Genomic DNA, 215,508 nt, shown 5'->3' with positions numbered 1-215,508 from the left:
TATATATATATATATATATATATATATATATATAGGCTATATATATATATATATATATATATATATATATATATAGAGAGAGAGAGAGAGAGAGAGAGAGAGAGAGAGAGAGAGAGAGAGAGAGAGAGAGAGAGTCCCCATTGAAGAAGTAGCCTAAACTAAAGTAGGCTATGCCTTAAGTTCTCCACACCAAGGGAAACAAGGGGTTAATGAAGAGACAGAGCTGTGAGTTTAGTTTGCCCAACCTCTGGAGAGTCTGCGAAAAAAGTCCCGTCTGAATGAAGGTTACAGACACTCATAGAGAGCAGGAGGAAAGTCAAACACACACTGTCTGACAGAGAACGAGAAGAAACGGCTCGGTAAGTATCATCACGCGTATCATATGACGTTGACTTTCATTCAAAAAACATCGCGTTTTAACAGCTAGACACCGGAGAAGGTGACACGTAGCGTGATGGCAAGATGCCCTTACCGTGCTGGTAGAGTTTATATGGATACAACAAGTCATCTATCAAGTTTCACAGCTAAAAAGTTTAAGCTTTCAATGAAAGAAAATAAAAGGTAGGCTAGCGGTTTTGTTCAGTCCAGTTATGTTTTAGAGGTAACGTTAAGCTATACGTTTACGTTCACAGTGTAGCGCTTTGCTTTGATAGCGGTCTCTGAGCATCTGTCAAAACGTGTCCCTTAGGCTATTATCGTTTTAATGTCTGTAAAAGTATAAACATATGTCGTCTCATCAATAAACCTCGGGTTGCTGTTCAGTCAAATCTTAGACTTCAGTGTGGGAGCGCCCATTCCAACAAAATTACCATGGTAACATTGGTTGCAGCAAAAGTAGCCTAACCTAACGTTACCATATTTAACACTAAAATATACTATAACTATAAATCGCAACTAATTATGTCCAAGGAACTGTTTAAGAGTTATGCCGTTTGTTTATTTATTTATTTATTAGAATGGCAGACATTGTGCAAATACCATTGAAGTAAAATGTTAACATTACATAGGCTACAGTAGCTGTCACAATGTGTACTTACGTTATGATATTATCTTAGCCTATTATATTATAATATATTATATAATGACATTAGCTTTAATATGCCACCTAAAGCTACCAAAAACGAGTAAAGGTACACACACACACACACACACATGTTGGTCTATGTGGTTTACAGGGACTCTCCATAGGCGTAATGGTTTTTATACTGTACAAACCGTATTTTCTATCCCCTTACACTGCCCCTGCCCCTAAACCTACCCATCACAGGAAACAATCTGCATTTTTACTTTCTCAAAAAAACATCATTTAGTATGTTTTTAAGGCCATTTGAATTATGAGGACTTTTGATATGTCCTCATAAACCACATTTATAGTGTAATACCAGTGTAATACCCATGTAGTTATACAAATTTGTGTCCTCATAAACCACATAAACAGGCTCACACACACACACACACACACACACACACACACACACACACACACACACACACACACACACACACACACACACACACACACACACACACACACACGCACACATATATTATATTATAAAAATAATATATTTATTATTTTTCTTTCTCAGTTAATAAGGTAACGAACGATGCATCTCTTCATCCGGCTACAAGATTATAGTATAGATATAGATAAATAGTAATAAAGTGATTGTAGCAGATGTAAGGATGTTATTAGCATGTTGCATTGAGACTATAATGTAATATTTGGTCTCACAACTTCAATTTTGTGTTCTGTGCTTTGATTCAAAACATTTCAAAGTGTTTTCCCCTTCCGGTTACTGATAACAAGATCAGAGAAATATTTTTGTCTTTCGTTTAGACTAGAGTTATCCATACCAATGTTTTTTCCCCCCTAACATTAATATTTGATTCATGTTTGTTTATTTATCATAACTCCAGAACAAGGAATATTGTTTGAAACATGAACTCCACAACTCTTAACCAAAAATAGAATCCTTCAGACTGTGTCTAACATAATTTGACTAATTCAGTTTGACCCTGGTTTAGGATATCGATGCACTTACAGTGCTGGAAGAGGAACAGTGCATTGTGCCATTCTTACACAGGCTGAGGGAGAAAATCGTTCTCATGAAAGTCAAGTGTGAGAGCTATTTGCATGGAGAGTGTGTGGTCAGCGATTTTCCCCTCATCTCTCAATGGGTCAGATGGCTAGACTCATGGCACTGTTGTAATCTTCCAATGCAGTCTGACCTTGTTGCTGTTTGTTCTTACAGTGTTTGGAGGTTTCTGTGGACAACCAGACCTTAGCAAACAGGAGTTACTTCTTTGAACTACAGAAGGTGTGAAGAAGAACAGGCCTGGAGATAAGCAAACAGCAGTTACTAGGAGAAGGTGAATGTCTTTTGTCAGAACGCGTGCCATCAGCAGACTGAGACACAGAAAAATTGGTTATCTCTGGCTTACTGTCTGATGTGGTCAGCGACAGCGGATCTAAGCAGCTCTGTCCACCATATGATTTCCATGTAGCCTTTTTGCCATCTTTACAAAAGCTTTGCACTCAATGATACTCCGATAATCACAGCCAGGGCTCAATATTATTGTAGACCCAGTCGGCATCTACCAGAACACATCTACCAAAGCGTGACATGCTAAAAATCAAGCAGGACTAAGTCTATGCTTCTCTTTTAATTTTACAGAACCTCTCATCTTAGCTGCCAAGACAACTAGAGCAAGGAATCTCCTTTAAGAGTCTCTCGGAGCTAACAAGATAGACGTAGGGAGGGAGTAAAAAGAAAAAGAGAAGAGGGAGGGAGGGTGGGTGTAGAGCCAGAGAGAACTGGCACTCAAGTGTGAGCGAGAGAGCACGCAGAACACAGCGAGCGAGCGTCTCCTGTAACCATTGGCACTTTGATACATTTCAAAGCCTTGCTTTCTCCACTGAAGAATCAGATAACGCAGTTAGCATCTGAGACTCGTACTCATGCAGGCGGCCAAATGAATGGGCTTTTTTTTGTGTGAGGAGCGACAGATCAAAAGGACTTGTCAGAGGCGGCTGTAATTGAGGATGGATTTTTGAGGGACCTGCTGGGTAAGAGGGATCCTAATAGTGTCTTTAGATCTTACAACAGCCGACAAAGTCAAAAAAGGAGAGGAAAATTCACAATGGATGGCTTTCCTGAGATTTGTTGGCAGTGCTGATCTGTTGTTCACTGTGTTGATGTCTTTGGGTCTCTAAGATTCTACGAAATAGAAAAGAGCTGGTGTCTCTGGTGCAGCTCAGTTCCACGCTGGACCACACAAACTATCTGGAGGAGGTCTGGAGAGCATGGGGAAATCAAACAGCAAGCTCAAACCGGAGGTGGTGGAGGACCTGACCAGGAAGACCTACTGTAAGTACTTTCTGTTTGCACTCTTAAAAATAAAGGCTCCAAAAGTTATTCTTTTTCCTGCAGCGATTAAGGACCATTCTGGGTTCCCCAAAGAACATTTTCTTTAGTGTAAAGAACTTTTGAATAATCTGAATAACCTTTTTCTACTACATAGAAGATTTTGTGGAATGGAAATGTTCTATTGATGTTTAAGGTTCTTTGTGAAATCATAGATGGCAATAAACCTTTATGTTTCTACATCATAGCCATGTTGGCTATATTACAAGTGATTTTATTTCTCTCTTATCCACTTGGGTCCTGCACATGCACTAATTAATAGTGGAGAAAAATGAGTTGAAACAATTTCATTAAACTGCATTCAAGATCTTGTGGCTGATACCATTTTGTCACAAGAAATCACAAATCTCGTGGCAATGCAAATTGTGATTAGCAGATGCCTGGAAGTGTGCCTAATCAGCATGTTTTAAAAGCCCTCCAATTGGGACTTGAGCTTTATGAATATGCAAATTGGTCGGCCTTGAGATATGCAATCAGGCTGGTGGTTGCCCAGAGAGATATCTGAAAGTGGCTTGCTCTCTGTCAGTGAAGCAGATTGTGTTTCCATGGATGCATAGGCTATATATGTAAACACGTTGAGCTAGGTCTTGTTTCTAAAACTAGTGTCAGTATCGACAAATGCTGAGGACACGATTTAATGCACTTGTTTAACTGAGACAAATGTCAGTCCTTGGCTGTCTATTTTTTGGAAATGAATTGTGTTCATCACATTTCTCTCTCAAATAGCAATCGAATAGCAAATACCTATCCTGACCATTCGTTTATTGAAGGTGATTTAGGAAGCCTGATATAAAACAGATCAATTTTCATCAAACTTATGAAAATAAGCCAAGACACTGTTACTGTCTGTGTTAATAAGCAATAAATGCGCTAAAGTAGGTAGTGCTAGTTTAAAGTCAAGCAGATATAGAATGGGAAGTGGCAGCCAATGGCTTCCTCCGTGCTGGGATGGACTTCATGGCCCTCGCTTTCTTTCTTTCTTTCTTTCTTTCTTTCTTTCTTTCTTTCTTTCTTTCTTTCTTTCTTTCTTTCTTTCTTTCTTTCTTTCTTTCTTTCTTTCTTTCTTTCTTTCTTTCTTTCTTTCTTTCTTTCTTCTCTTTCTTTCTTTCTTTCTTTCTTTCTTTCTTTCTTTCTCTGTCTAAGTCTCTCTCCCCCATTTAATTGCCTCTCTGTGAGCATGGAATGGAATACTGTAATTAAGGCTTTATCAGCTCTGCTTTGCAATGAAGGACGTTACATTTCTCTTTCTATCCATGTTTCCCTCTTACTTACCCCTCTCTCTCCTCAGCAGTCCCTTATCTTTTCCCTCTTTTGTAGTTTTTTATTCTTCCTATCCCCATTTGTAACCTTTATCGGTTTTTCTTCCTTTTGTTCCGTCACGTCTTTCAACTCTCTATGAGCTCAAGCCTATAGCTTGAAATGATGTTTTAATCAAAAACAAGTCTTTAATTATGTACTTTTTTTAGGACTGCCTTAGCTCTATTGTCTGGGAGTACTAGAAGAAGAAGTAAAGCTATAGAACATATTCAGTCTTTAAATACATTTGTTTTTGCAGGATGATCAGCAAGGAACAATATTGATCACAATTTATCTAATAATATATTAAAAAGTACAGGAGTAGCAGTCATATTGCAAAATAGTATCACTTTTTTTTTTCTATTTTATTATATTTTAAAATATAATATATTCCTGTGATGGCAAAGCTGAATTTAGCTGCCATTGCCAGTCTCCAGTGTCATAATCCTTCAGAAATTATTCAAATATTCTGATTTGATGCTCACATAACATTACTTATTACTATAAATGCAGAAAACATGTAATTTATTTATTATATTTATTAAAGCATTTTTTGTAGCATTATACATGTTTTCACTGTCACTTTTGATCAATTTATGATCCTTGATCAAATGCATACTTGATGAATAAAAATAAAGATGAAAAAAATCTTACCACAAATGTTTGAATCATATCATTGTATGATCCACAAAAATGTTAAACAGCAAAATGTTTTTTAACGTTCTCTCTCTCTCTCTCTCTCTCTCTCTCTCTCTCTCTCTCTCTCTCTCTCTCTCTCTCTCTCTCTCTCTCTCTCTCTCTCTCTCTCTCTCTCTCTCTCTCTCTCTCTCTCTCTCTCTCTCTCTCTCTCTCTCTCTATATATATATAGATCAGCCATTTCACGTCTGTATTTTGCATATGTTTATGTCAATTAAAGGACAGCTTAACTTGTTTTACAGCTGTGGAGGCTTGCTGCTGCAAGTGTTTATTTCTCATGAGTGGGCTACATGATTGAGTTTTTTTTTTTTTTTTCGTGGCGGAAAGCAAAGGGAATCGTGCATGAATACAGACTAGATTTTAATGCAGGCAGAATAATTTTCATTCTGCCAGGAAGACCTTGATCAAAAGCTTATCAATCAGCACACTGGCTCACCTATTCAGTGTGGTAAAACATAGCAGGCACATCTCTTCTGTCGGGTTATGTAAAATTGTCTGATGGCATTTTCATAGCAATCATTAGATTATTTAATAGAGGACATATCTCTTGGTATTGATCGAATGTAAGCTGCAGCAGCTCTATGGAGAATTGTAGCTTCAAAGAACTACAGTAGTGGGCATTAGAGGCTTGAATGATTTAATGAAGCAAATTTAAACAAAGGCCCGTATCACTGCCGGTTCAATGCCAGCTCACATCTCACTAAAGTGCTGTGTATTAGGCTCCAGTAGCACTTTCTGTGGAGAGATCCCTAAGCGCTTAGAGCGCTAGCGCAATAGCCCCATTACAGTTTTGCCCTTTCAGCCAGGAGATTTGCATACAATTGACATTTTAGGTTCCCTTTGGAGTTTTAGTGGCTATATAGTCCAAATGAAATATTAGTGTGCGAACTCTTAAAGGACTAAATCACCATGATTAACCAAATGTCATCATTCACTCATTCGCATGCCCTCATATGACTTTGTTTCTTCTTCGGTTAAGCACAAGACATTTGATTCATACACAAGTCACTCTTTTCCATGCAGTTGCAATGAAAAAGGACTGACGTTTTTAAAGCTTAAAAACAAAACACAAAAGCCCCATAAATCTATCTCAAAAGTAGTGCAAATGAGTTTTTCCTATATTCCAGGGGTGTGTTCATTCATACTTGGCAGGTTTGGTTTTTGATTAAAACCAACTGACACAATTGCATTTGAGTATAGTCATGTCAAGTCACCTTTATTCATATAGCAGTCAGATCAAGTTGAATATTAAGTGTCCGCGACTGAGCAAGCCAGAGGCGACAAGTGTTAACGCTGCTATCTAGCTGATCCCTGGTGTGCACTAAACAAGGCAACCAAGACCCACATTTTCAGGGGGTCTCTGTCCATTTCCAAAGGAACTCTGGTGTAGTTTGACTGAAATATGAATACAGCATGGACCAAAGACAATGAGCCAAAAACAGGGCGTGATTTCACAAGCTGCGAACTTAAAAAAAGACAGGATACCTGGTTCTTCTCATCATTGCAGCAACGCTGTCTATTACAGTTCTGTGCAGAATTCACAACTGGGTTTTGTTGCAGTAGATCTTCATTTGTGTGTCTTTTTCGCTCTGGACTAAAAGAACCAAGAGAACCGAAATAGAAGTGTGAACACACCCTAGGTGTACCAAAGTCATAAGATTTGTGATTGAGATTTTATAACTTTTCACCCTGCACCACTATCTGGGGTAGCATTCAGTTGTTGCTGTGTGCACATTGTACTGTGTATGGTCCCCAAACAATATTTTTACAAGGGTTTTATCGGCGCTACGTATTTGGAACCCATAAAAGGTTATATATAGAAGTATAGTTGAGTATACTCCAAAGACTCTTTTATGGTAAAATGGTTCTATAATGACAAGAAAGAAACCTTTTGGCACTTAAAAAGGGTTCTATATAGAACACTGCAAAAAAATAAATTTCTTATCTTAGCAAAAACTCTCTTAATTTTGAGTATTTCCCCCCCCCAAAATAAGACAATTACTTTTGCTTGTCTAGTAAATAATTCTTGTTTTAAAGGGATAGTTCACTTTGAAATAAAATTTCGATATGTTTTAGCTTACCTCATGGGCATCCGAGATGTAGGAGAATTTGTTTCCCCATTTGTTTCAATTTTGACCATTTTAGATCAAACCGTTCTTGTCTGTGCCTCACATAATGCAGGTCTATGGTCACCACCTCAAAGAGCATACACAGAGAAGTCCAGATTAAACAATCCCCCATCGTAAGTACACACTGATGGCCTAAGACACGAAACGAGCGGTTTGTGTGAGAAAACGAACAGTATTTATATCGTTTTTACCTCTTGTACACGACTACGTCCGACTGATCCGAGGGCGCGCGTGCGTGTTTCCTGTTGTGACATTCGCGCGTTCTGGCTTTAGTCTGCGCAAGCGCGGAAAACATATTTAGACGTACAGGACATCGCAATGGAAGAAGATTTCGATATATTAACAGAAAACGTTGAACCATATTTATTTGAACCAGAATACACTGATCAAGAATGGGATACCACTTCCGGCGCTTTCCGCGCTTGCGCAGACTAAAGCCAGAACGCGCGAATGTCACAACAGGAAACACGCACAGGCGCCCTCGGATCAGTTGGACGTAATGGTGTACAAGAGGTAAAAACAATATAAATACTGTTCGTTTTCTCACACAAACCGCTCGTTTCGTGTTTTAGGCCATCAGTGTGTACTTACGATGGGTGATTGTTTAATTTGGACTTCTCTGTGTATGCTCTTTGAGGTGGTGACCATAGACCTGCATTATGTGAGGCACAGACAAGAACGGTTTGATCTAAAATGATCAAAATTGAAACAACTGGGGAAACAAATACTCCTACATCTCGGATGCCCATGAGGTAAGCTAAAACATATCAAAATTTAATTTCAAAGTGAACTATCCCTTTAAAAATGTTTAGATGTTTGGACTGGAAACAAGACAAAAATACTAAGTAAGAAAAGCATTTTTTGCAGTGAAATTTTTAAGGTTCAAACTACGTAGCGCCGATAGAACATTTTAAGGTTCTATATAGAACCTTTTCTTCTAAGATATGCTTCACATCCAAACACATGCGAGAAACGGGTGCTTGAGACTGGAGTTCGAGCGAAAAAACTGGAATTGTTATTAAAAATGATAACCCACAAGAAGCTTGTGATCCAAATTGTCTGTGCGCTGATTTGCAGCAAAAAGGAGAATGAGAAAAAAAAGAGATTATTGGGGAGCAAGGATTGTGTGATACGCAAAAAGATTTGGAAGTAAATAAATCATTTTGCAATATTTCTGCTGTTGCGGCTTGTCAAGCAAATGTTTGTGTTTTGATGAAATTATATCTATTGAAATACTGATATTCTGGTCTATAACTCCTCCCCAAACCCCCCACTGACCTTTATCTTGCTCTCTCATTGGATGTAGGTCTTCACCTATGTAATTTTCAGTCAGAACCAAGCGGCAACCTCCCGCAGTTTCTCTTGAAGGCAATACGTAAGTGACTTAGACTGCAATTGCTCTACTGGCCACTATAGGGACAGGCTCCAGAAGGGAGCAGAATCTCATTGAGCCCCATGTTAAAATGGCCAAATTTACAGCAGAAAAAAAAAATTACAGCCTGGGACAAATTATGGTTTTGGTCTATACGGCTAATTTTGCCCTTTATGAAAACTGTGAGTGGGGTGAATTTTTTTATAACTCATTCATTTACATTATTTAAAGCCTTAAAGTTCTGCATAATTAAGGGCGTGGCCACTTTGATTGACAGGTGGATAGCCATTCATCAGCTGTCTGTTAGTCATCGCGTCACCTCAGCTCCGCCCATGTCCCGCCTCTTTGCCCATTTTCTGTTATACGGGTGTGATGCACGATGGCTAAGATGGTACTTTACGCTTCAAAACTGCACTTCAGAATCCTATCGGTGACGTCACAGACACTACATCCATATTTTTTTACAGTCAGAACACATTTCAAACAGCAGGATTTTGAATTGCCAACAGATCCAGATATATTCAGCATGCCAAATATCTCACAGGCATCTGCAACACATGGTCCATTCTCTCAGATCGTTTCTTTGATAATGCACTCACTTAAACGAGCACCAATTTACCTCAGATTTTTCATTTTTCAGTAAATTCTTTGGCAAATCAAAATCGGGGATTACCTCATCATCAGTGTGAACTTGGCATTAAACACTTCTCAAACACAAATTGGATTCAAAAGAATACTTTGTTTTTAATTCAAGTCAAAGGATTAAAAAATAGCAATTTTTTGTTGCACATTTTGGAACTGGACAGCCCTCCTTCCTCATTCTGTACTTCCTCGTTCTCTTTCATTATATTGAGTGGCCACCATTTGTGTTCCAATGAAGTAAATCAGTGATTTCACACAGGTTTGCATTTAGTATTTTCATTGTTCAGGTGAACTGCGCCTTTAATTGCCCACAGTTATTGTGCTTTGAAAGCATGTCTGAAGGGGCCAGTCATTTCCTTCTCCGTCACGCTTTTCTAAATCCTCTTTTTCCAAAGCTTTAAATACAAATGATTTGTTTACCCCCATCACAGTCCGCCTCAATAATGATTTCCTGTGATTTTTCAAGGAGGCACAACCCAATATCTGAAAAGATCTTGCCACTGGGTGGTTTCCAAGCGATTACTGATCTTAGTAAAAGACCAAAAAAGTCTTTCACAAAATGGAAGGATGGTTGTTTGAAGGGTTTTGGTATAAAACTAGAAGCCAATATTTCCTCTCAACAGACCATTTAAAATTGTGCATTTCATACAAATGTTTATGTTTAATAGTGATACAAGATGGTCTGCACACACTGACTGAGTCTGAAACCTTAAAAATGTTGACGTCTTAGGCAGAATACAGTGGTAAAAAGGCATCAAGGCATGTTTGAGTCCAATGTTTGCATAACATCCTACTAAAATGCCTCCATCTGGTCGATTTTTTTCTAAGGGCAGCATAGATGCATCATTTGTTGCCTACAGCAGTCCCAGCAGGATTTCATTGCCTATTTCTAATCATTGCAGCCCAAAATTACAGAGCTGGCTTTGACTTTCCTCAAACATTCTAAGGCTAATGTCATTCTAATGTTTCCTGCATTCTTTTTTTGTGTTGTTTTGCAGTGAAACACATGAATAATCATTATGTAATTGTGAAAATAGTGTAAGTGACAGAACCTTTATGCAACACATGTCTGACTAGGTGCGCAGCAAGGACTGATTATTGACTGACGGCATAATTCAATGGCTCAGTAGTTGCTTTATGAAAAGTAGGAAGAGGCCTTCTGACTATCAAGTAAAGCGACTAATAACAGTTGGTTTTGCTCATCGTCCTTTTTGGGGTTAATTTTGCTACAATAGCAGACTGCTGCACAAACATGCTTCATACATTAAAAGTATAGCAAATAATGGCGCAACAATCTGCATTAAACACATAAGAAATTAGTTGGAAATGTCTGTAAAGTTTGTATTCAGAATTTTGATCCATCTAAAATTAATAAGCACAAATGATCTCAATGGTGTGCACTTCGTCAACAGCCACGTTATATGACAGACAACATATGCCATCTTTGTACGGCCCTTTCAGTGAAATCCAGCCTTTATATGCTCATGTGAATCACTCTTGAAACACAGCTTTGTTTCCTGGCGGACCGTTAAAGACTGCCACACACTGCTCACACTGGTTTGTTGCGCTAGTTTTACAATTTACTGCACTTGTTGGTCTTCTAGTTGTTTGCATGGCTAACAGATAAAGTCTCATTTACGGGAAATAGCTTACTTCAGCATTGAAAAATAAGGTGGATACTCTATAAGCTGGAAGTGGATCCGTAGCGTGCAGTTCTTATCTTAGAAATAAGAATCAAGAAAGAACCGTCACAAATTGTGGGTGATATTACTTTCGGCTCAACTGTCACATTGGAAATTAAAGTTGAGCACATTGCATTGTGGGATACAGTATTACATGCAGCAAGCTCTGTTCTATGCTCCTCATTTTGGCACATTTTGATTTCTCTTCATCTTTTTCTCACGAATGAAGCACAAAATTCCCAAAGGAGGTTTTAGAGAGACAGCATGAAGGAAGGTAGACAGACATTGCCCACTTAAATCTTCAAACGCTTTTCCTCTGTGATAGACTTAAGCTCCAAACAGCCATATTTCACTGTTAATGATTATCAACAAACAAAGAATTCCCTAACCAATCAAACAGCAACCAGGCAAACATGTCAGAAGAAGTTAACGTATATAGTTATTTGCATGCATTTGGCAGATCTAAACTAAACCTGTGCAGTGTTTGACATCCTGTTTCTGGCTATGTTTTGTGTCATTGTGTTGGTTACATTTTTCAGTCATTGTTTTTCAAGCTTCTGGGTTACTGCTGTTTCCCAGCAACAACATAACTCTACTATCCCAGCACTAGGCTTGTGTGGGTACGGTTTCATATAGCCTTCTCCTTATAATGCTTTACCCAGAATGACATCTGTTATATGAGGGAATATGTATTTTTGACAAATCACTGCTGGTTATGCGGTTGCCCACGTCTGTACCCAATCAGTCAAATACTTGCCTGTTCTATAGAGGTGGGATGCCCAGGGTGAACAGGAAGCCAGACCAGGAGGATTATGCTAAGTAAGAACAAGAATGCTTTTTAATTTTTATTTTTATGAAACTACAACAGTATGACAAACTGATCGGTAGATAATATTAAAACGCATTTTTGGGTATAGAGACTAGGGCTATCAATATGTTAATTTAGTAGATTAAATTACATCAGTTTTAATTAATAAAAAATGATATACAGAAAAATATTATATCCAGACCCATACATATTTTATTTTCCTATTTACTTTAATAATATTTTTTCTCTACCATCAGTGCAATTCAAGCTCAAAGCACTACTTTACTTTGATAACATTTTTTGATAAATTGATTGCGATATGTGTCTAATAATACACAGATCTCGCATAACATTATAACCTAATATTGTGTTGGTCCTTCTTTGGCTGCAAAATCTGCCCTGGCCCGTTGAGGCATGGACTCCACTTCACTCCTGGAGGTGTGCTGTGTATCAGGCACCAAGATGTTAGCAGCAGATCCTTTAAGTCCTGTAAGTAGCGAGGTGGGGCCTCCATCGGACTTGTTTGTTCAGCACATCCCACAGATGCTCAATTGGATTGAGATCTGGGGAATTTGGAGGCCAAGTCAACTCCTAAAACTCGTGCTCCTCAAACCATTCCTGAACCATTTTTGCTTTGTGGCAGGACACATCTGCTGAAAGAGGCCACAGCCACCAAGGAATATGAAAGGGTGTACAAGGTCTGCAACCAATGCTTAGGTATAGGTGGTACGTGTCAAAGTAACATCCACATGGACCCAAGGTTCCCCAGCAGAACATTGCGCAAAGCATCACACTGCCTCCGCTGGCTTGCCCTCTTCTTCCCATAGTGCATCCTGGTGCCATGTGTTCCCCAGGAAAGCTACACTTTGGGCCATCCACAAGATGTAAAAGAAATAATGAATCATCAGACCAGGCCAACTTCTTCCATTGGTCCGTGGTCCAGTTCTGATGCTCACATGCCCACTGTTGGTGCTTTCGGTGGTGGACAGGGGTCAGCATGGGCCCTTTGACTGGTCTGTGGCTATGCAGCACCATACGCAACAAACTGCCATGCACTGTGTATTCTGACACCTTTCTAATTTGAGCTACAGTAGCTCCACTTCGCTCCACATGTGCATCATGACCCTGTCGTAGGTTCACCACTGTTCCTTTATTGGACCACTTTTGATAATCTGACCACTGCAGACCGGGAACACTGCACAAGAGGGTAATACTTTACTGTTAGATTAAAAATTGCATAACTGCAGTATAGTCCATCTTTACCCATATAAATGTCTAGTTTTTCCTCATAGACAGGGATGCATAGCCATGTTCATCAAGTTTGTTAGGGAAGCCTCTCAGAATGTTAAAATGAAAGTAATGTTGTTTGTTGTCTGAGGAGTTGTTGTTTTATTGTATTTGTCTCTATAGTTATGTTTTACTTTCTTTGTTTTCTGTATTTTCTGGTTTGCACGTGTTCCCTATGATTATTAATTTCCATAGCTTATAATTATCTAAATTATTTTTTATCAATGTACCTTTAATTTCCTCAATTTCAAAACCCTCATAGATTATGTATTCAGGTAATTTCATATTTGAATCTTATGCGGCAGAGCACTGATATTTAAGTGGGGGAATTGTTTATTTACTGTACTTTTTAATTAGTCTTCATATTAACACTATTATTTATTCATTGAGACCAATTTGTGAATGCAACAGCATGCATGAAAATGAGAGGGGGATTTATTGTGTAAACAGAATAATAGGCCAATCATTGCATTACAGGTTTTAGCATAACAAATCAGGTTTTTTTTTTCTGGATTTATATTATATTTTTAAGTCTTTAATTCAATCATTTGTTCATTGTGTTCTCTCCTATTTTCCCCTACAGTTACAGAGAAAGAGGTTCAGCAATGGTAAGTTTATCCATGTATCTACCTATATCTATATCTATCTGTTATTCTATCTATCCATCCATGGTTCTGTCTATGTGTTATGCTTTCTCGCTTTCTGTCTGTCTGTCCGTCTGTCATCTTATCTACACAGTTGTGTACCCCTCTGCTCTCTGTTTATCCTCCTCCTCTCCTCCCTCTGTTGTCTGTTTTTTGGCACACTAGGTACATCATGCTTTTATATCTCCATCTGCTTTGGCCACTCAACATAGAATTTTAATTTCCTCTCATCATTTTGTAGTTGTGCTTCTCAGGGGAAAATCTTGGTGTCTACCCTCAAAACACAAACATTTGACTGTAATGTTACAGTCCATCCTTTCATTCATTTGCCCAAATGTCAGCGAGCATGAGTGTGTCGTTTGGCACACCTCACTTAACTTCAGTCTGTCAGAGAGTCCAAGTGCTGGCACCTTTGCTGGCATGCCCAAGGTCAGTCCAGCCCTGGCACTGTGTGTCCCTGGGTGTTTGCCAGGTTAAATTGTTGACTCATTTCTGCTGCTGCTGCTGCTGGTAGACATAAAACCAGCGAGGAAGGATGTGGATGTGAGGCTGCAGTGGGACGTGAGCTTAGGTGTGAGAGAGAGTCCTGTACCGTTGCCTTTTCAGTACAACATCGTTCCTTTAAGAATCCCTCCTGAGAATAAATGATGTCACTAAAGTGACAAAGAGCTGAAGGTGCAAACATATGCTTTTATTTGCATGTGTTTGTTTGATGCACAAATGTCAGAAGTGTGTGTATATTTAGATGTAAAACAAGTATTACCATGCAGATAGTCTCTTTTGTTCACCAAGTCACCATTTATTTGATCAAATATGCAGTAAAACTGTAATACAGTGAAATATTATTACAGTTTAAAATAAGTCATTACAGTTTTCAGTTTTATCGATGTACATTTTTAATTTATGGCTGTGATGGCAAAGCTGTCTCCAGTAGCAGTATTAACATTAAGTGACATGGCATCTGACGCACAGGAGCCAATGGCACATGTCGCGACACACGCAGTGACACTTCCGGTTCTCATTGGCATATGTCAGTGGATAGTGACATGTGTCGCCACACACGCAGTGGCACTTCCGGTTCTCATTGGCATATGTCAGTGGATAGTGACATGTGCCACTGACACTGTCACGAGACGCTGACACTGGCAGTGACACTATAACCTAATAGTCGCGGAACATGTCGCTGTATGTGACACTCACTGGCAGATGAGCTGAACAACTATACTCACGTAATTGTGGCACAAAAGCCAAAAAAAAAAATCCTATTTTCGTGACTTTTTTCCCCTCTTAAATAAATGTTAATCTAACTTGTTAAATTTAGTAATATGTGTTAGTTTTTGACAAGCAGTATCTGATTTATGCAATGCCAATATTGGTGCCAATGTTGTTGATCACGCAAACTGCACGTCCTAGAAAACACGTACAAACCATCATAAGTCACTACAAATATCGCATTAACAGTCGCATCCGTTACTGTAGTAAAGCTTTAATTTTGCATCATGCTGCACGCTCTCCTCTAGGTGTCAGTATAGCCAGCGCAAAGATACACCATAACTTAAGACAGTTGAGAAACATCAACGGGTGGTGTATTTGACATTTTGTTTGCAAGTTTGACGGTAGCAAAAACAGTATCTGATAGTATCAGAGTCTGATATGTTAAGACAAATTTGTAAATACTTTATCAAATTTATTTTTTGCATACTTAGGCCTACTCAGTCATGGCTTTAATATTTCACAACTAATTATATTGGCATTGCATAAATCATTCAGTGGCACATGCCACTCAGATACTGCTTGTCACAAACTAACACATATTACTAAATTTAACAAGTTAGATTAACATTTATTTAAGAGGGGAAAAAAGTCACGAAAATAGGATATTTATTTTGGCTTTTGTGCCACAATTACGTGAGTATAGTTGTTCAGCTCATCTGCCAGTGAGTGTCACATACAGCGACATGTTCCGCGACTATTAGGTTAGTGTCACTGCCAGTGTCAGCGTTTCGTGACAGTGTCAGTGACACATGAGAACCGGAAGTGTCACTGCGTGTGTCGCGACATGTGCCATTGGCTCCTGTGCGTCAGATGCCATGTCACTTAATGTTAACACTGTCTCTCGCTGATTTTGAACTTTTAGCAGACTGTATTCCTTAGTGTTAAATGATCCTTCAGAAATCATTTCAATATGCTGATTGTGCTAAAGTAACTTTTATTATCATTGTTGAAAGCAGCTGCTTAATATTTTGTGGAGACCATGATAGTTTTATGAGACAGCATTTGTTTGAAATAGGAATCTTTTTCAACATTATATAAGAGTCTTTATTTTCATTTTTGATCAATTTAATGCATCTTTGCTGGATAAATGTTTGTGTCTTTCAAAGTTCTGTCTCCAAACTCTTGCAGTTTTTGCCCGTTGCTTGAACACTATAGACCCATGCTTACAGTTTTTCTCAATTGCTTTGGCTCAGTTCTCAAATTATTTTTTTATTTCCCAAAACATTAAGTTCAGATCTCTGAACAATTCGCTTCTTTTTCACATCAGATTGGAATTTCTTATTGATTTGAGCAAATTGCAAATGCTTTGGCACATGTGTTCAAAGAGTACTTAGAACTGTCTGCAGTTTGGACAACAAATAATTGCATATGGCTTGTTGATCAAAACTGATGACTCGATTCTCACTTACACTGTCAAACACTTCAGAACTTCTCAGACATTTTTTATTGTGTAAGCCATCGCATTCAAAACGATCTATTCAATTATCATAATTAGTATACATGAATGTATATTATAAAATATATCTGACATTGACATTATTTGTAATGTCTGCTAAATTGGCACATGACCTCTAATTGCATTCCCAATCTAATTGCAAATTACCTCTAATATGAATCAACCATTTAACCATTTACGTAACCAATCAACTTTGGCAGTATATATATGTATATAAATATGTAGATTGCCCACAGCACAATCACTGCTGTAGAAGTTTTTGAGAATGGAGGATGTTCACAACCCTGAACTGCAGCAACATGCTCGTCGAAGAGCAATTGGATGGCGTGTAAGAATACGTGGTGGTGGTAGAGGAAGAAATAATCAAGGAAGAGGTGGAAATAGAAGAGTTAGAGTCAGTTACTTTACATGTACTGTAAATACACTTGTATTGTGACATGAAGTATAAAAATAAACACAGGAAAAATACACATGTTCATAGACGTTTTTTTTCTACATGCTATTGACTTTTCTCAACAATTATGAGATTTTTGTTTAAACCCTTATATTTCATGGTTGACTGTTGTGGTGAAAAAATAACTAAACATTTTGACCAGTGTGGGTCACACAATGACAAGAATATTAGGAGAGAGAGAGAGAGAGAGAGAGAGAGAGAGAGAGAGAGAGAGAGAGAGAGAGAGAGAGAGAGAGAGAGAGAGAGAGAGAGAGAGATTGAGGTTTAACAAGCACTTTATTACTCTATGAACCTTACATCATACTACAATCACTGACCATTATTTTTTTTAAAAGTTTAAATAACATAAAATTTTTACAAATTCACAATAAGCATATCATTTTGTACTATACATAGTACCTCATTAAAACACCATACATCACAAAAGAAAACCACATTATTTGTAAGTCTATAATAAGCAAATTCAATTTTCAGTCTTCCCTCTACCAACCGTCTAAACATTATTTCAGGATCTATTGTAGCAAGTTGTAGGCCTTTGTTCTTTCTTGTTTTCCAAATTGCCAGTTTAGCCACTCCAATAAGATAATTAAGTAAACATATTTTCCTCCTCATTGAAAAATTGTATTTCATTCCCCCAATAAAAACTTTATCAGAAAAATCCTCATTAAATCTTATGAACAAGGTCTCAAGTAAACTAAACAGATCTTGTAATCTACTACACCTTAAAAATAAATGTTCTAGGTCTTCCTCCAACCCACAAAATCGACATTCCCCTACTACTGCTGGGTCCAGGTGTGCCACATGTCGGTCTGTAGCTATGGCCCCGTGAATAATCCTCCACTGTAGATCCGCAGTGCGCTTCTCTACAGGGGGTTTATACAGGGTCCGCCACCTGTCCCGCACCAGAAAGTCTGGTTGTAAGAGCGCTGACCATCTAGAGGCTTTTTGCTTCTTCAAAGAAACTTGGTGTGTGGTCTTAACTATAGTGCAGTAGATTGCTTTCTTAGATACCTCTTTAAAAAAGTCCAGCTGAGGGGTCCTGAAAGATAAAATCGAGTCTGCAACTTCACCGTCTTCCTCTTCATTTATTACAGGTGAAATTTTTATTTCTGGGAAAAACTGCCCAGTTCTCATGTCCTCCATTTGTCTCAGTCCTATCCAAGTCCGGCAACTGCTCGGTAGTGCATCACAGATTTCGTCTTTCAACTTTGAAACAAGACGCAAAGACTTTAACCCCGTCATCTCTCGAAGTGTCTCAATGGATTTCCAACCCCTCTCATCCAGAAGATGTCCAAGTTTCTGAACCCCATTCCTTAGCAAACATCTCCTCACACTTATGGAGGACAGCAGTCTAGTCTGGATCATTGGGTTGAAAAACAAAGGTTCCTCTGGAGTCCACTGTCCTTGATCAGCCATGTCCCGCTCCACTCTAAAAACAGTTCTCCATGTCTGTATCATAGACTTATAAAAGGGTGGAAGCTCTGACAGGCTTACTTCCTCAAGATTCATTAAAAACAAGTGTCTATCAAAACCAAGTCCTCCTGTCTGCTTCAAGAAAGCACATGCAGTTTTGGCCCATACCACATCTTTGTTGTAAAGAAGTCTCTGCACAGCTTGTATCCTAAACGCCCGGATCCGACTCCTCACATCCACCAGGCCTTGACCGCCCTCTTGGACTGGTAAATAAAGTGCAGCTGCACGGATCCAGTGCTGTCCATTCCAAAAAAAATTAACAAATGTCCTTTGAATCATAGAGATAAGTTCCTCAGGAGGCTCCATAGTTGTAGTCCTATGCCACAACATCGACGCAGCGAGATTATTAATAACCAGAGCTCTCCCCCTATAGGACAATTGTGGCAATAGCCATTTCCATTTCGACAATTTAGCACACACCTTCTCCAGCAGACCCTCCCAATTTTTCTTTTGAAACTGATCATTCCCTAAAAAAACTCCTAGTGCTTTCAAACCATCCTGTCTCCACTGCAAACCACCCGGAAGTTGAGGAAAACCCGTACCTTCCCATTTACCAATAATAAACCCTTCACTTTTAGACCAGTTTACTCTAGCAGAAGAGGCTTTTTCATATATTTCAATAGTTTGGTTTAACCTTAAAATGTCGTCTTGGCTTTTGATAAAAACAGTTATATCATCTGCATATGCAGATAAAAAAAGTCTACAATGGTCATTTGAATTAGGAATTACAACTCCTTCAAGACTCTTCCTCAGCCTGCACAACAAAGGTTCAATAACCAAACTGTATAATTGACCGGAAAGTGGACATCCTTGTCTAATGCCTCTCGACACAGTTATTGGTTCACTTAATCCACCGCCTGCTTTGACCAGAACAGAAACATTACAATATAACAACCGGATATAGGATATAAATCTGTCACCAAACCCAAAATATTTTAACACATTAAAAAGATACTTATGATCAACCCGATCAAAAGCCTTCTCTTGATCCAGAGATAGAACTCCCAGATCAACATGATAAAACTGATTAATGTTAGTTATATCCCGTAATAGAAAAAGATTATCCATTATAGATCTTTCCGGTATACAATACGTTTGATCATTGTGAACCAACAAGTCTAAACAATGTTTAAGTCTATTTGATAAACACTTGGAAAAAATTTTGTAATCTGAGCATAACAAAGATACTGGTCTCCAGTTTTTGAGGAGTCCCAAGTCCCCTTTCTTTGGAAGCAGCGATAAAACTGCTCTACGAAGACTTATGGGAAGAGTTTCATTTCTTATACTGTCCAATAACACTTCATAAAAATCATGTCCTATTATTTCCCAGAACTGTTGATAAAAATCTATAGGTAGTCCATCAATTCCTGGGGAACGGCCAATATTCAACTGACGCATTGCTTCTGTAAGTTCTTTAAAAGTGATTAGATTGTCCATTGCATTTTTCTGTTCATCTCCAAGCTGAGGTAAGTCCTTAAGCAAGTCATTAACACTTTCAGCATCACAGCTCTCAGCACTGTATAACTGCTTATAAAAGTCTCTTGATAAATTCCTCATTTCAACTGGGTTTGAGGTTACCGACCCATCCTGACAGCTAAGGTGACACATTTGTTTTTGATTAACAGTTTTTCTTTCAAGATTAAAAAAGAAAGCACTTGGAGCATCCATATCTTTGATAGTGCAAAACCTTGCCCTTATCAATGCTCCCTTGGCCTGCTCTTGTAAAAAAGAATTCAGTTCTTGTTTTTTTCCTTTCAACACATCACAATGTACACCATTATTGTTTACAAGATTATTTTCCAACAACTCAATATCCTTTTGTAAAGTTTTTACTGTTGTTTTGATCATATTTGATGTATTAAAAGAATAGTTCTGACAAAATAATCTTATATTCGCCTTTCCCACATCCCACCATTGACAAAGAGTCTCAAACAAAGACTTTTTCAACTTCCAGTTACTCCAAAACACTTTAAAACTTTCACAGAAATCAACATCATGCAATAATTTAACATTTAAATGCCAATAATAATTAGCTCTCAGTGTCTTCTTTACATTTAAATCCAAAATAACCATATGATGGTCTGAAAAACCATTAGGATAAATACAGGCATCCATTACTCTATTGTTCCACATTTCTTTCACATAAAACCTATCCAATCTTGCACCACAAATTCTGTTGTCACACACTTTCAACCATGTATATTGTTTCACACTGATATTTCTTGTTCTCCAAACATCTATTAATTGACATTCATGTATAACTTTTAACAGTGTATTACTTGATTGACTATGAGGCTCTTCTCCATTTCTGTCCAGAGTAAAATCTGTTGTGCAATTCCAGTCCCCACCAATTACAAGACACACACTATCATCATACTTCTGAACTCCATTTCTTAATTTCATAAAAATATCCTGGCGCTCAGGACCACTATTAGGGGCATAAACATTAACAAACACAAACATTTGTTCATCATATTCAATTTCTATTAACAATAATCTACCTTCAACAATTTGTTCTACATTTAAAATATTAACATTCATGTTTGCAGAAAACAAAATGGCTACACCTGCACTATTATATGTCCCATGGCTCAAAACAAACTTGCCTTTCCACCACATACCCCATTCAATTTCATTATCCTTATTAGTATGCGTTTCTTGTAAAAAAGAAACATTAACCTTTTTGATTTTGAGAAATTCTGAAACCATCGCTAATTTACCCCTGTCTCTTCCCCCATTGATATTTAGAGAACCCACCCTCAAAACATCCATATAAGAATAGAAATATAGAGTGAGTAGGGACAGGAAAAAACAGCAAAGTGTAAAAGTCACCATGTGATATTTAATCATCTTGATGTCTTTGAGAAACAAGTTTATCCTTTCGCAATTTTGTTACCATCTTCTTCAATCTAAATCTCTTTTTCTTATCCAGGGCCTCATAGCTGACTGTTCTTTGTAACAACACTACTGTCGCGACGAATTTCTCAGCATCCGGAAAAAAGTCTGACACATCAACGGTCTTACCAAATGTCGAATCTAGAAAGTCGTTTATCTCTTGTAAAGTATACACATCTCCCATTAACTGTGACCCCATATCAGAAATCTCAGAAAACGTGTCATCATCTTTTATCTCTGTGTCACAACTTTCTTCATCCTTTGAAGGATCAACATTAGCACTCGCCAATTCACCATATATCTGGTCACTCACAACATGGTTCATTACATCACTTTCACTTAATTCTGTTTCAGCAACCATATTTTCATTTTGACCATCATCGATAACACTTTCAGCCTGTTCAACAACTTGAGTGTCACGTTCCTCCACAACTGGAGGCAGCGTGTCCTCTGAGGCATTCGCCATGACGACCGCAGCACTCGGCCCGGCGTTTGCCCCACTAGTGCCAGCTTTATGTGGGCATGTTAGTCTCTTATGACCAACATCCCCGCATTCAAAGCATTTCATGCTTCCAGCGTTTGCATAAATCATATATGCCTTTCCCTCATACATCACTCTAAAGGACACGTCTAAATTCGGTTCATTCAAAAACATGAATACCTGTCTTCTAAAGGACATTACGTGTTTTAACGCTTCATTTTTACAGCCGAGTGGAAGCGTTTTTATTGCACTAGCAAACTTTCCATAACGTGAGAGCCCTCGCTCAATTTCATCGTTCGGAATAAATGGAGGTACGTTTGATACAGTTACCTTAGTAGTTGGCGCAACGAGTGGCGAAACAATAACAAACTCTCCACTTACCACAATTCCATTGGTTATCAGGCGGTTAACTTGAAACTCTTCCTTCACAAAAAGGACTACCGCCTTGTTCATGCGAGAGGCCGATACAATATTCTCGTACCCGATCTCCTCTCCAACAGCCATCAACACATCCTCCACAGTCACACCGATCACAGGAACGCACCTGACGCCGTGACGAAGGGAAACAGGTGGCGCTACCCCTTCAGAGAGGGACGCCATCCTGATCCCAACCAAAAAGTACACTAAAGTCTCACTGAAAAAATATGTAACTATCTTTTTTCCATTCAAATGTTTTATTATTTTAGAAAAAACAGGGTGGGAAAAAAAGATTAAATAAGTTTAGTATTAGACAGAAAAGCCCAATAAGTCACCCTCTCCACGTGGAAAACCCTCGACGCCCAACCCTCCCGCGAGAGAGAGAGAGAGAGAGAGAGAGAGAGAGAAATACACAGAACAATATTTCAGATGATATTAGAACCACTTTTCATGTGGTAAGTCATGGCCTGACATTGAGGGAAGCTGGGCAGAGAATCCACCCACATCTAAGCCGGTTCACAGTTGCATCCATCATAAGGACATTCAGATTGGAAAACAGCAACTCTCCATTCCAGACTGTATCTATCTACATACTGTACCATATCACTTTACTGTATTGCAAGTTGGCTAGTGCTCCTTAAGTAAGAATTTTTATTTTATATTTGTGTAACATAATAGTTCAGTACATAGAACTGTACCATTGAGATTGTACTGTAGTGTGAAGTGTAGTACTGTGATGTACAGTATTATGTCATTTGTAACATTTCAGTACTTTCATTTTTGGTTGTTGTGAAAACCTTTGTTGAAAAAAAAGAACAGAAACTATAAAGTGTTGCATTGCTTCACAAAATGCTGACTGATGAACTGAATAAAAACAGAGAAAATTAAAGACTGCAGTGTTTTATATAAAGTAGACTAGTGTGTTCCCTCTGATCTGAAAGTGTATTCATATGATGCAAGTGTGTATCATTTTGTCATCAGAGTTACATTTTGACAAAGGAATGTTAGGTTTTGATAGTAGAGTTTCAAATTGACACAGATGTGAATGGTATATTTCCCAGTATTGTGTCATGTTTACTTGTGTGTAGAGTTTTAGCAAAGTGAGCGAAGTTCAAGCAACGGGCAAAAACGTCTCGGGTTACTATTGTAACCCTTGTTCCCTGAGAGGGAACGAGACACTGCGTCGTCGAGTGACGACACTCTGGGAACGCCCCCAGCGTGACGGCTCTGAAGTATGAATGAAATCAGCCACCAATCCGATTGGTGCAACGTCGTGACGTAACCGGCGACGGCGTACACGGAAGCTATAAGAAGGCGCCGCCCCAAACAACAGACAGCCTTTGCGATGAAGCGAGCGCTCTACGTGTAGGTGTGGCGACGAGACGCAGTGTCTCGTTCCCTCTCAGGGAACAAGGGTTACAATAGTAACCCGAGACGTTCCCTATATCGAGGGAACTCAACACTGCGTCGTCGAGTGACGACACTCTGGGAACGTCAATACCCACTATGCCACACCGAGACACGCCCATCCTGGTGTGAAGCTGGAGCCCAGGCACACTCAGGACGCAAGCACTCTAGCACCCGGCGTAGCCGGGAGGTCCAGCTTATAAAATCTTATAAAGGTGTGTGGATTAGCCCAACCCGCCGCCTCACATATCTCAATAAGTGAGGCTCCCGAAAGGAGGGCCACCGAGGAGGCCAAGCCCCTCGTAGAGTGAGCCCTCACGGCCATGGGTGAAGGCATATTGCGCACCCGATAAGCCGTGGCTATCGCCTGCACGATCCAGTTACTAATAGTCTGTCTCGCCGCAGGCAACCCTTTCTTAGGGGGGCCAAAGCACACCAGAAGCTGGTCCGATTTCCTCCATTGAGCCGACCTGTCTAGATAGATCCTCAATGCCCTAACCGGGCAGAGCAGGTGCAGCCTAGCTTCCTCTGCCGTCGCGTGAGGCGGAGGATGAAAAGCCTGAAGAAATACTGACCCCATCCCTGAAGATGGGACCTTGGGCACGTAACCCGGTCTGGGATGCAAGATAGCTTTCACCCCGCCCGGGGCAAACTCCAAGCAAGTAGGCGTGACCGCCAATGCCTGGAGGTCCCCCACTCTCCTCAGAGAAGTGATGGCGAGGAGAAATGCTACCTTCAGGGTCAGATTTCTCGCCTCAGCCGACTCCTACGGTTCGAAGGGGGCCTCAGCCAACCCTTCCAGAACCACTGCCAGGTCCCAAGCCGGGACTCTGGGATGAGCCGCAGGCCTCAATCTCCTAGCCCCACGGAGAAAACGCACAACCAAGTGGTGTCTACCCAAAGGGCCCCCTTCCAAAGGCGAGTGGAAAGCCCCTATGGCTGCCACATACACCTTCAGAGTGGATGGGGTCAAACCAGCGGAGAAACGGTCTTGGAGGAACTCCAGTACTGAAGCGACTGCGCAGTCAACTGGGTCCACCCCCCTTTCTCTACACCAGCTAGTGAAGACATTCCACTTTAGGCTATACAGTTTCCTCGTAGAGGGAGCCCTAGAGCTGAGAATGGTCTCAACGACCTCTTGTGGCAGACCCTCCTCTAGGTACTGTGCCCCCTCAGAGGCCAGACCCAGAGGTTCCACAACTCTGGCCTGGGGTGGAAAATCACACCCCCTGCCTGAGACAGCAAGTCCCTCCTCAGAGGGACCTGCCACGGGGTTCCGTCTAGAAGTGCCACAATGTCGGAGAACCAAGCTCGGGACGGCCACCGGGGTGCCACTAATAGGAGGCTGACGCCCTCCCGGCGGACTCGCTCTAGAACTCCCGGGAGCAGAACGATCGGGGGAAATGCGTACAGACGCTGCCTCGGCCACGTCTGTGTCATGGCATCCAGCCCCAACGGGGCCGGAGGCCTGAGGCTGAACCACAGTGGGCAGTGGGTCGTTTCTACGGAAGCAAACAGATCCACTTCCACTGGGCCGAACCTCTTGCACATGGCCTCCACCACCTCTGGGTGGAGCCGCCACTCCCCGGGCCTCAGCCCCTGCCTTGACAGGACATCTGCTCCCTGGTTCTGGTCCCCTGGGACATACATCGCTCTGAGAGACGACAGTTTCCCCTGGGACCACAGGAGGATCTGAAGCGCCAACCTGCATAGTGGGCGTGACCTCAGACCCCCCTGGTGATTGAGATACGATACCACCGACGTATTGTCGGATCGTATCAGGACATGGTGGCCGTGAAGGTCTGGGAGAAAGCTCCTCAAAGCTTTGTAAACCGCCAACATTTCCAAGCAATTTATGTGCCAGGAGGAATGTTGGGGTCCCCACGAACCCCTCATGAACCGGCCTTCCATGACCGCGCCCCAGCCCGTGAGGGAGGCGTCTGTTGAAAGGATCTTCCTGCAACATAACGCTCCTAACACAGGCCCTTGGGACAGGAACCTCGGATCCTTCCATATAACGAGGGAACGAAGGCATCTGCGCGTTACCCTGATCATACGGAAAGGTTTTCCCCTCGAGGAAAACCCCTTGGTTCCTAGCCACCACTGGAGGGGCCTCATGTATAGCAGACCCAACGGAATTACGTTGGATGCTGCTGCCATGAGTCCCAGCAGTCTCTGAAACTGCTTCACAGTGCGGCTGTGGCCTAGCTTCACCCCTGAGACCTCCGCCAGTATAGAACCCACCCGTGCGGGAGACATGCTCGCCCGCATCGAGGTTGAGTCCCATACCACCCCGAGGAACGTGGTCCTCTGGGCGGGTATCAACACGCTCTTGGCCGTGTTCAGTCTCAGCCCCAAGCACCTGAGATGGGCTAAAACGACATCTCGATGCCGAATCGCCATCTCGCGCGACTTTGCCATAATGAGCCAGTCGTCGATGTAATTCAGCACACGGATGCCCTGCAGCCTCATAGGGGCCAGAGCTGCATCCATGCACTTCGTGAAGGTGCGAGGGGAAAGAGCTAGACCGAAAAGGAAGCACCCGATATTGGTACGCTTCGCCCCCGAAAGCGAACCTCAGGAACTTCCTGTGGGCAGGAAGGATGGAGACATGAAAATATGCGTCCTTTAGATCTATCGTGACGAACCAGTCCTCGAACTGGATCAGATTCACGATCATTTGAATTGTGAGCATCTTGAACCTGAATCTCCTCAGAGACCGATTCAAGTACCTCAGATCTAATATTGGACGTAAGCCTCCACCCTTTTTGGGAACAATGAAATAACGGCTGTAAAAGCCCGACTCCCTGTCTGGCGGAGGGATTTTCTCTATCGCCCCCTTGACCAGCAGAGACTGCACTTCTTGTTCCATAACCTGCCTCTGGGCCGGGGGGACCACAGTCCAGACCACCCCGCTGAACTTCGGTGGTGGAACTCTGAACTGCAATCTGTACCCCCTTCCCACTGTACTCAGGACCCAAGCAGAAATATTCGGGAGGCACATCCATGCGCCGATATATTCTACTAGGGGAACCAGCCTCTCGAGGCTGGTCTCTGGTACCCACCGAACCCCCTGCCCGACCCCCTGAAGCGGCCACCCGGCAGAGCTTAGTCGGGGAGGATTTTCGGTGTGCGCACGCATTCGCTGCCCCGCCGCAGGTCGATTTCGAGGCGGCTGGGACGGCGCACGTACGCGGGAAACCGATGAGGCCCGAAGCGTTGTTAACGGCGGGAACACAACATCGATTTCCCCAGAGCTGCGGGCTCGGAACGACCTCGGTCGTCCGCCCCCGGGAGGGCCAGCTCTGAGCGATCCTGCCGCAGCTAGGACCGCTTGCCAGAAGCCTTCTTCGCCTGAAGGACTTCCCTCAAGTCGCCCTTCGGCTTAGAAGACTTCTGGCGAGAACGTCGCCTCCTTTGCCAGGCTCCCTCGGGAGGGGCGCGGGAAGCGACGCTCTCCTTTTGCGCCTGTCTGTGGGCGCTGGTGGAGGGCCGGGACTGGCCACCAGAGACCTCCCTGCTGGCTACAGGAGGTCCCTGGCGGCGAGGGAGATACTGCCGGAAAGCTGCCGACTGTTTCCTCACCTCCTGGAATCTCTCGACAACGCTATTGACTGCGTCGCCGAAGAGACCCACAGGAGCTATCGGGGAATCCAGAAGGAAGGATTTCTCCTTCTCCTTCATCCCCGACAGGTTTAACCACAGGTGCCTCTCCACGCACACCATGCCAGCCATAGAGCGGCCGATAGCACGGGCCGTCTCTTTGGTGACGCGGAGAGACAAGTCGGTAGCTTTCCGCAGCTCTGTAATATCGTCCGGAGACGGACCCTCTCCCTCATCTAGCTCTTTGAGGAGCTCAGCTTGGTATGCCTGCAGTACCGCCATGGTGTGCAGGCAACTACCAGCTCTACCGGCCGCTCGATACGCCCTGCCCACCAGGGACGACGTGTCCCTGCATGGCTTGGTGGGCAGGACAGGGGCTTTCAGGGACGCTGCTGCCTCGGGAGACAGATAGCTCGCTAACGCCTCCTCGACGCGAGGCAGCGTCCCATAACCAGCCTCAGCCGCGCCCACGACACACCCGAAGTCGAGAACTGGGGGTGTCGATAGGCGCGACGAGTATGGTTTTCCCCATGATTTGCACAACTCGTTATGCAAATCCGGGAAAAACGGCAAGCCCCTGCGTGGCGGCTGAGCACGCTTTTTGAAGAAGCGTCCATCCAACCTGCTCACAGGCTGGACTTCCACCTTATCCTGTGGCCAGTCGATACTGAGTTTGGCCACAGCACGTGTCAGCACGTCCACCAGCTCTTCTTGAGCGGGAGAGTGAAGAGGTGAATTCACCTGCACTCCGCCCGCCTCCAGGCTGAACTGATCTGATCCCTCGGAATCAGACAGCATCAGCACTGGGTTATCAACCTCGTGGGAAGAAGCCGCAGCGCGGGCTTCCTCACGAGGCGGAAGAGCGTCTGAATCATCGGACGAGGATTGGGAAGATGCCTCAGCATGCCCGCCTCCCGTCGCGAGATCCAGTTGTGAGCCCCAGGATCTACGCCGCCGCGCTGCCTCAACAGACGCGGGACCAGACCCACGGGGCTCGCGAGCCTGACCGCCTTCGGTGAAGACGGCCAGCCGTGAGCGCAGCACCCGGAGCGGCAGCCTCTCACACTCGCTGCAGGCGGCACCCTCAAGCGCCGCCTGAGCGTGCTGCGCTCCGAGACACTGCACACACAGCTGGTGTGTGTCCGAGCCCGTGATAAAGCGCGGGCACGGATGAACACACCTTCTAAATTGCTCGCTTGCCATGCTTTTTCGAAAAAGGGACTGATATTCAGACAGACAACAGTAAATAGACAAACAATATTCACACAGAGCGCCTCGCTGAAGAGCAAAGACTGTCTGTTGTTTGGGGCGGCGCCTTCTTATAGCTTCCGTGTACGCCGTCGCCGGTTACGTCACGACGTTGCACCAATCGGATTGGTGGCTGATTTCATTCATACTTCAGAGCCGTCACGCTGGGGGCGTTCCCAGAGTGTCGTCACTCGACGACGCAGTGTTGAGTTCCCTCGATATAGGGAACTGTAAATGGCATATACATTCATGTGAAAAACAAAGTGCACCCTCCTATGACGTTTAACTTTAAAAACATAATGCAAATCATGTGGTCCTTAGCAGGTCTTTAAATTAGTTTTATACAACCTACATGATGAATAACAACACATGGCATTATTTACAAAAAAATAAAATAAAGCCAAATTGGCCATGTGTGAAAAACAAAGTTCACCCGGTGATTTAATAGCTTGTAGAACGACCTTTAGGAGCAATAACTTGAAGTAATAATTTTCTGTATCAGTCTCTCACATCTTTGTGGAGAAATATTCTTTACAATGTTGCTTCAGTTCATTGAGGTTTGCAGGCATTTGTTTATGAACGGCTCTCTTAAGGGCTCACCACAGCATTTCAATCGTGTTGAGGTCTGGACTTTAGGCAATTGCAACACCTTTATTCTTTTCTTTTTCAGCCATTCTGTCATATATTTGCTGGTGTGCTTGTGCCTATTTTGTCCAAGCTTTACCTGTCAGACAAATGGCCTTACATTTGACTCTAGAATACTTTGGTATACAGATGAGTTAATGGTCAACTTAATGACTGTGAGGTGCCCAAGTCTGCAAGCCCAAATCATCACCCCTCCACCACTGTAGCTGACAAGTTGGTATGATGTATTTGTGTACCAAATGTGGCACTGTGCATTATGGCCAAACATCTCCACTTTGGTCTTATCTGTCCCAAGGACATTGTTCCAGAAGTCTTATGGTTTCTTCAGAACTTTGCAAACCTTAGCTGTGCTGCCATGGTCTTTTTAGAGAGAATATGCTTTCTTCTGGCCAGTCTTCCGAACAAGACACATTGGTTCTTTTTCTAATTGTGAACTTTAACATTTAACATTCTAACTGAGGTCTGAGATGTTTTTTTTTGTGTGTGTGTGTGTGTGTGTGTGTGTGTGTGTGTGTGTGTGTGTGCATTTTCTCTGAGCAGTGTAGAGTTTGACCTTGGGGTGAATGGGACATCCACTCCTGGGAAGTTTGGCAACTGACTTGATCCTGACTAGTCTCCCAGTTCCTGCCGCTGAAAAACATCCCCACAGCAGGATGCTGCCACCACCATGCTTCACTGTAGGGATTATATTGGCCAGTTGATGAATGGTGCCTGGTTTCCTCCAGACATGACGTTTGCCATTCAGGCCAAAGAGTTCATTCTTTGTTTCATCAGACCAGAGAATTTTGTTTCTCATGGTCTGAGACTCCTTTAGGTGTCGTTTAGCAAACTCCAGGTGGACTGTCATGTGCCTTTTACTTATGAGTGGCTTCCGTCTGGCCACTCTACCACACAGGACTGATTGGTAGAGTCCTGAAGAGATAGTTGTTTTTTCTGGAGCTCTGTCAGAGTGACCATCAGGTTCTTGGTCACCTCCCTGACTAAGGCCCTTCTCCTCCGATCACACAGTTTGGGTGGGCAGCCAGCTCTAGACCTTGTCAGGGATATCATATTTAGTTAAAATTGCTATTAAGGTGCCCTCTTGAAAAAAACTGTTTATTTCCAGAGGTTACATAAAGCATGTGGAACTGGTGGTTTTGAACCAATTATTTACCAGCAATATTCATCAGATGGTCAGTGAACAGACTGTCAGCCATGTTTGAGGCAGATTATTTGTGTGTGTGTGTGTGTGTGTGTGTGTGTGTGTGTGTGTGTGTGTGTGTGTGTGTGTGTGTGTGTGTGTGTGTGTGTGTGTGTGTGATTGTGATTTTAATCGTTGTCTTTCAGTCTTAGAACTGATGTGACCATCGTCCTCCCTGATCTCAAACTAAATTAAATAACTACATTAGCCTTGCAGACTGCATTCCACAGCATTTTTTGTCCTCTTGATTCTGTCACTGGTTAATCATACATAAATTAAATTCCCAGTATAAACCAGGTGTCCCACAAGCTATATGCATTTAAATGACTGTTCTTATATTCACTGATGTGTCTTGATCATCCAACTACTTTGCATAGCAGTTAATAGTGCAGAGGCTGAATTAATGAGTGTGCATATAGGTTAACCAACAGCCCTCGGAGCGACAATTAAACATCTGAGCGATTCATTTAGTCAGTTGTCTTCCCCTGCAGGAGCTAATGGACTCGTGTGTCCTGGACATCATAATGAAAGTCTGTATTTGAATATACTGCAATCTACTGAAGTGCCGTTTAATGGCTGGCAGAGCTGAAGTACTGTAAGTGACAAAGCTTTTGTCAGCAGTCTTGCTAAACAACAAAACACACACACAAGGTCACATGATTGCTTTGTGTTAGGAATAGACTTAAATTTAAGTCATTAATGATTCAATGTGTGTGAGAACAGAAGTGAAGAGTAAACAATGGAGGAAGTTTGTTATGTCTGTCTTGTGTGTTTCTCTGCTTAATAACTCCTGACTGATACCATTAAATTCATGGGTTTACATTTACATTTAATCATTTAGCAGATGCTTTTATCCAAAGCGACTTACAAAAAGAGGAGAGCAATAGAAGCAACAAAACAAACAAGGGCAACAACCTGCACATGCTGTAAGAAGTCTTAGTTAATCGAGCACACATTTTTTATTTTATTTTTATTTTTTTAGACAAACAAATAGAACATTTAATCGGATACTTAAGTGCTAGTCTTTATTGGTCAGGTGCAGTTGGAAAAGATGTATCTTAAGATGCTTTTTTAAAATGGCTACAGATTTAGCTACACAAATTAAGATCGGCAGGCCATTCCACCAGTTGAAAATGGTCCAAGAAAAGGTCTGTGAGAGTGATTTCATGCCTCTTTGGGATGGAACCACAAGGCGTCATTCACTTGCAGAACGCAAGCTTCTGGAGGGTATGTAAGTCTGAAGAAGACTTACACACCTCGTCTGTTGCACCTCGGTTTAAAAGTGTAACGGATTCACAGAGGCAGGATTCAAAAGCAAGTAATTAGTTTATTTGACGGATAGTGTCACAAAGGTGAAAACTCAGAACACTGAAGAAGTCCGGATAAGACAGAGCAGTGAGAGAGGCTCTGTTGGCGACACGGGCAGGCTGTGAGCAGCTGTGACTCGGGAGGTCGGTACAGGTAATCCGGGAAGGGATCCAGCGTTTCACGGAAGGGGGAAACGACAACCAACACGGAGACACAAGGGGAAACATCCAACAACGCTCTGACAAAGACAAGAGAGAAACAGAGAGACTAAATAGGGTGAAGGTGATGAGTTGCAGCTGGTGCAGGTGATCAGCCACAGGTGCGTGATGAGCCAATCCCAGGCTCCGCCCTCACCTACATTCAACACGCACCCAAGAGTGAGACAGGGAATCCATGAACCGTGACAGTACCCCTCCCCCTAGGAGCGTCCCCTGACGCTCCCAGCCGACCTTACCTGTTGATTGTAATCATCAATAAGGGAGTGATCCAGAATGTCCCTAGCAGGAACCCAACTTCTCTCCTCCGGACCGTAACCTTCCCAGTCCACCAAGTACTGGAAACCGCGTCCCCTCCGTCTAGAATCCAGAATGCGATTAACCGAATAAGTTGGTTCCCCATCTACGAGTCGCGGCGGTGGGGGAACCGGGACTGGCGGATTAAGGTGGGAGTGAAAAACAGGTTTGATTTTGGATACATGGAAGGCGGGATGAATCCTCCTGTACGCCGGAGGGAGTTTGAGGCGGACTGTCACCGGACTAATGATCTTGGTGACAGTGAACGGGCCGATAAATTTGGGAGCAAGTTTATTAGATACGGAGCGGAGAGGAATGTTCTTGGTAGAAAGCCACACTTTTTGACCGACGACGTAAACGGGAGGCTTAGACCGGTGGCGATCGGCTTTAGCCTTGGTGCGCGCTCCCACCTGGAGCAGAGTCTCACGGGCTCTGGTCCATGTGCGATGACACCTCTGGATAAAGGCGTGAACAGAGGGGACCGCGACCTCGGAATCCAGACTAGGAAAAATAGGTGGCTGGTAACCTACACTACACTCAAATGGCGAAAGGCCCGTAGATGACACTGGTAACGAGTTATGAGCGTACTCAACCATAGAGAGTTGCTGGCTCCAGGATGAAGGATTCTTGGATACCAAACATCGCAACACTCTCTCCAGATCCTGATTGGCTCTCTCGGTCTGACCGTTGCTTTGGGGGTGATAACCCGAAGACAGACTAACCGTGGCTCCTAGTAATTTACAAAACTCCTGCCAAAATTTGGACACAAATTGGGAACCTCTGTCGGAGACCACGTCCATCGGGAGGCCATGTAACCGAAAGACGTGATCTACTACAGATACCGCTGTCTCCTTGGCTGAGGGTAATTTGGGCAAGGGAATGAAATGTGCTGCCTTCGAGAATCGGTCCACGACGGTCAAAACGACCGTCTTGCCCTGGGAGGGCGGGAGGGCGGTAACAAAATCTAGAGCGATGTGGGACCAGGGTCTCGAAGGAACAGACAGCGGCTGAAGTAACCCCTGGGGAGGTTGGTTAGATGTCTTACCAACCGCACAGACCGAGCAAGCCAAAACAAAACTGCGAACGTCGCGAGCCATAAGTGGCCACCAAAATCGTTGCTTTATTAAACTGCAAGTGCGGTTTACCCCTGGATGACAGGCAATGTTGGAGCAGTGACCCCATTTGAGGACCTCGGATCTTAACCCCTCCGGAACGAACAAACAACTCGGTGGGCCGCCGGGCGGGGGCGTTACCCCTTCTAAGGCCACTTTGACCTTCGATTCGATCTCCCATGTGAGTGTAGAGATAACTATCTTCTCTGGCAAAATACACTCGGGAGTAACCGGGCGTTCGGAAGCATCAAAAATACGAGATAAAGAGTCGGGTTTGATGTTTTTAGACCCGGGGCGGTACGAGAGAACAAAGTCAAAACGTCCGAAAAAAAGTGCCCACCGAGCCTGCCTGGAGTTGAGTCTTTTAGCAGATCTAATATATTCAAGGTTCTTATGATCCGTCCATACAATAAAAGGTACCCCCGACCCTTCAAGCCAATGACGCCACTCCTCCAACGCTAACTTGACGGCCAACAACTCTCTGTTACCAATGTCATAATTGCGTTCGGCAGGAGAAAGACGATGGGAGAAAAACGCGCACGGGTGCATCTTGTCATCTGAGGGAGAGCGCTGTGAAAGAACCGCTCCTACCCCCACCTCTGACGCGTCGACCTCTACCACGAACTGACGTGTGGGATCAGGGGCGACTAAGATGGGAGCCGAAACAAAGCGGCTTTTCAGTTTGGCGAATACAGCCTCGGCTGTATCGGACCACCTGAACGTCATTCGGGGAGAGGTCAAGGCAGTCAGAGGTGCGGCTAGTTGGCTGAAATTGCGAATAAAACGCCGATAGAAATTGGCGAACCCCAGAAACCTCTGTAGGGCCTTACGGGAATCTGGACTTGGCCAATCCATCACAGCCTTAACCTTGTCGGGATCCATGCGCATTCCCTCCGATGACACGATGTACCCTAAAAAAGGAACAGACTGTGCATGAAAAGCGCATTTCTCCGCCTTGACAAAAAGCCCATTCTCTAGCAACCTCTGAAGCACTCGTCTGACGTGTCGAACATGTTCCTGGAGAGACGAAGAAAAAATCAAAATGTCATCCAGGTAGACATATATGAATTGGTCGACCATGTCTCTCAACACATCATTGACGAGTGCCTGGAAAACCGCTGGGGAGTTGGAAAGGCCGAAAGGCATGACCAAGTATTCAAAATGCCCCCTGGGGGTATTAAATGCGGTTTTCCATTCATCCCCCTCCCTGATGCGAACCAAATGATAAGCGTTACGTAAGTCCAACTTCGTGAAGACGGATGCTCCCTGTAACCTCTCGAAAGCTGAAGACATCAACGGCAAAGGATAGGTATTCTTTACCGTGATGTTATTCAGCCCTCGGTAATCAATGCAAGGTCGCAGAGAACCATCCTTCTTCCCCACGAAGAAGAACCCCGCCCCCGCTGGAGAAGAGGAAGGGCGGATGAATTTGGAGGCTAGAGAATCAGAAATATATTTCTCCATGGCCTCCCTCTCTGGAATAGAAAGAGAGTATAGTTTGCCCTTAGGCGGAGACTTACCTGGGAGTAAATCTATAGCACAGTCATAGGGACGATGCGGAGGGAGAGAAGCAGCTCGGGACTTACTGAACACTTCCTTCAGGTCGAGGTACTCCGGAGGCACGTTAGACAGATTCACCGTCTCACTCTGAAAAACAGAACGAGAAACAGACGAACAAGCAGACACCAAACAAGACTCATAACATCTATCACTCCACGCAGACACAGAGTTTTGTCCCCAGTCAACCCTTGGATTGTGTAACTCCAGCCAAGGGTGACCGAGGACAACGGGAGCCAAAGGGGAGTCCAGGATGAAAAATGAAATGCGTTCTGTGTGGTTGCCGGAAGTGATCAGTGTAAGTGGTTCAGTGGTGAATGAAATGTCAGGGAGAACTTGTCCGTTGAGTGCGTTGACAGAAATGGTGTTCTTGAGTGCAATGGTGGGTATGTTAAGTTTGTGAGCAAGGGCAGAGTCAATGAAGTTACCTTCCGCTCCCGAGTCGAGGAGGGCGAGGCTGGAAAAATCCTGAGCTGCCCACAGCAATCTCACCGGGAGGAGAGTGGAGGATGAGGTCTTTTCCACGGAGATCCCGCCCGACAGTAGCCTTCCTTTTACCGCCGGGCGTGGTCTTTTACCGGGCAGGAGTCTAGCAGGTGTCCGTTCCCGCCGCAGTACAGGCAAAGACCACGGGATCTCCGTCTTGCCTTCTCCTCCCGGGAGAGCCGAGCTCGACCCACCTGCATGGGCTCCGGGTCGAAGGTGTAGCTGACCGCATCCGTTGCGCTGGCCTGAGGGCATTCGACACTCCCATGCTGAGGCTCCATCCTGGACCTCAGCCGACTCAGACGAGCGTCCACCCTCAAGGCAAGGTCAATGAGACCGTCAATCTTCTCCGGAAGGTCGATGGCGAATATCTCCTTCTGGATGCGGTCAGCCAGCCCATGCAGGAACATGTCCCACTGTGCCTCCTCGTTCCACTTGCACTCGGCGGCCAGGGTGCGGAACTCGATGGAATAATCCGAGACCGAGCGGTTACCTTGGCGGAGCTCTGCGAGTTGACGTGCCGCTTCTCTTCCGGTCACCGCTCGGTCAAACACCCTTCTCATCTCTGCCGCCAGCGTCTGGAACGAGGAGCAGCAAGGATGTTGGTTCTCCCACACCGCCGTTCCCCAAAGTGCGGCTCGTCCGGAGAGCAGGGTGAGGACGAATGCCACCTTGGATCTTCCCGTGTTGAAAGTCTGCGGTTGAAGAGCGAAAAACAAGGAACACTTGGTAAGGAAGGCTCTGCAATAATTGCTCTCACCGGCATAACTCTCGGGGGTAGGCAGACGTGGTTCCGGTTGCCGTGATGCAGATGGTGTGTGGGGAATCGGCGGTGGGTCGGGCACAGTGGGACCGACGAGTTGTTGCATCTGTTGGGTCAGCTCGGCCACCCGTGCCACCAAGGTGTGTACTGCCTGTCCTGTGGCAGTTAAGTTCGCCTCCTGCTGGTCCAGTCTCTCGTTGCTGCTGGTCAGTAGGGCGTTGATACTCGCTGAATCCATGGTTGGTCAGAGCGTTCTGTAACGGATTCACAGAGGCAGGATTCAAAAGCAAGTAATTAGTTTATTTGACGGATAGTGTCACAAAGGTGAAAACTCAGAACACTGAAGAAGTCCGGATAAGACAGAGCAGTGAGAGAGGCTCTGTTGGCGACACGGGCAGGCTGTGAGCAGCTGTGACTCGGGAGGTCGGTACAGGTAATCCGGGAAGGGATCCAGCGTTTCACGGAAGGGGGAAACGACAACCAACACGGAGACACAAGGGGAAACATCCAACAACGCTCTGACAAAGACAAGAGAGAAACAGAGAGACTAAATAGGGTGAAGGTGATGAGTTGCAGCTGGTGCAGGTGATCAGCCACAGGTGCGTGATGAGCCAATCCCAGGCTCCGCCCTCACCTACATTCAACACGCACCCAAGAGTGAGACAGGGAATCCATGAACCGTGACAAAAAGCAATAATGTTCCAGGGTGAACACAGATGTTAACATTCATGTTAAAGTTTTTCTCAAATGCTTTGGCTCATTCTGTCTTAACATTCTCTAAACTGTTAGTGTTATTGTCACAGCTGTTAAATGGGACATCACAACTATTGCACCTCTGCAAAATGTACTAACTCACCCAAAACATTTAAATCATGCGTCAAAAGCTATTTATTGTGTCAGTGAATTGGCCAATGCCACCAAAAATAAATATTTTTTGTTGTTTTTTTGTCATTGTGTTAGCCGTACCGGTCAAAATGTTTAGATGTTTTTTTCACCATGGCAGTCAACCATGGCCTTTTTGTTGACACCAACTGGTTACTATACCACACAGAATGCCAATTTATAGATCTGAACTTATTATTTTAAGAATTTAATTTGAGAATTGAGCAAAAGTAATTGAGAAAACTCTACAACAACACAAACAAGTTACACAAATGTTACGCTGTAATCATATAAAGAAACTGATTAAATCGATGCGTCCATTTCCCTTTCAGTCGGTCATGTTCGATGTACGTTGGAGCTGACCGACGAATTGGGATCAAGACCAATCTACTTCGTGTTTACAAATGAGCCAATACAGTTTTTCTTGATTGCTTTGCTGCAGCCGTCAACTCAAACTCCACATTTTCATAAGAGTTAACACACAGGCCAAAACAGTGGCACTCATGGTCAAAAGGACACATTTTGTTTGCAAAAGGCTCTAACCGTGCCAAAACATTTAAAATATGCAACAAAAGCAAATTTTGCCTTCAAACAACACAACTTGCAAACAAGTGTATGAGCTCTTTCCGTCAATCATTACACAATGGACAACAAAATACAAAATACAGAACTCAGTGTGAAGAAATGCTTTGATGCATTTTTTTATTGACTCCATGATATTTTTTTTTTCAAACCATGTCTGAAAACTGAAATACTGTAAATATTACAGAAAATACATGTAAACCAAAATACAGTACAATATATTGGAGTATAAGACATAGCCACTACTCAGTCTCTTCTGTTGTGACGATGGGGCCACATGGCCTCATCCACATCACATTCAATATCCTCTCGCAATGCACATAGGAAAAAATCTTCTTGATCATAAAGATCATAAACCTTCCACCTCCAAGCACTGAAGAACTCTTCTATCGGATTCAAAAATGGGTAATATGCTGGGAGGAACAGAATCAACATACAAGGGTGTACCCTAAACCCCTCATTGACAAGGCGAGAGTAGTGGAACGCCACATTGTCCCAGATGATGGCGAAGAGTGGCATGCCAGGCCTAAACAGCACCCTCTCCTCGGGTGGGATCAGCCTCTCATGAAGTGAATTCAGAAATGCTATGAGTCGTTGGTGTTGTATGGGCCAATAGCAGGGATATGGCATAAGAAAACATCATTGGAGATGGCAGAACACATGGTTATGTTGGCAGCCCTCTGTCCTGGAACTGTGATATCTGCCATGTACCCATGTACTCAATGAGGTTCCTTCCACGTCTCCCCACTTTGCTGAGATTAAAGCCGGCTTAATTAACATAAATAAAGACATGATGTGCCCCCTTAACTTCAAGCTCCATTATTCTCTGAGTAAAACACAGATGACACAACACAGACATGGCACCTTTTTTATAAGGCCTGCAGACTGATTGCTAATTGAAGATTTGTGTAAAGGAGTGTCAAACAGGCGCTTCAGTGATTTCATACTGATCAAGGTAGTTTCTAATAGTTAGGAATACATGGTTTCTGTTTGGTTACCACAGCTAAAACAATGGAGTTCAGAATGCTTGAATGGCATGCGTGTTAACTGTTTTGCAAAAGATTAGGGAAAATGTTAGCCTGACAAGCCAGACCCACATCAAGATGTTTGGTCTGGAAACTCACCATAGACAGGGCTCAATCCGAGGGGCGGGATAAACGGTTGTCTTTCAAACTCCCTCTGCACGCGATAGGATAGCGCTATACCAACCGGAGCAACGACGGTGAAGGGGAGCTCGCTGACTGATTAAACATTCGCCGTATCCGGTCGGCTAAACTCCGAACACATCTTCCCTTTTTGAGAATGACTTCAGTGCCGCTCTTTGTTCTTTTCTCAGAGGAAAGCTTAACTCCAAGTCTTCCAGAGTCGCGGTCAGAGCTGATTCGAAAGACCGCCGCCGTTCGCCAGTTTCTGTGTTACTAGAAGCACGCAAACGCAACTCGACCGTCGTCATTATGGCCCCGCCCGCCGACTCTATAGCCTACACGATGTGATTGGGCCGTCCAGATTCTGAGGAATACAGCTCAGATAGGAATTGAGAGTTGCTAGACCACACTTGCGGGCAAATTAAATTTGCTGCCGCTAGGGTGCGTCTAGATTTCTAGGCTAGGAAAATGTGTCAATCCAATGAGAAAGGGTTAAAACATTTGCAAGACATGTCTTCTGCTCTGCTTAGATACTGCTGATGAAAACTGAGTGAATCCTAGTTTCTTTAACCAGGTCAAAGCAATCAAGAAAAACTGTAAACATTGGCATGCGGTGCGCGCTCCGCCTATAAATACGGAAGCGAAAGTGCCGCGTATCGCTTTCAACTTTAGAGTTGAACTTTGCTGTTACCAGCCTTTTTTTGTGTTCTTCGGGAGAGTTTTTGCTTTACTTACGAGTCTGCTCGGAAAGGATTCCTTCTGCTGCTTTTTTGGTGCGGGTTTATATATATATAAAAAATCAATAATGCAAAACAAACCAATAATAATAAATCACATGTACAGTGCCTTGCGAAAAATCCGGCCCCCTTGAACTTTGCGACCTTTTGCCACATTTCAGGCTTCAAACATAATGATATGAAACTGTAATTTTTTGTGAAGAATCAACAAGTGGGACACAATCATGAAGTGGAACGAAATGTATTGTATATTTCAAACTTTTTTAACAAATCCAAAACTGAAAAATTGGGCGTGCAAAATTATTCAGCTCCCTTAAGTTAATACTTTGTTGCGCCACCTTTTGCGGCGATTACAGCTGTAAGTCGCTTGGGGTATGTCTCTATCAATTTTGCACATCGAGAGACTGAAATTTTTGCCCATTCCTCCTTGCAGAACAGCTCGAGCTCAGTGAGGTTGGATGGAGTGTTTGTGAACAGCAGTTTTCAGATCTTTCCACAGATTCTCGATTTGATTCAGGTCTGGACGTTGACTTGGCCATTCTAACACCTGGATATGTTTATTTTTGAACCATTCCATTGTAGATTTTGCTTTAAGTTTTGGATCATTGTCTTGTTGGAAGAAAAATCTCTGTCCCAGTCTTAGGTCTTTTGCAGACTCCATCAGGTTTTCTTCCAGAATGGTCCTGTATTTGGCTCCATCCATCTTCCCATCAATTTTAACCATCTTTCCTGTCCCTGCTGAAGAAAAGCAGGCCCAAACCATGATGCTGCCACCACCATGTTTGACAGTGGGGATGGTGTGTTCAGGGTGATGAGCTGTGTTGCTTTTACGCCGAACATAACGTTTTGCATTGTTGCCAAAAAGTTCAATTTTGGTTTCATCTGACCAGAGCACCTTCTTCCACGTTTGGTGTGTCTCCCAGGTGGCTTGTGGCAAACTTTAAACGACACTTTTTTTCTTCTTGCCACTCTTCCAGAAAGGCCAGATTTGTGCATAATACGACTGATTGTTGTCCTATGGACAGAGTCTCCCATCTCAGCTGTAGATCTCTGCAGTTCATCCAGAGTGATTATAGGCCTCTTGGCTGCATCTCTGATCAGTCTTCTCATTGTATGAGCTGAAAGTTTAGAGGGACGGCCAGGTCTTGGTAGATTTGCAGTGGTCTGATACTCCTTCCATTTCAATATTATCGCTTGCACAGTGCTCCTTGGGATGTTTAAAGCTTGGGAAATCTTTTTGTATCCAAATCCGGCTTTAAACTTCTCCACAACAGTATCTCAGACCTGCCTGGTGTTTCATCACCACGCACCATTGTTTTTCACTGAGGAGCCGAACCGAGGCTCGAACTGCAGTGATGGTACAGTAACTGTGGCGACGGGACGTACGTCTCCGTTCCCTCCTTCAGGGAACGAGGGTTACATACAGAGCCGATCCTGAACTCCCTGGGGCCCTAAGCAAAATTCTGCTAAGGGGCCCTCCTACCTGACCCATAAGCTATTTAAACCATTTGCCATTGCCATGCAGTTACACCTGACACCTTAGTGCTCCCAATATAATCCTTCCTCCTTTGAACAAAACAGTCAAAGAATGAGGTTCAAACAAACAATATTTATTAAAGAGTATTTTCTATATAATCTTAAGATAGTACTTGCTGAAGAAGACGGCTTTACTGTTGGTGAATCAGGCTGTACTGGGTCTGTGCTAGTACTGGCTGAGGCTGGATGTGGATCATCTGGGTCTGTGCTAGTACTGGCTGAGGCTGGATGTGGATCATCTGGGTCTGTGCTAGTACTGGCTGAGGCTGGATGTGGATCATCTGGGTCTGTGCTAGTACTGGCTGAGGCTGGATGTGGATCATCTGGGTCTGTGCTTGTACTGGCAAATGATCCAGCATCTCTTCTACATACAAATTTAAGCATATCACCTGCAAATTATAGATAAAACAATTTATAAGCAGCATCAGACCCATTCAAACTGGCTCCCCCAGATTTCCTTTTATACATTTTCAAATATAAAATACTATTTATAGTATGGCTTGGCTCTTGTAATGTTTAACAAACTAGTGATTCAGATATCAAGAATCTCTGTGAGTGATGACATCATTGTTGATATCAAGAATTCACTTTTGTACAAGTGAACATGTAATCCCTGATATCAAAAAGACATTGTTACTAGTAAAAATTCCATACCTTATATGATGAGGAGGAGGACCATCATATTGTTCTGTCGGTCTGGTAGACTATCCACACAGATATTTCTGCTGGAAAATACTCGTTTCGTTTCGTGCACGCGCATATGAACACATGTTCTTGCGCGACGCGGATCTTTTCCGAGCTGCAGTAAACAAACACCGTTGCCGTTTATCAAAAAAACAACAAAAAAACCCACAAAAAAAACTAAATAATTTTAATTTTCTGGCACAAAGACACAGAACACAGGCCTGAAAGCGGCTGGCATTAGCTAGCTAGACAGACCAAGAGATGCATAGCTTGCCTGTCCTTAGCAAGACAACAGAAGAGATGCACATCAACTTAACTTTAGAGTACTGTTATTTGCTGACATCAAACTTGGAGAGGAGAGAACACAAGTTTACCTGATTGCTGTTCCTGCAATTCACTCTCATGGTGTTTTTTCCCCTCTTTTCATGGCCAGAAGGATAATTCCGCTTGATTTTATCATCAGTGTTTAACATTGATTGACGCGCTTTGACACGAGGGGGAGGCGGGCCTTGAGTAAATTGCGGGGCCCTACACAGCTTGCGTAGTGAGCGTTTAGGGCTGTTCGGCTCTGGTTACATACGTAACAGAGGCGTTCCCTTTGAGTATGTCACGTACGTCGGACTTAGACCGACGAATGGGGATCCCTATGGAAAACGCCACAGTTACTACCCTGCCGTAGTCCCCCGTCTCAGTTGGCGGGGAAATTCCTGCAGTGAGAGCCCTACTGCTATCCCACAAGACCCAAACAGTGGACTATTGGATAACGCTGGGAAAGCATGCCCCTGGAGGCCGCTGCGGAAGCCACAGTCCCCCAAAGGAGATAACATGTGGAATTAAACGTATGGACTGGCCGTGGGCAGTGATACATACGGGAGTTCCAGGGGTGGCCCCGGCCCGATGGGTGGGGGAGAGTCACCGTACTGAGATGGCAAAGCGGGCTCTTCCAAGGGAAAGACACGTGCTTAGGGAGCCGTACCGTGGAGAATACACATATGGGACCACCGTGGGGGTCCCTACATATGGAACCCAGCCTAACACAAGTTCCACACTGCATACGAGTGTTAGACCTGAGTCCTCCGCGGGTTGCGGAGGACTCAACAGGGTTCGCCAAGCTGGGGAACTCGACTGGAGCATATAAGCGCATGTATCCGTTCCCTGAGGAAGGGAGTGGCGCAGCAAGCCAACACTAGAACGGGCACTTCGGTGCTACCGACTCTGAGGAGTGAGTACGCGGGAAGATACATGTTTTACACGTAGGCTATAAAATCTAACGAACGTGTTGGGTGTCGCCCAGCCCGCAGCTCTACAAATATCTGTCAGCGAGGCGCCACGAGCCAGCGCCCAGGGAGAGGCTACACCCCTAGTGGAGTGGGCTCTAATCCCGAGCAGGCAGGGAGCATCTTGGGACTCATACGCCAAGGCGATGGCATCCACTATCCAGTGGGCCATCCTCTGCTTGGAGACAGCTTTTCCCTTCTGCTGTCCTCCGTAACAGACGAAGAGCTGCTCTGAGGTCCTAAAGCTTTGTGTTCTGTCCACATACGTCCGAAGAGCTCAGACAGGACAGAGAAAAGCCAGGGTTGGGTCTGCGCTTGCAGGTTCACCACCTGGTCCCGGAAGGGAGTGGTGGGAACCTTGGGCACGTATCCGGGCCGGGGTCTCAGGACTACATGAGAGTAGTCCGGCCCAAATTCCAGGCACGATTCGTCGACCAAAAATGCCTGCAGGCCCCCTACCCTCTTGATAGAGGCCAATGCGACCAGGAGTACTGTCTTCAGAGACAGATTTTTCTCAGATTTTTCTTCAGAGGCGGATTTAATCTCCTCGCGCCCCTCAGGAACCTGACAATAAGGTCGTGCTTCCCTAAAGACTTACCTTCTACTACAGTCCCTGACAAAATTCTTGTCGCTTGTGTACAAATTGACCTACAGTGCAGCTGAAATATATTTCTAATCAAGATTTTTTTTTACAAGAAATGGCTCATTTTAATCCCACCAGCTTTTGTGATAATGTTTCAGTGAAAAACTAAACTTTCAAAAAGTATTTCTAATATTCACAGCTTGGTAAAGCCCATTGAGTCAATTTTTGCAAAGACATAAGTGTTGTCACCTTGTCATATGAGCTTCACCTGTGACTAATAATGGATCAATTAGGTCTCAAGTGTGTATAAAAAGAACCCCGGTACACTAGACCTTCACATCAACTGCAACTAGACCTCTGCAAACATGCCTAAGATTCACCCTGAGACTAAAGTTTTGATTATCAAGAGGCTGAAGACCAGATCCACTGCTGATGTGGCAGACACCTTCAATGTGTCTCAGCGTCAAGTACAGAGGATAAAAAAAAGATTTGAAGAGACTGGAGACGTTTTTGACAAGCCCAGGTCAGGCAGACCCCGCAAGACAACTGCTCGAGAGGACCGTTTGTTGGCTCGAAAATCCAAGGCCAGCCCATTTTCCCCTGCAGCAGAGCTCCACGAGACCTGGTCACCTGAAGTCCCTGTGTCAACCAGAACAGTTTGTCGGATTCTGTCTCGAAATGGCCTCCATGGTCGAATCAGTGCCCAGAAGCCAGCACTAAACAAAAGACAATTGAAAAACCGTGTGGCATTTGCCAAGGCCCACAGCCTGCTAAAAGGATGGACGCAGGAAAAGTGGCAGAAGGTGGATTTTTCAGATGAATCTTCTGTTGAATTACACCACAGTCGCCGCAAATATTCCAGAAGACCTACTGGTGCCCGAATGGATCCGAGATTCACCCAGAAAACAGTGAAGTTTAGTGGCGGAAAAATCATGGTCTGGGATCTGCAGGGTGGAAGGCAACATCAATAGTCTAAAATACCAAGAAATCTTAGCTACCTCTTATATTCCCAACAATAAAAGAGGCCAAATTCTGTAGCAGGATGGTGCTCCATCGCATACTTCCATCTCCACATCAAAATTCCTCAGGCAAAGAAGATCAAGATGCTCCAGGATTGGCCAGCCCAGTCACCAGACATGAACATCATTGAGCATATGTGGGGTAGGATGAAAGAGGACGCATGGAAGACGGGCTGGGGAGCGCTAGCCAGGCATCCAGCGACTGCAGCGATCGACATCTGTTCATCCGCGGGTGCCCCAAAAGACACCGTCAACCGCGCATGTGGGGGGCCGACGGGGTCTCCCGGAAGCCAAAAGAATATTGATGAACTCTGGGAGGCATGCAAGACTGCTTTCTTAGCTATTCCTGATGACTTCATCAATAAATTGTATGAATCCTTGCCAAACCGCATGGATGCAGTCCTTCAAGCTCATGGAAGTCATACAAGATATTAAATTTGGATCTCACAGCACCACAACTTAATTTGCTGACATATTTTTGTATTTGCAGTAAATTTGTTCAATTTCTGTATAGGCGACAAAACTTTTGTCTTGCCAAAATTTGACCTTTCTGTCTTGATTAAATGATAAATATTTTTTCTGTGAAAATTATTTATTTCAGTGCATTAAACATCATTATGCCATATGCCCCAGGAGCCTCTGAAATTGTTTCAATGGGACCACCGTCCTGCACTTCAAGCAGTTCAACACCGACTGGACGCGCTCCTTGGCGAGGTGCGCTGTCAGAGCGACCGAATCCAGCTCCATACCGGGAAAAAGAAACCTCTGCGTCAGGCAGAGTTTGCTCTTCTCCCAGTTGACCTGAAGCCCCAACTGGCTGAGGTGCTCAAGCAGCAAAAGCCAGGGTGGGACCTTGTACTAATATGCTCGTTAGCCGAACACAGAGCGTGGAAACGGTCTGTGTCGCGGAAGAACCGAGACATGAAAGTACGCGTCCTTCAGGTCGATCGCTGCAATCTCGATCTCGACCTAAGCGCCGCAATAGTCATGTTCCCGCAGTGAGAACACAAACTATCCACAAACGCTGCCTCAGCGTGCTGTAAGCCCAGACACGTGGTACAGCGCTTGTGACCGTCAGCGGGCGACAGGGAACGACCACATCCAGAAACGCACAGGTGGAAAGAGGACGGCACGTCACACGTGTAGCTCTTTTTGTGAGGAAAATCTGCTCTTTTAGGTGTTGAAGCACCCAGGGATCGACCGCGGCAGAAATGACAGGGTTTGTGTGCAGCCTGTTTTCTGCTCTTACCAGAAAAAGGAACACGCTCACCGAACCAACTGTGTGTGGTGTTTGTGTGTGTGTGTGTGTGTGTGTGTGTGTGTGTGTGTGTGTGTAAGTGCAATTGCTCAGTTTGCTGTGAAAACAGCAGCTCTCTCAGTAAAAGTCTCTCAATAAAAGAAAAGTGCTTTTAATACAAAAAAAGTCAACCTTCAAATAATTATGTTCAGTTATGCACTCAATACTTGGTCGGGAATCCTTTTGCAGAAATCACTGCTTCAATGCGGCGTGGCATGGAAGCAATCAGGCTGTGGCACTGCTGAGGTGTAATGGAGGCCCAGGATGCTTCGATAGCGGCCTTAAGCTCATCCAGAGTGTTGGGTCTTGCGTCTCTCAACTTTCTCTTCACAATATCCCACAGATTCTCTATGGGGTTCAGGTCAGGAGAGTTGGCAGGCCAATTGAGCACAGTAATACCATGGTCAGTAAACTATTTACCAGTGGTTTGGGCACTGTGAGCAGGTGCCAGGTCATGCTGAAAAACCAAATCTTCATCTCTATAAAGCTTTTCAGCAGATGGAAGCATGAAGTGCTCCAAAATCTCCTGATAGCTAGCTGCATTGACCCTGCCCTTGATAAAACACAGTGGACCAACACCAGCAGCTGACATGGCACCCCAGACCATCACTGACTGTGGGTACTTGACACTGGACTTCAGGCATTATGGCATTTCCTTCTCCTCAGTCTTTCTCCAGACTCTGGCACCTTAATTTCCGAATGATTTCTGGGCTGCTTCTCTGTAGCCCAAAGTGGCTTGACCTGGGGAATGCGGCATCTGTAGCCCATTTCCTGAGCACGCCTGTGCACGGTGGCTCAGGATGTTTCTACTCCAGACTCAGTCCACTGCCTCCGCAGGTCCCCCAAGGTCTGGAATTGGTCCTTCTCCACAATCTTCCTCAGGGTCCGGTCACCTCTTCTCGTTGTGAAGCGTTTTTTGCCATACTTTTTCCTTCCCACAGACTTCCCACTGTGGTGCCTTGATACAGCACTCTGGGAACAGCCGATTTGTTCAGAAACTTCTTTCTGTGTCCTGAGGGTGTCAATGATGGCCTTCTGGACAGGGTCGGGACGGCAGTCTTACTCATGATTGCGGTTTTGAGTAATGAACCAGGCTGGGAGTTTTTAAAAGCCTCAGGAATCTTTTGCAGGTGTTTAGAGTTAATTAGATGATTCAGATGATTAGTTAATAGCTCGTTTAGAGAACCTGTTCATTATATGCACATTTTTTGAGATAGGAATTAGTTGGAGTGCAATGAATCTAAAATATATGAAAGTTAAAGTTTTATCATTACATTATGGAAAATAATATAAAATATATATGGAATATATATATATATATATATAAATAACCAGACTACATCAAATATGATGATGCAAACCACAAATGTCAACTGACATCATATTGCAAGTTAGACCTGCACCAAAGCATAAAAATAAAAAAAACTTGGACCACATTGGTCTTTTCAGCAGGGAAATGGCATATATTTATTGATTTTCACATCAGTGATCCAGACAGTCTGGACTAATATTGTTGACTGACATTAGTCGACTTTTATGGACAGTTTAATAATTTTTAATTAGAGAATGTGGTGGCTTTTCTTAAAGTAGAAAGTTCCTTTTAGACACTGCCATGTGAGATTCTTACAGTTCATCATCACGTCTCAATGAAAGCAATGTTCGGGGGAAATTTGTTTTTGGTTGAAATCAGATTTTTTTAACTAGCTGCTGCATTTATGCACGTCATATTTGAAGTGTAAGTGCTTTGCTTTTCTTGACTTTCAAAAAAAACCTGGTGTTGCTTTGACAACAGCGGCTCCCTCAAATTAAGCGGCAATCAATTTGGATTAGCCGAAATGAAATGCTGTTACCCCTCTCATTTGTTCTGTGCTCACTCTGTGCATGCTTAATACCGGGTGAGAGTGTGAATTCTGTGTGTGTGTGTGTGTGTGTGTGTGTGTTGAGAGGTGGTAGGTTGTTCAGGGCTCACTGACTGAGCGCAATAGTCCCCTCCCAAAGCGCCACCACCTACAGACCCCTTTGCCAATGAATGGATAAAGCATGAATCATACTTTACAGAGAACATTTTCTCCTTTCTGTTTTCTTGAAGCTGTAAAAATAGCCTAAATTGATTTGTGAATCATCCGAGTGTGCTTGACGGAGTGTTTTTTTCTGACCAGTGTGGTGTAATGGGGCAATTTCTGAGACATTACACAGTTGGCATTGCTGCGTATATGGCGAGAGGATGGCGTCATAAAGCCATAGGAGGTTATAGACCCATGACCCTGTCCAAGATACTTGTGTGCACTTGTGGTTTTGTGGTTGTGAGCAAAATCTTTCTCCGGTACACATAAATGCTGGACTTAAATGGGAAGTCTGGACTTATCCAATAATTTAGTCCAGTTAAACAACCCAGCAAGCTTGCTTTCACATCGGCCTCCATCCAATTTACAATCAATGATTTTGTTGATTATGTACGTTTTTTTTTTTTCACTTGTATATACGTCACAGAACAAATGATCTTCTGCTACTTCTGTTACATTGTGACTTTAAAAGATTGAGGAGTCTGCTGCAGTGTCAGTATGTTTTAAATGACCGATATCCTCTGCCTATATAAAACTACTGTTTAAAAAAATTAATTAAATTAGCCTAAAGCAACAGTCACACTTGACTTCCATCACACAGATTTTCTACAAACACAGATCCCAATATTACAGCAAATCTCACACGTCTAGACGTGATACGAATTTCACCAAAATTTGGAGCACAGTGAAATTTGCTTGCGTTTCCGGTCTCCTGCATTCATATGTACATGAATGGAAGTCAATGGAATGGAGAGTGTTGTTTGACTGTCCCTTAGAATGGCTTGTTGGTTTGTTTTAGATTTATTTTGACTGGTTTAATTTCGTCTATTGTTTAAGGCTGTTTATTAGATGTCTAAAGTTGTGATTTTAGTACTGAGGTCTCAGAGTCTGGTATCATACCGAAGCCAAAATTGGTATCAGTTCAAACCAAAATGGGGTATGCAAACAGACCCATATGATATGACCTTCCACTTGTCCTGCCTTCATGTTAGTAGAGTCTTTTTTCTTATAAGAAAGAAGTTCCTGCCTCTTATCATCACGAAAGGGAGAGAAACATAGACAAACTGAGTGTGAGAGAGGCTGATGAGCGAGTTTGGTGACTTATGACTTCAACCACATTGAAAATCTCCATTAGGAGTTCCTCAGAATCTCTTCGCGGTCACGTCACATAACAGCATGGATAAGCTCAGTTGCACTAACATTCTACTTGGGTGAACTTGACATTAGAGGTTATAAATGTAATGCAGCGTTTGAGTGTGACAGGCAGCTGCACAGGTTAAAATTACAGCTCGATTGGAAGTTAAATAATTCAAAGAGCAGTTCTGTTGTACCCTAAAATTCAGCTCACCAGTCCTGCACATCATCTAAAGTATCTTGAAAATGCATATAGAAATTATTTTCCCATTATTTCCCATTTTTTTGTGTAATGTGTCTGAAGCATTTAACAAATGTCTCTGAAAAAGTTTTATTCTTCGTATGTTTGTCTTGTTTTACATTTAAAATATGTAAACATCCATTAAACCATCCATTAAACATCCTCTTATGCTCACCAAGGAAGCATTTAAAAAATACAGTAAAAACAGCAATAATGTGAAATATTATATGTTGCCCTATATTGATAGGATAGCATCTTGCAGTTGATGGAGATTTGTGGGATGTCCATCCAGGGTAGGAAGCTCCCGTTCCACCACATCCCAAAGATGCTCTATTGGGTTGAGATCTGGTGACTGTGGGGGCCATTTTAGTACTGTGAACTCATTGTCATGTTCAAGAAACCAATCTGAGATGATTTGAGCTTTGTGACATGGTGCATTATCCTGCTGGAAGTAGCCATCAGAGGATGGGTACATGGTGGTCATAAAGGGATGGACATGGCCAGAAACAATGCTTAGGTAGGCCGTGGCATTTAAACGATGCCCATTTGGCACTAAGGGGCCTAAATTGTGCCAAGAAAACATCTCCCACACCATTACACCACCACCACCACCACCAGCCCGCACTGAAGTAACAAGGCATGATGGATCCATGTTCTCATTCCTTTTCCGCCAAATTCTGACTCTACCATCTGAATGTGTCAACAGAAATCGAGACTCATCAGACCAGGCAACATTTTTCCAGTCTTCAATTGTCCAGTTTTGGTGAGCTCGTGCAAATTGTAGCCTCTTTTTCCTATTTGTAGTGGAGATGAGTGGTACCCGGTGGGGTCTTCTGCTGTTGTAGCCCATCCGCCTCAAGGGTGTGCTTGTTGTGACTTCACAAATGCTTTGCTGCATACCTCGGTTGTAACAAGTGGTTATTTCAGTCAAAGTTGCTCTTCTATCAGCTTGAATCAGTCGGCCCATTCTCCTCTGACCTCTAGCATCAACAAGGCATTTTCGCCCACAGGAATGCTGCATACTGGATGTTTTTTTTTCCCTCTTCACACCATTCTTTGTAAACCCTAGAAATGGTTGTGCGTGAAAATCCCAGTAACTGAGCAGATTGTGAAATACTCAGACCGGCCCGTCTGGCACCAAAAACCATGCCACGCTCAAAATTGCTTAAATCATCTTTCTTTCCCATTCTGACATTCAGTTTGGAGTTCAGGAGATTGTCATGACCAGGGCCACACCCCTAAATGCATTGAAGCAACTGCCATGTGATTGGTTGATTAGATAATTGCATTAATGAGAAATTGAACAAGTGTTCCTAATAATCCTTTAGGTGAGTGTATATAATATATATATATATATATATATATATATATATATATATATAAAGAGAGAGAGAGAGAGAGAGAGAGAGAGAGAGAGAGAGAGAGAGAGAGAGAGATGATGATGATGACGAAACAGCAACATTGCTCCATTTTCAGCAACATTACTCCAGTCTTTAGTGTCACATGTTCCTTCAGAAATCATTATTATAATATGCTGTTTTGCTGGTAAAGAAATATTTATTTGTATCAGTTTTGAAGTGCTGCTGAATATTTTAATGCTTCTGAATACAAATGCTTCTTCATTTTTTTATCTGCTGTTTTAATTACTTTTCTTTTTAAATCTTTTTTAAACATATTTATCATTGTTATTAACTATTATTAATTATTCTTTGATCATATTATTCAGCTTTGTCATCATATGAATAGAATTTCTATAAAATATATTTATATTTTATAATATAATATATATTTATATTATAAAATATAAATATATTTTATATGCTGTTTATATATATATATATATATATATATATATATATATAAATATATATATATATATATATATATATATATATATATATATATATATATATATATATATATATATATATATATATATATATAATCAGCAGGGTACACAGGAGGCACCAGTCTTACTACCTGTATTTTTTTGTGAAAGTTTCGTTCTTGTTTAATGTCATTCTCAAGTCACTGCGGGGTTCAAGAAGCGGACAGATCTAGCTATAAATTATTTCTAACTGTCAGAAAGAGAACAGACTTTAGAGATCTCCTGAAGCAGATTATAGAGGCACGACTTTGTTAGCATGGTGCTGTGCTCACAGATATATTGTTTCACAGTCTTCTCTATCTTGTCTACTTTTTGATACTATAGCATATACGAGATATCAAAGACAGTGTATGAAATTATAATGTGTTTTTTTCCCCCTCTTCCAGGTACAAGGGCTTCATAAAAGACTGCCCGAGTGGTCAGCTTGATGCTGCAGGTTTCCAGAAGATCTACAAACAGTTCTTCCCCTTTGGTGACCCCACCAAGTTCGCCTCCTTTGTCTTCAATGTTTTTGACGAAAACAAGGTGAAATGCACATCACAGTTTGTCTTGCACAACAGATTTTTCTTTAGGGTTGAGACATTATCTATACCTCTATTCCTTTCTCTGTCTTTTACTTACTTTTTTTTTTTTTTTGGGTGTCTAGTACGTTCCCGCTTATGGATGCCCTAATGAACTACATAACTGAGCATAGTTATTAAAAAATAAACCTGATCACAAATTAGATATAGTGTCATAAAAAGAATAATATCAACAATAATAATGATAAAAATCTTATATAATATTTAATCTAACAATAGATTAAAAAAAAACATTCTTTACACTAATAATGCACCATATTATGAACATAATTAACAATTAATAATGACGTCAGACCATAATGTTGTTGCATAGATGGCTTTTCTACATGACTTTCATACATGCATACATTCACATTTCTCAATGCTTTAGGATCTTAGCCTTCACTCTGGAAATGATCAAAGGATGGACATGAGTCATCCACGTGAAGAAAACAAGAAAAATATAAAAGTTGTTTATGACTGAAGAGTGAATCTGTCTGCTCAGATCTTAGTGTCATTTTTTATGAGCTACAGAAAAAAATGTGTGTAAAGTGTGAGATAGGTGTACCGTTAAAAACTGGTGCATCATAGAAGCTCTCTACACGAAAGCCGTCCCAAAATGTAGGTACCTAATAATACTGCTTGACAACATCCTCCAAAGTTTTAAATCTGAAAGTGCACCATATATAAAGTTATTGTCTCTCAAAAGAGTCCATTAAACAAATAGTTTTTTTAAACAAATCGCAAGCCGTTTCGTTTTGTGACATCAAGACGAAACATTGGCATATTGCCCGTCCATCCACTCATTGCTCATGCATTGTGTTTCATATTGTGTCTGGCTAACTAACACTATTACTGTCTTACTGAAATACTACTGCAAATCAGCTGAGGGTATTACCTAAAACTGTGTCTATTAAGGCAGATTGTCTGTCGTTCTGACTACTTTGAGTAAATATAAAGGATGGAGCAAGATTTGATTTGCAAACTTTAATGTTACATCAGTCATTCAAGTTAGTGCTAAGCTAACATATGCACTGTTGTTGATACAGTTCCCACATGTGCATTGCAATAAATTAGAAACATACACGCACGCACACACGCACACGCACATACACGTTAATGCTGATGGTGAGGAATTACAGTTGAAACATCTCATCATGTACCTCAAACTGAGTAGCATCACTGAGAAACATCCGGCTCAAGGTTTGGGTGCGGAATAGTAACTTGTTCTTCCAATGTTTTGTCGTGGAATTCAGACTCGCACTGGGATTGGTGTAAAATCGTCGTCATCGTTACTGTCTTTAATCGCTGAGCTTTAGGACGCCTCTGGACAGAACTGGAGTTCTGTTATGGTAATGGGCATTTCTTTCCAAAATATGCACTGTACGTGGTAGGCCAATCACAACAGACTGGGCCATTTGACCAATCAGAGCAAAGTAAGGTCACGAAAAGGAGGGATTTAGAGAGACTAATTCATCCATCGAGACATTTAAGAATTTTTGAGAATTGCGCTGATGTGTTTTTTTTTTTACCTCTGATCCATGTAAACCTGTTGTTGGAGACCTTTAAAACTAAATTAGGAAACTTTAAAATAGTATAATAGGGGCACTTTAGGAAAATTTACCAGGCAAACATATTTTTTACTGGCCATGACACAAAAACAGTTATGACACCAACATTTTAGATACTAATAGAAATTCACAATCTTGATACCAAAGCTAGCTTAACTAATATAAATTTAATAGCATACAATTTTAAAGACAAGTAAACAGTCAGTAATAAAATAAGAACAAATAATCAAATTACAATCAATAGCACAAATAAATACAATACAACAAAAAGACAAATGAAATAAACTGCTCTTCAGGCAGGTCTAATAGCTTTAAGTACTGATATGTAATCCTGCATATCTCCATATACCTTTTAAAGTTCAAGAGCTGGGAGTGAATTTTTTTTTCCTTTTTCCTTTTTTGCTCGATTGATATTAAAAACGCAGACAGTAGCATGATTTATTGTAATGCATAATTATGCCTATAATTAGTGTATAATTATGCTTATTTGAATTTCACATCATTCCTGTCGCGTTTCAAACATCATTTACAAACCGAGTCTCCAATTCAGAGCAATATTTGTCATACAGATGGAGTCGATGTCTATGTAGATGGTTCTAACTCAGGTTCCTTGAACGTTAGGAGGCAGCAGACAGCGATAGACCTCAAGCTTTGCAACAGAGCACGCATGGGGGGTGAAAGGTTAATTAATCTCACTCTCATGCGAATTGTGCTTGGTTCCCATTATTAATTATTCATTAAATAGCCTGGTTTTGCTATCTGTGCAATCTGTAATGTGATTAGGAGCCAGTTAGCCCTGTCAGATAAGAGTCATCTGGCAGCCAAACCACTTTCAGACACACGCACACACACGCACACACACACACACACACGCACACACACACGCACACACACACGCACGCACACACGCACACACGGACGCACACACACACGCACACACACACGCACACACACACGCACACACACACACACACACACACACACACACACACACACACACACACACACACACACACACACACACACGCTGTTGTTAGTGAGACACATTAGCCTTGACCTTTGCACTTTTTTAGTAATCTGCACTATTCTGCAATTCACTTTAGGTTCATTCTTTCAGCCACCAGTTAATGGTCAGTGGTGTGGAGATGGCATCTGTCTAGGCTTGCAGTAATGTCTTACAGAAAAGACTCAGTGGTCTGACTCGAGAACAGAGTTCAAAGAGGGAAAACCCAGACATCCCATTTTGGTACCACTTTATTTTAAGGTTCAGTTATTAACTATTAACTAGTTGCTTATTAGCATGCATATTATTAGAATATTGGCTGTTTATAAGTACTTCTAAAGCACATATTAATGTCTTATTCTGCATGACCTTATTCTACATCCCTTAATCCTACCCAATACCTAAACTTAAATGTTACAAAAATCTTACTAACTATGAATAAGCAATAAGTTTATTGAGGCAAAACTCGCAGTTAACAGTGAATATGTGTTCCCCATACTGAAGTGTTACCCACAATTTTTGCTTTCCTTAAATTAGTGCTCTGACAGTTTGAGCAGTATGACTTGTGTGTTCCTACAAGTTACAAATCTTATTCTATAATACATTTGCATGATCCTTTTTCAAATAGTATTATTTATGTTACAGCTGTACAATATAAAAAGAAAATTAAAAAAGAATGATGTCTATTTGTTTGACACATCAGCTTGACACCAGAAATACAGAAATATCTTTTCCCAATTATTTAATTGCTTACACTATCATTCAAAAGTTTGGGTATGAATTTTTTTAAAAGTAATTATTACTTTTATTCAGAGGTGGGAAAAGTACAAAACTCCAATACGTGAGTAAAAGTAAAAGTACTATTGGTCAAATATTACTCTGTTACAAGTGAACGTTGTAAAAACTGATTTTAAGTAAAAGTACAGAAGTACTTTAGCCTGGATGCCAGCCGAACTTAGCCCCGCCCACAAATTTTTTACGCCGGGCAGTTTGGTCTGGCATTGCTCCATAGAGGAGTAATTATCTACGAACAGAAACTGTTCGGACCAATGAAATCATCAGGGCGGGCTTTAGATGATGACGGACAGATGATAAACAGTAACGTAATAATGCACGTCATCAAAGGGGCTTGGATTATATTTGTTCAAATCCTAAACAGAGAGCTTGTTTGTATATGCATTCACCATCAAAATTTCTCTCAAAAATGATAATCATGTTGGGTAAGTTCTCTGTGTATCATTAAATTCTTTTTTTTTTTTTTACAACACCGGCAAAGATCAATTATTCCAGCGCGCGTGCAGACAGGGTTGCCAAGTTTTTACAACAAAACCCGCCAACTACTAGCCCTAAACAATAGCTTTCCGGGGGGGTTCTCCGGAAAAAAAAGGTGTTTAGGGAGTAAAATGTGTGTTATTTTGGCAAGGTTGCCTGCTAAAATTTGCACTCATGGGTCTATATATCACATAATAGTAACTTCAAGCCGCGGACATAGAAAACAACCCACGGAAAAAAAAAACGCAGACTTGGCAACACAGTGCAGTTGAGCTCTGTTGACGTCACTTCGTTGCTCTGATTGGTTGTAGGTCTATCCAATTGAGGTCTTTCCTGGTTCGGTTGAAACACGCCCCATAATCACAGCCCAATGGAGCAGTTTCAGACTCATATTCTGACTAGAATTGAGTATGACCACATCAGGCTAGAAGTACGTGGCTTTAAAAGTACTTAAAAAGGGTTAGTTCACCCAAAAATGAAAAGTATTTCATTAATTACGCACCCTCATGTCATTGGACACCTGTAAGAAGTTCGTTCATCTTCAGAACACAAATGAAGATATTTTTGTTGAAAGCTGATGGCTGAGAAAGGCTTTAGAAAGGCCTCCATTGGCATTCAGTACATTCCCACTGACCCACTCACAAGCCCCATAAAAGGCACTAAAGACTTTGTTACAACGTCCATCTCACTACAGTGGCTGTACAATAATTTTACAATGCGACGAAAATAGTTATTGTGCGCACAAAAATCTAAATAACGACTTTATCCATCAAGTTATTGATGTGAACTCGACGAATGCGTGAGAATATGACGCAGCTCCACCGTTCAGAGTCAGAGTTCACCTCAGATACCTACACGGAAGACAATAACTTGGCGGATAAAGTCATTATTTTGATTTTCTTTTGCGCACAAAAACTATTCTCGTCACTTCATAAAATGATTGTAAAGCCACTGTAGTGAGATGGACATTGTAATGACGTCTTTAGTGCCTTTATGGGTCTTGTGAGTGGGTCAATGGAAATGTACTGAATGGCAATGCAGGCCCTTCTGAAGCCTTTCTCAGCCATCAGCTTTCAACAAAAATATCTTCATTTGTGTTCCGAAGATGAACGAAGGTGTTACGGGTGTCCAACGACATAAGGGTGAGTAATTAATGAAATGATTTTCATTTTTGAGTGAACTAACCCTTTAAGTATCAAATGTAATTTTCCTTTTTTGTGGTGGCCAGTCAATGATGCTCCATATGACATAATAGCATACCTTGAACTCATTTCAATACTTTTTGACGTTTAAAATTTACAAAGCTCTTTACAAAGCTGCTGTCACTTTAATGCCGAATGCACAGATCCAATATACTGATACACATCCAATATTCTCCAAACTTTTTACGTATAATAAGTATAATCAACTTTTTACTGAATATTTTTCCAAAACTGACATTTTGAGATCATTTTGTGTGTATTGGTCCATTTAAGTGCGAAAGACGTAAAAGAGAGCTCTATTCAGTACTCATGCTCTGGTGTCTTAGAGGAAGCTTTCTATGTGCAGAATGAACTGAACTCTTCTTCGCATCATCATGCTTTTTCAGATACAAATTAAAAAAAAATTGTTGACAATAATTATTGTGACCCTATACCCTTATGTTATGACCCTACAAGAGTGATAATTGATTGTAAAAAATCCTCCACTGACTTTAAAAACTGCTACAGAAATTACTTTCGAACTTGATAGAAATGTAGTGGAGTAAAACTTACAATATTTGTTTTTCAAATGTAGTGAAGTTAAAGTAATACGTTTCCAGAAAATAATATACTCAAGTAAAGTACAGATACTCAAAAAGTGTACTTAATTACAGTACTAATTACAGGTAAATTTACTAGTTACTGTCCACCTCTGCTTTTATTCTATAAGGAATAAATTTATTCCATGAAATATATTAAAAGTGAATGTAAGGACATTGATAATGTAGATTTTTCTTTTTTCAACTTTCTATTCATCAAAGAATCCTGAAATAATGTATCGCTGTTTCAACAAAATATATACAGCTGCACAATTGTTTTCAATATTGATCAGAATCAGGATCTGAGTTTACCTAATCTGAGGAGAGCTGCTCCCAGTCCACTTCATATCAATGAAAGATAGAACATAGGGGAGCATAAAAGACAATTAAATCCACTTAAATTACTATAAATTGTGTAGTTTCAGCACACACCAGCAGGGGCTGATGGGGCCATAATGATGAGCCAAATCTTAACACCTTGAATATGGCTGGAAAAATAAACTTGACTTGATCCCCACTTAATGCAGTTTCAAGGAAACACTAAACCCTTATGACCACACAAATTTTCAGGCAGATCATATAAAATAAAATAAAACTCTGTAGGGATATAAGTAATAATGTTTTACGCTGTGGAATACAACTCAGAACACAATGCAAGCCATAATTTAAAGTGAGATAAAAGATGGAATAAATGGCTGTCCTCCAAAACGTAGCACTCAGAATAACAGAGGCATTGTAGGGCAGTAACAGTAACTGTTGTTATTGTTCTCCCCGCATGAGAAAATGGAAGCAAATACAGTTCACAAATGTGACTCATGGAAGAGTGGCAAGAAAGCTGAGTCACTTAGAGTTTGCATGAGGCGCATAGGAAATGCAACAATTTGGTTTAATAAGATTCTGTGGTCTGATGAGACAAAACAGAACCTTTGGCCCTCAAGGCCGTATTTGACTGAAATTTAAAACTGCATGTTAGATTCAGCTCTATAGCTGGGACTGGAAAACTCATAAAATGGAAAAATATATTGAGGTAATACAGAGGAATTCAGGTAAGCTTGGACTTCATATTTCATCAGTGAGCCAGAATGTTAGCCACGCTGTAGTGAGTTACATAAAATAATGATAGCTAATTTATACTTTTATTATTATGTTTATTACCTTTTTTACTCTTGGCATACAAAGGTTTTTTAAGTGCCCCTATGCTATTTCAGGGCTCTCAATTTAGTTTTTTTGGAGGTTTCCTACACCAGTTTTACATGCATTTCATTTTCTCATAATGTATATTGCACATCACCACATTTTTCAATGATTCTCAAACGGCTCTCTCTTAATCCCCCTTTTCCATGAGCCCACTCTGCTCTGATTGGCCAGATGGCCAAGTCTGTTGTGATTTGTCTACCGCTCACAGCATGTGTTTCAGAAGCTAAACATCTGTTACCACAACTAAACAGGTCAAGAGGCTTCCTAAAGCTCAGCAATTGGGCACACTGTTAAGACGGTACCGTGGAAGTCGATTTTACCATATCAATCCCAGTGCAAGACTGATGATGAAACCATCGGAAGAACTAGTTATTCAACCCGAAGCTCCATCGCAAGGCCTTGCTTGAGCAGGATGTTCCTCAGTAATATACTCAGTTTAAGTTACATATGAGATGTTGCAACTGTAATTCCTCACCTTCAGCATTAACAAGTATATGTAATATCAACAAACCCATGTGTATATTTCTAATTAGGGCCCAAGTATCGATTGTGTGAGGACTCATTGGAATTGCTCAGTCTATTAGTATTCTTCTTCTCCTAAATTAATTGCATTTTTGAGGGCCTAAACATGCTCAAAAACTCATGAAACTTTGCACACGCATCAGAAGTGATGGGAATCTACGTCTGATATTGGTTTCATAATTAGGCATGGCAAAATGGCTCGTTAGCACCACCTACAAAATATATAAGCACAACTTGCACTACTTTGCACATTAGGGCTGGGACAATGACGTCGACGCAAAAAATACGTCGACGCAAAATATGCGCGTCGATTCGTCAGACTCAAAATAAAGATGGCGTAGTAGCAACCATAGATGTACATAATAAAGTATATTATGTAATTAAGTATATTATTTATTATGTATATCTATGGTAGCAACACGAGTGGCTCCTAAGACTTTCAGAAGTGCAAGGCTTGCGGGTTGGCCACAGTCTATGGGGTTGGCGCGCGGTGCGCACGGAGCATCACAGGCATGCGCGCACGCGTTTTGTTGTCACGGCTACATAAACAAATTTCTGCACACAGGAAGACAGATGTTTTGGTAATATTTGATGTATTTTAATCACAAAAACAAACGTTTGCATCAAGTGAAAGCATCGGACACATTGGCTACGTTACCTACATAATAAGCTGTTTTAAATTTAAAATGTTCAATGTCTAATCGCTGATGTGACCGAGGGTATCCATCCTCTAAGTGAGCAGTTTCATCCCAGGACTATTCCGGTTTTAAACGGAATATTGGCGCCCGTAATGCACTCTACATGTAACTTTTTTCACTGTCATATGCCGCGGATGCGCGTGGCGTTTCTGTTGCGGGTCAGCCACGGGGCTGTGTGGCGTTTTCTCTGCCTTTGCACACTAGAAGCGTGTCTGACGCGGCGCTGCTGCTGCTATTGATGCGGAGGGAAGCCCTATTCCTAATGTTAAACATAAATAGCCTACTGATACAGCAAAGAAAACGTCGGGAGTAGCCACATATCTATGGTATTGACGGCCAAATAGGCTACAGAATATTTCGTTCTGTATTGACAGTTGCAATATTTCAAAATCGATAATTGACGTTTTTTATTATTACAATTAGGCCTATTTATGTAAACCTACAGACTTTCAAACATGAAAATGTAATTTAATAATATGTATTCGTGTCAAAATGATATATAAACATATTTTCCTAATCTATTTGGCCCGGAGGAGACGCTCCCAACACACGTGAAAAATAGGCGCTCTTCTATTTCTAGCATGCACGCGTTTTCCGCGCGTCACAGGCAGTGTGCAAACTCCAACCTGTTAAAATGTGAGCCGAAACAAAAACGGACACGCCACGCAGCCGAGACGCTCACGCTTGCAGTGTGTCCCCGGATTTGATTAACCAACTTGTTGATATTTAATCGATGGGCATAGCCTGTAGGCTGATTTGCATACATAGAAAAATCGTATAATATGTTTCTTTGTTGTAGGTTAATACTTATTTATTTGTGTGTGTGTGTGTGTGTGTGTGTGTGTGTGTGTGTGTGTGTGTGTGTGTGTGTGTGTGTGTGTGTGTGTGTGTGTGTGTGTGTGTTTGTGTGTAGCCTACTTTATGTTTTCAAGGTTTTATTGCATTGCTCTTGTATAGTCTTACTTTGGAATTTTAAGAGCAATAAACATATATTGCAATGTTAAGGAATTCGTTTTTTCATTCAGATAATTAAATCAACATGTATAAATTGCTATTAGGCAATTAATGGGGAGATAATCGCTAATCGAATCGAATCGTAACCGAATCGACCAGGAAAAATTAATCGTTAGATTAATCGATGCATCGAAAAAATAATCGCTAGATTAATCGTTTAAAAAATAATCGTTTATCCCAGCCCTATAAGTATGAAATTCAGTAGACACATGTAAGCCCAATACCTACAAAAAAAGTCCCATGAAGCACAATCTGAATTTTAAATAAATCAGATATTTTGAATTTTGTCTGCAAAATGTTTGCAGTTTTTGCCATTTCCAGATATTGTACTTTAAAAAAACTCCTAGAGATTGTATCACATCAAAATATTGTGTCAGTCTAATGTAAAGGCATTGGTGATGTTAAATTGCGAAGATCTTAATTTTTCCCTTTAGGGAAATTTTTTTTTTGTCACATTTGTCAAAATCACATTTGTCCGTGTCTGCCTAACAAAGTTCAGTGTTTTGCCATGAAACATAAACTGTAACTTGGGCATACAATGTCCAGTCTGCCCCAAACTTCACATTTGATGAGAGTCCCATGACTCTTATCAAATGTGAAGTTTAGGGCAGACTGGACATGACTAGACAGACTGGACCTGACCTGAATACATCTACATATTCATTATTCATAGAGAAAATTGTATGTTTTACACTTTAATTCACTCCCAGAAACACATTTAAATATGCCACAAAATACCAAACATGCTAGAAACAAGTTAAATCGACACTTGGCAAAGTGTTAATAAATGTGTCATGTACACCACAAAACAGAAAGTTTTTATAACTCAAGCATACAAACTTGATAAAAGAGAAGACATCTTCACCAGGGGTTTTCAAACCATTCCTGGAGCCTCCCCAGCACTGCACATTTTGGATATCTCCCTTATTGGACACACCCAGCTCAGGTCATGGAGTACTAAACTAATCAGCTGATGAGTTAATAGAGCTGTGTTAAATAAGACACTCGTCCAACATATGCAGCCCCCTAAGAAATGCATCTCAATAGATATGTTTACTTGCACTACTTTTCCAATCCGATTTCAGATTCTTAAAGGGTTAGGCTTCCGTATTGTAAAAGGCGCTGCATATGATGGATGGGTGTCTTATTTAACACAGCTGTATTAACTTATCAGCTGATTAGTTTAGTACTCCATGACCTGAGCTGGGTGTGTCTAATAAGGCTCCAGGAATGATTTGAAAACCCCTGGTCTACACTGTAAAAAATGATTTAAAAAATAAATTACCTGGCTGCCTTAAAAATTTGAGTTAATTGAAATTAAAAAAAATTGTTTATACAATGAAAATGTTTGAGAATTTGACAAACGTTATTCAAATATAAATAAAAGATTTTGTAAGCATATTGTTAGTTTTATTTGTGATGATGCAGTGAAACTGTGAAACCAAATTGTGCTATTTTCAAGATTTATTGCATTTTTTATGTGGTTCAGATACAATCATATTTTGAGTTTCTATATTTATTAAAACAATTTCCTTTATTGTATCAACTCAAATTTTTTATTTCAATAAACTCAAAAATTTGAGGCAACCAGGTTACTTACTTTTTTAAGTTAAACCAACAATATTGTTTTACAGTATATACGCCAATATTCAGTTATACTCAAAGCACCACCTGCTGGCAGGTGGCCCCAGGTGCGAGGGCCCTTTCAATGCTGCTTGCAGCTTTAATTCATTTTTGTGTTTTGTTAAGTTTAACAGTTTTGAAAAGAGTATATGTAAATGAATTGAGAATGACTCCTAAATTCCAATTCAATTCTTGAATTTGAATTGAATTTGAATTGAATGCAAAAACAGGATGTATAATTACAATTCGAATTTGAATTAAAGGAAGTAGAATTGAAATTCAAGAAAAATTCAAAGAAATTCATATACATGTCCATCTTGCCATAGCAGCTTCTTTTGCACCTGTGGCCTGTTGCACAAAGCTGGTTTCAGTTGTTACCCAGGTAAGTTCAAGATTAGTTTGAGCAAACTTTGTTTGTTTTTTTTGGCTCAAGAAGGTGGATTGGTTTTTAACTGTGTTCATCACCATGGTAACTTACACTACACGGCTAACCTGCTCTGAAGCAGGTTTTATTCTGGGTTAGAGATCGAAGAGTTGATCTTTGAGAGTTTGAGAGTTTGAGAGTTGATCGCAAACTCTGGATTAAACCTGAGTTGACAGAGAAAGTCTATATCGAGCTTTGAGACATTGGATACAATGACATAAATAACATTGGAACAAAACTAATTGAACAACATTGAGTGGATAATTTATTTAAATTCTTTATCTGTATTTTAGAACAGAATGTATGCAGGGTTGAGGAGTGACGCTGTAAAAAATGAATCATGGGTCTTGTAATTTTCACAAAAAATAAATACGGCGATAATTAAAAATAGTGTGTATTTTTTCTTAAGAAAATTGTGGTTGTGTTGTAAATAAATAAAATCAAGAGACACACTTTTCTACTTTTTTTTAAAGGAAATGTAAGCAATTTTGAGGCTTGAACTAAGGAACCGATTAAGCGGATACAATTAAGGAAAATAAGATTACTTGTTTTATGTTGTTTATTTTAAGAGAATTAGCTCAATTGTGCAGTTTTATTTAGAGACACCATTGTTAGTTTTCAGCATGCTTTGCAAATGGCTGGAAATGGAGATAAATATTTAAATGAAGTGTTGTTTAATGTGTTTTTGAGTAAAGGGAAACATCTGTTAATGTATAATGTTCATTTATGTTTGACATTTGAAAGAATTTCTGTTATGTTCGAAGTTTTGACTGTTACCATTGTGCAGAAGAGTAGAGCGTATGGTTAGGTTGTGATGTGAATAACTGAAAGTATTATGAAGAATGTTGCTTTGTTCAATGAGCAATAACTTTGCTAATGCGATAAGTTTGTTTGTTGTTTCTACTTGTGCTAGCATCAAACAGACTATTAATAGAATGACATAACTGAAAGTCAAATATAAACAGGTCTTTTCTATTTACGCTTGTATATATTTCAAAATCTACTTAAATTAAAAAAAGCACATTCCACTAAGATTTAATTAATCATAAAGACTATTGAAGTTTGTAATATCGTTACCATCATTTTTAGATACTGTATAATATTTTTTAGTGTAGATGCGTGTAATGAACTGATTAAATTACAAAATTAATTTGTTGTATTAACAAGGTAAACTGTGTATTTCAATTAGTTACTCAATATATTAAAAGGAAATTGCATTGCATTGATAAAGTAATCCATTTTTGACATTTCCAAAGTAACCTTCCTATAACACTGAATGTATGCGAGAGTCAACATTCTTTCTGGAATTTCTTTGAATTGTCATGAATTGAATTTTACTTCCTGTCATTCCAATTCCTGTGGGGCAAAGTCAATTCAAATTCATGAATTGAATGGAGGCCAATTCTGAAATTTGCACAAGCGTGATGTAAACATTTGAAAAATGTACATAAAGTTGTGGTGTTTGTGTATAAGTGAAAAAATAATTTGAAAGGTATCATTTTATGTATTTTGTGCCAAAGCAATAATAAATGAGCCATAGTTTAGCACACAGGCTAATGTTGTGACCAGTGTGAAGTGTCAAAAAAAAAATATATATATATAAGTATTGAGTAGTTAAACACCAAATCATTTTAGGCCCCACTTACACTAGTCCACTTGTGAACAGACTAAAAAGCTTTAGTACCAGGTGTAAACAGGCCCTCACACAGCAACTAACCCAGGCGGGATACTCTGGGATTTAAGCACCAGTCAGTATATATAGGGGATAGCCTAAAGAAAATGCTGGTTACAATTGTGAAAAAAAAAAAGGTACTTAACATTCTTTGATTATCAATACAGGCAGTTATGTTAGTCCAGCAAAAGGTAGATACCGAAACAGATTAAAGCCTAATTGGATAACTAAGAAAATTGGGCCAGGTTAGCAACTGTAGCTTGGGAAAATAGGTCAGGTTTGGCCAAAAGCTTGGCTTTAGTTCAAGTAAAAAAAAAAAACACCTTGTTTAATAGTGTGGTCAAAAAGCAAACTGAGAAGCCAAGAGCTAACTCCGTTGGAGAAAGACAATAAATACATGGTTGAGTTAAGTTTATTAAAACAAAAAACTAAAGTCACATGACCAGGGTAACTTCTCCACTAGACACCACAGTTTGCCCAATAGAGATAGTCTTGACATTAGCATCTCTTCCTGTAAAATAAATAAAATTTGTAGAGGTATTTAAAGAACCCAACTTCATGTTCCCGAAATCACTTTACAACAAGCACTCACTTTTCCTAGTGCAGCTTTGCTCACAAGAGCCAGAAGAGGGATGGCACACTTCTGTACTACAGTGGATGAATATCTAACAGGGGGAGAAAGTGTGAAGCCACAGAAAGAAAAAAAAAAAGCACACAAAGAATAAGTATTCAGGAAAGGCTGCAGAGCATACGGTTTCTTGTAGAGGAGCCAGTGATGCTGGATCCACAAATGTGAACATCTTCACAACAAAGCGCTTGTAGTGGATTGGGAACGGAAGACCAGATGATCCAGCCACCGGAACCAATGTGGTCAGGTAACGGTCATCCTGGTAAGGGCATCTGAAAGGCAAAGAGGCAGTCAGAAATGCCTTACAGCACACTAGATGGATAAAGACTAGCCTTACTCACCCAGCGACCAGAAGGTCCCACTGGGGTAGACTGAGTGGACTGGGGGTTGATGTCGCCCAGCAACGTCCAAGCATTAGGGCAATGTTGGGGTCGGTCCTCTCCAGAATGCGCACCTCAACAAACACAGGCTCCCGCAGGACTTTTGTGACCGGATAGTCAGCGTCACCGTAGTAGGATGTGTACGCCTCATCCCCTGAGGTAGAATACAACTGTTTAACCAGAAACTGCTGCAACCCTGAGTTTTAGAAAATACTCACACATTCTTGGAACAGATACTTGCCTTCTGCACAGCCTTTGGTGACACATTGACCATTTGCCAGTCTAAGCTCCACCCTGAGGGGTCCAGGAGCAGCTACTGGTGGAGGTGGAGGAACAGTGTTGACCTCTACAACCAGAGCTTCCACTGAAGTAGCAGAGTACCTACACTGGAAGAGAAGCCTAAACAAGAAACAGTGAGGTTGTAGCATTGTCAAGATTTAACATTAATGCTAAAGCTTACATAAAAATAAAACCCTACTCAAAGTGGCTATCCCTTGTGATGGAACCAAGTGGTCCAACACCCACTTCATACGAGGAGGTCATTCGGTTTTCATACACCACATATCCACTGTCCTCCTGCAAATAGTAACTGTTTGCATCCAGTCCATTCTAAGCCATGCAGAACAGAACCACAAGCAGCTACTCACAATCATGCTTGTGCCACATGCAGTGACAGGGAACTGGTATATAGCAAAGGAAGGTGTAGATCCCACAGGAATGCAAGGAGGGTCATTTCCACCCTGGAGATGGACTGAATCCAGGCTCAAGCGAGGTAGCGTAACATCTCTAGCCACCACTACCACAAACTAGCCATCTCTTATACACTGGACGGTCACTGGAGCAGGGTACAAGAGCAGGTTATTGCTGAGAAGCAGTTTAACATGAACACCTCTACATTGACTCACACTTACCTGCCTTCCCATAGAAACATTGCTGTCCATTAAAGCAACAGTTGATAGCTTCACACTCAGCACCACTGATACCAGGTGGGCCACATTGGATCTGCTCATAATCAGCTACAGCACATTTGTCAAGGGGCTCTGCCTGCACCACTGGCTGCTTGGGCTGAAACTGCTGAGTAACCTTCTGAGAAAACTGACTAGCTTGTTGTTGAACCTTCTGAGGAAACTGTTGACTAGCGTGCTGTTGAACCCGCTGGTCAGTTTGCTGGAACATCAGAGCTTGAGGATTCTGGGGCAGATTATTCCACTGTGGAACAGCATGACAGAAAGCAAAAAAACACACACAAAGTGCCAGAGCATGACCAGCACACCAACTTTCTGCCATTGTTCAACAACTAGTCACACTTTTGTGATGCTGCCCTTTGGTCTTCTTATAGTCTACAGATTTTGGCTAATTAATCATAATCCCTCCTCTTCATTAACAGTCATGATTCACCAGACTTGCCTAAATAGGAGCTTGCGCTACCAGAAAATTCTCAGTGGTTCTCAAAATGATACATATGTGATGTATCTTGTTTCCAATTAGTCAGATTTGTCATATTGAAGACAAATAAAAACGTTCATGCTCATGTTTACTACTGGAGCTTGCCCAAAGTACTTTGGGTAGATGTTTGGTGCATTTTGTTTTGCTTGTAGCCTTGCTGAAATAGTAACTTGCATTACTACTTTGACAGTATCTTTTATATGGCAGAAATAGAGTAGACCATCACCTGCAACTCAATCTTGCTAAGAACAAACTGCTTGTGGTGTCAACCATCCCAGCACTTCATTACACTTTTTCAGTTAAACTAGGTTCATCAACTATAACTCCTTCCAGGACATCCAGGAACCAGAGTTTTGATTGATGATCAGTTAAATTTCACTGAACACATTACCCCAACAGCCTGGTCCTGCAGATTTGTGTTATACAACATTAGGAAGATTAGACTCTTCATTTCAGAACAGGCCACACACTACTGGTCCAAGCTTTTGTTCTCTCCAGAGTGGACTACTGTAAGGCTCTTCTAGTGAGTCTTCCAGCATGGACTATCAAACCTTTGCAACTGATCCAGAATGCAGCAGCGAGGTTGGTCTACATCAAGTTGAAGAAAAGCACACATTGCCCCTCTCTTCATTATTTTGCACCAGCTGCCAATAGTCACTCGCATCAAATTGAAAATACTGGTGCTTTACAAGTAGTGGACAATCATACAATGTAAGCAATAATGTACGTCCGAGTCAACGACACAGGAAAGGGCATGAAAAAGTGAATTGAAACAGCCAATCATTTGTCCACTTGCCCTCAGCTTCTTATTCTTTTACATCAGCAGTTTATGCAACTGCCCACAAATTTAGAATTGTTAACATTACACTCTGGAACCAATTATAAAGACTCCTTTCATGAGTGAAGGTTGGGGTTTAATAAACCGTCGCTCAACATTTTAGACCCCATTTACACCTGCCTTTAAATTACTTTTGAGCAGACTAAAACACTTAAAGATGGGGTAAGTGCTATCTGGTAACCGTTGTTGGTATTTCAAATCACCAAAACTAACACGCTCCTACCCCCAAAAGGGTCTCGCCCCTATTTTGATAGTGCTGCCCCACACATACGCAACCCAGAGGCATCAACGGCTATGGCAGAATCTCTGTGTATCTAATCCAGGTCAAATATTCAATGAAAAAGTCATCCCTTCTATCACAAAAACACAAACCGTTCTTGTGAAAAACTCGATAGTACACGAGCAAGACAGTCCAACTATCGAACATATTACATTTATGACAAGATTAGAGTTATAGCGATCCATTCGGCTCGTGTCCTTTTTCTAAAACTGTTTTGAAACAAGACTTACCCCACCTTTAAGTACCAGGTGTAAACAGGCCCTTAGACAGCAACCTAGGTGGAATACACCAGGGGCCTTAACCATGAAGCCGGTTTAGCTGGCTAGCTAGATATGTTTAAGCTTAGTTTGTGCCAATCCTAGGTTTTTTGGTAACATTAAAGTGGTTTGGCTTTTAGTTTAACTGTTCATCGGCATAACTTACACTCCACAGCTAACCTGCTCAGGGGCAGGTTATGTTCTGGATATCTCAAACTGAAATTGGACCTATCAGCTGTGAGTAAAGTGACAGTTTGGCTGCAATAAAGCCACTCCCCCCATTTCTGCTCCACATTAAAGGTCACTACATAGCAAATGTTTTTTAAAGACTAAAGCATCTGGCTTTTAACAATGCTTATTCATAATAATTTTAAATTATTAGATATAATTTAGGTAATTATTATACCCTAAATCAATTGCACATTTATCTTTTTAGTTAATCATTCATTAATGGGCACCATGTTAAAAAAAAATAAAAAATGCCTATAAAAAGACATAAGCTTTAAAATCAATTAAAGCTGGTAAAAAAAAAGCAGTTTACAGAGCTTAAATGTTCAATACTATCTCTATAGATATCAACTACACTAACTTCCTATTACTTGCATTGATGTAAAATATTTTTTTCTTCAAGTTATCCTCTTTCATAGACATTTCGTGGTGCTGTGTAAATTTGTTTAAATTCTTAATATTTTTAAATCATGTCATAATCTGCAGAAGAGAGACATTAATCTCACTACTTCTCATGAGAAGTGACTCAGTTCCACTGATTCAGAGCATGTCATTGGCTGTTCATGGCTGATGTCACAGCTAAACTCAGGATCAAAGCCGGAGTTGAAAGCTGATGATCAGCATCATGGAACCAACAAAGCCTGAATAGATTGGTTTGGTCAAGTTTAAACTAATCCAGCAACCCAGAGTTTGAACTACCATCATGGTTCAGGCCCCAGTTAAGGGACTAAATCAGATTTAAGTACCAGTGTACTTGTCAAAATACATTTGGGCTAGCTTAAAGAAAATGCTGCACACAGTTTCAGGTAAAAAGAGAAATGCTGGTTGATGCCAAGTTTACTGCAGCTGCAGTGTTATACTTGCATGACTACAGGGGACTTTCGAAATGGCACTACATAAAAGAAAGGGGGGCTTGCTATGTTTGAATATTAATACAGGCAGTTCTGTTAATCCAGCCATAAAGCAACATGTAGATACCAGAACAGATTAAACAAACCCTAATTGGATATCATTAAGAACAGGGGCCCAGGTTAGCAACTGGAGCTTGGCAAATAGATCAGGTTTGGGTAGATGCTTGGCTTTAGGTCAAGTACCAACAACAACAACAGAAAAAACTTGTTTATTAGTGTGGTCAAATAAAGCAAGCAAAGACAAAAAAAAAAAAAACTGACTGTTGGAGAAGGAAACAACATTTGAGGTAGGTTTATTAAAACTATTAAAGTCACATGACCAGGTTAACTTCTCCACTAGACACCACAGTTTGCCAAATAGAGCTAGTCTTGACATTAGCATCTCTTCCTGGAAAAGAAATGGTAGAATTGACATTAGCATCCCCTCCTGGAAAATAAATGAGGTATTTAAAAAACCCCACTTCTCATGTTCCTGAAATTACTTTACAACAAGCACTCACTCTTCCTAGTGCAGCTTTGCTCACAGGAGCCAGAAGAGGGATGGCACACTTCTGTATTACAGTGGATGAAGATCTAACAGGGGGAGAAAGTGTTAACCCACAGAAAAAAAAAAAAGCACAAAGAATTAAGTATTCAGGAAAGGCTGCAGAGCATACGGTTTCCTGTAGAGGAGACAGTGATGCTGGATCCACAAATGTGAACATCTTCACAACAAAGCGCTTGTAGTGGGTTGGGAACGGAAGACCAGATGATCCAGCCACCGGAACCAATGTAGTCAGGTAACGGTCATCCTGGTAAGGGCATCTGAAAGGCAAAGAGGCAGTCAGAAATGCCTTAAAGCACACTAGATGGATAAAGACTAGCCTTACTCACCCAGCGACCAGAAGGTCCCACTGGGGTAGACTGAGTGGACTGGGGGTTGATGTCGCCCAGCAACGTCCAAGCATTAGGGCAATGTTGGGGTCGGTCCTCTCCAGAATGCGCACCTCAACAAACACAGGCTCCCGCAGGACTTTTGTGACCGGATAGTCAGCGTCACCGTAGTAGGATGTGTACGCCTCATCCCCTGAGGAAGAATACAGGTGTTTAACCAGAAACTGCTGCAACCCTGAGTTTCAGGAAATACTCACGTACTTGGAACAGATACTTGCCTTCTGCACAGCCTTTGGTGACACATTGACCATTTGCCAGTCTAAGCTCCACCCTGAGGGGTCCAGGAGCAGCTACTGGTGGAGGTGGAGGAACAGTGTTGACCTCTACAACCAGAGCTTCCACTGAAGTAGCAGAGTACCTACACTGGAAGAGAAGCCTAAACAAGAAACAGTGAGGTTGTAGCATTGTCAAGATTTAACATTAATGCTAAAGCTTACATAAAAATAAAACCCTACTCAAAGTGGCTATCCCTTGTGATGGAACCAAGTGGTCCAACACCCACTTCATACGAGGAGGTCATTCGGTTTTCATACACCACATATCCACTGTCCTCCTGCAAATAGTAACTGTTTGCATCCAGTCCATTCTTAGCCATGCAGAACAGAACCACAAGCAGCTACTCACAATCATGCTTGTGCCACATGCAGTGACAGGGAACTGGTATATAGCAAAGGAAGGTGTAGATCCCACAGGAATGCAAGGAGGGTCATTTCCACCCTGGAGATGGACTGAATCCAGGCTCAAGCGAGGTAGCGTAACATCTCTAGCCACCACTACCACAAACTAGCCATCTCTTATACACTGGACGGTCACTGGAGCAGGGTACAAGAGCAGGTTATTGCCGAGTAGCAGTTTAACATGAACACCTCTACATTGACTCACTTACCTGCCTTCCCATAGAAACATTGCTGTCCATTAAAGCAACAGTTGATAGCTTCACACTCAGCACCACTGATACCAGGTGGGCCACATTGGATCCGCTCATAATCAGCTACAGCACATTTGTCAAGGGGCTCTGCCTGCACCACTGGCTGCTTGGGCTGAAACGGCTGAGTAACCTTCTGAGAAAACTGACTAGCTTGTTGTTGAACCTTCTGAGGAAACTGTTGACTAGCGTGCTGTTGAACCCGCTGGTCAGTTTGCTGGAACATCAGAGCTTGAGGATTCTGGGGCAGATTATTCCACTGTGGAACAGCATGACAGAAAGCACACCACCACACACAAAGTGCCAGAGCATGCCCAGCAAACCAACTTCCTGCCATTGTTCAACAACTAGTCACACTTTTGTGATGCTGCCCTTTGGTCTTCTTATAGTCTACAGATTTTGGCTAATTAATCATAATCCCTCCTCTTCATTAACAGTCATGATTCACCAGACTTGCCTAAATGGGAGCTTGTGCTACCATAAAATTCTCATTGGTTCTCAAAATGATATGTATGTGATGTATCTTGTTTCCAATTAGTCAGATTTGTCATATTGAAGACAAATAAAAAGGTTCATGCTCATGTTTGCTACTGGAGCTTTCTCAAAGTACTTTGGGTAGATGTTTGGTGCATTTTGTTTTGCTTGTAGCCATGTTGAAATAATAACTGGCATTACTACTTTTACAGTATCTTTTATATGGCAGAAATAGAGTAGACCATCACCTGCAACTCAACCTTGCTAAGACAAAACTGCTTGTGGTGTCAACCATCCCAGCACTTCATTACACTTTTTCAGTTAAACTAGGTTCATCAACTATAACTCCTTCCAGGACAGCCAGGAACCAGAGTTTTGATTGATGATCAGTTATATTTCAATGACCACATTACCCCAACAGCCTGGTCCTGCAGATTTGTGTTATACAACATTAGGAAGATTAGGCCCTTCTTATCTAAGCAGTCCACACAATTACTGGTCCAAGCTTTTGTTCTCTCCCGAGTGGACTACTGTAAGGCACTTCTAGCGAGTCTTCCAGCATGGACTATCAAACCCTTGCAATTGATCTAGAATGCAGCAGCAAGCGATGATGGTCTTCAACAAGCCGAAGAAAGCACACTTCATGCCTCTCTTCATTAGTTTGCACTGGCTTCCAATAGCCACATCAAATATAAAGCACTAGTGCTTGCCTACAGAGAAACCACAGGCTCTGCACCACTATAACTAAATTTGCTTGTTCAGACTTGCACACCCTCCAGAAGCTTGCAACAAAAACGGCACAAGATCACTCTTTTCCTGGACTGTTCCCTCCTGGTGGAACCACCTGACTATCTCAATTCGAGTAGCCAAGTCTGTAGCCATTTTATCTTTTATATTTCCCCACCTAACCAGTTAAGACCAGCACTCAACTATTTATTTATTCTATTCATTTTTCTTTGTGTTTGTGTTTGTGTGTGTGTGTGTGTGTGTGTGTGTGTGTGTGTGTGTGTGTGTGTGTGTGTGTGTGTGTGTGTGTGTGTGTGTGTGTGTGTGTGTGTGTGTGTGTGTGTGTATAAAACCTATGTGTAATGCTCTATACTAAATGAGACCTGTTACGGCACTTGCATTCGGCTGACCCTTGTTTGTCTGATTACTTCTATTACTGTCCTCATTTGTAAGTCGCTTTGGATAGAAGTGTCTGCAAAATGATTACATGTAAATGTAGTCTGTGGTTCCAAATTTAGCAACACACTCAGAAACCTCCCTAAGCACTTACCCGCGAGGTAATCCCTGTTGCCAATTTGAAGTGTTCCACAAGTGGACATGGGAGGTTTATATGGACAGACCCTCGACTCCTTGATTATGACAGGGGGCATGAGTCTACTCATATGTACTTAGCAGTGTTGGGGAGTAACTAATTACATGCAACTAGATCACGTAATTTTATTACAAAATAAATGTAACTGTAATCAGTTACTGTTTTGAGAAAAAAGTGTAGTTAAATTACTTATGAAAATGGTAATTATTACAAAGGGGGTTACATCTGAATATTTTCTGTAAAATTCTAGGATATGGTGAATAATAATTACTTGTCGCTTTGCCTGTTTGGTGTGCAGGATGCCTCCTGCCATTTACAGTTTTTTTTATTATTATTATTTTCAAACAATTGCTAGGAAACGTTTCTCCTAAGAAACTTTCAGCTTTGGCACAGCAGATAATTTCACATTCAAAATACACTAAAACTCCCAAAACACAATTCTTTGTCCAAACTTTTTTCCAACTCCATCTTCCATACAAACACACTTTGTAAATCATAAAACACAGACCCAAAAAACACTAATGTCAGGTTGCATTATAGAATTATTTCAATGATTATTTCAATGCTTTAAAAAAGCAGAATGACTCTTAATTTACTGCTGTTTGTGTTACATACATGTTTACATTACAGTACACTATTATTGCAAAGTTTTTCTCTTTTGAATAAATGGTAATGTAAATTTCTTTCTTAGGGCCCAAGGACCGATGTTGAGAGGGCCCTATTGGAATTTCTTGGTCTATTATTATTCTTTTCTGAAATGAATCATATTCTTTGAGGGCCTAAACATGCTTGAAAACTCTTGAAACTTTTCACACACACATCAGAAGTGGTGGAAATCTATGTTGCAGAATTATGTTGCAAAATGGCTGGATAGTGCCACCTACAAAATGTAAAAAAAAAAAAAAAAAAATTCCATTAAAGGACAACTCCAGGGAATTTTTAAGTTCATCTTGATCGTTATACCTTTGTGAGTACAGTACAGTTATGGGGGCATCTACAAATACAGACACTTAAATGACACAAAATACAATTAAAATGTCTGTCCAAATTCCCCGGAGTTGTCCTTTAAGCGTTAATTGCACCATGTTTTACATACAAGTATGAAATTCGATAGACACATGTAACAGCCCAATACCTATAAAAAGACCCATGAAGCAAATTGTAATAACCCAACAAGAAGTGAGATATTTTTATTTTTCTCTGCAAAATGTTCGCAGTTTTTGCCTTTTCTAGACTTTGTACTTTAACAAACTTCTCCTAGATATTTTATCAGATCAACATCATATTTGGTCAGTCTAATCTAAAGGCCTTAGCGGTGTTAAATTGTGAATATCCTGAGTTTAGGTGAAGAACATGTCCGTGGCGGCCTGACAAAATGTGATGTTTCGCCATTGCGCGCAGGAAGCTGTTGTAAGTCAGGCAAAAAATGTCCAGTCTGCCCCAAACTTCACGTTTGTTAAGTATCAGTCTGATATGTCAGTGTTAGGCTTGTTCTTTAGCTAATAGTAAAGCCTTAGGTTCCATTTCTTTTTTTTTTTCTAAACTTGCTCTGTCTTTTCTTTTTTTGCCATATAGCTAAATTTAGCTATATAGTCTATAGTGGGCTTTTAGTATAGTCTAGGTGTTGACCTGCATAATTACAGTTAAAACAGTTTTACATGCAATTGGTGCACTGAAGTTCAAGCACAGTTCAGTCTGAAATTATATATTGTAAAAATATTTGATTCAGGAGCCATATCACCCTGTAGCCCAAGACTGGTTTCCCACTTAAGCTAAGCAGGGCTGAGCCTGGTCAGTACCTGGATGGGAGACCAACTGGGAATGATGACAGAACACACAGTGCCAAGGTGTGAATCATAAAAATTCACACAACAAAGTAAAGCTTAACCAAGCAAGTTGATTGAAATTCTTCAAGTTGAAGAATTATTTTGGAAGATCTTAAAGCTTTACATGAAAAAAACATGAAACTGCATTCATTTACCTCGCTTGCACTAGATTGCATTTAATAGACAAATCATAAAATGTGTCATAACGTATCTGCTGGATATTTGGCAGCAGAATACATCTTGTAATGGCTGGTGATGCCAGCCTGTAGCCCCAAGGATGAACAGGGGGTGGGACAGGAATAGCAGCCCACTGGCCCATTTTAATCTTTCAATCAACAGAAGGCTTCTGGGTGACACTTTAAAATAAGATACGTTACGTTAAAAGTTACGTCTATATGTTAAAAGAATAAATGTTTGTCATGATATCTAATGCACAAATTAATAATACATATAATCTAACATATAATCTAATACACAAATTTTAGTGTTCATTCTTAGATAATAATGCATAATCTTATGTTATAGTGTACACAACTTTTAGTGTTAAAATTGGTGACAGACAGTTTACAATAATGTCCTGTTCATGGATTAACTAACATATATTTGGATTGTTAATTGTTAGTTCATAACAACTAATGTAATTAACACTTTGACACGTACGATCAAACCCGTATGATCATTCTGTGCTGGTCCCTGGTGCGTACGATCATACCGGTGCGATTAGAACGCTCAGTGACCAACTGCCGAATTCAAAATTTAAAATCTGTTTTAGCGCGCTGACTGGCGCTGAGCCAAAGACTGAGTGAATGAAAGACTGACTTCGCTCGGTGTCTTTTAATGTTTATTTTAGGTTTCATACACTTCAAATTATATTACACAACCACAAAAATATCAGCAAACACTAAATATAGTTTGTAACTGCATACTACTATATATAACAGCAAGATATCAGTGTTATAAATGGCCCGTGATAATATTACCGATCAAATAACAATCATTTTCTACCCTTTGACGTGAACGATCAGTCTAGGCTGTTCCCTTACGTAATGTCACATATATCAGGAGAAGTGGGTGATCTTGTGTTATAAATCCAGCTAGCTTAGCCTCCCTGGCACTGTTGTAAACACATAATCGCGGCACAAATGCCCATAACGTTAGCCCGCTATAACATTACATATCAACTAACACAATCATTTACTACCATTTCATGTGTACGATCAGTCTAGGGCTGTTCCCTCATGTAATGTCACATATAATCAGGAGAAGTGGGTGATCTTGTGTCGCAAATCCAGCTGACTGCCTCCCTGGTACTGTTGTAAACACATGACGGCGCCACACCCACAGCTAGTGATAAACACAGAACATCTATTCTAACTTATATATTTTTAATAAGTACATAAACCATAAGGAGTTAACTTGCATCCATTTAAATTTAGTTAACAAGTTTGAAAATATTTTAATGAAAAATAATAAAATAAAACCTTTCCTGTAGCTCAAACAGTAGAGCATAGTGCTAGCAACGCCAAGGTCATGGGTTCGATTCCCAGGGAAAGCAAAAACTGACAAAAATGTAAAATGTGTACCTTAAAATGCAATGTAAGTCGCTTTGGATAAAAGCGTCTGCCAAATGCATAAATTTAAATGTAAAACATGCATTGCAAGCATTTTTTCCTGCTGACAAGTTATGTCACTGTTACCTCACGCTCACGTTGGTACCCACTGCAGACACAATTTTAATACAATTTACCAGTTTTTAACTACTTCAGAGAAAAAGCAAGACAATTTTTTCAAAAGAAGACAACTGACAAGTGAGGAAATAGAGGAGTTTTTTTTAATTCTGATGAGGAGAATTTTGACAGTGAGGCAGAGAGTGACAGTGATGAAGACCTTCCCCCGAACCTTCAAGCTGGGGATTACTGGAGCACAGACCCCATGCTCTTGACACCATTTTTCGGGTCTTTGTTTTCACAGGACCGATTCCTTCTGCTCCTCTGCTGTCTTCACTGTTCAAACAATGCAACAGCAGTTTTAAATGACCCTCTGAAAAAAATCAGAAATATTTTTACTGCTCTCACCTCCTCCTTTCATCGCATTTTTGTGCCATACCGGGATCTGTGTGTTGATGAATCTCTGATGAAGTGGAAAGGCAGGCTGGCATTTCGTCAGTTCATTCCATCTAAACGGCACAGATTTGGGGTCAAGTTTTTTGTTTTGTGTGATGTGCTCACTGGTTATGTGCAGGACATGATCATTTACTCCAGATCTACCAGTGCCATAAAACACCACCAAGGACTTGGGATTTCTGGGTCTGTTGTAATGACACTACTAGGACCTTACCTCAGAAAGGGTCATGTCCTTTATGTGGATAACTGGTACAGTAGTCCCACACTTTTCCAGAACCTTGTCTCTTGGCACTGGAGCTTGTGGGACTGTGTGTGCAAACCGCAAAGGGATGCCAACATTCGCCTGTAGAATGACAAAGGGTAATGTGGAACTCAAGGAAAATGGATCACAGTTGGCAGTCAAATAGCATGATAAGAGAGACGTCCATGTCCTTACCACTGTCCACCCAACTGGTATGGCAGCCACAGGGAAGCTGGATCACATCACTGGGCAAGCCAAGATGAAGCCAGTCTGTGTGCTGGTGTACAACAAAAAGATGGGAGCAGTTGACAAAGCGGACATGATGACTGGTTTTCTTGAATGCACCAGAAAGTCTACCAAGTGGTACAAAAATATCTTCTTTCACCTACTTGACACAGTTTTACTGAACAGCCACATTGTCTACCGGCAAATTACTGGTAAGATATTTCTATAAATCAAAGAATATAAACAAGATAAAAAAAATTTATCACATTTTCAATTAATGTAAACAAAAGTGTTATAAAGGGTATGCATGGATGTCACTTTCCTGAGTGAGTGGCAAAAGAGCTGCTGCGTGACTGGATTTAATAGGGGAACCGGTGTAAACAACGAGTAAACAAGTTTCAGTTTAAACTAAAGCTTAGACTTGATATAGTGGTGCTTAAAACTTACCAAAGATCCAGTGATCCATGGATATTGACAAGAACATTTCCTGGCATTTTTACATGCCTGATTTTGAAACCAGTAAAATACATAAATCAAATTTGCCTGTGAATGCTTTAAATAAATACAATATACTAAGGGTGTAATGGTAAACATAACTGACGGTTTGGTATGCACCTCGGTTCTGAAGTCACGGTTCGGTACAGCAGGGGAGAGAAAACTAAATATAAAATAGTTTTTTTTTTTTTTTTTTTTTTTTTTTAAACAGTGGTTTACTGAACAGATTGTGTCAGTCCATAAATTAATTTAATTATAACTAAAATATTTTAATTCAATTATAACTAAATAAAGAATTAATTAAATTATAACAGGTTTTTTTTAAATCTCTCTTCTAATAGTTTTTATTATTTGCTAATAAGTTATACCACACTCATATAGGCATACATCATGCATGTTACTGGCCATTGTTTAAATCTGCTAGCAATTCAAAATACATCTTTATGGCTGTACAAGATATTATTCAGCACCCTGATGAACATCGCAATGCCGGGTTGGCCTACGTTGTCGTCACGTTCTCTCCATCTGGATGAAGATAAGGAGCAGAGACTGCACAGCGGGTTGTGTTGACAGTGTTTAGTGATTTGGAGAAGAGAAAACTTCAGAATAATGTCACAGAGTTCATTCATGAAGTTGTGTGAACAACGCACAGCATCCGTATATGTCCGCGCACATGCACTTTGGTCAGAGAGGCAATATTGCGATTAAGGTATAAGATATAAGGTGTTTACATGCCAGCTGACGGTGAGGTCACATGCATACCCTCTATAAACAAATGTACAATAATAAACAGATCACACTGTCACATACTATTCTATCCTCTTCCTTACGCCCTATGGATTTGTTCTACTGTGAGTAGGAAAGGAAATCACTTCCCTGCAATTCAAGACGAACCTGATGAGAGGGCTGCTGGAGAACAGTATATTTATTGTTTTGTTTATAATACTATTTTGATTGTTGTTCATTGCAATTATATTTATAATTTGTTTTGTAATTTTATTAGAAAGTGTATATATGTATAATAGTCTAAACAAAAAAACATTTAGCTTAAATTGAGGAGATTTAATAAAACATGAATGAAATGTGTACATTTTGCAATTTCTTTTTAACAAAAGACATACGTTTTAATTATGCTAAACTTATACAACACATTCTGACTAGCAAAGCAGAGAAAAGGTCATCATGTATGCATTTGACATCATGTAACTTAAACTATATGCAAGCTAATAGTCAGTGAGGCGTGACCATATAGCTTTTCTCTGCTTTGCTAGTGAAATATGAAACTCAGTAACAATATAAACACTAAAACAAATAATATATTCATGTTACGTATCAAGCCAACGGAACCCTAATAACTTTACCGAATGCACGGAGCATATTTGCAATGTGCAAAATGACAAACATGACATTTGAACGTCCACATTTTTGAGTACTGTTCGTTTTACAAGAGAATTTTTTAAATATCTTTATTCATATTTATTGCATGTTTGTAAATAATTATATGTGCTCCAAAATAGGAGGAAAAAAACTAAAATATACTCACCATTTGACACGCGGATGTTGTGAGGGAGATGGAAAATGCCGTGTGCAAGCGAAATTCAAAGCAGTGGGGAAAAAATAGCAACATAAACATGTCAACCATAGTGTGTACACGCTAACAAATAATGTGAAAGGTTTTGAATTAAAAAAATAAAGCAAAACATTCATAGAGCGCTCACCTGCACGCGGTCATCCACCACGAGCGCCATTGTGACTGCGTCACTGCAAAAACTCACGTGTCAAGGTTGATGTGTGTTACCATGGAAATTAGAACGCATGTCATTGCATAATAACGGTCGCAATAAAAAAACTCACGCCAGGCTGCCAGTCTTATTTTTAAGAACGTACGTGCGAAAGGGTTAACTAATGTTAAAGGGTTAGTTCACCAATAAATGAAAATTCTATCATTAATTTCTCACCCTCATGTCGTTCGACGCCGTAAGACCTCTGTTAATCTCCGAAACACATATTAAAATATTTGTGCTGAAATCCGATGGCTCAGAAAGGCCTTCATTGACACCAATGTCATTTCCTCTCTCAAGACCCGGAAAAGGCACTAAAGACGTCGTTACAAAGTCCATCTCACTACAGTGGTTCAATAATAATTTTATGAAGCGACGAGAATAGTTTTTGTGCCCAAAAAATAAATAAATAACGACTTATATAGTGATGACTGATTTCAAAACAAAGTTTTGAACCGTTATGAATCATTCTTGTCGCTTCATACAGTTATCGTAGAGCCACTGCAGTGAAATGAACTTTGTAACAACGTCTTTAGTGGGCCTTTCTGAGCCATCGGATTTCAACAAAATATCTTAATATGTGTTTTGGAGATGAACGGAGGTCTTACAGGCGTCGAATGACATGAGGGATATATGACAGAATTTTTATTCTTGGGTGAACTAACTCTTTAAATGGAAACTTATTGTAAAGTGTTACCAGGATTTGGGCACCGTGGTGACAGGACAGTGAAATATCTTTCTTTTTTTTCCCACAGGATGGACGGATTGAGTTCTCTGAGTTCATTCAGGCCCTGTCTGTGACCTCACGTGGGACCTTGGATGAAAAGCTCCGCTGTAAGCAAGTCTTTGATTAATAAAAGCCCTTTCAAGCAAGAATCAGTCAAAGACAGAAGCAGTGAAGTACCTTTGTGAGATGCTTCATAAAACAGGAAGCATTCTTAAAATACAAAATCAGTGTAATGCATTTAATACATTCATGTCTCTCTCTTTATAACATACAGTGGCCCTAAAACATATTTGGACAGTTAAGTTACACTTAAAAATCAATGCTCTTAATGGTTTTGTTCAGACCAGGTAGCCGTCATGTTTTAGTGTTGTTAGTGGGATTATTCTTTGTGTATTCTCCCAGTTATACTCTCCATGTTTATTTAAGTATCTTTGTTAGAAATTCTGCATCAGGCATCTCCCTATGCAGTCTACCACTTAAATTGTCACAAAAGAACTGACCGTTACAATAAATAAACTTGAAATGGACTGCTACTCACAGAACGGCTGCTTACTTGAAGAGTAGGTCCTTCTAAAAAGATTAGCATATTGTGATGAAGTTCATTATTTTCCATAATGTAAGGATAAAAATTTAACTTTCATATATTTTAGATTCATTGCACACCAACTGAAATATTTCAGGTCTTTTATCGTTTTAATACTGATGATTTTGGCATACAACTCATGAAAACCCCAAATTCCTATCTCAAAAAATAAGCATATCATGAACAGGTTCTCTAAACGAGCTATTAACTAATAATCTGAATCATCTAATTAACTCTAAACACCTGCAAAAGATTCCTGAGGCTTTTAAATACTCCCAGCCTGGTTCATTGGCCTACTCAGTACACAGTAAGTGTGTGTGTGTGTGTATATATATATTTTTTTGTATATTTATTTTTTGTATATATTATTTAATGTTTGTTACATGTGCAGCAGCATCATGTCTTAAATGCTCACAGCAGCATGTCTGTGAATATATTGGCAGTAGCAGCAGCGTAGTATTTTTTCCGCCAAGACCAAATACATTGCCATATCCATTACCATGCCAATCTCTTTTACCATGCCAATCTCTCTGAGAGTTGTCATGATGGAACTATTGTTTAATAAATTCACAGCTGACAGGCTTCATATTGTGAAATGTATGGCTTGTAAATTATGTTATTTATTTATTTCAAATAAATGCCACTTGATTTGATGTTTTATTTCGAATGCTAAGATTTTAATACATTTTTGAGTGTGATTTAAGTGTCTGAATACCTTTGGGGCCACTGAATCAATCTGTTGTGAGATTGATCAAACGTGAAAGTGACATCTTATAACCCCATTGTCTCTGTGAAATAAAACAGAATCTTTCACATATACGGTTTGCGTACTGCCCTCTTTCTCTGTTGACTCTTCACTCCAGGCATTGACCTGTGTTTGCACTCTGCTGTGTGAGTCGTAGTGTTGTCTCTTTGCAGGACCCTTTGTTGTAGATGAGTGGAATGAGGGCTGTATGGGTGGGACGTCCCAGTGTCCTGTAGTGAAGAGAAAGCCATAGATGGCTAGATGAAAGATTCGCTACTCACTGCTGTAATTGCTGTGCAATGATTTGGCTCTAACAAGGCATGCCTTTATCACTAAATCCTGCATTCATCATTCATCACAGTGCTGACAAGTTTAAATGTCTGCATTCTAAAAACATAGCTCTTTAATTCATAATCACAACTCAAAAGTCCAACAAGATGCCTGATGGTGCTTTTTTCAGGGGTTTCTTCTTTTGAGTGTAATGTGTCATGGCAGATTTAAAAATGAATGCAATGCACTTTTGGTATGGTACACATTATGGTCCTGTTTTTTGTTTTTTTTTAAAATTAGATACACACATTAGTTGATACACCTATTCTAACCTAATCTAAAATAAAATCCTCATAGCATTGTTATTTTAGTATTATTTATATACTATTATAGTATTTATTCAGATTTTGTATTAACCTTTTAATTTAATTTTAATTTATGCTTTAGTGATTTTGTTTCATTTTTATTTAGCTTTAATTTGTTGAACTTATTTAATATAACTCATCAATCATTTATTTCACTCTGTATTTTTTTTTAAGTTACCTAATTGCCTTAACATTTTGAGTTCATTGAAATAAAAAATAAAAAATAAAAAAGAGTTAATACAATGAACATTTTTGAGAATTGACAACCTTTATTCAAATATTATTAAATGATTTTGTAAGCATATAGGGTAATTGTGTGTGCTTTATTTGTGATAAACATGCCAAATTTTACTATTTTCATGATTTATCACATTTTGTATGTGGGTCAGATACAATAATATTTTGAATTTGTATTTATTAAACCAATTTCCTTTATTGTATCAACTCAACTTTTTATTTCAATAAACTCAAAATTTTAAGGCAACCAGGTTACTTACTTTTTTAAGTTAAAGCAACATTTTTTTAATTTTTTTTTACAGTGCAGCAGCTATTTCAGCTAACAAAAACCATTAGTGTTTCAGGCCTTATTTTGTACCCACACTCACCATGATTCTTGTTACACACTTTAGGGGCCTTCAAGCTTTATGATCTTGATAACGATGGCTATATCACGCGTGATGAAATGCTCAATATCGTGGATGCCATTTATCAGATGGTGGTAAATCAACTTTTATTTCAGCAGTAATTACAATCAGAGTATAAATGTTTAATGAACAAAACATATCAGATGTCTTTAACTTTACTTAAATTTGTTTAAGGGAAACACAGTGGACCTTCCAGAAGAAGAAAACACGCCAGAAAAGAGGGTGGATCGCATTTTTGCCATGATGGATAAGGTCAGATGATGTCTATTTTTGTTTTTGACTGCAGTCGCACTAATCCAGCTTATGATCCAAACCAAATATTACTGTTATTATGCAGGGGGTTGTTTATTATATTCATGGATTTGTTTAAAAAATAACTATTTCCAGTCCACCCAAAAATGTGTCATCATCATGAATTTCTTTCATTTGAGAAACATAAAAGAAAATATTTTGAACAATGTTGGCAACCAAACAGCTTCGGTTTCCATTGACTTCCATTGTATTGACATCAATTGGTTATCAGCATTCTTCAAAATATTTTCTTTTGTGTTCAGCAGAAGAAAGAAATGCAAAAAAGTTCGAAATTACTTGAGGGTGAGTACTTGATGACCTGAGCACTTGATTTGTGGGTGGACTATCCCTTTAAGACTGAGGATATTTATGCAGTCAAGCACAACAGTATTAGCAGGCAACCATTACCAAACCCATCTAGAAAAAAGCGCTGTTACGATTTCCATTCGTAAACCGCAACAAACAAAGGGAGACGCCACACAACCGCTGTATAAAGAATAATGTTTAATACACTAAAGTAATATTAACATAAAATGTTGAATATTCAGTGTACATGTTAGTCAGTATGTAAGCGTGTGCAAGTGCAAGTATGAAATGCATGTAATCAATCCAACCAAATAACGAACAGGTGATGCGGATCGTCACGGGGAAGATGAATCAACGTGAACTCCGATGCGGCTGTGGTCTCCCTCCAACTCCAACATAACATCAGATCTCAGGCACTCTCATGGTGAACAAACGACAGACAAACCACTCCTGCATTCAATGCCAGGCCCAAACGTGCCCCTCCCTCCTGCTTGGTTTGATCCAGTCCCTCTTAAAGGGACATAATTAGGTTCAGGTGCGAAACCACGCCTTCCCTCAGGCAATCACCTGTAACTCAGGATTAAACAAACTGACGGAACCGTCACAAGCGCTCATTTATAGTTCTGATTCAGTTTACTAACCACATCCTCATCATCAATCCAGTGCAGGACAGATCAAGGATACAGTTGGGAATAAGAGCTCCTATCTGTGGTAAAGCAAGCGTCACTAACACTGCCCTCGGGTCTATAAACGCTAGTGTGGCATGCGCCACCGCTAACATTGGAGCCCAGCATAAATGTCCACTCAAGCCCACTTCAAGTCCTGAAAGATGAGCTCAGTACTTGCTTGGGAATGTTTACAGAGATGGTATGCTTTCCCCTTGCAATCTCAGACCAGAATGAGTATAGGTTACTCTCAGGAGTTAGATAATTCCTAGTGCTTCTTCAAACAAGTACCACACTGAGCCACATAAGTTGAAAATCTGCTATGAACGTTTCCTCGATGGATCAGCCTGTTAGCCCTTGCCCCCTGCTGGGCATGTGAAGCAACTTAAAAGTGGAGAGTTTTTCCCCTTATGCATAATTGAAAATCCTCATGGTTGTTTTTTAGAATCCTTGAAAACTGATACAACCTTTAAGTCTATTCCACATTCTTTTAAAACCTCCATGCATCTGCATATAACCACAAACAAGCTTAAGGTAATACATCGAGTTGTACAGAACATTTGGGAGAGTTGTGATTTTAAACAATGTTTGTTTGTTTGTTTACCCAGAATGCTGATGGAAAGCTGACCCTGCAGGAGTTCCAAGAGGGATCAAAGGCAGATCCCTCTATTGTACAAGCTCTGTCACTCTATGATGGCCTGGTATAGTAGCAGCTTGTCTTAAGGATACAGGTTTGTTGTGCTGAATAGAAATGTATTCTACATATTCATAACTGTTGGCATTGATGGCATTTGTCGACTCACACACTTAAAGGGATAGTTCACTTTAAAATGAAAATTCTGTCATCCTTTACTCACCCTCAAGTTGTTTCAAACCTGTATGAATTTTTTTCTTCAGCTGAACACAAGGGAAGATTTTTTGAAGAATGTCAGTAACCGAACAGTTAAAGGTGAACTATGTAGTATTTTTGCAGTAAAATATCCAAAAACCACTAGGCCGGTGTTATTTATTTTGTTCAGTTGAGTACCTACAATATCCCAGAAGTTTCCAACTATTTGTAAATTGTGAGAAAATTGCTATTTTAACTAAGGACAGGGACATTTCAACATTGCATTTGAGGGAGTCGCCTGTCAATTGCGTCATATCTGCGTTACCCTCGGTTTCGGCTTTTATTTGACAGGAGCGCTTTACTCTTAGCAGTGTGAACAAGTGAACGCACAGAGTAAAGTCATAACATCGTTTTGAACACACTTAAATGTATATAATATGATAAACAGAGCTACATTACCTCAAAATCATAACCGGAAGAGCGGATCTGTGCAGGCGCTCGGCGAATGTCTCCCATCCCTTCATAATAAAAGTCCCGGTATTTGCGAGGCGGGTATTTGTTTAACAATCGCTCCAGCAGCTGTGCTCAGGTCCATAACACTCGGTCCTGCTCTGCTTTAGACTACAGTAACGTTAATAACCGCATGCATGAACGTGATTTCTGCCCGAGTCCTATTTTTCACCGGCTGTGATGAGAAGACCACATCTCCCAAGATGCTGCGCTCACACTTTGCGTCATCAAACTACGATTTGTTTTGAATAGGCGCCCTCTAGTGGACGGAAAGCTCCATAGTGCACCTTTAACTGGAGCCATTGACTTAGGAAAAAAAAATACTGTGGAAGTCAATGGCTCTAGTGAACTTTTTGGTTACTGACATTCTTCAAAAAATCTTCCCTTGTGTTCAGCTGAAGAAAGACATTCATACAGGTTTGAAACAACTTGAGGGTGAGTAAAGGATGACAGAATTTTCATTTTAAAGTGAACTATCCCTTTAAAAAAAATGCATTTGTCCAAATTTGATGCACATTTCCTTATTAAACTAGTTATTAATGAGTCTGCCAGTGAGTACAAATAAAAGGATATAGAAATAGATATATATCGAAATCGGGTGGTTGTTTTTCGATTTAGGGCATCCATTTTATATAGCCTTTAAAAATGACATATGACTTCAGTTAAGCCAGTAATTGGTTGAATGACACTATCATTGTTATTTGTGTTCCTGGCATCAAGGTCAGCTGTACATCCATTTGCTGGCCTTATGATACCTCATGGAATTCATTCAATGGAATTGCCACCTTTTTTTGTACATAAAAACCTTTAAGAACAACATTGAGCCAGAGGTTGTGCATCTTTCAGAGTTGAATCGAGAAGGCCTTTTACAGTCTTTACAGTCGATTAAATTCCTGAATTTAAACTGAATTCGAGTTGTGCTAACAAAATATGTGCTTTTTAAGAGTGCTTTTTAAAAATAATTGTCCATACTTTACTCATTATACAGAATTGTATTATATTAAATTATTTACATTTATACTTAATATTGTTTCTATGAATACATAGCATCAATTAATTTTGGTATTATTTTATATTTATTAGGATTAAATGGACCTATATAATTAATAGATTCAAAATGAATGATGTATATTTTGTGGTGCTTTGTGGCAAAATTAAAATTGTTTTGACTGTTGAAATTTTAGAGGAAAGAGAAATTAAGGAGAATATACAGTATGTATACAGTAAATGGAAATAATTTGTCAATGATGTAATTATTAAATGTTTTATAGTTTGTTGGATTTATGATTTTTTAAATGTATTTATTTATTGCAATTAAGTAAATTCCTCTTCCTTTCATTCCAATTCTAAATCAATTTTAAACAACCTGTTGTTCAATGTAACCAATTCAACTTCAATACCAGCTCATAAACAGAAAGTGAGCCATTTCTTGAATAAAATTTCCCAACCCGATGTGAATTTTTTTTCATGGTTGTTGCACAGGTATTGCAAAGGATCCAGTGCCGCGCCATCCCACAATGCCATGCAAGGAGACGAGTCTTCTTCAATTGAACTGTCATTCTGGACACATAAGACTGAGAAGTACAGTCGAGAAGAGTTCGTCCTTATCTTCTCACCACAACAAATCACACTTCGGCAAATGAAGAAACTGTCATCCTGAAACTTGTGTGTGTGTGTGTGTGTGTGTGTGTGTGTGTGTGTGTGTGTGTGTGTGTGTGTGTGTGTGTGTGTGTGTGTGTGTGAATGCTATACAGCAGGTTCCCATAGGATTTTCCACAAGTGCTTGTTTTCTGCTGAACAAACACACTGGAGACAATATGGATGGCACTGATTGTTATAGAAAAGCATGCTGACAAACTAAATTATAGATGTAAATATGTGTAAACATTTCATATTTTTGAATCATACTTCGCTGAGATATTGTGGACGTGGCTCTTCATTTATAATTTAAGAAACTGCTGATATTTTATTTATTCTTATTTACCTTAAAGTGTATGGATTGCAGCTGTTACAAGCCTCAACGTTTTTCTCTTGGATTGAAAGACTTTAAACCTGTTTTGTTTAGTTTTTTTCTTTTGTTTGGAACTATGATTGTGAAAGGGATTCATATATTATATTTGCGGTATGCAGCTCCCATTATGAAGAGTGCGCTACTCATTCGTTGCTGGCAAAACTCATTGCGAAGTCCTCAAGCTACTTCCTAAGCAAGGCACTGTAACCAAGCAACATGCTACACTGTTATTCCTGAACAACTGCAGCTCAGAACTGATGTAAGAACCTCTGTAATAGAGAAGCAAACAGCCCAGCATCTGCTAGTTTAAGCTACACCCCTGTCTTTGTCTTTTCCTGTGTTGTATTCCTGTCAAACAAAGCCATAGACTTGACATTCTCCTCTCAAAGCAAGTATAATTCAGTATATGTGCTGGGCAGGTTTTTGCTTTATCAGTCGCTCTCTGACTGATGATTAAATTTGACTCACAGCATAATTGCCTTTAATTTTATTTGCCGTTGGCAATTAAGATGGAGGTTTTAATATCTGATGTTTCCCATTTGACATTTCAACAATGGCTGCTTTCATTTTCATCACTGTACGGTATGCGTAGAATTGTTGTGCTCACAACTGGACAGTATTCCATAGGTGCATAGACCTTGTATTCCATCAGCACGATGGATTCGCTGGCACTCTTTCAAAAGAAAGGTGGCCAATGAATCCCTGATGTAATCAAGTTTGCCACCCAAAAGTAAAGCATAAATCAAATTCACCGTACAAAACATAAAATAGAGGTCTGAGTCTCGGCATGTACCCGTGTTAGAGAATCCAATCACAGAAGCATTGCAATTGCTCAATTACCTCTACACTGGTACAGTTATATTACATTTTCAATGCAGTGCCTTGCATTTCACGTATTGTTTTCTTGCAGCCTTAAGCTAAGTGGCTTTAAATGGCTTTTTTCACATCAATCTACTTCTCACCCCATGACTAAACAAAAAACAAACAAAAAAAAAAAACAGGAAAAACTAAAATATTTACATTGCATATCTATTCAAACTCTTAACTCAGTACTTAGTTAAAACACCTTTAGAACCTCAAGTATTTTTGGGAATGGTACTAAAAGCTTTGCACTTCTGCATTTGGCGATGTTCTGCCATTCTTCTCCTCAGATCCTCTTAAGTTCTGTCAGGTTGGATGGGTAACCTCAGTGGACAGCCAGGTTCAGGTTTCTCCAGAGATGTACGATTGAGTCTCAAGGACACTCAAGGACATTCAAAGAGTTGTCTCCATAAGTCGTCTTAGCTGTGTGCTTGGGCCATTGTCCTTTTGGAAGTTGGACCCTCTGCCCAGTCCGAGGTTCTGAATGTTTTTTTTTTTTTAAATCAAGGATATTGCTATATTTTGCTGCATTGAGCTTTCCTTTCACTCTGACAAGTCCCCCAGTCCCTGCCACTAAATAACATGCCTACCATGGTTTATCATTAGGATGGTATTGTGCTGGTTTCCTCCAGACATGATGCTTGGAACTTAGGATCATCAGACCAGAGAGTCTTGTTTCTCACAGTCTGAGAAAGTCCTTTAGGTCCTTTTGCAAATTACAAGTGGGTTTTTATGTCTTCAATGAGGAGAAGCTTGAGTCTGACTACTCTGACATAAAGTCCCGATCGGTGGAATGTTGCGTGTTTGTCCTTCTGTAAGTTTCTCCAGTCTCCATATATAATCATGGATCACCTGTAACCATCTAACCAAGGCCCATCTCCATTGATTGCTCAGTTTGGCCAGGAGGCCAGCTGAGCCCTGGCTGTTCCAAACTTCTTCCATTACGGATTATGGAGGCTTCTTTGAACCTTCAATGCAGAAGACATTTTTGTAGTCTTCTCCAGATCTTTCTACAGTCATGCACTGAAAAAAAAAAAGGAAAAGACACATTGTCCAATTTACTGAATCTTATTATTTGCGATCTACACAACAAAATTGTGTTTCTCTCATAAACATGATTTTTTTTTTTTTTTTTGTGCTTTCAATTGATGTAATTCTCTAAAATGTGCAATCTACTAGATTACATTATTTTGGGTGAATGTGAACCAATCAAGTACTTAAACATGATTTTTGCTCAGCATGCTTTACTTGGGACTTGATGAGAGGAGTAAAATTGTTGAACATAAGTGTTATTTTATGTGTTTTTTTGGGCAAATTAGATAAGGGGGAGATAATAGTGTTTGATTATGTTGGAATAATTAGAACCATTTAAATTATATTGGTTTACGTTTGTTTAACTTAAATGATTCATGTGGAACCGATGCACATGATTAAATCATGTAAATCCAACACACCTTTTTTTAAGTGTGTCTCTGCACTCTACAGGCAGTTGTTTTTACCTCATGGCTTGGTTTTTGCTCTGATATGCATTTTCAGTTATTAGACATTTTATTTAAAGGTGTGTTCCTTTCCAAATCATACCCATTTAATTAAATTTGCCCCAGACAATCCAGCAAAATTGGAATGCTCCTGGGCTCAGAAAACGATATGAACACCTATGCAATGTAATTATATCAGTTTTTCGTAAAAAAATAAAAAAATAAAAAAATAAATAAATAAATATATATATATATATATATATATATATATATATATATATATATATATATATATATATATATATATATATATGTATATATATATATATATATGTATATATATATATATATATATATATATATATATATATATATATATATATATATATATATACATATATATATATATATATATATATATATATATATATATATATATATATATATATATATAGTGTTTCAAGAACACTTTGTATTAGCAAAATGGGGTGAATACTTTTGTCAGGCACTGTATTAAAATGGCTTAAAACGTCATAAAGTTATTGTGTAATCATAGGAGCAATTACTTTTTTTATTTCTGTTGACAAATATATTTTTATTTTTACAGAAAGGGGAAACTGCAAAAAAAAAAAAAAAAAAAAATTCCATTGTTTTCACACAGTATACATGCATATGCAGTATATCAAATATATAGCTGTCATCAAAAAAGTTTAAAAACCTTTGAAATATCAGCCTGGGTTGGCATTTTAATCATGAGTTTCTTTCTTTTTTGGGGATGCACGGCACCACTGTCATGAAAATAAAGCCGCACACAGTGTCAGGTATCAGCGAAGTCTTGTGATGGCTTGTTTCTGTCTCTCGAAAGTTCATGTCCTGTTGTAATTGAGCTCTCATTGTGCATCTATGGCACGTCTTCCATTTCATTATGAGGTACTCAAGGCCGGTGGCCCAGTCAACGCGGCATCTGGGGCTTCTGAATCAGCAATAACTAGAAGGGTTCTCGCTGACTAAAGTAAGACAGACCTCACGCTCAGCTCGCAGGCTTATTTTCCAGATCCAGCACTAAAACAAAACAGACTTCACACCCTAATCACATGGGAAAGATAGAGAATAACAGTGAGTAGAGGAGGACTGGAATGTATGTTTCGCACAGGCACAAATTGTTACATGAAGGGTCATAAACATGTTTTTTGCAGTGAGGTCTGGATTATTTATCCCGCATTGTTAAGTGCAGTGGGGTGATGAACCAGCTGTTTGGAAAATGAGAAGACTTGGAAGAAAGCAAGTACATTTTGTGTCTTCATTTTAACAGACACAATGTTTTTCTAATGGTAAACTGAAAATATGATACACTTTGTCTTTTGAATAACATGTTTGCCCTTAGTAATACTATATTTTCGCGGCCGTAAAGTAAAAGTGATAGTTCATACAAAATGTATCATTTACTCATGACTTTCTTTCTTTCTTTTTTGGAAAAGATATTTTGAGCAATGTTAAATTTTTCTTGATATTATAATGAAAGTCATTGCATCCAAACAAAACAACATTGGACCCCATTGACTTTCATTGTATGGACAAAAACCATAAAGACATTTTTTTAAAATATCTTCTTTGTTTTCCAGATTAAATTAAGTCATGCGGGGTTGGAATAATGTCAGGGTGAGAAAATTACAACAGAATTTTCATTTTTGTTCGAATTTTCCCTTCACTGATACAAGTATATATACTGTATAACTAGGTCAAGACTTTTTAAAACTACGTCTATCCTAAAGATGAAATCATTTCCTAAGTTAAGTGTCTTTGAATGGCATTGTGTTATTTGGCAAGGCTATTTGGGTGAGTCTTGATCATTTGACCAACCATGTGCTGACCTGAGAGCAATGTCTTGTTGGTTTTAGATCGAATTATCACAAAAACAACATCTGTATATTGTCATAAACCACATGCTATTGGTGTGATTCGAGAAAAATATAATGGCTACCATTATAATAATGGCTATAGTTTTTGTATGGTTTTCTGCTATTTTTCTCAAAGACCCCCCTTTCCTTCCTTTTTTTTTTTTTGTAATGTTCTATTATCAACTTGACAGTATGTGCTGGCCCGCTATCAAGTTAAAGCAACAATAAATGCTTGATGACCAGATGCTGCATGAGGTTTGATTGATGTATCTCAGAATTACAGATAGCAACATAATTTATCCGGATATACAAAGGGGTCAAGGCGTATCCAGAGTCTTTCCTTTCAAAAAGCATCTGGGATGCCTCTTCTGGAGCCTTGTCATTTATGCCCTACAGTCCTGAGTCCAGAGAATCGCATGTATATTATTAGATGTGTGGCAGCTGAGTATAAACTCACTCTATTAATAAACCTAAAATTATTTCAACCCTATCCGTGCACTAAATATTACTCCCGAGAAGAATGTCAGGGAGGTTGAAGCTAGTTGTTACAAAAGCTATATTTTAGTATCTGTAATGTTTTAAGCCAAAGGTACTGTTATAGGGTTGGGGCTAGTTGTCACAAAAGCTATATTTTAGTACACTGTAAAAATGTTTTGTTGGTTTAACTTAAAAAAGTAAGTAACCTGTGTGCCTTACAATTTTGAGTTTATTGAAATAAAAAAATTGAGTTGATACAATGAAGGCAATTGGTTTAATAAATAGAAACTCAAAATATTATAGTATCTGAACCACATAAAACGTGATAAATCATCGATTTGGCATGTTTCGCTACGTCATCATAAATAAAACACACACAAATCCCCTATATGCTTTTAATAATATTTGAATAAAGGTTGTCGATTCTTAAAAATGTTCATTGTATTAACTCAAAATTTTAATTTAAATTAACTCAAAATGAAGGCAACCAGGTAACTTATTTTTTAAATATTTTTTTGCAGTCTATCTGTAATGTTTTAAGTCAATAGAAATGTATGTTTTTTCTATTATTCGTTTTTTATGTTAGTTTCAAACACTCTTAAATTAGAATAACTAGGAATTCGGTCCTCTAAACACAACAATGTAATGAAACGTTTTTTGTTATGCACTGTAAAAAAATATATAGAAAAAAAGTTACCTGGTTGCCTTAAAATTTTGAGTTCATTGAAATTAATATTTTGAGTTAATACAATGAACATTTTTTCAGATTCGACAACCTTTATTAAAATATTATTAAAAGATTTCGTAAGCATATTGGGTAGTTGTGTGTTTTATTTCTGATGACGCAGTGAAACATGCCAAATAGTGCTAATATATATATATATATATATATATATATATATATATATATATATATATATATATATATATATATATATATATATATATTTTAAAGTTATTAATTCATTAATTATTTTGTTTCTTTCTTTTTTTACTGTTTACATTTGGTTACAAGCCTATCATAAGCGGTTTAATGGCAGGTTAATTTGTGACAACGTGCCCCGCCATCGTTTCATTATGTGTTGAATGAACCCCCCATCCCCCATCACCCCCACCCCCATTAGAATAACCTGAGAAATAAATAGTGTGACAACTTGCCCCGTTTTCATTAAGCGTATATGCAGTGTCAACAATTCCTTGAGTCACACTTTACATTACAATGTCAACAAAGAAATTGAATAAGTAATGCTGAGTATTAATAATAATAGACATATGTTTTATTTAGTAGAGCTTCTAGTTGTTATTGTAATATATATAAGATGGGCACAAAAATATACATTGTTATACAATAGTTCCATCTCTGTCTCATGGCAGTTGGCACGGGTTTCTTGAGTGGCTCCCTGGTAAACTGGAGCAGGCCATGTGGGATGGGGTTGGGAGTCACAGTCGGGTCAAGTTACACACAAAAAAATCAGGTTGTAAGGACTCCTCACACCCCTCCCCAACACTGCAGTGTTCAGCTCCAGAGGGTCCACGCGCTTCTTACAAGTTTTCTCCTAAACTTAGCCAAGGATGGGACAAGACATAGGGAATTTACTCCATGTACCGTTTATCCAGCGCGAGTAGGATTATTTACACCCGAACTTTTTATAAGAACTCAAGCGACTGGGTTGAACGTTCATGGGCATTTTTTCCCCTTTAGAAATTAACTGATTTTCTTTATTTTCTTTTTTCCCCTCCCACAATCGTAATCATCACTTAATTTTTTTGTAATAATTAATGTGACGGTGATTATTTCTTCACATGTTGGTTTGACACGTTCAAACGAGAGGTCTGATGAATTTCAAGCAAGAATGAATTCGTTTTCCAATTTCCTCATCTTGGCGCTGATCATCAGCGCGCGCTCCTCATCCGTTCCGCCGGTGAAGAGTCACTCCGGTGCGGATGATAGTGCTTCAACGCTGGCCTTTGTCTTCGATGTTACCGGCTCTATGTACGACGATCTCAAACAGGTGATAGAAGGTGCGTCTCGGATCCTGGAGAGAACTCTGAGCCGCAGAACAAGACCAATCAGGAACTTCGTGCTGGTTCCTTTCCATGACCCAGGTACGCTACTTAATTCCATGTTTCAATCTTTACATTTTAAAACATTAATGTCACTTACGTTGCCTTTTAAAAGTGATTTCAAAGAATGAATGACTTGACAAAGCTTTGAGAAGTTTGTTTGGCCAAGCACTAAGAATGTCAATGAACTAGCCTAATTTTAACAAAGTTGTTTGGGCTGCTAGGAACATATTCACCAGCAGGGACCGCTGAAAGGTAGTGATCCATAGAATCATGGAGAGGTGCACTTTTTTTTTCTTTTTTTTTTTCTCTCTCTCCGTTTTTGCCAATTACACAGTTATAAGTACTTTAGACAGTGCAGAAGATGTTTTACAAATGACCAGCCATGACTGAGTTAGGCATACTTCTACTGTGGCAACAATGCTAATATTATGATTAGCCCACTCCTATTTACGAATGAATAAGTATAAAAAGGAATAGTAGGAATAGAAAAAACTCTGACATCCCAACACTCTGACATTAATCTAAAAATGTATCTTATATGGAGGTGTGTAGTATGAGATGAAGACAAACACAGACGAAAAGGAACAAAACAAAAGATAATAGGCCTACAGTTTGGTGTGAAACAACAGCAGTTAATGCATCCAGACCAAAAGGTCAAACAACAAAACTGTAGTGAAGTTGTTTTTCGCTGGTAAATATGCAAACCATGTCATATTTTTTTCAGTTTCTATCTCTGTATGTTTAAATTACACATCTGCTAACGAGAGGACCGTGTTCTCAGGTACACTTACACAATCTAGGCTGGTTCAAACCTAGTATCTGTTAGCCTTAGGGGGGTAGGGTGCCCAAGGAGCTGATGAGAAGCACATGTTGTCTGGTAGTATGTAATTAACACAATCACCCCCAGTTCTCCATCCAATTCTCCGGAAGAGTCAACCCAGCCCCCCAGTCAGAGGAGAGACGTCAGTGCTAGACTGGTAGGGGGGGATGGTGCCAGTCCTTTCCTCACCTTTTAATGTAGCGTTCCCTTTAGGACCTTGTAAACCGCTGAGATCACAAAGACAGCCGGTGACAGACAGAAAGGCGTGACAGCAACACAACTTAATGGCCCCTCACAGCTGAGAGAGGGATGGAGAAAGTGCAGAAGATGAAAATGAATGTTAGAGCTGGTTGCATTGTTGCTTGAGTTGTTTCTTTCATTTTTACTGTGCGGATGTTTCTAAACTAGCCTTTGTTGATGTGGTGGTTTTAGCTGGTTTAAACCAGCCTAATGCTCTCCCAAGGTGGATTACAGATGCTTTAACTGGTTTGTCCCAAACCTTCCTAAACCAGCAAAATAGATGAGTCTGCTTGTTTACAGGAGATAATTCTTATGAAATATTGATATTAATGTTGATAAAATATTAATCTATTCATATTTTTTTATTTTATATTATTTGTAGTCATATTATATAATATAAGCTAAAAACTAAACCAATATTACGTGATTTGCCAGGCTTATTTGGTTTTAGCTGGTCTAAGATGGTTTATAGATGGTTTAACTTGTTTTAAGTGTATAAATTCCCCCAAAACCAGCAAAAAGACCAACATAACCATGCTGTGCTTTTCAGCAGAGAATGTTTATAAAATATTAATATTTATGTTGATAAAATATCATAAATACAAGTTTTGTTAATATAATATAATATAATATAATATAATATAATATAATATAATATAATATAATATAATATAATATAATATATTTATAATATAATATAATATAAAAAACCTTTAGTTGTTCTTAGCTGGTTTAAGGCGGTCCAAGCTGATTTAGAGATGGATAGAACTGGTTTTAAGTTTATGAATGCCAATTAAAAGATCAAAACCTGCAAATCATGCTGGGTTTCTAAAATATTAATATGAATGTTGACAAAATATCATAAATATAATGTACTTTTATTACTTATAATCCAATCTAATGTAATAGGATTCAATATAAAGTTTGTTGGCATTCAGTGCTGATCATAACTTAAAAGTTTTTGTTTTATATTATGTTGTATTGATATGTCCCATTTGTGTGCAGAAGACTGACTTTCCCTTCCCCAAATTTTTCTCTTCTGTCCATTCTCTTGAAGAACTGTCAAAATTATAATCCTCCTCTTCTTCTTCCATTTTTTAATAACCTTTAAAATGATTTTTTTGTCGGTCAGAGTAATAAATAAACCATGTGGGGATATCAGACCCATACTCTGACTAAAAAAAATGTATCTTCTGTATGCTGGTCCATCCATCTGCTGTATATTCAGCTCTCTAATCAATCAGCTTCTGAGTGAGTCCAAATAAGTGCCACATTCTGGAGGACACAATTCATCCTGAGACGAAAGAAAGGGAGAGATAGAAACAAGATATAAAGTAGAGAAAGGGGAACAGGTCAGAGATTATCTAGGTGGATGATGGCAGTCCTAAACAATGATACAGTGAGGTTATGAACCCAGTCTGGTATCACATGAGGACTGCTGGAATTTTGCAGGGTCCGTCATTTATTTTCTTAGCTGTCAAAAGTTTCAGGACAGTCATTTGTAACTGCAGATGTTGATGAGGTAAAATCTGGGACAAATGTGTTTCGTGATTGGGAGTTGGCTGGGTCTGTAGCTAGGTTGTTATTCTGTTCTAGAAACAGATTGAGACACTCGTTAGTAGAGTTGTATCTGTGGAAGTCGCTTTAGTTGGAGCTAATCCTCACTGTTTAAAATTCATTAATGAGGGTGAAGAAGGTTAATCTTTTCAAAACTACTACTCCCCAAGGATTTGATTGTTGAAGTGTTGGGATAGACGTTTCAAGCACTCAATGAAGGGCTCCAATATGGTAACCTGAACTTTCAGTTTATGCACACAATTAATTTGCAAAAATTGCAAATGTTTTTCCTCACCAGACATCGGTCCTGTTTCTATCACTACTGACCCTAAGAAGTTCCAGAAGGATCTTCAAGAGCTGTTTGTTCAGGTGGGCACCTCTGCACCAGACTATAAAAGAGCAAGCTTTTAGAGGAAAAATAACCCTATATTGTAAATGATTTGGTTGTGATTCACCTGTATTATTTGTTTTGCTAGTCTTAGCTGGTCTATTTTCCCAAACTGATTCTCAAATGGTTTTAACTGTTTTTAAGTTTACAAGCGCCACGGGCTTTACAATCCCCTTAAAACCAGCAAAACAGACCAGCAGATAATATAGAATTATTATTTATAACATATATTTATATTATATATATTATATAACAAGCATTTATAATTTATAACACCTACGTTTTTATTTGATAAAGATAAGGCAATCCTATCATTGATTACATTATTTGATAGTAATTCATTGATTTTTAAATTCAGGCTAATATCAATAAACCGATAATTTTTTAAAAGGCTTATAACTGATGAATGGCCCAGGCTGAAATTTTATTCTGTTTTATCAAATAGCAAAAAAAGTTATTTTTATATATAAGTGCTACAAGTGCAATAAGACATCACAAAATTTTAATTTACAGTGTGAAAAAATATTATTTTAGAAATTTGCTGAAGATTACGTATTATTAAATTATTAGTTAAAGTTTATATATATATATATATATATATATATATATTTTTTTTTTTTTTTTTTTTTTTTTTGACAGAACTGGCTATCATGTAATATAAAAATTGTACAGTAAATATATATACAGAAAATATATATAATATAATATAATATTATATAATAATAATACAGTGTTTGGTTATTGTTTTAAATAATCAAGATTGATACAAATTATATATTACATATAATATTTTTGTTTTAAATAATAAATATTATTACAAATTAACATATTCAAATAATCTGCAACTAATTTGTACTGTTAAGCATCCCCTAGTGCAAAGAAAAAACTATAACCAACATTTATTTCAGTACTAAGTATACTACAAATCCATTAACATATGTACTGACATATTGCTTGAGACTTACTGATATAAATATTATAACTAAACTTTACTTGGAATACTTTACTGCACAATGCACATTTCTCAATATTATGCCTAAAATGTGTTTTAATATCACTCTTACTATGGATAGTGATCTCTGTATAAAATCAGTCTTTAAATTCAAGATATTTAAAGTGTACCTAAAGTATACTTGCAATAGTTCCATATTTTTCAAATATACTTCATTAAGCTTTAGTTGGACCTTATCACTTTTCCTGAATAACCACCATAAAGTACATTGTACAAAATAAACTATTCCAATTTAGGATACTTTAAAGGGTTAGTTCACCCAATAATGAAATTGATGTCATTAATGACTCACCCTAATGTTGTTCCACACCCGTAAGACCTCCGTTCATCTTTATTCAGCATTGTCTTCTCTTCCGCGTTTGTTTTCAAACCTCAAATAAAGATTCAAACGGTCATGAATCAGCAGACTGATTCATGATTTGGATCGCGTGTCAAACTACCAAACTGCTGAAATCATGTGACATTGGCGATCCGAATCATGAATCAATACGCTGATTCATAACCTTTTAAATCTTTATTAGAGGTTTGAAAATAAACAAAAGTAGAAATAAAGAAATAAAGTCGTAGTTTTTGATATTCTTGGACCAAAATGTATTTTCGATGCATCAAGAGATTCTAATGAACTAACTGATGTCACATATGGACTACCGTATTTTCTGGACCATAAGTCGCTCCGGAAAAAAACATATATAAGTTGCACTGGACTATAAGACGCATTAGGGCAGAGCGGGAGCCGCGCGAGCATGCCAGCACCTGCTCGCGTGCACTCGCTCGTGCTCGCTTCACTGCATAACCCGAGCAGAAGAAAGAAAGTTTGAAGTGAGTGAGAAACTTGTAAGGGACTGGTGAAAAGCAGAGGTTACTTAAACTGTGATGAAGAAGAAAAAGAAAGCTACTTGCGGACTGTAAGCAAGATGGCCAGAGCTGAAGGAACGAGTCCACAGATGGGAGAGGCTCAGCCGCGCGAGACGAACGCTGTGTGAATCGTTCTCCGCTGCATATTTTACTACATGCTGTTTTTATTTTGCAGAATAAGATTTTCTTTATGGGGGCATTTTGTTTGTGTTTAGTCTTTCTAAGTTGTTGTCTTTAAGTAAATATTAGGCTACAGGAGCAGCATAGAGCGCATTCTCGCGGCTATATTTTTATTCTTGCCAGTCAGTATGAATTAAATTTAATATATAAGTCGCACCTGACTATAAGTCGCAGGACCAGCCAAACTATGAAAAAAAGTGTGACTTATAGTCCAGAAAATACGGTACTTTGATGATGTTTTTATTCCCTTTCTGGACACGGACAGTAAAGTGTGCTTACGCTCTCGGACTAAATATAAAATATCTTAAACTGTGTTCTGAAGATGAACGGAGGTCTTACGGGTGTGGAACAACATTAGGGTGAGTCATTAATGACATCAATTTCATTTTTGGGTGAACTAACCCTTTAAGTATATCAATTTAGACTTGCCAAAATTGCAATTGCATATTAAGTACATACATATGTAAACGTATTTTTAGTATACTTAGCATAAAATAAATATATTTCAAATACATTTTGGTGCATTTATTTTTCACTAAGGGTCATTTTTTAATTTCTCAAACTGCATAAACGATGTACAGACTTTCATTATGGCACTATTAGATTATCGCAACTCATTATGGACTGCTCTGCCTGCATCCGCTACATCATTCCAAAATGCTGCTGTCCACTCATATTCAACTAGGTACCTTTGCTCAGGTGTTTACACTTGTATTCTTTAGCAGCAGGGGACACAGCAGCCTTTGGCCTCTTTCTTCATAAATCATCATCGAATCATATTCTGTACTCTGTGTTCTTATTTGCTCTCTGTGGCTTCTGCTGAGTACCTTGGCTCATCTCAGCACTTGAGCTGTCTTCAGCGCTACAGTTTTATTAGCACTCTGTTCTTATCGTCCCTTTGGGCACTAGAGTAAATACTAGAACTTGTACCCCGAGCCAAAACAATATGAGCTTTTGTGCTCTGTTTAGCGCATAAATGTCGATGTCAATGATAGAGGCCTTGTTGTTCTCTCTCAGGGTGGAGGGGATTGTCCAGAGATGAGCATTGGGGCCATCAAGAAGGCTCTGGAGGTCTCACTACCCGGATCCTTCATCTATGTTTTCACAGATGCCCGAGCCAAAGATTATCGCCTGAAGAGAGATGTTCTTCAGTTGGTACAGCTCCGACAGTCTCAGGTACCGACGGCAGTTTGAAAACTAGTTTTAGCCTTTTTTAAATTCCTTTCAGTGCTTCCTGTGATGCAGAAATGACACTTAAATATTAAACTTTAAGGTTGTGAAGTTGTAAGCCACGCATCTAAATATCTCATAGCAAATCCATCTGCTTTACATGTAATATACCCCAGTGTTGACATTTAACCCCAACACCCAACCCCCTAACCAAACACTCACACTCATAAACGTCCCCTCTGAATCCAGGTTGTGTTTGTGTTGACGGGGGACTGCGGGGATCGCTCCCAGCCGGGGTACAGAGCTTATGAGGAGATTGCTGCCACCAGCTCCGGTCAAATTTTTCACCTTGACAAACAGCAAGTCAATGAGGTGAGGCGCATGAACTCATATGACATTAATATGTATGTAAATTGCAGACACATAGGACAGAGGACTATAAAGTGGTGTGATGCGTAAGTTTAGTATGGCGGTATTATCTTTTTGTCTTCATTATACACAAAAAATAAATAAGTAAATCCTCATCAGCAGTAAAAACATGTTTTTCCCTTTCTGGAAAAAAACATTGGATTGTTTTGCTTGCAATTTATTTTTTTGTGTGCACTGTAAAGAAAAGAAAATAACTCCATTGTCTAGTAGTGCAGTGTTCATTTTATGTGCAATGCGGGCTGGTATCAATGATTGATGAAAGCTGCAATTCGAATGGACTGACCAAATGTGAAGGACATGTGAAGGATTTTGATCTGCCACAGAAGCAGTATTTTCAATGCAATAATCAGAAGGGGCACGTATTTTAGTCTGTCTTTCATGGTATGGCAACCCGAATGAAGCATGTTCAGTCATAGTCAGACATGAAAGAAAGCAGACCTTCCTCTTTGTGAGACAGTGGTATCATGCATGTCAACACAGGACATGGCAGAGCCAGAGTCTTCCAGCAACAACTGTGGAAACAGTAATCCACAAGACAACAAGGCAAAAAAGGCCTGAAAAGTAAAGGAAAGCACATTTGCAAATGTGTATTTGTAATTGGATATGTGTGTGTGTGTTATTGATATATGGTACTGTAGAGGTGGGCAGCTGATGGTAGTTGTGTTTGAGAGCTTTACCACCTGTACCTGCACTCAAGATGACTGGGCTACCACAAGCTGTAAACACTCTCCAACACCCTTGCCGCTCTGTGAGAATTGTGTCAAGGTCAGGGTCACACAGTTGCTCTTAGAGCTCTGACAGTTTACTTTCATCCCACCAGGCCCAGACATTCACCAATAAGTCTTTTTAATGCAGTCGGTGAAAAAAAGCCAACAAGATTTGGGGGGACAATTTAGCCCTCTTATAATACAGTAGCTTTCTATGTAGTATGCATTATTTATGTTAAATGTTTTATGTATGATACTACACTTTTAGAAAGTGTAAATCTGGCGGGCAAGTCTAAATCGTGTTAGGGCTGGATTTTTAAAAATCTTTTAAATGTTAGGTACACGATTGACAACACTTTATAATAAGGATCAATTTGTTGACATGAGTTATGCCTTAGGTATCATAAACTAACAATAAACATTCATATCTGACAGCATGTACTATAGTTCAAATGTTTAGGGTCAGTACATTTTTTAAATGTTTATTTATTTAATCACCCACACTGAAAAAAAAAAGAAAAGAAAAAAGAAATACATCAAGTGTTAATATATATTTTTCTATTTGAATATATTTTAATTTAATTTAATGTATTTCTGCACTGTAAAAAACAGGTTCCAGTGACTGACCACATCTACATTTTTCAGTTGGCCAAATTGAATTTCTGGTAATTAAATTGCATAAATTAAATTAAATTAAATTTGGCCAACTGAAATTTTTTGATGTGATCAGTAACTAGTCACAAAATTTTCAACTGGAGAAATTATTAAATTTTTTTTTACAGTTTGTTATGGCAAAGCTGAATTTTCATCTTCAGTCTTCACTGTCACATTCCTTCAGAAATCATATTACTATACTGATTTTGTGCTCAAGAATAATTTCTTATTATCAATGTTGAAAACAGTTGTGCTGATGATATTTTTGTGGAAGCTGTGATACATCTTTTCATTATTTGATCAATAGAAAGTTAAAAAGAACTGTCAAAATCTTTTTTTTAACATTATAAATATCGTTATTGTCAAGATTGATCAATTTGATATGACCTTGCTAAATACAAGTTTTAATCAAATCCCAAACAGTCATGTACAAAACAAACAAACAAACAAATAAAATGAACTGGTGTATTCATAGTATCAAAATATATTAATATTTTAATCATTAATATTTAAATAGTAATTTTATTTTATATTTATATTTTAATAATTTTATTAATAGTAATTTTAAAACTTGAAATGTTAAAAATATATGTAGAAAGTTACATGATCTCTAGATTAATAAATGCTGTTAAAGTGTAAGTTCTAAAATATTACCTTTTGTAAAGTGTTATTGAAAAAGTTTGGAAACAAATATTTAAGAATGGTGGTCTATTATATTTTTTAAAAAATGTAACTTTTCAGCACCTTTGGAGCTATACAGCAACTATTTTTTAAGCTCTCTAAATTCACTTCATATGCTGCTTAAATAATATTTGATTTAATCTATAAATCTAAAATCAGTCACATCTGACCATCATTTAATTGGTTTAGTCACACAGGGTCTCTGTGGCCATTGTGGTTCATTTCATCCCTAGTTAATACATGTTCCTAAATTCTCCAACATTTTAGGTCCAAGTATAAAAACACATTCCCATGTCAGGTGCATTTTTTACTTTTGATTAGTCTATGGGTGGGATTTTGAAAAATGAATGAAGGCAAATCTGTAAATCCCCAGAAACCTCAAGATTGTTCTCCACATCTAACCTGAATGGTTCTTCTCTGATAGGAGTTAAATAAGCAACAGCCAAATCAAATACACATAGCGCTTTGTCATTTTTTTGAGGAGGGGAAGGGGGCAAAGAGAGGGAGCAGGGCTTATTTTACTTAGTAATCCCGGATATGATCTATCATGCCTGCTCTATCCAGCACAGCTGCCTGTCCAGCTTCCAGGTTGGACGTTTCCAACAGACAGCTCTTTGTGGAGCTGAAGGAGGAGGCACTACTTAAACAAAGGACGGGGCTCAGCTTAATCACTGGAGTGATTTGCAGATAAAGTTTTATGAAAGCGTGTCGGTGCTTTAAAGAGTCTAATGGTTTGGCTGAAACCTCAGGCCAGTCAAACTCAAAGTGAAGGTGGAGATTTTGGTACTTTATTGACAGAAGATTTTAACACTTTTTTTACTCTCCTTATTACACATATATATAGTTACTATAGTAATTACAATTTGTTCACAATTACATGCAACTAACCCCAAACCACACCCTAACCCTATAGTAAGTACATGTAGGTAATTATGATTCCTCAGTACTTAAATGTATAATTACACTGTTACACGAACACCTTAAATTAAAGTGTAACCGACTTTAGTATTGATAGAAAATGTTGTTTATAACACAAATAAATCAGGGACTTCAACCGTTTCAGTTGATGGATAAAGAGTTTAAGTGAAGGCACCCTGTTACATATTGAGTGTTGCATTTAAAGTCTGGCCTATATTTATATCTGTATAGAATATCATATTTACGTATTTAAATATTGTAAGATACTTTCTATACATTGCAAAGCCATCACAATTATTAGTGGTGTCATGTACTTGTATGTTATTTTATAATTTTTTACTTTATACTTATTTCTGTTTTAATTTATAGAGATGATTTTGTCTTATTTTTAACTTTTTTATCAGATTTTTGCACTTTAGCTTTTTAACTTTAGGTTTGATTGATATTGACCCCTTGGGGTCAGACCGAGACCTGTTTAAACAATAGTGAACTTCTCACCGTTCCACAGATTGTTCAGAAATTTGACGTAGCGACAGAAATATGCATGAATTGTTTTAGCTGAACAAAGGAAAATGTCAAGTGAATCAATAGAATGGAGGGGTGGGATAGTATTAATACAGTATCAATACCTCTTAAACTCCCACAGGTGTTTTCAATCGGACAGACCTAACAGTAAGAGCAAGTGTAACAAGAGCCAGTGTAGTCTGTATCTCCTGCTCTGTTTTTGTCATAGGTGACCAAAGTCTTGTCTGTAATATGGAGAACCTTTGTGGGCCACCTTTGAGAGAGGAAGGAAAATATATTAACCCCTTGCTTTTGGTGTCACAGGAAAAGACAAGCAATGTTAGACATTCTCCAGTACTTATTTTGAGACTTGTCTTGGTCCCTGCCTATATTTGGCTGATACTTTTATTTAAAGCGAGTTACAGTGCATCCAAGGTGCACTTTTTGCCTGTATGTATGTTTCCTTGGTGTCTCCCCTATTCTACAGTTTTCAGTAGAGCATTAAAGAGACATTCAACCCCACCCCATAAAAAATCGGTCATTATTATGCCACATTCAAGACTTTCAAACCTGTAAGACTTTCTTTTTTTTTCTGTTGACCACAAAAGAGCATTGTCAATGAATGTACTTGCTGCTCTTTACCACATAGTTAAGGCAAGTCATTACACTCGGCGGCCATCTTCGAAACGCCCTCCCGGGCAGCTATTTCAGTCATGCAAATACAGTAGCTCCCATCTCTTTGAATGGGGAAACATACATTTTGCCAAAGCTGTTCACCAAAACTTATGATTAAATTTTATATTTAAAATCACCAATGAAATCTGAGAATAACTGTCTCATAAATGTTGTTTCTAAATGCTGAAATCATAACAGAAAACTGACGGCCGTCAAAATAATAAAAATCTACTTACATTTCTGATATTTTTCTCAGACTTAGCTTTAGACGATTGGTATTATATTGCATGATTCACACTTTTATGATACTTTTGCTTTTTTGTCATTCACCCTCACCATTCACTTTCATTTAATGGATATTAGCTGATTCTTGAACATTTCTCCTGTGTTCCATGGAGGAACAAGTCATTCAGGTTTGGAACCACATGAGTGTGAGTAATTGATGACTTTTGGTTACTTTATTATTTATTTTTAATGAAATTGTCAGGGCAGTGGTTGGATTTGTTCTAATCCTAAACAGAGAACTTATTCGTATATGCATTAACCTTCACTATTTCGCTCAAAAATGATGATCATGCTGGTAAGTAGTACTCTGTGTATCCTTAAATTCTTTTGTTTACAACACCGGCAAAGATTGTTTATTCCAGCTTGCATGCAGACAGGGTTGCCAAGTTTTTACAAAAAAAAACATGCCAACTACTAGCCCAAAACAATAGCTTCTCGTGGGGAAATGTGATCCGCAAACAAAGATTAGAACGGTTATGAATCAATGTATTGATTCATGATTCGTATTGTGTGTCAAACTGCTGAAATCACGTGACATCGGTGATACGAATTCTGAATCGATTCACTGATTCATAACCATTCGAATCTTTGTTTGCGGATTGAAAACAAACACGGAAGAGAAGACGATGCTGAATAAAGGATATTTTTATTATTTTTGGACCAAAATGCATTTTCGAGGTTTCAAGAGATTCTAACTAATTAACTGATGTCACATATGGACTACTTTGATGATGTTTTTATTACCTTTCTGGAAAGGGACAGTATAGCGTGCATACATTCGATGGAGGAACAGAAAGCTCTCGGTCTAAATATAAGATATCTTAATCTGTGTTCCGAAGATGAACAGAGGGTTTTACGGGTGTCGAACGACATTAGAGTCATTAATGACATCAATTTCTTTTTTGGGTGAACTAACCTTTTTAACGTGTCAGTTTTTCGAAGTCAAAATAAAAGAAAAATAAAGTTCTAAATATATACTTATAAAAGTGAATTTAACTAATTAGCTTAATTTAAGTTGGCTCTACTCAAACTAATTAATTATTTTGAGCATTAGGGTTTACAGTATGGTTACTAATTGATTAAGTACTCTGTTCAAGTGTTAGTTAGTTACTTTTTCTATTTAAGCCCTCAGGTATAATTAGTTCCTTGTCCTGTATTGTTATCTATATGTATGGTTGTATATTCTCCTAGATTTTCTCCTATTTGGTGTGTTGATTATTAGATTCAAGTCTGTCCGAGTACCTCCGTCATCATGCGCTTCATTACAGCCACCCAAATGGAAACTGTCCCTTTAAACCATCAGTTATACAAACAGTGTGGGTGCTAAGTTGGAATTCAGCTGATCCTCAGCTGACCTCCACATCCTTTTCACATCTCTGCTTCCCGACCAACACTCCTCCACAACTAATCTCTGAAACATGACAGTTCAACTTCCAGAGGAAGCCAGTCTGTTGCCTCCCATTAAGGTTCGTCACACTGGATTTGGTTTCAGTGTCGTTTTGACTATGATGTTCTCTTTTAGGGGGGTACCTTCCAAACCTGTCTTGGACACACACAAGCCGTTATCAGAACATGGTTGACCTTATATTCCTCTGCTGCGGCCTTTTTGTCTATTATCTATTACTAGTTTAATCTTCCCGGCTCCCATGAGGCATCTCCTGAAACAGACACTGGTTTGAGGCAGATGTAGGTCATTGGTGAGCTTTTTTGCTGCTCTGTGGGGGATAGTTACACATGTGGCACTCATTACAGCTGTTTCCAGTTGTAAACTCCGAAAGGAACCAGCTGTCGTCTGCGTCCAAAGAGAATGAGAGAGATCTAGAGAGAAAGAAATATGGGAGAATCTGAGTAATGAAATTATCAAAGGCTACACTCGCTCCAATTTTCTCTCTCGTTCCTAAATATATAAAGATGTGTTAAATAAGCGTCATTCTCGTGGGCTTACCGAAGTGATGTTTTCGTTCAGTGGTATGGACACAAGAGAAGCCATTATGTCTGTACTCAATACAAAAAGGTCCGAACAAATACACACAGCTGCCTCTAAAGGAGTTAATGGCTGAAATCTAAAAATACCAACTGAGGAAACTGTTTCCTTTAGTTGTTTGTCTTATGCTAATTAATCAACACCCTCGTGCTTATTTCCTTTATCAAATCCTCAATGATAATCGTCTTTAATTAATGTGTACCTAGTAAAATCCCATGGTGAATTAATCACTAAGGGGCATAAAGATAGTGTTAGGTATAAATGAGTTCTCACAGGTCATTGTAGTGTGTTCAGACAGATAATGGACCCAAATTCACACTACCTTTAAAAAAAAAAAAAAATGATTCATGTGGACCTTGCAGTATTTAAAGGTTAAAGGGATAGTTAGCTCAAAAATGAATGTCCTGTCATCATTTACTCACCATCATGTTGTTCTAAACCTCTATGACTTTCTTTCTCTTGTGTAGCACAAAATTAAAAGATGCAAAGCACCACAAAAGAATCAGAAACAGAACAGTGGTTAACAGCTCACTGGCTTGCGAAGACTATTTGTGAACAAAGACTATATGAGTCAGTTCTTCACACAAAGCTATCATATGACTTCAGAAGCATATGGGCTATTTGTTTGATACTTTTATGCTGCTTTTTTTGTTTATTTTGTGATCCATGAAAAATCATACAGGGTTAAAAGGGCATGAGCGTGAGTAAACGTTGACAGAACTTTCATTAATTTTTGGTGAACTTTCTTTGTAAGCCCTCCATGTCTATTTTTGATGATGTTTGTCTCATCTGGAATGGTTTCAGAATGACTAATGCATTACCTGTACTGTTTGCCATGCACTGTAAAGATATATCTACTGTGATCTTCTCAGTGATCGTCTAGGGTGAACAGCCGTCCTTTACTGTTTTTGCTGCTCTTTGATAAATTTATAGTTTGTCAGTCCTGGAATAGTTTGCATTCTCTCTCTGATAGATGATCTGATCTCATTTCCTCACTGTTTAATAAGGATCTGCTTGTGACATACCTCTATGAGACAGTCTGCATGAACAGAGATGATGTCACTGGGATCATATCTTGCCTGCATTTCCTGTCTTTGAATGGATTACTTCCAGAGCTTTTGGTCATATACACTTTTTGGTAACACTTTATTTTAAGGTTTGGTTATTAACTATTAATTAGTTGCTTATTAGACTGCATATTACTAGGATATTGGCTGTTTATTAGTACTTAGAAAGTACATATTAATGCCTTATTCTACATCCCTTAATCCTACCCAATACCTAAACTTAAATACTACAAAAACTACCTTACTAACAATTAATAAGCAGTAAATTAGGAGTTTATTAAGGCAAAAGTCGTAGTTAATAGAGAATATGTGGAACATATTCCACATATAACATGTTTTTGTAGTATTTAAGTTTAGGTATTGGGTAGGATTAAGGGATGTAGAATAAGGTCATGCAGAATAAGGCATTAATAAGTGCTTTATAAGTTATAATAAACAGCCAATATCCTAGTAATATGCATTCTAATAAGCAACCAGTTAATAACTGAACCTTAAAATAAAGTGTTACCCTTTTTTTCGTATGTAGAGCACAGAAGAAGATATTAAGGGGAATGTTTAAGCTGCTCTTTTCATACAGTGAGAGTGAATGAAGACCACAGCTGTCCTTCAATATTTATAATGTCATTTTCTTTTTTACACCATGAAACATTTTCTTTGCTTTTGACAATTTATTCATTTGTTTAGGTTCTTAAATGGGTTGAGGAAACTGTCCAGGCCATGAAGGTCCACCTTCTTTCATCCGACCACGAAGCTGCCCAGGAGACCCAGTGGGAGGTGCCCTTTGACCCCAGTTTAAAAGAAGTCACTGTGTCATTGAGTGGTCCAGCACCTCAAATTGAGCTCAGAGACCCTCTTGGTAGGAACATGCTATTGTTTTCTATTGAATGGTTGATTATGCCTTCTCACTAAAAGGAGTTTAAATTATTGGGCTTTGCAAAGGACAGCTATTTCCAAACCTTTTAAAATTTTTATCTGAATAATTATAGGCCGTATATTTGGAGAGAGGCAGGGTCTAACAGAACTGCTCAACATCCCAAACTCAGCACGGGTGGTCAACCTGAAGAACCCTCGACCTGGACCATGGACATTAAAGGTAACACCTAAAATCTTTGAACAGTGATGCTAGATCATATTTGATATTGAGGGAAAATATGTTGCCAAAAGTATTGGGACACCCATACAAATCATTGAATGTAGGTGTTTCCAATCACTTCCATGGCCACAGATGTATAAAATCAAGTACCTAGGCTGCTTCTATAAACATTTGTGAAAGAATGGGTCGCTCTCAGGAGCTCAGTGAATTCAAACATGGTACCGTGATAGGTTGCCACCTGTGCAATAAGTCCATTTGTGATATTTCCTCTCTCCTAAATATTCTACGGTAAACTGTTGGTGGTATTATAATAAAGTAGAAGCAATTGTGAACAACAGCAACTCAGCCACGAAGTAGTAGGCCATGTAAAATCACAGAGCAGTGTCAGCACATTCTGAAGTGCACAGTGCACAGAAGTCGCCAACTTTCTGCAGAGTCAATAGCTACAGACTTCCAAACTTTGTATGGCCTTCAGATTCGCTCAAGAACAGTGCGTAAAGAGCTTCAAGGAATGGGTTTCCATGGCCGAGCAGCTGCATCTAAGTCTTACATCACCAAGTGCAATGAAAAGTGTTGGATCCAGTGATGTAAAGCATGCCGCCACTGGACTCTAGAGCAGTAGAGACGTGTTCTCTGGAGTGACGTTTCTCTGTCTGGCAATTAAATAGACAAGTCTGGGTTTGCCGGGGACCAGGAGAACGGTACTTGCCTGACTGCATTGTGGGTTATGGTGTGGATTTGTTTTTCAGGGGTTGGGCTTGACCCCTTAGCTCCTGTGAAAGGAACTCTTAATGCTTCAGCTTATCAAGACTATTTGGACAATTTCATGTTCCCAACTTTGTGGGAACACCTTAGGGATGGCTCCTTCTTGTTCCAACATGAATGCGCACCAGTGCTCAAATCAAGGCCCATAAAGATATGGATGAGCAAGTTTGGTTTGGAGTAACTTGACTGGCCTGAACAGACTCCTGACCTCAACCTGACAGAGCACCTTTGGGATGAATTACAGCAGAGACTGCGAGCCAGGCCTTCTCATCAAACATCAGTGCCTCACCTCACAAATGCGGTTCTAGAAGAATGGTCAAAAATTCCCATACAAAAACAACCTTGTGGAAAGCCTTTCCAGAATAGTTGAAGCTGTTATTGCTGGAATGGGTGGGCCAACTTCATATTAAACGCTATGGATTAAGAATGGGATGGCATTAAAGTTCATGTGCATGTAAAGGCAGACATCCTAAAACGTTTGGCAGTAGAGTGTATATACACAACAGAGCCTTCTGAAAAATGTAAGTGATTAAAACATGCTTTTTCTCTTGTCTAGGTGGGATGCAGTGGGAGACACACACTCAGAGTAACAGGTGTGAGCAACCTGGACTTCAGGGCAGGTTTCTCTAGTGTACCTGTCACAGAGTTCAGCAGAACCCGAGAGAGACCTATTAAAGGTATTATAACTACAACATTTGGTATAGACCTTGTCCAGTGATGGATGCTGGAGTGATAGCTTAAAATATTTATTGTATTTATATAATTCATTATTTTTTAAAATGTTAAAAAATAATGTAATAATTGCTCAGACCATTACTTAGTTTGTGTCAGAACTTGCTCATGGCTGCACTTGCCCTGAACTGTATTAAGAATTATAGATAAATATCCAATTTTCCTCCAGGTGTTCCAGCTCATGTGATTCTGAAGTGTTCAGGTCTGAAGCCTCCCGGTCTGGTTACCAATATGGAGTTGGTATCTTTAGGTGGGCGCTCGTTACGTACCATTCCTGTGCCTTTGCCTGGCGATGGGGGCGATGCAGGTATTTGGAGCATCCCGCAGTTTCGAACACCGTCTCAGAGCTTCTTCCTCAAAGTGTCTGGAAATGACGGAGAAGGCTACAACTTTCAGAGACTGTCTAGTGTGTCATATACCAACATCATCCCAGGTGAGTCTCTCTCAACATCCCATGTTTTTAGTCTTTTAGTTTAGTTTAGTTTAATTTTGTTTGTATTTAAAGGGTTCGTTCACCTAAAAATGAAATTGATGTCATTAATGACTCACCCTAATGTCATTCCACACCCGTAAGACCCTCAGTTCTTTTTCAGAACACAGTTTAAGATATTTTATATTTTAGTCCGAGAGCATTTGCAGTCTATGCACACTTTACTGTCCATGTCCAGAAAGCTCATCAAAGTAATCCATATGTATCATCAGTTGGTTGATTAGAATCTCTTGAAGCATCTAAAAACATTTTGGTCCAAAAATAACAAAAACTACGACTTTATTCAGCATTGTCTCCTCTTCCACATTTGTTTTCAAACCTCAAATAAAGATTCAAACAGCCATGAATCAGTGAATCGATCAATGATTCGGAATGCCAATGTCACGTGATTTCAGCAGTTTGACAGTTTGACACGCGATCCAAACTGCTGAAATCACGTGACATTGGCTAAAATATAAGATATCTTAAACTGTGTTCCGAAGATGAACGGAGGTCTTACGGGTGTGGAACGACATTAGGGTGAGTCATTAATGACATCAATTTCAATTTTGGGTGAACTAACCCTTTAGTATCATTAAATCAGTTTGAAATTTAAACAGTTTAAACTGTATAAACACTTTTTTTCCCCATTTAATTTAGTTTCTTTTTAGTTTCTTTTAATTTAGTTTCTTTTAGTTTTGTTTCTTAAGATGACATTGTTTATGTTAGGGGTTGTTGTTAACCCAGCTGTGATGATCCAGTTTAACCTTTAACCTCCTCTCACCTTACAGAGCCTCCACTGGTGAGTATGCCCACTGTGATAAGAGGGTTCTACATGCAACCTGCTACGATTGACTGCTCTGTGGAGAGTGACCTGCCCTATAAACTGAGATTCACCAAAGGCGGAAGAACAATTGGAGAGGAAAGAACCTATGAGTGAGGCTCTTCTCAAATATTATCTTTTTTTATTTCTGTCCAATCTGTGTCAGTTTCTTTTGTACTTCCTTTTTTGACTATTATACAATATTAACCTAGCATAAAAAGTAGCTAGTTTTAAGCACATCAAATCTCTGTTTGTCCTTGGCTTGGCCAATCTCAGAGGTCTTGATATTCCTGGTGTAATGGAGGCCAGCTAGTAGTTGCTGTGCGAGTAAACCTTAAGAGATGCTCTGTGACTGACACTAGAGGTTGCAGCCTTTAGCCTCCTTGTTAGAGCGTCCGACATTTATGCAGGCGGACCAGGGTTTGAGTCCCACTTGGAGCGAGCGGTTTGAACAGGAGGAGTTACATTGAGCTAGCAATACAAATCATACAGCAATGCCATAATAATATGTTAAACTGATATTTGCTGTAGTAAAGCATTGGTAATTATTTCTGGAAAATAACAAAATAACACATTTAAACTGTATTTTTTTTCTTTAATTGTATTTAGACTAGTTCCAGCTGTTGTAAAATGTAGTGTGATATCCTGGGTTGACATTTTTTAAATGCTAGGCTCCTTTCAGACCATTTGTTTTAAAAGGAAAAAAGTCACTCTTGAAGTTGGAAAATGGCACTGTTCGTATCCCACACATTCCCATGTATTTCTTCTGCTCTTGCTATTTCACTATCTCTCTAATTCCAAACATGTACAAACACTTTTGCAGGCATTCTCTCTTGTGATATGGCCTTAAGTAAGCATAATGAAGCAGATGTTAAAGTGAACATCTGCTGGACAGTTTTTTTTGCTCCGTTTGATACAGTGTGCTGACACGGGGCATTCATTTACAGTCGAAAATCAAACCTAACCCAATAAGGATTTGTGAGCTTTCAGTGACGTATCAATCTTGGAATGAATATGAACAGCAAGAGTTGTGTGTATTGCACAAACGAAAGTCATCATGAAAAATGAAAGATTTTTTTTTTTCCACTAATGGGCACTCTGTTTTGAATTACTTTTTAAACATGAAATAATTGTGACTTATAGTAAAAGGTATTCTGTGCAAGCTATTTGTTCTGACATCAGACTATCTTTTTTCTTCCTTCCTTTCACCTGCTACCATCTGTGTGTGCTTAAATATGTTCATATAATTTGTAATCTGTAACACTATATTTTCAGTAATACTTTCCATTCTTTACCTCACTGTTATGCATAAAGTGAATTTCTGAGTAGGCTAAATACATGTTTGTAATCAAAGGCTGCACTTTTTGGACTCATCACTTAAACCTGCGATTTTTTTGTGTGTAATTAAAGGTCTTCAGTTAAAGCATTATGGGAAATTCCACATGCGTCAGGCAATGATGAGGGAGCATATGAATGTGTGGCCCAGAGCACTGCAGGCATGGGACGAGCTCTCACGCAACTCACTGTTAGAGGTATTGCATAGATACACACACTTTGCGAACTTAAAAAAAAAATATATATGCTCAAACCTGGTTTATACTGCACAAGCACGAGGACGAATGTGCCAAAAGTGCCATCATGGAGTACAAAAAAAATAAATAAAAAATCTTCTTTTTAATAATCGTGTTTTCCAGTAAAATATTTAAACATTTATATTTAAAGATAAATATTTATTTTATTAATTTAATAAAAAAAAAAATCTAAAATATTATAAATATTTATATTTTAAACATGACATTTAGAACCACCTTAGTTTGTGTAAGTTTTCAGAAATATATAATATAGTGTATATATCTTGATTTAAATGTATTAGGTAAAAAGATTTGCATTTGTCTACCTCCATTTTATACAATAAATAAAAGTGAAACAAATATAAATATTTTTATTATTTTTATTGAGGTTACAGCTAAATGCAGCTGTTTTATATGTGATTTGTTTTATGTAATCATGTAAAAAAAGGAAATCGTTTGAATAAAATTTTTATTAAAATAAATAAATACATGTATGTGAAATATTAAATATGTGAAATAATATTAAAAATAACTTTATTATTTTAAATGAATAAATGTATGTAATATGTTAAATATTAATTTGAAATGAAATATTATTTTAAAATATGTTAAATATATATGTGGAAAATTAAATATATTTAAAAAATATTAAATTATAAAATATATGTATATGTTAATGTAAAAAATAATGTAAAAATACTATTTTAACAGCTGTCTCTTGCTGGTTAAGCACATATTTTCTGCACACTACCTTCTGTTGTAGTTCAATGTGGAACATGTCAAGTATAAATGCCTCTTGAGCATTGTGAACTGAGCGCAGTCTGCAGAGAGTCATGTGAAAGTATAAACAAGGCTTCAGCTTGCTAAAGAGGGTGTAATCTCCAGAATTGAAGGAAATTGGAAATGAGAAAAGCTTTTTGCAATGGAATAGTAAGTCGCAGCCAAAAGTCTTGTTTTTGACTACTATGATAACATTAAACAGAGATTTGTTGCCTCACATACATTGTATTTTAATATCTCTTTTAAAGCATGTCATCATGGTTTCTTTTAATGCAGAGCCCCCTCCGGTTCTGCATCCTCCTGTGAATGTGACTTCATCCCCGGGTACAGTGGCAGTGCTGTCCTGCCAGGTCCAAGGCTCTGTGCGGCATAATCTGACCTGGTATCGGGCTGGTGGTGCTTTATCATCCCACTCAGGAAGGGTGAGGGTACTGGCCAATTCCTCTCTGGAGATCAACTGGGTTCGCACCCAGGACGCTGGACCGTACCAGTGCAGAGCCACAAACGCCCATGGAGAGAGTCAGGCCGTCGTATGGCTGGTGGTCCTAGGTATTCTGCAGCACCTGGTCAAACACTCAGTTCCTGCAGCCTCATGAGTCCTACCGTCATGTGTTTTCCATTACAACCCTCCAAACCACAGAAGGACAAGTTCTACACAGCCAGCAAGATTGAGCCCTGCATGTTTTGAATAAGCAAGATTAATGTGATATTAGATTGGCAGTTCCTTCTGGAGACAAATAACCGAACAAATCGATGAAGTGTATCTTACTATGAGCAACTTTCAACATGCACAGTTAGACTTCAACCGTTATTATACCATTATATTGCATGTGTTGAGTTTTCATTATCCATTTTGCAATGTCTGCAGTCTGAAAGGTTTGGTGCCAAGTTATGTGTAGGAATATTTCACTAAAAATTATATACTTATTACCTCATGCCATTCCAAACCTGTTTTCTGATATTTTTTTCTTTTGAATACTAATAATAATATCTATCTATCTATCTATCTATCTATCTATCTATCTATCTATCTATCTATCTATCTATCTATCTATCTATCTATCTATCTATCTATCTATCTATCTATCTATCTATCTATCTATCTATCTATCTATCTATCTATCTATCTATCTATCTATCTATCTATCTATCTATCTATCTATCTATCTATCTATCTATCTATCTATCTATCTATCTATCTATCTATCTATCTATCTATCTATCTATCTATCTATCTATCTATCTATCTATCTATCTATCTATTTATCTATCTATATGTCTAGCTGTCTGTCTGTCTGCCTGTCTCTCTTTCTGTGTCCGTCCGTCCGTCCGTCCGTCCATTCATTCTCTATCTGTCTATTTGTCATCCATCCATCTATCCGTCCGTCCATCTGTCCAGCCATCAGCTTGAGGCTTTTTGATAGATCTGTCGATCATTTTTCTTTTTTTAGTTATGTATTAAAATAATTAATTCTGAATGGTTTACATCATGTATCATACTTTGAACTGTTACAGAAAGTAATATAAAGATTATTTAAACATTCTTCTTTTCTGTTCCATGAAAAAAAAAACAGCAAATGGGTTTGATTTGGAATGACATGTGCGTGGGTAAATAATGACAGAATGTTCATTTTTGGACTAAATATCCCTTTAAGTACGGAATGATTCACAGTTTATTTCTGTTTCCTTTACAGAGGCCCCATCTGTGGTTGTCTCCCCTCAGACACAAAGCTTCTCTCTGGGTGCAGAAGTCCACATCTCCTGTTCGGCATCTGGATCCCCTCCTCCAAAGGTTTTATGGAGCCATGGCAACATCTTTCTGTTCAACCACCATCGGTAGTCAACCAGCTCCTCCTCCCTCCTCTCACTGTACATCTACCCACACTGTTTGAGATGGTTATTTTTATCTACTTTCCTAAAATGGATCATTTATATTTAATTTCAGTTTGAATAAACTGACTGCAAACCATTAACAGTCTGAGATTTGGTCAAGATATCAGAATAAATCTGGCATCGATGATGTCATCAGTCAGAAGTCAGTTTGATGGAAATAAAACACTGTTCAGTTTGAAAAGTGTTAAACACAATGGTCTGTAATATAATCATTACATCAGCAGTTTTTCGTTAATATAACATTGGCTGTGCTTTCAGAATGAGCATCTCTGAATCTGGCATGCTGACAATCAGAGGAGCCGTCCCTGAGGATGCAGGGAACTATACGTGCCTGGCCAACAATGAGGCTGGCTCTGCCTCTCAGTCTGTTACCGTCAGTTATGCAGGTGCTGGAGAACGAAAGGATTGTACATAGTAAATCAGTCTTATAAAATGTTGTCATTTTGAGTTAGAGATTGAATATATAACTGACAATAACTTTTATAGTGACACGACAGCATGCATTAAAATGAAATGAGATTACAGGTGTTGGCAGGTATATCAAATACAATACACTAAAACGTTATATTGCTACTTCTGTTAAACAGCTTGGCACTCAATTCTTTCTGTGGAATTTTGTCAAGCCTCAGAATGTCACAGTTAAAACTAACTGCATATTCAACTCGATTCCTGTGTTGGCAAAGCTGAATTTTTAGCAGCCATTACTCTAGTCTTCACTGTCAGATGATCCTTCAAAAATCTAATTGGTGCTCAAGAAACACTTATTATTATTATCAGTGTTGGAAATGTGATGCTTAATTTTTTTTTTTTTTTTTTTTTGGAAACTGTTCTAAATATTTTTTCAGGAAAAGTAATAGAGAGTTCATAAGAACAGCATTTTTTAGTATTCAGTATTCTAAGAAATCACTCATTTAACCTGGTGAAAAACAGCTCTGTTTTCCGCAAGCCGTTTCTGTGCATGTGCCTTTTAATGCTAATGAGCTTTGCTCACCCCGCCCCTGTGTTCTGTGGGGGCTTTGAGTGAGAAGCGTTGCTTAGACAACAGGAGAAAGTTTGACAATGAAAGTCTCTCAGGACACATCTGTGCAAGTTCAACCGTATCAATTTCGATATATCAGATATATCAACAACAAAATGACTGCTGTGTTCATTATTACACCCAAGAACAGAACACCACAATCGCTTAGACGCCATTCTGCTCCCACATATCCACAATGGCGGACAGCTTGAGCTCGCTCAGGGCGGGTCTGAGCTGAAACGCTGCTGTCAATCAACAGTCGTGGGAGGGGTGTCCGATCGTGTGACGTCACATCGAACGGCTTGATTTCCAATAGGTGAAAACATATAAGGAGATTAAAAAATACACTTAATGGATTTTTATCATTATAGGATGGTTGTGTACAGTCACTACCAACACACATTGCTGTATAATCAACTTGTAAAAGTGCATGTACCATTATATGACCCCTTTAAATGCATCTTTTCGGAATAAAAATATTAAGCCGAAAGTTTACTTCATTATACTTACCAGTATAATTATCAGTCAAATGCACAGTCAAGTGCACAGCCTTGCAAAGTATACTTCTTTTGACTCATACGCGTACACGCGTACATATTTTTCTTGCTTTATTATTTGGTCAGACTGCCCCACTTTTAGACATTTTTCAACACAAATTAAAAAATACCAAATGGGTCATACTTTAGATTAGAATCCAATTCTCACTATTAACTATTAACTACAGCTTTTGCCTCAATAAACTCATAATTACGGCTTATTAATAGTTAATAAGGATACCTTTAGGTATTGGGTATGATTAGGGATGCATAATAAGGCATTAATATGTGCTTTATAAGTACTATTAAACAGCAAATATCCTAGTAATATGCATGCTAATAAGCAACTAGTTAATGAAAATTGGACCCTGAACTAAAGTCTTACCACAAAATATGTTTGGATATCCATATAAGTTTCACTTACCGTAATATTTTAAGCATACTATGCACTTTTAGTAAAGAAATTCTGAAATTCTGAACATAAGCAGAGATTTAAATGATATCTGTTAGGTAGTATGGACAGTTTATGTGTGGTAATCAGAGGCGGACAGTATTGAAGTATTTGAACTTTCCAAGTAATTATGTTTTTCAAGTATATGTACTTTATCATTGTTCTTCTTTGGAAAACTTTTACTTCACAACATTCCAAAACATAATATTGTACTTTTTACAGCAATAAATTTCATACTGAATATCATTTAATACTTAATTACATTAAAAATGTAGTATTGTATACTTTTACTCAAGTAAAAGTATTCAAAGTTTTACTTGAGTACAAGTAAGAAAGTACAAATGTTTAGTGTAATTAAGTATTAACGTTAAGAAAACAACAACTTTTATTTATGAAATGTAGTGCAGTAAAAAGTATGACATTATTATGTTTTGGAATGCAGTGAAGTAAAAGTTGTCTAAAGAAAATAACTGATAAAATATAGACTTAAAAATGTACTTGAGTAGAAAGTAAAAATACTTTCAAAATAAAAAAATGGCATACAGTACAGCACACAATGCTAGGTTTAATTCCTCTCTCTCTTGTTGTTGTCTCAGAGTCTCCGAACATCTCAGTAGTACAGCCGGTGGTGATGGTCGTTGCTGGTGAAGATGCCATTCTAGAATGTCGGACCTCTGGTACTCCTCTTCCCTTAGTAAAATGGCAAAAAGGTAAACACTGCCCCTAAGGATAATACCTGGGCCTTCAAGACACCTCTCCTCTTTTTACACGGCTGTTGTTGTTTTTTGATGAAAATCAAATATTTATTACTTTTTTTAAATGATTTTCTAACTAATCTGTCATAATAATGTAGCTGACAAAATAACATTTAATAGCAATAATGTGCTGACTGATGGAAATGTGTCAAACTTTAACCACATTCAATGTTTAACAGATTCACCATCAAAATACAACATACCATATGTTATTATTTCTTCATGTTCTTCATTTTCTGAGTTGTAAAGTCTGTTTAGTATATTGCATTAAGTGTAGTGGGTTGTTACAGCAACGTTGTATGTTTTCTTTGATTCTTGCACCATTCGTCTTCAGGGGATCTGGATCTGGGAACAGTTCCATTTGCGGAGCAGGATGTCCATCGAGGAACGCTGCGGATCCACGGGGTTCAGGAACTGGATTCTGGAGAGTATACCTGCGTGGCCTCGAACATTGCCGGGTCCGCCTCTGCTGTGGTCACAGTACAGGTGGGAGGTGAGAACAAGACCTCAGCTGCATTACATGCTTATGCTATCTAAATATTACTGCTAAGTTTATACGGAACGGTTTCATTTTATGTGGGCTTTTATTTATTGAGCTCACTGTCGCAGTATTTCTATTGCTTTTCCAAAACTTTGAAGCACATGTAGTTCATAGCATGAATCAAAAGCCTTGGACAGAACTATCTGATTTTTAACAGAACACATCGTAAGCTCATGGGCTTCTAAACCGCAAGTGGAAATGTTCCCCGGCTCTGTTGTAGCGTGTGAAATTTGGAGAGCGCAGTTTGGTTTCAACATGATATTTGCAAATGTGTTTTTAACAGGATTTTTAACAGCTCCTGACAGCATTCTCAGACTCTCAGTAGCTCATGGCCAGTATGCTTGAATGATCCAGAACAGGATCATAACTTTGTATAGAACCAGTCTTAAATGCAAAATGTGTCATTTATGTGCCACTAGCATCATTAAGTGTAATTGAACAAGTAATGATAGATAAATAACTATGATTGAATAATGATGCAGTTCCCAGAACACTCACTCTTTTTGCCATTGGTCAGACAAATAAAGTCGCGCTCCCAAACTCACCGTTGGTTGAGACAATGTTGATGTGGTCATAATGCACAAATAAACAGAGCAATATATTTAAAGTTTTGGGGAGAATCAAGATAAAGATGTCGCATTTAAAGTTGTTTCTTCATATTAAACTGGAATGGAAGAAAATATTTTAACATCGTATAAATGACACTCTTCAGCTTTAGGTCGTAATTACTATCCCACATATAATGTGTGTGGAAAAAAGAAAAATATGTTGGAAATAAATTTGTTGAGTGGAATGTTGGTTGTAAAGCTTTTTTTTTTTCCATCCACATATTTTTCACTTTGTTCTCTAATTCAGGAGTTTTCACACTTTCTATTTTCTAATGCTAAGGAACACGAAATATGATTACGTCTCCCTTTCTAAAAAATAAATGAGGCTAGACATAAAGACTTATTTATACTGTGTATGAAAATCACAAAGCATAATATAATTGACAACATGTTGGCCTAAAGCAAACATATTTTCTTTTGTTAAATTAAAAGCATATTTTTCCTACCCAATATTACACTAAAAGACTTAATTTATGTATATTTCAAATAACTTCAAAGCGGCTTTACAAAACATAGTGTCGGAGGAATTGAACACTCCCTAGAAAAAGCTATTCTTGAACATATATATACATCGCAAAAAAGGGGAGCATTTTGTTTTGATGGCTTGCTTTTTTATGTTTTTATTCTTTATTTTTGCAGCTGCTCCTACGTTCTCTGAGTCTCCCTTGGATGTAACTGCTGGCGTGGGTGATAACATTACTCTACCATGCATCGCCCGCGGTTTCCCCACACCTTCTCTGACATGGAGACGCCAGGACGGACGACCCATTTTTGGCAAGTCATCTGGCCATGTCGGCACCTCTCAACTGCCTTCTGGTGCCCTTCAGATCCAGAGTGAGTTTCTATATCTATCTTCAAACAGATGTTTAGGGAGGTCGTCCGCTAGCACAGTCCCTCCCAGATACCAAACACGAGGATCTAACGAACGTGGTCCACCCACTGGAGAATAATGAAGATGTTATTTTAGGTGCTGACATGTTGGGGAGGTGGGTCTGAAACCAACTGCTGCGATAAAGGAAATAGAAACAGTACAGCTGAGAGCTTCCTCTCTCAGAGAGTAGGCTGAGAGATGGTCTCCTCACCCTAGGCCCCTTCAGGGGTTGGGTGGGGTAAAAAGTCAAACCGCAGGCCTCTTGAGCCAGAACCGGAGCTTCTGGCAGGACAGGGAGCTGCATATGGACAAAGTAGCTCTAAATGTTTATAGGCTATAATGTTTTTATTGGACAGCTGCTATAGTATTAGCATTGAGCAGCAAAAAAAAATTATTTCTAGAAATGTTTTGCCAATGTTAAGTTATGAAAATGTTATTTCCAAAAGGTCTTCGAATTTGCAAAACATCCAGTTTTTAAAATGTTTTTTAAAACCGCTTTTCTTCTTGGTTATGCGGCTGTTAAGGGAACATTCTATTTTATTTATTTTGTTACTTTTGTATGTTCTCTGAACAATCTGAAAACAAGTTAGCCTGACAAGCCAGACCCACATAAAGATATTAAGTCTGGGAACTCACAATTGACAGGGCTCAATCCAAGCAGCGGGATAAACGGTTGTCTTTCAAATTCCCTCTGAAAACAATTGGATAGCGCTTCAACAAACCAGAGCAACGTGAAGCGGAGCTAGTTGATAATTAAACTTTCACCGTATCCGGTTGGCAAAACTCCGAACACATCCTCCCTTTGTAAGAATGACTTCAGTGCCGTTCTTTTGTGCTCCACTCATTCAGGTTTGTGCTGAGCAGCCGAATGTAATGTAGTTGTGGAGTTCAGAGTTGTGGAAGGAGGGACACCATATCTCATTCCTTCCATCTGGGAACGAAGGTTACAACAATAACTGAGATGTTCCCTATCCGTTAGTCACTTTGATATTGTGTCGATACTGACATTAAGGATCCCATTACTAAAAAGAAAGCAAGATCCAGCTGAATTGTGTTAAGGGTTTACCCTAGGAATTAATCTCCCAACCGTGAGCACAGCGAAGGAGTCCACTCAAGCCCGATGCTCATGGCCATCTAATCAACCTTGTCTGCAGACTCAGCATCAGCCTCAGACTGGGCTATCACACCAGAGGGTGGAAGCCCAGGTGAGTCATCCACCTCGGAAAGCATAAGCCCGCCCTCTGATACTGCGTCTGACAGCTCATCTTTTTCTAAAGCCCTGAATGAGATATTAAGTTCACCCTCTGGGTGGAACCGCCTAACTCAAAACACAAATATGCTGGGGAATGGGAGGCCCCATAGGGATTCACCCGGCGGAAACTCTCTCATTGTAACCCTCAGATAGCCCTCAATGCTCGTCATCACGTCCTTGTAACCAGACGTATCAGGATGGGAAGGGGCTATGGTGACTCTACGGCCTTACGCAGTGAGAGCATGAACCATCTACGAATGCTTGCCCAGGCACTGAAGACAGCAATCGTGGCCGTCTAAGGGAGGGTGAAATCAACTACACCTAAAAGGACACGGACTGAACGGCATCTTTAAAAAGACATGATCCTCCATTTAGCTCTTTCAGAGGAATTTGCTCTTTTTTACCAGGAAATTGCCTCTTTTAGACCAACACTGAAACACCCAGGGGAACCGCTTGCACTTATTTGTGTACCCAAGAGAAAGACCACTGAAATGTGCTCTTTGATCCAGCATTGCGTGGAGGTGAATGGATTCACTTCTCTTAGCATGAGAAATGCAATACTTCAGCTCTGAAGAACAAACCTGAATGTGTGGAGCACGCCAGCCTCCCTTTATACCTTTTGATGTCCGGGAGAGTGGCTAGCATGAAAATTCCACTCGCCTTATTGGCCTTTTCTGATAACGTCAGAGAAGTATGGGGCAACCCCCAGTGTCAGTCTTGACACAACAGCTAAGTGACAGACAGATAGCTTTCTATTACTGTTACTGGAAGAATGTTTATTCATAACTTTGAGAGAACCTCGCCGGAACATTTGCCAAAGTTCTAAGAATATTCCCTGTTAGCTGGGCTGTTCCTATCGCCCATTGAGAGTGTGTGTGTTTATATAGGCCTGAAAACTTGAGATCATGCAACATTGATTTTTACTATTTAAAACTATTTCAAAAGCTACCAATATGTGCAAATGACTATTATGTAAATTTCACACATGCAAAGTGTTGCACAATATTCATTACAGCAGTTTAATTGTTTCAAATAAGCTGTATATAATGTGTGTGCGTAAGGGTCTCAAACAAGAATGAATAACCACAAATGAGCTCAGAACTGTCATCACAATGGAATTAATTGCTGGGTTGTAAATACAATCAAATCAGCATTGCTATAAATTCTCTCTCTAGTTCAAAAGTGTCCAAAAGAGTTTTGAACAAATAAAAAAAATTAAAAATAAAAATAATGGTTAATATCTCTAACAAGCATGCAGATGAAGCATGCATTAATCATTATAGATGCCTACCACTTTTAGATTCAAACATCATCTGTAGCATTCATTTTTATTAAATCAACTATAAGGTAGAAAACTTGAAATGGGTTCATAAATTAGGAATGCACCGATGTTAAAATTCTGTTCAAAACAATGGCATACATATTTTCATGTTATGGCAGATTGATAAATGACTGATAAATGGCAGAAGTAATTTTTTTTACATACATTAAAACAAAAACAAAAAACTAAAACCAGTTGATATTCATTTTGAGACTTGCAAAAGTTATTACATTAAATAATAATTTGATAACACTCATATATGTAATGTTTATTAAGTCTCAGAATAAAGATGAATTGGTTTTAATTATGTTTTTAGTGTTTTATTTTTATAATATATTTATTTTATATTATATTTATAATTTATATTATTAATTTATATTTTTATAATAATGTTTTTAATATACATTATAAAAATGTAAGAACAAATATATTTTTAAATATTATGTAAGTTTTTATTGCTACTGTTTGTTGTTAAATTAAATTTGTGTTAATAATTAAGTGAGTGTTAGATGTTGAGGTAACCTAAATGTAAAATAGGGAACATTTAATAATAATTAAATGTAATAATAATGTTTTTAATATTATAAATTATTAAATGAACAAAACTAAATGTAATATAGTAAATTATTTTATAATATTATAAATTATTAAAATATTAAATAAAATAATAATTATGTTTTTGTTTGTTATATGCTAATAATGCTAATATGTGTTAATATATTTAAGGGAGTGTTAAATGATTAATGATTACATTTTTTGATTAAATATTCATTTTGGTTTTGGTTGCTACATATCCCTGGATAAATCTCTAATATCAGAAGACAACTGATATGGTTATGGTATATATTGTGCATCTCTGTTATAAATAAACAGCTTTATCTAAATTAATTGACATGAGGGAGTAAAATCTTATAGGTTGTGGCTTATTATTTGTATGTACTCTTAAACTAGACACATTGCTGGCTGAGTGTTTTTTTTAATTCTGGCTTTGATACAAAGGTCAAGATGACACTTATTAATGAAGTAAAGCCATTACCAAAAACAAAAACACACAAACACATCCATATGTGAGCTGATTATCGACATCACATCTCTTTCACACAAAAGAACCTTTGCTTTAACAGCAAGCCATGATTAAGCTAAATGATTTGTTAATGACTAAAGTATGAAGTTAATGACTAAAGTATGAAATGACATGTTTACAAAAGTGTTCTAAAGTGTTATGTTCTAATCAGCGTTGCTCTGATCCCTCCAGGTGTTTGGGTTGATGATGAAGGCGTTTATGTTTGTGAGGCCAAAAACCAGTTTGGATCTATCAAGGCACTAGCCAGAGTCACTGTTACTGGCTTAGGTATGAAAATGTTTTAGGCTGCATTTCCTGAAACCTTTTTAACGCTACGTCGTTCTTAAGTTATACCTTAAGCTGTACCTTAATGTTACGTGTTTCCCGAAATGTTCTTAGTCAAAGGATTAGTTCACTTCAAAATGAAAATTTCCTGATATTTTACTTACCCCCATCTTATCCAAATTCATGTCTTTCTTTCTTCAGTCAAAAAGAGGAAGAAAATGTTTTTTTGAGGAAAACATTTCAGGATTTTTCTCCACATCATAGACTTCAATGGCAACCAAAATGTTGAAGGTCTAAATCAATGCAGATTTAAAGCACTTTGAAGGGCTTCAGAGGCTCTGTGCAATCTCAGCTGAAGAATAGGTTCTTATCGAGCTGAACAAATTTTCAATAAAAAAATTAAAAATTAAAATTAAAAATGTATATACTTTTTTATCTAAATTGTATATATATATATATATATATATATATATATATATATATATATATATATATATATATATATATATATATATATATATATATAACCGATGGTTTCGCTGTATAAAACCCTATTTCTCGTCTGAGATCGTGAAGAGCCTTTTGAAAATGCATTGATTTGGACCTTCATCATTTTGCTTGCCATTGAAGTCTATGGGGAGAAACATTTTATGTTTTCCTCAAACAACTTAATATCTTTTCAACTGAAGAAAGAAAGACACGAACACCTTGGATGAGATGGGAGTGAGTAAAATATCAGGAAATGCTCTTTTTGAAGTGAACTAATCCTTTAAGTAAGCCTTCTGTAAGTCATTTGTTCGTACGGTTGGTCTGGATCACTCTTAGCTATACTTTATCACACTGCTGACAGTTCATTACGATAGTGGCCACCATTGTTTCTTTACATTGTCTATAGTCTATGTTTTAATGCAAGGAATACAATTGCCATTATACTGATGGTTGTCAGCTTTTTAATTATATTATCCAATGGTACATCAGCTGGCAAACCATTATGGAGTCTATTTAAAGGGAATGATTGTGGTGGGGAGTTTGGTCAAACTATTAGAGAGTTACAGTGAAAAGTTGTGCTAAATCAAAGACGGCGCCGTCAGCGGAGCCATTTTGTGTATGTGCACCATTTAATATGTGAAAACTTTAGTCCCCTGGCTACCATGTCAGAAGCTGCCTGCCACGGCAGCAAATTCAAAAGCTTTTTTAGATCTTGTTGGTCTGACTTAGTCAAGGATCAGCCCCGAAATTAAGCTGCAGGCAGCTCTTCTCTTTCTGTCTTTTTTCTCTGCTATAGCAGTTGTTACTGAAATGTTTTGCATGTTACGCTTTTATTGAGTGGGTCATCCAATTACAGAAATGATGATTTACACCAATAATGTGAAATCAACCTTGGTTGTGGAGTAAAGGAAGACTATGACAAAATATATTATGATAAAATAAATTGCATACTGCCAGTTAGTGTAGTGGATTGATGCATGATACATTTGGGCATGAGAGGTTGCGGGTTGGAAATTATATAAAATATCCACAGTTGGATTTTAGTGTGCAATTTGGATTATATTTAAGAAGATCTCACAAGTCCTTATAAATGCACTTTCAACTATCTCTGAAGTGTTTCTATTATAAAGAACACCGCTTTCTCACATAACGCAGTCAAATAGCTCTGCCATAGAGTGAACAATCGATTTTTGAGCCATTGATAAACCGATTCAGCCCCGCCACCACGGACAGCACCTGGTAACGCCGCACTTAAGAAGGTATACCTTAAGCAGCCTCCTAAGGTATAGTTCAGGGAACACCTATAGATGGTATACCTTTAGTTAAGTTATACCTTTAGAGTCTTCGTAGCGCACTAAGAGATGTTATCGGGAAATCCAGCCTTGTTCGCTTCATTAATATCACAAATATTGTGAGTTGTGACCATTAACTCTCACTGTAATTATCTGTCTTGTTTACAGAACCACCGTTATTAGTTCAAGGTGCACCTGCTGTCACAGCGATGATCGGTCAGCCTTTGAACCTTCCCTGTATGTTATTAGATGGGATTCCTCTTCCCGAGAGAGTCTGGACGCACAATGGAAAACAAGTGAGTAACGAGAGGGTTTAACTTAAAAAAGTAAGTAACCTGGTTGCCTTAAAATGTTGAGTTCATTGGAATACAAAAATTGAGTTGACAATGAAGTACAATGAAATACAATGAAGGAAATTGGTTTAATAAATAGAAACTCAAAATATTATTGTATCTGAATCACAGAAATCATTTGTTTGTGATAAATCATGAAAATAGCAGAATTTGGCATGTTTCACTGCATTATTACAAATAAAACACAATTACGCAATATGCTTACTAAATATTTTAATCATATTTGAATAAAGCATGGTCAATTTAAGGCAACCAGGTAACTTGCACAGTGTAGGTGTGAAATTGAAATGACCAGAAAATGCGTTGTGATCATGCTTATGTTTTTATTGTTCGATCGTCCGGTCTCTAGGTGCGTGTTGGCGGAAGAGTCTTTCTAAGGAGTGATGGGAGTCTGTATGTGGATAGAGCTGTACCTGATGATGCTGGGACATACGTGTGTACTGCTATCAATGTAGCAGGATCAGCCAATATTACCGTCACAGTGGAAGTTCATGGTTAGTAGGCAGGACGTTTTTACAATTGAGTATAATTGGGTACATCCGTAACTGAGATGTTCCCTTTCAGTCGCTCACATTCGATGTTACGTTGGAACGTCACCAGCATTATGAGGAAACACTTAATGTCATGACATTCCAGCATATACTATATATATACTATATGTGCTTAATAAAATTTGGTACACTGTAAAAAAAATTCAGGTCTCCAATTGAAAATGTTCTAGTGACTGATCACATCTAAAAAAAAATAGTTGGCCAAATTGAATTTCTGTGAATTAAATGTTATCAATTCACAGAAATTCCATTTGGCCAACTGAAAATGTGTGATGTGATCAGTCACTAGAACATTTTCGATTGGAGACCTGAATTTTTTTTTTACAGTGTTGTCTGAAAATAATTATTTTACATATTTTATTGAAAAACATACACAAATACTGCTTATTAAAATATATATTTTTTGCAGTGTTTAGATGAACATACATTTACAACCATATACTGTATATTATATTTATTAATGTCTAAACAAATGCCATCTTAAGCATGTGTTTATTTTTTATGGAAAACATATTAATAAAAATATGTTTGCATTACAGTAACTCATCTGGTCCCTAATAAAGCTAAAATAGGTGCTAATATTAGAGTTTCATATTTAGAAGCGATAAGCTGGATTCCTAGTGAAGTATCTTTGGCGAAGCTCTAATTGTGAACCGCTGGTTGTTAAGGCCTTGTGAGCAGCTGCTATTCTGACCTACTTTTCCAGCCCCCCCTGAAATCAAGGCTGGTCCCCTGCACTACACAGCCAACGAGGGCACACCCATCTCCCTGTCCTGCGAAGCAAGTGGGATCCCCAAGCCCACCATTGTATGGTCCAAGGTACATCACCCTTATCACTTTACTGTGGTCAATTATTTTCAGTAATGGCTGTGTCACAGTCCCAGCAGTGACAGATTGCAACGGATTGCTTTGTGCCAAAATGTTAGCTGGAATAATTTTGCATAATGGAAGCAGGAGAAGTGCTGATGCAGTCCCTTCGTCTTTGATGCATTGCTTTCCCAATTGTCTTTTAAATGAATGTAAGCTCACGTCCGCTTGCCCCTGTCACGGGAAGTTAAGTTTTCCACCGCTGTTTCACAACACGATAGATTGGGAGTGTATTGTCCGCAGTATCCACTCGAGGCATGTAAATTGCTATTCTGGTCACATGAAAGAAGGTCTGCTAAAGCCATCTTGTTTTAGAGCAAAAAGGGGATGGGGGATATGCACGAGGAATGCCCGATTCCTAGTAACCTGAGAAGCCGCTTCAGAGGCTTTGGACAGGATGTGCATTCCAATCTTCCCTTCAGAACAACATGCTCATTTCGAGGTGTTCATCTTCTTCTCTCCCCAGGGTCGAGATCCCTCAAACAGGCCTGTATCAGCACCTCTTGAGGCAGCTGATGGAAGTCTGTACATCCCCAGTCCCACGGCGGAAGATGCAGGGGTCTATGTCTGCACCGCCGCCAGTGCAGTGGGCTACACCAGCAGAGAGATGCATCTGAGTGTTAACAGTGAGGAATCTCATGAATAGTAGTTCTTAAAAGTAGTTTTGATGATTTACTCAAAAACAAATTAGTCATTTTCTAACTGAGTCTATCATTTCGATAGGTAAACCAAGAATCGTGGGAGCTGATAGGTCACAGACAACGGTTAAGATGGCAGCTGAGGTTGGATCAGAAGTCACCCTTCCATGTGAAGTTCATGGAAGTCCTACACCTCTGGTGACATGGAGCAGAAATGGGCAGCCCATACCTCCTGTCACAGCCTGGTAAGATTATAAAAACCAATCATACACTGTATTGAGTACGATAATTCACTCATGTGACACTGAAGACTGGAGTAATGATGCTTAAAATACAGCTTTGCCATTACAGGACTAAATCGTGCTGTTTTAAATTGTAATAATATTTCAGAATAGTACTGTTTGTACCTTATTTTTGATCCAATAATTCATCCTTGGTGAGCATAAGAGACATTTTAAAAATATTATAAACCCTAAACCATCAAACTGTAGTGTATTTTTTTTCCAAATTTTCTCAGTTAACCCACCTATTGTCCTGAGATACTGAGCTCACCTGTCAAATTTAATTGATTTTCCTATACATTCACCATTTCTTTTTTTTAATTCTGACAAATCTGTATGATGTTCTTATGACTTTGGGCAAGTGTTTTTTTTTTTTTTTGTGCTAGTTTCAGCTTGACGCAGTTATCATTTTCATGTCATTGGAAGAGCAGATCAGTTTTCTTGCTAGAGAAGCGTTCAGTTAGCCTGACAAGCCAGACCCACATCAAGATGTTTGGTCTGGAAACTCACCATAGACAGGGCTCAATGCGAGGGGCGGGATAAACGGTTGCCTTTCAAACTCCCTCTGCACGCGATAAGATAGCGCTACAACCAACCAGAGCAACAAAGGTGAAACAGCTTGTTGATAGATTAAACATTCGCCGTATCCGGTCGGCAAAACTCCGAACACATCTTCCCTTTTTAAGAATGACTTCAGTGCCGTTCTTTGTTCTTTTCTCAGAGAAAAAAGCTTAACTCCAAGTCTTCCAGAGTCGCGGTCAAAGCTGATTCGAAAGACCGCCGTTTGCCAGTTTCTGTATTTACTAGAAGCAGGCAAACGCAACTCGGCCGTCGTCATTATGGCCCCGCTCACCGACTCTATACACGATGTGATTGGCCCGGCAAGAGTTAGGCGTATACAGCTCATAAGGGTATTGAGAGTTGCTAGACGACACTCGTGGGCAGATTAAATTTGCTGCCGCTAGGGTGCATCTAGATTTCTAGGCTAGCATTCAGTCTTTCCGCTTGCAAATTCCGCCATGTAAATAGCAAATCCGCCATGGAGCAAGCACAACTGGCTTTTAAATGGAATGGGAGCTGAGACTCTGATTGGTTTATTGCACATTACGCCCAAACCACACCCATTATTCATTAGGAGAAAAGGGACAACCCTTTTAGACCATGCTATCAAACATTAAAATAGCAAAAGTGGATTCAGACCTGTGCCTTGCACTTTAGACCATGTGCTTAGATCATTAAAGTAAAGCCCTTTATGTTTTTTGTCCATACAATGAAACTAATTAAAGGGATAGTTCACACAATAATGAACATTTTGCCATAATTTACTTTGTCATCATTACATTATTACCCAAAGTATGCAAAATATATTAGGTACAAAACTGTGAAAGGAAATGTTAAACAATTCTGACACAATTTGGATACAAGTGTGCCTGCTTTTCTAAGTATTTATTAATATTTTATATAAAGATTTACAAAAAAATACCTAGATAACATGCTGAACACGCCAAAGGCCAAGCGTGATTGAATTGCTCTTTAATTGCATTTCTTTAGAAACTCTTGAAAATGTCACAAAACCTGGTTCACAAAGCCAAAAATTAAGTGGTATTTTTAACCGAAATCATTTGCACGGTATTTGCTTTTAGAACAGTGTTGTTATAGTACATAATAAATGGCAAAAATATGTCCTGATGAGTGATGACATTTTCTTGCTGTGAAGAAATGGGCCCTGATGAGGTGATGTAGCCATCTATAAAAGGCTTCAGCAGTGTCAAAATTCACCCCAGCTGACTTTGCTTACCTCATTCTAACTCCCCTGGTTGAGAACAAGAGCCAGCTAGGCTTCACCCAGAGCCACTGGTGCTCTGTTACGAAGGAGACACGTTAGATTTCATCCTGATGGACTGACGCTTTGCATTTATTTGGCTTAAGTGAAAACTACCTTCATCTGCAGGCATCTTGTCTCTGCAATATCATGTTTTGAGAGTGTTGGAGAGTTTTTAATTGTATACAGAAGTACAATGATGTAACATAGGAAAGTAACTTGAGATAAGACTCTTTACACCATATGTATCTAATATTGACCTGCCTCTTCATACTCCAAGTATCTATTTACAGCTAAAACTGCAATTGAAATAAAACATCTATAAGTTCTAACAGTACTGTAACAGGCTCTATATCACCTTCCCAAAGGGAAAAGTTAAAATTCTGAATTTAAAATGTTAGAGGAGTTCTCCAAAATATACCAAAGCCACCGACCTTAAGGACATTCATGTCACATAAAACAAACAACACTAGCTTGTGCTTTGTCTGTGATGCTTTGAGTTAACAATTCTCTGCAACTGTGACCTACTCTTAACATTTAATCCAAAAAAAAACAAAAAACAGAAGTATGTAAGTGATTTTATCAAAATTAACCTATAAGCTTCACATTTATGCTTTTGAATCCTCTAAAAAGTTTCCTTATTCACTTTTTTTGAATTTTTTTACTTTAAAAAACAAAACAAAAAAACAAGTCCAAATTAGTTTTGGTGGTAATCAACATTGTCACATTAATGGCATTTTCTGTTAGCCTGGATGCCAGCCGAACTTAGACCCGCCCACAAAATTTTTAGGTCGGGCAGTTCGGTCTGGCATCGCTCCATAGAGGAGTAATTATCTCTGAACAGAAACTGTTCGGACCAATGAAATCATCAGGGCGGGCTTTAGACGATGATGGACAGATAATCAACAGTATTGTAATCATGCACGTCATCAAAGGAGCTTGGATTATATTTTTTCGAATCCTGAACGGAGAGCTTGTTTGTATATGCATTAACCTTCAAAATTTCTCTCAGAAATGATGATCATGTTGGGTAAGTACTCATCATTAAATTTTTTTTTTTTTTTACAACACCGGCAAAGATTGTGTATTCCAGCCTGATACCAGCACACGTGCAGATAGAGTTGCCAAGTTTTTACAACAAAACCCGCCAACTACTAGCCCTAAACAATAGCTTCTTGGGGGGTTCTCCAGGGGAAAAATGGCGTTTGGGGGGTAAAATTTGTGTTTTTTTGGCAAGGATGCCTGCTAAAATTCACACTCATGGGTCTATATATCACATAATAGTCGCTTCAACCCGCGGACATAGAGGCAACACGCAGGGGAAAAGAACGCGGACTTGCCAACACAGTGCAGTTGAACTATGTTGACATTTGACAATGCGTCACTTCGTTGCTGTGATTGGTTGTAGGTCTATCCAATTGAGGTCTTTCCTGGTTCGGTTGAAACACGCCCCATAATCACAGCCCAATGGAGCAGTTTCAGACTCATATTCTGACTAGAATTGAGTATGACCACGTCAGGCTAATTTTCTGTTGCTCGCAGGCGAAATCCAGTCAGAATCCTTGCGATCTGGGCTTTTTTGTGAGGGTGAAAAGTTCCCAATGAAGATTTTTCAAAAGTTTCTAGTTGGTCACATTAATTTTTCCTCTTTGCTCAACAGAAAGCCTCTTGGTTTGAAAGTGACTTTGTGAGCTACATCTCTACACTACTAATAATGGACAATTTTAATGAAATGTACTAATGGGTTCACACTTTAACTATTGAACCCAGAATAATCCTCTAATGGTTTCAGGTTTTTTATTTATTTATTTATTTTATTTATTTTTTAACCCCAGTCATTACGAAGGTCCTATGGACTCTACCAATCATTAGAGGTGCAAGGTTTAAAATCACATGGGGTTCAATGTAAAACAGATGTAAAAGTTCATTACGTTATAGTTGATGTGTTGCTAATCGGCAAACTGATGATGACGGAGGTGTTAGAATTAGACCAGCTGGAGCATGTTGATGGCATTAGCATTAGGGATGCAATAGACAGGTATTGCAAGGATGTATGGATGACAGCTTTAGGATTAGGTAATATGGTCTGTCTGTAAAAGTTGTAAATTACTGGAACGTTGAGGTACTGTATTCCTGGTAAGACAAGGAATGAGACCTGTGAATCAGTGTGTGTGTGTGTTTGAGTGATAGTCACAGTCACAGAGGAAGAAGTGTAGCCTGCATAATGTTTGAGTCTCCAGGAGCTTCCTGTCTCATAAAACAGCATGTCAACGTCTCAGTCTGCTTGACGAGAATAACACTCCACTCCAGAGACATCTGCCACACAGGAAAGAAGATTATGTGTGGAAGGTGCATTTAATCTACAATCGGGTGGCTGTGGGGATGTTAGGGGGCACAAGTGCTTGTTTTAACCTTAATGTTTGGAGCTTTAACGGAGTGTGAAATGCTTTTTTTAATTATTTTTAAGCTTTCTCTTTCTTTCTCCTATCTCCCGATTCTCAAACCGGAACTCCTGATTACCCTAATTACAGTCCAGTTTTGCCAGCGTGCACATGTGTTTCTACAGGCTGGTTCAAATTGCCCCAACATGGTGTACACACTGATCCATCTAGAAACAACCATCTGTTGGAATTTGTTGGGGGAGTTTAAACTAATCTAAAAATAAAATGTTGCATATTGTCATGTAACCACCCATGTTCTCAATTTTTTCATACATATTTTATGTGCCAGTTGCATAGCTAAGAAATGCAGTGAATTTCAATTTTTAAGTTGCCAATCATAATAGTTTGTTAAAAAAAGAATAAAAGAAACAGTCCAAAACTGTAAACAAAGAACGAAATAAATTCATAATCTCTACAATAAAGCTGCTTAGTCTAGCATAGAATCAGAAAATATTTACACAAAAATCTAAATATTTATTTTTCTACCATAAATCAAATGCTTCATTGTAATAACTGCATTTTTCATATGAGTGTTTCTGCTCAGCTTCCTTGCAGTTTAGAGATGTTGTCACTGGTTTCATATGGAGATAAAACAAACACTTTTTGAATCATATAAATTTATAAATTATCTGTAGTCTGTGTAAAGCCAAACTTGGGTACAGATCTTGACTGCGACCCAATATTTAGTGACCTCAGTGATTCACTATTTAGTGACCTCATTAGTCCACATGTGCAAGACTAGTGAGTAGAATTGTGGGAGGTGGAGTAGTTTGTCCCAATGGGGTTTGTTGAATATAGTAGCTTGAAGCTTTCTTTTAGATTTATTAGTTGTATTTGTATTTAGGTTGCCATAATAAAGTTGCTAAGCAAATGTTCAAAAGATTCCGGTCTACTTGAAGCCAAGCTGGTTTTGTCAATTGGTTTCAATTGCGCAAGTTAGAAACGAGCTTGTGTGCATATACACAAGTCCACACAATCATATACAGCACACTTAAACTATCCACCCGTGTATGTTAAAAAGTGTATGCCTAAGGTCCAAGTGTGGATCTGTGCTCACTTTATTGGCTAAAATTACCCACAACCCTTTGCTCTTGGGAGGAGGATTAGGTTCAGAACTACAAACACAAATAAAGAGTATTAAACTATAAACATGGCGGATGTGTGTGACTGACGGTTAAGCAGATAAAGGGGTTTGAGTGACTAATATTCAACATTTAACAACCAACATTTAATCATAAAAATACTTATTTAATCATATCCATGTTATGTTTTATCTTCAACAGTGTGAACTTTTATAAAGATCCATTTCGCCATTCACTTTTAAATGCATCATTATGCAAAAAATATGTTGAGAGTTCTCTGCATGAAAAACTGTCAGATCAACGTGCTACTTTTCTCTCTAATGTGCCAGGAAATTAAATTCAATGTGGAGAGTTTTAACTGTGAGAAAATGATTGACAGGCTAGTTTGACAGTGTCAGGATACACATAACCATGTGACAGAGTGCCCATTAAAGATGCAATTATATTACGTGATAGTATGTCCCAAAGCTTGTCAACTCTTTGGTACACACTTAAAAGTATGTACTTTTTCTTCACAAAAAGCGTGCTGGTTTTTATAAGTAGGTGAATTGGGACACAACATTATTCTTTAACATATATTATCACTCTAAAACATGCCTCCTGTGACCTCAGAGCCTGACCTTTGATCTCTTCTTACACAGGTTCACTGTTCTGCCGTCTGGTTCTCTGAAGATTAGTGATGTCAGGCTGATAGACAGTAAATTCTACACCTGTTCTGCTGTGAACCCAGCTGGAAACATCTCACTCACCTACAATTTGCAAGTACAAGGTACAATCCAATAATCCCAAGATTTATCTGTGAAAACAACTTTGAAAATAAATGAAACAGAATGCAAATTTTGTTGTTCTTACAATTGCTCATCTTTTCAATGACAATGATTTTTTCAGGAAATAGATTTGGCAGTGAAACTGGAACATAATCTTGTTAACAAACAACAACAACAACACAAACAATACTGTGGTGGTACTATAGTGCAGTGATAGTGTCCCATCATACTTTGTTATATACCATGGTACTGATGAATAACAAAGTATTCTCATAGTACTTTAAAGGATGCATACACTACTGTTCAAAAATTTAGATTAAAACAATTATACACTATTTTGCCAAAAGTTTTGGGATGTCTGTCTTTACATGAACTTTATGACATCCCATTCTTAATCAATAGGGTTTAACATGAAGTTGGCCGATCCTTTGCAGCTATAACAGCTTCAACTCTTCTGGGAAGGCTTTCCAGAAGGTTTAGGAGTGTGTTTATGGGAATTTTTGACCATTCTTCTAGAAGCACATTTGTGAGGTCAGGCACTGATGTTGGACAAGAAGGCCTGGCTCGCAGTTTCCGCTGTAATTCATCCCAAAGGTGCTCAAAGTTGGGAGCATGAAATTGTCCAAAATTAGTTCCTTTCAGTGAAACTAAGGGACCAAGCCCAACCCCTGAAAAAACAACCCCACAAAAATCCACCAAATTTTACACTTGGCACTATGCAGTAAGGCAAGAACCATTTTCCTGGCAACTCCCAAACCCAGATTTGCCATCAGATTGACAGACAGAGAAGCGTGATTCGTCACTCCAGAGTCCAGTGTTGCTGTGCTTTGCACCACTGCATCTGATGCTTTTCATTACACTTGGTGATGTAAGGCTTGAATGCAGCTGCTCGACCCATTCCATGAAGCTCTCTACGCACTGTTCTTGAGCTAATCTGAAGGCCATACAAAGTTTGGAGCTCTGTAGCTATTGACTCTGCAGAAATGTGGGACTTCTGCCTACTGTGCGCCTCAGCATGTGCTGACCCCGCTCTGTGATTTTATAATGGTTGTGTACAAAATATTTCAAATAAATGTTCTTTTGAACTTCTTTTGAACAGAGAATAACACTGCTCATAATAAAAAAGGGGTTTTGTTTAAACACTAAATCAGCATATTAGAACGATTTCTGAAGGATCATGTGACACTGAAGACTGGAGAAATAATGCTGAAAATTCAGCTTCATCATCACAGGAATAAATTACATTTAAATATGTATATAAAAATAAAGGTAACACTTTATTTTACAGTCCCCTTATTACACGTTATATGGAGTTATTATAGTATACATTTTCAATGGCCTATATATATATATATATATATATATATATATATATATATATATATATATATATATATATATATATATATATATATATATATATATATATATAATATATATATATATATATATCCTAAGGCCAGTTGCATAAGCATAGCCATTGTGTTAAGACTGTGACTTAAGTACTAGTATGACCAACTAGCGATTTGTCGAAGGACAGCTAGTCTTACTTTTTGGTTTTAGATTAGACCAATCTATGTTTTTATGTAACTGACTTAAAACAGTTAGGTACAGTCTTAAAAAAAAGATGACTAACTTGCAACTGGCCCCTAATCCCAAACTAACCATGTAGTATGCACATGCAGTTAATTATTATTACTCTGTACTTATGTGTATAATTACACTGCAACACGGACACTTTGAAATAAAGTGTAACTAAAATAAAAAAACACATATTTTAATATTTCACATTGTTTCTGTTTACTGCATTTTTGATTAAATAAATGCAGCCTTGGTGTGGAAAAGATACATCTTTTTAAAACATAAAAAAACTTACTTAAACTCAAACTTCTGGACTTCTACCTTTTGTATAGTGTCGCCTGTGTATAAATGTATTAATTCCCAGATATAACTGAACTATCAAACAATAAGGAAAAGAAACCAAACATTTTTGTTATACTTTTTTTAAAATCCTAACAGCTAAACCAAGGATTCAGCCAGCACCTACATCTCTTAAAGCTCTGATTGGCCAGACAGTTGTGTTGCCATGTGTGGTCCAAGGAGAGCCGAGCCCTCAGATCAGATGGCTTCACAACAAACTTCTTGTGGGCAGTGACAGGATGCTGAAGATCCAGGCGGTCCAGCACTCGGACAGCGGGACGTACAGCTGTGTAGCCAGGAATAGTGCTGGAGAAGATACCATTGAGATTGTTCTGGAAGTGTTAGGTATGTCTGTTGTGCATAACTATGAACATTTGTAAATCTACATAATGACTTTACATGACTGCGTGTGTAAATGCCACCAGTGGATATGGACACAAACCTGTGTTCCTGCGCTTTCCTCTCTGACCCTTAAGTTGACCTTTGGCTTTAGGTCTTTTATCTTAACCTTGTGAACTGTGAATGTGTTTACAGAGGGCCCCTATTTTGAGACAAATGGAGAGACCATCATTGAGAGTGTGGCTAACAGCAAAGTGGTCATCCCTTGCCCTGCACGAGGTAGGTCATGAAGAGACCAGCATAACATAAACTAATCCATCACCAGCATATGATTTTGGTTTTCGGATATATTTCTGTACATGTGGTTTATTTTATTTTATGCTCCCTTAGGTTAATGCTTGGTTTAGTCTCATTTGTAAGTCAAAAGAGTCTAAAAGACTAAATGTAATTCAAACATGAGTTGTTGGTGGTCTAAACTTGTTTAACAAGCAAAACATCTTCCATCAACCAGCTTTACTAGCCTTTTTCTCCCAAGACCAGCACAAAACCTGCATAAACCACCTCAACCAGACGTGAACATAGATTTATGTAAAGAAATCGGCCATTACTTTTGGCTCAGCTGCAGAAATGTAGCATGTATTATGCAAAATAATGCAAAAATCTACTTTTACATTGTTCAAGTGTAAAAGTCAAGTATAAAACATAACATAATTATGTATCTGTAGTGTCTGAAAACAACCACCCTATTGTGGTAAAAAAAAAAAAACATCCTCTGGTTATTTTCCCCTTAAATCTGAATAAGTGTCTGAAAATGAGCCGTTCAGGAATGTGATCCAATGTGACGTCAAATTGGAACAGGCTCTGCCCACTTCTGTCACAGTATATGCCCTATTAGCATAGCTCCTCCCCTTGAGTGAGCTTTGCACAGTTTGCCATGTTTATCTCCTCGCCAGAGCATTTAACAGCAGCATTCAAGTAAAAAATGCATTCTCATTACAGTTTTTCTCCATTGGTTTGGCTCATTTCTTGAAACAGTAATTACATTCTCAAAAAATTCTAAGATTATTTGGCAAAACAGTTCAGCACAACACTATAGCTCACTTGCAAAAGCTAATATCTCTCCCAAAACTGTTCACTCATGCTTCAAAACTAAATTAATTTTCCATATTAAGAGTCAGTGCCACGAAAATGGCAAAGATCCTTCTCAATTGCTTTGGCTCATTTCTTGAAACACTCTTGGCGCTTTTGCCAAAATAACGTGGCTGGTTCAGCACAACACCATGGTTCACCTGCAAAAGCTCATACCTCTCCCAAAACAGTTCACTCATGTGTCAAAACTAAATTTCCTTCTCGGTTAAACAGTCAGTGCCCCCAAAATGCGTCGTCCCTTTGGCATTGCGTAAGGACTGCAAGTCAATTTTTTTTAATGTTTTGTCACTATGGCTGGGGACCATTGAAATATCCCTCATGTCCACCTTTCAGTCTTAGCCCAGTCCTTCATTGAAAATGGTTACTGTACTGTTTTTTGTCTAGCTAACAAAATACAATTGTGTTTAAAACTGAAAAAAAGGAATAGGATTTTCGAGTAAGAGTAGCTTCCAAGGTTTGACATTACACATTGCACTCATACTGCCAAGGAAATTGTAAGCATTATTATGCACACACATAAAGTAACTTCCATACATCAAAGTAAAACGAAAATGCATAAAATACTGTAATATAAACACACAAACAAAAAACTATGAAAATGATATGCAGCTGGAGTTTCACAACTAACAGTTCTTCACCGGTAGCCATCCTCACCCTCCTGGCCATCCACACACTACTCTCACTTGACTGTCAATTGCTGTAATAAATGTATCAAACGTTCCAAGTGATTCGTATATGGTATTCATGGTATTATGTTCTTGACTAATTTTAACAGACTATTGTGCATGTGATGAGTTATACGATGAAATGACGCTGACACGTTTCGGAGCGAACAACCACTAGACTGAGAAGCAACAAGATCAACAAGATCTTTTCACTTGGAAAGTGTGCTAAATGTAGGCAGCCTGTACTTAATCATTTGTAAAGATTGTGAACAATTGCCAAGTGGTTTGCAGGTTTGTCCATGTTGTTTTAAGAATGTAATTTCTGTTTCAAGAAATTGAGTCAAACCAAAACCTGTAAAGCTACTAAAGTTAATTCAGTCAAGAGCAGTGAGCGATTTTCTGTTATTCTTTTATTGTTTGATTCACATCAACAACATATACAGTAGCAGGTACTGTATATTACGCTGCTTTCACTTTAATACACAGATCTAATAAAGACATTCGATTTTTCCCCCTACTGTTTATGTTCACATACATAACTAACTGTTTATGTGAACTTTTTGTGTTTCATTAGACAGCTTAAAAATAATAAGACATGAAAAAGAAATTAGTTTAATACTATATTACTTTCTATGTATGCAATGTCATGTGAGCATGACCACGATAGAGATGCTAATCAAAACTGATTTTTTGGACCATCAAACCCAGACTTGTCTATTTAATTGCCAGACAGAGAAACGTCACTCCAGAAAACACGTCTCTACTGCTCTAGAGTCCAGTGGCGGCGTGCTTTACACCACTGCATTCAACACTTTGCATTGCACTTGGTGATGTGAGGCTTGGATGCAGCTGCTCGACCATGGAAACCCATTCCATGAAGCTCTATATCGCACTGTTCTTGAACTAATCTGAAGGCCATACAAAGTTTGGAGCTCTCTAGCTATTGACTGCAGAAAGTTGGCGACTTCTGCGCACTGCGCGCCTCAGCATGTGCTGACCCCGCTCTGTGATTTTATTCTGAGTTGCCCTATACTGAGTTGCTGTTGTTCACAGTTGCTTCCACTTAATACCACTAACAGTTGACCGTAGATTATTTAGTTGTGAGGAAATTTCACTAATGGACTTATTGCACAGATGGCAACCTATCACAGTACCACGCTTGAATCCACTGAGCTCCTAAGAGCGACAAATTCTTTCACAAATATTTGTAGAAGCATTCTGCATTCCTAGGTGCTTGATTATAAACACCTGTGGTCATGGAAGTGATTGAAACACTTGAATTCAATGATTTGGAGGGGTGTTCCAATACTATAGTCAATATAGTGTCTGTGTGTGATAGACTGATGTGATAAAAGCTGTACTGAAAGCGGTCGTGGTGTCTTTGGAAGTCTTGCTATTTTTTCCTCCTTTTTTTCCTTTTTTCCGCTGTCTCTCACCATATGGTCTCTTTTCTCACCGCAGCCTCATTTTGGCTGCTGGCGAATCCTCATTCGATAACACTTCGCACAGGTTTAACAACTCATTTCACATAAACAGACCTGGAGAGGAAGTCAAATGCCTTCACTTGCTTGGAGTGAGATGTGTTTGGTGTCTGTTTATGAAGTGCACTACAGTAATATATATCCAGCTTTTCCCATACAAACTGTATGCTAATAGGTGTTGTTTTGATGGAAACCTGCCATGGCAACCCTATGACTAGGATATGACAAGACGTGTGTGTGTGTGTGTGTGTGTGTGTGTGTGTGTGTGTGTGTGTGTGTGTGTGTGTGTGTGTGTGTGTGTGTGTGTGTGTGTGTGTGTGTGTGTGTGTGCATGTGTGTGCAGCAGCTAGAACACTACTCTTCTGCGCTGTCTCTGTGGGCAACATCTGCTTTCCTGTATGAGATGGCCCACTGGGAGAGGAATCCTAATTAGGGACTGTTGCAGGCGGAGAGGAGGAGAGCTAAGAGCGAGAGTACAGGGTTTGATGGGTCATTTGTACAGCTAGAAAAGAGGCGGTTATCAGTCTGTCTTGAATCAAAACAAAGATTGTCAAGTCATCCTCACTATTAAGTGGAATTTGTGCTGAATTCCTGTTTGTTTTCCTGCATTTGTGCTGTTTCTTGAATGTTGTTATGGTGACTGAGAATTCAGACATCTGTGTTGCTCTTAATAAGAGGTACTTATACAGATATGAAAGTAAATAAGTGCAAATGGCTACATTGTCTTATATGTTTTGTGGCTGATAACTGAAATCATTATGCTTAGGAAAATGTGCTTGTAAAATACTAAGATGACATGCCCAATATCATACTTCACAGAAAAAGAGCTAAACAAACACAACCTTTTTATTTTAACTTATTGTGTTATGAGGGTTATTAAAGTTAACTAAGGGAGAGATTTACTAAAAGGCCATATTTACTATATATATATATATATATATATATACAGTCCCTGACAAAAGTCTTGTCGCTTGTGTACAAATTGACCTAAAGTGCCGCTGAAATATATTTCTAATCAAGATATTTTTACAAGAAATGGCTCATTTTAATCCCACCAGCTTTTGTGATAATGTTTCAGTGAAAAACTAAACTTTCAAAAAGTATTCTAATATTCACAGCTTGGTAAAGCCCATTGATTCAATTTTTGCAAAGACACAAGTGTTGTCACCTTGTCATATGAGCTTCACCTGTGACTAATAATGGATCAATTAGGTCTCAAGTGTGTATAAAAGAACCCCAGTACGCTAGACCTTCACATCAACTGCAACTAGACCTCTGCAAACATGCCTAAGATTCACCCTGAGACTAAAGTTTTGATTATCAAGAGGCTGAAGACCAGATCCACTGCTGATGTGGCAGACACCTTCAATGTGTCTCAGCATCAAGTACAAAGGATAAAAAAAAGATTTGAAGAGACTGGAGACGTTTTTGACAAGCCCAGGTCAGACAGACCCCACAAGACAACTGCTCGAGAGGACCGTTTGTTGGCTCGAAAATCCAAGGCCAGCCCATTTTCCACTGCAGCAGAGCTCCACGAGACCTGGTCACCTGAAGTCCCTGTGTCAACCAGAACAGTTTGTAGGATTCTGCCTCGAAATGGCCTCCATGGTCGAATCAGTGCCCGGAAGCCAGCACTAAACAAAATACAATTGAAAAACCGTGTGGCATTTGCCAAGGCCCACAGCCTGCTAAAAGGATGGACGCTGGAAAAGTGGCAGAAGGTGGATTTTCAGATGAATCTTCAGTTGAATTACACCACAGTCGTCGCAAATATTGCAGGAGACCTACTGGTGCCCGAATGGATCCGAGATTCACCCAGAAAACAGTGAAGTTTGGTGGCGGAAAAATCATGGTCTGGGGTTACATCCAGTATGGGGGTGTGCGAGAGATCTGCAGGGTGGAAGGCAACATCAATAGTCTAAAATACCAAGAAATCTTAGCTACCTCTTATATTCCCAACCATAAAAGAGGCCAAATTCTGCAGCAGGACGGTGCTCCATCGCATACTTCCATCTCCACATCAAAGTTCCTCAAGGCGAAGAAGATCAAGATGCTCCAGGATTGGCCAGCCCAGTCACCAGACATGAACATCATTGAGCATATGTGGGGTAGGATGAAAGAGGACGCATGGAAGACGAAACCAAAGAATATTGATGAACTCTGGGAGGCATGCAAGACTGCTTTCTTAGCTATTCCTGATGACTTCATCAATAAATTGTATGAATCCTTGCCAAACAGCATGGATGCAGTCCTTCAAGCTCATGGAAGTCATACAAGATATTAAATTTGGATCTCACAGCACCACAACTTAATTAGCTGACATATTTTTGTATTTGCAGTAAATTTGTTCAATTTCTGTATAGGCGACAAAACTTTTGTCTTGCCAAAATTTGACCTTTCTGTCTTGATTAAATGATAGATATTTCTTCTGTGAAAATTAGTTATTTCAGTGCATTAAACATCATTTGGGAGGGTTTTAGCTTTTCATATGAGATATTTCTAACACCAATTAATTAATTAAAAGTCAGGTTAATATCAGGTATTTCTACAAAATAGATAAGCGACAAGACTTTTGTCAGGGACTGTATATATATATATATATATATATATATATATATATATATATATATATATTTTGTATTATTATTATTATTATTATTATTATTATTATTATTTAAGATCCTTCAGAAATGTAGAAATTCAGAAATTCAGAAATTGTAATATGCTGATTTGGTGCTCAATAAACATTTTTTATTATTAAAAAAAAATGAAAACAGTTGTGCTGCTTACTATTTTTGTGGAAACCATGATTTCTTTTTTCCCGCAATTGTTTTATGGATATACATTTCAAATGAACAGCATTTATAGCAACAGAAAAAAAAGTATAAATGTTTTATTGTCACTTTTGATCAATTTAATGCATACAAGTTGAATAATAAAAATAATAAAAATCTTACTGACCCTAAACCCCAAATCTTTATTTTCTGTTGTGCTTTTTAGCATTTTAATAAAAGTAATGTTAATATAACCAAATTTAAATCATTTTAAGACTGGGTCCCCCCTGGAAGTTTGCCAAGGCCCAATAATGGTCACCGCCCCCCTGTTTGAGAACAACTGCTCTAACGTCATAATGGCTTTAATATGGTTTTAATGTTTGGAAACAATCATTATTATTGCAATTCTGTTTGACGCGGTTAGTGGCATTTCAATTAAACATTTTAAACATCTATATACAACAAATGCATATTGTATTATTATAACAGAATGCCTCAATCCTACAGGTGTGTTAGATAAGGAAAATATTTAAAATGTGCCAAAAGGACTAGAAGGGAGGAAATCTGTCATTTTCAGGCCGATCCATTTCATCTGGCTAGCACTGAAAGAGATGACCCCACCCAAGGAACACACATAAGCCTCTTTTTATAACGTGCATCATTTGAAGTATTGTTAGAGGGATTTCTGACAAATAAACTGCTCCTAATGTTATCCTGTAATGTAAACGGGACCAGCTGCACACCATTCTTTAAGTCACAAAAACGATCAATCCAAACATTATGACTGTAAACATCTGCTCCGGGAGTTCTCTTCCCTCCACTTCTGATTGGCTTGTTGTTCAGAAAAACGGAATTATTGTATACAGTGTCCCCTAAAAGCATTTGAACAATTAAGATGCACTTAAAATGTATGAATGCCTTTGAATCACGTAATAAAATATTACACCAAGTGACATTTATTTTAAAGCTCACACAAACACACGTTTGAAGTAAAATACTTCACCAACAAAAAATGTAAGAAAGTGAAGACAAAAAGTATTTATACACTTTGTAGCTGTCAAACATTAGTTAATAGTTAATATGACAAACGACACCTGTGCTTACTCTGATAAGATACCTGTGTGAATTTGACCTTAGTTGGCACCAGTTGGTTATAAGTCATTTCAAACAAATGAAAAGTTTGTTCAGAGAAAAGCTCCAGCCTTATTATTTGCAAATACCACCTGGTTTGATATTTTCTGTCATAATTCACTGACTCTCATGTCGTTTCAGAAAACGTGCCTCTACCTACATTTTTGAAAAACTCAAAACTCAAAAAAAAAAAAACTTGAACATGAACACAATTATTCTGTTATCATTTATCCACCCCTGTGCTATTCCAAACCAGTGTGACTTGCTTTTTTCTGTGAAACATAAAAAATATATATACTGAAGAATGTCTCAGTGTTTATCTATTTATACAATGAACGTCAGTGCTGTTTTAGACCCCATTGAATGTTATGTTCTGGATAACCCAGACTCACTTCGAAAATGTGCGGGTGGCGACCTTAAACATGACCACGTTGCTTCTTGCACGTTTTGCAACAACGCAAATGTCTGGTGAGTGGTGCAAAAAAAAAATTCCGTTTTACCAATGAACTTCAATCTGCATTATTGGTTGCTATACGAATCACTGCAGTTCGCAAGAGTGGCACTAAAAAGTTAAATCTCTGTCATGTTTAAAATTCATGCACAACCTACACTGAACATAATCAATAGTGTTTAAAAAGCACATGTGAGATAAAAACACATTTGCTGAAGCAACCATTACATTTCAGCCTATACTTCTACAAGTTTTTGAGCTCTTTTATCGTTTATGTTTCACGGGACTAGTACATGAAGCCTTTTGCAAGTGCAATACTGCACCATGTACCATGTTTGCAACATTAGAAAATCCATATATATGGAACTGGTTATGTGATGCAAACGTTAAAATGCTACCTTGCAAATCACAGTGTTTTATGACTGTAGTGCGCAAGGAACCACTTGGAAATAAGTATTTGTTAAAGGAGTGGTAAAACACAATCTTTCGAAGGCTTAATTTAAAAGAGTGCACTGTATTATTGTGTTCATGCTTTGTTTTGAAAAAATTTCATTATTTTTCATATATTTTACCTTTATTCTACACTGCTCTGTCCCTCCTTGTAAAAACAGTCTGATGGTTTCCGAGTTCTATGAAGCCGGTTCCTCAAAAACGCGCAATGGGCTCAGATTGGTTAGCTGGTCTAGTGTGTTGTGATTCGCTAACTGCCTAGGGCACGTTTCTTGGAAACCCCCTACCTTTACCAGTAGTCTGTAAAGAATGTGGATCTATAGTGATCGCGACCAGAGGTGGAAAGAGTAACAAAATATTCTACTCAAGTAAAAGTACTGTTACTTCAATGAAATTTTACTTAAGTACAAGTAAAATTACTGGTCTAACAATTTACTCAAGTAAAAGTAAAAAGTAGCTCATTTAAAATGTACTCAGAGTAAAAGTTACTTAGTTACTTTTTTAACAGTGGGGGTGGGGGACTCTACCCTGTAGGGTTGTGATAGGATGAGATTTTCACGATATGACAACTGTTAAACATTTACTGTACCTATTATTAAAAGATGGTTATTATCACTAGTTAAAATGATGTTAAATGAATGAAGAAGATTGGTCTTTTTTTTATTTGGTTGAACAAATGCTTTATTATAACAAACTTAAAACCATTTGTTTATTTTGTTTATTACAATTTCAATAAAACATGTCCAATAAACTAAATTCAATAAATTATTATGAATTAGATTAACAACTTATTTTTATCATTAATTCGTAAAAAAAAATAAGAATATGTCAATATGTAGTAGACGGAGCAGCTCATTCACAGAGAGAGAACAAGCAGATCATATATTCATATAGCAATGTTTTGTGCTTTAAAGGGTCATGAAACCCCCCTGCTGCAGCGGTGTTTTTTCACACCTTCGATTTGAAAAAGCTTGTTAAAAGGGGAGTGGTCGACTGTGAAAAGGTGGGATGGTATTGTGTGGAAAGAGGGAAAGTTTGCATAAATAGGGGAGTGTCAGTAGGTGCATTAAGATTAGCGATACCAACAGCAGCAGTTACAGCGGTTCTGAGACATGTTCTTGGCTCACGTTGGCATTGTTTACCACAGAGAGATTAAATGAGGGATGAGTACAGCGAATGAGAGAGCTATGAGTGGCGTGCAGCAGAGATCGCAAATCATTCAGCTCTTCAAAGTTCAAACCAGCATAATTCAGTGAGAAATGAAAATAAATGTTATTCTGCATGACGAAATATTTTGCAAACGTGATAAAACTATATTTGTCCAAATATGCACGCTGTTTGGCAAGATGAACAACGCGCCGACGTGATAAGAGAACGTGAACCACCCAACATGCGATGTAATAGAGATGTGTAATTCTAGATCGGGGTAAAAGCGAAGGGGTTTGAGGCTTCAGTCTCGACCGCGCATCTGAAGCAGAGCGACGCGCGCTGGGTTGCCGTGACGATCCGCGCTGTCTATCACTCGGCAGCTAAATCTATATGTCCAAATATGCACACTGTTTCACTAAGAGCCCGAACACATGCGGTTTAGTGCATGGCTGTGACGACAAATAAAACGGAGAGGACGTGGCTTTTGTTCATTAGCCTACAGATTACAGATTGGTTATTTTGCACTCCTGACATAAATTAGATAGTCAATGCTTGCAGGTTCGGCGTGCGATTCCTCAGGTGAATTTTACTTTACCGAGCCTTTGTAGCAAAGGCTTCCACAGACGGCGCCGGTTACAGCTCGCTCGGCGCCCTTTACGTTACTTCGTATCAGCACAGCGCCTAGCTTTCCTCCGTGACTTTTCCGCACTCTGCTTCCAAAACTTCCCCACCATATCTCTACAATAAAGATGGAAGACGAGCCTGACAGAAGTGACTGTCTCATGCATATTAACTAAATTATCTTGTATGCATACTACAGCGAAGGGATTGGACTGAATGAGCTTCATGTCATGAATATATATCGAGAATCGCTCAGAGCGGTCGACGTCAGCATGTGCCCAGCAGCCCATACTTGGGCCGAAAAGGCCGTGCCGACGTCAGCATTTGTGACGTTGCTCCGACTAAGCTTTTTAAACCGGAAGACAGAAATCGCTCTGAAAAATGCAAAAATAACTATTTTCACATATGAATACCATTAATGAGTACCCTTAGTGTTTTCAATGATGTGCAGCCTATACATATCTGTTTACATCTCAAAAAAAGTGTTTTGGGGTTTCATGACCCTTTAATGTTCACAGACCATGTCGCGATTTGATTTATTTCTAAGGCCTACAGCTCTACTTTTGAGTTTTTCGTTCATCCACCAGTTTGCGTGTATTACGCAAATTCTACGTTATAATGTAAAGTTAATGTCCATGACTGGATTCCGGGATTCCCTCTGCGTCACAGAAATCAATCGGCCTTAAGTTATAAACATACCTTTATTTGCACAGAGGGATGTGTGCCCGAACATGTTCTATGTGTTTCTTCATTTGTATCCACATTTTGTGCACATTTGATATCCTCCGGGACAAAACCACATTATTTTTTTCTATATCCAAAGTATTTCCATACTAGCCAGGGGTTCACGACGGCGTTTTGCTTTCACCTGGGTCTGCGTCACTGACGTCTGTCTTGTTCGATTTTTGCGCGCATGTTCTCTCCCGCGCCCCGCGCCCTCTATTCAATATTAGTCATTTCCTGATCGCGTTTTTTTTCCTCCCCTCTTTGCATAATGCATTAATGATTTATTTTTACTCAGTAACGGATGTGGTTTAAAATGTAGCGAAGTACAATACTTTAATCAAAATGTACTTAAGTAAAAGTAAAATTACAGATTTTTAAAACTACTTAAAAAAGTAGAAGTACACAGAAAAGCTACTCAATTACAGTAACGCGACTAAATGTAATTCGTTACTTTCCACCTCTGATCGCGACTGAATGGCACCTTCTGTATTTTTAGAAAATAATAGCCAAATATCTGTCTCAAGAACAATTAACTCAAAACGAATACTAAACATTCAAACACTTCAAACAAAGAACCATGTTTAGCATCCCTGTAGATAAACAAGCATGTATATAAACAATAGATAAAAGTTCTAATCAAAAAATAATTTACACTAATTCCAAGTTCACTGTTAAGATTTTAAAAAAAGTTTGTAACGCTAGGTGTTTGTCGGATAATGTTAAGTATGAATGAGCATTTAACAAACTGGTTTGCAGAGCCAAACAGCATGTCATTTGTTTACTTCCTTGCTACAGCGTACAAGTAACAATACGAACTGTTGCAAGGAAAACACATAGACGAAAAATAAATCATACTTACAGTTTGTGGCCGTAAACAGCTTCTGTTTTTAAAGTTGGAACTGCTACATCTTTCAGGACAAGTTGTGCGAATCCTGCATTGAAGTTGAGATGATTGTGGAAGCTTTCCTCCGTAAAATGTGCAGCACACAAAGAGCAAAATATGGGTTATAATTTAAAAATACATTTAACCATTGATCCCTAACTCCCCCATCCATAGGAAGGCTGAACAAAGTGGATCCGGATGAAAAACCAACCCTGCAGGAAAAGGCTGTAGTTCCCTACCCACCTTTTGCTGTAGTCCTTAGAAATTGATTACTTAAAAAGCAAATATCTCCCTTTGCTTTAAACTTTGACCGTTGTAACTTTGCAGATGTTGTTTATGCTCAAACAGAAACATTACAGACTAGCTAAAGTTAGAAAAGTGAAATCTATTTTATCATCCCTTTAATCAATAATCTTCCCCATCATAATGTGTGTGAAAAGGAATATGATTTGTTGCTGTTTTTCATCTGAAAACTGCTGTGTTTCTTTTTGGATGAACCTTCCTTTTAAGTCTGAAGGTCCATACACGTTCAAAGACGTTTTGACCCTCTTTTTGTGCCCCCTGCCTTATTATATTCCTTCCACCATTTTATGGACACTACATGTCACATGGGACAGTTTCATCTAAAGCTCTCTGTGTGAAACCAAACACAAATAAACACTTCTCATTGTCTGTCATTTCTGCTTAAATGGCCTTTGAGGAGGTTTAAGACATGACTGTAAAACAAGTACAAGGTTAAGAGTCCCTGCCCCCTGCCCCGCCACTTAAAGCTAACCTAGTAAAGTTCATAACACATCTGTTAAAGGGGTCATGGAGGCTGATATAGGACCTCATTGGTGTTTTTAAACTACTCCCCTTACTGTTGTCATGAAGTCTCTAGACTTTTGTCTTTGGGCTATTAATCTAGTGTTCTTAAGCTTGATCAGTTCTCTTTTGATATACTGTATCTGGCATCTTAACTCAGTACGTTTTACCTTGAAATACTGTTTGACAGGACACCGACTGTTCCATTTCTGAGGAGAGAAATTTACTGGCATCTTTTTTGTTTCTGCTTTTTGTTGTATTGCTGTCAGATAGATGGATATCTGGTGTTCTTTTTAAGCTCTGGTGAGCCGTGTGTTCAGTGTTCACGGGGGATTGTGATTCTGGCGTCTCTGATCGATGTCTTCCCTTTCACACACAGTTTCTCTCTGTGTCTCTCTGAATTGTTCTTTTTCCATTGTCATCCCCTGGCTAGGGTCTCCTGCTCCTTGGGTGCGATGGTTCAAAAATGGCCTGGAGATCCATATGGAGCGATCAGAGCATGGTGTGTCTCTGGGTGACAATGGCTCTTTGGTGATTGGCTCAGCTTCGGCCAGTCACAGTGGAGACTTCAAGTGTGTGGCCACTAATGACGCAGGATCAGTGGAGAGGAAGACCAGGCTAAAGGTCAACGGTGAGAAACTTGCTGCTTGAAGTAGCCAATAGCTTTATAATACATTTTATTTTGTTTTATTAGGTCATTGATTCCAATGCTATCCCAAGAAAATACTAATATTTATACAAAATACACAAATAAAAATATTATAATATAATTATGAGCAATATCACATGAGTAGCAGTGCAATATGGCCATAGGTAATCACAGCGTGCAGATATATAGCCATATCTATGAGTGTGATATTGTGTTTATATAACAGTTCAACTTCAACTTCAAAGTGCGTAAATAAATAAGAAAAAACAACAGAATGTCTTTAAAAATTATTTTACTACGTATCAAAGCTACGTATCAAATCTCAAGTTGACAGTTTAACAGTTGTTTATATATATATATATATATATATATATATAAACAACTGTTAAACTGTCAACTTGAGATTTGATACGTAGCTTTGATACGTAGTAAAATAATTTTTAAAGACATTCTGTTGTTTTTTCTTATTTATTTACGCACTTTGAAGTTGAAGTTGAAAAAAAAAATATATATATATATATATATATATATATATATATATATATATATATATATATATATATATATATATATATATATATATATATATATATATAAACAACTGTCTAAACATCTACATTCTTGCATAAAAAATAAATGTTGTGACAAAACAACAGTAATAGTTTAAAAAAATATGATGTATTTGCTTGGCCGCCATCGAAAAATGGTGAGACAGTCCCAGTGCTGATACTGGGGGAATATCACATGGCTGGATAGATTTGTGAACCAGAAAAAAATAGTTTTATAAATATAAGATTTGCATATAAATAAATGATTTTTATTAGAAAATCTTATCTGTTAAATTCATACAAGATTAACAAATTATATTATATTATATATATATAACTTAATATATTTCTTAATTTAATTTAAATTAAAATGATGATATCATTTTTTTATTTATTATAAAAACCTTGATTGATTAAAAATTATGAAACTGGATTTATGGATTTATGTAAAAAAAAAAAATGTGTGTAATATGTGCAGGTTTTACAAATTTGTGTGGATGGCCTTTTTCTCTTTAGTAACATCCATGATAACACTCAATGTATCCAGTATAATGTATGTAGGAATTATTAGAAATATGTTTCTGGATTTAGAATAGGCACTTACAGTAGATTTATTTGAAGGTCTTTCGTTGCCTTATTAATTATACAAGCAGCTTACAATCAGGGATGAATGGTGGATTGAATTGTGCTGAATGATTTCTGTGTCTTCACAAATCTAGTTCCTCCAGAGATCCAAGACGATGATCAGCCTTTGAATCTGACTGTCACGCTGAAGCAGCCCCTCACACTGGGATGTGATGCTTTCGGCATCCCAACCCCAACAATTTCCTGGACTAAAGACAACAGACCTGTGGGTTCCTCTTTGGGGATTATTCATAAACATTTCATTTCATTCAAATATATAGTAATTTTATCTAAAAGCAGAATGCCACAACTTAATATTCCAGAGGCCCATGTTACTGTTATTTTGTTTTAAGCAATGCAACCTGTATGGCACTCCTCCTGTGTGCTGGTAGTTCCACCTAGTGGCCGAGAAATTCATCACAAGTCTTGGCCACTACTCTTGTAAATCAATTACCCGTTCTGTGCTTGTAGGTACTGGAGACCCCAGGGGTGTATCTGCAGAATGGAAAAAGGCTTTTAAAGATTTATCGTGTTCAGCATGATCACGCTGGCCGCTTTTCCTGCACTGCCCAGAATTCTGCTGGGGAAGCCAGGAGGGAGTATACTATTGAAGTACAAGGTGAAATATAGACAGACAGGCATTGCAATTTAAAGTAACCTTGAGGTACAAAGAACAAAGTGTTGTTTGGCTAAATAATAGTCTTTTTTGTCTTTAACTTGTAACATTTCACTCCCTTTATTTTTTTTATTTTTTGGGGGTGGGGGGGGGGGGGGATTGTTGTTAGAAATTCTGTTAGAATGACTTCATAGTTATTCTGCCCTGTAGTTGATTCATCATTTATTCTTATGTGTATTTAGCTCCACCAGCAATTTCAGGTTCCTCAGGAGTGCAGGAACTGACTGTCATGGCGGGGCAGGAAGTGGATATGCAGTGCAGAGTTAGTGGCCGTCCACTGCCTACAGTGGAATGGAGTCATGATGGAGAGTGAGTCAATGACACACACACAATCCCATGGTCCTCTTTTCCAGCTCCTATGCTCATGTGTGCTCCCACTCTTTCAGGGTTTTATCCCGTAATGGAGACCCTCATGTGGAGTTTCTGGAGAAGGGGCAGGTGTTGAGGGTGAAGTCTGTCAGGCCGAGGGATCGTGGCCTGTATCAGTGTGTGGCCAGTAACAACGCTGGGACACAGACACGTCAGTTCAGGCTGAATGTACAAGGTAAACAGTAGGGAAGGGAATCATGGAATTGAAAGGTTTCCTACAAGTTTCTATTAACGATGTTTTGTAATTCATTTTTACAAGTCTTAACTACAACATAACACAAAAAAGTATAAGCTATATTTGTTTGACTCATTAAAGGGGTCATGACTTGAAAAATCAGCTTTTTATTCAGCCTTTGAGATACAAAAGGTTCTTATAAGAACCATGGTATTATAAGAATATCTTGTAAGTTCCGGCGATTAAAACTTCCTTTTAAGTCAAAGAAAAGCTTTTATTGACAGCAGGCCCAGCAAACGCTTGATCTCAGAATGTGCCTCCCTGTAATGTCAGAGTGGGGTGAAACACCGCCTTAACCGAAGAAAACGAATGCCTGATTCTATAGCCCCGACCACAGATAAATAACATAGGCCTATGTGGAGTTAAACCGGATTGAACATCCAAGCAATAAACATGCTGCATAAGTATCATTCGGATTCCAATATTATGAATGGATGGATCAACTATATTATTAATGAATATACAGGTTGCGTGTAATCTAGAAATCTAGACGCACCCTAGCGGCAGCAAATCTAATCTGCCGCGAGTGTCGTCTAGCAACTCTCAATACACTTCTGAGCTGTAAACGCCAACCTCTGGTCGGGCCAATCACATAGTGTATAGAGTCGGTGGGTGGGGCTTAACATAATGACGGCCGAGTTGCGTTTGCGAGCTTCTAGGAAACACAGAAGCTGGCGAACGGCGGTCTTTCGAATCAGCTTTGACTGCGACTTGACTGCGGAAGACTTAGAGTTAAGCTTTTCTCTGAGAAAAGAACAAAGAACGTCACTGAAGTCATTCTTAAGAAGGGAAGATGTGTTCAGAGTTTTGCCGACAGGATACGGCGAAAGTTTAATCTTTCAACTAGCTCTGCTTCACCTTCATTGCTCTGGTTGGTTGTAGCGCTATCCAATTGCTTGCACGCCATGCAAATGGGAGTTTGAATGGCAACCGTTTATCCTGCCCCTCAGATTGAGCCCTGTCAATGGTGAGTTTCCAGACCAAACATCTTGATGTGGGTCTGGCTTGTCAGGCTAGGTTGCGTGGGGAAGACATTGCGCATTTGTTCGTTCATTTTACCATGTATTCGTTTGTAAACGAGAGACTGGATTTGCAGGATGACAGGATGAGATTACATGAATGAATGAAGCAACACACTTATGTGAGTAAAAAAAGTTTTTTATTTTTATTTTTTTACATATGATAGTATTGCATTGTTACAGATTGTTTGATATCTAGTGATGTGTATTTATCTAACTGAACATAACTTAGCATGCTGTCACAGGCTGGAGAATCCTTTATTTGTGGTGTTGTTGGTTCACTGTGCTGTGATTCGTGATCACATTTGGACATGTAATGTTATGGGCCAGGGCTTTCAAAGCCCAATGTCCCTGGGCTATGTGTTTTCCAGACGGGCTACCAAAACCTATAACCAGCCCTAAATAGTGAAATATAACATTCCTTTCTTGAAGTGGATGGTTCACTCTCTTGACTTGATATTTAAAGGAAAAATACAATTGTGGAAGTTTTGATCGTGCTGATTTGTCTGACTCTGCAGTGAGGCTTGTGTGAGCGTGTGTGTGTATGTTAGTGATGCATGGTTCACGGTTATATCCACCGATCGGGCGGGCCAAATAATAAAAAAAACACATTCCAATTAATTGTAGGTGGATGAGAGATAAATCATTGTGTTTGTTTGACAAAGGTATTTTGCGAGCCCTGTCGGCGAATCAGCTTCCCCACGCGCTTTCAAAACAATTCCTCACTTGTACTCGGGGAGCTGAAGATCATTATAATATGCAAAGCTTATCCAATCATAGCAGTGGGTGTTTATTTCTTAGTTTTTTTTATTTCCATGAAAACAGAGCATTCCATAAAACTACACTTGCCGTGCTGTATAGTTTTGATTAAAATAAAAAGATCTGAATCAAAAGAATCATTTGTTCAAGATTCAGAATACACTGGTTGCACTTTATTTTTTGATTCATGATTTTGAGCCATGTCGTTTATTTAGAAAATTTTCATCCCAAGTTTCAAGATTTATGTTTTTTTAAAACACCAACTTTGACTGCATCCTTATTATCCTCATTATCCTCCAATCTCTGTTCTCTATTCGCTACACAGCTGCACCCATGATTCGTGACTCTAGTGAGAATTCGGAGGTGACTGTAGTTTTGGGCTTCCCAGCTGTTCTTCACTGTGAAGTTGAGGGAATCCCACTTCCTACTATCACTTGGCTAAAGGACAACCAGCCCATTGTGTCCAGCCCTCAGCTCACATACACACAGGGTGGGCAGTTTTTGCGTGTGGCTGCAGCCCGTGGTGAGGATGCTGGCGCCTACACCTGCCGAGCAACCAACCCGGCTGGAACAGCGCACAGACACCACACGCTAAGAATTATGGGTAGGTAGGCGTGGGATTCATGGATTCAATTGTTTGTTTTTTTCAGAGATTAATGCTGTGCCATTTCCCCAGTCCCTCCACAGATAGAGGGGGATTCTACGACTCTCAGCTTTGGCAGAAGAGAAGAGAAAGTGAGAATTAATGGGACACTGACATTGTCATGCCTGGCCAAAGGATTTCCAGAACCTGTCACACAATGGTTCAAAGATGGACAGGTCCGTATATCTTATTAGTATCTCTCAGGTTCTTCCATAGCTCTTTCTAGACCATACTGCATAGTCATGAATATGATATTGCTTTTATTCAGCAGTTAATGAATAAACAAGAAGTTAATATTTAGCCACTTACTTTTTAAACACAATATTGTCAGTTACATTGCCTATTTTTGTTCTTCCAACTAAAATAGTTCCAAACAAAGCCAAAGCAGAATCAATTGTTGTGTCTTTGAACAAAAAAAACAGAAGTGGATCCAAAACAAATCAGCATTTTTGAATGAATTGCTTGAATGAATTATTCAGTGATTCAATTGTTGACAAAGACAGTCAATTGTTTAATTCCTGAATGTTTGTGTGTTTGAACAAATCAGTTTAAATCAGTGATTAAGGGCCAATCATAAAGACAGCAGCTGTGTTCGAAATCGCCCCTTATATTTACCCTCATTCACTATTCCCTCCATTACTCCACTAATATAGTCCACTTGAAGAAGTGAATGAAAACGAGTGAGCTAACTCGGGCACTTAGCGTTCCAGAAAGGCTGCCGCTTCTGCATAATTTGTGCTTGCCTTTTAATAATTATTTTGAAAATTTGCAAACTGGTAGCTCCTGTATTAATGAAAAGATTTATCTTAAACTCTGACATGGAAACTAGGATTTATAAACCTTAATTAAACAATTTAATAATCAATTGAAAAGGAATTTATACCTGTATGATATTACGCTGTATACCACATTGGATCAGCGATTTGGAAAATGGATGGATGGATGATTCAGCTACAGGCACCATCGCAAGAGTAATTTGAAAGTATACGGAGCCATCTGCTCCCTAATCGCTCTCGCTGTACTTTGATGTCATGCATAAATCGGTCTGTCCAGCGCCTCTTTAAGTCGAATGAACCTAGATTTAGTCTAGATTTACTAACAGTTTGTGCCAGAGCAAATCCTATTTTGGCATTAAAACACTACTGTCAAGATTTACTTTACAAGACACAGTGAAAAAATAGCTCTGAAAATGCGTGGACAAGAGTTATTTTTGCGGTTGACCTTCTGGCATATGCATTTGTAGCAGTTTCCCTTTCGGACGCAAAATATATGTAACGAGAGTATTTAAAAGAATCATGCAAGGTGATTGACTAAGGTCTAGCTTGCCAATTTACTGGTATTTGCACAATTATTTACTGCCCAAAAAATTAGGTCTCAAACCAGAAGCTATTTTGCACTGCTCTCGGTTGTGTTGTTCATTATGGTAAAATATGGATCCCACTGCATCTGTACTCTTTAATGTGCACATTGTCAGTAAATCATGCAGAACTTTCTACTCCCACCTGCACTTTTATGGGATTGCGCTCTGACACTAATTTACCATGTTTAGTAAATCTTGCCCCTAGTCCCTTGTTTGGTTCCTGAATGAATCAGTATGTTTGAGCCTCTATGGTTTGAGCAAAGTGGCAACCTCCCCAGTTTCTCTTGAAGCCAATACGGAAGTGACTTAAACTGCAAGTCATCGACTGGCCGCTAATCTCATTGAGCCCAATGTTAAAATGCCCAACTTTACAGCAGAAAAAAAACATGTTTACAGCCTTATACAATGTAAAACCTTAAAGTTCTCCATAATTAAGGGCGTGGCCACTTTGAGTGATTGCTGTTTGTCTGCTGTCTGTTAGTCATTGCGTCACCTCAGCTCCAGCCACGTTCTGCCTCTTTGCCCATTGTCATTTATCCGGGAGTGACACATGATGCGCTGCCAAGATGGCAAAGGCCAGCTCGACCCTACTTTACACTTCAGAACTGGTCTTCAGAATCCTATGGGTGACGTCACAGACACTCCGTCCATGTTTTTTTAACAGTCTATGGTTTGAGTGAATCAGTGCATTTGAGGTATCCCCACCTACTGGCACATCGATGTATATCCCTGAAAAATCTCAACTAAGAGAGCCGTTGGACTGTATATATCAACAGCCCTGCATCCAATCCAATCAAATCAAAATCTTTTTCTTTGATTTCTTCTCTGTTTATTGGTTCTTTGGTTAAAATTCATCTGAACCACAGCTAGAGGAAGAGACTCTTCTAAACAGCTTTTGAAGAATAATAATTGAAATCATCATATATTAATGTTCCACAGCTATTAAATGGGAATACACACAGCGGTCTGAGAGTGAACGGTCACATGCTCCACTTCGAGAATGCCATGCTATCCCATGAGGGCCAGTACACATGTGTGGTTACCAATTCTGCTGGAGAGGATAAGAGAGACTTCCACCTCACTATACAGGGTCAGTGCAAATTATACACAGATAAAGTTCAGTTTTTTTTACTGCTGTATTCGATTATTTCAGATATTCATGTTTGTTTCTCAAACCTCCCCAGTTCCTCCAATCTTTCAGCGGGTAATAAATGGTACTGCTGGTTTCTCACTGGGAGAGAGAGAGGGGGATGAAGAGGATTCTGATGGTACTGAAGGAATGGTTGAAAGACGAGAGGTGGTCCTGGGACACTCCATCAGTCTGTCCTGCGAGAGCAATGCCATTCCCCCCCCTCGACTCAGTTGGTACAGACAAGGCCGCCAACTTACAAGCTCAGACGGAGTTGTGCTTTTACCTGGTGAGTGGAGTTTTGAAAGTCTTTGTTAATTTTTTTATAAATTGAATTCATTCTTGCTGAATAAAAGTAATAATTTCTTTAAAAATGTAAATCTTATTGACCCAAATTGTTTTAATTGTAGTATATATATATATATATATATATATATATATATATATATATATATATATATATATATATATATATATATATATATATATATATATATATATTGGTATTATGTCTAATGCATGCCCAAAAAAGCTATTATCATCTTAACACCATGGTTCTTTTTTGTTATTGTAGTTAAAATAAACTAAGCAACCCAACTTGCTCTTAAAGATAAAGGCAAATGCTATAATCAAGCATCTGCATTAGTTCAGGCAGTCATGTAGTCAAGCTCTGCTATCAGCTGATTGGAAAAATACCATCCCCGCCCATATCAGCTGATCCAATTCCCATGCACTCAATTGGCAACTCTCAAATAGGGCGTCTTACTTAAGTATAGTTCAGTCTGTCTGCTTGCTGCTTCCACTGCACGCTGCTTTGCAACCCACCTCCTCCCCAGCTCCTCCTTAACTGTGTTTAACTTAATCAATGCCAATTGTGTCATTGATGCATGGTCTGTTCTAAATGGGGGATTTACGATGCCTTCCTAGTTTGGAAATTTGGGAGGTTGTCCCCAGAAGCTGCTGTTCCCTGTCTTGGCTTTTTTTGTGAGCTCATGGAAAGGATGGGGAATTTAGAACAGAGCCATACCGCCAAATATAAATTTATACAAAATACGCAATAAAAAGTGTTTTTTATTGGTGTTTTTTTTTTTTTTTTTTTTTTTTTTTTTTTTTACTCACATGGAGCTGTATATAAAGTATATTTTTATTAATTTTTTTGTTTGTTTGTTCTTCTTCAGGAGGCCATGTCCTGCAGATCCCACATGTGCAGCTTGAGGATGCTGGGAAATACACCTGCCAGGCTGTGAATGAAGCTGGAGAGGACACAATGCACTATTACCTGGAAGTGTTGGGTAAGGAACTAAATCCAACAGACAGTTCCTTGACATCAGACATCTCTATGGCATTTAAATATATAAAAATAATTGATTAGCTTTATTAATGACAATGAATGATCTTCATAAATGTGACTCTTTGTGGATTTTATGCAGTTCCCCCTGTGATTGATGGTCAGACTGATGAGTTCATGCAGGAAGTGGATGCTGTGGTCAACACCACTGTATCACTGCGTTGTGATGTCACAGGAAACCCCACTCCATCTGTATCTTGGCTGAAGGATGATCTGCCCCTCTACAGTGGCCCTCGCCACCAGATACTAGAGGATGGGAAACTGCTGGAGGTGATGGTCTTAAGCCCAGTTTTACCCCTATTTAAACATAACATCATTTTAGATTTTGCTATTGTGAAAGGCAAGAAACATTGTATAACTCACCTGTGCTTTTCTGTAGATACTTAATGTACAAGTGTCAGATGCGGCCAGTTATCAGTGTGTGGCGGAGAATACAGCTGGAGCTGTCGAGAGACTCTACAGCTTGTCTATTCAAGGTAGGAGCAATTTACAAAGTTCTTACTGACATGAAAAAACATGGGAAGAAAAAGGAAATTTTGATTTTCAGCCCTGAAAATATAGAAATTACTACAATCTTTCAGTTCTGCAAACATATTGTAAAATTAATTAAAGGGTTAGTTATAAATAAATGCATGATTAAGAGCATAAGCGACTTCTTTGAGAAGCATAAAAACATTTCCGACCCCAAACTTTTGAATGAGAGTGTAAATTATGGTTATATTCTAAATATCATCCTTATATGCTCATACAACACAAAACAATGTAATGTATTATAAAATATATATATATATATATATATATATATATATATATATATATATATATATATATATATATATATATATATATATAGAGAGAGAGAGAGAGAGAGAGAGAGAGAGAGAGAGAGAGAGAGAGAGAGAGAGAGAGAGAGAGAGAGAGAGAGAGAGAGAGAGAGAGAGAGAGAAAAAAAAATCTTAACATTTTTTTTTTAATGTAAGTTCCACCAAGGATTGTGGGCCACCGGGAGGAAGATATGAGTGTGGTGGAGGGTCACATGATCTCTCTGCTGTGTGATGTGCAAGCATACCCCCCTGCTGACATCATCTGGACCAAAGATGGGCAGGTGCTGGAGTTTACCTCTGGCATCCATATACTGCCAGGTGATTTGCAGTCTAAATAAAACTTTTTGTGTTTATAAATAATGCTTCATGAAGCATGTATGTAATGTGCCATCATCCTTTCCGAAGGTGGTCAGATGCTGCAGCTTCCCAGGGCTGGACAGCAGGATGCTGGCCAATATGTCTGTACAGCCACAAACTCAGCCGGACAAGACCAAAAGAGCATTCTCCTTACAGTTTATGGTTAGGGGTCTAAATGTGTTTTAGTTCATTAAATGCTTCAGTAGATTAATATAGCAATGAACATTTTTTGATTTGGATCTTTCTAGCCCTGCCTACACTAGTGCCACGTATTGAATCAGAATCTGAGGTTATGACGCCTCAGGTCGGGTCATCGCTTATTCTGCGTTGTGAAGCCAATGGTATGCCTGAACCAGAGGTCACATGGTATCGTAATGGACTTCAGCTGGCTGCTGGGAATGGCTTGAGGATAGAGCGCCAGCAGCTAGAAATAGTTGGTGTACAGGTAAGAAAGCACTGAGAAAACCACATTTTTACAAGAGACCTAGAAATGCTCCTACATATAGTCATTTTTAAATGCATATAATGTTATATAGAATATACACAACCATTTAAACGTTTAAGGTAATTAAGTTTTTTTTCTTTTTGAAACAAATTAATGTTTTCATTCAGCAATTCAACTGATTCAAAGTGACAGTAAAGACATCTAAAATGTCAAAAGATTTGTATCTCAAATAAATGCTGTTTTTTACATTATAGTCATTAAAGAATCCTGGAAAAAAGTATAGCAGTTAACACATAAATATTAAGCAGCACAGTTTTTTTCAACATTGATAATAATAAGAAATGTTTCTTGAGCAGTAAATCAGCATATTAGAATGATTTCTAAAAGACTGTGAAGACTTGGAGTAATTGCTAAAATAGAAAACGGTTATTTTAAATGGAGTAATGCTGTTTCAAAAAGAACTACAAAATTCGACTGCTTTATGGCATATATGTCACTGCCACCAACACCCACACTTCCTTAAATTCGGACGTGCGAGCCCAACTTTGTTCGTCGGATAATATAGCCATGTCCGAAGCAGTACAGACAAATAAGAAAGAAAAGGTTTTGTTGGAGGAAAGCAATAAGAGTAAACAAAAAAAATGATGGGATTAAAGGCAGGACGATGATCAACATTGGACCAGCATTTGCTCTTTGGCGTGAGCTGAAGGAGGCGTGCCCGACCGATGCTGTCATGCTTGTTATGGTGATTACCTACCACTCAAACATTGAATTGAAGTATCATATAGATTCTGTAAAACGGTAACCAATAGACTACTATATTGACGCTGGCTTGTAAACGTGAGCATCGCGATTATTTGGCATTTGAAAAAAATAAAACCCATGAAATTATATTCATATGACACGCTGGAACATATGCCACTGACTGTACCTGGGATGAAGACATTTCACACGCAACGCCAGAAGAACACCTGCATGTGAACTCCTCCTGCAGTGTTCAGGGGAACTGTTAGTGCTGCACCAACCCGCGGGGCCGCTTTTATGAAGTTATTTGGCCCGCCCCGCACAACTGTATATATTTTTACAACCCGCCCCGCACCCGCGACCATTAAATAGACATACGGGGTCCGCGGGTAATGAGACGACCCGCGCATCACTAGTTCAGGGCTATCAGGGTTGTCATGTCAACAAATGCACGCGCGATGGCATCCCCTGTTGTAGGATGACAGCTTACAACAGTAGTTGAGGACATTATTTCTTCCCAACTGTAGGGGGACCCCGAGAGCAAAAGTTACCCAGTGCTGCTTGAAGTTAGTCGTAGTTGTTATTTCAAATCACCAAAACAAACTATTTTGATAGCTCCGCCCCACACATACGTAACCCAGGCAATGACTATGGCAGAATCTGCTTATTACTAATCCAATATTCAATGAAAAAATGAATATCTATCACAAAAACACAACCCGTTCTCATGAACAACTCGATAGAACACGAGCCAACAGTCCAACTAACGAACATATTACAATTATGTTCAAAAGATATATAGAGTTATAGCGATCACAAAAACACAAGCCGTTCTCATGACAACTCGATAGTACACATTACAATTATGACCGGATAAGGGTTATTTAGATCATGAAAATAAGAAACAAACATATATTAGGAGTATAGTATCTTACTTGTCGAACACATTTTGTGAGCTGATGCTTGAGACAGACAGTGAGATTTAGATGCTCCATACGGTGTGGAAATGAACGGGTCTTTTTTATCGTTGAAGTGAGCCACAATACGATTGCAAATGGACAAACAAGCGAACATGACACACGAGCATATTAAAGCAGAAGCCAGCATACCATATATTAGTTCTCGGCTAATGTCCGTCCTGTGTGACTTGTGTGTTTTGAATAATGACGTGCACTGAGCGAGGCGAGCGCTTTCTTCTCACCGTCAATAGTAGACACAACCCTTACTGCTGAATTGCTACACGTTTGCTAATTGACTTGGCCCGAGTCCGTTTTGTAAAACGGTTTTGAAATAACACTTACCCCACCTTCATAATTATATAAATAAGTGGTTTATTTATGATTATTGCTTTGTTGACATGGTTTCTGACTCTTTCCTTAGGTGGCTGATGGTGGGGTGTACACCTGTAAGGTGTCCAACATTGCAGGTCAAGTAGATCGTACCTTTAGAGTCACAGTCCATGGTGAGTCCTAAAAACAAAGCATAACTGCAACATTTATGTAAATGTCCTCTATTTGTATATGCATTACTACAGTTACAGGTGCTGTAATCAATTTCTGATGTTTTGCTGACTTTAATTTTTAGTGCCTCCTGTGATGGAGGGGCCTCTTTATGAGACCCTCACTCAGAACCTGGGCTCCCACATCACCCTCATCTGTGAGGCCTCTGGCGTACCTGTACCCAACATTTCTTGGCTGAAAGATGGCTCTCCTATCGGTCAGTTAAATACCGCACACCTTTGGATGTCAGTATGTTGTGCTTATATTTATGTTGCTTTTTTGATGTTTGTGTCTATGAGTAGAAAGCAGTTTGCAATGGAACTGGTCAATGAGAGGAAACAGACTGGAGTTAGGCCCTCTGCAGCTCTCTCATGCAGGCACTTACACCTGCATCGCCAAAAACGGCCAAGGGCAGACAAAGAAAGATTACTCACTAACTATATATGGTAAAACTGCCTTAATCATTAATCTCTGTATCAAATAATCTTAGTCTTGTTTCTTGATTCACACTTTGTGTGATTTGTAAAACTCTAAATAACCAAATGTATTTGGCACCATCAGCGTCACCCACCATTATAGATTCTGGTCACCCATCAGAGGTCAGCGCACCTGTTGGGGAGGAACTGACTCTTGAATGTCGGGTGAAGGGTACACCTACTCCCAAAGTCAGCTGGCTGAAGAATGGAAAAACTCTTGAGAATGGAAACACAGAGCATACAGAGTAAGACTTGCACACTGATTCATTAATCACTTTATTTTAATTATACAATATAATTTATTTTATTTTATTTATAGGCACCTTACATGACACTCAAGAACACCTTACAAACATAATAAAACAATGATTCTAATTACAACCTGAACAGACTAGATACAAATACAATCATAAAAAGCCTTCCTAAAAAAGGATTTTATAAACAAGATGGCTTTAAATATAATATAATATAATATAATATAATATAATATAATATAATATAATATAATATAATATAATATAATATAATATAATATAATATAAAAATGCATTTCTACACAGGGCCTATAGAGTAATTTAAAGTCATTGATTTTGTTCTTTTTTCTTGTTCTTTTTTTATTATTTTGAGAAATCAAAAAGAACAAAACATAATAAAAATGTTTTTGTATAATATCACTTTTCTCACAACATTCCCTCCAACTGTTACTCTTATAATATTATTATACATATCTTATTATACATATAATATCTTATACATTTTTGTGTTAAATTAGAAAAAAAAAAGTAAAATAAATAAAATCACTAGTGGGACTTTTTAATCCCACTATATATAATATAATATAATATAATATAATATAATATAATATAATATAATATAATATAATATAATATAATATAATATAATATAATATAATATAATATAATATAATTAATTTATACAGACAGATATATGTTTGTTCACAGTGGTACTAACTGATTTGCTGATGTGTACATGTGTTACAGTATCTCTCCAGATGGGAGCACTCTAACACTTCTGAATATAAGACCAGAGGACTCCGGAACATATACCTGCGTGGCTGTCAGCTCTGCTGGCCAAGAGAGCAAAATCTATACCTTGTTTGTATTGGGTGAGAACAGTTTTATTTGTGTGGTTTATTGTACACAATGCAAATCTGTGAAATGATTTTCATATTTTTTGCACTTCAGTTCCTCCCTCCATAAGTGGGGAGACCAGCGTTCCCCGTGAGGTGCGCACCACCCAGCACAGTGTGGTCACACTGGAGTGCAAAGCCACCGGGATTCCCCAGCCTCAAATCAGCTGGCTGAGGGACAGCCATCCTTTGCTCCTGTCACCCCGCATCCGCCTGCTCTCTGCAGATTCTGTTCTTAGGTCAGAAATTCTTTTCATTTTTTATTATTTTTCTGATATGATAGATGTAAAATTAGAATTACGGTGTCCTGTATCCTTGTGTCCGTACAGGATTGCACCGGTGCAGCTGTCTGATTCTGGCATCTACACTTGTGTGGCACGTAGCCGAGCTGGATTGGCTCAACTCAACTTTGACCTCCAAGTGCAAGGTACATCAGTAAATCTTTTTACTTGGTAAATATAAATGAAATTAATAAAGTAACAACTTAATCAGAACAAACACTTTAAAGTCACCATGAAATCGAAAATTCAAAATCAAGTCCTGCCCTACTTTTCGTAAGGGATCATGTACATCGCGTCGGGGTCCTGATCACTCTGTCGGGGTTTATTCTGCAATAACAACCGGCTGGGTGTACATTATCCCGCTTATTACATGGCTACTAGTCTCAAATAAATAATTATTAGACACAAAATATTTTCTTGAGATTAAATGTTTTATTAGCTCTTACTCAAAGCTTCTGCGAAGAAAAACAGTTCCAACTTGTTTTAAGCCTTTATCTATTGCTGAAGATTTGCCATATGCCCTTGTAAATGTTGAAAATGAATGCTGAAAGGGTTAGTCCAAGCCTATGATTTACTCACCCTCAAGTCATTATAGGTGTATATGACATTCTTCTTTCAGACAAATACAATCAGAGTTATATTTAAAAAGTCCAGCCTAACGTTAATCCCAGCAGTTGTTGTAGTTGTGTTTGAAGTCCATAAAAAATGCAGCTGTCCGTCAAATAACGTGCTCCACACGACTCCGATGGGTTAATAGAGCCTTCTGATTCAAATCGATGCGTTTGTGTAAGAAAAATATCTAAATTAAAATCGACATAAAGGAAACCTGCCTTGAAGTCTTCCATTGTAACCCATGGCTGTTTAAGCCACAAGATGGCGCCAGCGTTGAGCATAGAAGTAGTACCGGTCAAGATAACTCGTAGCACCCATATGAGCGGTTGTTATCTGGAAATAACATACCGCTGGAATGCGCGATTGACCAATCAGAATCAAGTATTTCACAGAGCCGTGAAATAAACTCAGATATATGTAACATTGGGGGGGGGGGGGGGGGGGGGGGGGGGCTGGAAGACAATCACAACCTTCGTTTAGCGATTAGCTGCATGTGTTTAAACATTTCTGTTTGTCCCCCTCATCAGCTCCCCCTGCTGTTGAGCGCACAGAGCCGACTGAGCAAGTGGCCGTAGTCCAGGGCTCTTCCGTAACACTGACCTGTGAAGCCCGTGGTGTGCCTCCTCCTACTTTGTCGTGGATGAAAGATGGCCAGCCACTCTCACTGCACCGCAATCTTCTGCTCGATGGACAGGAAACCCGCTTCCTGCTCTCTGATGTGGGTCCCAGCGATGGAGGCCTCTACAGCTGTGTGGCGAGCAACCAGGCAGGAAGCAGTACTAAGACTTTCAACCTGACCGTCCTAGGTATTTGCAGTCGAAAGCTGATGTATGAATTTAAACATGAGAGACTAGAGAAGGTTTTTGGCTCCATACAATAATACTTTTAGGAGGATAAATGGATAAAATCTGATGTAAGTATTACTACTGAGGATGTATTTGCTCATATTAGAGCCCCCCAAGATCTCTGGCTCTTCATCCCCTGAGGAGCAGCTGGTTGCAGTGGACAGTGTGCTGGAGCTGGAGTGTATTGCGACCGGTCTCCCCCCACCTACCCTCAGCTGGCTGAAAGATGGGCATCCACTACAGGACAGCATGACGATAATAGAGAAAGATGGGCAGCTGCTCAGGATCAACAAAGTTCAGGTGCTTTGATTTTAAGGCTTATTCGACTTAAAGGGTTAGTTCACCCAAAAATGAACATTCTCTCATTAATTACTTATCCTAATGTCGTTCGACACCCATAAGACCTCCTTTCATCTTCGGAACATAAATTAAGATATTTGTGTTGAAATCCGATGGCTCAGAAAGGCCTTCATTGACACCAATGTCATTTCCTCTCTCAAGATCCATAAAATGCACCAAAGACTTCATAACAAAGTCACTACAGTGGTTCTACAATAATTTTATGAAACGACGAGAATAGTTTTTGTGCGCAATTTTTTTTTTAAAACAGTTATGAATTTGAGTATTGATTCATGATCAAAAACGAAAACTATTCTCGTCGCATCATAAAATTATTGTAGAACCACTGTAGTGAGATGGACTTTGTGAAGGCCTTTCTGAGCCATCGGATTTCAACAAAAATATCTTCATTTGTGTTCCGAAGATCTACAGAGGTCTTATGGGTTACTACACTTTTACTATAATAAAACCATAGTTATTTTTAGGTTTTGCATGTGTGGCTTTGTAATTGAGCCAATATGTTCTGTCTTGTTTTGAAATAGGTGGAGGATGCAGGTCTGTATACCTGTCTTGCTAGTAGCCCAGCAGGAGAGGATGGTAGAAACCACTGGGTGCGCGTACAGCGTGAGTAATTATAAAAAAAATAATAATAAAAAATTCTTCTTGTTTTAGAGCTACACTGTGTGATAGCGGTGAAAAGGTATATGACCATCCACAGAGATGGGCATAAATACATGGAAATGTATTTAAATACAAATACAAAATACTGTGAGGAAAAATGTATTTAAATACAAATACAAAATGCTGTGTGGAAAAATGTATTTAAATACAAATACAGTATTTTGTATTTTGAAAATACACCAAATACATGTGAAATTGGCAATTCAGTGAAGGTATCCATATTAGGCTGTAATCTATCTGGGCCTATTCTGAATGCCAAAAAGCATTTAGATGTGTGCAACTGCTTAGAAACTTTCGTTTTCAATTTGAATTTGAATTTCCTTTAGCGGCAGTTATAATAACACAAATTACGTCAATAACTCATTCGCCCTCACTTCTTTTTCCACTCCAACATTCCAATTATTCCTGCCCACTAAAAGCTGCACAGATATATGTGCTTACCCCGATTGGCCTATCTATGTAAATGATTTAGAAAAAGTTCCATCGATTCACATTTTATATTATTGCTACGAATCTACGATATGTATTGTCATATGATATCACTCATCCCTAACATGCAGTAACGTTAATACTTCAGAAACATTTGACAAGCTACTTTAATCAACAAGTAGAATTGACCATGACATCCTCACCTTATTCCAACAATTTTGTAAAGTTGCCGATCCAAGGCTGGGTTGTACTAGCCTAGAAATCTAGACGCACCCTAGCGGCAGCAAATCTAATCTGCCCTGAGTGTCGTCTAGCAACTCTCAATACACTTCTGAGCTGTAAAAACCAAACTCTGGTCGGGCCAATCACATCGTGTATAGAGTCGGTGGGCGGGGCTTAACATAATGACGGCAGAGTTGCGTTTGCGTGCTTCTAGTAAACACAGACGCTGGCGAACGGCAGTCTTTCGAATCAGCTTTGGCCGTGACTCTGGAAGACTTGAGTTAAGCTTTTCTCTGAGAAAAGAACAAAGAACGGCACTGAAGTCATTCTTAAGAAGGGATGATGTGTTCAGAGTTTTGTTGACTGGATACGGCGAATGTTTAATCTATCAATGAGCTCCACTTCACGTTGCTCTGGATGGTTGTAGCGCTATCCTATCGCGTGCAGAGGGACTTTAAAAGACAACCGTTTATCCGCCCCTCGGATTGAGCTGTCTATGGTGAGTTTCCAGACCAAACATCTTGATGTGGGTCTGGCTTGTCAGGCTAGGGTTGTACAGCAGCGGCTCACCTGAATGAATGTTGGGGGGAGGGGCGTGTCTGGTCTGAACTAGTAGATGCATGAAAACAGCTCCTGATAAAGAGGTTGCCTGGCTCAAAGTATTTTGAGTATTTTGAAAATACAAAAATACTCATCTTAAATGTATTTAAATACAAATTACATTTGATTTTTTCCAAAGGCTTTAAAATACAAAATACAAAATAGTATTTTGTATTTCAAATACGTATTTTAAATACATGTATTTGAAATACTGCCCATCCCTGACCATCCAGTGAATATTAGTTTCTGTTCCTCTTAATTCCTACTCCTACGGTGGCCGATTTAGTCCAAGATTAACATGGCTTCCAGTTCGACCTCGTCCATGAGTGTTTCTTTAGTGATGAGGTTACTTTAGAAAACTATTATAATTTGTAGTTATTTAATTTGTCGGTTAACATGTAAGTTATGACATCTATGTAAAATGAATAATAGTTTTCAAGCAATCCCCCTCTTCACATTCAACACGGTGCCATCGAGTGTTAAAACGTGAAAGGCGAAGCTTGAATTTACGGGTATGTCCCTGTGTGGCTAATGTACTTTCAAGATGGAGGGGCAACATGGGGACCAGCATTCGAACCCCTCACTTGGCATATTGTAAACTTACGAGAATACTTTATTACTTGAAAGAAGTAAATATACATCAAAATAATTATGTGTTTTAGCTAAGAATAAGCTAAAAAAGTTACACATTGTAGCTTTAAGCACAAAATAATTACAATATGTATGCTTCAAACAAGAAAAATATGGAAGTAAAATAATGCCAAATGTTTTTGAAACAAAATCGCTTGAGGAATCGCACTACCATGCTTGTATTTTTTGGGCTTTCATTTTTATGGGCTGAAATTCAACATGGTTGTGTATTCAGTTCAGTTTATTTAATCCATTTAGGAAATTTAGTAGTTCAGCATGGTTATATATTTAAGATATATATTAAGATTTCACACACATTTCCATTATTTCATTATTAAAAATACAACCTAGAATATTAGACAGGCAATTTTCAGTCCATTTTACTTTGCTTTAAAATTCCTGCAAAATTCCTTACATTTTCTGTCAAATTTGAATGACTGAATTTGAGGAAGCGAATTTGTAAATGTGTGTGTAATCTTTTGAGTTGAAATATTCACATCTTAAATATACAACTATGTTGAATTTAGCCCATACAAATAAGTACAAATACATTACAAAAATATAGCTGCAAGCAGCCATTATCGGGGCCAAGCGCAAAGAAGAAGACAAGACATGCCAGCATGGCTGGAAGTCTCAAGCCAACTGCAACAATGAGCCATTAAGGACCTATTAAGTTGATTTTAGGCAAAATAGCAGTCAAATTTTAAATACAGTCAATAATAATGGTTTAATGGTTTATCACTTTCGACCAATAGGTGTCACTGTTACGAAACTGATGTGGTTTAGTCAGATTGAGATGACAATGACACATGCAAAGTTTGGTGTCAATATGTCAAAGCATTGCAGAGATACAGCCTCAAGAGTAATTTTTGCATCATGGCTCAACTCTGTTGCAGTGGTATATGAAAACTGTTTTGTCTATCAATCCGAAATCCATAAGTATTTGTCAGCATGGTCTGAAGACGATACGGATCAATTTTGGTGAAAATCGGACAAACGGTCTAGGATGAGTTTGAAAAAGTAGATTTTTAACAAATAACAAGATGGAGCACAGATATGTTTGCAAAATATGGCAAAATTGGTATCTATCTTCTCGGCATGAGCCAATGAATGTATTATGACCAGTCTCATTACAATAGGCTAATTTAATCAAAAGTTATTAGCATTTTTGTACATTTTATTACAACTTTTGACCACAAGGTGGCGCTGCCCCGAAACTTTTTGAATATCTTCGGGACATAGAGCGGAAGACACATACCGAGTTTTGTAACGATACACTAGTGCATTCTTAAATTATAGCATTAGCATTTTAAACCGTAATACTGCATTGAAGTCAATGGGAATTTCATGTTTTGTTTTATTATAGCGCCACCAAGAGGCACAATCCCACCAATTTTTTTATGTGTCCTCGTAGTGAGCCCATACATATGTGTGTCAAGTTTGGTGAAAATATTTCATTTTGTTTTGGAGTTATAGACATTTATATGAAAAAAGACGTAAAAAATGACTGACACCTGACTTTGATTGGATTTTACTACCCCTTACTATCAATATTTTGAGATTTGGGCATTAGCGTATCGCTATCGACCTATGTTTCCGAACTTCTGAGGCTGGTTTCGTCTCGATCGGACTAGCGGTTTCGAAGATATCAGCAAATGTTTTTTAAGCACTAAATTACAACTCTGCGCAAACCATATGCCGAAACCTGGCAAGTCTGGTATCGTTGGAGTCGGCAAGGATTCAGGAGACCAAAAAACACACTCCCATCAAAATATGTCAACCACACCCAAAGTTATAAGCGTTTGAAAAAAAAAATTCTCCACTAGGTGGCGCTGTTTCGAAACTTCTCAGGCTACTTCAGGGCATCGTGGTGATGACCCATACCAAGTTTCATAACAATCTGTTCATGCGTTCATAAAATACAGCATTTTTGCACATAATTCAAAATGGCCGACATCCAAAATGGCCGACATGGTAAAATTGGATATCAGTCGACTCGGCATGACGCCCTGAATCTAATGAGACCAATTTTATGATTTTTGGATAAACGGTTCAGAAGTTATAAGCCAAAATAGGCATTTTTCGTATCTCCGGACAGGTAGGTGGCGCTGCGCCGAAACGCTGCATGTTGCTTCAAGTCATGCTTGTGATGACATGTACCAAGGTTGGTTTGAATACGATAAAGCGTTGCGGAGATATAGCCTTTAGTGTGTTTTTGCAACCTCCACGTAAAATTTGTTTGTGCGTTTATTGAAAACGATTGGACGAATCAACTTGAATTCCATAACTTTTTGTCAACATGCTCTGAAGATGATCTGTTTCAATTTTCGTGAAAATCGGAGCAACGGCCTAGGAGGAGTTTGGAAAAGTAGGTTTTTCAGAAAATTCAAAATGGCGGGAAAATTTGCATACCGGAAAATGAAATCATAGGGTGAAATCGAATCGGCTTGAGCCAAGGAATCCGATGAAAAAAGAATTTTGTTTCTAGCCCTTAGGGGTCAAAAGTTATAAGCATAAATATGAGTGAAACTTTGGACAGGTGGTGGCGCTAGAGGGATTGAGTTAGAGGCACCAAATTTGCTATAGTGACAGCTCAGACTGGCCTCTATGAGTGTGCCAAATTTCACAACTTTTTACCATACGGTTCTATGGGCTGCCAGAGACTCCTATGGCGGAAGAAGAAGAAGAAGAAGAAGAAGAAGAAGAAGAAGAAGAAGCAGAATAATAATAATAGGAACACTAACGATTTCAATAGGTGCCTCCGCACCTTCGGTGCTTGGCCCCTAATAATAGGAACACTAACGATTTCAATAGGTGCCTCCGCACCTTCGGTGCTTGGCCCCTAATAATAGGAACACTAACAATTTCAATAGGTGCCTCCGCACCTTCGGTGCTTGGCCCCTAAATATAGCTGCAAGCAGCCATTATCGGGGCCAAGCGCAAAGAAGAAGACAAGACATGCCAGCATGGCTGGAAGTCTCAAGCCAACTGCAACAATGAGCCATTAAGGACCTATTAAGTTGATTTTAGGCAAAATAGCAGTCAAATTTTAAATACAGTCAATAATAATGGTTTAATGGTTTATCACTTTCGACCAATAGGTGTCACTGTTACGAAACTGATGTGGTTTAGTCAGATTGAGATGACAATGACACATGCAAAGTTTGGTGTCAATATGTCAAAGCATTGCAGAGATACAGCCTCAAGAGTAATTTTTGCATCATGGCTCAACTCTGTTGCAGTGGTATATGAAAACTGTTTTGTCTATCAATCTGAAATCCATAAGTATTTGTCAGCATGGTCTGAAGACGATACGGATCAATTTTGGTGAAAATCGGACAAACGGTCTAGGATGAGTTTGAAAAAGTAGATTTTTAACAAATAACAAGATGGAGCACAGATATGTTTGCAAAATATGGCAAAATTGGTATCTATCTTCTCGGCATGAGCCAATGAATGTATTATGACCAGTCTCATTACAATAGGCTAATTTAATCAAAAGTTATTAGCATTTTTGTACATTTTATTACAACTTTTGACCACAAGGTGGCGCTGCCCCGAAACTTTTTGAATATCTTCGGGACATAGAGCGGAAGACACATACCGAGTTTTGTAATGATACACTAGTGCATTCTTAAATTATAGCATTAGCATTTTAAACCGTAATACTGCATTGAAGTCAATGGGAATTTCATGTTTTGTTTTATTATAGCGCCACCAAGAGGCACAATCCCACCAATTTTTTTATGTGTCCTCGTAGTGAGCCCATACATATGTGTGTCAAGTTTGGTGAAAATATTTCATTTTGTTTTGGAGTTATAGACATTTATATGAAAAAACACGTAAAAAATGACTGACACCTGACTTTGATTGGATTTTACTACCCCTTACTATCAATATTTTGAGATTTGGGCATTAGCGTATAGCTATCGACCTATGTTTCCGAACTTCTGAGGCTGGTTTCGTCTCGATCGGACTAGCGGTTTCGAAGATATCAGCAAATGTTTTTTAAGCACTAAATTACAACTCTGCGCAAACCATATGCCGAAACCTGGCAAGTCTGGTATCGTTGGAGTCGGCAAGGATTCAGGAGACCAAAAAACACACTCCCATCAAAATATGTCAACCACACCCAAAGTTATAAGCGTTTGAAAAAAAAAATTCTCCACTAGGTGGCGCTGTTTCGAAACTTCTCAGGCTACTTCAGGGCATCGTGGTGATGACCCATACCAAGTTTCATAACAATCTGTTCATGCGTTCATAAAATACAGCATTTTTGCACATAATTCAAAATGGCCGACATCCAAAATGGCCGACATGGTAAAATTGGATATCAGTCGACTCGGCATGACGCCCTGAATCTAATGAGACCAATTTTATGATTTTTGGATAAACGGTTCAGAAGTTATAAGCCAAAATAGGCATTTTTCGTATCTCCGGACAGGTAGGTGGCGCTGCGCCGAAACGCTGCATGTTGCTTCAAGTCATGCTTGTGATGACATGTACCAAGGTTGGTTTGAATACGATAAAGCGTTGCGGAGATATAGCCTTTAGTGTGTTTTTGCAACCTCCACGTAAAATTTGTTTGTGCGTTTATTGAAAACGATTGGACGAATCAACTTGAATTCCATAACTTTTTGTCAACATGCTCTGAAGATGATCTGTTTCAATTTTCGTGAAAATCGGAGCAACGGCCTAGGAGGAGTTCGAAAAAGTAGGTTTTTCAGAAAATTCAAAATGGCGGGAAAATTTGCATACCGGAAAATGACATCATAGGGTGAAATCGAATCGGCTTGAGCCAAGGAATCCGATGAAAAAAGAATTTTGTTTCTAGCCCTTAGGGGTCAAAAGTTATAAGCATAAATATGAGTGAAACTTTGGACAGGTGGTGGCGCTAGAGGGATTGAGTTAGAGGCACCAAATTTGCTATAGTGACAGCTCAGACTGGCCTCTATGAGTGTGCCAAATTTCACAACTTTTTACCATACGGTTCTATGGGCTGCCAGAGACTCCTATGGCGGAAGAAGAAGAAGAAGAAGAAGAAGAAGAAGAAGAAGCAGAATAATAAATATAGCTGCAAGCAGCCATTATCGGGGCCAAGCGCAAAGAAGAAGACAAGACATGCCAGCATGGCTGGAAGTCTCAAGCCAACTGCAACAATGAGCCATTAAGGACCTATTAAGTTGATTTTAGGCAAAATAGCAGTCAAATTTTAAATACAGTCAATAATAATGGTTTAATGGTTTATCACTTTTGACCAATAGGTGTCACTGTTACGAAACTGATGTGGTTTAGTCAGATTGAGATGACAATGACACATGCAAAGTTTGGTGTCAATATGTCAAAGCATTGCAGAGATACAGCCTCAAGAGTAATTTTTGCATCATGGCTCAACTCTGTTGCAGTGGTATATGAAAACTGTTTTGTCTATCAATCCGAAATCCATAACTATTTGTCAGCATGGTCTGAAGACGATACGGATCAATTTTGGTGAAAATCGGACAAACGGTCTAGGATGAGTTTGAAAAAGTAGGTTTTTAACAAATAACAAGACGGAGGATAGATAGGTTTGCAAAATATGGCACAATTGGTATCCATGTTCTCGGCATGAGCCATTGACTGTATTATGACCAGTTTCATTACAATGGGTTAATTTAATCAAAAGTTATTCGCATTTCTGTACATTTTATTACAACTTTTGACCACAAGGTGGCGCTACCCCGAAACTTTTTGAGTATCTTCAGGACATGGAGCGGAAGACACATACCGAGTTTTGTAACGATACGCTAATGCATTCTTAAATTATAGCATTAGCATTTTAAACCATAATACTGCATTGAAGTCAATGGGAATTTCATGTTTTGTTTTATTATAGCGCCACCAAGAGGCACAATCCCACCAATTTTTTTATGTGTCCTCATAGTGAGCCCATACATATGTGTGTCAAGTTTGGTGAAAATATCTCATTTTGTTTTGGAGTTATAGACATTTATATGAAAAAACACGTAAAAAAGGACTGACACCTGACTTTGATTGGATTTTACTACCCCTTACTATCAATATTTTGAGATTTGGGCATTAGCGTATAGCTATCGACCTATGTTTCCGAACTTCTGAGGCTGGTTTCGTCTCGATCGGACTAGCGGTTTCGAAGATATCAGCAAATGTTTTTTAAGCACTAAATTACAACTCTGCGCAAACCATATGCCGAAACCTGGCAAGTCTGGTATCGTTGGAGTCGGCAAGGATTCAGGAGACCAAAAAACACACTCCCATCAAAATATGTCAACCACACCCAAAGTTATAAGCGTTTGAAAAAAAAAATTCTCCACTAGGTGGCGCTGTTTCGAAACTTCTCAGGCTACTTCAGGGCATCGTGGTGATGACCCATACCAAGTTTCATAACAATCTGTTCATGCGTTCATAAAATACAGCATTTTTGCACATAATTCAAAATGGCCGACATCCAAAATGGCCGACATGGTAAAATTGGATATCAGTCGACTCGGCATGACGCCCTGAATCTAATGAGACCAATTTTATGATTTTTGGATAAACGGTTCAGAAGTTAAAAGCCAAAATAGGCATTTTTCGTATCTCCGGACAGGTAGGTGGCGCTGCGCCGAAACGCTGCATGTTGCTTCAAGTCATGCTTGTGATGACATGTACCAAGGTTGGTTTGAATACGATAAAGCGTTGCGGAGATATAGCCTTTAGTGTGTTTTTGCAACCTCCACGTAAAATTTGTTTGTGCGTTTATTGGAAACGATTGGACGAATCAACTTGAATTCCATAACTTTTTGTCAACATGCTCTGAAGATGATCTGTTTCAATTTTCGTGAAAATCGGAGCAACGGCCTAGGAGGAGTTCGAAAAAGTAGGTTTTTCAGAAAATTCAAAATGGCGGGAAAATTTGCATACCGGAAAATGACATCATAGGGTGAAATCGAATCGGCTTGAGCCAAGGAATCCGATGAAAAAAGAATTTTGTTTCTAGCCCTTAGGGGTCAAAAGTTATAAGCATAAATATGAGTGAAACTTTGGACAGGTGGTGGCGCTAGAGGGATTGAGTTAGAGGCACCAAATTTGCTATAGTGACAGCTCAGACTGGCCTCTATGAGTGTGCCAAATTTCACAACTTTTTACCATACGGTTCTATGGGCTGCCAGAGACTCCTATGGCGGAAGAAGAAGAAGAAGAAGAAGCAGAATAATAATAATAGGAACACTAACGATTTCAATAGGTGCCTCCGCACCTTCGGTGCTTGGCCCCTAACAAGCCCTAAAATACAATGCATTAAAATGCAAGCTTGGTTAATGCAATGCATATTTAATACTTTTATTTAGCATGTGTGCATTAAATTGATCAAAATTAGACATTTATAGGGTCTTATTTTAACGTTCTAAGCGCAGGGTCTAAAGTTCATGGTCTAAAATGGTTGTCCTTATTCTCGTAATGAGTAATGGGTATGTTTTGAGTGCAATAAATCAATCAGAGTCTCATCTCCCATTCCCTTTAAAAGCCAGTTGTACTTGCGCCATGGTGGAATTTCTGAGCGTAAAGACTGAACGCTTCTCCAGAGATAAATCCATTTATTTTTAAATAATATTTAAATATTTAAAGTTTGTGTGCTGCTGCTCCCCGCCGTGTGTGTGTGTGTAATAAGCAGAGTGTAGTTGTGGACCTGTCATGTCCACAACCTGTCAAGTGGACCTGAATAGGCGCATATTACTTGTTATTAAGGTTTCAGTTGACCAGGTTTCAGTTCAATGGCACAGTAGTTTTGTACTTTTATGCCTCAAAATATCAATGCATCAACAATGCGTCTAACCACACCTAGTTTTCAGACCAGACCATGGGCGAACAGATGGGCGCAAATGCATTTGCCAATTATAGAACGTGGCGCATTACGTGAAAATGATAACTGCATCGGACTGTATGATAGGGTCCATAATGTTACAAACATTGATAATAAGAAATGTTTCTTGAGCACCTGTTGTGGAAATGTTAACTCTTTAGTGGTGAGATTGTAATGAAAACCAAACCCACTCGTCTTCAAATTATTTTATTCCGGCAAGAAGGCCATTCACAAACAGACAGTTTCTGCAGGGAAGTACAGCCTCACTCAATGCAAGCTCCCTAAAATAGATCACGCCCCAACCACTCTGCTGTTTTTATCTTATGTTAATAAAACAGAATGTAGACATGTTATTCTGCTTGTTTTGTATTGTGTGACACCTGAGATAACATTCCGGTACTTCAGTACACATACACAGTAATTTTCCAGTAAGATCAGTTTTCTGTTGTCATGTAAGCATATACATAATATAAAGTAAATACATTTAGCTTTATTTACTTTATATTATGCATTGGGTGTTATATTATGCAATATTCTCTGTATGTGAATAGCCTTCTTGCAAGAATAAAATACTTTAAAGACAAGTGGGTTTGGTTTTCATTACAATCCCAAAGAGTTAAAATTTCAACGACACACCAAATCAGCATATAAGAATGACCTTCTGAATTTCTGAAGGATCATGTGACACTGAAGCCTGGAGTATTCATGCTGAAAACTCTGCTTTGCCATCACAGGAATACTATATTGGAATAATATATTGCAATAGAAAAACATTACATGTTAAAATATAATAATATTTCATGATGTTAGAGGGTTTACTGTATGTTTTACATAAGAGACTTCTTTCAAAAAACAACACTTTAAACTATAGCTTACTTTCTTTTAAAACACATCTTAGTTACCTAAGTTTTCTTGACAAAGTACATTTATTGTTTTAAATGATGCTTAAATATTTATAACTTAAGAAATACAAATAACAAGACAGAAATGCTGATTAAGAAAACTTTTTGCCACAGGACCACGGTCATAACAGCTGAATCATTTGTTTTGTCTGATCACTTTCAGTTCCACCCACTCTTCTTGGCTCTAATGACATCAGAACTGTATCGGTTCCAGCCAAAGGTCACTTGACGCTGGAGTGTCAAACCGACAGTGACCCTCTACCAGAGATTGAGTGGTACAAAGATGATGTTAAACTACAGGTGAGAGCAGATCAATGTACTGTCTGGATGTGTTTTTATAATTCCTACATCGGATTAATATGCCTTTTCTGTCCCTCTCAGTTGGGAGGTCGTATTCAGTCCATTGCTGGTGGGCAGTATTTGGAAATTCAGGATGTCCGGACCCATGATAGTGGACAGTACAGCTGTGTGGTCACCAACATTGCTGGGAGCAGCAGTCTATTCTTCACTGTAGAGATTCTCTGTAAGTTTGTGTCACTCACACTCATGTTGTCCCAAACACATATGAACACAATTTTAAAAAATGAAGAACATAAACCGTTTAAAAATTTGGGAAATGTTTTTTTATTTTTTATTTTTAGGAAACGTATTTATTTAGCAAGGGTACGGCAAATTGATCAAAAGTGAAAATAAAGTATTTCTGTTTCAAATAAATGTGGTTCTATTGATATTTTCATCAAACATGCATCTGTGTTTCCACACAAAAATAAAATAAAATTAAGCAGCACTACTGTTTTCAACTGTCACAGTCATGTTCTGTTTAGCTTCATTATCATGGACTTTAGTTGTGTTATTTTATTGCATAATGTGATCATTTGTTCTGTTTTCCCGCTCCTCATCATGAGTTAATTTAGGTCAGCTGTGTTAAAGTAATTACCCTCATCCTTGTTTTCTATTTAAGATCCTACCATGCACTCAGTCCTTATCTGATCATGTAATGGCACGTCATGTTTTTAGTCTCCCCAAGGCTGCGTGTATTTGATCGAAATACAGTAAAACAATAATATTGTGAATTATTATTATTACAAATTATTGACTTATTGTTTTATTTATATATTTTAAATGGTATTTTATTCCTGTGATGGTAAAGCTGAATTTTAAGCAGCAATAGGCTTGTTCGAGATCCATTGGCGCTGCGCAGAGTGATCAGCATTTGACATCAAAGTACCGCGAGAACGGATGTTGAGCAAATTACTCATTATGCGTTTAATATCTCTCGCGGTACTTTGATGTCATAGACTGATCGGTCTGCGTAGCGCCGATGGATGTCGAGCAAGCCTGTTGTCTTCAGTGTCACATAATCCCCCATGCTGATTTGGTACTTAAGACACATTTGTTCTTATCAATGTTGAAAAGATTTGTGCTGCTTCATAATTTTGTGGGAAGTCTTTAATGAAAGGTCAGAATGTCAGAATAATAACATTATACATTTTTTCACTCACTTTTGATCGGGTAAATGGATCCTTGTTGAATAAAAATGTTCATTTAGTCAACAACAACAAAAGTCTCACTAATCCCAAACTTTTGAATGCTAGTGTAGTGTCCTGGGGCTGTTAAGCTCCAAAAAGGACTGTAAAAGTACCATGAAAAACAGTCAATCAGACCATTTTCCAAGTGCTTGTGCTTTCATTTCATGGAAGAGAACATCCTGCTAAACATCTTTTTTTTATTTTTTTATAAATTGACATTTTTGGAAAACTGATGCTTTAATTCTCAATGTGATGTTGTCAATTCTTAATAAGTCAGCAAGGAAATAAATTCGAATTGATCATTGTTCATTTAGTGCCGCCGGTCATCAGAGAGGGCAGCTCGCTGATCATCGCACATGTAAATCAGGATGCGGTGCTGCCGTGTGAGGTGGAGGGAGGCCCTTCCTCATCTGTTTTATGGAGGAAAGATGGAGGTCCAGTCCCACTTCACAATGGCAGGCAAGTTTGTGAACAGCAGCATTTAATCCTGACGTTAAAGTGATCACCAACTGAATTCAATCTCTGCCTGCACACAGATTCACCTTGCTGTCAGAGGGCTCTTTGCGTATTGCGACAGTGCAGCTGTCCGACGCTGGCCGTTACTACTGCAGTGTGTCTAATCAGGCAGGATCAGACCATCGTGGCATGGACCTTAAAGTCTACGGTACTGCAGAACACTTATACTTTCTTTGGGTGGCACTAAAGAGACATAATGACATTTTCACCAACCTCCTACATGACTAATTCAGTCCTTATTATCCTGTCAGTTGGGCCCTCGATCAGCCCTGGTCCCTTTAATGTGACAGTGGTCACAGGTCAGAGGGCAGTGTTGAGTTGTGAGAGCACAGGCATACCTGCTCCTCGGGTGAGCTGGAAAAGGAACGGCTCACCCCTCAATGTGGATCTTCAGTCGGGCGCTTACAGGTTTGATGCGCTTTTCGATTTATTTATCAAATTGTATTTTATTTATTTAAAAATATTTCTATAATATTCTACTTGTTTTATTTTCATTACTTTTTATTTTGTATTTATTTATTGGCAAATACAAATGTAATTAATCACTGACAATTTATTTATAATATTTATTAGTTAAAATAGATTTACAAAATTATTTTGTTTTGAAGGTTAATGTCTTCTGGCTCTCTGATCATTAACTCACCATCTGTCGAGGATGAAGGCTACTTTGAGTGTACAGTGACCAATGAGGTTGGAGAAGAGCGAAGGGTCATAGAGGTCATTCTGCAAGGTACTGTGTTACAGGTTTATGGATAATAAGACATATTCATACTCATATACTATGGCCCCCAAAACCTTTTGGACACTTATGCCACATTTAAAAAGTGTCTTTACATTGCATAACAAAAAACAAAAAAAATCCAAGAGGTGTTTATTGTAATAATACAATGCATTTTTTTAAGTACAACTTAAAAATGAAGAAAAAAAGGAGTACTATTTTTAATAAGCTGCACTATTTAGCTGAGTGTAGCAATTTTAACTTAAGGGGGATATTTAAGTTTGATTCATAATATGTTTGATATTTTGTACCTAACGGAAATTTGTATCTAATTGTATTCTAATTTTGAAGTGGGACATAAATATCTAAAAGTATCCCGTTACTTTTGGGTGCAACTGTATGTATAGTGTAACATATTGTGTAATACTTTAAAATAAGGTTTCATTAGTTAACTATATTGGTTAACTTTAACTCATAATGCACCTTTGTTAATGTTAATTTCAACATTTACTAATACATTATTAAAATCAAAATGTGTATTTGTTAACATTAGTTAATGCACTGTTAAATAACATGAACAAACAATGAACAGTTGCATTTCTATTAACTATGGCCCTATCACCCTGTAACCCAAGACAGCCTTGAGCCTGGTCAGTACCTGGATGGGAGACCTCCTGGGAAAACGGCTCGGGTTATGTATATAACCCTTGTTCCCTGAGAGGGAACGAGCACTGCGTCGAAACGCTTTGGGGATGCTCCCTAAGCATCAGCGAATCTGAAGCCTGAATAAACACTAGTCCAATCCGATTGGTCGTGCGTGATGACGTCATTGTGACGGCGTACCCGGAAGTATAAAAGGGGGGCCGGCGCATAATGGCGGCAGTTTTTTGCTCTGAAGCATGCGCTCCAGGCGTGCCGAGGTGTGGCGGTACGACGCAGTGCTCGTTCCCTCTCAGGGAACAAGGGTTATATACATAACCCGAGCCGTTCCCTTATCGAGGGAACTTCCCACTGCGTCGAAACGCTTTGGGGAACGAGTACCCACTAGGCCACACCGAGGGTAGCGCCTGTCCTAGTGTGAAGCCGGAGACCGGGCACAACTAGGGTTGGAGCACCCTCGCGCCAGGCGTCGCAGGGAGATCCAGGCTATAGAACCTGATAAAGTGTGTGGAGTAGCCCACCCCGCCGCCTCGCAGATATCCTGCAAGGGGACCCCAGAAAGGAGGGCCACCGAAGAGGCCATGCCTCTGGTGGAATGTGCCCTCACGGCTACAGGTGAAGGCAAACTGCGCACCTGATAAGCCCTGGTTATTGCCTGGACAATCCAGTTACTGATTGTCTGGGTAGACGCAGGCAACCCCTTCTTGGGTGAGCCAAAGCACACCAACAATTGTTGAGATCTCCTCCACTGTGCGGACTTCGCCAGATACACCCTGAGTGCCCTGACCGGGCAGAGTAGGTGAAGTCTCCCCTCTTCCGCCGTCACGTGAGGCGGAGGATGAAATGCCTGCAGAACCAAAGACCTGACCACCCTCGATGGGACCTTAGGCACATAGCCCGGCCTAGGGTGTAAGATGGCCTTCACTCCACCCAGGGCAAACTCCAGGCAAGTCGGCGTTACTGCCAAGGCCTGGAGATCCCCCATTCTCCTTAGAGAGGAGATGGCGAGTAGAAAAGCCACCTTAAGGGTCAGATTTTTCGGTTCTGCTGACTCCAGTGGCTTGAAGGGGGGCCTCAGCCAACCCCTCGAGAACCACTGCCAGGTCCCAGGTTGGAACTCTGGACTGAGCCACAGGCCTCATCCTCCGAGCCCCACGGAGGAACTGTACAACCAACTGGTGCCTACCCAGAGGCCCATCACCCAGAGGAGTGTGGAAAGCCGCAATGGCAGCCACGTACACCTTGAGTGTGGACGGGGTTAGGCCCGCAGAGAAGCGATCTTGGAGGAACTCCAGCACTGAAGCCACTGGGCAGTTAACTGGGTCCACCTCACGCCCCCTACACCAAGTGGAAAACACATTCCACTTGAGGCTGTACAGTCTCCTTGTGGACGGAGCCCTGGAACTGAGTAAGGTCTCTACCACGTCTGCCGACAGGCCAGCCTCTAGGTACCTGGCCCCCTCAGGGGCCAGACCCAAAGGTTCCAAATCTCCGGCCGGGGGTGGAATATCGTCCCCGCCGCCTGAGACAGGAGATCCCTCCTCAGAGGAATCTGCCATGGATGACCTGCCAGCAGGGCTATGATATCTGAGAACCAAACTCGCGTCGGCCAACGGGGTGCTACCAGAAGTAGACTGACCCCCTGCCGACGGACCCTCTCCAGGACTCCCGGGAGCAGAGCAATCGGGGGAAATGCGTACAGACGCAGCCTCGGCCACGTCTGCACCATGGCATCCAACCCCAACGGGGCTGGATGCGTGAGGGAGAACCACAGTGGACAGTGGGACGTCTCTCGAGACGCAAACAGATCCACTTCCACTGGGCCGACCTCTTGCATATGGCCTCCACCACTTCGGGGTGGAGCCGCCACTCCCCGGGCCTCAGCCCCTGCCTCGACAGGATGTCTGCTCCCTGATTTTGAACCCCCGGGACATACATTGCCCTGATGGACAACAGTTTCCCCTGGGACCACAGGAGGATTAGATGCGCCAATCTGCACAGAGGGCGCGATCTTACCCCTCCCTGGCGATTGAGGTACGCTACGACAGCCGTATTGTCTGTCCGCACCAGGACATGTTGGCCGCGGAGGTCCGGGAGAAAAGCTCCTGAGAGCTTTGTAGACCGCCATCATCTCCAGGCAATTTATGTGCCAGGAGGAATGACGGCCCTCCCATGGGCCCCTCGCAAAGCGGCCGTCCATGACCGCGCCCCAACCAGTGAGGGAGGCGTCTGTTGAAACGGATTTCCGGCAACAGGACGCTCCCAACACTGGCCCCTGGGACAGAAACCAAGGTTTCTTCCATATGACTAGGGAACGAAGGCATCTGCGCGTTACCCTGATCATACGAAAAGGATTCCCTCTGGGGGAAAACCCCTTGGTTTTCAACCACCACTGGAGGGGTCTCATGTGTAGCAGGCCGAACGGTATCATGTTGGACGCTGCTGCCATGTGCCCCAGCACTCTGAAAGTGCTTCACAGTGGTGTGCTTAACAGTGAGGCCGAAGGGAAGAACCCGATATTGGTACGCCTCGCCCCCGAAAGCGAACCTCAGGCCTCCTGTGGGCAGGAAGGATGGAGATATGAAATATGCGTCTTTAGATACATCGTGACGAACCAGTCCTCGGACTGGATCTGACTCACGATGGGATAATGAGCATCTTGAACCTGAATCTCCTCAGAGAACGGTTCAAGTACCTCCGATTTAATAATAGACGCACTCTTCCATCCTCTTTGGGAACCATGAGGTAGCGACCGTAAAGCCGGACTCCCTGTCTGGCGGAGGGATACACAATATAGCCTCCTTTACCCTCAGGGAGCACACTTCCTGTTCCCTACCTGCCACTGGGCTGGGCACACCACTATTCAGGCCACACCGATGAACCCCGGTGGTGGAACGCTGAACTGCAGTCTCTACCCTTTGCCCAAGGTACACAGGGCCCCAGCAGATATATTCGGGAGCATAACCATGCGCCGAGATATTCTACTAGGGGAACCAGCCTCTCAAGGCTGGTCTCTGGTACCCACCAAACCTCCTGCCCGACCCCCTGAAGCGGCCACCCGGCAGGGCTTAGTCGGGGAGGATTTTCGGTGTGCGAACACGTTCGCTGCCCAGCCGAGGTCTCCCTAGAGGCGGCTAGAGTAGCATGTGTTCGCAGGAAGTCAATGTGGCCCGAGCGTCATAGACGGCGGATCGCAGCATCGACTTCCAGAAAACTCCACAGAGGAGGCGACCTCGATCGCTCCTCTGGAGAGGGGGCTGGCCAGCAGGCCACTGGGCTGGGCACACCACTATCCAGGCCACACCGATGAACCCCGGTGGTGGAACACTGAACTGCAGTCTGCACCCTTTGCCCATGGTACACAGGGCCCAACAGATATATTCAGGAGCATAATGACTATGCGCTGATATATTCTACTAGGGGAACCAGCCTCTCAAGGCTGGTCTCTGGTACCCACCGAGCCTCCTGCCCGACCCCCTGAAGCGGCCACCCGGCAGGGCTTAGTCGGGGAGGATTTTCGGTGTGCGAACGCGTTTGCTGCCCAGCTGCAGTCTTTCTAGAGGCGGCTAGAGCAGCATGCGTTCGCTGGAAGCCAATGTGGCCCGAGCGTCGTAGACGGCGGATCGCAGCATCGACTTCCAGAAGACTCCACAGAGGAGGCGATCTCGAACGCTCCCCGGGAGCAACACAATTTGGATGATAGGCTGAAATACCTAACTCCTCAAAGTTAGATAAATCCCATTTAATTGCACAGAATTAAATGCCACCAAAAACACCCAAATAGTGAACACAACTGGGATGATAGGCTGATAATCTAACTACTCAAAGTTAGATAAATCCCATTTAATTCCTCAGAAATAAATGCCACCATAATCACCCATCACGTGAACATGCTGAATGATAGGCTGAATAGACATATCTAACTCCTCAAAGTCAGATAATGTTTAATTTAAATTCCTCAGAATTAAATGCAGCCCTATAATCACCAGACCATACTGTTTAAATATGTATTCAACTACTCGTCATCTACACGCTGCCTCAGCAACGCGAGATTCGAATCGTTCCCAACATATTTGGCTTTCATGAAAGCCACAGGCGCGAGGCTGAAACACTCGAAAACGCACGTTTCTGTACGCTACGAGACATTTCTCAACGACCACAGCCAGCACCCTCAGGGGCTGACTGCAAGCCTCGCTAAACAGTATCACATGTACACATATAGCGTGTGTTCACTTCTGTTGCAGACCCTTAATGCACGCGCTGCCTCGGCAACGCGCGAGATCGAGCCTGCATTATAAGGTGGCGGGCTCTCGTTTGCTTCACTCCGTCGACGCTGAGCACATCTAATTCCTCGGAATCAGATCGCTCAAGCATCTGGTTCTCCCTCCCGGGGAAGAGCCGCATCGCGGGCTTCCGCACGGGAACGGAGAACACCGGGTTACTACAGGCAGCCCCCTCGGGGACTGCCTGAGCACCTTATTTTATGAGTGAAGCAGTGTGTATGGTGTTTTAACGTCACCCGCCTCGATGCTGAGCACATCTAATTCCTCAGAATCAGACAGCTCAAGCATCGGACCCTCCAACCCGGGGGAAGATGCCGCCAAGCGGGCTTCCACACGGGGAGGAAGATCGTCGGAACTGTCAGGGGAGAATTGGGAAAGTGCCGCGGCAGTCCCGAAACCCTCTGACAAGTCCCGCTGTGAGCCCCATGATCTGCGACGCCGAGCCGCCTCAGCGACCGCGGGTCCAGAACCACGGGGCTCACGAGGCTGGCCGGTCTCATCGAACACGGCCAGCCGAGAGCGGAGCAGTCTGAGTGTCAGCAGCTCGCAGTGTTCACAGGCGGCTCCCTCGAGAGCCGCCCGAGCGTGCTGAACACCCAGACACTGCACACATAACAGGTGTGTATCCGATCCCGAGATGTAACGGGGACACGGATGCACACACTGCCTAAATGCACTCCTTCTCTCTTCCATACTTTTTAAATAAATCTTTCACACACACACTCGCAACTGGACAGACAACAGTAAATAGACAGACCAAACAGAGAGCGCTATGCTGAAGAGCAATAACTGCCGCCATTATGCGCCGGCCCCCCTTTTATACTTCCGGGTACGCCGTCACAATGACGTCATCACGCACGACCAATCGGATTGGACTAGTGTTTATTCAGGCTTCAGATTCGCTGATGCTTAGGGAGCATCCCCAAAGCGTTTCGACGCAGTGGGAAGTTCCCTCGATAAGGGAACTAGGTAGCTGCTGGAAGGTGTTAGTGAGGCCAGCAGGGGGTGCTCAACCTGTGTGGGTCCAAATTCCCCAGTATAGTGATGGGGTCACTATACTTTCAAAGAGCACTGTCCTTCGGGTGAGACGTTAAACTGCGGTCCTGACTCTATCAGGTCCAAAAAAAAATCCCAGGATGTCCTTCGGATAAAGAGTAGAGGTCTAACCCTGGCATCCTGAACAAATTTGACCATTATTGCCTCCTAATAATCCCTATATACGATTCATCATGCTGTCTCCTCTCCACCAATCAGCTAGTGTCTGGTGGGCGTTCTGGCTCAATATGGCTAACGTCGCATCATCCAGGTGGATGCTGCACATTGGTGGTAGTTGAGGAGATTCCCCCCTTATGTAAAGTGCTTTGAGTACCCAGAAAAGTGGTATATAAATGTAACAAATAAAAAGTATTAATTACTAACATTAACAATAATTACAAAATACAGTAACACATGTATTGCTCATGGTTAGTTTATGTTAGTTAATGCATTAACTAATGTTAACCTAATGAAACCTTATTGTTAAAGTGTTCCCATGAACTCTTGCAAAAATGTTGAGAAATTTTGCTGGGCAGTGTTGCAGAGCGATGCTCCTTGTGTACTTTCCCATTGAGAATGGGCAATACATTTCTATATGGATACTTTAGATCAATTGTGGGCCCTGCATCTCACCTGGTTTGCTCCTTGGTGACATCATTGCTCAAAAAGTTGCCTTGTGTATTCTTACATATACAGTATGTCTGTGCATATTCATGGACTGCTTTTTTTTCTAGTTCCTCCTGTAATTAAAGATGACGTCAGCAGTGTTACGGCTGTTAAAATGTCCCCTGTCGTGTTGCCATGTCATGCCATGGGGCGTCCAGAGCCTATCATTAGCTGGAACAAGAACTGGATGCAGCTGGGCGCTCGGGGGGGCAGTTACCGTGTGCTGCCCACAGGTGAATCTCAGTCAAAATTACAACATAATCTTCACTCTAAAGCTATAACTGATATTTCTAACCCTATACGTGTATTAGTTTGTAATTGTAGTTGTTTCATTCTGATGTAGGTGCACTGGAGATCTTGGCTGCAACACCCAGTCATGCTGGCAAATATACCTGTTCTGCCCGCAATTCAGTTGGAGTGGCTTACAAACACGTTACTCTTACTGTGCAAGGTTAGATCCAAGTATTAGTGATATTATGCTAAAGTCATCCGATGAATAAAAAGCACACTTAGTATATGCAATTACCAAAATATATATTTTGATTGGGTTTGTATTCGTAGAACCCCCAGAGATCAGGCCCATGGCAGAAGAAGTCCAGGTGGTGTTACATCACTCGGTAGTTCTGCCCTGTGAAGTACAAGGTTTCCCACGACCCACCATTACGTGGCAACGAGAAGGCATTCCTGTGGCAACAGGTTAGTTTGATTGAGTAGCCTAATAATTAAAACTGGATTAGTGACAGGTTTGACATCAAGATTACAGATTTTATCTAAAACATGAGACTAACTTGTCAGTTGCATGGCTGACAGTTACATTTCACACTGTCTGTAAACTCTTGTGTGACCAAGGCAAAGACTGACGCATTTGTATTATATTCCAAAAAGCTCTGTTATCAGCCCCACGGTGTAAAATGAAACTATATCTGTACCAGTTGGGCCAGTTCAGCACAGAATGGAACGGTTAAACAATGAGAACATTTTGGTCCGACGGTGGACAAATGGCTAAAATTTACCATGTACACTACTATTCAATGGTTTGGGGTCAGTAGATTTAAAAAAGAAAAATGATTAAAAAATATATATAAAAAAGTGTTTTATGCTCCCCAGGGCTGCATTTATTTGATAATAATACAGTAAAGATATTAATGCTGGAAAATACTATTACATTTTTTACATATTTACATATTACATATTTTTTTAAATGTAATTTATTCCTTTAATAGAAAGCTATTTTCAGCAGCCATTACTTAATTCTTCAGTGTCAAATGATCACAAGCTGGTTTTGTGCTCAAGAAACGTTTCTATTGTTAGAAATGTTGAAAATGTTGGTTTGGTTTCCATATTTTCTTTTTTTTTTTTTTTGGAAGTGGTGATAATTTTTTTAAAGATTCTTTTCAAAATAGAAAGTTCAGAAGAACTGCATTTTTTAAATGATCATTTTTTTATTCACCATTAACCGTTGCCGGGTAAAACTCTATAGGTCAAAAAAGAAGCCATATCTAAACGTGCTCCAGAAGCGCAGGCGTTTTTTCTGGGCCATGGCTCATTTAAAATGGACTGTGCCAAAGAGTTTGAAGTTGTTATTATTATTTTTGAAAAACTGGGACACCATGTCATCCGGACTAAAGAGTACAAGGACAACCCAAGTTGTTATCAACGCTCAGTTCAGAAGCCTGCATCTCTGATGGTTTGGGGATGCATGAGTGTGTGTGCCATGGGCAGCTTACACATCTGGAAAGGCAATCAATGCTCCCATCCAGACATCATCTCTTTCAGAAAAGACCTTGCATTTTCCAACATGAAAATGCCAGACCACATACTGCATTAATTTCAAAATCATGGCTGCATAGATGAAGGATCCAGGTACTGGAATGGCCAGCCTGCAGTCTAGATCTTTCACCCATAGAAAACATTTGGCGCATCATAAAGAGGAAGATGCGACAAAGAAGACCTAAGACAGTTGAGCTACTAGAAGCCTGTAATAGACAAGAATGGGACAACATTCCTATTCCTAAACTTGAGCAACTTGTCTCCGTAGTCCCCAGTCTTTTGCAGACTGTTACAAAAAGAAAGGGGATGCGACACAGTGGTAAACATGGCCTTGTCCTAACTTCTTTGAGATGTGTTGATGCCATGAAATTTAAAATCAACTTATTTTTCCCTTAAAATTATACATTTTCTCAGTTTAAACATTTGATATGTCATCTATAGTATGTTGTATTCTAAATAAAATATAGAAATTAGTCACTTCCACATAATTGCATTCTGTTTTTATTCAAATTTGTAGTGTCCTAACTTTTTTGGAATCGGGTTTGTAAGAATAGAGCTAATACTTTTTAGTTTTTTTTATACATTCAGTCTTTAAAAGTGAACACAAAAGGACATTATCAATGGCGTTATAAAACTGGAAATAGTATTGGCCATTAGCAGAAAGTCTAATGCAATATTCTATCATTACAAGAAATAAAAGTATGATTCATAGTAATAGTAGAAGATGATAATAATAAAAGATCAGTTGATAAACAAATGATTAAGCATGATATTTTATTGTTGATATTTTTCAGGTCACAGACTGATGGTGCTCTCCAATGGAGCATTGAAGTTCTCACGGGTTACTCTTGGAGATGCCGGCATGTATCAGTGTTTAGCACAGAATGAAGCAGGAACAGCTATGGGAAGGACCCACCTCATTTTACAAGGTACATCATGTTTATTGGAGGAAGTCTACATTTTTTTACTTCAAACTAAAGATTCAGTTAATGCAATATTACAATGTGACTTTGAGTAATGATTATCTCATTGTTTCGGTGACAGTTCCTCCAGTGTTGTCCGTGCCTCGTCTGGAGTACACAACAGTTATTGGCCAGCCGGTCAGTCTGTATTGTGCTGCGGATGGTCAGCCAAAGCCAGAAGTGACGTGGCACAGGGAGCGTAGGCCCTTGGTGGAAGGTACACACCTGAGATTGTTCTCCAATGGCACCCTGCACATCACTGCCACGCAACGCAGCGATGCAGGAATCTACACATGCTCAGCCAAAAACAACATTGGTAGAGCCAGCCATGACATCAGACTCATTCTGCAAAGTGAGTTCCACATAATACCTAAAGAATCACTGTATGTGAAATCTTTGTATCATATGAAGTCCATGACATGTCTCTGTTTTTCTGTTGCCTCTAATGCACTTTATACTAACAAGATACATTTACTTTAGGAGCTAAATTGCAAAGCAAATATACCTTGAACTAACTTTTTTCTCAACTGCATATTATCATATTTTGGCATGTTATCTTTTTGTATATATAATACGAATATACAGTATATCTATTAATATTTTAAATTAATATTTATAAAACATTAATATTATTTATAAAAACAAAATTAACAAAAAATGTATATGAAACATGAAATAATCTGACAATTCCTACACATTTTATGAATCTGTAATCTTTTCATACTTTCCATTTAAAACTTCCTATCCTAAACACCCCAATTATTATTTGGAATAAGTCTAAGAAAATGTTTTATGCTTTTTGTTTTATGTTTGTGAATGTGGGTTTTTATTACATGACAATGAAATATACACTATATTACAATAATATTTAATTATTTCATATTTTAATATAATATTAAAATAATATATAGGCATTTTATTGGAAAATAAGGCAAAACATATTTTGATATGAATATGCTTAAATATATTATGCCTTTTCAACATATTAATGATTTATTGTTGGAATTAGGGGTTGGAGTTGTACCTTTGATTGTTGTACCAAAAATACCTATGAAAGACTTTAAAATACATTTTTAGTTCATAGATATCTTTGTGCTTCTCCACTTAGCCCCACCGCAGATTTCTGTTGGTCAGTCAGAGATGTCCGTCATCCAGGGATTTCAAGCTCTTCTGCCGTGTGCAGCACAGGGTCTTCCAGAGCCCAGGGTGAGCTGGGAGAAACAGGGACTCCCTGTGCAAAACCTGCCTGGCAAATTCACTTTGCTGAGGTCAGGAGAACTGATTATTGAAAGAGCAGAGGTCAGTGTATGTTTTTCATGAGGTAAAAAATGACCAGCATGCCCATTTAAAATAATCCTTGTATGAAGTCATGATGTTACGATCTATTTGCAGCCTGGTGATACAGGTCTGTTCACCTGTGTGGCCACCAACACTGCTGGAACAGCTCGACGGGACATTCGCCTGTCTGTCAACATGAGACCTGCTTTTAAAGAGTTACCTGGTGATGTGACGGTGAATAAAGGTCAAAGTCTCACCCTATCCTGCCATGCTCAGGGAACTCCAACCCCTGCCATAACGTGGACTGCCAACAACAGGCCCTATCCAGGTATAGGGTGTGAGTCTGAATTCTCTTCTTTCCTTTGAATTTTTTTTCTAACATCACAAGCATGCTCTCATATTTGCCTACAGGAGCAAGTGTTGATGAATCTGGCAGAAGTTCAGTGATTATTGACAATGTCACTGTAAGTGATGGTGGCACATACGTCTGCATTGCAGAGAACACTGTTGGATCAATACGGGCTCTATCATTTGTGCGTGTCAGAGGTATGCATCATTAACCATAATGTGTGGAAAAGCAATTCAAGTTTGAGTAGAGTTTGATTGCATCTAGAATAGATGATGCTTTCTGTCTGTTCAATATAATATGTTATATTAACTTTTTCTAATTTAAAGGACTAGCCACTGTTTGACAGTTTAAGCATACACTCTGTTCCTACAGAACCTCCCATGCTGAGAGGGGAAGCCCACACGTCCCAGACTGTAGTTCAGGGTAAAGCAGCCATGCTGGACTGTGCTGTCAGCGGGGACCCTGTCCCTTCCCTGCGCTGGCACAAAGATGGCCAGCCCTTACTCGGCTCTCTGCGGTTTCATCCCCTCCGTAATGGCTCTCTGGCTCTTTACAGTGCCACGGTAACCATTTCTTATCTGTGTTAACACTAGCTTTATTTAGTTCTTCTGGTACATTTACAGTACATTGCATTTCATTATGTTAAGGCTATGTGTAAAAAAAAAAAAGCATTTTTAGCCAGCTGAAAAGGCCAGGTGCTTTTCAGAAATGCAGAGAGCGATTCTGCACTACAGCATTTTTTTTCCAGTTGAGACACATTGGATTCTATGATATGGAATATCCATGAAGTTTTACTAGTATCTGTTTTCACAGATAGTTTGTTTCTGAATATAATGTTTATACAGTGTAAAGTATTTGCTCTGGCCGTTGTTTTTAATTGTATTGTTCCATTGTAGTGCTTGTTGTTATAGTCTGGTGCTGTTGCTCAAGTAGGAAATGGCAGTTGGTCGCTGTGGAATTTGTTCTATCCGTCCTCCTCTGTGATTGGACAGCAGGGTAAAAGTGACAAGGATTAACTCTGCGTTTTACCCAAAGTTTTACCCAACATTTTTCAACTCTGTTCAGAAAAAAAAAAAACGGCCAGCACTCAGTGTGAAATTAACACTCAACACCTTGTTACATTGTTGCCATTTTGTTGGTGCTCCCACTGAAAACGGTTGGAAAAATAGGCTACTTTTAGAAAGAAAATGCTTTTAATGGATAGCCTATTGCATTCTTCCAAAGCAAATTACAAAAGAGGAGCAAAACCAGTCCCGTCAACCATGTTGGTAAAATGTTAAAATGCTTGAATAATATTTTTTTCAAGGTGTCAAATGCTTATTGATCAGCTCACCACTGCAAATTCTGATAATAGAAAATGCATGTGAGAGATTAATTTGTGTGTATTACAGATTGGAGATTCAGGAGAGTACAGATGTGTTGCTGAAAGTGAGGCAGGTACTGCAGAAAGAACAATATCTCTGAAAGTTCAAGGTAAATGATTTTTACTAAAGCCTATGTCATGTGAGTGTGTGTGTGTGTATATATACGTTATATATATATATATATATATATATATATATATATATATATATATATATATATATATATATATATATATAATATGTCTTTATTTTTTAGAGTAATTCCTATTCTGTACTGTTTTTGCAGTCCCAGGAGGCTACTCAAACTGGGAGGAGTGGGGCCCGTGTAGTGTCACCTGTGGACAAGGCATCCAGGAACGAATCAGATTTTGTAACAACCCACCACCAGCCAATGGCGGCCCATTATGTGAGGGTCCAAACGTGGATTCCAGAAAATGTCAGGCCTCACTGTGTCCAGGTGCATCTCTGTTTATAAAATAATAATAAACTATTTATTTTAAATCCTCATAGAGTGCTGCAGGTACGATGTATTTTTGGTAAGCCAAAACCCAGAAACGATTTAGTATTTTAGCACTTACGGTTTCATTGTCCTGAATTCTTTGGGTTTTTGGTTAAATGCCTTAAATAAGGTCCCTGTTACACAAGCTCAGAATATTTTCACATTTCATTCTACGACATAAAATGCATCGGTAATACCCCACTTGTGATTTCAAAGGCGGTTAAAGGGTTACTTCACCACTTTTTCATATTAAACTATGTTATTCCCTTAACTAAAACGAGTTGTTACATACCTCTCTCGTCTCAGTGCGTGCACTTAATCTCTCTGACAGGCAGTGATGATCTGATAGCATTTAGCTTAGCCCACTAAGCCCAGTTCATTCACTATGGAACCAAACAGAGATCAAGTTAGAAGTACCAAACACCTCCATCTTTTCCCTATTTAAATACAGTCCTGTTCTTCGCGATTTCATCTTTCAAACTTTAGTTAGTGTAAAATGTTGCTGTTGGAGCATAAATAATACCTGTAAAATTATAAAGCTCAAAGTTCAATGCCAAGTGAGATATTTTATTGAACAGAAGTTCCCTTTCAAAGCCTACAGTGAACGGTCGGTTTGGACTACAGCAGGAAGTGCAGGGGTGTAATGATGTCACTAGAACCGTTTGTTGACTAACCCTCGGTCCACAAGAACACGCAAAAAAGGGGGCGTGGTCTTGTTGCTCTCCCACGTGGAGAAGAGCGCGCATTTAGCGCTTGCATCTCCCCGTTATGGTAAGAGGCGGGACCTTTCCGGGCAAAGTGCACTAAGCTGCTGTCCAATCACAACACGGGAAGCGCTGGCCCAATCAGAACTCGTTACGTGTTTCTGAAGGAGGGACTTCATAGAACAAGGAAATCATCAGGCCGTATTTAGGACAGAGAAGACAGCGCTGTACAGATAAGTAAACTGTGTGAAAAATACTGTTTTTTTTTACACGCGAAACATGAACTCATGTTATATTGCACACTGTAAACATAATCAACGCGCAATTACGTAGATTCCCAGACTCTGGGTGCTTCTCAATATCCATCCTCGCTTCCTCGCTCCTCCGTCCTCCATCCTATGACCCGGAAACCGATGGAGCTCAGCCATCTTGTAGGAGATCTCAATTCTCTAATTGCACCGTGAGGAGGCGAGGATGGAGGAGTGAGGAGGCTTCCTAAGGAGTCATGAGCGAGGATACACTGGAGTATCCTTTGCGGAAGTGTTTTATCGACTAAACGTGATGCATGCATTAATTCTCCTCCCCCTTCATATCGTGCCACAGTTTATTCATCATCATTATTATGTTAACATGTACAAATAATTCAAACATGAATTATATCAAAGCACAAGAAAATGAACGGAACAAATATAAACTAATACTATACAATGAATAAAAAGCAGCTAATAACTGGAATTCGTTGTTAATAATAACTGGTAATATGAATTAAAATATGGACAAATGTGGTATTTTGTGGAGGCTGAAGCTCACAATATAAATAGTTATCTCTAATGTTGAATCCCGACTAAATCCAGCACTGCAGAGTCATCATTAATTGACGCCGCTTTGAAGTGACGTTAAAAGGAGCGAGGATATATAATTTCACTTCCTCCGTCCTCGCGTCCTTCCCTCGCATCCTGAAGGGGCGGAGCTAAGGAGCAAGGTAAGGAAGCTAGGAAAGGAAACGAGGACGCACAAATAAGAATTGGGAAGCACCCTCTATTGTCTCCTGTGACAACTTTTGTTCAGATTTCGTACAGCTAATTAAAAGAATAAACAACAAAGGACAACAACAAATCCTTGTGTTTTGGTCAACCCGATCTCACGGCAATTCGTACATATTCGCACATACGAGGTGGCTAATTTTTGCTAAATCGAATGTATTTGATGAGCTGCCAAATTCTTATGAATTCATATAAATGACCTACCACAAACCCCACCCCTAAACCTACCCGTCACTGGGGTTTAGTCAAAACGTACAAATTTGTGTGAGTGAAATCATACAAATTCGTAATAATTAGCCACCTTGAAAAAATATGTACAATATTGGCTGTGAGATGGCGTGATTGGCACAAGATGGTGGTTTTGGTATAATGCAGCACATTTTTAATCACTTGTATTTGTGAACTTTCATCGTAACCTGTCCCAGAACGATCACGTGTTAGGTGAGTGGTGGCAAGTAGGTTTTTTTTTTTTTAGTGATCCAGTCACAAAAGCAACCAAAGTACAGTTAATACTATTTTAAAAGCACTCACTGTATCATATGCCGCTACTCATCGTAACTTTAGCAAATTGAAAAACTCACCATTTAAGTGTACAATTGGCCTCAGATCCTCTGTGACTACAAGAACCCTGACTCACTGTCTTTCTTCTCTGTCTGGTAGGGGAGTCTCCGCGACGTGCACGGGGCAGTTTGATAGGTATGGTTAATGAGAAGGAATTTGGAGTGGCATTTCTGGAGGCCAATATTACAGAGAATGCTGCGGAGGGCACCAGCACCCTGGAGGCCCACGTGGAGAACATTCCTCCAAGTGTTGGTGAGTGAACTTTAAATATGGATATTTTCTTACACAAACCTACTGATTCTCTTCAGAAGGCCTTTATTAACCCCCTGGAGCTGTGTAGAATACATTTATGATGGATGGATGCACTTCTTTAAACTTTCCAAATCAATGGACCCCATCACTGCCATTATAAAGCTTTTAAACGTCAAGATATTTATTAATATAACTCTGATTGTGTTCATCAGAAAGAGGAAAGTCATATACTTCATTAAAAAAAGGTGTGTGATTTTTAGCGGCATCTAGTGAGGTTGTGAATTGCAACCATCCAAAGATCACAATCCCTTTCAAAGCACTTAGAGAAGCTATGGTGGTCGCCTGAGACTGCAGAGAGTGACTAGCGCTCTGTAGAGCAGTTAGGGCTACTGTAGAAACACAACGGCGCAAAATGGCGACTTCATTGTAAGGGGACCCATGTATGTAGATAGAAATGACTCATTCTAAGGTAATAAAAACATTACAGTACATTATGTAAGGTCTTTATACACCACTGAAAACATAGTTATGTATATTATATTGCATTTATGTCAATAGATCCTCATACATACTACACATTGCACCTTTAAGAACTGGGTTTAATTGAAACCTATTAATTGAAATCTTCCTGCATTACAGGTCCTCTGTTGCGAGTACTGGTGTCTGTATGTGCCCCAATTTACTGGACGACTGTGTATCAGTCAGCGGAGACCCAGAACGGCTTCTCCCTCACTGAAGGGCAGTTCAGACAGGAATCTCAACTGGAGTTTGACTCAGGTTACAGCTTTCTATACATGCGACTTTGAAGAGCCCAATTAATATATCTGTAGTTGTAAACTGCGGGACATGAAATGCTGCTGAGGGGACTGCATTTTGGATTCTACCCACTGAATGTGTCTTCTGCCTTGGAATGACAGGAGAGGTCTTAAAGCTGACTCATGTGGCCAGAGGTCTGGATGCAGAGGGGACTCTGTTAGTGGACATTGTTATCAACGGCTTTGTTCCTCCTATGCTTTTGACTTCCAATCTCAATCTACAGGTTAGTTTCTCAAACACATGGGTTTTATGACTTTATTTAGGTGCAATACTGTTAAAAATGCTGGGGTTGGTAAGAGTTTTAAGAGTTTTACTTGTGCATTAATTTTACTTAGTCAGGTGTATGTGTGGGTTTGTTCCTTCTAAAATCTATAATGACCTCTTTGGTTTTCCCTACATTGAGGGACAGATTGTTTCCGTGGCACCCCATGATCAAATTACTCATGCCTATAGGGAGTTTCGTTGTTGCGTTCGATGAGTCCTAAAACAGTAGTATCATCTTCAACTTTCACAATACTGTTAGTGGGATGTTTTGCAATACAATCATAGGTATACAGACTATATAATAAAGGACTGAGACAGCACCCTTGAGGTGCTCCGGTGTTTAACGCTACAGAGACTGAGTATGTAGTGCCAAATCTACCTGTCTGGGGGCGGCCTGTTAGGAAATCCTGTATCCACCTGCAGATGGAATTGCAGAGGCCCAGGTATCTTAACAGCTTAGGTATTAAAATAGGTCTAATAGTATTGAAGGCACACAACAAATTGCATCCTGACATAGGCATCCCTGCCCTCTAGATGTTGGAGCACATTATGTATAGGGATACGGCATAATCCACAGCTCTATTTGATCTATATGCAAATTGTAGTGGATCAACGGAAACAGGAATGCTGTTGTCATATGCTTTCACAAGCTGTTCAAAACACTTCATAATTACAGAAATCAAGGCTACAGGTCTAAAATCATTAATTCAGGTGGCAGTCATTTTCTTAAGCACAGGAATTATGGTTGATTTTTTTAAAACAATTTTTTTTTGATGAATTGTAAAATTTTAAGAAATAGCATTTATCCATCCATCCATTATCCATCCATTATCATCCGCTTATCCAGAGCCGGGTCGCGGGGGCAACAGTCTAAGCAGAGACGCTCAGACTTCCTTCTCTCTAGCCTCTTCCTCCAGCTCCTCCAGGGGAACCCCGAGAAGTTCCCAGGCCAGTCGGGAGACATAATCCCTCCAGTGTGTCCTGGGTCTTCCCCGGGGCCTCCTCCTGGTGGGACGTGCCCGGAGCACCTCCCTGGGAAGGCGCCCAGGAGGCATCCGAAATGGATGCCCAAGCCACATCAGCTGGGTCCTCTCGATGTGAAGTAGCAACGGCTCTACTCTGAGCTCCTCCCGAGTGATAAAGCTTCTCACCCTATCTCTAAGGGAGCGCCCAGCCACCCTGCGGAGAAAGCTCATTTCAGCTGCCTGTATCTGGGATCTTGTCCTTTAGGTCATGACCAACAGCTCATGACCATAGGTGAGAGTAGGACCGTAGATTGACCGGTAAATCGAGAGCTTCGCCTTACCCCATATTCCCAGAGCACCCCCCCACAGGGTCCCACGAAGAACACAGTCGAATGCCTTCTCCAAATCCACAAAGCACATCTGGAAGGCTTGGGCAAACTCCCATGAACCCTCCAGCACCCTGTGAAGGAAATAGAGCTGGTCCAGTGTTCCACGACCGGGACAAAAACCACACTGCTCCTCCTGAATCCGAGGTTCCACTATCGGCTGAATTCTCCTCTCCAGTACCTTGGCATAGACTTTCCCAGGGAGGCTGAGAAGTGTGATCCCCCTGTAGTTGGAACACACTCTCCGGTCCCCCTTCTTGAAAAGAGGGACCACCACCCCGGTCTGCCAGTCCATAGGCACTGTCCCCAACCGCCACGCGATGCTGCAGAGGCGCGTAAGCCAAGACAGCCCCACAACATCCAGAGACTTATGGTACTCAGGGCGAATCTCATCCACCCCTGGCGCCTTGCCAACGAGGAGCTTATTAACTACCTCGATGACTTCATCCCGGGTGATGGATGAGTCCCCCCCAAGCCCTCAGCCACTGCTTGCTCAAAGGAAGACGTGTCGGTAGAATTGAGGAGATCCTTGAAGTATTCCTTTTACCATCCAACAATATCCCCAGTTGAGATCAGCAGCTGCCCATCTCCACTGTAGACAGTGTTGGTAGGGCACTGTTTCCCCCTTCTGAGGCGTCGAATGGTTTGCCAGAATCTCTTCGAGGCCAACCGATAGTCTTTCTCCATGGCCTCACCGAACTCCTCCCAGGCCCAAGTTTTTGCCTCCACAACTACCCGGGCTGCTGTCCGCTTGGCCTGCCGGTACCTGTCAGCTGCCTCAGGAGCCCCACAAGCCAGCCAGACCTGATAGGACTCCTTCTTCAGCTTGACGGCATTCCTTACTTGCGGTGTCCACCACCAGGTTCGTAGATTGCCACCTCGACAGGCACCGGAATGGTAAATGGTAAATGGACTGCATTTATATAGCGCTTTCAACAGACCCTATGGCCATCCAAAGCGCTTTACATGTTGCCTCACATTCACCCATCCATACACTCATTCATTCACCGACGGCGGTGTCTGCCATGCAAGGCGCCATCCAGCTCGTCGGGAGCAGTTTGGGGTTTGGTGTCTTGCTCATGGACACCTCGACACTTGGTCAGGTGGAACCGGGGATCGAACTACCAACCTTCCGGTTTGTAGACAACCTACATGAACCACTGAACCACTGCCGCCCCGGAGACCTTACGGCCACAGCTCAGAGCGGCCGCGTCGACAATGGAGGTGGAGAACACGGTCCATTCGGATTCAATATCTCCAGACTCCATCGGGATCTGGTCGAAGCTCTGCCGGAGGTGGGAGTTGAAGATCTCTCTGACAGGGGGTTTAGCCAAACGTTCCCAACAGACCCTCACAGTACGTTTGGGTTTGCCGAGTCTGTCCAGGTCCCCCCCCCCCCCCGCCATCAGTTCCAACTCACCACCAGGTAGTGATCGGTTGACAGCTCCACCCCTCTCTTCACCCGAGTGTCCAAGACATACGGCCGGAGGTCAGATGAGACGACCAGAAGTCCAATAACAGAACAACGCTCGGGTTCAAATCAGGGGGGCCGTTCCTCCCAATCACGCCCTCTCCAGGTGTCACTGCCCACATTTGCGTTGAAGTCCCCCAGTAGAACGATGGAGTCTCCAGTCAGAGCACTTTCCAGCATCCCTCCCAGAGACCCCAAGAGGGCAGGGTACTCTGCACTGCAATTTGGCCCGTAGGCACAAATGACAGAGAGAGACCTACCCCCGACTCGAAGGCGCAGGGAAGCGACCCTCTCGTTCACTGGGGTGAACTCCAACTCATGGCGACTGAGCTGGGGGACTATAAGCAAGCCCACTCCAGCCCACCGCCTCTCACCGTGGGCAACTCCAGAGTGGTAGAGAGTCCAGCCTCTCTCTGTGTGGTTCCAGAGCCCAAGCTGTGCGTGGAGATGAGCCCGACTATTTTTAGTCGGTATCGCTCGACCTCCCACACAAGCTCAGGCTCCTTCCCCGCCAACGAGGTGACATTCCACGTCCCTAGAGCCAGTTTCTGTGTTCAGAGATCGGGTTGTCGGGGGCCTCACCTTCGACTGTCACCCGATCCACTATGCACCGGCCCCTTATGATCCCTCCTGCAGGGGGTGAGCCCACAGGAGGGCGGCCCCACGTCGCTCTTTCGGGCTGAGCCCGGCCGGGCCCCACGTGGGAAGGCCCGGCCACCAGGCGCTCGCATATGAGCCCCAAGCCCGGGCCTGGCTCCAGGGTGGGGCCCCGGCTGCGCCATGCCGGGCGACGTCTCGGTCCTTGATTTTAAGTTGGTCATCTTAGTGGGCTTGTGAACTGCTTTTAGTCTGACCCGTCACCAAGGACCTGTTTGCCTTGGGAGGCCCTACCAGGGGCATATAGCCCCGGACAACGTAGCTCCTTGGATCATTCAGGAACTCAAACCCCTCCACCACGATAAGGTGACAGTTCAAAGAGGGGAAAATAGCATTTATTTTATATATAATTATTTAGCAACATTGTCTTTTACTGTCACTATGATACATTGAATGCATTCTTGCTGAATCGAGGCATCAATTTTATGCTTCTAGACCCTAAGACCTAGACCCTAAACTTCTGAGTGGTATTATATGTACAGTATATAATTAGAAAAGTAGTTCATAATAATTAACAAAATACATAAGTACAGTTAGAAACACTTTTAAAGGGATAGTTCACCAAAAAAATGAAAACTTGAAATGTATTTGTTTAATTATCTTCTTTTCATTAGGAGTTTGATGAGTCGTATGTGCAGACAGGATCTGGGCAGCTTTATTCCTGGTCCTCACAGAATCACATATGGGACGGGGCTCCCATGACCCTCCGCTGCAATCATTCTATGGTTTTTGAGGGGCCAGAGAATCGTCAGGGGCCCCTGCTGCAGCTCCTCAGACTGACAGGAATTAGTGGCACCTATAGTCTTTATACTCTCAGTCTGGAGTTCAAGATGACTGCCACCTTACTCATACCAGGTTAGTCCATGGTGCAGTTTCTCTTTTGATTATGCAAAATGGTGTTTTCATAATATACACAGTTACTGTTACTCCCCTCAAGGTAAAGGCTCAAGTCGTTCTTGGGTTTTACCAGGCATTTATTTGATGACAAAGCCACATTTCCACATTGCCGTCAGAACTGGTATAAATAAAACACAGAAAACGTAGATTAACTTTAAATTCTTGACATACTTGCAGAAAATACTAAACAAAATCACATATAAAACTAAAAAATAAAGGATACATCTATGCCATGTAAAAATAATATCGTAATCGACTGTGTTGTGGCAAAAATAAATGGACTCCGTTTTGTTACTAAATAAGAGACAAACCTTAGCCAATTGTCTTTATAAAGATCTATTTCTTGACAGAATGAGCTATACAGTCATACAGCCATCCTGAATATCTGCAGAGAATATCCCACCCCCCACCCCGGTCTTCAAAATCTCCCCCCTTCAGTGTTTGAGTTAAGGAGAATGCAAGGGTCAGAGTGACACAATTCTGCTGTGATAAAATCATGCCCCAAGTGTGGTTGGGAGGTTTTATGATTGTGCGTGAGAATGTGGGTGAGGTCTGGTTGGCATACATTTTATGAGGCAGATGTAGATGTAGATTTGATTTTGTGTGTGAAGATCAAATCTATGTGGATGCATTTAGCTGTGGCTGTGTGTGATTTAATTAGCCCTATCCGACACATAATGGTCCGGGAGAGTCTGACCCCCATGACCCCCCTGTTAAAAGGTGTTTTTGTATGGCAGAGACAGATGTTGACTTCTGTGTGAACTCATACATAAATGATAAAAAAAATTTCTAACAACTGTTACAAACACACATAAAACCACTAAATTACAAGGAAGGAAAAATATACCTCATTGGCCGCATGAACCAGAGAGGGTAAACTTGAGGTGTGTTTCATCTTCACGCTTCACTGATAATCTTACACTTTAAGAAACTTAAACTTTACAGTGTTCCAATGACTTTCAGACAGCACCATAGACTGTAACAAAATAGGACAGCACATATCCCTCTGATCATAGCGAGTGTACCCATACAGCCTCCATATAGCAATACATTATAATTTCCACACGGAACAAAAAATAAGTTCCCCCTCTTCGTTCACAAAGTTTATAAACAAAAATAAATAAACATAATTATTATTTAATTATTTGAAACATATGACTTTAAACCTCATTTTTAACTGTGAACCATATTGAACTGAAATATATGATGGCAGCTACAGAGACTTTTTTATAAATCAGAGCTCAATTAAAGATGACATGATCAGTTTTTAATTTCTTTTTTAGAGGGCGATGGAGAGACATGCCCAAAAGGTTTTGTCTTGGACACGGCATCTTACTGTGCAGGTATGTTCTCCAAAATCATATGCTGCTGCATACTAGCTAGAAAAGCCCACATTCGTGTCACAGAATGTGATCGGAATGATTTTTTGTTTGTTTTCTTAGATGAGGATGAATGTGCTGTTGACTCTTCTTGCTCACACTCATGTAATAATATCATGGGCGGTTTCTCCTGCGCGTGTCCGTCTGGATTCACCATCTCTCCCGAGTCAAACACCTGCCAAGGTCAGATCTATATTAGTCATTAATTCTCCAATTTATATCAGACATTTAGTCAAATTCACTTGTAAATGATTTGTTTTAAAATATGTTCCGGTTGAATACAAAATAAGCTCTATAAACATAATCTGCACTGCTTCTAGATCTTAACTTAAACTAAAATTTTCAAGATGCAGTATTTTGATGGCACTAGCCATAATAATGGTAAAAGGTTCCTAGATTATATCATAGGCCGTAAAAAAATATTATATCGGCAGAATAAACAGCAATCTAATGAAAGACTTCTTTTCTTTTGCTCAAAAAATAGAACACTTATGTACTGTGAGTTTTTTTTTTTTTTGTGATTCAGATATTGACGAATGTAGCCAAGGTTCCCACTTGTGTCACCCCAACCAGCAATGTGTGAACACTGTTGGGACGTATCGCTGTCAAGCAAAGTGTGGCCTGGGCTTCAAACCCAGTTTAGTTGGGACCAGCTGTGAAGGTTAGCTTGACTACTATATAAAAAAGTGTTTAATGAATGGAGAATTTATTCGTCTTTATTTACTGCTCAGGTCAACACTATGTAGAAAATTCATTGATATTTCAACCATGAAAATCCATATTATCATTTTTGTAACATGAATGTAAAAGTGATTTTTCTAGATATAGGAACCACTGATGAAGGTTAACTGACAGATTTTTCCTTCAGATGTGGATGAGTGTCAAGAATCAGCATTGTCTCCATGCCAGCAGCAGTGTTTCAATACTCTAGGCTCCTTCCGCTGCACCTGCCACCCAGGATACCAGCTGGTGGGACATCGCTGCCTGGGTCAGTGTCACTTTATAAAACTATATTGAATTACACAGGTTCGTTGGTGTTAGTTTTTGCAAAACAGCTCATGGAATTAATTTTTTATAAATTATAAGTTCTCTGACACCTTTCCCTAACCTTTAATAGTGGTAAAATACAATGCATGCAATATATGAACACAATAAGAACATTGTACTTCTTCTACATTCAAAATAAATAACTGACTAATACAAAATACTAGATAAAGATACCTAATATAAAGTGGAAGTGTGTATATTCTTATTAAATTGGCTTTGGGTGAAATTCTGGAGTTCTCTACATTTGGCAAAATGTATACAATGTGGACTATTATACTCTTTTGGTTGCTGAATATTATTCAGTTCTACTATTAAAATTGTATATTATATTTAATTTATTTGATTATAATGTATTTCAATTATATTTGAAATATTAAAAATAAACAAAAAATAAATAAAATTCTGTCATCATTTACTGACCCTTGTGTCATTTCAACACTGAATGACTTTATCTTTTCTGTGAAACATAAAATTAAATGTTTTAAAGTAAGTCATAAAGTTTAGGAATGAATAAATGATGACAGAAGGTCATTTTTTTCATCATTTGTTTTCTTTCTCAAAATTCTTTCAAAATAAAGTTAGGAGTAAATTTACTAACACTTTATTTTGGTAGTCCACTTTAGATTTTCTACTAACTAACTTTATTAAGTAACTAGTTACTAAGTAACTTTGCAACTGTCATTTTAACCTAATAGTTTACTACACACTATTAATGTTGTAATGGGAGTTAGAGGACATGCAGTTGAAATGTTTCTTATAGCTATTAGAATGTCTAAAATGGAACAAAGAAATAGTGTAACCAGAAATTGAAATGAATACAGATGCATATAATTATCGGATGATACAGGCAATATTGAGCTCTGTAGAAATCAACAGAATTAATACTGTAGCTTAGTAAGCTATTTTTTTCCTATGTATTTTTTTCTTGTTTATAATCAGATATAAATGAGTGTTTGAGGAATGTGTGTCCAGCACACCAGCAGTGCCGAAACACAGAGGGAGGATATCAGTGTTTTGACAGCTGCCCAGCTGGCATGACCACAGCGGAAAATGGCGTGTGTGTGGGTAAGGAGTCACTCAAATAAAACCCAGTTACTTTAACCAATCGGATCATTTGAAATGAGTCATGCCTTTTTGTCGCCTGCAGACATAGACGAATGCCAGGACGGCAGTCACATGTGTCGCTACAGTCAAATCTGCCAGAACACGGTTGGTGGGTATGGATGTGTTTGTCCTCGAGGCTACCGTTCTCAAGGCGTGGGTCGACCTTGCTTAGGTGAAGTTCATAAACATAATTAAGGAATGCTACACATATACATTTACAGTGCAATGTGATGTTACCAAAATAGTGGAAGTCAGTAGTGGACACTCACAGTTAAACTTAATGCATTTAAAATATGTCTAGCATTGTTAATAACAAATTTATACAGAACACAAAAATATATTTAAATAAGTAATTTTTGGCTTTGCAGATATTGACGAATGTGCACAGGTGCCAAGCCCTTGTGCTTTTCAGTGCCGTAATGTTCCAGGCAGCTTTCGCTGCCTGTGCCCTCCAGGGACGGTTCTTCTGGGTGATGGTCGCTCTTGTGCTGGGCTTGAGAGAGGACACATCTTTACCAACAGTACTCGGGTACAAGCCAGGCTGCGGCCCCAGCTGGTATCCACTTTAGAGAGACCTTACCTCACTCGCCTCTCAGTCCTACCGGAGCACCTCGGATCTTCACGTCGTCCCAGGCATGAATGCCCAGTTGGATATACCAGCAAGGATGGTACTTGCATAGGTGTGTAACATAATTTTTTGTGTAACATTTAATTTTATTTTTTATATTTTTTATTAATATATAATATAATACATAATATATCTAAATGATTTAACAAAAATATATATTTTGTTCTTTTACAAAGATATTGATGAATGTGCATTTAGAAAGCCTTGCCAGCACGAGTGCAGAAACACAATAGGAAGTTATCAGTGCACCTGTCCGCCAGGATACCAACTATTACCCAATGGCCGAACATGCAAAGGTGTGTGTTTTTATGCTTGATAATACTGATAAATGATAGCTTTCATAAACTCAGACATATTCCTATTTATAACGCTTTTTTTACATGCGATAAACAGTCAGAAAATTGAATTTTCTTGCAGATATTGATGAGTGCATGGTGCAAGGTGTCCAGTGTGGACCAAACCAAATGTGCTTCAACACACGGGGGAGTTACCAGTGTCTTGACACACCCTGCCCCACCAGCTACCAAAGAGGACGCAGTCCAGGGTGAGAACTGTTTGTAATGCAATTAATCAATGCCTCAGTAAAAGAATGACATTTCTGCAAAGATGAATAAAGTGTTCGGTAAGTCTCCATTTATTCTGACCCTTTGCTGCCTACCTGTCAAAAAGTCCAAAATCCATAATCATTTATCCATGATTAACATTAAATTCATTAACAAGGTTTCTTATTTTATTTAAATAAAGTAATAAAATGTGTTTGAACTCAAACAAATCAACAAACAGCAGTCTTGCAAAGGTGTCCCCTACTCTCTAAATCAGTGGTCGGCAACTGGCGGCCCGTGGGCCAAGAGTGGCCCACCAGCGATAATGTCTGGCCCGCGCCCGCATCTTCCGAATCTGGCAGATTGTTTTGATAGCAGCTGGTTCTGAAATATATCTGTCAGTGTAACAGAGGTGAGCTAATGAGAACTGTGCAGATAAACTCCCGTCATATCAAGAGACGCTCGTCTATGGCCAGTGCAATATGCAGCGTTGAGCCTCAACATTAGCGCGTCTGACTCCCGTGCAGAAAGACACAAGCTCGAACCCTGCTCAGAGCAGGCAGTGCGAATCTAGGTATATTAACATTCACTCACAATTAATTCTGCCTTCAAAAAAAAAATACGACAACGTTTTAGCAGCAATGTTTTATTTTGGGATAAATTGAGAGCTTTCAATTTGAAAAGTTCTGAAAGACATTCAAGAGTCTGTGGAATGGCTCGCTAGACACGCCTCTAAAAGAGCCGTCATAAAATGTGTGGTATGATGATAAAACGAACAGTGAACCATTGAAACATTTGCCTATATCGCGGGGCCTCAGCACAACACACACGTGAACAATAACAACACAAATTCACCTTCCTTTTTATCAAAAAATATTGACAAGACAACCAGCAAAAACCAGCATGCGTCGTCTCGTGGTGCCGTCTGATATTATATTCTTTACAAACAGTGACAACTTCGCTGCAGATTAGACACACCAGCTTTGCATTCACAAAACCAGGTAGGATGAACGCACAGATGTCTTCCCATTCTTCTTTGTATGCCCTATTTTAATTTTCCTCTTTAGACTCTTTGATAGTGCTATCTGAAATGTAAACATCACTCCTCCAGCACACAAACGATTTAAAAAAGTGCAGTGGAAAGTGGAAATAATAAAACATAGTTCATTAAGAGCATCACTCAAAAATGCCATTAATGGGCTTATTTAAATTCCTTTTTTATTTTCTGAGTTAATTTTATCCATTCCGCGTCTTCCATGGGGTCTGTACAAATTGGTGAATGAAGATTCTTGCCAGGTTACACATCACTAGGCGACTGCTTTATTAATTTATATTTTTTATAAGCTCACTACCAGTTACAAAAGACACTGTTAGAATATGTCAGGCAATTCTAGTTGTATTTTTAATTTATCTATTTCTTAAATTATCCCTTGACTATACTCTGGCCCGCCATCTAATGGTGATTGGTTTTTTTTGGCCGACCCCTGCCCTAAATGTTGATGATCAGATTTGCATCATCCATACCTCTTAGCACAATATACAAACTGTAATGGGTCTAACTTCTCAACCGCAACTGTCATGAGCTGTTTTATAACTTCCCTTTCCAATGCTTTCATAACTAATGAGGTCAATGCAATTGAGATGGAAGACTATAACAGAGTTTTGAGGATCCTGATCCAATGATGCAAGAAACAGTGAATGAAACACCACACCGAGTTGTTCTGAACAGAGATTTTGTTCTTTTACAGATGCCATCTGGTCCAGGAGCTTTGTTAAAAGGTGTAGCTTTCAGTTGTTTTATCACATTAAGAAGATACGGTTTCAGAGAGACAGAGGGACTCTGTGTTTGTTTAAAAGAACATGCTTAAAACAGGCTTTTCAAAGTGTGTAAAATGTTTCATTTGTCACTGTAGTTGTAGTAATCGTGAATCGCAATATTTATGATTCATTCAAAGTAATTCATGATGACTCTAGAGAGAACTTGTAAACCCCATTGTTTTTTTAATTCACAGGACTGGACACCAGTTAGTTTGCCAGGAGTTCTTTTTTATTTATTTGATGTTTATATGTTATTTCTCTGACTTCTCTTGTCTCAGTGGTTGGGTTTTATGGGCTGCTTGACCAAATAAATGAATTACATTCCTTTGACATGTCATTTTCTCTCAAAAATTATATCTGTCATTATTTACTTACCCTCATGTAAATTACAAACCCTTAACCCAATCTTCGGAAAACAAATGAAAATATTTTTGATGAAATCTGAGAGCTCTCTAACCCCTCCATAAACAGCAATGTAATTAAAACATTTTAAAGTCCAGAAAGGTAGTAAAAACATCATTAAAACAGTCCATGTGACTCCATTGGTTTAACATTCATTTTATGAAATACATTTTGTGTGCAAAAAACACTGGGAATACTACAGAAATACTACCTTTAAAACACAATAATACACACAGAAATACTACCTTTACACACAATAATACACACAGAAATACTACCTTTACACACAATAATACACACAGAAATACTACCTTTACACACAATAATACACACAGAAATACTACCTTTACACACAATAATATACACAGAAATACTACTTTACACACAATAATACACACAGAAATACTACTTTACACACAATAATACACACAGAAATACTACTTTACACACAATAATACACACAGAAATACTACCTTTACACACAATAATACACACAGAAATACTACTTTACACACAATAATACACACAGAAATACTACCTTTACACACAATAATACACACAGAAATACTACTTTACACACAATAATACACACAGAAATACTACCTTTACACACAATAATACACACAGAAATACTACCTTTACACACAATAATACACACAGAAATACTACCTTTACACACAATAATACACACAGAAATACTACCTTGTTTAAATTGCTGTCTATGGAGGGGTCAGAGAGCTCTCGGATGTCGTCAAAAATACCTTCCTTTGTGTTCCTTGCGTTGTGGTCTTACAGGTTTGAAACGTCATGAGGGTGAGTAATGACAAAATGTTCATTTTTGAGGGAACTTACCCTTTAAGTAATTGTTGTGTACATACTGGTCGTTCAATTTTTCTTAAAAATAGTAAAGGTGTTTGAAAATAAAAGTTTTTAAATGGTAAATGTTTTTAAAACTATTTTAAAACCAACCATGCATACAAGGAGAACAAATTTAAGTACTTGCCACATGCTTTTTCACAAGATTTATTTCCTTTTCTATATCATGGACACTCTTATTGACCTATATACATTCGCTGTCTTGCTTTTGACCCCAGGACCTGCTACAGACCCTGCACTTCCAGACTGGACTGTGGCTCCACAGGCTCTTTTCCCCTGCTCCAGTACAAGCTCCTCACTCTTCCTCTGGGCATACCAGCTCACCACAACGTGGCCCGTCTATCAGCTTTCTCAGAATCAGGTATTCTCCAAGACCACACATCCTTCACCATCCTGGAGCAAGGAGGAGAAAATGGAGAGAGGCCATTTGGCATCAAGGACGAAGCAGGAAGAGGCATCATTTTCACAGTAAAGCCTTTAGACTGGTCTGGCCTGGTGCAACTTCGAGTACAAGCCACTACGCTGTCAGAGCAGGGGCGCATAACCTACCAGAGTATCTTTATTATCTACATCTCCATATCTAAATACCCCTACTGAGTGTGCGATGTTGCATATTCAGTCCCTGATGTACTGTTGCTTTATGGGACATAGGAGAAGCATTAGTAAATGAACTCAATTCCCACCTATTTATGTGCCCTCTTGTGGAGTGGAATGTTGGATTCATGAATTATCATTAAGATAAATACATTGCACCTTTTAATATTACTTTTGTTTGAAAATATTGTAGTAGCTTTGAAATCTTGCCTGGACTCGTTTTCACCGTTGTGCAGGTAGTTCTGCACTTTCACGATAATAGTAATCCATCCAGTGTTAAATCTTCCGCAAAAATAGAGAGAAACATTTTTGTCAGACTTCAGTTTCAGCATTACAAGATCACCAGCTAGTTTCTTGCATTAAACTTAATTACTGATATGTTTAGATATATTTACCTAGCAATATTTTTCATATGTTGTATTGGTATGCTCTTGTACATTGAGTGTACTCGTGTGTGTATGTGTGTGCGTGTGTGTGCGTGTTTGAGATGTGTGTGAACATGAATATGATTGTGCCCTTTCTGCTCATGATTCCTTGAAACTAAAATGTAATTATAAAATTGTTCTTAAAAAACTGATATTTTCGTAAAGCAGACCCATCTTTTTGTCACTAAACATCATCCCTTTTTAATTGTCAGACAAAATATCTAAGGATATGCCTGCTTTAGAAAAGGATAAGTTAATTATTTTAATAGCCACAATTCTGTCAGGACCACTTGTCAAATATTATTGACAGTTAGCATACATTTCAGATTGGCAGTATGGTTCTGTTCTGGAAAAGAACTCCCTGCCACGCCTAGCATGGTTAAGAGCAGAGAGAGCAGTGATATCTCCCCTTAAGGTAAACAGAACAGAACCGATATAAGGTAGCGTAGCGATATTGTTAATGTTCTTAATGATAATAATTTAATGTAACAGCATAATTTGAGAAATTATTCTGATTTGAAGAGGAATGTCAGAAGGCCAAATCCTGATTGGACGACAGGAGGAGCTGGGGATGGAGAAGGGTAATTGGATCCTGAGCAACACGATATCTGCTGATAATACTGAATGGAACTTATATATAAATATGCTGTGATAGGCAGCTTATTCGTGTTCGTAGAAGTGAATCCGCTGATATGAGTTTGACTAACCTGACCTGCCAGAACTAACTCCACACATGATTTGTTCTAGATTAGATTAGATTAGATTAGATTAGATTAGATTTCTTTGCTGCTGAGCTTTGATTATCTGATTCAACCATACGAATAAGCAAAAATTTCACATTTGAGTTTCTTTTGTTGTTTTGCTGAAGTAAAAGTGTTACATTATCTTCTCCTGCATCCTATCCTGCAATCCAGAAAGGCAGCACAGCTCAAAGGGTTGTTTATTATTGAATTTGGGCCGGAGTGTCTTGTGGGCCATCTTATAACTTACTCTTATTGTTAGTTAAGTACCTACTAGAATTTTCAGGTGTGTAGGAATAAAATGAATACATAATCCCATCATAACCACTGTGGCTGAGTGAGTAAAACTGATGAATAATGTGTGATTTTGATTTTGAAAGTAAAAGCACTGCTACTCATGTTCATGTCTAGTTGTAAAAATATTTGAATGGATATTTGCATATGCCAAATTCACTTGTGAGCTAAAATGCCCGAAGCACATCAACATTTGTGTTGCCTAAACAAAATATGACAACAATAGGTTATTTATACACTGTTGCACTGGTTTCTGATTATATATCTACGATGACAATGATCAAACATGGCATTTTAAACAAGAGAAAAAGTCAGCTAACTTTATGAACATGAACTATGAGGCCTTAAACCATACAGAAAGACTGCACAATCTCTGTCTACATATTTTTAATTGGATAAAAAAAAAAAGGATTTGATATCGGGAGAATCATTTTCCAAATTTTAATTTTCCCAAAATACAGTGATTTATGCTTGAAGTTTGAATTGACATAACCATAGTGCAAATGCAATAATCGTTTATATCTCAGTTACTGATCCGTTTATTTTTATTTTGCAGAATAGTAAGTTATTTGCTACAAAAACTGTTATAACCGCTTTTGCAGTGGGCGGTCGGCTACAAATCGTGTTATTATTAGGTATGTTGCTATAAATATTAATTTTACTAACTTGCTGTTGAGACTAGCTAGTAGACATAAAAGAGAAAATGTCACGTTACTGGGTTTATATTAAGTGAACATTTCAATAGGGCTATAGTTATTTGAAAATATAAAATTTCAACACAATTTATGTTTTATTAACATTAATACAAGCATTTCAACTGAAACTGTTCAGGAAACCAGAAATTCTCAATGTCTGGTCAACATTCCTTATCAGATCTTGCTCAAAATCCCAGAGTCTTTTGTCTACAAACAGCTTGTCTTTGGTAAGATGCCCCTGCAGTGGGACTCTCACATGAACAATCCTACATACATCAAACGGTACATGGTAAACATCGCCATAATATTTCAAGGAGGAATGTACTGATGTTTGCTGCACCTTCCTTGGGTTGACAATCATCTTTGTGGGATTGTAAATGTTCTTTCGACCAGGTTCTCTGTAAATGTGCTCCATGATATTGACACCAGGAATATTATTCCATTCTGCTCGTTTGAACTTCCCACTGTCCTCAAACTGTGTTTTGGGGAATATGTGGTTCTCTATGAGGAACACCCCTACACTGGGATGAGCAGACTGGAGATCCTTCATAAGAGATGATAAATTGGTGTTTTTGTACGGCATGATGATCTCATCAATATCATTTAGGAGGACGTACCTGGATTGATACATGTGTCTGTAAATGCACTCATTAAGTGTTACTAACTGACCATAATAATGGACATCGCCCTTGTGCTTCTTGATGTTCCAGCCCGGGGACGGGTTCACAAACTTGTCGATAGGCCATGAAACAATCTCCAGTGTCCCCTCTGTTTCATAATGTTTTAAGAGCTTTTCCAGGTCTGGTCCACATTTGGTTTTATAGATGACCACGTGTTGTACACCCAGAAGCTTGTACATCTCCATAGTTTGAGCAAACTGCAGTACATTGTTGTAATCACCAAAAAGGTTGGAGATGCAAATGGTGAAGTCAAACTTAAAAGTATCTCTTACCACCTTATTTTGTATTGGCAGATGCACCATCTTGGGGTCAACTGAATCATTCTTTTCAGTTGTTATTAGGACATGTGTTGCATTTTGCGCGTGTTTACCTTTACAAATCACATCTGAAGCACCATACGGGAAGCTAAAATGATCTGTGTGTATCTGGACATCTGCTCGAACAGTTCTGCAGTCATGTTCAGTGTTGCAGTAAACACAGTAAAGTGGCTGAAGACTATTCCTCTTGATTATGCTGATGATTCGAATGACCCCGTCCAGTCTGTGGTCGATAAACGCAGACACCATGAAATGCTCTGAGCCTATGATGGGTGTTATTGAATTTAAATCCTCCTGGATTTTGAATGTGTCATTTGTTGGAGGAGCTCTTATTGTTGGAGGAGTGTGCATGTAATGTTTAGGACTGTCCGTGTATACCAAAACCATTATGCCAATAGCAGTGGCAATAAATGACAGTGAAAGAAGTGCCTTAAATCTGCCTTTTTCCATCTGTCCTTTAGGTCCTGTAGAAAAAAAAAGCCAAGAAATGTGTAAAAAACAATGCAACATAATAATAATTCATTACATTTTTATAGAGCTTTTCTAGGCACTCAAAGCGCTTTACATATAGAAGGGGGAATCTCCTCAACCTCTGCCAATGTGCAGCATCCACCTGGATGATGCAACGGCAGCCAGCTGAATGGTGGAGAGGAGACCGAGTGATGTAGCCAATCAGGATATGGGGATGATTAGGAGGACATGATGGACAGAAGCCAATGGGCAAATTTGGCCAGGATGCCGGGGTTACACCCCTACTCTTTATTGAAGGACATCCTGGGATTTTTAACGACCACAGAGATTGGGGACCTCGGTTTAACCATTCGAAAGATGGTGCTCTTTGTCAATACAGTGTCCCCATCACTATACTGGGGTGTTAGGACCCACACAGACCACAGTGTGAGCAGCAACCTAGTTTTCCCAGTTGGTCTCCCATCCAGGTACTGAACAGGCTCAGCCCTGCTTAGCGTCAGTGGGAAACCAGTCTTGGGCTACAGTGTGATATGGCTGCTGGCTATAAATATACTGAGATAAAAAAAAGTCCCTTTTGATACAGTTCAATCGAATTTCATCAGTCTTTTCTAACGCTATGGGGAAACTCAATTTTCTTCAAATACTGAAGCATGACTGGTTCACATCTGTGCATTTGCAAAGACAACTGGCTGACTCTAAAGAAGACATGACAGGAGCCAAGAAGACAAGACAAGGAAAATGTATTTCTAAAAGAGCAACGACATTTGGTGCAAAATGTTGCGCCACAAATGTAGCTTGGCCAAGCACATTTAGTGCATCGCT

At 39.5% G+C, this 215,508-nt stretch overlaps 4 protein-coding genes and 1 long non-coding RNA gene across 13 annotated transcripts; 2 read left to right on the top strand and 3 right to left on the bottom strand.

Moving 5' to 3' along the window:
* The first annotated feature begins 249 nt into the window (after window positions 1-249).
* ncs1b (neuronal calcium sensor 1b) lies at window positions 250-88,230 on the top strand. 4 transcript variants are annotated; one of them, XM_067413528.1, is made up of 10 exons: window positions 250-359; window positions 2,256-2,373; window positions 3,219-3,371; window positions 13,925-13,949; window positions 51,712-51,850; window positions 80,726-80,804; window positions 83,290-83,378; window positions 83,479-83,556; window positions 85,175-85,297; window positions 87,388-88,230. In XM_067413528.1, the coding sequence occupies exons 3-9, from the start codon at window positions 3,308-3,310 to the stop codon at window positions 85,271-85,273; spliced, it is 573 nt and encodes a 190-aa protein (XP_067269629.1). In that variant the 5' UTR covers window positions 250-359; window positions 2,256-2,373; window positions 3,219-3,307; the 3' UTR covers window positions 85,274-85,297; window positions 87,388-88,230. The 4 variants fall into 4 exon arrangements, with proteins under 4 accessions (XP_067269629.1, XP_067269631.1, XP_067269630.1 ...); XM_067413530.1 differs by lacking the exon at window positions 250-359 and adding an exon at window positions 436-561; XM_067413529.1 differs by lacking the exons at window positions 250-359; window positions 2,256-2,373 and adding an exon at window positions 2,819-3,070.
* LOC137038696 (zona pellucida sperm-binding protein 4-like) lies at window positions 65,058-71,845 on the bottom strand. Its single transcript, XM_067413506.1, is given in 8 exon segments — window positions 65,058-65,172; window positions 65,254-65,326; window positions 70,286-70,433; window positions 70,503-70,695; window positions 70,781-70,938; window positions 71,018-71,115; window positions 71,187-71,374; window positions 71,449-71,845. Coding segments are annotated over 8 exon segments (1,311 nt in total). The 5' UTR covers window positions 71,825-71,845; the 3' UTR covers window positions 65,058-65,095.
* LOC137038148 (uncharacterized) lies at window positions 77,016-80,088 on the bottom strand. Of its 6 annotated transcripts, XR_010897398.1 has the most exons (7): window positions 79,908-80,088; window positions 79,551-79,717; window positions 77,859-77,917; window positions 77,665-77,746; window positions 77,443-77,571; window positions 77,212-77,281; window positions 77,022-77,108 (listed from the first exon to the last, which is right to left on the bottom strand). It is a non-coding gene; the product is annotated as an uncharacterized lncRNA (long non-coding RNA). The 6 variants fall into 6 exon arrangements; XR_010897401.1 differs by lacking the exon at window positions 79,551-79,717 and having other exon boundaries at window positions 77,016-77,108; window positions 77,181-77,281; window positions 77,859-77,903; window positions 79,908-80,084; XR_010897402.1 differs by lacking the exon at window positions 79,551-79,717 and having other exon boundaries at window positions 77,016-77,145; window positions 77,859-77,903; window positions 79,908-80,083.
* Window positions 88,231-94,227: 5,997 nt separating the features above from the next.
* hmcn2 (hemicentin 2) lies at window positions 94,228-211,543 on the top strand. The gene is made up of 81 exons (XM_067413505.1): window positions 94,228-94,736; window positions 97,613-97,683; window positions 100,767-100,925; window positions 101,169-101,291; window positions 109,508-109,679; window positions 109,810-109,916; window positions 111,238-111,358; window positions 111,583-111,846; window positions 112,674-112,818; window positions 114,116-114,237; window positions 115,333-115,605; window positions 116,751-116,892; window positions 117,208-117,335; window positions 119,551-119,664; window positions 120,044-120,202; window positions 121,498-121,692; window positions 125,558-125,653; window positions 127,600-127,727; window positions 128,134-128,278; window positions 129,042-129,154; window positions 129,669-129,828; window positions 129,926-130,085; window positions 136,108-136,235; window positions 138,253-138,498; window positions 138,688-138,771; window positions 151,210-151,407; window positions 152,693-152,823; window positions 153,069-153,216; window positions 153,456-153,582; window positions 153,660-153,817; window positions 155,981-156,259; window positions 156,332-156,474; window positions 158,598-158,748; window positions 158,843-159,076; window positions 159,966-160,079; window positions 160,218-160,405; window positions 160,515-160,611; window positions 161,116-161,277; window positions 161,365-161,478; window positions 161,565-161,761; window positions 163,886-163,967; window positions 164,090-164,221; window positions 164,307-164,450; window positions 164,566-164,725; window positions 165,482-165,606; window positions 165,686-165,869; window positions 165,960-166,057; window positions 167,051-167,329; window positions 167,475-167,668; window positions 168,250-168,331; window positions 179,193-179,329; window positions 179,411-179,552; window positions 180,873-181,017; window positions 181,095-181,222; window positions 181,326-181,482; window positions 181,683-181,804; window positions 188,505-188,669; window positions 188,780-188,887; window positions 188,998-189,132; window positions 191,001-191,135; window positions 191,251-191,520; window positions 192,277-192,467; window positions 192,561-192,774; window positions 192,858-192,992; window positions 193,168-193,358; window positions 194,187-194,268; window positions 194,446-194,616; window positions 197,066-197,218; window positions 197,858-197,995; window positions 198,136-198,257; window positions 202,392-202,632; window positions 203,958-204,017; window positions 204,117-204,236; window positions 204,580-204,714; window positions 204,922-205,041; window positions 206,040-206,165; window positions 206,248-206,376; window positions 206,573-206,884; window positions 207,009-207,128; window positions 207,250-207,376; window positions 210,689-211,543. Exons 1-81 carry the CDS (start codon window positions 94,484-94,486, stop codon window positions 211,065-211,067), a joined length of 12,639 nt encoding a protein of 4,212 aa, XP_067269606.1. The 5' UTR covers window positions 94,228-94,483; the 3' UTR covers window positions 211,068-211,543.
* Window positions 211,537-215,113, bottom strand: LOC137038694 (uncharacterized). Its single transcript, XM_067413504.1, has one exon. The coding sequence runs from the start codon at window positions 214,723-214,725 to the stop codon at window positions 213,337-213,339; it is 1,389 nt and encodes a 462-aa protein (XP_067269605.1). The 5' UTR covers window positions 214,726-215,113; the 3' UTR covers window positions 211,537-213,336.
* Between the last annotated feature and the right edge of the window lie 395 nt (window positions 215,114-215,508).

This window comes from Pseudorasbora parva, chromosome 13 (assembly GCF_024679245.1).
Source record: "Pseudorasbora parva isolate DD20220531a chromosome 13, ASM2467924v1, whole genome shotgun sequence".
In the NCBI taxonomy this organism is placed as follows: domain Eukaryota; kingdom Metazoa; phylum Chordata; class Actinopteri; order Cypriniformes; family Gobionidae; genus Pseudorasbora; species Pseudorasbora parva.
Note: the sequence above shows the minus strand (reverse complement) of the source record. Positions and strands in the feature narration are given on the sequence as shown.

Bases quoted from the DNA above. Each gene is read 5' to 3' on its own strand.
- LOC137038694 (XM_067413504.1), bottom strand. From the start codon at position 214,725: ATGTTGCATTGTTTTTTACACATTTCTTGGCTTTTTTTTTCTACAGGA.
- ncs1b (XM_067413528.1), top strand. From the start codon at position 3,308: ATGGGGAAATCAAACAGCAAGCTCAAACCGGAGGTGGTGGAGGACCTG. The intron at 51,851-80,725 runs GTGAAATGCACA...TTTTTCCCACAG, and splicing joins ATGTTTTTGACGAAAACAAG to GATGGACGGATTGAGTTCTC. The intron at 83,557-85,174 runs GTCAGATGATGT...TTGTTTACCCAG, and splicing joins TTTTTGCCATGATGGATAAG to AATGCTGATGGAAAGCTGAC.
- hmcn2 (XM_067413505.1), top strand. From the start codon at position 94,484: ATGAATTCGTTTTCCAATTTCCTCATCTTGGCGCTGATCATCAGCGCG. The intron at 194,269-194,445 runs GTAAATGATTTT...CTGTTTTTGCAG, and splicing joins AATATCTCTGAAAGTTCAAG to TCCCAGGAGGCTACTCAAAC. The intron at 206,377-206,572 runs GTGAAGTTCATA...TTGGCTTTGCAG, and splicing joins CGTGGGTCGACCTTGCTTAG to ATATTGACGAATGTGCACAG.